This window comes from Dendrobates tinctorius, unplaced genomic scaffold, assembly GCF_039654945.1.
Source record: "Dendrobates tinctorius isolate UK_male_01 unplaced genomic scaffold, ASM3965494v1 ptg000103l, whole genome shotgun sequence".
Taxonomy (NCBI): domain Eukaryota; kingdom Metazoa; phylum Chordata; class Amphibia; order Anura; family Dendrobatidae; genus Dendrobates; species Dendrobates tinctorius.
The window spans coordinates 13,312,191-13,600,548 of record NW_027361771.1 but is presented as its reverse complement, the minus strand read 5'-3'; the positions used below and the strand labels follow the sequence as shown (position 1 = coordinate 13,600,548).

The window sequence follows — 288,358 nt, the reverse complement described above, 5'->3', positions numbered from 1 at the left end:
CTTCCTTTCAGGAGCTGAAGCGGAGGTTCACTTCTGCTCCGGTTTTGCGGCAACCTGATGTCTCACTCCCGTTTCAGGTAGAGGTGGACGCTTCTGAGATTGGTGCAGGAGGTGTTTTGTCCCAAAAAGATCCGGTAACATCTAAAATGAATCCCTGTGCTTTCTTTTCCCGAAAGTTCTCCCCATCCGAACGCAACTATGATGTGGGGAATCGGGAACTGTTAGCCATGAAATGGGCATTTGAGGAGTGGAGACATTGGTTGGAGGGAGCTAAACATCAAGTCGTGGTCCTTACTGACCACAAGAATTTGATTTACCTTGAGTCGGCCAAATGCTTGAATCCTAGACAGGCTAGGTGGGCCTTTTTTTTCACACGTTTTGATTTTGTGGTCTCTTTTCTTCCGGGCACTAAGAATGTCAAGGCAGACGCCCTCTCTAGGAGTTTCTTTGCTGATTCTCCTATTGTGACCAAGCCTGCTACCATCTTAGGTGTGAGGGGGTAGTTCTTTCTGCCATCTCGCCCGATTTGAGACGTGCTCTGGAAGAGTTTCAGGAGGACAAACCTGAGCGTTGTCCCATTGGAAAATTGTATGTTCCTGACCAGTGGAGGAAGAGAGTGATGTCTGAAGTTCATTGCTCTGCATTGGCTGGTCATCCAGGTATTTTTAGTACTAGAGATTTGGTGAGTCGGTCTTTTTGGTGGCCCGCCTTGTCTCGTGATGTCAGGAATTTTGTGCAGTCCTGTGGGACTTGCTCCCGGTCTAAACCTTGTTCTCGCTCTAGTGGGTTGTTGATGCCTTTGCTGGTGCCCAGGAGGCCATGGACCCATATTTCAATGGATTTTATTTCTGATATGCCTGTCTCTCAGAGAATGACTGTTATTTGGGTGATTTGGGATAGATTCTCTAAGATGGTCCATCTTGTACCACTCCCTAAGTTGCCATCTTCTTCAGAGTTGGTGCCCTTGTTTTTGCAACAGGTGGTTCGCTTGCATGGGATTCCTGAGAATATTGTGTCTCACAGAGGAGTTCAGTTTGTTTCTAGATTTTGGAGGACTTTTTGTTCCAAGCTGGGAATTCAGTTGTCCTTCTCCTCTGCGTTTCACCCTCAGACCAATGGGCAGACGGAGAGAACAAACCAGACTTTGGAGTCTTATTTGAGATGTTTTATTTCTGCTGATTAGGATGATTGGGTTTCATTTTTGCCCTTGGCCGAATTTGCTTTAAATAATAGAGCTAGTTCTGCCACTTTGATGTCACCTTTTTTTTGTAACTTTGGGTTTCATCCTCGATTCTCTTCAGGGCAGGTGGAGTCTTCTGCCTGCCCAGGTGTTGACACTGTGGTGGAGAGAATGCACCAGATCTGGGACCAAGTGGTGGATAAGTTGTCTCTCTCCCAGGAAAAGGCCCAGCGGTTTTCCAACCGGCATAGGACCATTGGTCACCGGTTTAAGGTGGGTGATATGGTTTGGTTGTCATCAAAGAATATCTCTATGAAGGTGGCTTCTCCAAAGTTTAAACCTAGATTTATTGGACCTTACAAGATTTTGGAGATTCTTAGTCCGGTCTCTTTTCGATTGGCTCTTCCTGTTACATTCAAGATCCATAACGTGTTTCATAAGTCTATGTTAAAGAGGCCAGTGGTTCCTGTGGTGGCACCTCCTGACCCTGTATTGGTTGAAGGTAATGTGGAATATGAGGTTGAGAAGATACTGGATTCTCGTATGGCTAGACGGAGACTCCAGTATTTGGTTAAGTGGAAGAGTTATGGCCAGGAGGATAATTCTTGGGTCTCTGCATCCGATATTCATGCAGAAAGATTGGTTCGTGCTTTTCATCGGCCCATCCTGATCGCTCTGGTGCGTGGATGAGGGTTCGGTGACCCCTCCTCAAGGGGGAGGTACTGTTATGAGCTAATTTTCTCCTTCACCTTTGATGTCCGATGAACTCCCTCTGCTGGTGAAAGGAGGTAGTGAAATTGATTTGGATGGGAAAAACCTGTCATCTGAACAGGTGGAGTGTGATTGGACATCCGGAATCTCTGAGTGGATATAAGGCCGCCGACGCCCTGCTGGATTGCTGGTGATCCTCTCTACTCTGAGCTCTGGCCTCCAGTTTAGTCCTGCCTACTAAAGCTAAGTTTTTGCTCTGCTATTGTTCCATGAGATTTTGTCTGGTTTACTTAGTGTTTGTGTTCAGCTAGACCTGGTAGGGACTGGCTGAACTCCATTTTTGTCTCTGATCAGTTGATCTCTTTGCTCTGTTTTCAGAATATACCTGAGTGCTGATATAGTGATTTTGAAGTCTAGTGACTTCAGGGCCTTTTCTATCAGACGTGTTGGACATTATTTTTGGCAGGGTTTTTGCATGATTGCAGACAGTTGCTTTTCTTTCCTGTCCTATCTAGTTAGTGAGGGCCCCATCGTTTGCTCAGCCTGTCTTTCTGTCTGTGTTTGTGTTTTCATCTGTTTTCACCGTCAATACATGTTGGGGGCTGTCTATTGCTTTGGGGTCTGCTCTGGGGCAGTTTAGAGTTCCCCTTTCTTTCTTTAGGTTTATTTAGTTCTCCGGCTGTGAACAAGGTGTCTAGGACCACCGTAGGAAAACCCCACAGCTACTGTTAGTTGTTGTGAATAGGATAAGGGGTCTGCAATCCGCTAGCTACCAACCTCTCCGGTTTTCTGGACTTAGCTTGCATTTTTGTTTTTTCCTCCTCTGGTGACTCATTTATAACAGGGTGCCTTTGCTCACAGTTAAAAAATTAAAATAATTACATACATATTCAAGTAAAAATAAAAAACATACACATCTAAAACCAAATCCATGATGCCCTCGTCTCCTAGAAATAACATAAAACAATAAACCAACATATACTCACCTTAACGCCTAATCCTCGATGCCCTCATCTCCTAGAAAAGATAAAAAATAATGAACCACCATATACTCACCTGTACACCGTATTCCTGAATGTCCCACGTGGATCTCATGTGTAGAACAGTCACATCATAAGATGTGACTGCTCTACCCAGCCGCCAGCGATACACTGACAAAATTTAATCACTCCCATAGTGTCGTGGGACATTATGGATTATCTTCTCTGTGGATAGGTGAGGAATATTGTGGTTTTTATTGTTTTATTTTTGTTGCAGTAGATGTTGGCGTCAGTGGATTAGGCGTTCAGTAAGTATGGTTTATTTAGATTCATTAAAGGAGTCTGTGTCATTATTTCAAATAAAGGACTTTATTCTGGGTGTCTGTGTTTTTATAAAATACTAGCTGAAGAGCCCGGCGCTGCCCGGGCATGGTAACTAACTGTGGTTAGTTATAGCAAATTATAATTATCCTCATCCCATAGTCCCGTGCCCATATACCCATCATACATATCCTCCATCCCATAGTCGAGTGCCCATATACCCATCACACATCCTCCATCCCATAGTCCCATGCCCATATACCCATCACACATATCCTCCATCCCATAGTCCCATGCCCATATACCCATCATACATATCCGCCATCCCATAGTCCCGTGCCCATATACCCGTCATACATATCCTCCATTCCATAGTCCAGTGCCCATATACCCATCACACATCCTCCATCCCATAGTCAACCATTATGACATCATAATGAACGGCAGGGCTTGCAACCTATGATGACATCAGCGTCACCATGACAACCATTATGACATCATAATGAGGGGCGGGGCTTGATACACACACACTTTTTCCCCATTATGTAGATGGGGCAAAACTGCTTGGTTAATTGGAACGCGCGGGGTTAAAATTTTGCCTCACAACATAGCCTAGGACACTCTCGTGGTCCAGACATGTGACTGTGCCAAATTTTGTGGCTGTAGCTGCGACGGTGCGGATGCCAATCCCGGACATACACACACACATACATAGACACACTTGAGCTTTATATATTAGATCACTATGGGATTACTAATGGATAGGTGTCTTATAGACACCTCTCCATTACTAACCCGTGGGCTTGATGTCACCTGACAATATAAAGGTGAAATCAACCCCACAAATATGAACCCCACTTGCCACCACTACAGGTCAAGTGGAAAGAGCAAGGCTAAGTGCCAGATTTGGCGCATCTTATAAATTTTCCTTTTCTGGGGCGGCTGAGAGTTGATGTTTTTGGTCTGAGAGGGTGCAAATATCCATGGCCCCTTCCTAGTCTATTAACCCCTTTCTGATGTTGGGCATAATAGAGTGCCCATGTCGAATACCCTCCCTTTGATGTGGGCTCTGGCGGTGAGCCCACATCTTTCCCAGGACATGTCAGCTGTTTTGAACAGCTGACATATGCCCAGAAGAGCCATGGGTGGAATTGAAATCAACCCATAGCTATTAAACCATTAAATGCCACTGTCAAACTCTGACAACGGCATTTAAAGCGTGCTTCCGGCCTTTGGGCCGGAAATCCGCCCACTGATGACCCCCGTCACCGGTGGGTTGGCATGACAACTGGAGGTCTCCTGGAGCGCTCATAGCAAGTGAGTAATTCTACTAGATAGAGGCGATCTGATCATCGCCTGTATGTTGCAGAGCCGATTGGGTTATGGCAGCTAGTCTACCATGGAGACTATTGAAGCATGACAAAAGTAACAAAAAGTTTTTAAAAATATAAAAAAAGAAAAGAAAAGAAAGTTCAAATCACACCCCTTTCGCCCCATTCAAAATAAAACAATAAAAAAATCAAACATACACATGTTTGGTATCGCCGCATTCCGAATCGCCCGATCTATCAATAAATAAAAAGGATTAACTAGATCGCTAAATGGCATAGCGAGGAAAAAAGTAAAAATGCCAGAATTACTTTTTTTGGTCACCGAGATATTGCATTAAAATGCAATAATGAGCGATCAAAAGATTGTATCTGCACCACAATGGTATCATTAAAAACATCAGCTCGACACGCAAAAAATAAGCCCTCACCCAACTCGAGATCACGAAAACCAGAGATACTACAGGTATCAGAAAATGGCGCAAATTTTTTTCTTTTTTTAACAAAATTTGGATTTTTTTTCACCACTTAGATAAAAAAGAACCTAGACATGTTTGGTGTCTATGAACTTGTAATGACCTGGAGAATTATAATGGCAGGTCAGTTTCAGCATTTAGTGAACCTATTAAAAAAAAAATTCAAAAAAACCCAAGTGTGGAACTGCACTTTTTTTTGCAATTTCACCGCACTTGGAATTTTTTCCCGTTTTCTAGTACATGACATTGTACTAGAAAATGGGAAATGGTGTCTTTCACAAGTACAACTTGTCCTGAAAAATATTGATGGAAAAATAAAAAAGTTTTGGCTCTGAGAAGAAGGGAAGTGAAAAACAAAAGCGCGAAACCGAAAATACCTCTGGTCATGAAGGAATTAATATCAGCCCACAACTGCTTGCCTAGCCTTTGCTGCATAGATTTTATAGGGGACCCTATGTCAATTTTTTCTGTGGTCCCCCTGTTAAGTAGCCAGTAAAGGATAAGCAAACAGCTGTGAGCTGATATTAATAGCCTGGAAACCTTTATGGCTATTGGCTCCTTCCCAGAATATTAACATAAGCCCTCAGCTGTCAGCTTTCCCTCTGCTGGTTAATAAAATTACGTGGCAGCCCAAGCAAATTTATTTTTCTTTTTTTTTTTCAAATTAACTGTTGCTGTTTGGTTGCAGCCTATGTAGGTTCCTTCTGTTAACAATCCTACATAGGCTGATGACAATCTGTGTGTCTGTGTTTGTGTTTCCTTATTGGCTTAGTAATGAGGGTGCCAAGCTGAGCCTAGGTGTCAATGACAGCTGACACCAAGTCCTAATCCCATTACTTGATGCCACTGCATCAGCATGGGAAAGGTGGTGTTGAACAAAGAAATTACATCACAAAACGTTTTTATAAATATCTTTATTTAGTTCAAAAAAGCCTTCATTGCTGTACAAAAACGTACGCAAAAATGCGGCAAAAACGTGCATTTTTGCTGCAGAGTTTATACTACCAAGAGATGCAGAAACCTTGCTGAAATTTCTGCACGCAAATACTCAACGTGCGCACATAGCCTTACGGCGTTTGAGATTTGCTTTCCTGAAAACCCTTTTACATGCAGACATTTCTGCTCATCTTTAAAGTGTATCCGCAACTACACATACATTAAGAGGTTAAACAACGTAGCTGAGATCCCATTACGTGGTTGTCCAGGTCAAAATTATCTTCATTGTATTACTAAACTTTGCAAAGTTTAAAGTCACCTCCTAATTTACCAACACAATTTCTGTAGAGAAGTGGAACATGTGAGTGCTGGGAGATTTCAGCTGTGGTGCAAACTATATATATATACTGTGTATATATATATATATATATATTTTTTTTTTTTTGGGGGTTAATTACATTATATTTGAGATAGACATAAAATATTTTTCATCCCAAACTTTTGAAACCTGGGTTACAAAATCCCCACAGAACTGTCATTTACTGAAAACCTCAGATGTGCAATGAGCTGACAAAAGGTTATTTTGTATAACTTTCCAGTCTGGTGTTTAGTGGTTACGTAATGCACAGAGGAAACCACATTTATTCCTAAGAAAGCAATAACATATGACTGACTTACAATTGTGACTTCAGTTATTGATTCTTATGAATTCAATACATTAGTGCTTGACAACACTTAGCCACACAATTAAAGTATCAACTTAAATTTCTCATAAAAGCCATTAAGGAAAATTTTCCAGATCAGTATCGCTACTGTTACTAGAAAAAAATATGTTGCAAAATATCAGTAGTACTACATATAAAAATTACAAAATGGGAACCTAGACGGCACAAGCTTTTCTGGTGATGGGAAACTAGAGGAACTATATAATTATCACAGAAAGTGGGTCACCAAGTCACTATACTAAGGCACTACAAGATAAAATACTGATGAAACTACCACGGAGGGCGTGGTAGCTTAGTATTGTAGATGTACATGGATAAGGCTTATGTACAGGGCACCAGTCACACAGATGTAGTGCACAGTGCCTGGCGTATAGCCTATTAGTGACGTCCATATTATTAGATTAGGTGGACTGCCCAGCATTATACAAGTATGCCCACAGGGACAAGCAGCCCAAGGTCAAATATATATATACATCTAATATATAATTGGCAATCGGCTCTGTCACAGCTTCCGGCGATTGTGTCGCTATCCCACAATCCACCACGCCGCACAGGAAGTACTGCAACCGCCATATTGGAATACCCAAGTGATGGGTATTCCAATATGGTTCCCACTGGTGGTATTAGGCCTTTGCGCAGTATCACCAGCGGGACCCCCACCAGGACACCCATCGCCACCGCCGCTGCCGTCAGATCATACTTACCCCCAGGGCATCTCTGCAGTCCCCCTGCTTCTCTCTTGCCTTCCTTCAGCGATCACATAGTAGCGCTCATTAAACCATGAATATGCGCATATTCATGACTTTAATGAGCGGTACCACGTGACCGCTGAAGGAAGAGCTGCCGGAGATGCACGGGCTGCAGAGACTGCGTCAGAAGGGGGTAAGTATAAGCAATATTCACCTGTCCCCGGTCCATCGCTGCACGTCACTCTGTCCTCCGCGTCCTCTGGCTGTGATGTTCAGGCAGCAGAGGGCGCGATGACGTGGTTAGTGCGTGACGCGCCCTCTGCCTGAACATCACTGACAGAGGACTGGGCAGACAGCGGCGAGCAGCGATGGACAGGGGGCCCTGAGCCAGTGGTGACACCGGCACCTGGCCCCCAGCGACGAGAGGTGAATATGTAATTTTTTAAAAAATTTGCAGCAGCAATGGCAGCAGCATATGGGGCCTATTCTATGGAGCATTTTATGGGGGCATAATCTATGGAACATTTTATGGAGCATAATCTATAGAGTATTTTATGGGGCATAATCTTGGAGCATTTTATGGGGGCATAATCTGTGGAGCATTTTATGCGGCATCATCTATGGAGCATCTTATGGGGGCATAATCTGTGGAGCATTTTATGGGGCATGATCTATGGAGCACTTTTGGGGGCTTAATCTATGGAGCATTTTATGGGGCATAATCTATGGAGCATCTTATGGGGCATAATCTGTGGAGCATTTTATGGGGGCATAATCTGTGGGGCATTTTATGGGGCATAATCTATGGAGCATTTTATGGGGGCATAATCTGTGGAGCATTTTATGGGACTATGGAGCATCTTATGGGGCATAATCTATGGACCATCTTATGGGGGCATAATCTATGGAGCATTTTATGGGGCATAATCTATGGAGCATTTTATGGGGCATAATCTATGGAGCATTTTATGAGGGCATAATCTATGGATCATCTTATGGAGCATAATCTATGGAGCATTATATGGGGGCATAATCTATGGACCATCTTATGGGGGCATAATCTATGGAGCATTTAATGGGGGGCATAATCTAAGGAGAATTTTATGGGGGCATAATCTATGGAGCATTTTATGGGGCATAATCTATGGATCATCTTATGGATCATTTTATGGGGGCATAATCTGTGGAGCATTTTATGGGGCATAAGCTATGGAGCATTTTATGGGGGCATAATCTATGGAGCATCTTATGGGGGCGTAATCTATGGAGCATTTTATGGGGGCATAATCTATGGAGCATTTTAAGGGGGGCATAATCTATGGAGCATTTTATGGGTGCATTATCTATGGAGCATTTTATGTGGCATAATCTATGGATCATCTTATGGATCATTTTATGGGGGCATAATCTGTGGAGCATTTTATGGGGCCATAATCTATGGAGCATCTTAGGGGGCATAATCTATGGCACATCTTATGGGGGCATAACATTATGGACCAGCATATGGGGCATATTATTCTATGGAGCATCTTATGGGCCATTATTAACCTTTGTGCAGCATTATATGAGGTGTATTTTGTATGGCGCATCTTATGGGGCCATCATGAACTGTATGGAGCATTATATGGGGCTCCTGATTCAATATGGATATTCAAAAACATTTAGCCTACTGATGTCGTAATTAATTTTATGTTTATTGGTATCTATTTTTATTTTTGAAATTTACCAGTAGATGCTGCATTTTCCACCCTGGGCTTATACTCGAGTCATTAAGTTTTCCCAGGTTTTTGAGGGGCAAAAATAGGGGGGTCGGCTTATACTTGGGTCGGCTTATACACAAGTATACAGTGGGGAAAAAAAGTATTTAGTCAGTCAGCAATAGTGCAAGTTCCACCACTTAAAAAGATGAGAGGCGTCTGTAATTTACATCATAGGTAGACCTCAACTATGGGAGACAAACTGAGAAAAAAAATCCAGAAAATCACATTGTCTGTTTTTTTTTCCATTTTATTTGCATATTATGGTGGAAAATAAGTATTTGGTCAGAAACAAAATTTCATCTCAATACTTTCTGATATATCCTTTGTTGGCAATGACAGAGGTCAAACGTTTTCTGTAAGTCTTTACAAGGTTGCCACACACTGTTGTTGGTATGTTGACCCATTCCTCCATGCAGATCTCCTCTAGAGCAGTGGTTTTTGGCTTTTCGCTTGGCAACACAGACTTTCAACTCCCTCCAAAGGTTTTCTATAGGGTTGAGATCTGGAGACTGGCTAGGCCACTCCAGGACCTTGAAATGCTTCTTACGAAGCCACTCCTTCATTGCCCTGGCGGTGTGCTTTGGATCATTGTCATGCTGAAAGACCCAGCCACGTTTCATCTTCAATGCCCTTGCTGATGGAAGGAGGTTTGCACTCAAAATCTCACGATACATGGCCCCATTCATTCTTTCATGTACCCGGATCAGTCGTCCTGGCCCCTTTGCAGAGAAACAGCCCCAAAGCATGATGTTTCCACCACCATGCTTTACAGTAGGTATGGTGTTTGATGGATGCAACTCAGTATTCTTTTTCCTCCAAACACGACAAGTTGTGTTTCTACCAAACAGTTCCAGTTTGGTTTCATCAGACCATAGGACATTCTCCCAAAACTCCTCTGGATCATCCAAATGCTCTCTAGCAAACTTCAGACGGGCCCGGACATGTACAGGCTTAAGTAGTGGGACACGTCTGGCACTGCAGGATCTGAGTCCATGGTGGCGTAGTGTGTTACTTATGGTAGGCCTTGTTACATTGGTCCCAGCTCTCTGCAGTTCATTCACTAGGTCCCCCCGCGTGGTTCTGGGATTTTTGCTCACCGTTCTTGTGATCTTTCTGACCCCACGGGGTGGGATTTTGCGTGGAGCACCAGATCGAGGGAGATTATCAGTGGTCTTGTATGTCTTCCATTTTCTAATTATTGCTCCCACAGTTGATTTCTTCACTCCAAGCTGGTTGGCTATTGCAGATTCAGTCTTCCCAGCCTGGTGCAGGGCTACAATTTTGTTTCTGGTGTCCTTTGACAGCTCTTTGGTCTTCACCATAGTGGAGTTTGGAGTCAGACTTTTTGAGGGTGTGCACAGGTGTCTTTTTATACTGATAACAAGTTTAAACAGGTGCCATTACTACAGGTAATGAGTGGAGGAAAGAGGAGACTCTTAAAGAAGAAGTTACAGGTCTGTGAGAGCCAGAAATCTTGATTGCTTGTTTCTGACCAAATACTTATTTTCCACCATAATATGCAAATAAAATGAAAAAAAAACAGACAATGTGATTTTCTGGATTTTTTTTTCTCAGTTTGTCTCCCATAGTTGAGGTCTACCTATGATGTAAATTACAGACGCCTCTCATCTTTTTAAGTGGTGGAACTTGCACTATTGCTGACTGACTAAATACTTTTTTCCCCACTGTATACGGTACATATACACACAGTGTAATGTCCCCACACACACTTACACATGCGCGCACTTACACACAAACACACGCATACACAGACACATAGATACCCAGAGTATAATACACATGCAAGCACGCACATACACTTACATGCATACACACACACACACATATATATACATGCAGATACACACATACGCGCGCACACACACAGTGTAATGTCCCCCACACATTCATGTGCACGCACATACACACATGCAAGCAGGCACATGCATACACACAGTATAATGAAACCACACACACGCCCGTGCATACACACACGCAGATATACACATGTAGATACATACACGCACATACAAACACGCATGCACACACAGTATATTATTCCCACACGCACACACACAAACATGCATATACACAAACATGCATACACACACAGTATAATGTCCCCACATACTCAAACACACACGCACATGCATGCACATATACACACAAACACGCACATACACACGCATGCACAAACATATGCACATACACACGCAAGCGCATACACGCTTGTGCATACCCACACACAGATACACACATGTGTTGTGAGTTCATTTTCCCCTTCGTCACTGATGTCTGGTGAACTCCCTATTCTGGTAAAGGAAGGTAATGAGCCTGATTATCAGGCACCTGAGCCTAATGATGATGACTGGCTGAGTGGAGTCACGGACTGGATATAAGGCTGCTGACGCCCTTCTGCCCTGCGGGTGATTTCTCTGTGGACTTCTAGGAGACCAGTCTGATTCCTGCTCCTCTAAAGCTAAGTTTTCTGCTTTGCTTTTTAGCATTTGTGTTTTGTTTTTGTTTGCCTTGCTTTTCTGGATTCTGCCATTTCCTGCTGGGGTGAGCTGAATCTCCTTTTGCCGGTTGCTCTGTCTTCAGAATATTCCTGAGTACTGACATAGTCTTTTTGAAGCCTAGCGTCTTCAGGGCCTTATTCACTGTCAGTCTGTTGGCTCTTATTTTCATAGGGTTTTTCACGGATTGCAGACAGCAGCCTTCCTGTCCTTTCCTATCTAGTTAGCTTGGGCCCCGTCTTTGCTCAGTCTATCTTTCTGTCTGTGTTGTGTTCTTTCTTCTTGCTTCACCGTCATTATATGTGGGGGGCTGCCTTTTGCTTTGGGGTCTGCTCTGGGGCAGTTTAGATTTCCTTTTCTGTCTTTAGGCTATTTAGTCCTCCGGCTGTGATCGAGGGGTCTAGGGCTTCGTAGGAACCCCCCACGGCTACTGCTAGTTGTTGTTGATAGGTTCAGGGGTCTGCAATCCGATAGCTGCCAACTTCTCTGGTTTTCTGGACTTAGCTAGCATTTCTGTTTTTGCCTCCTACGGTGACTCAATCATAACACACATGCATACGCATACACACAGCATAATATCTCCATACACACAAACACGCATACGCATGCGTATACACACAGTATAATATCCGCACGTACACATGCACGCACATACACAGATGCAAGCACGAACATACAAACACTTGCACACAGTATAATTTGCCCACACACGCATATACACAGATGCACATAAACACACAAGCATGCACATACACTCATACGCACGCGCATACACAGACACATACACACAGTATAATGTCCGCACACACATATGCACACACACAAACATGCACATACACACAAACACGCAGATGCACGCACACATACATACACATGCACACACAAACACGCATATACACATACAAGCATGCACGTATACACACATACGCAAGCATGCACATACACAAATGTGCACATACACACAAACGTGCACTTACGCACAAATGTGCATATATGCACGCAGATACAAGCACACATGCACAAGCACGCATACGCACGTGCATACACATACACACAGTGTAATGTCCACACACACGCAGATACGCACATACACAAACATGCACAAACACACGCACGTGCAAACACTCCAAGAAGTATGTACACACATGCATACACAAACACGCATGTACTCACGCACGTGCACACATGCACATACATGTGAATACATTCACACATACACAAATATGCACAATACATTCACACATACACAAATCTGCACATACATACACGTGCACATGCGCATACACACATGCGGCATACATACAAGCATCCATGCACACATACGCATACACAGGCGGACGCCATCTTTGGACACTCAGGTATACAAAGATGGTGGCCGCGAGAAACATCACACCGCTAGCACCACAGAGCTGCCTCCATTGTGATGTCACTGCCCTCCACATCAAGTGTATATATATATATATATATATATATATATACATACACACACACAGTGCCTTGCGAGAGTATTCAGCCCCCTGGAAATTTTAAACCTTTTCCCACATATCATGCTTCAAACATAAAGATACCAAATGTAAATTTTTGGTGAAGAATCAACAACAAGTGGGACACAATTGTGAAGTTGAATGAAATTTATTGGTTATTTTAAATTTTTGTGGAAATTCAAAAACTGAAAAGTGGGGCGTGCAGTATTATTTGTCCCCTTTAACTTAATACTAGAGTTGAGCGACTTTTGGTTTTTTAGGGTCGAGTTTCGTTTCGTGAAACCCGACTTTTCCAAAAGTCAGGTCGAGCAAGATCGTCCGATTATAGGGAAAAGTCGGGGTCGTCCCGAAACACGAAACCCAATGTAAGTCAATGGGGAATAAAAGTCGGCAGTGAGAGGAGGACAGGAAACACACCTACAGCGCCCATTTGAATGCCAAAAGCATCAATTCTTCTTACTTAAGCTTGTCAACCTTAATTAACTTCATAATACAAGTTACGCACTGAAAAATGGGGGTTATTTGGCTAAAGTTGTGGGGGGGTAGGGCTGGCTCCAGGTTTTCATGTGCCCTGGGCGAAAGAGCGCCCCTTTAACACATACCACAACTCATCATGCTCCGATACGGCAGAGAAATAGCGGTATAGTACAATGAAAAATACTTCACTTTTTACATCTCATGATGAGGCCCATCTATTTCTCCATACAGAATCATTGGTCCCATATAATGTTTGAAACAGTATATGATGAGCTCCACATAATGCTACAGTATATGTTGGTCCCCATGGATGAAGCTCCACTGTCTTATGGGCCCAAATAATGCTCCAAACATAATGGGCCCCATTTCTAATGCTCTAGTGTATAATGGGCCCTGTAAATGCTGCTCCAGTGTCTGATGTCCACCTTTGGAATGTTCCAGTGTATGGTGGGCCCCATCTATCATTCTCCAGGGTATAGTGCTCCCCAAAAATTGCTGTCCCAACATTGAAAACAATCAAATAAGTCTCCTCGCTAGGGAATCCCTGTACTTGTCTGGACTCCTCGTCGTCCCCATCTTCTATCTCACTGCACAGTATTTCAACTTTGCAAGTGCTGTGATCCTGAGCAAGCAGGGGGGGCCCACTCGTTGGTGACGGCACTGGCACAGGGCCCCTGATAGTACGGTGGTGTGTCTGATGGCGGGTGGGCCGAACCTGCACTTTCATCTTCAGCTTCCTCTTTGTCACCGTGTAAGATGGAACTGTATATAGGAAGGGTAACCTGAGTTTCATCAGGGTCAGATTCAGGCCGTGTAGCGTGCGAGGGGAATGTAGTGGTCTGGGTCAATGTACCAGCAGATTCATCGAGCAGTGGCTGGGCATCAGTGCACTTGTGTCGCCCCCAGGAGTACGGTCGCCACAGTGGCATTACCTTACTCCTCCTAGGGAGTGTGATGTAATGCTTCGAGCAACGAACGATCTCTCTAGCAGGTTAACTGATTGGGCGGCGTTATTCCCACGAGTCATGACCCTCCAAACAGCGTTCATGAAGGCAAAGTGTTTGTTTTACGTGGGCAGTATGGTTGCAAAGCTGAACCTTAAAGGAATGTCCAGAAGGGCACCACCAGGAGTGGAGCCTACGGTTAAATTCGACTCAACCTGGGAAACCTCAAACATGCCAGCTACAGAACAGATGCACACATTGCAAGCTTAATTCCGTTAACGAACGAGACTCCGTCATGCCCCGCGGTCCGAGTCCGGCTTACTAGAGGGACACGTGAGGCTCTGGCACATGAGATTGGCCAATAACTGGTGTGTCATGCCCTTACATGTCCGTGGCTGCATGTGCGCTACACTGAAAAGGCCAGCGTTTGTCGATTACAGGTGCAGATAACCCGCTGAACAACGTTAGTGATGGGGATCATTGATTACAATTATTACCCGCGAACAATGATTTCCCAGTAAGTGCAGGTCAACCGCAGTTCCGGAATTAGGCCTAACCGTCATTCCTGAAAAAATGAAAAACTTACGTGTGCAAACCACAGGTGCTGTAGCTTGCTTAACAGCTCGCCAGCCGTTCTCACGCCCAGTATGGATTACACGTGATTGCACAAAGGTGAGAAAGGGTACCGTATCCCCAGATAACATGTATGGATAGCGTACACATTCAAAATATATGTCTGTACATCAGGAGGCAGGCTCAAACGGTGTTAGGCCCAGTATGGATTGCACTTGATTGCACAAAGGTTAAAAAGGGTACCGTATCCCCGGATAACATGTATGGATAGCGTACACATTCAAAATATATGTCTATACATCAGGAGGCAGGCTCAGACGGTGTTAGGCCCAGTATGGATTGCACGTGATTGCACAAAGGTTAAAAAGGGTACCGTATCCCCGGATAACATGTATGGATAGCGTACACATTCAAAATATATGTCTATACATCAGGAGGCAGGCTCAAATGGTGTTAGGCCCAGTATGGATTGCACGTGATTGCACAAAGGTTAAAAAGGGTACCGTATCCCCGGATAACATGTATGGATAGCGTACACATTCAAAATATATGTCTATACATCAGGAGGCAGGCTCAGACGGTGTTAGGCCCAGTATGGATTGCACGTGATTGCACAAAGGTTGAAAAGGGTACCGTATCCCCGGATAACATGTATGGATAGCGTACACATTCAAAATATATGTCTATACATCAGGAGGCAGGCTCAGACGGTGTTAGGCTCAGTATGGATTGCACGTGATTGCACAAAGGTTAGAAAGGGTACCGTATCCCCGGATAACATGTATGGATAGCGTACACATTCAAAATATATGTCTATACATCAGGAGGCAGGCTCAAACGGTGTCAGGCACAGTATGGATTTGATGGCCCAGACTACACAGCGGAGGAGCAGGGAGAGGTGAAGATTGCAAATGCTGGGGCCCTGCCCAAGCAAGGGGGGCCCACTCGTGGGCGTCGGTACTGGCACTGGGCCCCTCATAGTACGGCGGTGTGTCTGACGGCGGGTGTGCACCACCACCGTCAGAGACACTTGATTGCACTATGAGGGACCCTGTGCCAGTGCCAGCGCCCAAGAGTCGGCCTACCCACCTGTCCAGGGCAACGGCACTCGCACGGTGTCGTGCGCTAGGTGGTGACCCCGGCCATGGGGGGGGAGGCAGCACAGTTAGGGAGTTTTAGAAAGTGGCATATGTTGATGTTGGACATTCAGCTGATGCAAAAGGTGAAATAGGTCAAGTCCCAGGAAGAGGTGGACCAAAGCAAGCCATTTTTCTGTCACCCTATGTGTCATCAGGGGAAGGTGGGACAAAATCCTTGGAAACCCATGCGTGGTTCATTTTAATGAAGGTCAGATCATCCACATTTTGGGTTGACAGACGAGTCCTTTTTTCTGTCAGGATTGATCCAGCTGCACTGAAGACTCTTTCCGATAGCACACTTGCAGCTGGGCAAGCTAGCTCCTGTAAGGCATATTGTGCCAATTCAGGCCAGGTGTCCAGTTTAGCGGCCCAATAGTCAAAGGGGAATGACCTGTGCGGGAGAACATCGATATGGGAGGAAAAGTAGTTTGTAACCATAGTTGACAACTGCTGTCTCCTGTCACTTTCCATCGATGCAGTATTACCAGTTGTGTGAGCGGTACTTGAAAAATCAGTCCACAACATTGTCATGAAACCCCTGTCTCCAACGCCACTTCTGCTGTGTGCACCACGAACACCTCTGCCAAGCTGCCCCCGGCCCGTACGGCTCGTGTGAGAACCATCACCGCTGCTGTGTGCTGGGAATGCCTCAAGCAACCGATTTACCAGAGTTGCTTGTTTATTAGCCAATATAAGGTCAAGGTTGTCCTGTGGCATGATGTTTTGTAATTTGCCTTTATAGCATGGATCCAGGATGCTGGCCAACCAGTAGTCGTCATCATTTTGGCAATGCGGGGGTCCCTTTTTAGGATCTGCAAGGCATAATCTGACATGTGGGCCAATGTTCCCGGTGTCAATGATGCACTGCGAGTGCTGGTTGGAGGAGCACTTTCTGGCAAATCCACATCCCTCCAGTCACGCAAAAACCCTGTACCAGACCTTGCCACGCCAACATTTTCACTTGCCCCACGAGATGCATCCTCCTCCCCTAAGTAATCATCCCCATCATCCTCCTCCTCCTCCTCCTCCTCCTCTTCTTCCTCCACCTCGTCCAGGAGAGGTCCCTGAGCAGACAATGGCTGAATGTCATCAAGGATTCCCTCCTCCTCATCAACATTGGCTGCAGAAGCCTGCTCCTTAAGGTGCGTCAAAGTTTGCATGAGCAGACGCATACTGTAAGTGGGATGCTCATGCTTAGGATGGCGTCGTCTGCGCTTACCAGCCGTGTGCATTCCTCAAAACACTGAAGGGCTTTACAGAGGTCTTTCAGCTTCGACCACTGCACACCTGTCAACTCCATGTCTGCTCTCAAAGTGTCTGGCCGTGTATCCTCCCACAAATGCATTATGGCCTGCCTCTGCTCGCACAGGCGCTCCACCATGTGCAGGGTGGAGTTCCACCTTGTTGCAATGTCGATAATGAGGCGGTGGTTGGGAAGGTGGAGCAATCGCTCCAGCTTCTGCATACGAACGGAGTGTACAGGCGACCGGCGGATGTGCGCGCACAGTCTTCGCGCCTTCTGGAGCAGGGCTGTTAACTCCGGATAATTTTTGAGGAAGCACTGCACCAACAGGTTCAAGGTGTGAGCCAAGCAAGGTATATGGCTGAGTTTTGAAAGGGCTATGGCTGCCACAAAATTCCGGCCGTTATCACTAACTACCTTGCCTGCCTCAAGATGTACACTGCCCAGCCATGACTCAGTTTGTCGCTTCAAGTACTCGGCCAGCACCTCGGCGGTGTGTTTGTCGCCCAAACACATCATCTGCAACACAGCCTGCTGACGCTTTCCACTAGCTGCTCGATAGGGGGACACCTCGTGTGCAACAGTGGCAGCTGCAGATGGAGTGCTCGTACGACTGCGCTCTGTGGACGAGCTTTCGCTTCTGGAGGAGGAGGAGGAGGGTCGAACGCCTACAGCCAACTGTTTCCTATACCGTGGGCTAGGCAGCACTGTCCCACCACCGCTGTCCCCTGTGGACCCTGCATCCACCACATTAACCCAGTGCGCAGTGATGGACACATAACGGCCCTGGCCATGCCGACTGGACCATGCATCAGTTGTGAGGTGCACCTTTCCGCTCACTGACTGCTTGAGTGCATGGACAATGCGGTCTTTCACATGATGGTGGAGGGCTGGGATGGCTTTGCGAGAGAAGAAGTGGCGACTGGGTAGGTCATAGCGTGGTACTGCATAGGCCATGAGTTCGCAGAAAGCTGCGCTTTCCACCAACCGATAGGGCATCATCTCAAACGAGATTAGTTTGGCAATGTGGGCGTTCAAACCCAGTGTACGCGGATGAGAGACTGAGTACTTTCTTGACCTACTCATAGTGTCTGGGAGGGTGAGCTGGACTTGAGAGCTGCATATGGTGGAAGTAGCGGTGGACAGGGCGGACTGAGAGAGGGTTGATGATGGTGATGGAGTTGTTGTTCTTTCTGATGGCCTAGAATCAGTCTTTCGTTGATATAACAGTGGGATTCCCTGACTGCTGTGGCCTTCCAACGACACCTCAACATTTGCTGCTGTGCTAACCGGTGGGCTTACAGTGGGGGAAACAATGTAGCGTTGCTGACTACCTTCGTTGTGATCAGTTGCACATGTGGCACTTGAGGTTTGGTGTTGTGTCCACGCTTGCAATTGCATGGTGTTTAAATGTCTAAGCATGCAACTGGTATTCAAATTTTTCAGATTTTTCCCTCGGCTAAAGGTCTTTGCGCACTTCTTACAGATAACCTTGGCCTGATCATGAGGATCTTGTTCAAAAAAGTGCCAGACTGCACTCTTCCTACCTTGGCAGACATTTTGCGGCCTAGCACGCTGTGATCTTTTGACCCTCTGGACAAGCTGTCCAGCAACTCTTTTGATTTTTGGAACCTGTCTTTGGAGTGCTCCGGGCCTGCCAGATAACAGCTGTTGCGATGTCGATGTCTGCTGTGGATGCTCCTCATCTGAGCTATTGGAAGCAGCACCCTCTTCCCCCAATGGATGCCAATCTGGGTCAACAACTGGGTCATCCATCACCTCCGCTTCAATGTCATGTGCACCTTCCTCTGTGTCACTGTGTATGGTGGTATAGTGTGCGGGAAGGGGCACCTGAGTCTCATCAGGGTCAGAATCTGGCTCTGTACACTGCAAGGACAATGTAGTGCTCTGAGTGAATGTACCAGCAGAATCATCCATCAGCGGCTGTGCATCAATGCACTCCATGTCAGATTCATCTTGGCCTGGGTAATTCACCATTTCACTTGATAATCCAGGCATGGTATTTTGAAACAGCTCCATGGAGTAATCAGTAGTATGGCCTGCGTCATCCTTCAATCTTGGTTGGGGTGAAGGACACAAGGAAAGGTGTGGTTCATGAACATGAGCCTCCAATGAAGACTCAGTGCTTTTACTTTTTACAACTGAAGAAGAGGAGGCGATAGAGATGGAGGCTGAGTCAGCAATGTAAGACAAAACTTTTTCCTGATGCTCTGGATTTAAAAGCAGTTTGCCAACTCCTAGAAAACTAAGCCTTCGAAGCCTTATGGAGCCAGACGATGACGCAGGCTCAACACCTCCTGCATTTGGTCCTATTTTGCTCTTGCCACTACCATCAGATCCACCACCAACACCATCATTACCAGCTGCCAACCCCCGCCCAATTCCACGGCCTCTTCCACCAGCCTTCCTCATTTTTGGCAGAAATGTAGACAAAATCCAACAAACTATATAGTAATGTAAAACAAGGAACAAGGTGTCTATAGGACAGGGGAGATTTAGATTTTCTGCAGACACTTGTGGACACTGGACACTTGGATTGTGTGAGGCCCACTGAATATCTGAGCGCTATGTCACAGGCTCGATGGCACAGCTGTGACCAAAGTGACTAGAGGATAAGGGAGATTTTGAATTTCTGCAGACACTTGTGGACACTGGACACTTTTGGCTTGTGTGAGCCAACGAAAATCTGAGCGCTATGTCACAGGCTCGATGGCACAGCTGTGACAAAAGTGACTAGAGGATAAGGGAGATTTTGAATTTCTGCAGACACTTGTGGACACTGGACACTTTTGGATTGTGTGAGCCCACTGAATATCTGAGCTCTATGTCACAGGCTCGATGGCACAGCTGTGACAAAAGTGACTAGAGGATAAGGGAGATTTTGAATTTCTGCAGACACTTGTGGACACTGGACACTTTTGGATTGTGTGAGCCCACTGAATATCTGAGCGCTATGTCACAGGCTCGATGGCACAGCTGTGACAAAAGTGACTAGAGGATAAGGGAGATTTTGAATTTCTGCAGACACTTGTGGACACTGGACACTTTTGGATTGTGTGAGCCCACTGAATATCTGAGCGCTATGACACAGGCTCGATGGCACAGCTGTGACCAAAGTGACTAGAGGATAAGGGAGATTTTGAATTTCTGCAGACACTTGTGGACACTGGACACTTTTGGATTGTGAGCCCACTGAATATCTGAGCGCTATGTCACAGGCTCGATGGCACAGCTGTGACAAAAGTGACTAGAGGATAAGGGAGATTTTGAATTTCTGCAGACACTTGTGGACACTGGACACTTTTGGATTGTGTGAGCCCACTGAATATCTGAGCGCTATGTCACAGGCTCGATGGCACAGCTGTGACAAAAGTGACTAGAGGATAAGGGAGATTTTGAATTTCTGCAGACACTTGTGGACACTGGACACTTTTGGATTGTGTGAGCCCACTGAATATCCGAGCGCTATGTCACAGGCTCGATGGCACAGCTGTGACAAAAGTGACTAGAGCATAACAGAGATTTTGAATTTCTGCACACAATAGTGGACACTGGACACTTTTGGATTGTGTGAGGCCCACTGAATATCTGAGCGCTATGTCACAGGCTCGATGGCACAGCTGTGACCAAAGTGACTAGAGGATAAGGGAGATTTTGAATTTCTGCAGACACTGGACACTTTTGGATTGTGTGAGTCCCACTGAATATCTGAGCGCTATGTCACAGGCTCGATGGCACAGCTGTGACCAAAGTGACTAGAGGATAAGGGAGATTTTGAATTTCTGCAGACACTTGTGGACACTGGACACTTTTGGATTGTGTGAGCCCACTGAATATCTGAGCGCTATGTCACAGGCTCGATGGCACAGCTGTGACAAAAGTGACTAGAGGATAAGGGAGATTTTGAATTTCTGCAGACACTTGTGGACACTGGACACTTTTGGATTGTGTGAGGCCCACTGAATATCTGAGCGCTATGTCACAGGCTCGATGGCACAGCTGTGACCAAAGTGACTAGAGGATAACGGAGATTTTGAATTTCTGCACACACTAGTGGACACTGGACACTTTTGGATTGTGTGAGGCCCGCTGAATATCTGAGCGCTATGTCACAGGCTCGATGGCACAGCTGTGACCAAAGTGACTAGAGGATAAGTGAGATTTGTATTTCTGCAGACACTGGACACTTTTGGATTGTGTGAGGCCCACTGAATATCTGAGCGCTATGTCACAGGCTCGATGGCACAGCTGTGACCAAAGTGACTAGAGGATAAGGGAGATTTTGAATTTCTGCAGACACTTGTGGACACTGGACACTTTTGGATTGTGTGAGCCCACTGAATATCTGAGCGCTATGTCACAGGCAGAAATTGGCTAGTGTATCACAAACTACAAGGTGTATGTAGAATTGGGCAGAATAGGAATCTCCCTAGAGTGCAGGTCTGTAAGAACGGAACATGTCCTCGACTTATTCTCACAGAGTGACACAGATAGCTTCACTGTGGCTGTGATAACAGCCGTTACACGGTACTGTGTGAGGAGCGTACACCGCTGTATGGTGTGAAAAAATGCACGCTCAGTGCATCAGCAGGACAAAAAAAAAAATTGGGATTGCTTTTAAAAAAGCAGTTTGCAGCTCAGTACCTCAGCAGGACAAAAAAAAAAAATTGGGATTGCTTTTAAAAAAGCAGTTTGCAGAGCAGTGGGTAAACAGCAACGCAGCTGTCAGGAAGCCTTAGAAGGCAGCCCAACAACCAACACCACTGATACACCACAATATAGCCTCCCCTTGCAATGCACACACAGTGACTGGTGTGTTGTACAGGCACAATCGCTAGCAGCAGAAGCAGTTTTTTTTCTTCTTCCCTGCCTAACGCTCTCCCTACAGAATCAGCAGCAACCTCTCCCTATGCTAAGATCGGCAGAAGTAAGATGGCGGTCGGCGTGCACGCCCTTTTATACCCCCTGTGATGCCCACCAAAGCAAGCCAATCACTTGCATGCCCTTTTGAAAGATGGTGGTGACCCGTGCCTATGTCATCACGTTGCCCACAGTGTCCGTGGATCCTGATTGGCTGAAAAAGAGCGCAAAACAAGCTTTTGAAACGCGACTTTGGCGCGTAAGTCGCCGACCTCATCCTAGGGTCGGGTTTCGTTTCATGAAACCCGACTTTGCCAAAAGTCGGCGACTTTTGAAATTTTTCGACCCGTTTCGCTCAACTCTACTTAATACTTTACATACCATAGAAGAGAAAAAGCAGGAGAAAGGCACAGCTGTATGACCTCGGGTTAATGAAGCTGCACACACATCAGGGAACACCGGTGCCACTTCCAAGGAAAATAGTCTGTATATCCATAGAGAAGAAAGTGGATGGGAACAATCCGTCCCATGCAAAAAATATCCTTTATTTTGGCATCAAGTTACCAACAGCAGGCAGATAAAACCATGGCGCAAGTACAGACGACGATCGTTTCGCGCTTACATTGCGCTTCAAAAGGTCATATGTAGGACAAAGCTCACAACATATTTAAAAGCAACCATTGCCCTTGTCCCACCCACCAAACATCAGGTGACAGCATCTCATTAATTATGAACATGTGGAAAGCAAAAAAAAATTGCAAAAGACAGACTTTTAAAAAGACAAATAAAAAAATAACAAAAGCACAGCCATGTCGATTTTATCATTGAAACCTGATGGACCTTGAGCACGAGACCGAATAATCCATCTAGCCTCCTTTCTTAATAATAATGTATTTAGGTCCCCTCCTTTTGCAGGCATTTTAACAGATTCAATCCCTGCGAACCGTAAAACTTCAGGATTACCTGCATGTTTTTTTCTTATATGTTCAATTAATCTCGGGACCCCTTTACCTGAGGTGATGGAGTTAAAGTGCTCACAGAAACGTACAAATAAGGGACGGATAGTCTTTCCAATATAGTGAAAACCGCATGGGCAAAAAACAACGTATACAACGTAATTTGTGCGGCATGTTATAAAATCTTGAAATTTATGTGAAATTCCTCCCATCTGTAAATATTTAGTCGTAAGATGAAAGAACAGAAAGAACAATTTCCTCATTTATGATTACCTACATGCATATTTTTCTGCAACCAATTATTAGATTCAGTTTGTACACGATTGCGAACTAGAATATCTTTTATATTCTTAGCCCTCCGGTATGTAACAAGCGAGCCCCTGGACACTATATCCGCAATTTCTTTTTCTCCCTCTAGCAGATGCCAATTCTTGTTGATCGCAGATCTAATTTGACTATCCATAGGACCAAACCTAAAATTGAAAATAAATCTTTTTTCTTTTTTGTTCTGTTGGACCTGGCGCTTCTTTTCATATGAAGCACTAGAACAGTCCTCAACCCTCTTTAATGCCATGTCCAGAACAGATTTGGGATAACCCCTGTCTGAAAAACGTTTATAGAGGTCCATAGATTGTTCCTTAAACCTGGTGGGTTCATTGTTAATCCTTTTCAGCCGTAAAAACTGGCTGTAAGGTAGGGATTTTTTCAAAAACAGCGGATGAGCGCTGTCAAAATGCAGCAGTGAATTGGTGGAAGTTGGTTTGCGATATACTTCTGTTCGTAAAAAGCCAGCATCAATTTGTAATTGTACATCCAAAAATTCAAGAGTCTCGCCCCCAAATTTGGCAGTAAGACTCATATTCATATTATTGGACGTGTTTAAGGGATCCACAAACTGGTGGAACAATTCCTGAGACCCGTCCCATACTAATAATATGTTGTGAGCTTTGTCCTACATATGACCTGTTGAAGCGCAATGTAAGCGCGAAACAATTGTCGTCTGTACTTGCTCCATGGTTTTATCTGCCTGCTGTTGGTAACTTGATGCCACAATAAAGGATTATTTTGCACGGGACGGAATGTGCCTATCCACTTTCTTCTCTATGGATATACAGACTGTTTTCCTTGGAAGTGGCTCCGGTGTTCCCTGATGTGTGTGCAGCTTCTTTAACCCGAGGTCATACAGCTGTGCCTTTGTCCTGCTTTTTCTCTTCTATGGTATGTGATTTGGAACTACTCACATGGACTTGAGCACGCTGTAGAAGTTGACCTTGTGAGGAGACTGTTGAAGTTGTTAATTATTACTGCGGCTATAGTGTCCAGGGGCCCGTTTGATACATACCGGAGGACTAAGAATATTAAAGATATTCTAGTTCGCAATCGTGTAAAAACTGAATCTAATAACTGGTTGCAGAAAAATATGCCTGTAGGTAATCATAAATGCGGAAATTGTTCTTTCTGTTCCTTCATCTTACTGCTAAATATTTACAGATGGGAGGTATTTCACATAAAATTCAAGATTTTATAACATGCCGCACAAACTACGTTGTATACGTTGTTTTTTGCCCATGCGGTTTTCACTATATTGGAAAGACTATTCGTCCCTTATTTGTACGTTTCCGTGAGCACTTTAACTCCATCACCTCAGGTAAAGGGGTCCTGAGATTAATTGAACATATAAGAAAACACATGCAGGTAATCCTGAAGTTTTACGGTTCGCAGGGATTGAAACCGTTAAAATGCCTGCACAAGGAGGGGACGTAAATACATTATTATTACTATTATTATTATTAAGAAAGGAGGCTAGATGGATTATTCGGACTCGTGCTCAAGGTCCATCAGGTTTCAATGATAAAAATCGACATGGCTGTGTTGTTGTGATTTTTTTATTTGTCTTTTTAAAAGTCTGTCTTTTGCAAAGTTTTTTGCTTTCCACATGTTCATAATTAATGAGATGCTGTCACCTGATGATTGGTGGGTGGGACAAGGGCAATGGTTGCTTTTAAATATGTTGTGAGCTTTGTCCTACATATGACCTTTTGAAGTGCAATGTAAGCGCGAAACGATCGTCGTCTGTACTTGTTCCATGGTTTTTTCTGCCTGCTGTTGGTAACTTGATGCCACAATAAATTATTTTGCACGGGATGGAATGTGCCTATCCACTTTCTTCTCTATGGTTAACGTAATACTGTGTTGCGCCACCTTTTGCTGCGATTACAGCTGCAAGCCGCTTGGGGTATGTCTCTATCAGTTTTGTACATCGAGAGACTAAAATTTTTGCCCATTCTTCCTTGGCAAACAGCTCGAGCTCAGTGAGGTTTGATGGAGATCGTTTGTGAACAGCAGTTTTCAGCTCTTTCCACAGATTCTCGTTTGGATTCAGGTCTGGACTTTGACTAGGCCATTCTAACACCTGGATACATTTATTTGTGAACCATTCCATTGTAGATTTTGCTTTATGTTTGGGATCATTGTCTTGTTTGAAGACAAATCTCCGTCCCAGTCTCAGGTCTTTTGCAGACTCCAACAAGTTTTCTTCAAGGATGGTCCTGTATTTGGCTCCATCCATCTTCCCATCAATTTTAACCATCTTCCCTGTCCCTGCTGAAGAAAAGCAGGCCCAAACCATGATGCTGCCACCACGTTTGACAGTGGGGATGGTGTGTTCAGGGTGATGAGTAGAGTTGAGCGAAACAGGTCGGTCAGATTCCAAAGTCGGGTTTCATGAAACGAAACCCGACCACAGTGTGAAGTTGGCCATGCGGTCGGCGACCCAAGCACCAAATTCGGGTTTCGCCAAATGCTTGCACGTGACTTTTTTCAGCCAATGAGAGAAGCGGAGCGTAGCTGGAGTGGGAGTCGGAGAGATTTTGCTGCCTCTAGGGTTAAAATTCATGCCTGGTGTTTACAGTCCTCCACTCACTGCCGACTTTTCTCCCCATTGACTTGCATTGGGTTTCGTGTTTCACTTTTCCCTATAGTCGGACAATTTCGTTCAACTCGACTTTTGAGAAAGTCGGGTTTCATGAAACCCGACGACCCTAAAAAAAGGCAAAGTCGCTCATCTCTAGTGATGTGCTGTGTTGCCTTAACGCCAAACATATCGTTTGGCATTGTTTTCAAAAAGTTCGATTTTAGTTCCATCTGACCAGAGCATCTTTTTCCACATGTTTAGTGTGTCTCCAAGGTGGTTTCTTCCAAACTTTAAACGACACTTTTTATGGATATCTTTGAGAAATGGCTTTCTTCTTGCCACTCTTCCATAAAGGCCAGATTTGTGCAGTGTATGACTGACTGTTGTCCTAAGGACAGACTGTCCCACCTCAGCTGTAGATTGCTGCAGTTTATCCAGAGTGATTACGGGCCTCTTGGCTGCATCTCTGATCAGTCTTCTCCTTGTTTGAGATGAATGTTTAGAGGGACAGCCAGGTCTTGGTAGATTTGCAGTGGTATGATACTCCTTCCATTTCAATATGATCGCTTGCACAGTGCTGCTTGGGATGTTAAAAGTTTTGGCAATCATTTTGTATCCAAATCCGGTTTTAAACTTCTCCATAACAGTATTACGGACCTGCCTGTTGTGTTCCTTGGTCTTAATTATGCTCTCTGTGCATCAAACAGAACCCTGAGACTATCACAGAGCAGGTGCATTTATACGGAGACTTGATTACACACAGGTGGATTATATTTATCATCATTAGTCATTTAGGACAACATTGGATCATTCAGAGATCCACAATGAACTTCTGGAGTGAGTTTGCTGCACTGAAAGTAAAAGGGCCGAATAATATTGCACGCCCCACTTTTCAGTTTTTGAATTTCCACAAAAATTTAAAATAACAAATAAATTTCGTTCAACTTCACAATTGTGTTCCACTTGTTGATTCTTCACCAAAATTTTTCATTTGGTATCTTTATGTTAAAAGCATATGTGGGAAAAGGTTGAAAAGTTCCAGGGGGCTGAATACTTTCGCAAGGCACTATATATATATATATATACACACATACATATATAAAATTGAATATATGTGTGTATCACCAACCAATCACGAAGCATCTTTCATTTTACCAGAGCTGCTTAAAAGAAGCTGAGCTGTGATTGGTTGCTATGAGCAACAGTTTTCCCACTCCACCACAACACCTCAGCAGACACTGACCAAGTGTGAGAAATCTAGCATCCCTGGAAACATAAGCTCCCAGCCATTGTCTGCCACCCAGAAAGGAACAGAGAGCACATGACAAATGAATCACCCCCTCCCATGCCCATATCCCCATCACACATCCTCCATCCCATAGGTACATCTTCCCTCTTAAAGGGATCTCCAGTATGGAAGTTAGGGCAAATCCCTCAGCGCTCTGTTTCTGACCCCAGGCTTCTATTAAAGGGATCATTGGTATGGAAGTCATGGCAAGTCCACTCAGCGCTCTGTTTCTGACCCCAGGCCTCTCTTAAAGGGATCGTTGGTATGGAAATTAGGGTAAATCCCTCAGCACTCTGATTCTCACCCAAGGCTTCTCTATTAAAGGGATCATTGGTATGTAAGTCAGAGCAAATCCACACAGCGCTCTGGTTTTGAGGCCAGGCCTCTCTTAAAGGGATCCCCGGTATGGAAGTTGGGACTGTTCTACTCAGCACTCTGGTTCTGACCAAAGGCTGATGGGATGATGTGGGATATGAGGGAGTAGTTGTCCAGTGGCTCTGGCTGACGGGATGTGGGATATATGGGATATTAGGGGTAGTAGTCCGGTGGCTCTGGCTGGCGGGATGATGTGGGATATTAGGGGTAGTAGTCCGGTGGCTCTGGCTGACGGGATGATGTGGGATATTAGGGGTAGTAGTCCGGTGGCTCTGGCTGGCGGGATGATGTGGGATATTAGGGGCAGTAGTCCGGTGGCTCTGGCTGACGGGATGATGTGGGATATTAGGGGTAGTAGTCCGGTGGCTCTGGCTGACGGGATGATGTGGGATATTATGGGCAGTAGTCTGGTGGCTCTGATGGGATGATGTGGGATATTAGTGGTAGTAGTCCAGTGGCTCTGACGGGATGATGTGGGATATTAGGGGTAGTAGTCCGGTGGCTCTGGCTGACGGGATGATGTGGGATATTAGGGGCAGTAGTCTGGTGGCTCTGATGGGATAATAAATTTTATTTTTATAGGGGATATGTACAGACAATAGACATTACAGCATAACAATCACATACAGTAGATTATAACAAATACCAAGAGGAAAGAGGGCAATGCTCGCAAGCTTACAGTCTATGAGGAAAGAGGTAGACACTAAAGGTGGGTGGTAACCGTTGCCCTGATTGTATGGACCAGCCATAATGTTAAGTGTGTAACAGTACAAACACAGAGGGCTAATGGATGCATAAAGCATGCGGGAACATGTGGGAAATCTGGTTATGGTAAAACTTTTGGCTGTGCCACACAGGGATAGATTAGGTTAACGTGTTGAGGCGATAGGCCAGTCTGAATAAATGCGTTTTCAGGGCACGTTTAAAACTGTGGGGATTGGGGACTAATCGTATTGACCTGGGAAGTGCATTCCAAAGAATTGGCGCGGCACGTGTAAAGTCTTGGAGACGAGAGTGGGAGGTTCTGACTATTGAGGATGCTAACCTCAGGTCATCAGCAGAACGGAGGGCGCGGGTAGGGTGGTATACTGAAACAAGGGAGATGTAAGGTGGTGCTGAGCTATGGAGGGCTTTGTGGGTGAGTGTAATAAGTTTATACTGAATTCTGGAGTGCATGGGTAGCCAGTGTAATGACTGGCACAAGGTAGAGGCATCGGTGGGATATTAGTGGTAGTAGTCCAGTGGCTCTGACGGGATGATGTGGGATATTAGTGGTAGTTGTCCGGTGGCTCTGGCTGATGTGGGATATTATAGTGAATGTGGCTATGCGGAGTGGGTGGGGCTCTACACTCATATGTTATAATAATTTTTTATAACTAACGGCAGTTAGTTACTGTGCCCGGGTGATGCCGGGCTCTTCAGCTAAATAAAAAAAAAAAAATATATATAATAATAATTATATATACACACACAAACACACACACATACACAGCTAGGGCAAAAATTGAGAGACCACTGCAAAATTTCCAGTTTGATTTTTCTCTTTATGGGTATATTTTTGAAATGTAAATTGCTCTTTTATTCTATAAACTACTGACATGTCTTAGAATTTCCAAGCACTAAATTTTGTATTTATTTTCAGAAAATTAGAAATGGTCAAAACAACAAAAAAATGCAGTGCTTGCAGACCTCAAATAATGCTTAGAAAAGAGGTTCATAATACTTTAGAAACAACGTTTTAACTCAGGAAGAGTTCAGAAATCAATATTTTGTGGAATAACCATGATTTTTAAATCACAGCTTTCATGCATCTTGGCATGCTTTCCACCAGGCTTTCTCACTGCTTTTGGGTGACTTTATGCCACTCCTGGTACAAAAATGTAAGCAGTTCTTCTTTGTTTGATGGCTTGTGCCTATCCATCTTCCTCTTGATTACATTCCAAAGGTTTTTTAAATGGGGTTCAGGTATGGAGATCGGGCTGGCCATGACAGCCCATGATGTACTATATGGAGAAGCATTACATGGAGCCCATGATACACAAAAAACACTAGGAGAGAGAAAACGCAAGTAGGGTCTTATCTGGTGGTGATATATATTTAAGCCTTAGTTTGCACTCACCAAATTTTCACAAATTTTAGGCGTATATGTCTCAGAGTTAGGTCACTGACAGATGCAATGCAGATAAATGGAATAAACGTGGATATCACCCACGCTGCTATAACAATAACGATCCAGGCAGATAGATGAACGATGGTTATTTCTCATTTCTCAACGCGTTTCAAAGTCAGAGCGACTTCTTCCTCAGGAGTATGATGATGCCCCATATGTGGGGGAAAACCATTCTTTGGGCAAATGGTAGGGCCAGGAAAGGAGCGCTATTTGAATTTTTGGCTGGAATAAATTGCAAATGCCATGTCACATTTGAAGAGCGCATGACATGCCAAAACAGCAGAAACCCCCCCCCAGTGACCCCATAAAGCCACTCGAGCAATTAATTTCAGGGTGTAGTAAGAAAAAAATTAACATTTTGTAGACTAATATTGCTTTGATCCAAGTTTTTAATTTTCAAAAGGGGTAATAGGATAGATTGCACAAAAATTGTACCATTTTTTTCTTATGTACATCAATACCTCATATGTGGTTGACAACTACTTTTAAGTCACAGTGCAAAGCTCAGTGAAGGTGCACCATATTATTGTGTAGATTTTGCCTTTATGAGTTTGCAGGTGCCATGTCACACTGAGAACCTGAGGTGCCACAACAGCAGAACCACCCCCATACGTGACCCCATTTTACAAAATACACCTCTCGCTGAGTTAGTGTGTGCAGTAATCATATTGACACCATAGGAGTGTCACAGAATTTTATACCATTGGGGCATTTAAGAAAAAAAATACATTGTTACCACAAAAAGTTTGTTTTAGCTCAAGATTTATATTTTTCACACGGGGAAATGGGTAACAAATGGCACCAAAATTTGTCATTCTGCTGAATGTGGCAATACTCAAAATTTGACTGTAGAGTACTGCTTAGCCACTAGGCAAGACTCAAGAGGAAAGGAGCGCTATTTGACCCCACTCAAGTGCCCCCACTTTTGAAATTACACCCCTCTGGGAATCTACAGGTGCAGTCATGATTATGACTCCATGGATATTTTCCAGTAACAAGCAGCACTAGATGTTGTAGAGTGAAAATTACAAGTCTGGTATTTTAGTGCCTGTACATTGCTGTGCCAAGCTCATGCTTCTGGAAACACCTTATAAATTAAGGAGGCTCTCATTGCTACAAAAAAGTCAAACATTACATATGACTTTTTGTTTGCATTTTATTACACTTTTGTCAGCAGTATGAGGAAAACAGTTTTTGCTACATTTATAGGGGTTAAATGGTTTGAAAGTTTTTTTTTTTTTTTTTTTTTAAGATCAGGTGGTTCTGGACGAGGCGATAACAAATGTGTTTTGGTTTTACATATACGTATTTATTGGGGTCATTTTGTTTTTTTAAACGTCTCTATTTGACTTCGGGTTACAATGACAAACAGCAGCAGCCTGCTATTACGTCATGGGGGAGCGGATCGTGTGCAAGAGGGATTCCCTTCCCTCTCCTAGCCTTTTAAATGCTGTGTTCAATATTGACTTCAGTATTTAGAGGGGTAAATAGCCCGAGCAGAGAGGGCACTGGCCCTGGATGTGACAGCCGAAGCTCAGTTATATCTTAAGAGTTCCTGGAAGCAATAATGCGGGCACAGATCCTGTGCGCGCACGATCACCCTGATGTACTGGTACGTCCATGTGCTGGAAGTACCAGCACATAAGTCGACAAGGAGAAAGCATTCTTACTTGGTGGTATTAGCCACACCTGCCTAAAGCTTTTGCACAGTACTTTGTATTTGAAAATAAAAAATCCAAATAGCTGGATCATGGTAAAAGATTACAAAAATATTTTATTGATATGCAACGCAATACAGAATGCAAACCTGTGTACAAAAAGTTTGTTGACACACTGTTCTAGTGTTTTCAGGAAATAAATTAAGCCGATGCCTAAAAAGCAAAAAAGGGGTAAAAAAGTTAGAACATAAGTATTAAACAAGGAAGAAAAAACTAAAATTATTAAACACCAAAGATACAGCATGTCTATCTGTATGTTGGCACAAAAGTATTATTTTACAAAAGTACAGTTAAAAAATAGATTTCTATAAAACAGATAAGTCTAACACTTACAAATTAGGAAACGTAGAGATTTTCAGCTTGCATGAGTTAATTAGAAGGCAAACGTGAGGTCAAAACAATTCTAGTATAACATTTTGCACAGTAATGTGTCAAGGCTGTTGTCTTGATACCTGACAAAAAATTGGGACCGTTTGTTTAAAAAAGGGCACATTTTCCTAAAAAGTTCAATGGAAAATGCATGGCTCGTAGGTGTTAAAGTAGGAAAGAGGTTAAAAAATCCTCAATATGTACAGCTCACCAATTGCCCTGCATTAGGTTTACTTTATATGTTTCTTCAAAGTAGAATGCAAGTTTGCATTGAGATTAAAGCCTTTTTGTATAAGGATGCCTTCACAATGCACTTTTCTCCACACTCACAGGTCCCGTCAAGGCTTGCTTTCAAACCCCCCGCCAAACGGCATTCGGACTTATGCGCTGATAGGGGCCATAGACTATAATGGTGCTGGCAGAGCAAACTTACACTCTGACATGCCTTATTTTTAGGAGTATATGCCTACTAGAGGCAGCCATTTAGATGTATTAGACTGCGTTTGGGTGTACATGCCCAAAAATGATGCACGTCAGAGCACACGTTTGCTCTGCTGGCACAATTATAGGCTATGGCCCCCATCGATGTATACGTCCTAATCCCGATTTGCTATGGGTGTTCTGGTGTTTGGACGCCAGCCGTGTCAGAACCCATGAAAGTAGAGAGAAGCACAATGTGAAAGCACCCTAACCCTGTTTCCAAAAAAATAAAAAAAGACCTGCATTAACATACAGTTCAGACATGCATTTGAGATTACCTTAACACAGGTGAGCGATTGTTGCTTTCTTAAGGCTTGGGCTACACAATAGCATTTCATATGTGAAACAAAAATTGCAGAGTGGCATTGCGACATTACATTTAATTTCCTATGACGTCTCATTGTTACCTGCTGCAACATTCACAAAAGAGTTGGATTCTCTGTGGCATCCAACTGGCATTGAAGTCTGTGACAAGCGGGTCACAACTTGGCAGCTTTATTTTACATCAAAATAAGTTTCAAGTTAGTTCTGCAAAAACAAGTTGCACAAATGTTTTTGTTTTGCAACTTTACCAAGAATTGCTGATGTGCGAAAAATGTGACTATGTAGGCCCAGCCTATAGATTTGTTCTGTCCTTCGAAAGGGAATCACATAATTAGCAACTCCTAGTATAAGGAATCAGCCTGATAATATAAGAAAGTTGCAATGAGCTTTCTTAAAGGGAATGTGTCAACAGAAAAGTTATTAACCAGTAAACATGTTGTTAATCTGCAGGTAAAAAGCGTAATTAACTTACCCAGCGGCTGCACTTAGCTGAACGCTGCGAGAAAATTAACTTTATTCCCCCAGCAGCGTTCTGGTTTCAGTCACGGGGGAGGCGTCGGTGCAGCCACCCTTCAGAGAGAACGGAGGCTGCAACCGCGCCCCCGGTCCTGACAGCCAGCCTCAACACAGAACCATTGTCAATCAGTGTGGTGGATGGGGTGCAGTTACAGACACCACTTTCTATATTCAGACTGGCGATTGAAACCGGAACGCTGCCGGGGGAATAAACTTCATTTTCTCCCTGCTGCGTTCAGCCAAGTGCAGCTACCAAGCAGGTTACCAAACATGGGGTCAATTTGCAGGTTAACTTTTTTTTTTTCTGGTGACAGGTTCCCTTTAAAACGTCCCTGTATCACATCAGCAGACTATGCGTGCTGCTTAAAAGTATAGAATACAGGCCAGCATAAGTGGCAGTCTGCACTCTGCCGAGACATTTAACATTTAAATAGCAACGCTCAACTATTTGCCTATTCCACCTTCACTTAATAAAGGCAAAGGCAGCTTTATCATTGAAAGGAAGTAGTTACGATTGTGGGTACTTCATGTTTTTGGTTAATGCTTTCTCCACTGAATGAAACATCTATTTTGCAGTTGCTTTCGCCTTAAAGTCACAAAGGAATCCTTAGTCCACCTACCAGTGTCTCAAATGTCTGAATCTTAATGATTGTAACAAAAACTTCAAATGCGGCCTATTATCTCATGTAGTACTGCAAATTCTTCTGAGACTGAAAGGCACTTCATATTAAATGAAACAGTTTTTATGCAAATATAAAAATCAAAGCCCCTCCCTCAAAAAAATTGTAGCAATATTTAATAAAAAGTACTTTTCAAATTGAATTATACTTGTTCTGGCACTGTGACTGATGCTGTGATAGACTACGGTTCCCTTCATTGCCAATAGCATCTGCTTAGCCACTACAAAAGAACAGAGGCTAGGACTTTTGATACTTTGACACCTTGTCCTTATAGTCTACCCCAAAATTGGGCATAATGGATGTCCAAACAGGAGACTGGACAGTTTTTTTCCACCCTTGAATCTGCTTTAAATTTATTTTGTTCCCTTTATTGTCAAAGTTAGTCATCAGAATATCCAAACATGATGACAAGTTAGTAAATGGATCTCTATGGGGAAAAACACAACTGGGCAAAAATTGAATTACTTTCCTAATCCCAACATGCAAGTTTATTGGTGTACATAGCATAGTCAGGAAAGATGACAGTATTATTTATTGTTGGCTTTAGTTGGAGCTCCTTTTTCAGCTTTGCAGAATCCCACTCTTATTTAGAGGGATTAGATATGAATTAAAGCTTTCTGGTGATTAATACCATTACAGGTAAGTTGGCACTCAGAATTGTGGCATAACATTATGGACATGCAGATTAGGTTTAGGTGCATGCAAGCAAGTGAAGCCGTGCTTGCTCAGGTTCCAGACGTAAACTAGGGAGATTCTTGCACCCAAGTATAAACTCCAAAAGTCCTTGAATGATGTCATTAAGACATAAGTGTATTTAAGTTCTGTTCTTCTTGTTAACATCGGACAGGGTGTCACGCAATGATTTGCCTGATCCAGAATACCTTTTCCCCCCCCATGAACATTGTGGATATTATGCTTTTCCAATAATGCTAACACACTTCAAATAGGCCCCCCTAACAGGCCACACAGGTGTAAACTCAAAATGCAATAGCCTAAGTAGTACTGCAAACTTTAGTCAATTCCTGTTTCAGTCTTTTGTGGTGTCATTTTGCTATCCAGTCTATGTAAGGCTACTTTGAGATGTGGTGGGGGGCATCCTTTGGCTTGATAACTGGCCAGGATATTGAAGCTCGCTAGTAGGGACACGCTGTCATGAAACAATTATACATCGAGTTACTCAAACAGATGAAGCTTTACAAATGTGATCCATTTAAATGCACAAAAAAGCTGAATTGACTGTCTTTTTTGATACCATCTAAATTATCAGTTCCTGATTGTTGTGTTCCCCAGTCCCTAAAGTAGTCATTTTATGATGAGTCATTATACAGATAATGAGGTTTACTGCTTACTCGCACATAAGCTAATTAGCTGTATCCAACCAAGGAGGTAGAGATGATGTAGAGTTATATAAAGCTGCTCATGCCTTATTCCCATCCTATACATCTTGATTGATGGTCCTGGGACAGCGCTTGTGATGATTTTCCAAATCACTAGCAAAAAAACCCCCCAAAAAACTAGCAAATCTGAATTCTGCCATCCACCAACCACAAAACCCTCAACATGTTCTAATAAGCAACATGACTCCCAGGTTCAACCCATAAGGCCACGTTCAAACGTTCACTATTTGATGTCAGTGTTTATGAGCCAGAATCAGGAGTGGGACGATCAGAGGAAAAGTATCAAAGGAACACATCACCACTTCTGTATTTATCACCCACTCCTGGTTTGGGCTGAACATGTGAACATGGCCAAACAGAAAGGCACAATCAAGATTTGGCTAATGGCCATGTATAGCTTCTAAAATAAACCATACTTATGGTTATCTGTGTCTACAATTGAGATGCCCCAGAAATGCAAACCTGTTAAGGCCAGTGGTACTTCATGTAAACAAAGTTCTCGTCATTAACGCTACGTGTACAGAAAAAAGCGACCTTTCACACATGAAGTTTAAAAAAACTTGGCACGGATGATCATACAGTGAGACATTATAATGCCAGAGACCAGAATTTACAGGTAACAAATCTTTTGAAACTTTCATAAAATATGAAGTGTCACTTCAATTAACCAGCAAAAAAAGTAGATGAACCGCCAACAAACCAAAATTTTAAGGCCACAGCAACCTTTGATCAACAACAATGTACAAGTACATTCTCACCAATTGTGCCTGTGACACCACTGATTGCAAGTTTTTACTTGACAACTGCCTAGGTGAATAAAGCTCCAAATGAAACGGGGTCTTATTGGCAAGCTAAGCAACACTGGGTGCTCACTCTTGGAATATGTTTAGAACAAAACCCGTATCACTGTTGGGGAAAAAAAAAAAAAAAAAGTGAACCAAGCACTTATTTAAAAAACAGGGCTCTTTCGTCAATATGATTATGATCATGACACGATCTCTGACATTTCAGAAGTCCAACCACTTTAAACTGTGTATTACTGAAAGATAGTGAACTCATCTCAATCATTCCTCATGCATCTTTAACACAAAGACAATGAGACAAACATTAATCTAGATTAGCTTATTCACAAACATTGATATTACACACGATGATCACCTACTTTTTTTGGCAAATTCTTTCTGCTTTAGAATGCTCATATATAATGAAAACTTTCTATTTATCATTTTAAGGCTTGACCTGTACGAATATGCATTACTTTTGCCTATTGCTCCGATTTGCATGAGTCACAAAAGTGCTAAATGAATAAGGCAGGGCTGGAAAAAGGTAAATAAAGCACCTACAGAGCTCTCGCTTATTACGTGAGCTTAGTCTTTCGGGTTCTTCATACAACAAATAAAGTTTGCACACCTCTTCTAGCAGTCTAAAATATTCGTAATATATCTCCTAAATAATAAAAATAGTACTTGTGGCAACTAACAGCCAAATATACCTCAGTCAAACCTGCCACTCTTAAAACTCAATTCGACCAATTAAATCCTTAAGAAGTCATCCATTTTTGACAACCTAACTCCAAAAACATGCACCATACAGAGCCAGGGTTGTCTAAATATTAGCACATAGATATTCCTTTTAGAAGCTACACCGAGTACAGATTAGGTTAAGGAAACACTAAAATTGACAAAATATTAAACACCACCATGGGATAGTATCAAGCTTTAAACTAACACCTAGATAAAACCTCTCAAATATGAGGCAGACTTCACACATTTTGGTTGTATACTGCCATTTTCTGCTTTCAGTAAGGCCGCATGTTAAAGAAGCCAACACTGGTGGGAGACTCCTTTACAGTAACTGTGATGAGATTGGCAGTGACATCAGTCACAAAAACATGCTCAAGCAGACTGCGAGCTGGTTTCCAGTCTTGGCTAGCCTGGACAGACATGTCCTGGCTGGAAAGCGATGAATCATGGTCAGAGTCCAAACTGCTATCGTCGCCGGTGCTCAACTCAGCAAGATCCTTGCGAGGCTCTGCTTGCTGTCCACGCTCAGAAGTGGGGACATCTCTGGTCGATCCTGGAAGCCCAGTCCTTACTTGGCTTATCCCCCCACTTTTTCTACCCATTTTTTCAGCCTTAAAATCCATGGTTTTCCCATGTGAAGGAGGATTGCTATTTTTTGGAGGAGCATTATTTTTCTGTGCAACATGCACAGAAGATGCACCACTTAGTGTTCCCGAACCCTGCCCACCTTGAGTTTTATTATGAAGATTTAAGGTTTGTGTTGTTTCTCGGTTAGCTATTCCAGGCCTTGCAGCAGACTGATTTGTCTGTGGACTTGTGTGCTCTTCAGTATCAAGTTTTACTGTTTTCGGGGCAGAAGGGCCAAGATCAATCTGCATCTTGGAGGCACCTTTAGATTCTGCAGTCTGACAGCTTCGTTTGGAATGTAATACAGAAGTCACTGGCTTCCTGCCTGCCTGCGGGTTATTTTGGGCTATCCGGTTCATATAATGTACAATTGAGCTCTGCCAGCTTAAGTTTCGGGTGGAATTCCCATTGGGGTGGCTAAGAGTGCTTTTTGCAATGTTGGAGAGCAATTCTGCAGACAACTGTCGGTTATTGCTGGGTACAGATAAGTCTTTGGAATTGGCTTTAAGAGTGGAGAATCCTTGTACATTATGAGCAGACTGTAATTTTTCTGCTGCACTTTTAGGTCCTGGCTTTGCTCCCTTGGTCCTCCTAGGGATTTTCTGATCGGGAAGCAATGGTTTTCTTCCCCTCTTCTTGCGGAGTTGTTCTTTTAACTCTGGTCTTACTACCACAGCTTGTGCTTTCTTCTGTGGAACTGGGTGGGAATCCCGTGGCCTTGGACAGTGCAGAGTTTCTGCCTCACTATCATCTGATGAGGATGAAGATGAAGACGATGAAGAGGAGGACGAGGAGGAGTTAGAAGTAGAGGATGAGGAAGAAGAGCTGCTTGATTTGGGTTTTGGTGGCACTTCTGACTCCTATTATAAAAACAAAAATTCAATAAAAATAAGACTAAACATTTGAACAACCAAGTACAAAGGGTGGACATTTATATTTTTTAAATACAATTCATTAAAACAATTTAGTTTTTGGCTTTTTATAACACTTATTTAATCCTTACAGGACAGGGTCATAACAGACTGCTGCTATATTGTGCTTGTATATAATAATTTGCAGCAGACAAAGAAACAAACCATTTTGAAAAATTTCAGTATAAAATCAGAGCTATATGGTTTAAAGAGTACAAAAAGATTGGGCATATTGGAGTCCTAATATTACTGACCTTTCTTAACTACATTGAAGGAGGTAGTCAGGATACATATGTACCGTATATACTCGAGTATAAGCCGACCCAACTATAAGCCGAGGCATTTAATTTTGCCACGAAAGACTCGGTAAGCTTATTGACTCGAGTATAAGCCGGGTATGCATTGTCCCCTCATCCTTGTCCTGGTATGCATGGCTTCTCCGTTCCTGTATGCATGGCTTCACCATAGCGGTCCTGGTATGCAAGGCTCCCCATCCATCCCCTATCCTTGTATGCATGGATCCTTATCTCCCATCCTTGTATGCATGTTAAAAAAAATACATCCTACTCACCTTCCCGCACACCCTCAATGCATTTCGTTCCGGTGCCAGCAGCTCTTCCTGCCAAACAATCACGTGGCCCAGCTCTTTAAGGTAATGTATATTCACGCTATGCCTATGGGAGTGGAGAGGCGTGTATATTTATTACCTTTATGAGCAGGGCCATGCGATCGCTCTGCCGGAAATGCTGCTGGCGCCATAACCATCGGAACCATTGAGATGCATCCAGGGTGTGCAGGAAGACGAGTAGGACGTCTTCTGGAAGCCGGCAGCTATGGGTGTCACTGTGCACGCTATAAGAGACATGAATATTCATTTCTATTTAGCAGCGGGCACAGTTACAGCTGCCGGCTCCTGCCTCCTGTGACCCGCTGTTCCGCCGCCCCCCCGCCATCATCCTGGGACAATTGACTTGTGTATAAGCAGAGGGGGCGTTTTCAGCACAAAACTTGGCTTATACACAAGTATATACGGTACCAGTAAAATTTTTAAAGCCAACTTCATACCTTATCACGTTATTTACAGATCCCCGAGCCTATCATGCACAATCTATGCCTTACATAAAACAACAGCTTAAAGTTTGAGTCTTTCTGTAGAATACTCCATACTCACCACATTTTTACGTGGTCTCCCCCGTGGTCTTTTTCCTCTTCTTCTGTTCCGTAGCTCTTTTTCCTGCTCCCTAAAAATAAAAGATTTCCAGTAGTTTCTAACAATATATACACAAATATCCCAAATAACGATTGCCAACAGGCACATTCTTACCTCTTTTGGAATGCCAAAAGTAGTCGTGGGTCAAGAATATTCTCCTCAGGCTCCCAACTATTGTGCCTGTGCAAAAAAAAAAAAGAAAGGAGCTTAGGCTATGTTCACTTGCAGCCTGCATTTTTTTTTCCTGTCAGCAGGATTGTGCACAGTAACCTACAGACAGTGTCAGGTCGGCGCCGTTCTACTGATTAAAATGATTCCTGGGTTGATGAAATCTTTATGGTTGTTCTTTAACCTTTATTTTCAGTTTTGTGTTAATGAGATTCTCGTGCGCTAAGGTAGGGGGCATGTGGTGTTCTGACTAGATATTCATATTGCAGACTGCCGACAGGTTACTAATCGCTCACTGACCTGCCCCCTAGTTTGTATAATGTCTGTACATACTTAAAAAAATAAATTAAAAAATTGGGACCTATTTTTCAGTTTTGAAGTATTTTAGGGGTTTTATATATTGGAAAACCCCAAGGGTGATACCATTTTAAACACCGAACCACTCAACATTTTAAAAATTGTTTCAGGTAGTTCATTAATCCTTCAAATGCTTTTCAGGAATTAATGCAAAGTGGCAGGACAGGAATGAAAAAGTTTATTTTTACCACCAAACTGTTGATAACTTCTGAACAGGCCGCTATAGCCGGCAGACTCTATGGCCGTTATTTGGCAGTGAACTGCCATGGCAAACATCAGAACCATACAATCAAGATGTCAAGGTGCCAATGGGGTTAAAAAAGGGAGCCCCCGCACTGGTAACCATCTAAATGATGTAGTCACTATTGAGAACAGCATTTAAGGGGTTAAATGGACATAGTTTGTGCGAACACTGATCGTGGCTGCTGCAGCAAGTTGTCAGCTATATTGTACAGCCGATGGCAACTGGATTGTCCCTGTTGGATGATGCTATTCGGTTATATTGCAGATCAGTGAAAAGACTTATAGGTGGTCAGTAAAAAAGTTAAATCTGGAGCATGCCAATTAGCTTTTGTTTTCTTTTTTTTTTTAACACTGCCAAGAGAGCAGGTTTTGGCTGCAGTATAAAAATGCTGCAAAAACGCTGGACATAGCCTGTGAACAGAGAAACAACTATTCCAAATCCAATGGGAAAAAGGTTTTTGAAACAAAGACCTTCTAAGACCGCTTCATTTTCTTGCTCTGAAGAGGTAGAAAGTTTGAAGCTGGTCCACGCCAGTAAGACATGAGGGAAACAAGTGAAAACTATAAGCCAGATGTTAGTTGCATTAAAGTTGTTGAGGAGGGAGGGGGGAGAAGATTTATGGTCAGTATATACACAGGCCTGTTTCACATTTCCGTTTGTTGCCGTCAAAATCCGCCGCTTTGCAAAAAAAAACGGATGCGCCATTTTTTTGCGGATCCGCTTTTTTTCCCCATTGACTTGCATTAGCGGCGGATTTTGACGGATGGTCATCCGTTGGATCCGCCAAATTTTGGCGTCCGCTGACTTGGATGGACAATGAAACGTTTTTTGTCTGCGTCATAATAACGGATAGCAACGGATCCGCCATTCTTTATAATGGTCGCCTATGGGTGGCGGATCCGTTGCAAACCGTTAATTGACGGAATCCGGGAACGGATCCGCTTTTTTACACTGAGCATGCCCGGAAGAATTTCCTTGCCAGAAATTTAACCCCAAATTCCATTCTGGCGGCAGACAAATATTCTGTCTCTCGTGTTCCTTTAAGTTTCCAGCACTACCTGATAAAGCGGATCCGTGAAAAAACGGATCCTTTGGTATCCGTTTGTGCAACAACGGAAACTGATCCATTTTTTCACATTCTGGCGGATTTGGACTGCCGTCAAAAAACCGAAATGTGAAACAGGCCTGATACCAGCCTTAAATCCTTCCCCACACCATTGTGCAACAATGTTGACAAACTGTGCATTTCAGGGTTAGCACAGGCTCAGGGGGAGGGCACGTCATTTGCAGCAGTCACTATTAGGGTATATGCACTATTTTCGTATATGCAGCGCTTTGGAAGCAGCTCCGCCCAAAGCGCTGCCGGCTTTTATACGCACGGTGATTCCGCATGGGTTCATAGAATGGTAGAGTTGGAAGGGACCTCCTGGGTCATCTGGTCCAACTCCCTACTCAAAGCAGAATTCACTCTGTTTGAAGACTTCCATTGAAGGAGAACTCACCACCTCTCGTGGCAGCCTATTTCACTCATTGAACACATGCAGAATCAGCGCATTGTATACATTAAACTGCTGTCATTTATCTTGCCGAGAGTGTCTTCGCAAGATAAATAGACATGCTGAGGTCTGGAAAGACGAGTCGCATGTCCAGTTGCGCAGGTCTACCACCTGCGTCTTTGAACATATAGTGGAGATGGGAGTTCATGAAATCCCCTCCACTATGTTGTATCAGCTGGCCGCTGAGGGTTGGATGCTGCGGGTGTGCATAGTCCATATATAAAATGTCCTAATGTGGATATACCAACAGAAAAATAAATAAATAAAATATTGGCTCTTTGAAAGTGAAGCTGAAAAGAGATCAAGCATGTTTAAGTTCAAAATAGGTAAATAGGCCACAAACCAGACACGGATGCAGCAGTTTTTGGTTCGTACAAGCCTCCCATCGGTATCGTGGCTGCTCCCACAAAGTGACATTGGCACGTAAAAGCTCCACTTGTCAGACACTATAATTTCTGTTTCTGCCTAATGCATGTGAGCTACTGCATTTCTCATTGACTGTACGGAGCGTGCCCACTTCTTGGCACTTCATCCTGTATCCCCCATTGATTGTACGGAGAGTGCCTGCTTCTTGGCACCTCATCCTGTATCCCACCCTTTGACTGTACGGAGAGAGTGCCCACTTTCTGGCACCTCATTCTGTATCCCCCATTGACTGTACGGAGAGAACCCGCCTCTTGGCACCTCATCCTGTATCCCCCATTGACTGTACGGAGAGAGTGCCCACTTTCTGGCACCTCATTCTGTATCACCCATTGACTGTACGGAGAGAGAGCCCACTTTCTGGCACCTCATTCTGTATCCCCCATTGACTGTACAGAGAGTGCCCGCTTCTCGGCACCTCATCCTGTATCCCCCATTGACTGTACGGAGAGAGTGCCCACTTTCTGGCACCTCATTCTGTATCCCCCATTGACTGGACGGAGAGAGTGCCCACTTTCTGGCACCTCATTCTGTATCCCCATTGACTGGACGGAGAGGGCCCGCTTCTCGGCACCTCATCCTGTATCCCCCATTGACTGTACAGAGAGTGCCCGCTTCTCGGCACCTCATCCTGTATCCCCCATTGACTGTACAGAGAGTGCCCGCTTCTCGGCACCTCATCCTGTGTCCCCCATTGACTGTACGGAGAGTGCCCGCCTCTTGGCACTGACAGCAGATCCCAATAGGGCTTTTCCATCACTTCTAGCCATAAGCACTGCTCACAGTATATCCTGTATGTATAGTGTGTATATACCCCTAGCCGCACACTGTCCTGTACTCCAGAGCATATAATGGCAGACCACCAATGATCAGACAATGTACACATAACAGAAGGGGCTGCGAGAGAATGAAAACAAGTGCCGATCTGATCGATCGAACATCAGCAGCGATCAGATCGGGGACACAATCCCCCTCCCCAGGGCAGTCAGACAGAAGAGCGGAGTACTCACTTGGAGGACCATCCCCTCCACTTCACCAGGTATTCCGGGGTGCCCTGCGTGAGAAAGACGAGGGTCACTAGTTGATATTGTGTGAGGGGCGGGGCAGTGGTAACGGGCTGCAGCAGGGGGAAAAGTTACCTTCCGCAGCCTCTTGCTCAGGATGCATTCCGCCGCGAACACCTGCTCCCCGACCGCGCTTAGCTCCTCCATGGCTCCCGCGGGCGGCCACAGGAATAACTTGTTTTGTCTTTATCCACGCGAGTCGCCACGAACAAGGCACAAAGCAGCGCGGGAGCGAGCAGAGGTGCGCGCCTCTTCTTCCCCGCCGTCCAATAGGAGCGTGCGATAGAGCGGCGCATCCGGGGCGGCAGAGCGTTCAGTGAGAAGCTAATCATTTACATAAACCCGCCCACATTCCTGTGTGTAGGCGTGGTTACCGAGCTTCTGCGCTCAAAGTGAAACAACAAGTGAGGGCGGGACGAGACTGGGCGGTGATTGGCCGAGAATTGGGCGGGTAATAAAGCTCGGCTGTTTATGGCTGATATCGTGAGGGGATTATTATTAACACCACAGTGCCCCCTCATTCTGGACATAAGAATAAGACCACAGAAGTCTGGGTTTACTTTTCTGGCTGACTTAAATCCGTGCATAGGTTTACAGTCGATGTTGATTCAGTTGTGAAGATATCAGCTATGTGAGGGGTTTCTAACTAATATGGTGCTATTAAATAAAATATTGAAAAATTTGTATCATTTTACTTTTTTTTTTCAAAAAACATTTTTTTGGTCAGTATTTCCCTATTAGGCTGGGGTCACACTAACCGACGCAAAATACGGTAAGTAGTTTACAGGCGTAATACAGATCAATGGCCCCTAAACAGTGCTCCGTATGTCATCTGTAATCAAGGTGTGGTCGCGTATTTTGCGCATGTCAGCATCCGTATGTAATCCGTATGGCATCCGTACGGCGAGATTTTCTCGCAGGCTTGCAAAATGGACATATAATGGAGCCCTATGACAGGTTTTATAACACAAACGAAAGAATAGATATAGACACATAGAATGCATATATATACACTCACTGGCCACTTTATTAGGTACACCATGCTAGTAAGGGGTTGGACCCCCTTTTGCCTTCAGAACTGCCTCAATTCTTCGTGGCAGAGATTCAACAAGGTGCTGGAAGCATTCCTCAGAGATTTTGGACCATATTGACATGATGGCATCACACAGTTGGCGCAGATTTGTCGGCTGCACATCCCTGATGCGAATCTCCCGTTCCACCACATCCCAAAGATGCTCTATTGGATTGAGATCTGGTGACTGAGGAGGCCATTTGAGTACAGTGAACTCATTGTCATGTTCAAGAAACCAATCTGAGATGATTCGAGCTTTATGACATGGCGCATTATCCTGCTGAAAGTAGCCATCAGATGTTGGGTACATTGTGGTCATAAAGGGATGGACATGGTCAGCAACAATACTCAGGTAGGCTGTGGCGTTGCAACGATGCTCAATTGGTACCAAGGGGCCCAAAGAGTGCCCAGAAAAAATTCCCCACACCATGACACCACCACCACCAGCCTGAACCGTTGATACAAGGCAGGATGGATCCATGCTTTCATGTTGTTTACGCCAAATTCTGACCCTACCATCCGAATGTCGCAGCAGAAATCGAGACTCATCAGACCAGGCAACGTTTTTCCAATCTTCTACTGTCCAATTTCGATGAGCTTGTGCAAATTGTAGCCTCAGTTTCCTGTTCTTAGCTGAGAGGAGTGGTACCCGGTGTGGTCTTCTGCTGCTGTAGCCCATCTGCCTCAAAGTTCGACGCACTGTGCGTTCAGAGATGCTCTGCTGCCTACCTTGGTTGTAACGGGTGGCAATTTGAGTCACTGTTGCCTTTCTATCAGCTCGAACCAGTCTGCCCATTCTCCTCTGACCTCTGGCATCAACAAGGCATTTCCGGCCACAGAACTGCCGCTCACTGGATTTTTTTTCTTTTTCGGACCATTCTCTGTAAACCCTAGAGATGGTTGTGCGTGAAAATCCCAGTAGATCAGCAGTTTCTGAAATACTCAGACCAGCCCTTCTGGCACCAACAATCATGCCACGTTCAAAGGCACTCAAATCACCTTTCTTCCCCATACTGATGCTCGGTTTGAACTGCAGGAGATTGTCTTGACCATGTCTACATGCCTAAATGCACTGAGTTGCCGCCATGTGATTGGCAGATTAGAAATTAAGTCTTAAACACACAGTTGGACAGGTGTACCTAATAAAGTGGCCAGTGAGTGTATATATATATATATATATATATACACGTCATTGAGACACATATATATATATATATACAGTGGGGCAAAAAAGTATTTAGTCAGTCAGCAATAGTGCAAGTTCCACCACTTAAAAAGATGAGAGGCGTCTGTAATTTACATCATAGGTAGACCTCAACTATGGGAGACAAACTGAGAAAAAAAAATCCAGAAAATCACATTGTCTGTTTTTTTTTCATTTTATTTGCATATTATGGTGGAAAATAAGTATTTGGTCAGAAACAAAATTTCATCTCAATACTTTGTGATATATCCTTTGTTGGCAATGACAGAGGTCAAACGTTTTCTGTAAGTCTTCACAAGGTTGCCACACACTGTTGTTGGTATGTTGGCCCATTCCTCCATGCAGATCTCCTCTAGAGCAGTGATGTTTTTGGCTTTTCGCTTGGCAACACGGACTTTCAACTCCCTCCAAAGGTTTTCTATAGGGTTGAGATCTGGAGACTGGCTAGGCCACTCCAGGACCTTGAAATGCTTCTTACGAAGCCACTCCTTCGTTGCCCTGGCGGTGTGCTTTGGATCATTGTCATGTTGAAAGACCCAGCCACGTTTCATATTCAATGCCCTTGCTGATGGAAGGAGGTTTGCACTCAAAATCTCACGATACATGGCCCCATTCATTCTTTCATGTACCCGGATCAGTCGTCCTGGCCCCTTTGCAGAGAAACAGCCCCAAAGCATGATGTTTCCACCACCATGCTTTACAGTAGGTATGGTGTTTGATGGATGCAACTCAGTATTCTTTTTCCTCCAAACACGACAAGTTGTGTTTCTACCAAACAGTTCCAGTTTGGTTTCATCAGACCATAGGACATTCTCCCAAAACTCCTCTGGATCATCCAAATGCTCTCTAGCAAACTTCAGACGGGCCCGGACATGTACAGGCTTAAGCAGTGGGACACGTCTGGCACTGCAGGATCTGAGTCCATGGTGGCGTAGTGTGTTACTTATGGTAGGCCTTGTTACATTGGTCCCAGCTCTCTGCAGTTCATTCACTAGGTCCCCCCGCGTGGTTCTGGGATTTTTGCTCACCGTTCTTGTGATCATTCTGACCCCACGGGGTGGGATTTTGCGTGGAGCACCAGATCGAGGGAGATTATCAGTGGTCTTGTATGTCATCCATCTTCTAATTATTGCTCCCACAGTTGATTTCTTCACTCCAAGCTGGTTGGCTATTGCAGATTCAGTCTTCCCAGCCTAGTGCAGGGCTACAATTTTGTTTCTGGTGTCCTTTGACAGCTCTTTGGTCTTCACCATAGTGGAGTTTGGAGTCAGACTGTTTGAGGGTGTGCACAGGTGTCTTTTTATACTGATAACAAGTTTAAACAGGTGCCATTACTACAGGTAATGAGTGGAGGAAAGAGGAGACTCTTAAAGAAGAAGTTACAGGTCTGTGAGAGCCAGAAATCTTGATTGCTTGTTTCTGACCAAATACTTATTTTCCACCATAATATGCAAATAAAATGAAAAAAAACAGACAATGTGATTTTCTGGATTTTTTTTTCTCAGTTTGTCTCCCATAGTTGAGGTCTACCTATGATGTAAATTACAGACGCCTCTCATCTTTTTAAGTGGTGGAACTTGCACTATTGCTGACTGACTAAATACTTTTTTGCCCCACTGTATATATATATATTTATATTTCACAGAGTTCTTCATAGCAGAATAGCCGCTAATTCAATTGCTGGCTTTTGTGAAATCATTCCCCAAGCCGACATGAAATGACACATGGTTTACATACAGTAAACCATTTCATTTCATGTTTTGTTTTGTATGTCTTCATTAGTAATTAGATGAGGGTTGATGTGTAAAATTTGGGAGGTGTAGGTGTTAATTTAAGGGGTTTTTTCGTTGTAAAAAAATGTGTGGGCTCCCGCAGTAATTTGTCAATGCGGGAGCCCACACATTTTTTTACAACAAAACAGACAAATGGAAGTCTTACCAACCCAAGCTAGCAAACATTTTCAAAAGATTATTCCCATCTCGTTCCCTAAACTTTTCACTGGTTACCACCTAGGCAGGAGTCCTTGATGTTACCTTTCCTGGACCTTTCCCTAAACCCAGAGGCGTATCTGGGGGAGGGGGGCAGCCAGGACATGTGCCCCGGGAGCAGCCGGCAGGGGGGCGCAGTTGAGCCGCCTAATGCGGTGGTCCGCAGTGTCTCCCCCATGCGGCTGCATTCTGCCACTCCCCGGACTGGGAGTCAGCTGTTCAAACTGACAGCCGGCACAGAGAATCAGCAGCACGCCGGCTCATCTTACAGACGCGAGTACAATTGAAGCTCTGGCCTCCGGGTCAGAGTGACCCCAGCACCGTGATCAGGTCATGTGATCACGCTGCTGACGTCACTCTGCAGAGATGCAGATGGGTGGTAAGTGCTCCAGTGGAGCTGAAGACACCAAAGATTAAGTATGGGGGGGTTATTTATTTTGTGTGTAGAGATTTGGAGTGGGGTTGGGGGAAAATTTAATGTGTGTGGGGAGATTTGGAGTGGAGATGGGATCTATTGTGTGTGGGGACTGGGGAGATTTAGAGACTAAACCCACCTAATTTGTCCACTGCCAAACACAGAAAGATCCATTAGCATTCATAGTTAATAGAGGTGATGGCTACAATGGTACACAGAAATTGGCAACTCACATCCATCTTTCTTGTTCATTTATTAAGCGTGCAATGTTATAAGATGGTCTCCGGCATGTAATTTAAACAGCAGCTTATCTTAGTCACGTTCAGAACAGGCAGCAGTCTGAAGAAACACAGGTCCAAAAACCTCTGTCTCAACTGAAAGAGCTGTATCATAATCAAACATAACTCTATGAGCTGCGTGAAAAGTGTGTGACAGAAAGAAAATGAAACTTTTCCTCTGCTGGATTCGCACAGAGGGCTGATGCTCATGAGAAGAAAAATACTTTGTGTGCCGTCATCCAAGGAGATTTACTTTTACTCTTGTCTCACATTTTTCCATGGCTCATGGCAGTACCTGTGCTTATGATACTGGTCTGCTGTCTCTTGAAAAACAAGACTCGAAAGCTGTGTTTCTTCAGACTGCAGTTGGTGCCAGCTCCCGACACATGACTAGCATGGGCTGACATTTGAATTACATGACAGTGGCCAATTTATTACATTCTTGGAGAAACCATACAGTTGAGCGGGTAGGATTATTGAGAGAAGGCTCACATAAAGAATAAGGACAGCGCCTCACAAGTTGGTGAATTTTACATCTCCTTTATTCTGCCTTCTGTAGCGACGTTTCGATCCAATATGATCTTTATCAAGCACAGCACATATTACAATAACCCCATTTAAATAGTATATACATCACCCCTTCATTAGCAACCACCAATCATAGACGTACAAAAACAATTATCATCACGGATGTTTGGTCAGGAGTCAAAAGAGTACCTTAATAGTATCAGAACCACCCCCCCCGATTGTTCATCAGCATATTATATGTGAGCATTCAAGCCCCAAAAGGTCCACATCACATATAAACAAAAATAAAGTTCTGGCCAATCGCAGTACAGCATTTTCTTTGTCCTAGTGATCCTCAGTCACAGAATAGGCCAAGATCCATCCAGCCCAATCAACAGATATCACATCCTGCGCATGCTTAGGCATCTCCCTCCGAATGGTTACCACACGACTCTCATCATCTAGGTTCTGCGCATGCCCCAGAGCAACATTCCAATTAGTTACGGAGGTACTCCACTTGTTGAATGCTACGGACTTAATATACATTAATTGGGTAGACCTCAGTACAATGTAAAATGCGTAAGTTCTGTGCATGCCCCGACATCTCTCTCCAGTTAATAACGGCAAAGCTTCACATACTGAATGCTATGAACTTAGTCTCCTTTAATTGCATAGACCTCAGCATAACGTAAGATGCGTATGCAACGAGCGCAGCTAAAACAAAGCAGGTCTTACATAGCATGTACACCTCCCACCCCTCTCTGAAAGGAGCTCTCCTAACATCACCCTAAACCCATTTCACATTATTAAAATATATTAACCATATTGCTGATGACAGACATATACAATCAATTACAAAATAGAACAGTAGTCCGATCCAGGTTCACGCGATTACAGTATACGGTATATAAAAAAGCCAGAGCAGAGTGGATAATCCATATTGGTATAACAGCCTTAGGCTATGTGCCCACGTAGCGTTTTAAAACGCACAGTGAAAACCGGACTCCTTCCCAGAAATCGTGCGTTTTTTTCCGCAAGATTTCAACGCGATTTTACCGCGATTCTGTTTGCGATTTTGCCACGATTTTCTCAAGCACTTTCCAAGCGATTTGAAGCATCGCTTGGAAAGTGATTGACAGGTTGGTCTCACTCATCAAACATAGTGTTTGACAAGTGTGAGCAGCTTTTTACTATTGAGGCTGCCTATGCAGCATCAATAGTAAAAGATAGAATGTTAAAATGCTAAAAAAATAAAAAATCGGGGTATATTTACCTTCCGACGTCCCGCGCTGTCATCCCGGGCCTCAGCGTACCCAGCGATGCCTTGCGAGACCTGTGATGACGTTGGTCTCGCGCTACTATAGCGATCTCGCGAGACCGCTAGAGTCACGCGAGACTACGTCATCACAGGACCTTGCCGCAAGGCATTACTGGGAACGCTGTGGCCCGGGATGGCAGCGTGGGACGTCGGAAGGTAAATATACCCAGATTTTTTTTTTTTTTTTTTTTTTTTTTACAGGGATATGGTACCCAGGGCCTGAAGGACAGTCTCCTTTCCTCCACACCGTGGGTAGCAACCGCACATGAGATGCTTAACTTCCCGCATGGTGGGCATAGCCACATGCGGGAAGTAAGCGATTCTCATGCATTCCTATGGGTGCGGAATCGCGGCAATTCTTTGCAATTCCGCACAAAAGAATGATCATGCTGTGATTTTTTCCGCGATGCGATTCCGCCGCGGAAAAAAGCGCAGCATTAGCACAGCATGTGCAGAATGCCATAGGAATGCATGGGGGGCGTTCTGTACACGATTTTTAAACATTTTCGCAGCGTTTTTGCGCCGAAACTCGTGGCAAAAACGCTTAAAAATCGCATCGTGGGCACACAGCCTTAAAAGGTATTAACCATAACTACAAAAAATTTAAAAAAAAAAAAGGTTTTTATTTAAACAAGGATATCCCAGTGTGCTCTCGCCTACACAATATATCACAATACCACAGCAACAAATGACATACCAGTATGCAAACATCTTTAGCAATTATACAAAATCACCTGAAAAATAAATATCATCATATAGATGTAACAATAACTGTGCCCTTGTTAATTAGAGGGCACTCTCCATGGAAACTAGGGGGATGAAGATCAAACAAAAGCATATATGTCTTTTGTATAGGTATACACTTAGAGTATAATAAAAAGTCCATTATCGTGAGACAAATCTCAAGATGGATCTTGAAAAATATTCTACAAAAATCCAACTTAAGCATAAACTATTAGACATAAGGACTAGCCTAATAAACATAGATATTTATAACGATCTTAGATTAACAAAGCATAAATCACAAGAGAATTATCCTTACAATGAAATCATATCTAAATTGTTATCTCTTAAAGGGCCACATCCTCATGTAAATAAATTGGGGGATGGAGAAGTAGTTAGGGGCTTCCAGGTTCTTATATCTATTTGCATCACTTTTATATAAACTCAATCATCAGATGGAAAATCTGGGGTAAATTAAAAAGAGTTAAAAACAATATAATGGAAGAAGAGAGTGAGAATCATCCCAAATATCAACAGGAGACCATTTCTTGTTGGTTGTATTCTATATTCATACCTTTGGGTCTTAGAGTTTCTAATTCAAAAATCCATTTTAATTCCTTTTTTTAAACGCTGCAACCCTATCACCCCCTCGTCTCATCACAGGAACATCATCTAAAACCCTAAAGTGTAATTGGTTGACTGAATGGCCCTTCTGTTTAAAATGTTTAGGTACAGGAAGTTCAACCCAAAGATTTAATAAAATCACTTGTATCTTTAGGATGGCGACACTGTTGCAAATTAACGCAACAGATGATCCAAAAAGATCGCCACGCTATTAAACAAAGATCCCCTCCCCGAAACAATCGGACATCCGGGTGGGTTGTACAAATCCTTGTGTATCTTAGGGAGGGTGTACAGGATTGGGACAATTTGACAATCCATCATTAGATAATCGGCAGGCGCTGGGAAAGGTCAGAGAGGTCCAGCGCCTGAGCACTGCAGTACTTTACTCTGCCCTCAACAGGGCAGATATAGTACGCCTGCGCATGAGCCGCGGCAGAAGTAAGAAGGAGGATGTCATCGCTAGAAGATGGGAGGCGCCAGACTGGACCGCGACACCCATCAGACCAGACCATGAGTATAATCTAACTCATTTTTCTTATCTTTCAGGTTACATCGGGGGCTTATCTACAGCATTAGAGAATGCTGTAGATAAGCCCCTGATGGCGGTGGCCGCAGTTCATAGGGCAAAAAATAGGTGAAAGATTCAATTTAAATGGGGTTATTTGTAATATGTGCTGTGCTTGATAAAGATCATATTGGATCGAAACGTTGCTACAGAAGGCAGAATAAAGGAGATGTAAAATTCACCATCTTGTGAGGTGCTGTCCTTATTCTTTATGTGATGTTTGGACGTTTTCCATGAAAGACTCCTTGGATGAGACGTGTGCTTTCACTGTGGGTAAAGTTAACCCTGTGTTGCTATGAGGTGCTGTGAACTATCATTTATTTGATTAAGTATTGAGAGAAGGCTATCCTGGCATTACACACGTATAAGCATTGGCAGACACATGCAGAAAAGGGCCCCTGTGCATGGACAGTAAATGGGCCCCTGGCAGTCTAATAGCTTATTATAGTGCACAATTACACCTTTTGGAGGTGGAAATGGGCACTTTTGCACCCCTGTGGACCTGCACAGGTTGCACCAGTGATATGAGATCCCTGCGTGTAAAGCATTCTATACTATGGAAAGAACTTTCATTGGAGGTGTTGTATGCGTTTTTTAATACATATTTTAGAATAGATTCAACGTTATACCATCCGCAAGAATATGCATCGATGGACATGTTTTTAGAGCATTTTGAGTTCTTTTAGGATAGCCCTCTCTACACATTGTTATTTGCAGTAGTAGTAGGAATCAATTATAAACATAGCAAAGGAAATAGCATTTACTAGGGATGAGTGAGCACTAAAACAATCGGGTGCTCGTTGCTCAAACCGAGCAATTCCTGATACATGCATGCTCGTTTCAAGTAAGAAGTATACTGGACGGTAATGGGAAAGCCAAGCTTTTTACCAGCAGACCACTGTATAATTGTGTATGGCTAAGAAATGTAGCCCAGGAAAATGTTTCAATGATTTTTGGGTGTGTTATATAACACAAAAAAAGACCTCAAAGCATGAAATATGTGATGCATAAAAATATATAAATTTTTTTCATCCCCCCCAAAAAAAAACTACAGCTGTATATTTGCAAACAGACACCACAGGCCTTATCCCCGTCTACAGACTGGATTCTGTCACTCTCCCTGCTCGTGCAACTCTCTAGGCAAAATGGAATAAAACAACAAAAACACATGACCATAGTCCTATCATTAAAAATATTTTATTGATATACCATAATAATATAAAACCAAAGTTTAATTAAAAAAGCAAAGCATCAAATATATGTATGATAATGTGCATAAAAATTGACATAGAAATTGAAGGGTCAGCTAACCATAATCATACGAGAAGATTACACGTATGTGTAGGGTCCCATGCCACAGAAAAATATGCAAATAGTGTTACATGAAAAATATAAAAATATATATAATAATGGTGCCGTGAAGATATGTGATAAAAAACATATATTGCCAAAACGACATATAATTAAATTAAAGTGCAAAGTATGTACTAACAAAAAAACAAAAAAACAATTTGTGTAATTAATAAACACTAAAGTGCAAAGTGCAATAGTGTCCAGCAGGGGTTGCTACACATACATAAAATTGCGATTTTGTGACCACGAACATATATCTCTTAACGAATGAGAGCGTATGAAGGCGCAGTTAGGAGATAAACAATCACCACAGGTAATAGTAAACAAATCAGAAAAGCGAAATGGTTGCTACCAACAACCAAACTATAATGTTGAATAGTTATACCTGTGGATTTATAAATGCTCCTACACGCCAGAGGTAGCTGCCCTTCCCCAACGCGCGTTTCGGCCAATTGCCTTCGTCAGGAGCATTTATAAATCCACAGGTATAACTATTCAACATTATAGTCTGGTGTTTATTAATTATTAGTGTTTATTAATTACACAAATTGTTTTTTTTGTTTTTTTGTTAGTACATACTTTGCACTTTAATTTAATTATATGTCGTTTTGGCAATATATGTTTTTTATCACATATCTTCACGGCACCATTATTATATATATTTTTATATTTTTCATGTAACACTATTTGCATATTTTTCTGTGGCATGGGACCCTACACATACGTGTAATCTTCTCGTATGATTATGGTTAGCTGACCCTTCAATTTCTATGTCAATTTTTATGCACATTATCATATATATATTTGATGCTTTGCTTTTTTAATTAAACTTTGGTTTTATATTATTATGGTATATCAATAAAATATTTTTAATGATAGTACTATGGTCATGTGTTTTTGTTGTTTTATTCCATTTTAGGTTTATGACTGTCCTTTAGTTGCTATAACATAGTCTTGGGTGGTGTATGCAACATACTATACTAAAATTGACTAATTTCCCACTATATCCCCTTTATTTGCTCTCTAGGCAAAATGCAGATTGTATGTGATACAAACCATTAGCCATTAGAAGGGCTGTTAGTGTGATAGCCCAGCTTCAGCACCGGCATCAACACTTCAGGCCTTTGATTCATTATACTGTGCACACAGGCCTAGATTAGCACTCTTTCCCTCAAATACAAAGTTTCACAGAGCTGTGCAATGGCGTCATTGTGCCGAGTCGGGCGGCTCATGTCCTTTTACTACCAGCCAATCACAGTAATGTCATAACCAAGATGGCTAAGGTATTACAGTGACTCAAAGGCAAACTCTGCATGCTTAATGGCTGCGTAACAGGCGCCAATGATGCCGGGCGGGGATTCGAGTTCTACATCAAGCACCGCACAATACTCACTGAATAACAAGCACATCCGAGCAACGTGATACTCGAGTGATAACTGAGTATCACCGAGCACATTTACTCATCCTTAATTGAGAGTAAAGTGACAGTCTTTGCTGATGACACCAGACTGTGGGATACTAAAATCTGACCCTGACATTTAAATATTGCAAAATGATCTGGATAAGATGTCTGAATGGGCAAACACTTGGCAAATGAGGTCTATTGCTGCATATACATTAAATGGGAGTATACTCGGGACCAGTGTTGGACAGGGGTGCCAAGGGCCCACCAGTAACATTGACCTTGGGGGGCCCACTTTTCACCTGCATACATATATTACACTACCCTCATTCAAATTTACCTATATCTCTATATAATAATAAACTAGGTAGTTTGGTTAATGAATGATGAGATGCTGCTTTTTTCTGAGCAGAGTGAATCAAGTGAATTATACCAAGTACTGCCCATAAAATGGGGTTGGTGGACCAGAGATACACAGGGGCCAACCGGGGGATACCCCTGTTCCCCTATGTGCCAGTGCGAGCCTGCTTGGGACTACAGAACAGGAGAAGGACTTGGGTATTCTGGTTACAAGTGAACTGAGCAGTAGCACTCAATGTCAAGCAGCAGTGGCAAAAGCAAACTAGATTTTAGGTTGTATAAAAAGAGAGATAAAATCCTGCGATCCCAACGTATAATTACCACTTGATAAATCACCGGTGAGACCACATCCAGAATATGGGATCCAGTTTTGGGCTCCACATTTAAAAAAGGATATTCAGAAGTTAGAGTAACTAGATTATTACAAGGGATGGATGGCCTCTGATATGATGAAAGCTTGGAAATTTGAGCTTGTTTAGCTTAGAAAAAGATGCCTCAGAGGAGATCTCATTTACATGTACTACATAAATACAGTATATGTGTGGCCAGTAGTGATAAGCGAGCATGCTTGCCACTGCTTGGTACTCGCCCGAGCATATCACTGCTCGAGATGCTTGAAGTGCGCCAAATGTTTCCATGGTTGCTCGGGTCCCCACCCTGCATGTTTGTTGCTCTTTAGAGAGCCAATGAACATGCAGGAATTTACTGCCACATATAATGCTGCAGCCATGTTTGTTGTGGCATTACAGTGATTGGCTGGCTGCACAGCGTCATCAGGTCTGTATCAGACCTGGCGCCACCATGCTTGTCACAGTCTACTATGGAATTAGGTAGTGTAGGGAGAGTTGCTGCTGAGCTAGGGAGAGATTTGCTTGGTTCTTACTTAGTGTGGGTATACCATATAATATAGACATATCCATCTCAACTAACAGTCCTTCTGAGGACTAATAAAGCTGCATAGATATCAGTGCTAGGCAGGCAGGCAGTGTATGTGGCAGACTGCAGTGCATATAGCAAGAGGGTCCATTCCTGTTCTGTCTGCTGTTGCTGCTATTAAAGATATTTCTAGACATAGTCCCAGGTATCAGGGGCCATGAATAATTGTTTACAGGCCAGCTATTGACAATTGTGGTTTGTCTGTCACACAGATCAGAGATAAAAAGTGCGCTCAAAATTTTGCCATTTCTGGCCTCCCTTTAAATTTTGTTGCAATGTGTTAGTGAAGCTATTGACACCAGTTTGCTGGTAAAAATAGTTACCTACAGGAAAGCTATTTCAAACAGTGGTTTGTCCATCCCATGGATCAGAGATAAAAAGTGCTCTCAAAATTTGGCCATTTCTGGCCTCCTTTTAAATTTTGTTGCAGTGTGTTAGCGAAGTTATTGACACCTGTTTGCTGGTAAAAATAGTTACCTACAGGAAAGCTATTTCAAACTGTGGTTTGTCCATCACACGGATCACATACAGCTGCTCAAAATTCTGCTATTTCTGCCCTCTATTTAATTTTTGTTGCAGTGTGTTAGCGAAGTTATTGACACCAGTTTGCTGGTAAAAATACTTACCTACAGGCCGGCTATTTCAAACTGTCGTTTGTCTGTCACATGGATCACATATACGTTTGCTCCAAATTCAGCCATTTGTAGTGGACCTGGAAAATATTGTCCTCCATTTAAAAAGGGCAAGGTGCGTGGCAAGGGACGGGGAACTGGACGTGATGGTGATGGTGTATGCAGAGGCCGTGGCCATGGGCAAGCTGAAGCTGAAATTGTGCCACAACAAACACCCACATCTTCTCGCCCGACCATCCTGTCCAAATTACTAGGGGACCGCAGCACACCACTATTGAACCAAGAGCAGTGTCAAAAGGTTGTTGGTTGGATAGCGTATAATGCTTCCAGTCACTTTGCCACCACCACCCCCACACTGTCTTCCACATGCTCAAGTCTGAGTAGCCGTGACTCTGGACCGCATATTCCTCACCCTGATCCTCCTTCCTCCCACCATGCGAGTACCTGGAGATGACTGATCCCACACTTGGACACTCTGAAGAGCTGTTCACTTTTCCATTTATAGATTCAGGTCTCTCGCCTGGTCTACTTGAAGCGTGGCAAGAGGAGATCGCATGTAGCGATGTCCAAATATTTGAGCAGCCACGGTCACAGGAAGGTGACGGTGGGAAAGTATCACAAGAGGCGGACGATGATGAGACACAATTGCCAGAAAGTCAGGAGGAGGGCCAGGGTGCGGAAGTGGAAGACGAGGTGGTAGATGATATAGTAACTGACCCAAGCTGGCAGGAGGACATCGGGGGGAGGGAGGCATAGCACCCCAGCAGGCAGGAATAAGCAGTGTGGTGGCCACAGACAGAAGGCAGCCAACTATTCCCCATACCACCAACACGACGGAAGTTGCCAGTGCAACTGTTAGGTATTCCCGAGTCTAGTTGTTTTTTAAAGACTCTGCCGATAACCCCAAAAAGGCCACTTGCACCACCTGCCAGGCTAGTCAGCAGGGGTAGCAAAACTACCATCCTGACCACCACTAGCATGATCAGGCACATGACAGCAAAGCATCCAACTTTCTGGGCCGAACCCCAGGGTCCAGGAACAGTTTCTGTGGGTGACACCACTGCTTCTTCCGCTGTTGTGCGTGCAACTCAATCCACTGTCCATGGTGCATGCCCTGCACCTGTCGTTGCACACACTCAACTAGCACCATCAGCAGGCACGTCCACGTCCTTGTCCTAGCACAGCCTTCAGTTGTCCATACCCCAGTCCTTGGAACGCAAGCGCAAATACGCAGCCAACTCCCCACATGCCACACTACTAAATTCACACATTTCGCAACTGCTTGCACTCTAAATGTGGCCTTTTAGGCTTGTGGAGACGGAAGCTTTCCGCAACAAGATGGTGGCGGCCATCCCTTGGTACTCGGTCCTGAGCCACCACTATTTCTCCCGCTGTGCCGTCCCTGCATTGCAGAAGCACGTGTCCCGCAACATTAGCCGTGCCCTCAACAATACATTTACTGGGAAAGTCCACCTAACCACGGACACGTGGACAAATGCTTGGTACATCTCGCTGACAGCACACTGGGTTAACATAGTGGAAACCGGGACCCAGCCGAACACTTCATCCTGACGCCGAGGATTGCGTGCCCTACGTAAATCAGGGTTTGCCCCCACAGTCTACAGCTCCTGCACCTCCTCCTTCTCTTCAGCCTCCATGTCTGAAATGACCACATCAGTCACAAGCTGGAAGCACTGCAGCACTGCCTCAGCCAAACGGCAACAGGCTGTGCTGAAGCTAATATGCTTAGGTGACAAACCACACAATGCTGAAGAGTTGTGGACCACTCTGAAGGAACAGAAAGATCTGTGGTTGACACCGCTGAATCTACAGTCAGGTATGGTTGTGTGTGACAATGGCCGGCACCTGGTGGCGGCTCTGAGGCGAGCTCACACACGTACCATGCCTGGCACTTGTGCTTAACCTCGTGGTTCAGCGGTTTCTCCATACCTACCCGGAGCTGCCGGATCTGTTTGTGAAAGTACGCCGCCTGTGTGCCCATTTTAGAAAGTCAGCTACAGCTTCCGCCGCCCTAAACATGCTTCAGCAGTGTTTGCAGCTTCCGGCTCACTGACTGGTGTGTGATGTCTCTATGCTTTGGAACTCTACACTGAAGATGTTGGAAAGGATTTGTGAGCAGAAGCGGACAGTTGTTGACTATCAGCATCAACAAGGCCATCGGTATTCAGTTCAGACTTCACACATAAGACCTCAGGAGTGGACATGGATGTCAGACATATGTACCATCCTCCAAAACTATGAGGACTCCAACAAGATGGTGAGCGGCGATGATGCCATAATTAGCGTCACCATCCCGTATGTCTGTCTTCTGAACTACTCTCTGCTCACTATCAAAGAGGATGCATTGCAGGCAGAGCATGATGAGGTGGAGCCAGGAACCATACAGGGTGATTACACACAGTCCAGCCTCGTCTCATCTCAATGTGGATTGGGTGACAATGAGAAAGAGGAGGAGGAGGAAGAACAGGAGCTAGTTTCATGCGTTATAGACGGTACTACCTGCACAATTGTCATACTGTCTGTTCAGCGTGGATGGCCTGAGGACAGGGATGAGAAGAGCATGGTCAGTTGTCCTCTTGGTGAGGACACGGAAGTCTTGCCTGTTAGTAGTCTGGCACGCATGGCTGAGTTTATGTTATGCTGCCTTTCACATGACCCTCGCGTTATCAAAATTTTGGGTGAGAGTCATTACTGGTTGGTGACACTTCTAGACCCACGCTACAAGGAAAACTTTCTATTTCCTATTCCTGAGGTGGACATATCTACTAAAATGGGGCAGTACCAGAGGGCCCTTGTTGGGAATTATTAAAAAAAATTCCCATCTGAAAATGTTGGCGGCAGAGGTCACAGTTTGTTGGACAACCAAGGAGTGCAGGTGAGAGAGAAACAACTCCAATCCAGCAGAGGAACACTGGCAAAGTTTGGGGAGAGTTTTCTCAGACTATCCCATCGTACAGGCCCTGAGGCGCACGAGGTACTCTCAAAAGGAGTGCAAAGTTTGGAATGATGCTGAGGGAGTACCTTGCTGACTGTATTAACGTCCTCTGTGATTCCTCTGTGCATTATAATTATTGGGTATCCAAGCTGAACATGTGGCATGAACTGGCTCTCTATGTCTTGGAGGCCCTGGCCTGCCCTGCCGCTAGCGTTTTGTCAAAGTTGGTTTTTAATGCCACTGGTGGCATTATAACTGAAAATGCTGACAGACTGTCTCTAATAAAAATGAGCAAGGGCTAGATTGGTCCAGACTTCTCAACACCACCAAATGATAGCAGTGTACCATAAACTCAAATCTAGTGTCTTTTTTTTTTTAGGAGGTCTATTCCCATGCACCTCTTCACATCCACACATGGGTATACGCTTTCTGATTTTGGCTATTTGCTGTTGTCCTCCTCTTTCGCCTCATCCTCATCCTCCACCACAATATCACCAGGGTGACCGTGGTCTGTGATGCAACATCATTTTTTTAAAGGGTGTTTATGATGCCCTTAAAAACAATTTGTTAGACAGTGTGTTCATGTATACCCCCCAGGGGTAAATGTTTGACAGCCTATACACTTAGTGCATGGGCATTACAAGTACAGGAGACCGGCTCCTTTCTAATGGGAACATTTTTTTATGAGGCCCTCCTTCACGTCTCTTCCAAGGGGCATTAAAGTGCCTCCAAATTTTTGGCGGCCCTTGCATTCACTGCATAGGCAAACACTATGGGAGACCCTCTTCCTAATAATGGGAACATTGTTTTCAGGAGCCCCTCCTTTATGTCTCTTCAAAGGGATATTGGAGTTCGTCCAAATTTTGAGCAGCCCTTGCATTTACTGCATAGCAAACACTATGGGAGACCCTCTTCCTAATAATGGAAACATTGTTTTCAGGAGTCCCTCCTGTATGTCTCTTCAAAGGGATATTGGAGTGCGTCCAAATTTTGGGTAGCCATGCCACTCACTGCATAGGCAAACACTATGGAAGACTCACTTCCTAATAATGGGAACATTTTTTCATGAGGCCCTCCTGTACGTCTCGTCAAAGGGGTATTGGGTTGCATCCAAATTTTTGGCAGCCCTTGCATTTACTGCATAGGCAAACACTAAGGGAGACCCACTTCCTAATAATGGGAACATTATTTTCAGGAGTCCCTCCTGTATGTCTCTTCAAAGGGATATTGGAGTGCGTCCAAATTTTGAGCAGCCATGCCACTCACTGCATAGGCAAACACTATGGGAGACCCACTTCCTAATAATAGGAACATTGTTTTCAGGAGGCCCTCCTGTATGTCTCTTCAAAGGGGTATTATGGTGCGTCAAAATTTTTGGCAGCTCTTGCATTCACTGCCTAGGCAAACTCTATGGGAGACCCACTTCCTAAATAATGGGAACATTTTTTCATGAGACCCTCCTGTATGTCTCTTCAAAGGGGTATAAGGGTGCGTCCAAATTTTGGGCAGCCCTTGCATTCACTGCTTAGGCAAGCACTATGGGAGACCCACTTCCTAATAATGGGAACATTGTTGTCAGGAGGTCCTCCTGTTCATCTCTTCAAAGGAGTATTGGGGTGCGTCCTAATTTTTGGCAGCCCTGCCACTCACTGCATATGCAATAACAGTATAGGAGACCCACTGTTTAATAATGGTAACAACAAAGCATACCCGGCTGATGGATCTCTAAAAATAGTGAGGGCCGAATGCTGGCCCTTTAAGAATAGTAAATAGTAGAATAGTAGATGGCCCTATAAAAATAGTCTTTGTGACTTTCAGAGTCCCTCCTTCATAAATGAAACAGGATGTGTCTGATGATGTGTCACACACCACATGGCCAGATAAGGTTGTAAAATGTTAAAATGACATTTCACAGTGAATGCATTTGTCTTAGTAACATAGTAACATAGTTAGCAAGGCCGAAAAAAGACATTTGTCCATCCAGTTCAGCCTTTATTCCGTCAGAATAAATCCCAAATCTACGTCCTTCTAAAGAACCGCATCACTGTAAGATGCATTATTGTTATGCTCCAGGAAGACATCCAGACCTCTCTTGAACCCCTCGACTGAGTTCGCCATCACTATCTCCTCAGGCAAGGAATTCTCACTGCCCTAACATTAAAGAATCCTCTTCTATGTTGGTAGAAAAACCTTCTCTCCTCCAGACGCAGAGAATGTCCCCTTGTGACCGTCACCTTCCTTGGTATAAGCAGATCCTCGGAGAGATATTTGTATTGTCCCCTTATATACTTATACATGGTTATTAGATTGCCCCTCAGTCGTCTTTTTTCTAGACTAAATAACGCTAATTTTGCTAATTCCCCCATCCCCTTTATTAATTTTGTTGCCCTCCTTTGTCCTCGCTCTAATTCCATTATATCCTTCCTGAGCACCGGTGCCCAAAACTGTACACTGTACTCCATGTGCGGTCTAACCAGGGATTTGTACAGAGGCAGTATAATGCTCTCATCATGTATATCCAGACCTCTTTTAATGCACCCTATAATCCTGTTTGCCTTGGCAGCCGCTGCCTGGCACTGGTTGCTCCAGGTAAGTTTATCATTAACTAGGATCCCCAAGTCCATCTCCATGTCAGATTTACCCAGTGGTTTCCCATTCAGTGTGTAATGGTGATATTGATTCCTTCTTGCCATGTGTATAACCTTACATTTATTATTGTTAAACCGCCTCTGCCACCTTTAGGCCCAAGTTTCCAACTTATCCAGATCCATCTGTAGCAGAATACTATCTTCTCCTGTATTGACTGCTTTACATAGTTTTGTATCATCTGCAAATATCGATATTTTACTGTGTAAATCTTCTACAAGATCGTTAATAAACATGTTAAAGAGAATAGGTCCCAACACCGACCCCTGCAGTACCCCACTGGTCACAGCGACCCAGTTAGAGAATATGCCATTTATAACCACCCTCTGCTTTCTATCACTAAGCCAGTTACTTACCCATTTACACACATTTTCCCCCAGACCCAGCATTCTCATTTTGTGTACCAACCTTTTTTGTGGCACGGTATCAAATGCTTTGGAAAAATCAAGATATACCACATTCAATGACTCACCTTGGTCCAGTCTATAGCTTACCTCTTCATAAAAGCTGATTAGATTGGTTTGACAGGAGCGATTCCTCATAAACCCATGCTGAAATGGAGTTAAACATATCAAAAAACTTGTCACTCAAAAATGAAGGCAATTTCACAGTTCCTTTATTGTTATCGCATCCAATTCAACACATTCCTTTTGAACGTTTTCAGTCAAACAACAGACCTTCATCAGAATAGGTTTCTCATGGTTGATTTAGCTAAAAAATGAGCTGTACGGAAAAACCCATATGCTGTATGGTATGCTGTACTGGGTACGCAACTTGTGGTACTGAATAAGTAACAAGATGTGTAAAGGTAAAGAAGACGTCTCCTGGGAAGTGGCTCAAGAGGGCAAAAAGGCACTGTGAAGAAAAGGGGGTGCATGCAAAGCCTCCTATGTGGGACAAATATGGGAGTTGATAGGCTGACAGCGTATTGAGTACTAGGTTTATTGCCCCAAACTGGCGCTGTATATGAACAGGCAAGCCAGCGGATGAGTGAGTAAAATGGGGGTGGCTTGTGTCCAGGAAATTCTCCGAACGCATGCGCTGAAAAAATGCAAACGCAGCTTTTTTTTGCCATCATGCGTAAGCTGATGCGGATAAAAAATGCTCCGTAAACAAGCGCTTGTATGCGTTTTGACATGCGTTTGCGCATTCAGACGATATGCTGCGCACACAAACGCTAATAAGAACCTAGTCTTAGGCATGGTGGGGCTCATAAAGAGGTGGCACTTGGATTTGGAAGCACAGATTTCACTGGATTATATTACAGTTGGTGTTGGAGCCGTGTCGCTTTTCAAGAGTCTTTGATCTACCAGTAACATGGGATCCCCCTATATTTCCAGTGACAAATGACGGACCTGATTAGGTGCTGGGTTTTATTGGTAACTAATGATGAGCGAACGTGCTCACCACTACTCATTACTCACCCGGGTATCACGGTACTCGGTGTACTCGGCGAGCACCGAGCATTTCTGGGATTACTTGGTGTGAACTTGAGTCTCTACCCAGCTTTTTTGACAGACTTTAGAGAGCCAATCACGATGCAGGGATTGTCTTCCAGGCAATGAAACGCCGCAGCCATCTTTGTTGTGTTGTGCAGTGATTGGCTGGCCACACAGCATCATCAGGGATATAAGAGACCAGACGCCGCCCTGCTCAGCGGATTCAGCTCTAGATTGAGATCGTGTAGGGAGAGCTGCTGCCGATACAGGGTCAGATTTGGGGATTTATTAGTTATTGTGGGATCTACCATCGTAGACTACTCAAATCCAGGTAAACAATAGTCCTTCAAAGGACTAATTACTGAGTATATAGGTTCCTGTGTTAGGAAGGTAGAGTAGTGTACGTCGCTCTATAGACATCAGTGCAAGGCCTGCAGGCACTGTATGTGTGTATATAGATCATTGCATACATCAAGAGGGTCCATTCCCTTCCTGTGTTCTGGTGCTGCTGCTACCTGTAGGATATATTGGCCTTATATATTTAGCCCCAGGTGTAATTGGAATACAGGCCACACATTTTTTGGTGTGGTATCTCCGTGCCAGGTAATATCTGAGAGTGCTCAAAGTTTGTCCAGTTTATGGCGGTTTTCTTTTTTTGTCCTGGGTGTCCCTGTACTGATATACAGCAGTATTTAGCAAAAAAAAGAAAGAAAAAAAGCCACACATTTGTCATAGTGGTATCTCCATGTCAACTCATATCTGTGCGTGCTCAAAGTTTGGCCAGTTGGTTTTCTTTTTTTTGTCCTGAGTGTCACTGTTCTTATATACAGCAGTATTTAGCAAAAAAATTAAAAAAATACAGGCCACACATTTTTCGGTGTGGTATCTCCATGTCAGCTCATATCTGTGTGTGCTCAAAGTTTGGCCAGTTTAGGCCGGTTTTCTTTTTTTGTCCTGGGTGAAACTGTACTTATATACAGCACTATGTTGCATTATGTTAAAAAACAGGCCACATTTTACATTGGGGTATATCTCTGACATGCCTCATACATCTGTGTGATTACAATTTGTGAATTTTAGACCAGTATTCCAGTGGTTTTTTTTTTTTTAAAAAAAACAGGCCACATTTTACAGTGGGGTATATCTCTACATTCATACATCCGTGTGCCAAAACTAGTGGCATTTTAGGGCTAAATTCCCTTTTTTCCCAGTCTGTCACTCTCTTTGTATCCAGCACTCTTTTGTGTCCCCCCAAAAAAAAATTTCTTAGAGTGGGGTATGTCTGTATAAAAAATTTCTGTTTCAAGTTGTTATGGCAGCTTCCTGACTGTGTTAAATGCTCCAACTACTACCACCATCATCATCTTCAGCCTAGAGGCAGTGACTGCGCAGATAGAAAATCTGAGTAGCAGAGGGTGAATGCTTAGGCGGTGTTGTACTCTGTCCTGTACTCTGTCTTGTACTCTGTCTTGTACTCTGTCTCTGTATTATGAAGGCTAAATCTTCTTGATGAAATCATGCCTGGAAGAGCCAGACCAAGATAATGTGGACGATCACGAGGACTGGACTCGCAACTACTGAAGCCTGGTGTTCCTGGGCAGGATTTTTACAAGTCCTAACTTACTAATACTGAACTGGTTGGATGATGACGTTTAACCCCTTACCTACAATGGACGTAATATTCCGTCCATGTGACCCTGGACCTAATTACCATGGATGGAATATTACGTCACAGCGATCAGCGGCGCCCACGTGGTGAGCACCGCTTATCGAGGCCGGGTGTCAGCTGATTATCACAGCTGACACCCGGCACAATGTTTCAGGGGCAGTCACGGACCGCCCCCGACACGTTAACCCCTTGCACACCGTGATCAAACACGATCGCGGTGTACCGGGGGTTAAAGGGAAGCATCGGCAGGGAGGGGGCTCCCTCCGTGCTTCCCTGAGCCCCCCACAGCAGCGCAATGTGCAGCGCTGCTGCGGGGGGCTCCTTTCCTGCAGGTCCCCGGATCCAATATGGCGGCGGGGACCTCCAGGGGCCTGCAGGAAGCTGGCTTCCTCAGTGCCTGCAAAGCGCAGGCATGAGGAAGCCTTCTGGACTGCCTGTGACAGATCGCTGATCTGTCACAGTGATCTGTGATGTGACAGATCAGCAATCTGTCACAGGACAGTTTTGTCCCCCCTGGGACATTGTAATAAAGTAAAAAAAAAAAAAAAGTAAAAATAATTTTTAAAAAATCTCTAAATAAATTAAAAAAAAAAAAAAAATATTCCCCAATAAATTCATTTTTTGAAATAAAAAAAACAATAAAAGTACACATATTTGGTATCGCCGCGTCCGTAACAACCCGCCCTATAAAACTGTAACAATAGTTAACCCCTTAAGCGAACCCCTTAAAAAATAAAAATAAAAAACGAAGCAAAAAATAATGATTTATTATCATACCACCGAACAAAAAGTGCAATAACGCGAGATCAAAAAGACGCATATAAATATCCATGGTACCGCTGAAAACGTCATCTTGTCCCGCAAAAAACGAGCCACCATACAGCATCATCAGCAAAAAAATAAAAAAGTTATAGCTCGCAGAATAAAGTGATGCAAAAATAATTATTTTTTATATAAAATTGTTTTCATTGCATAAAAGCGCCAAAACATAAAAAAACGACCTAAATGAGGTATCGCTGTAAACGTACTGACCCAAAGAATAAAATCGCCTTATAAATTTTACCGCACCCGGAACGGCGTAAACGCACCACCCAAAAGAAATTCATGAAACACTGGTTTTTGTAAATTCTGCGTCCCAAAAAACAAAATAAAAAGCGATCCAAAAATGTCACGTGCTCGAAAATGGTACCAATAAAAATGTCAACTCGTCCCGCAAAAAATAAGACCTCACATGACTCGGTGGGTCAAAATCTGGAAAAATTATAGCTCTCAATATGTGGTGATGCAAAAACTATTTTTATAATAAAAAGTGTCTTTTAGCGTGTGACAGCTGCCAAACATAAAAACCGTCGTAAATAGTAAATCAAACCCCCCATTATCACCCCCTTAGTTAGGGAAAAATAATAAAATTAAAAGTATTTATTTCCATTTTCCCATTAGGGCTAGGGTTAGGGCTAGGGTTAGGGTTAGGGCTAGGGTTAGGGTTAGGGTTAGGGCTAGGGTTAGGGCTAGGGTTAGGGCTAGGGCTAGGATTAGGGGTGTGTTGGGGTTAGGGTTGGAGTTAGAATTAGGGGTTTCCACTGTTTGGGCACATCAGGTGCTCTCCAAATGCAACATGGCGTCTGATCTCAATTCCAGCCAATTCTGCGTTGAAAAAGTCAAATGGTGCTCCTTCTCAACTCTGCCATGCGCCCAAACAGTATTTTACCCCCACATATGGGGTATCAGCCTACTCAGGACAAATTGCAAAACATCTTTTGGGGTCCAATTTCTCCTGTTACTGTCATGATCATGTCGTGTGTCAGGACGCAGATGTTTCCGCAAGGCGAACCCATGTGACACACGTGACCCTGGATACACCGCCTCCAGTGGGGCGCATTTAAATAATAAAACGTGCCGGTGGATACGCCGCCTCCACCTGGCGAATTTGGGAATTACACGTTATACATAAAATCTGGAAACCCCGCCTCCAGTAAGGCGAATTTAAATAATAAAGGGGGAACCTTTGAACCTTTAACAATGGTGGGCCCTGCGATAGGGAATGGGGGACGTGGAGACCTCCTAAGCTCCCCTGAGCCAGTGTCCCTGCACTCCTTACATTCCCTATACAGCCTCCGCACCTGTCGCCGCACGCGTACCTTAACGCCCTTGCTCACCCTGACCCTAAACCCTCACTAGGGAATGGGTCGGTGCGGAGACTAATCCCACCACTGCACTAATAACACACATGAGGAAAGAGACAATACAGGGGAAACACCACTTAGCTTGGCTCTGTTGCATGCGCTCCTAGCAACAGAGCCCACCACCTGCGTGCGTCTTCTCCTCCACCCGGATCCATCACCATAACAGGACCCTTCACCCTAGTGCAGCCTTGGAGCAGAGTCCACCACCAGTTGCAGCTGCTCAGCACCAGAGTCCCAAGGATGAGTTCAGCTTCTGACACGAAGTCGAGCATGCTTGAGTCCAGCTCAGCGGCCAAGTTCCACATGGTGAGTGCCATTCTCCATAGTCGCCACTCCACCAGCCCATGCAGACACTTCCCGCTGACACCATCACTGCGACCCCACCACGCCATGCAAGCCCTTCGTCCAGACACCATAGCTGAAACACGTCCCCCCTGGCTAAGCTGTGCAGGACTCCTCACCAGCTCCATCCTTCCTCCAGGCTCTCCAACTCAAAGTGAACACACTCTCACAATATCACAGGCAGTGATTGCACACCCCTAGCACACCTTTAAAGGGTGTCACACCTGATCCATAATTAAGTGCACAAAAACCTAAAGTGCAATACCACTCACCACCACCGGGGACAGTCAAGACACCTTGGAACTTTCCAAAGTAAAAAAAGTTCACCCAGTGCGATTTAAAACTGTCAGATCACTTCAGATCATGACAGTTACCCTTAGGAAAATAAAAAATTGGGGGCAAAAATATCATTTTTGTGGAAAAAAATGATTTTTTTATTTTCACGCCCGGGCGTTATAAACTTCTGTGAAGCACTTTGGGGTTCAAAGTGCTCACCACACATCTAGATAAGTTCCATGGGGGGTCTAGTTTCCAAAATGGGGTCACTTGTGGGAAGTTTCAATAGTTTAGGTACATCAGGGGCTCTCCAAACGCACACGACACCCGCAGACCATTCCATCAAAGTCTGCATTCCAAAACGTCACTACTTCCCTTCCGAGCCCTGACGTGTGCCCATACAGTAGTTTTCTCCCACATATGAGGTATCAGCGTACTCAGGACAAATTGCACAACAACTTTTGGGGTCCAATTTCTCCTGGTACCCTTGAGAAAATAAAAAAATTGGGGACTAATTGATCATGTTTGTGGAAAAAATACGATTTTTTTATTTTCACGCCCAGGCATTATAAACTTCTGTGAAGCACGGGGGGGTTCAAAGTTCTCACCACACATCTAGATAAGTTCCTTGGGGGGGTCTAGTTTCCAAAATGGTGTCATTTGTGGGGCGTTTCCACTGTTTTGGTGCATCAGGGGCTTTCCAAACGCAACATGGTGTCCGATCTCAATTCCAGCCAAAAACGTCAAATGGCGCTGCTTCCCTTCTGAGCTCTGCCATGCGCCCAAATAGTGGTTTACCCCCACATGTGGGGTATCAGCGTACTCAGGACAAATTGCACAATAGCTTTTAGGGTCCTGTTACCCTTGGTAAAATGTAAATTGGGGGTGAAAAGATCATTTTTGTGGAAAAATATGATTTTTTAATTGTACCGCTGTACGTTATAAACTTCTGTGAAGCCCTTGTGGGTTCAAAGTTCTCACCATATATCTAGATAAGTTCCTTGGGGGGTCTAGTTTCCAAAATGGGGTCACTTGTGGGGGGGTTTCCACTGTTTAGGCACATTAGGGGCTCTCCAAACGCGACATGGCGTCCGATCTGAATTCCAGCCACTTTTGCATTGAAAAAGTCAAACGGCGCTCCTTCCCTTCTGAGCTCTGCCATGTGCCCAAACAGTGATTCCCCCCCACATATCTGGTATCATCGTACTCAGGAGAATTTGCACAGTAACTTTTGCAGTCCAATTTCTCCTGTTACCCTTGGTAAAATAAAAAAAATTGAACCTGAAGTATTTTTTTGTGAAAAAAAGTTAAATGTTAATTTTTTTTTAAATATTCAAAAAATTCCTGTGACGCACCTAAAGGGTTAATAAACTTCTTGTATGTGGTTTTGAGCACCTTAAGGGGTGCAGTTTTTAGAATGGTGTCACTTTTGGGTATTTTCTATCATATACACCCCGCATAGTGGCTTCAAATGTGATGTGGTCCGTAAAAATAAAATGGTGTTGCAAAAATGAGAAATCGCTGGTCAATTTTAACCCTTATAACTTCCTAGCAAAAAAAAATTTGGGTTCCAAAATTGTGCTGATGTAAAGTAAACATGTGGTAAATGTTACTTATCAAGTTTTTTGTGTGCCATATCTCTGTGATTTAAGGGCATAAAAATTCAAATTTGGAATATTGCAAAATTTTAAAAATTTTCGCCAAATTTCCGTTTTTTTCACAAATAAACGCAAGTTATTTGAATGAAATTTTACCACTAACATGAAGTACAATATGTCACGAGAAAACAGTGTCAGAATCACCGGGATCCATGGAAGCGTTTCAGAGTTATTACCTCATAAAGGGACAGTGGTCAGAATTGTAAAAATTGGCCCGGGAGTTAACGTGCAAACCACCCTTGGTAGTGAAGGGGTTAAAGGAGCCCATGCATTTTCTATAACTGAAGCTACAGATTTTGACATTTCAGCTGCATTTCAAGAGATGTCAATTGGAGAGCGTGGTGGTCGGAGATGTGACTTCTACACCACCACATGAGCTGCCGCCTCTCCACCACCCGAGTAGCCGCACCGCCACCTTCTGTCTCTTTCCCATTCTCATTGAAAGCCTGCAAGGACAAGGTCCTCTCCCCTCTGTAACTGTCTGTCATTGTAATTTTTTTTGTAAAGAATATCTATTACTTTGTATGTAAACCCTTGTCACATACAGCACCATGGAATTAATGGGGCTACTGTATATGCTCACGTATAAGCCGAGATTTTCAGCCCATTTTTTTGGTCTGAAAGTCCCTCTCTTGGCTTATACGTGAGTCATATACGCGAGGGGGTTGGCGGAGGAGGGGGATCTGGGGTGTCAGATCATACTGACCCCCCTGACGCATCTCTGCAGCCCCCCCGCTTGTCCCACGGTCTCAGGCTCCTTCCTTCAGCGGTCACGTGGTACCGCTCATTAAAGTCATGAATATGCGCATATTCATGGCTTTAATGAGCGGTACCATGTGACCGATGAAGTAAGTAGCTGCTGGAGACCGTGGAGAAGCGGGGCTGCAGAGACCGCGCCAGGAAGAGGTAAGTATATGCGATATTCACCTGTCCCCGTTCCATCGCTGCTCGCCGCTGTCTGCCGGGTCCTCTGTCAGTGAAGTTCAGACAGCAGAGGGCGCGATGACGTAGTGAGTGTGTGCACTCTGCTGAACGTCACTGCAGAGGACCAGGCAGACAGTGGCGAGCAGCGATGGACCTGTGACAGGTGACTATCACAGGTGCCGGGTCCTGAGCCAGCAGCGACACTGGCACCTGGCCCCCATAGCGCGCCGGTGTCTCCGGGACCTGGCACCTGGCCCCCAGCGATGAGAGGTGAGTATGTCATTTTTTTTCATTTGCAGTAGTGGCAGCATATGGGGCATAATCTATGGAGCTTCTTATGGGGGCATAATCTATGGAGCATCTTATGGGGGCATAATCTATGGAGCATTTTAAGGGGGCATAATCTATGGAGCATCTTATGGGGGCATAATCTATGGAGTATTTTATGGGGGGCATAATCTATGGAGCATTTTATGGGGGCATAATCTGTAGAACATCTTATGGGGGCATAATCTATGGAGCATTTTATGGGGGCATAATCTATGGAGCATTGTATGGGGGCATAATCTATGGAACATCTTATGGGGGCATAATCTATGGAGCATTTTATAGGGCATAATCTATGGAGCATCTTATGGGGGCATAATCTATGGAACATCTTATGGGGCATATTTTATGGAGCATCTTATGGGACTTAATCTATGGAGCATCTTATGGGGCAAAATCCATGGGGCATAATCTATGGAGAATGTTATGGGGGCACAATCTATGGAGCATCTTATGGGGGCATAATCTGGAACATCTTATGGGGGCATAATCTATGGAGCATTTTATGGGGCATAATCTATGGAGCATTTTATGGGGGCATAATCTATGGAACATATTATGGGGCATAATCTATGGAGCAGCTTATGGGGCATACTCTACGGAGCATCTTATGGGGGCATAATCTATGGAACATCTTATGGGGGCATATTTTATGGAGCATCTTATGGGGGGCAAAATCTATGGAGCAGCTTATGGGGCATAATCTATGGAGCATCTTATGGGGCAGCATATGGGGCATAATCTAAGGAGCATCTTATGAGGCCATAACCATTATGCAGCATTATATGGGGCATATTATTCTATGGAGCATCTTATGGGGCCATTATTAACCTTTGTGCAGCATTATATGGGGTGTATTTTGTATGGAACATCTTATGGGGCCATCATGAACTGTATGGAGCATTATATGGGGCTCCTGATTCAATATGGATATTGTAAAACATTTAACCTACTGATATCTCAATTAATTTTACTTTTATTGGTATCTATTTTTATTTTTGAAATTTACAGTAGCTGCTGCATTTTCCACCCTAGGCTTATACGCGAGTCAATACATTTTCCCAGTTTTTATGGCAAAATTAGGGGGGTTGGCTTATACACGGGTCAGCTTATACTCGAGTATGTACGTTTTATAAATAAATAGTAATAATAATACTATATGGGTGTTTCCACGAGACAATCCATCAAACATGTTATTGAAGGTTTTTTTTTCTGACAACTCTGTTCAGCTGTGCATAAACTATGTCAACTTGGTAGCTATACCCCAGTGGGTGGTGGCACAGTGTCATGTTGACTACAGTCCCCAGATGTTATGTTGGTCCCTAATCTCACCTCTACTTCAGCAGCATGATGAATTTATAGGAAAAGCACATGGTATTGATGGAGCTGTTGTTTTCTTGCCAAAGAAACTCAATAACATCGATGATGTGGTTAGCCACACACGGACTGGAGAAATAGTAAAGATGACAATTGACAAGTAGTTTCACATTTGAGGCAAAACACACTTCAACAAGTTGCTTTAACTCTTGCAACATTATATTCAAAAGCCTTGAAGAAAAAGATGAATATATTGTGAAGCAAATAGGTATGAATAATTAATCATACAAATGATGTTATATAATTCTGAACATACACAACCTATCAGTGGGGAAATTATTTTCCTCCGAAGATTTTAAGTATGAGACTAGTGTCATCTTGTGGACCGATAGGAGTCACAAAGTCCTTCAAATTAAAACTGTTCTGGATGTACTGTACAATTTTCTCTAGAGAATTGGAAGTACATGCCTTCTATGCTGCTTGCATTAAAGAACTGATTTGCCAGATATATACGGAGTCAGGATGACCGGGCTGCGGGTGCTGTGACGTGTCCGGAACTGTCAAGGCTGCGTCCCCTGTTTGCTGGCGAAATGAATAGGGGAGCGGACAGGCCCCATTGCACAGAAAGAGGGGTCGTGTTTAGACAGTGAACCTGGCTGGAAGCTGATGGAAATAAAAAGCAAAGCAGGAGTGAGTCCACAGCTGTGACCGTGTGAGAAGCAAAGGGGGCAGTGCACTATGCATCCGAAGCGCCAACGCTGCCCAAAATGCAGCACACGGACAGACCTGGTGACATAGAGGCAGGGGGCCAGCTTAAGAGAAAGTGGGCAAAACAGCAAAGATTTTTGGTGTGGACAAGCAGCGCATAGGAGGCTGAGTAGCGTGTTCTGTCCTCAGAGCAGTGGTGCTGCAAAGGAATGTTCCCGTTGTCTCACGCCACTAAAAGTGGTACTGCCATTTAGCAAGGCACCAATTGCCCAGTAACCACCAGAGAGCAAGGCGCTGTGCGCTCCTTGCCCGTGAGTACAGCGCACATGCGCAGTAGAGAGAGCCAGTTCATGACATGTGTTCAGCGTGGATAACCAATAATTATAAGGCACAAAGGAATGATAGAGGACGTTGGTAAGGTCAGCAAGGTACTCCCTCAGCATTTTCCCAAACTTTGCACTCTGTGAAAACTCTCCCCAAACTTTGCCAGGGTTCCACTGCCTTTGCTGGCTTGGAGTTGTGTCTCTCTCACCTGTACTCCTTGCTTGGCCAACAAACTGTGATCTCTGCTGCCAGTGTTTTTAGCTGAGAAATTTTTTAATAATTCCGCTAGAAGAGCTCTCTGTTCCTCTGTAATAAGAGCCTCTCTGCCTTTGTAATAAGAGATCTAAAGTTCTCCTTGTAGCGTGGGTCTAGAAGTGTTACCAATCAGTATTGCCCGTCACCCAAAATTTTAAGAACGCGAGGGTGACAGGAAAGGCAGCGTAACATAAACTCAGCCATGCGTGCAAGACTGATAACAGTCAATTCTTCCGTGTCCTCACCAAGAGGATGAGTGACCATGCTCTCCTCCTCCTCATTGTCCTCAGGCCTCCAACACTTCGAACTAACCTCAGTATTATCATTGTACAAACATCATTGTAAATACCTTCTTGTAAATACACCCCTGTATTTTTTATCTCCCCCACCTCATATTACATTGCAAGTTGTCACGAGCAGGATTGTTTTGTTTCGGTTTAAGTATTGTTATCGTTGTTACTTAGTGTAGATTGTAAGCTGTCACCAGCAGGGTAGTTTTATTTTGGTTTAATTATTGGATTATTGTTATCGTTGTTACTTATGACTGTTGTGTTTGAAAAAGTTAAACTGTAAATATGTTTTCGCTCTATATTAACTCTCAATCTGCAAATTAGATCACAGATAAGCAGGATTGAGACGTTAATTATGGTGTCATTGACGCTCCCCCTATTGGTGGATTCCTCAAAGTTTTGGAGGATGTTACATATGTCAGACATCCAGAACAAGAGATAGGGGCACCACCGTCTATGTATAGCACAGTAGGATCCAACCAAGCCCATTCAGAGAACAATACAGAAACAAAAAAAAAAGGGGATGGGCTATGCAAGGGGGATCACCACAGACAAATGGTTGGCGTTTAAATAGACAGTTTTTTTTTTAATTTAAATTTAGACATGTATAAGCCACACAAAAGATAAAAACATAAAAAAGTCACACATGTGACTTGACAAACACATAACTGGCTCGCAATAGAGCCTTCACCCTAGAGGTGTACTCCACAAAGGACTTGCCTGTATAAACAGCATACCAAAAGGTGACCAAGTGTATCAAGAAGTGAGGAGGGTTGTACAGTCCCTCAGTCCAAAACACTTGAAATTATTCGAAGGTAAATGTAACCCTTAAATAGGTTGAGTATACAAAATACACTTGGTCACCATGACCCAGAATGCCTATCAGGAAGAAATTGTAAAATATACATATGGTCATCATCAAATGGGTGCAACCCCAAATACAAAATAAACCCAGACAGGCATAAAAACCTTAATAGAAGGAACCTATAACCATAAGTAGTGGTATGTAGAGTGACCAAAAATTGTAGAGTCCATGTGGGGCAACCTCAGGGAGAACAAGATACCCGACGCATGTCGCCACCCACAGTGGCTTCGTCAGGGGTCATGTGTCAGACATCCATGTCCACTCCTCAGATGTTGTGTGAAGATAGAATTGAATACCGACAACCATGTTGATGCTGGTAGACTAGTCACCAACTGCACTCTTCTGCTCACAAATCCTTTCAAACATCTGCAGTGTAGAGTTCCAAGGTCTGGGTGCATCACACACCAGTCAGTGAGCCAGAAGCTGCAAGCGCTGCTGAATCATGGCAAGGGCAGATGAAGCTGTAGCTGACTTTCTAAAATGGGTATTTTGAGTGTTGTACTTTCCGAGCAGATCAGACAGCTCCGTGTCGCTTTTCAGAAAACGTTGACCAATTTGGTTAAGCGCATGAGCCAGGCATGACACGTGTGTGAGCTCGCCTTGCCACAGAGCAGCCACCAGATTCCAGCCATTGTCACACACAACCATGCCTGGCTGTGGTCTCAGTGGTCTCAGCCACTGATCTGCCTGCTATTTCAGAGCTGTCCACAACTCTTCAGCATTATGGGGTTTGTCACAGAAGCATATTAGCTTCAGCACATCCTGTTCCCGCTTTGATTATGCAGTGCTGCAGTGCTTCCAGCTTGTGACTGACGTGCTACCTTTTGTAGCTGGAGGTTGAAGTGGAGGTGAAGGAGGAGGAGGCGGTGCAGGAGCTGTACACTGTGGGGGCAACCCAGATTGATGTATTGTACTCAATACTTGGTGTATGGGAGGATGGGCACCATAGCAAGGTCGGAGTGGGTCCCGGCTTCCACTATGTTAACTCAGTGTACCCTCAGTGAGATGTACCATCTCTGACCTCAAGCATTTGTCCATGTGTTTATGGTTAGGAGGACTATACAAGTAACAGCATTGTGGAGGGCACGGGTAATGTTGTGAGACACGTGCCTGTGTAATGCCTTAACGGCTCATTGGGACAAATATTCTCGCATGTTCGTGTCCTCGGGGTGATCCTCGACTCTGCCCTCTCTTTCAAGCTACATATCAAAGCCCTTGCCTCCTCCTGTCCATTACAACTCAAAAACATTTCCTGGATCTGTACAATACAAGAAACGTAACAAATGTTTGTGCACACCCTCATGATCTCCTGCCTCGAGTATTGCAACCTTATACTCTGAACTCTCCTATCTAGCACTGTTGCACCACTCAAATGTATCCAAAACTCTGCTGCCAGAGTAATCCAACTGTCCCTCCGTTATTCCACAGCCTCTTCTCTATGCCATGCCCTTCACTGCCTTCCTATTGCCCATAGGCTACAGTTCAAAACCCTAAATATGACATACAAAACCTTCCCCAACCTGTATTCTCCATATATCTATGACGTGGTCTCACAATGTCCGACTGGGTCATGACTTTTTCTAAACAAACAGTGTGCCATCAGCAAGATGTACCATCCCTGCCCACAAGCACTTGTCTTTTGTTGTTCCCCAAGGCTCTGTTCTCAGACCTCTACTCTTCTCCATCTACACCTTCGACCTTGGACAGCTGATGTAATGGCACGGTTTGCAATATCCTCACTACGCCAATGACACACAGGTCTACCTATCTGTACCTGACATCACCTCCTTCCTTACCAAAATCACATGTCTTCTCACATAATTATCCTTCTTTTCTGCTCGCTTTCAAAAAGAGGACATGGACAAATCAGAATACATCATCTTTCAAAAATCTCATGCTGAGTACACCACCGAGCTGTGTATGCCTAATTCGGTAACACTTCAGTAAGAGGTAAACTTTGACTTTGAGAAAATGATTTTCAAGACATTCACTGCATTTTGGAGCATTTTTTGCAGCTGTGATCTTCATCTTCTTAGTGTGGATGTTGAAAATTTCTAAGTCGTCATCAATACCATCATTGTTCATATCTTGTAAAGAGGAAATCAGGTTTTTCAAAGGGTCATGGTTATTTACGTTTTGTGGCATTCCTTTAACAGTGTTGGTTACACTCGGACAATAAATTTTAGACTGTGACCTTTGTATATTATTGGTAATATGTATGGGTGAAGATGAAGAAGTTTGTTGCATGGGTGCATTTGTTGCATATTATTGGTAATATGTATGGGTGAAGATGAAAAAGTTTGTTGCATGGGTGTGTTTATAGTTACGGATGGTGCACTCCTCTTTAAACTTAGTTTTTCACGAGCATCCATCAGTTTTCTTTGTTTTCCTCCTACACTGATCTGCTATCTATAATTCTACATCTCACAAACATGTTGCACTTTGCCCTTTATACAGACACGTGCGTGTTTGGCAACATATTTTGGACGGGCATTTCTTTGAGCGAGTCTCACAGACACATCTGGTACACCGATCTTATGACAGACATGAGACCGATTCTGGCCACAAGAGAGAGGCGGGGATCTCCTAAAGCTTGCATGAGCAAGAAATTAATAAATTAAAGACACATGGGGCATGCACAAGAATGAACAGGTCAATGCTCACACCACCCTCTCGTGGGACTTGCACATGAAGAGCCATTTTACCCAGCGTGCCCATACCGGGCAGCGCCTTTCTGAATCCTGTTTATGTAGGTACTGTTCACATGATCAGGTTTAAATACAGTAGATAGGACTGCTCCGAGAACGGTATACCGTGATGTGGTGGAGTGGCTTCGTATGCATTTTTTGCAAAAAAAGTATTAACTAAATACCCTGTTTTTGTTATCATCTTTTACCAGCACTTGCTGCATATTGTTGCATATATTTTACAACAGAGTATTCATGCACGTTTGTCATACTGTGTGTTTTTTGTGTGTCTTAAAGTTTTTAATTAGGCTTTCCTCCACGTCTCATCGTCCACCGCCACTAGATCAACAGGGTTAATGTGTTCCATGCTGCTACAGCCAATGTTAAAATCCTAACAAGGGTGCGTGTTTTTGATGGGCGTTAAATACTTGTTATTGAAAAGGTTGAGGTGTACCCCACAGGGGAAAATGTTTGCCAGCCAACACACTTAGTGTATGGGCATAACAAGTCTAGGAGACCCACTCCTTTAAATTGGGCATAGTTTTTAATCATGCCTTCCTCCACGTCTCATCGTCCACCACCACTAGATCAACAGGGTTAACGTGTTCCGTGCTGCTACAGCCAGTGTCAAAATCCTAACAAGGTTGGGTGTTTTTGGTGGGCGTTAAATACTTGTTATGGAAAAGGTTGAGGTGTACCCCACAGGGGAAAATGTTTGCCAGCCAACACACTTAGGATATGGGCATTACAAGTCTAGGAGACCAGCTCCTTTTTAATGGGACATTTTTTGTTAAGAGACCCTCCTCCATGTTTCTTCCAAGGGGGGGATTGGGGTTATTGGGGTGCATATGACTTGGTAGCAGGGCAGGCGTTGCAGTCGATGCATAAGAAAACAGAATGGGAGTACAAAATGAATAATGTGAAGTGTATTTTCCTGGGCCCATCCAGTTTGTGGGCTCAAAGGCTTATTGGGGTGCATATGACTTGGCAGCAGGGCAGGCCTTGCAGTCAATGCATAAGAAAACAGAATGGCAGTACAAAATTAATAATGTAAAGTGGATTTTCCAGGGTCCATCCAGTACCTGGGTTCAAAGGCATATTGGGGTGCATGTGACTTGGTAGCAGGGCAGGCCTTGCAATAAATGCAATATTTTTTCTGGAAGTCCTCCTGTACCTCTCGTGAATGGGGTGTTGGGGTGCGTCGTAATTCTTTGCAGCCCATCTACTCACTGCATAGGCAATAACAGTTTAGAAGACCCACTGTTTAATAATGGCCCTTTAAGCAGATTAATGCTGCCTGATGCCCCTGTAAAAATGGGCTCTGTGACATTAAGAGTCCCTCCTTCATAAATGAAACAAGATATGTCTGCTTATGTGTCACACACCAGATGTCAGGCTCGGGTTGGTAAATGTTACAATGACATTTCCCAGTGAATGCATTTGTATTGGTGGAATGCAATGTTAAAGTTGAAAAGCGCTTCAAAAACGTTGCATCTGAACATAGCCCAAGTGGTGGAGAACATTTTGGTCTGGGGTTAATTATTTTGCCTTATATTCAAGTCATTAACCTGGAAAGGATGTGCTTTAACATATTTCCCAGCAAAATCCGTTTTGGTATGTTTTTGGTGCAACGGTAAAAATGGCACGAAACTGTCAACATTGTTTAAAGCTGTGAACTAGGAGTCAGGAATGGTTCCAGGGGTGATCCCCATTATGTCACCGTGTCATTTGAGCAGTGTTTCCATCATTTTTAGACGTTTTTACACCTTAAAAGGACCCCCGGGGGGATTGCGGTAAAAATGCTCTGGTCTCCCATAGACTTACATTGGGCTTGTTGTTCTGTCCGAGTACCCGAGTATTCCAATTTGTTCGACCTGTGCAATGAGCACCCGAGCATTTTAGTACTATTGGTCACTATTGGTAATATTTTGAGTACATAACATTACTTGATTGCTTTCAATATAAGGCTGAGATCACATTCTTATGGTCTACACTGAGCACTTTCATTGGGGTTTCCATCTAAATCCCATACAAATGTGATTCAGATGAAACCCCGTTATGGAACCATTCACTACAATGGGACAGGCAAAGTCACTTTGGACTCAGTTAGGCATCTGTTTCAGCTGTGTCCACCTTTTTAGGCATGTACACAATTGTGTTCATCCATGGTTTTGTGCTCTAAAAAGATGTTGCTATCATTGTGTCAAGAGTGGGAGAAGAGGGTTGCATTGACAATCCAACACAATGGGCAGTACTTTGAACACATTTTATAAGTGGTCATAAACTTGTGAATAACTCATGAAAGAATGAAGTTGTGTTAAAACCAATTGTTTTACTTGTGAAATTCTCAATAAGTTTGATGTGTCACATGACCCTCTTCCCATTGGAAAAAATAAAGTTGGATCCAAAATGGCCGACTTCAAAATGGCGACCATGGTCACCACCCATCTTGAAAAGTTTCCCCCCTCCCATATACTAATGTGCCACAAACAGGAAGTTGATATCACCAACCATTCGCATTTTATTTAGGTGTATCCATATAAATGGCCCACCCTGTATATAAAAATGAGTGTATGTATGTATGTATGTGTGTGTATATCAAGCCACGCCCACTCCACATAGCCCTTCCCACTTCACAAAGCCCCGCCTACTCAACATAGCCACACTCACTCCACACGCAAAGCCCCGTTAATAAATATCTAATAGATACATAAAGTATATACAGCTCTGGCAAAAATTAAGAGACCACAGCAAAATTTTCAGTTTGTCTGATTTTTCTCTTTATAGGTATACTAGCTGAAGAGCCCGGCACTGCCCGGGCATAGTAACTAACTGTGGTTAGTTATAGCAAATTATAATTATCCTCCATCCCATAGGCCCGAGCCCATATACCCATCATATATATTCTCCATCCCATAGTCGAGTGCCCATATACCCATCACACATCCTCCATCCCATAGTCCCATGCCCATATACCCATCATACATATTCTCCATCCCATAGTCCCATGCCCATATACCATCATACATATTCGCCATCCCATAGTCGAGTGCCCATATACCCATCACACATCCTTCATCTCATAGTCCCATGTCCCCATCATACATATCCGCCATCCCATAGTCCCGTGCCCATATACCCATCATACATCCTCCATCCCATAGTCCAGTGCCCATATACCCATCACACATCCTCCATCCCATAGTCAACCATTATGACATCATAATGAGCGGCGGGGCTTGCAACCTATGATGACATCAGCATCGCCATGGCAACCATTATGACATCATAATGAGGGGCGGGGTTTGATACACACACACTTTTTCCCCATTATGTTGATAGGGGCAAAATTGTTTGGTGAATTGGAACACGCAGGGTTAAAATTTCACCTCACAACATAGCCTAGGACACTCTCGAGGTCCAGACGTGTGACTGTGCCAAATTTTGTGGCTGTAGCTGCGACGGTGCGGATGCCAATCACGGACATACATACATACACACACACACACACACACACATACATACATACATACATACATACATACATACACACCAACATTGAGCTTTATATATTAGATTTTTGAGTAAAATGTAAATTGATCTTTTATTCTATAAACTACTGACAACAACATGTCTCAGAATTTCCAAGCAATAAATTTTGCATTTTTTTTTCTATGGCCGGAGTCATACTGGCGAATAAAACGGACAAATGCAATGCGATAAAAAAATCGCATTGCATTCGAACCCATGTTATTCTATGGGGCAGCTCACATCATGCGATTTTTTATCGCATCCGATCCTCTGACCGAGACAATCGCAGCATGCTGCGATTGTCACCGATTTTCGGATCGGATTCGACAATACAAGTCTATGGGGGCGAGAAAAAATGGGACTAAAAACGGACCCGATGTGTGAGTTGCAATGGTGTCCTTTAGCAAAAGCAGGCAATTCTTTATTCCAATACAGTAAAATCACAGAGACCGGTTAAATAAAGAAAGAATGAATATATCTAGACACAATATATATATATGTATATATATATATATATATATATATATATATACAATCATATGTTAAAGTTTGGGCACCCCTATTAATGTTAACCTTTTTTCTTTATAACAATTTTGGTTTTTGCAACAGCTATTTCAGTTTCATATATCTAATAACTGATGGACTCAGTTATATTTCTGGATTCAAATGAGGTTTATTGTGCTAACAGAAAATGTGCAATCTGCATTTAAACAAAATTTGACCGGTGCAAAAGTATGGGCACCTTATCATTTTCTTGATTTGAACACTCCTAACTACTTTTTACTGACTTCCTGAAGCACTAAATTGGTTTTGTAGCCTCATTGAGCTTTCAACTTCATAGCCAGGTGTATCAAATCATGAGAAAAGGTATTTAAGGTGGCCACTTGCAAGTAGTTAGCCTATTTGATTTTCCTATGAAGAGTGGCATCATGGGCTCCTCAAAACAACTCTCAAATGATCTGAAAACAAAGATTATTCAACATAGCTTTTCGGGGGAAGGATACAAAAAGTTGTCTCAGAGATGTAACCTGTCAGTTTCCACTGTGAGGAACATAGTAAGGAAATGGAAGAACACAGGTACAGTTCTTGTTAAGCCCAGAAGTGGCAGGCCAAGAAAAATATCAGAAAGGCAGAGAAGAAGAATGGTGAGAACAGTCAAGGACAATCCACAGACCACCTCCAAAGACCTGCAGCATCATCTTGCTGCAGATGGTGTCACTGTGCATCGGTCAACAATACAGCGCACTTTGCACAAGGAGAAGCTGTATGGGAGAGTGATGCGAAAGAAGCCGTTTCTGCAAGCACGCCACAAACAGAGTCGCCTGAGGTATGCAAAAGCACATTTGAACAAGCCAGTTACATTTTGGAAGAAGGTCCTGTGGACTGATGAAACAAAGATTGAGTTGTTTGGTCATACAAAAAGGCGTTATGCATGGAGGCTAAAAAACACAGCATTCCAAGAAAAACACTTGCTACCCACAGTAAAATTTGGTGGAGGTTCCATCATGCTTTGGGGCTGTGTGACCAATGCTGGCACCGGGAATCTTGTTAAAGTTGAGGGTCGCATGGATTCAACTCAGTATCAGCAGATTCTTGACAATAATATGCAAGAATCAGTGACGAAGTTGAAGTTACGCAGGGGATGGATATTTCAGCAAGACAATGATCCAAAACACCGCTCCAAATCTACTCAGGCTTTCATGCAGAGGAACAATTACAATGTTCTGGAATGGCCATCCTAGTCCCCAGACCTGAATATCATTGAACATCTGTGGGATGATTTGAAGCGGGCTGTCCATGCTCGGTGACCATCAAACTTAACTGAACTGGAATTGTTTTGTAAACAGGAATGGTCACAAATCCCTTCATCCAGGATCCAGGAACTCATTAATAGCTACAGGAAGCGACTAGAGGCTGTTATTTTTGCAAAAGGAGGATCTACGAAATATTAATGTCACTTTTATGTTGAGGTGCCCATACTTTTGCACCGGTCAAATTTTCTTAAAATGCAGATTGCACATTTTCTGTTAGTACAATAAACCTAATTTGAATCCAGAAATATAACTGAGTCCATCAGTTATTAGATATATGAAACTGAAATAGCTGTTGCAAAAACCAAAATTGTTATAAAGAAAAAAGGTTAACATTAATAGGGGTGCCCAAACTTTAACATATGACTGTATATATATATTATACATGTCATAGAGACACATTTATACATATATTTCTAATTCATACAGTTCATCAAAGCAGAATAGCCGCAGAAACATTTGCCGGCTTTTGGATATTTATTCTCCTGCCCGACATGAAATGACACATGGTTTACATATAGTTAACCATTTCATTTCATGTTTTTTTGTTATGTCTAGCACTATTAATTAGATGAGGGTTTGTGGGTAAACTTATGGAGTTGTAGGGGTTAATTTAAGGGGTTAATTTGTTGTATTAAATTACGGGGACTCCCTGCAGCCTCAGTGACGTCAGCAGGAGTCCCCGTAATTTAATACAACGAATTAACCCCTTAAATTAACCCCTACAACTCCATAATTTTACCCACAAGCACTCATCTAATTAATAGTGATAGACATAACAAAAAAACATGAAATGAAATGGTTAACTATATGTAAACCATGTGTCATTTCATGTCGGGCAGGAGAATAAATATCCAAAAGCCGGCAAATGTTTCTGCGGCTATTCTGCTTTGATGAACTGTATGAATTAGAAATATATGTATAAATGTGTCTCTGTGACATGTATAAAATATATATATATATATATATATAAATATATATATATATATGTGTGTCTAGATCTATTAATTAGTTTGTGTGGGGAAACCTGTCATTGGGCTCCATTATATGTCCATTTTGCTATCCTGCGAGAAAATCTTGCCAGACGGATGTCAAAAGGATGCTTACATGTGATTAAAATAGCATCAATGAAGAAAAATCGCATCAAAAACGCATCACTGGTTAAGATACCTTTGTGCGATTTCGGACCGTTAAAATGGGACCGATTTTTTATTCGTTGTGTGTGACTCCAGCCTAAAAATGAAAAATGGTCTGAATTGAATAAAAGAACCAGTGCTTTCAGAACTCAAATAATGCTAAGAAAACAAGTTCATAATCATTTAGAAACAACAATACTAATGTTTTAACTCAGGAAGAGTTCAGAAATCAATATTTTGTGGAATAACCATGATTTTTAATCATGCATCTTGGCCTTCCCTGGACCTGTGGAAGCGTGTGTAACGCAAAATGGCTGTCGTCCTGTTCTGTTCACTGCATGCCTGCACGTACCTAGTCCAATTTAATCCTTGTCCATATCATTGATGGCTTAATAAAGGACTGTGGTTTTTAAAAAAAAATTCATCCGGTGAATGCTGCATTTTTCTTCTCTTCGATGTTGGATTTTTGCACATGTTTTTTCCTTGCAAGCACTGAGTAACCGGTTTTGAACCACCGATGTGTTGTGGACTCAGAATGAGTTTCCTCCACTAGTGAGTAGGTTTGCCTTAGTGCCGTTTTTTTCTCTTTATTTGTAAAAATAATTATTTTTTCTATAAAATAGTTTTTATTGTGTAAAAGCGCCAAAACATAAAAAAATGAGATATCTCTGTAATCATACTGACCTGAAGAATAAACATGTCTTACAAATTTTACTACACGTGGAACAGTATAAAAAAAAAAACATAAACCAATTCCTGAATTTCTGTTTTTTGTTCAGTCTGTTCCCCAAAAATCGGAATAGAAAGCGATCAAAAAAGTAATGTGCCCGAAAATGGTACCAATACAAACGTCAGCTCGTTCCTCAAATAACAAGACCTCAAATGACTCTGTCGGCCGAAATATAAAAAAAATTTTAGCTCTCAAAATATGGTGATGCAAAAACTAGTTTTCACAATAAAAAGCATCTTTTAGTGTGTGACAGCAGCCAAAAATAAAAACTTGGTATAAATCTGGTATTGCTGCAATCGCACCGAATCTCTTATACTGCACGAGGAATGGCGTAAAAAAAATAAATAAAACCATTTCTTCACATGCTGTTGATTTTTTTCATTCTGCCTCCCAAAAATCGCCGTAAGGCTCGGCGCACATTTATCCTGTGCTCTATGCTGAGCGCTTACACCAGGGTTTCTGTGTAAATCTCTGAAATACATAATACAGATAGAACCCCCCGGCAGAAGAATCCCAGCAGATGGAGGCACTGTGGGCACCATAGGACCTGTGATCTGGCGGTGTCCATCTTTTTAGGATTGCATAAAAGGCCACAATTTTGTGCACTTCTGAAAAGGACACCTCTGAACAGAGGCAGAGGGAGTCCAGAGTAAATCTGCTGCCTCATTATAGTGAATGGATCCCTCAGGGGTTTTATCTGTCACGTCACTCAGAGATTTACATGGAAACCCCAAAGGAAGTGGTCAGCATAGCGAGCCGGATAACTGTGATCCCAAACGTTATGTAAAATGTTCCCAATAAAAGCTTCCACTCAATCCACAAAAAAAGCAAGTCCCCACTCAGATCTGTCATCTGTTAACCCCTTCATGACCAAGCCTATTTTGAGCTTAATGACCAGGCCATTTTTTGCAATTCTGACCAGTGTCCCTTTATGAGGTAATAACTCAGGAACGCTTCAACGGGTCCTAGTGATTCTGAGATTTTTTCTTCGTGACATATTGGGCTTCATGATAGTGGTAAATTTAGGTTGATAATTTTTGCGTTTATTTGTGAAAAAATCAGAAATTTGGCAAAATTTTTGAAAATTTTGCAATTTTTAAATTTTGAATTTTTATTCTGTTAAACCAGAGAGTTATGTGACACAAAATAGTTACTAAATAACATTTCTCACATGTCTACTTTACATCAGCACAATTTTGGAAACAAAATATTTTTTTGTTAGGAAGTTATAAGGGTTAAAAGTTGACCAGCGATTTCTCATTTTTACAATAAAATTTACAAAACCATTTTTTTAGGGACCACCTCACATTTGAAGTCACTTTGAGGGGTCTATATGGCAGAAAATACCCAAAAGTGACACCATTCTAAAAACTGCACCCCTGAAGGTGCTCAAAACCACAATCAAGAAGACTATTAACCCTTCAGGAACTAAAGCAACGTGGAAAGAAAAAATGGACATTTTAATTTTTCCAACAAATATTTTCTTTTAGCATCAATTTTTTCATTTTCACATGGGCAACAGGATAAAATGGATCCTAAAATTTGTTGGGCAATTACTCCTGAGTACAACGATACCTAATATGTGGTCATAAACCACTGTTTGGGTGCACGGCAGGGCTCAGAAGGGAAGGAGCATCATTTGACTTTTTCAATGGAAAATATGCTGGAATATTTAGCGGTTGCCATGTCACGTTTGGAGAGGCCCTGTGTGCATATACATTGGAGCTCCTCCACAATTGACCCCATTTTGGAAACTAGACCCCCCAAGGAACTTATCTAGATGCATAGTGATTACTTTGAACCCCCAGGTACTTCACAAATTGATCTGTAAATAAAAAAAAGTAATTTTTTTTCACAAAAATTTTCTTTTAGCCTCAGATTTTTCATTTTCACATGGGCAAACATTGGAGCTCCCCCACAAATGACCCCATTTTTAAACTAGACCCCCTAAGGAACTTATCTAAATGTGTGGTGAGCAGTTTGAACCCCCAAGTGCTTCACAAAAGTTTATAACGCAGAGCCGTGAAAATAAAAAATATTTTTTTTTCCTCAAAATAAAATGATTTTTAGCCAGCAATTTTTTTTCACAAGGGTAGCAGGATAAATTGGACCCCAAAAGTTGTTGTCCAGTTTGTCCTGAGTATGCTGGTACCCCATATGTGGGTGGGACCACTGTTTGGGTACACGTCGGGGCTCGGAAGGGAAGTAGTGACAATTTGAAATGCTGACTTTGATGGAATGGTCTGCGGGCATCATGTTACATTTGCGGAGCCCCTGATGTACCTAAACTGTGGAACCCCCCACAAGTGAACCCATTTTGGAAACTAGACCCCCCAAGGAACTTATCTAGATATGTGGTGAGCATCTTGAACCCCCAAGCGCCTCACAGAAGTTTATAACGCAGAGCCGTGAAAATAAAAAATAATTTTTTTCCTCAAAAAAAGATTTTCAGCCAACAATTTTTTATTTTCACAAGGGTAGCAGGATAAATTGGACCCCAAAAGTTGTTGCACAGTTTGTCCTGAGTACGCTGGTGCCCCATATATGGGGGGAACCATTGTTTGGGCACACGTAAGAGCTCGGAATGGAAGTAGTGACGTTTTGAAATGCAGACTTTGATGGAATGGTCTGCATTCGTCGTTACAATTGCAGAGCCCCTGATGTGCCTAAACAATAGAAACCCCCACAAGTGACCTCATTTTGGAAACTAGACCTCCCAAGGAACTTATCTAGATGCCTGGTGAGCACTTTGGACCCCCAAGTGCTTCACAGAAGTTTATAACGCAGAGACGTGAAAATAAAAAAAAAAAAATTTCCACAAAAATATTTTTTTAGCCCCCAATTTTTTACTTTCCCAAGGGTACCAGGAGAAATTAGACCCCCAAAGTTGTTGTGCAATTTTTCCTGAATACGCTGATACCCCATATGTTGGGGTAAACCACTATTTGGGCACACGTCGGGGCTTGGAAGGGAGGAAGCACCATTTAACTTTTTGAATGCAAAATAGGCTGGAATCAATGGTTGCACCATGTCACGTTTGGAGACCCCCTGATGTGCCTAAACAGTGGAAACCCCACAATTCTAACTTCAACCCTAACACACCCCTAATCCTAATCCCAACCCTAACCCCAACACACCTCTAACCCTAATCCCAACCCTAACCATAACCCTAATCCCTAATCCTAACCCTAATTCCAACCCTAACCCTAATTTCCACCCTAACCCTAATTTCCACCCTAACCCTCATTCCAACCCTAACCCTCATTCCAACCCTAACCCTCTTTCCAACCCTAACCCTCTTTCCAACCCTAAACCTCTTTCCAACCCTAACCCTCTTTCCAACCCTAACCCTAACCCTCTTTCAAGCTATAACCGTAACCCTCTTTCCAACCCTAACCCTCTTTCCAACCCTAATCCTAACCCTAATGGAAAAGTAAAAATAAAAATAATTTCTTTATTTTATTAGTTGATCCTGCCTATGGGGGTGATAAATGGGGGGTTTATTTACTTTTCATTCTATTTTGATCACTGTGAGAGTTTATCACAGTGATCAAAATGAATGAATGGAAATTGCAGCCGGCGGGCGCACTGCGCATGCGCCCGCCATCTTCCAAAATGGCGGCGCCCATGGAACGGGACCGCGGGACACCGGGAGCCATAATGGCACTCGGTGAGTACCGGGGGGTGGGAGGAGGGGCGATCGGAAGCCGGGGGGAGCGGAGGGAAGGTGGGGGAGATGATGACAGCGGCGGCACATCGCCGCTGTCATTCAGTGGCGGGGGGCAGATCGCCCCCATTAACGGGCGGGGGGGTCGGATCGCTGTTACCAGCCATGTCCGATGCTACAGCAGCATCGGCCATGGCTGGATTGTAATATTTCATCAATTTTCCTTGATGAAATATTACTATCGCTCTGATTGGCTGTTTCACTTTTAACAGCCAATCAGAGCGATCATAGTCACGTGGGGGCGAAGCCACACCCCCTATGGTGAAGAACAAAGCCCCCTGTATCTGGGGGTCGGGTGACCTTTCAGTGACCTAGGTCACCCGACCCGCAGGGGGGCTTTAAAGTCATGACGCCACATAGGCGTCACTGGTCAGATTTGTACCAGGTTTCATGACGCCTATGTGGCGTCATTGGTCGTGAAGGGGTTAATGGAAATATAGGGGGCTTCCACCTTACTCGTAGCACAAAGGCTCTGGAAAAGCTAAATTGCTTCACGCTCTCCAAAAAGATATTCAGCCAATTCTGTATTCCCAAATCCAAATCCCTTCTGAGCCCCAGTGTGCCTAAACAACATTTAACGCTCACATGTTTGGGATTTCTATAGTGATGAGAGCCTGCCTAATTTACAGGTGCTTGTCTCCAGAAGCATGAGCTGGGCATAACGTACTGGTCACTACAAGGGCAGTTTGCAATTTTCACTCAGCAGCATCCAATGCTGCTTGTTTCTGGAAAACACCCATGGAGTCAAACTCGTCACTACATCTGTAGATAAATTCCCAAAGGGTTATAATTTCCAAAATGTGGTCACTTGAGGGGGGTTTCCACTGTTTAGGCCCATCGGGGGCTCTCCAAACGCTACATGGCATCCTCTAATTTTTCCAGTAAATTTTACATTCAAAAAGTCAAATGGTCCCTTCCAAGCTCTGCCGTGTGCACAGTAGTATTCCCCCACATATGGGGTATCGGCGTGCTCAAGAGAAATTGAACAACAAATTGTATGGAGGAATTTCACCTGTCACCCTTATGAAAATACAAAATATGGAGCTAAAAAGATTTATTTTGGAAAAATGTGATTTTTTTTATTTCCACGGCTCTACATTAGAAACTTTTGTGAAGTACCTGTGAGTTCAAGGTGCTCAGTACACATCAGATAAGTTCACTAAGGGTCTAGTTTCCAAACTGGTGTCACTTGGTTTTCACTGTTTAGACACATCAGGGGGTCATCAAAGGAGAAAAGATGACCGTTTTCGAAGATACAATACCAGGAGGCGACTAAACATTATTTCTGATTGTGAGGAGGAACCTCAAAATAATTCCATGAAGGTAATTAATCTTTCAGATGTGGTACTGTCACAGGCCCAAGTGTCCTTACTTAGTAAAGGCCTTACTTTTTCCTCATCCTCTGCCCCTGATCAATTTGCTATTTTCAAAGATACGCAATTATTTGCGAGAAAATTGTTTTCTAAAAAAATGTATTATCATCAGTCACAGGATGATTTATTTCCAACAGAAGCAGAGGCGAAAGCACTCCAAATTCTAGAAGAACTGGCCGATGAGGCTGGGGGACATAATCAATACCTGAAATATCTTCTTCCTAGATCTAAGAAATTTCCTCAGATATATACTGTTCCTGCCATTGATCTTTTTGTGCGACTGGTGATGCAAGAGATACAAGATATTTCGGAAACAATCAAGATAGATAAACTTAATCGAGATGAAAGACGTGCTCTAAGGGAATTAAAAAATCTTCAAGAGGTAACTATTAAACCATCTGACAAAGGTGGTAATGTAGTGGTGTGGTCTGTGGCAGCTTATGAGAAGGAGATGATGAGGCAGCTTAGAAATCCTTTATGGTACAAAAAGTTAACCTTTAATCCCTTGTCAAAATATAGGAGTGAACTCCACGATCTTCTTCAAGAGGCTGTAGTGGGTGGCATTTTAACATTAAAACAGATGGAAGGCCTGTGGATAGAGGATCCTATGATAGCAAGTATCTATCTGTTGCCAAAAATACACAAGGATGCAAAAACACCTCCAGGTAGGCCTATAGTGTCAGGGATCAATAGCATTTCTGACCCGATTTCAAAATTAATTGATTTCTATCTGAAACCACTTATGGAGACTTTGCCCTCTTACCTCAAGGACACAACTGATACCTTGAGGAAACTTGATGCCATTCAATTGGAGGAAAATATGGCTCTAGTTACCTGTGATGTCGAGTCGTTATACACCTCGATTCGGCACCATGATGGTATAGAAGCCGCCACCTTCTTTCTTGGCAACAGTGGGCTTGATGATAATCTATGTGCTTTTCTCATCAAAGCATTAAGTTTCGTTCTTACACATAATTTGTTTGTATACCATGACTCGTTTTACCTCCAGTTAAAGGGAACCACGATGGGGGCGTCTTGTGCGCCCTCATATGCAAATTTATTTTTAGGCCTATGGGAACGGGAAATTTTTAAAACTGTACCACATATGTTGAGCCATAATGTCATTACCTGGTGGAGATATATCGATGATATTTTAATGATTTGGCAAGGGTCTCATGAGGAGCTGGGTGAGTTTATCAATTACTTGAATTCCAACACTAGGAACATTAAACTCACATACAAGTATGATGCTAAGAAAATTGAGTTTTTGGACATTTCAGTTTCTGTTGATGAAGATGGCTTTATACAAATGGACTTGTTCTGTAAAAGCACGTCTGTTAACTCCTTGTTACATGCTTCTTCACAGCACCCTCAACATCTGGTTAGAAATACTCATACTGGGCAATAACTATGTGCAAGAATGATATGCTCAAATGATGACCGTTTTGAAAAACAGGCCCTGGATTTATGCAAGCGTTTTAAAGACCGCAGTTTTTATCGGATCCAGAGGTGGGAATTGGAAAAGGTTGTTGGCACAAATGGAGGCCAGGTGGATTTATAAGTTGGATACCATCACACCACTTGGCCTAAATGATCATAATAGTTTTGTTTCTTTCTTGCCAGTCTAGTGAATCAGCGTTTCTATAGGTCTATGTATATATATATATATATATATATATATACATATATATACACTGTGGTACAGCAAAGGGTGTTTTACTGGATGGGAGATACACTTCTCCCAGCAAGTTAATGTTTGGCCGGGTTTTTCCCTAAAGACAAGGACCTGCGATGATGTCATGGTCACGTGATCAACCCATGTGTTGTCTACCTCACCTGTGAGAGGGGTTATGGGCTATGTAATGGAGGTTGGTATTTGGCACATGATGTGAGTGTGTATGGAAGATACTGGAACTTGGCTGGAATTAACCTGAATTTGTTAGCAGGATTACCTGTGCTGCAGAGCTGTAGCAGCAAGACTCCAAACAACCCTGGGAATGGCACCTGGCGGATGCTGCTGACCAGGCAGCTGCTTAGTTAAGCCCATCCCTTGCAAGGGTGACTCTAGGATCAGTAGTTCTCCAAGCTGGAGTCTATTTGTGTTTTTCCGTTACTTTCTGTTAACCTGCTGTTTCAAAGTGACATTAAACCACTGAAGTTGGACTATAAGCCTGTGTGTTGCCTCATTACTGCGTCCCTGCCATTGCCTACCAGAGCAAATCCCTACAATTGGTGGAGAATGTGGGGGTGGGGGGTGGCATGGGGGGTGGGGTTAGAATAGTTAATAATTTAAGAAAGAATAGAGGTACAGAGAGATACATAAAGTGCATGTATACTAATGCCAGAAGCCTTCGCCAACAAAATGGAGGAATTGGAGTTAATGTTGTTGGAACATAATTATGACATGGTGGGGATATCTGAGACATAGCTGGACGAGAGCCATGACTGGGCGGTTAATTTACAGGGCTATAGTCTGTTCAGAAATGATCGTACAAATAAATGAGGGGGAGGCATGTGTTTATATGTAAAATCATCCTTAAAACCCATCCTGCATGATAATATATATAAATCAAGTGAAAATGTAGAGTCCCTGTGGGTAGAGATAAGGGGAGGGGGGAAAAATAATAAATTACTGATAGGGGTTTGTTATAAGTCTCCAAAAATAATGGAAGCAACAGAGAATATCCTCATATCCTCATAAAGCAAATATATGAAGCAGCGACTCAAGGAGAAGTTATTATTATGGTGGACTTCAACTACCCTGAAATACATTGGGGAACCGAAACCTGCAGCTCCAGCAAAGGTAATAGGTTTTTGACAACTATGAGAGACAATTACCTTTCACAACTGGTTCAGGACCCAACAAGAGGGGGGGCACTGCTAGACCTAATATTAACCAACAGGCCAGACCCCATATCAAATGTAAGGGTTGGGGGTCACTTGGGTGATAGTGATCACAAATTAATAAGTTTTCATGTATCCTTTAATAAGATGTGTAGTAGAGGGGATACAAGGACACTAAACTTCAGGAAGGCAAATTTCCAATGGATGAGAGATGATCTTGGTGCAATGAAATGGGACGATATCCTCAGACATAAAAATACACAAAGAAAATGGTGTTTATTAGCATCCTGAATAGGACCTGTGCACAATATATACCGTATGGGAATAAACATGCGAGAAATAGGAGGAAACCACTATGGCTAAATAGAGCTGTAAGGGGCGCAATAAGAGATAAAAATAAAGCATTTAGAGAATTAAAGCAAGTAGGTAGTGATGAGGCTTTAACTAAATACAGAAGATTAAATAAATTCTGTAAAAAGCAAATCAAGACAGCAAAGATTGAGACAGAGAGACTCATTGCCAGAGAAAGTAAAAATAATCCCAAAATATTCTTTAACTACACAAATAGTAAGAAACTAAAAAATGATAGTGTTGGTCCCCTTAAAAATAGTCTGGGTGAAATGGTGGTTGAGGATGAGGAAAAAGCCAATATGCTAAATGACTTTTTTTCAACAGTATTTACACAAGAAAATCCCATGACGGATAACATGATCAGGGATAAAAATTCTCCATTAAATGTCACCTGCTTAACCCAGCAGGAAGTACGGCGGCGTCTAAAAATCACTAAAATTGACAAATCCCCAGGCCCAGATGGGATACACCCCCGAGTACTGCAGGAATTATGCAAAGTCATAGATAGACCATTATTTTTAATCTTTAAAAATTCCATAATAGCTGGGTCTGTACCACAGTACTGGCATATAGCAAATGTGGTGCCAATATTCAAAAATGGGACAAAAACTGAACTCGGAAATTATAGGCCAGTAACTTTAACCGCAACTGTAGGTAAAATCCTGGAGGGTTTTCTAAGAGATACTATACTGGAGTATCTGGAGAAGAATAACCTCATGACCCAATATCAACATGGGTTTACAAGGGACCGTTCCAGTCAGACTAATCTGATAAGCTTTCATGAAGAGGTAAGTTCCGGACTGGACCAAGGGAATGCAGTAGACGTGGTGTGCATGGACTTTTCAAAAGCTTTTGATACGGTGCCACACAAAAGGTTGATACATAAAATGAGAACAATGGGGATAGGGGAAAATATGTGTAGGTGGGTTAAGAGCTGGCTCAGGGATAGGAAACAAAGCATGGTTATAAATGGAGCACACTCGGACTGGGTCACGATTAGCCGTGGGGTACCACAGGGATCAGTTTTGGGCCCACTTCTTTTTAACATATTTATTAATGACCTTGTAGGGGGCATAGAGAGTAGAAATTCAATATTTGCAGATGACAATAAACTCTGCAGGGTAATCAATACAGAGGAGGACAATTTTATATTACAGGAGGATTTATGTAAACTAGAAGCTTGGGCTGATAAATGGCAAATGAGCTTTAATGGGGATAAATGTAAGGTCATGCACTTGGGTAGAACAAACAAGATGTATAATTATGTGCTTAATTGTAAAACACTGGGCAAAACTGTCACTGAAAAAGACCTGGGTGTATGGGTGGACGACAAACTCACATTTAGTGGCCAGTGTCAGGCAGCTGCTACAAAGGCAAATAAAATAATGAGATGCATTAAAAGGCATAGATGCTCATGAGGAGAACATAATTTTACCTCTATATAAGTCATTAGTGCGACCACACTTAGAATACTGTGTACAGTTCTGGTCTCCGGTGTATAAGAAAGACATAGCTGAACTGGAGTGGGTGCAGAGAAGAGCGACCAAGGTTATTAGGGAACTAGGGGGTCTGCAATACCAAGACAGGTTATTACACTTGGGGTTATTTAGTTTGGAGAATCGAAGGCTTAGGGGTGATCTTATTACAATGTATAAATATATGCGGGACAGTACAAAGACCTTTCTAATGATCTATTAAAATTAGACCTGAGACGGGGACAATGGGGCATCCTCTACGTCTGGAGGAAAGAAAGTTTAAGCATACTCACAGACGCGGATTCTTTACTGTAAGAGCAGTGAGACTATGGAACTCTCTGCCATATGATGTTGCAATGAGTGATTCCCTACTACAATTTAAGAAGGGCCTGGATGCCTTTCTTGAAAAGTATAATATTACAGGGTATATACACTAGTTTCCTTAATATTGCGTTGATCCAGGGAGCTAGTCTGATTGCCGTATGTGGAGTTGGGAAGGAATTTTTTTTCCCCAATGTGAAGCCTACTGTTTGCCAGATGGGTTTTTTTTGCCTTCCTCTGGATCAACATGTTAGGGCAGGTTAGGACAGGATAAGGGTTGAACTAGATGGACTTAAAGTCTCCCTTCAACCTTAATTACTATGTTACTATGTGGGCATACGCAGTGAGGCCGGGCTGTTTTTTGCTAATTTTTTGCTCTGTACTCCAGCTTATGTCCTGGGTGATAAGAGTGCCGCAGACCCAGGTGGAGAAATTTCCAGAAATGGAGACCACAGTAAAAATGCTTATGGAGGCCATGTGACAGCAGCAGGCTACACAGCAGCAGCAGGAGGCCATGTGAAAGCAGCAGCAGGCTATGCAACAGCAGCAGGAGGCCATGCGGCAGCAGCAGCAGGATGTCATGCGACAGCAGCAAGAGGCTACGCAGCAGCAGCTGATATTTAATCAACGGCAGCAGGAAACCAATCGGCTGTTGATACAGCATATCACGGCAGCGCAGACAACAGGAAACTCCCCGGGAATCCATGATGTCCAGAAAGCGGTTCATACAGCAGTTCCCAAAATGGAGAAATCTGGCGATGTTGCGACATACCTGGAGATGTTCGAAGGAGTAGCTGAGAGGGAGAAACTTCCTTGTGACCAGTGGGCAGAAATCATTGTTCCGTTTCTGGCCCCAGGACAGTTGAAGCATATCAGGACCTACCCACTGAGCAAAGGGCGGACTATACGATCGTCAAGGGTGAGATACTGGCACGTATTGGGGTAAATGTGTTAGTTCGGGCCCAGCGGGTACACCAGTGGGAGTTTACACCCTCCAAGCCAGCTCGGTCCCAGTATTACGACCTGGTGCACTTGTTACAAAAGTGGTTGCAGCCTGATGTATTGTCTCCCACGGCCATGCTGGACCGCATAGTGACTGATAAGTTTTGGAGGGCTTTGCCCCACTCCCTCCAAACATGGGTGTTATGATTGAGTCACCGTAGGAGGCAAAAATAGAAATGCTAGCTAAGTCCAGAAAACCAGAGAAGTTGGCAGCTATCGGATTGCAGACCCCTGAACCTATCAACACAACTAGCAGTAGCAGTGGGGGGCTCCTACGATGCCCTAGGCCCCTCGATCACAGCCGGAGGACTACATAGCCTAAAGACAGAAAGGGAAATCTAAACTGCCCCAGAGCAGACCCCAAAGCAAAAGGCAGCCCCCCACATATAATGACGGTGAAGTAAGAAGAAAGAACAAAACACAGACAGAAAGATAGACTGAGCAAAGATGGGGCCCACGCTAGCTTAGATAGGAAAGGACAGGAAGGCTGCTGTCTGCAATCCGTGAAAAACCCTATGAAGATAAGAGCCAACAAACTGACAGTAAAAAAGGCCCTGAAGACGCTAGGCTTCAAAAAAGCTATGTCAGTACTCAGGAATATTCTGAAGACAGAGCAACAGGCAAAAGGAGATTCAGCTCACCCCAGCAGGGAATGGCAGAATCCAGAAAAGCAAGGAAAACAAAACACTAATGCAAAAAGGCAAAGCAGAAATCTTAGCTTTAGATGAGCAGGAATCAGACTGGTTTCCTAGAAGTCCACAGAGAAATCACCCGCAGGCCAGAAGGGCGTCGGCAGCCTTATATCCAGTCATTAACTCCACTCAGCCAGTCATCATCATCAGCCCCAGGTGTTTGACAATCAGGCTCACTTCCTTTCTTCACCAGAAGAGGGAGTTCCTCGGGCCTCAGTAGTGAAGGGGAAAATGAACTCACAACAGTACCTCCCCCTTGAGGAGGGGTCACCGAACCCTCAACCACGCCACCAGGGCGATCAGGGTGAGCCCGATGAAAGGCACGCACCAATCTTTTGGCATGAGTATCAGAGGCAGAGACCCAGGAATTATCCTCCTGACCATAACCCTTCCACTTAACCAAATACTGGAGTCTCCGTCTAGCCAGACGGGAATCCAGTACTTTCTCTACCTCATATTCCATGTTACCTTCAACCAATACAGGGTCTGGAGGTGCAACCCCCGGAACAACAGGTTCAACAAACCTCTTCAACAAAGATTTGTGGAACACATTATGGATTTTAAATGTGAAAGGAAGAGCCAAACGAAAAGAGACCGGATTAATAATCTCCAAAATCTTGTAAGGTCCAATAAATCTAGGCTTAAACTTAGGAGAAGCCACCTTCATAGCAATATTTTTTGATGATAACCACACCATATCACCAACCTTAAATTGGGGACCAATGGTCCTATGTCGGTTGGAAAACCGCTGGGCCTTCTCCTGGGAGAGAGATAACTTATCCACCACTTGGTCCCAGATCTGGTGCATTCTCTCCACCACAGTGTCAACCCCTGGGCAGGCAGAGGGCTCCACCTGCCATGAAGAAAATCGAGGATGAAACCTAAAGTTACAAAAAAAAGGAGACATCAAAGTGGCAGAACTAGCTCTATTATTTAAAGCAAATTTGGCCAAGGGCAAAAATGAAACCCAATCATCCTGATCAGCAGAAATAAAACATCTCAAATATGACTCCAAGGTCTGGTTTGTTTTCTCTGTCTGCCCATTGGTCTGAGGGTGAAAAGCAGAGGAGAAGGACAACTGAATTCCCAGCTTGGAACAGAAAGTTCTCCAAAATCTAGACACAAACTGGACTCCTCTGTCAGATACAATGTTCTCAGGAATCCCGTGCAAGCGAACCACCTGTTGTAAAAACAGGGGCACCAATTCAGAGGAAGACAGCAACTTAGGGAGTGGTACAAGATGAACCATCTTAGAGAACCTATCACAAATCACCCAAATAACAGTCATCCTTTGAGAGACAGGCATATCAGAGATGAAATCCATTGAAATATGGGTCCATGGCCTCTTGGGGACAGGCAAAGGCATCAACAACCCACTAGAGCGAGAACACGATTTAGACCGGGAGCACGTCCCACAGGACTGCACAAAATTCCTGACATCACGAGACAAGGAGGGCCACCAAAAAGACTGACTCACCAGATCTCTAGTACCAAAAATACCTGGATGACCAGCCAAAGCAGAGCAATGAACTTCAGACATCACTCTCTTCTTCCACTGGTCAGGAACATACAACTTTCCACTGGGACAACGCTCAGGTTTGTCCTCCTGGAACTCTTCCAGAGCACGTCTCAAATCGGGCGAGATGGCAGAAAGAACTACCCCTTCGCCTAAGATGGTAGCAGGCTTGGTCACCACAGGAGAATCAGCAAAGAAGCTCCTAGAGAGGGCGTCAGCCTTGACATTCTTAGTTCCAGGAAGAAAAGAAACCACAAAATCAAAACGTGTAAAAAACAAGGCCCACCTAGCCTGTCTAGGGTTCAAGCGCTTAGCCGACTCTAGGTAAATCAAATTCTTGTGGTCAGTGAGGACCACGACTTGATGCTTAGCTCCATCCAACCAATGTCTCCACTCCTCAAATGCCCATTTCATGGCTAACAGTTCCCGATTCCCCACATCATAGTTACGTTCAGATGGAGAGAACTTTCGGGAAAAGAAAGCACAGGGATTCATTTTAGATGTTACAGGATCCTTTTGGGACAAAACAGCTACTGCACCAATCTCAGAAGCATCCACCTCTACCTGGAACGGAAGTGAGACATCAGGTTGCCGCAAAACCGGGGCGGAGGTGAATCTTCGCTTCAGCTCCTGAAAGGAAGAAACAGCCTCCGGAGACCAATTTAACACATCAGCACCTTTCTTAGTCAAATCAGTCAATGGCTTGGCAATACTAGAAAATTTTGCTATAAATTTCCGATAAAAATTAGCAAAACCCAAAAACTTCTGGAGGGCCTTCAAAGAAGTGGGCTGAACCCAATCATAAATGGCCTGTACCTTGGCCGGGTCCATTTCAATAGTTGACGGGGACAAAATAAATCCCAAAAAAGAAATCCTCTGTACTCCAAAAAGGCATTTAGATCCTTTGACATACAGGGAATTATCCCTCAAGATCCGGAACACAGTCCGAATATGTTTCACATGAGAATCCCAATCCTTGGAGAAGATCAAAATATCATCCAGATAGATAATCAAAAATTTATCGACAAAATCTCGGAAAATATCGTTCATAAAGCACTGGAAGACAGAAGGGGCATTAGTGAGCCCAAAAGGCATCACCAGGTACTCAAAATGTCCCTCCGGAGTATTAAACGCTGTCTTCCATTCATCCCCATGCTTAATGCGAATAAGATTATACGCCCCCCTGAGGTCAAGCTTGGTAAACCAGCAAGCACCTTTAACTCTGGAGAATAGATCAGAAATCAGGGGTAACGGATACTGATATTTAACAGTAATTTTGTTGAGAGCACGATAATCAATACAAGGTCTTAATGATCCATCCTTTTTGGCTACAAAAAAAAAAAACGGCACCTAAGGGTGACGAGGATGGTCTAATATGACCCTTCTCCAACGCCTTATATAGGATCGCATAGCCTCGTGCTCGGGTACAGATAAATTGAAGAGCCGACCCTTGGGAAATTTACACCCCGGGCTCAGTTCAATAGCACAGTCATAACTCCTATGAGGAGGCAGAGACGCAGACTCATTCTCACTAAATACATCATAAAAGTCTGCCAAATAATCAGGAACATCATGCGACTGAGGAGAGGTGGAAAACACCGGAGCCTCACTAAAGGCACACCAACAACCCCAACTCACCACAGGCACAGATTTCCAATCCAAAACTGGATTATGAATTTGTAACCAGGGAAACCCCAGAACAATAGTATCATGCAGATTATGTAACACCAAAAACCTGCAATTTTCTTGATGGTCAGGGGCGACCCGCATTACCACCTGGGTCCAAAACTGAGGTTTATTTTTAGCCAAAGGAGTAGCATCAATCCCCCTCAAAGGGATAGGCGTCTGCAGAGGTGTCATCGGAAATCCACAACGTTTAGCAAAATCCAAGTCCATTAGGTTTAGAGCTGCTCCCGAATCCACAAAAGCCTTGGCGGAAAATGTGGACAGGGAGCAGATCAGAGTAATAGCCAGAAGAAACTTAGGTTGAAAACCACCAACAGAAAACGTGTGTGCAAAGCGTTTCTCGCGTTTAGGACAGACAGAAATAATATGCGAGGCATCTCCACAGAAAAAACACAACTTATTACGCCTTCTGAACTCCTGACGCTGCTCTCTGGAAAAAACTCTATCACATTGCATAGGTTCAGACATCTGTTCAAACAGGTGGCAACACCTCTCGTGCAGCTCTGCGTTCGCGTAAACGCCGATCAACCTGAATGACTAAAGACAGAATCGTCAATACCAGAGGGAACAGGAAATCCCACCATAGTATCTTTTATGGCTTCTGACAACCCCTTCCGAAAGAGAGCAGCCAAGGCATTATCATTCCAGGTAGTAAGTACTGCCCACTTTCGGAATTTTTGACAGTACAATTCTGCAGAATCACGACCCTGGTTTAATGCCAGCAGGGTCTTTTCAGCCTGATCAATGGCATTAGGTTCGTCATACAACAACCCCAAGGCCTGAAAAAATGCGTTCACATTAGTCAAAGTAGGATCATCTGGTTTCAAAGAAAACGCCCAATCCTGGGGATCGCCACGCAGCAAAGAGATGACAATTTTAACCTGCTGCGCGGAGCTCCCTGACGAGTTAGGCTTCAAGGCAAAAAATAATTTACAATTATTTTTGAAATTCAAAAATTTAGACCGATCCCCAAAAAATACATCAGGTGTAGGAATCTTTGGTTCAGCAGCATGTGAATGAGCAAGGTAGGCAGAAATTCCCCACACTTCCGCAGCGAGCTGCTCCACACGATCAGACAATTGCTTTATCTCCATTGAGAGAAAAAAAAATTCCCCCTACGGCCTCAGAGATATAGAGGAAAAAATATACACACTTTTTTTTTTTTTTTTTTTTTTACAATTCTTTCCTGCTATTGAGTACCCTAGGATCTGCGGTATGGCGGGTGATTCTGTTATGATTGAGTCACCGTAGGAGTCAAAAATAGAAATGCTAGCTAAGTCCAGAAAACCAGAGAAGTTGGCAGTTATCGGATTGCAGACCCCTGAACCTATCAACACAACTAGCAGTAGCCGTGGGGGGCTCCTACGATGCCCTAGGCCCCTCGATCACAGCCGGAGGACTACATAGCCTAAAGACAGAAAGGGAAATCTAAACTGCCCCAGAGCAGACCCCAAAGCAAAAGGCAGCCCCCCACATATAGTGACGGTGAAGCAAGAAGAAAGAACAAAACACAGACAGAAAGATAGACTGAGCAAAGATGGGGCCCACGCTAGCTTAGATAGGAAAGGACAGGAAGGCTGCTGTCTGCAATCCGTGAAAAACCCTATGAAGATAAGAGCCAACAAACTGACAGTAAAAAAGGCCCTGAAGACGCTAGGCTTCAAAAAAGCTATGTCAGTACTCAGGAATATTCTGAAGACAGAGCAACAGGCAAAAGGAGATTCAGCTCACCCCAGCAGGGAATGGCAGAATCCAGAAAAGCAAGGAAAACAAAACACTAATGCAAAAAGGCAAAGCAGAAATCTTAGCTTTAGATGAGCAGGAATCAGACTGGTTTCCTAGAAGTCCACAGAGAAGTCACCCACAGGCCAGAAGGGCGTCGGCAGCCTTATATCCAGTCATTAACTCCACTCAGCCAGTCATCATCATCAGCCCCAGGTGTTTGACAATCAGACTCACTACCTTTCTTCACCAGAAGAGGGAGTTCCTCGGGCCTCAGTAGTGAAGGGGAAAATGAACTCACAACACATGGGTCAGACAGGCATCCCCTACTAATGCCCTGCAGATGATAGACCTCATAGAAAGATATGGGGCTACCAAAGAGCTACAGGGAGCGACTCTCCGGAAGGTAACAGGAAGGTTCCCTAAGTCCACACCCCTGGCTCGGGGAGTAGAGACCAGGAAGAATGCACAGAACTTATCTGAGGAAGAAAGGAGCCCCATAATCTCATTACGAGTACCTCCTAATCCTCGGGTATTCGTAATGAGTAGCGAGTCCAATGTAAGTCTATGGGAAATGTGAGTAATGGGCGGGGACTGTGCGAAGACTGTGCCGGGCTGTGTGGGACTGTGCTGGCCTTTGCTGGGCTGTGCAGGTACTGTGTGGGGACTGTGCTGGGTTTTGCAGGTACTGTGCGGGGACTATGCCGGTCTGTGTGGGACTGTGCTGGCCTGTGCGGGACTGTGCTGGGCTGTGCAGGTACTGTGCGGGACTGTGCTGGCCTGTGTGGGACTGTGCTGGGCTGTGCAGGTACTGTGTGGGACTGTGCTAGGCTTTGTAGGTACTGTGTGGGGACTATGCCGGGCTGTGTGGGACTGTTCTGGCCTGAGCGGGACTGTGCTGGGCTGTGCAGGTACTGTGCAGGGACTGTGCCGAGCTGTGCAGATCTGTGCTGAGCTATGCGGGGACTGTGCTGGCCTGTGCGGGACTGTGCTGGGCTGTTCAGGTACTGTGTGGGACTGTGCTGGGTTTGCAGGTACTGTGCGGGGACTGTGCCGAGCTGTGTGGGACTGTGCTGGGCTGTGCGGGGACTGTGCTGGCCTGTGGGGGACTGTGCTGGGCTGTGCGGAAACTGTGCGGGGACTGTGCTGAGCTGTGTGGGGACTGTGCGGGCTGTGCCGAATATTGCGAGGCGAGTAGTGAAATATTCGCCAGGATTCGAGTACCGCATTACTCGCCGAGTACCGAATCTTAACGAGTATACTCGCTCATACCTATCTGTGGCATTTTTCATTCCAGCACTAGTTTTGCCACTTTTTTTTACAACGACGGGTTGCGTCTTTTTTCGGGCATAATGTCTTCCGGGTTTACCTCTGAGAAAGACTGTCTGTACTCGTGCGGTAGCGTGATGAGAGAGCGGTAATCAATTACCAGGAGGAGCGCCAGGGCTTCAGTTGCTGCCATATTAACACTCACATGCGGCTACCTGGTCTGTCACCTAATACCGGATATGACGTTCCAGGGCTCTGCCGCTGTTATGGCAACATGCATAGAGCCTTTATATACAAGGTGATGTGTTTGTAGGACTCTAATGCGCATGCGCCTGATGCTGTGTCCCGGTGGGATTTCATCTACCACCGGGTCAACGGTGACCGCCTTTCGGTAATTAATGAAGATTCATTATGTCATCACCCAAGTTGTGTCTTGTGTCCAATCAGTATATTTCGCCACAGGTTAATGAGATGAACGCAATTAGGTTATCCCTTTACCAATGGTCTTTGCTTGTATATATACCCTATCTGGCCAGTACCCAACCACCCCTGGACGAAGCATTTCAGTTCAAAACGCGCTTCAGGTGTGGTCCTTAGGTAACTATGCCTTGTTATATGCATATACACTTCTATGAGTGATATATACTTTTTGGCTATTTGGTGATGTTGTGCTAGTATGTGATTTGTTGCTGTGATATGTTTTCAGCTGCTGCTTGCAACTCAGGGCACATTTTTTCCTATATATTTTTATATTCTACTTTAGCAACTTGTGCAATTACCCTTACTATGTGCTCTGTGGTGGAATTAACAGGTGAATTCTTTATTAACTATTTATGATTTTTTGGTATGTACTGCTTAGATTGATACTGCCTTCTTTATATGTGCATAGTTGCATAGAACCAACTTTGTTTTTTACATATATATGTATAAATTAATACTGGTTTGACTACATATATTTTTTGTTCGGGTTGCTTCCTGGGTCACCCACCTTTTTTCCTGTGTTTTGTGGTACCTGCCTGTTTTTTAATGTTTTATGATTTTTCTAATAAAGATTATGTCTAGTTTGATAGGGCCTTGTGTGAAGTTCTATTGTTGGGTTGTTCATAAATGCTTACTTCACGGCTTCGTTTAAGGGATATGTTTAGGTGTTTCACATCAGGGGTCTCCAAACACAACATGGCAACCGCTAATTATTCCAGCATATTTTACATTCAAAAAGTCAAATGGCGCTCCTTCCCTTTCAAGCCCTGTCGTGCACCCAATCAGTTGTTTTCCTCCACATATTGGGTATCTGCGCACTCAGGACAAATTGCACAACAAAATGTATTGAGAAATTTATCTTGTTACCCTTATGAAAATGCTAAATTTGGAGCTAGAAAAGATTTATCTGGGAAAAATGTGATTTTTTTTTTTCTTCACGACTTAACATTATAAACTTCTGTGAAGCACCTGATGGTTCAAGATGCCCAATACACATCTAGATAAGTTCCCTAATGGGTATAGTTTCCAAAATGGTGTCACTTGTGGGGGTTTCCACTGTTTAGGCACATCAGGGGCTCTCCAAACGCAACATGGCGACTGCTAATTATTCCGGCAAATTTTACATTCAAAAACTGACATGACGCTCCTTCCCTTATGAGACCTGCCGTGTGCTCAAACAGTTGTTTTCCCCCACATATGGAGTATCAGCATGCTCAGGAGAAATTGAACAACAAAATGTATGGTTCATTTTCTCCTTTTACCCTTGCAAAAGTAAAAAAAATTAGGTCTAAAGGAAATTTTGTATGAAAGAAAAGTAAATGTTTATTTTTTTCTTCCACATTCAAAAAATTCCTGTGAAACACCTGTAGGGTTAATAAACTTCTTGAATGTGGTTTTGAGTACCTTGAGGGGTGCAGTTTTTATAATGTTGTCACTTTTGGGTATTTTCTGTCATATAGGCCCCTCAAAGTGACTTCAAATGTGAAGTGGTCACTAAAAAAAGCGATTTTGCAAATTTTGTTGTAAAAATGAGAAATCACTGGTCTACTTTTAACCCTTTTAACTTCCTAAGGAAAAAAAAAATTATGTTTACAAAATTGTGCTGATGTAAAGTAGACATGTGGGAAATGTTATTTATTAACTAGTTTGTGTGACATCACTCTCTGATTTAAATTGCAAAATTTATAAAATTCTTACCAAATTTCAGTTTTTTTCACAAATAAATGCAAGTCATATCAAAGAAATTATACCACTATCATAAAGTACAATATGTCATGAGAAAACATTCTCAAAATCAGCGGGATCTGTTGAAGCGTTCTAGAGTTATGACCTCATAAAGTGACAGTGGTCAGAAATGTAAAAATTGGCCTGGTCAGGAAGGTGAAAAAAGGCTTCAGGGTGAAGGGGTTAAACCTATTTATACAGCTACAACTAATGCCACTCTAAATTAGTCCTTCTTTACAATTTCTAGATAAATGGTATTACACTCCCACAAGATTGAAATCTGCTTTCTCTCAGAGAAAAGCTGTATTACACATCAATGAGCAAGACTTACAGAAAGAAGAAAGGGAGCCAAGACTTACAGAAAGGAGTACAGAAATGGAAGAAAGGGAGGCAAGAGCTGCTTCCTCAAGGGCCACTGAAACATCTCAGCAGAGACTGTGCCTCCACCGTGTAAAGACGGGAGGGAACCTGTGAGACCTACAGGTATATACTATATACAGGAGGAGATGACATACAGGTATATACTATATACAGAGGAGATGGCATATAGGTATATACTATATACAGGGGGAGATGACATACAGGTACAGTACAGACCAAAAGTTTGGACACGCCTCATTCAAAGAGTTTTCTTTATTTTCATGACTATGAAAATTGTAGATTCACTGTGAAGGTATCAAAACTATGAATTAACACATGTGGAATTATATAAATAACAGAAAGTGTGAAACAACTGAAAATATGTCTTATATTCTAGGTTCTTCAAGGTAGCCACCTTTTGCTTTGATTACTGCTTTGCACACTCTTGGCATTCTCTTGATGAGCTTCAATGGTCTTCCAACAGTCTTGAAGGAGTTCCCAGAGATGCTTAACACTTGTTGGCCAATTGCCTTCACTCTGCGGTCCAGCTCACCCCAAACCATCTCGATTGGGTTCAGGTCTGGTGACTGTGGAGGCCAGGTCATCTGGCGTTGCACCCCATCACTCTCCTTCTTGGTCAAATAGCCCTTACACAGCCTGGAGGTGTGTTTGGGGTCATTGTCCTGTTGAAAAATAAATGATGGTCCAACTAAACGCAAACCGGATGGAATAGCATGCCGCTGCAAGATGCTGTGGTAGCCATGCTGGTTCAGTATGCCTTCAATTTTGAATAAATCCCAACAGTGTCACCAGCAAAGCACCCCCACACCATCACACCTCCTCCTCCATGCTTCACGGTGGAAACCAGGCATGTAGAGTCCATACGTTCACCTTTTCTGCGTCGCACAAAGACACAGTGGTTGGAACCAAAGATCTCAAATTTGGACTCATCAGACCAAAGCACAGATTTCCATTGGTCTAATGTCCATTCCTTGGGTTCTTTAGCCCAAACAAGTCTCTTCTGCTTGTTGCCTGTCCTTAGCAGTAGTTTCCTAGCAGCTATTTTACCATGAAGGCCTGCTGCACAAAGTCTCCTCTTAACAGTTGTTGTAGAGATGTGTCTGCTGCTAGAACTCTGTGTGGCATTGACCTGGTCTCTAATCTGAGCTGCTGTTAACCTGCAATTTCAGAGGCTGGTGACTCGGATGAACTTATCCTCCACAGCAGAGGTTACTCTTGTCTTCCCTTCCTGGGGCAGTCCTCATGTGAGCCAGTTTCTTTGTAGCGCTTGATGGTTTTTGCCACTGCACTTGGGGACACTTTCAAAGTTTTCCCAATTTTTCAGACTGACTGACCTTCATTTCTTAAAGTAATGATGGCCACTCGTTTTTCTTTACTTAGCTGCTTTATTCTTAACATAATACAAATTCTAACAGTGTATCTACCAGACTTCTGCACAACACAACTGATGGTCCCAACCCCATTTATAAGGCAAGAAATCCGACTTATTAAACCTGACAGGGCACACCTGTGAAGTGAAAACCATTTCCCGTGACTACCTCTTGAAGCTCATCAAGAGAATGCCAAGAGTGTGCAAAGCAGTAATCAAAGCAAAAGGTGGCTACTTTGAAGAACCTAGAATATAAGACATATTTTCAGTTGTTTCACACTTTTTTGTTAATTATATAACTCCATATGTCTTAGGCTAGTTTCACACTAGCGTTTATGAGCGCAGCGACGGCCTGCGCACGGCCGCCGCTAAGCCCCGCCCCCTGCCGTGCCCCCGCCGGTAGCTCCGCCCACCGGCGCATGACGCTGCATGCGCCCTGCGTCCCCTATCTTTATCACTGGGGGAGCAGGCCGTGCGCAGTATGCGTTTGGCGGCACATGCGTCCTTTTGACGGTGCGCCGACCTGCGCCAAACGCAACCTGCTGCAGTTTGGTTGCGTCGGCGCACCGTCAAAAAGGCGCATGCGCCGCCAAACGCATACTGCGCACAGCCTGCGCCCCCTGTGATAAAGATAAGGGACGCAGGGCGCATACAGCGTCATGCGCCGGTGGGCGGAGCTACCGGCGGGGCGCGGCAGGGGGCGGGGCTTAGCGGCGGCCGTGCGCAGGCCGTCGCTGCGCTCATAAACGCTAGTGTGAAACTAGCCTAAGTTCATAGTTTTGATGCCTTCAGAGTGAATCTACAATTTTCATAGTCATGAAAATAAAGAAAACTCTTTGAATGAGAAGGTGTCCAAACTTTTGGTCTGCACTGTATATACTATATACAGGAGAGATAACATTCAGGTATATACTATACACAGGGGAGATAACATACAGATATATACAGGGGGATGACATACAGGTATATACTATATACAGGGGGAGATGACACACAGGTACAGTGGGGCAAAAAAGTATTTAGTCAGTCAGCAATAGTGCAAGTTCCACCACTTAAAAAGATGAGAGGCGTCTGTAATTTACATCATAGGTAGACCTCAACTATGGGAGACAAACTGAGAAAAAAGAATCCAGAAAATCACATTGTCTGTTTTTTTTTCATTTTATTTGCATATTATGGTGGAAAATAAGTATTTGGTCAGAAACAAGCAATCAAGATTTCTGGCTCTCACAGACCTGTAACTTCTTCTTTAAGAGTCTCCTCTTTCCTCCACTCATTACCTGTAGTAATGGCACCTGTTTAAACTTGTTATCAGTATAAAAAGACACCTGTGCACACCCTCAAACAGTCTGACTCCAAACTCCACTATGGTGAAGACCAAAGAGCTGTCAAAGGACACCAGAAACAAAATTGTAGCCCTGCACCAGGCTGGGAAGACTGAATCTGCAATAGCCAACCAGCTTGGAGTGAAGAAATCAACTGTGGGAGCAATAATTAGAAAATGGAAGACATACAAGACCACTGATAATCTCCCTCGATCTGGTGCTCCACGCAAAATCCCACCCCGTGGGGTCAGAATGATCACAAGAACGGTGAGCAAAAATCCCAGAACCACGCGGGGGGACCTAGTGAATGAACTGCAGAGAGCTGGGACCAATGTAACAAGGCCTACCATAAGTAACACACTACGCCACCATGGACTCAGATCCTGCAGTGCCAGACGTGTCCCACTGCTTAAGCCTGTACATGTCCGGGCCCGTCTGAAGTTTGCTAGAGAGCATTTGGATGATCCAGAGGAGTTTTGGGAGAAAGTCCTATGGTCTGATGAAACCAAACTGGAACTGTTTGGTAGAAACACAACTTGTAAGTGTTTGGAGGAAAAAGAATACTGAGTTGCATCCATCAAACACCATACGTACTGTAAAGCATGGTGGTGGAAACATCATGCTTTGGGGCTGTTTCTCTGCAAAGGGGCCAGGACGACTGATCCAGGTACATGAAAGAATGAATGGGGCCATGTATCGTGAGATTTTGAGGGCAAACCTCCTTCCATCAGCAAGGGCATTGAAGATGAAACGTGGCTGGGTCTTTCAACATGACAATGATCCAAAGCACACTGCCAGGGCAACGAAGGAGTGGCTTCGTAAGAAGCATTTCAAGGTCCTGGAGTGGCCTAGCCAGTCTCCAGATCTCAACCCTATAGAAAACCTTTGGAGGGAGTTGAAAGTCCGTGTTGCCAAGCGAAAAGCCAAAAACATCACTGCTCTAGAGGAGATCTGCATGGAGGAATGGGCCAACATACCAACAACAGTGTGTGGCAAACTTGTGAAGACTTACAGAAAACGTTTGACCTCTGTCATTGCCAACAAAGGATATATCACAAAGTATTGAGATGAAATTTTGTTTCTGACCAAATACTTATTTTCCACCATAATATGCAAATAAAATGAAAAAAAAACAGACAATGTGATTTTCTGGATTTTTTTTTCTCAGTTTGTCTCCCATAGTTGAGGTCTACCTATGATGTAAATTACAGACGCCTCTCATCTTTTTAAGTGGTGGAACTTGCACTATTGCTGACTGACTAAATACTTTTTTGCCCCACTGTATATACTATATACAGGAGGAGATGAGATACAGGTATATACTATATACAGGAGGAGAAGACATACAGGTATATACAGGGTGTTAGGCATCGGATTCCTGACATTGCACAGCAGGAATCCAGAGCCAGACATCCTGCGGTCTCCCATTCTCCTCCGACCGCTCCGGGTGCTGCTCAGCAATCACGGCGAGCCAGGCGTTCTGCTCAGACTCATTCTGTGAGCCTGGATGTTGCTGCTACCTCTGGTGCAGCAATAGTAGCGCAACCTGCTCTGCAGGGAACCGCTCCAGAAGCTAAGTCCTCGTGCCGTGCTACTGGACATGCCCGCAAGGTGACCTCTCAGTGGAGAGCAGGGGTCACATGCTCAGGTCCTGCATCGGATCTGATTGGTCCTTCCCAAAGTACTGGAAGGTCCCGGAAGCGCATGGCTATAAAAAGCCCGCATGGCGGCTCGGCCATGCGCTAGTGTAGACTAAGAATGCTATGTGTGTATGGTGATGGATGCATGGACTGGTGACTGACTTATTAAGAAACCCTTCCCTCTGATAATACGAATGGTGACAGAGTGTTGGCTTAGTCAGCGCCAGGTTGTGGCAAGCTACACGCCACTGTGCTTACCACACCTACACTAGCGTGCGTCGGTGTCCGACTCCTCCGGCACCGTCGCTTAGCGGCTTCAGTTACGGCCGCACTGCAGTAGCAGCAGCCTTTGGTGTTCGCTGCTGCGACGCCACACGCCGGCTGACCTGTGCAGCTAACAGGTTCAGCCTTCACTTCTACTTTATGTTCAGGTGTTTCTGTGACTAAACAGAGTCCGCCTTCAGGCTCTCGGGTGACGTTAACCCGAGCGTTGTATCGCACTTCCAGCGTATCTGCCATTGTCCAGCAGCGGTCTTACCATCTACCGCACGGTGGACCCCGGGCGGCGAACGCACCCCCTATTATTTATATCTGGTGCGTTCCGCCGACCCTAACACAGGGGATACTATGCCCGGGCAATGCCAGGCTCTTCAGCTAATTGTTAATACAGTATAATCGTTCTGTGCACATAGAATGTCACTCTTCTTGGCAGCACATTACCTGTTTACATAGAACATCTTCTGCTCAGAAAAATGATTTTCAAGCAAGCTAAAAAATCAACCCACCCAATAAGCATTTTTCTCATTCATTGGGTGAGTATTGGCGAATATAGATAGGCTTATCAGGAAACAAGTGTTCCTATGAATGCTCATTCTGATTCAGCCAGAATAAATGGCCTTTTTTGATGAAAAAACAAATGTAATTCTATTTAGTATTTATTTTTAGCATTCACTGATTTACATATATTGCTTTTTTTCTTGTCCACTTTGCAAATTTTACGCCCATTGTACACAGTACAAAGATATACATCTTTCCCGCCCATTGTTCTATATTTCTTAGTGACCTACATTCCACTATCATGGCCTATATAGTTAATGTCTGCCTTTGCTCTCACATTTTGATTAGGATTATTCACTGCACATTCATGCTTATAAGCCGTGACCTAAATAGAATTTTAGCGGAGTATCTTCATGTTATTTTTTTTTATTAATTGCTCTTATTAGCCTAAAGGCTACAATGAACAAAGGAGTAGCAGTAGAGTGAATGATTTAGTTAATGTTATATCAGTGAGAGGAATGATATTTTTGTTCTCAATAAGCTCCATAATATCAGTTATAAATTGTATAACCTCCTTTTGATCAGTTTTCATTTTTGTATTTTAGTTTTTTCTCCACGTCTTCCAAGAGCCATACATTTTTAAAATAGCCATATGAGGGTTTTTTTGTGGGACAAATTGTAGTTTTGAATTGCACCTTTCATGTTGCCATAAAATATATTCAAAAATGAAATAAAAAAAATCAGTTTGCAGGCATATGTCAAACAAAATGCAATTTTTGTTTAGTTTTGTTTTTATGGATTTTATTTTACTGTAAAAATTAGCTGGCAACATGTTTCTTCAGGTCAGTATGATTACTGTGATATAGTTTTTCATTTTAGTAGTGAAAAATTCAAAGATTTGTAAAAATAAATGTTCGTCATCAATTTCTGAGAATGTTAACTGTATTATTTTTCCATTAATGGCGCTATATGAGAGCTTGTTTTTTGCTTGGTCACATTTTTTGCATATTTTTTAAACAGATAATATGTTTTGTTTTTCCTGATTTTTTGAGGGGTGCATCAACCAAAAAAATGGAAAGTCAGTGTTTCAATTTTTTTTATTTACTACATTTACTATATGGGTTAAAGAGAAACTGTCAAAAGAATTGTATGTCCCAACCTAATGACAATTTCTCCTAAAAATGCCAATATCCCATATGAGGGGGAAAGCTACTGTTTGGGAGCACAGCAGGACTTAGAAGTGAAGAGCTCCGTTTGACTTTTTGAATGCAAAATTAAATGGAATTGTGAGCGGATGCCTTGTCGCAGAGAGCGCCTGGTGTGCCCAAGCAGTGGAAACCCCTTACAAGTGACTCCATTATGGAAACTAGACCCCTCAAGGAACTTACCTAGATGTGTGGTGAGCACCTTGAACTTCCAGGTGCTTCACAGAAATTTATAACGTTGAGCTGTGAGCCATGAAAATAAAAAAATCAAATTTTTTTCCCAAAAAAATTTTTTATTCTCAAATTTTTTTATTTTCACAAGAGTAACTGGAGAAAATGGATCCCAAGAATTATTGTGCAATCTATCCTAAGTACACCAATACCCCATATGTGGGGGAAAACTACTATTTGTGTGCACGGCAGGGCTCAGAAGGGAAGGAGCACCGTTTGACTTTTTGAACTCAAAATTGGCAGGATTCGAAAGCGGACACAATACCACGTTTGAAGAGTCCGTGATGTGCCTAAACAGTGGAAACTCTTCATAAGTGATCGTATTTTGGAAACTAGACCTATCAAGGAACTTTCCTAGATGTGTGGTGAATAACTTGAACCCCCAGCTGCTTCACAGAAATTTATAATGTTGAACCGTAAAAATAAAATATTTTTTTTCCACAAAAACGTTCTTTTAGCCTCAATTTTTTTATTTTTGCAAGTATAACAGGAAAAAATGGACCCCCAAAATTGTTGCGCAATCTGTGCCGAGTATGCCGATACAGCATATGTATCGGAAAAATACTATTTGGGTGCACAGTAGGGCTCAGAAGGGAAGGAGCATCGTTAGACTTTTTGAACTTTAAATTGACTGGAATCGAGAGCGGACACCATACCACGTTTGGAGAGCCCCTGGTATGCCTAAACAGTTTTAAACCCCCCACAAGTGAGTGCACTGATACCCCATATGTGGGGTAAACGACTATTTGGACGCATGGAAGAGCTCAGAAGGAAAGCAGTGCCATTTGACTTTTTTGGCTGGAATTGAGATCGGACGCCATGTCGCGTTTGGAAAGCCCCTGATGTGCCTAAACTGTTGAAACCCCCCACAAGTAACCCCATTTTGGAAACTAGACCCATCAAGGAATTTACCTAGATGTGTGGTGAATAACTTGAAGCTTCAGCTGCTTCACAGAAATTTATAACGTTGAGCCATGAAAATAATAAAAAAAAAAATTCCACAGAAATGCTCTTTTAGCCCAATTTTTTTTATTTACACAAGGATAACAGAAAAAAATGGACACCAAAAATTGTTGTGCAACTTCTTCTTACTATTCTAATTTCCTATATGTAAGGAAAAATACTGTTTGGATGCACGGCAGAGTTCAGAAGGAAAGGAGTGACGTTTTGGAATGCAGACTTTGATGGAATAGTCTGCAGGCATCATGTCACATTTGAAGAGTCCCTGAGTTGATTAAATAGTGGAAACCAAGTGACCCAATTTTGGAAAATAGACCCCCCCAAGGATATTATTAAGATGTGTGATAAACACCTTGAACCCCCAGGTGCTTCACCGAAATGTATAACATTGAAACATGAAAATAAAAAATTCCCACAAATATGTTCTTTTAGCCATCATTTTTTCATTTTCACAAGGGAAACAGCAGAAAATGGACCCCCAAATTATTTGTGCAATTTCTCCTGAGTATGATAATACCCCATATGTCATGTTTGGAGAACCCCTGATGTGCCTATACAGTGAAAGCCCCTCACAAGTGATCCTATATTGGAATTAGTGTTTCCTGTTATTTGCATTCTACAATGTAGTGGCATGCGTAAGTTGTGTAGAGTGCATCAGGTTGGCATTCGTGAGTTGTGTAGAGTGCATCAAGTTGGCATACATGAGTAGTGTAGAGTGCATCAGGTTGGCATACGTGAGTAGTGTAGAGTGCATCAGGTTAACATATGTCAGTTCTGTAGAGTGCATGAGGTTGGCATAGGTGAGTTGTGTAGCATGCATCAGGTTGGCATACATCAGTTGTGTAGAGTGCATCAGGTTGACATATGTAAGTTGAGTAGCGTGCATCAGATTGGCACACGTGAGTTGTGTAGAGTACATCAGGTTGGCATACATGAGTTGTGTAGAGTGCAACAGGTTGGCAAATGTGAGTTGAGTAGTATGCATCAGGTTGGCATACGTGAGTAGTGTAGAGTGCATCAGGTTGGGATACGTGAGTAGTGAAGAGTGCATAAGGTCGGCATATGTGAGTTGTGTACAGTGTATCAGGTTAGCATAGGTCAGTTCTGTAGAGTGCATGAGGTTGACATACATAAGTTGTGTAGCGTGCATCAGATTGGCATTAGTGAGTTGTGTAATTCAGAAATTAATTTAGTAGTCCATTGATGTGTGTAATAATTTGAAGCATACTTTTATACACATGCCAGGTTTGTTAGGACAGGTGTTGCATTGATAAGTGGAGCTATACTGAGTTTAAGAACTTCTAGTTCGAAACGCGTACAGTGTATCCTCAACCTTCCCTCCGGTTTTCCGGTCGGGTTTATGCAATTTTTGTATTCTGCATATTTATTTTATGGATATCTAAATAAATATTTTGGGATTTTATCCTTTTGAGCTGGACCGTTCTTTCTACATTTTGTCTACTGCCTAACAGAGCTGAGGCCGGTGCTCAGAAGCAACATAGAAGTACAAAGGGTGAGCTGAACACTTTTTTTTCTTTTCACCAAGAAAAGGATATCCCTTTTATCTTTGAACTTGACCACCCTTTCTCACCCTTTCTGAGCAGCTGCCCATTAGTATCTTAGGGAGACATCTTTGATTTTTGTAGGCAGTGCCGCATGCTGCAGTAGCTTGTACAGAGAGAGACTTGAAGAGTGGGATGCTGGTATAATAGTTATCTATGTAGAGGTGATCATTTTTTTCCAGGAGTGGGTGCACAAAATCCCACAGAATTTTCCCACTGACTCCCAGCATAGTGTAGCGAATTATTAAGGGATTCGTGGCAGCCCTGGGTCTGGTGAATTTTAAATGTTGTTTTTTCCCTTTGGTACAGCAAGAGTTAATGTCAGTCTCTTGCTGGCAGTTCTTTTAGGCTGGTCAGCTGATGTTGGTTGGTAACCACTCTCACCTCCCTTTAAATAGTCACATGACCAACAGCTGATCGTTGGTTATAGAGTTCTCCTGCTATGCAGACTAGCTAGGGGTGTGGAGCACTCCTGTGATTGTGGTGTTGCTGCTGTTTGAGTTCTGATTCCTAGTTCCGTTTGCTCTGCTGTTGTAGCAGTAATGCCTGAGCTGAGTATTTTACTTGTTTGTCCCCTGTGCATCACTTCCCTTGAGTGTTACTATCTGCATGGATGAGCCTAGGGTCTTTGCCAGCCAATGCACTAGCCAGGGTCAATAGAGGTGAAAGTAAGGGAGTAGGCAAGTGACGGCGGCGGGGTGAGGACCCACATAGGGCATAAGGGGAGCTTAGAGACAGGGACAGGGTGTTGTCAAGAGATGCCCCATTCCTTGTTCACTACCTTTATGGCCTCCCTCTCCTTTTTCCATCACGTCGTATTTATATGCTGTGTTGCTCGCTAGACTCACCCATGTCCGAGCATGACAGAAAAAACTTTTTGACAGTTAGAGTGATCAATGAGTGGAACAAGCTGCCACGCGAAGTGGTGAGTTCTCCTTCAATGGAAGTCTTCAAACAGAGGCTGGACAGACATCTGACTGGGATGATTTAGCGAATCCTGCTTTGAGCAGGGGGTTGGACCAGATGGCCCAGGAGGTCCCTTCCAACTCTACGATTCTATGATTCTATGACAGTTAGGGGGACATTCAGAGGGCTCAATCTGGGTGTCCTTCCCTTCGTAAATGCTAAGTCTGTGGGTGTACCCTTAGGTAATCTCGCACTGCTTGTAGAGTTTAATTCTACACCTGGTCCTATTACTGGGCAGGCATTGCCGAAATTTGAGCCTCCCCTTAAAATGTATTAGGGACTCATCCATACAGATGTCCCTTTCGGGAACGATTTTGTGCCAGAAATTGCTGAGCATACAAATATGTCTCGGCCACCATGAAGTTTAAAAAATCCATAGAGAAGAAGACTTTGAAAAAGTCTGTTTCTGTAAGTCCGGCAGTGTTCAATGTGATTCCTATTGCACCACAAGTATCAGAAATCAGTGGCTCATAATCTTTGGAGAGTGAGGTCCATACAGGGTCAGTAATGGTGGGTGCTGATTCATTTTCTGTCTGGGGGCGTCTGCGTAGCAGTTCAGTATCGCTTGAGGAAGATGAAAAATAAAGGAAGGTGGCATCATCTCCCTCACTATCAATGTTGTAGCCATGGAAAGCATACACTTCCTTCGCTGAATACCATGATTGGGACGAGGATGACATTTTTTCACATATGCGATGTTTGTGTGTACCAAATTTTATTCATGTATGTTTGTGTGAGTGTTTGGTGTAAACTTTTTTTATTTTAAAGAGAAAAAAAGAAAAGAATCTTGAAAGAAAAAGATAAAAATAAAATAAAAAGGATATAAAATTTTGGTAAAATAAAAAAACAAATCTACTAAACGGATGTCAGGAAAAAAAATAACTGGACGCCAGCAAATACTTGACACTAAACCTGGCTATATTCAGTAAAAAATACTGCAGTAGACGCCAATTGGTACAGTATATTTTTACTGACCCTAATCTAGTCCTATAAACTAATCTATCGTATATACTCGTGTATAAGCCGAGATTTTTCAGCTCATTTTTTTGGGCTGAAAGTCCCTCTCTCGACTTATACGCGAGTCATACACCGGGGGGTGGGTGAGGGAGGGGGAGCGGGGGTGTCAGAGAATATACTTACCCCCTCCTGGCACGTCTCTGCAACCCCTGCTTCTCCCTTGGTAGTCTGCTTCCTGCGTTCAGTGGTCATGTGATACCGCTCATTAAACTCATGAATATGCGCATATTTATGAGTTTAATGAGTGGTACCACGTGACCGCTGAATTCAGGAAGCAGACAACCGATGGAGAAGCAGGGGCTGCAGAGAGGACCGTGCGCCAGGAGGGGGTGAGTATGACGGGGGCAGAGCAATATTCACCTGTCCCCGTTCCATCGCCGTGTCTCCGGGTCCTCCTGCTGTGACATTCAGGTAAGAGGGCACAATGACGTAGTCAGTGCGCGCCCTCTGATGAATGAACGTCACTGCAGAGACCCGGGAGACACAGCAGTGGACGGCAATGGAACAGGGGCCGGTAAATATCGCCGGTGACAGGGGCTCAGGACACCGGTACCTGGCCCCCAGTGACGGAGAGGTGAGTATGTCTTTTTTTAAATTGCAGCAGCAGAAAATATGGGGTATTTATGGAGCATCTTATAGGGCAGCATTAACCCTTGTGCAGTAGCATATGGGGGTATTTATGGAGCATATTATGGGGCAGCATTAACCCTTGTGGAGCAGCATATGGTTTTTTTTTTATCTATGGAGCATCTTCTTGGACCACCATTAACCCTAGGCTTATACGCAAGTTCATGTTTCCCAGTTTTTTGTGGCAAAATTATGGGGGTCAGCTTATACACGGGTCAGCATATACAAGAGTATATACGGTACATTTTTAAAATCTTTTTACACAAAAAAAACCCCAAACAACAACCAAAGGTCAATCAGTGATGTGTGTCAGCACTCAAGACTGTAGGACGCACTTATAGATGTAATTCTTTTTTTCTGCTTTGCTATCTGACATTAACCCTAAGTCAGTAAATTCAGTAAAAAATATTGTAGTAGACTCTGATCACTATGATTTGCTTTAACTGTCCTTAATCTAGTCATAGCAACTAATCAAAATAATTTTTTTATTCTTTATTCACACAAAAAAAAAACAACAACTGAAGGTCGATCAATGATGTGTGTCACCAACCAGCACTCAATGGCTGAAGTAAGCATGTATGGATGTGGCAAGAAAAGGAGATAAACATAGAAATGAGAGGAGAAAAAAAGTACTTGCAAAAAGTGAACACAGATGCTGATCAGTTGCCTGCGTCTAATCAGCGGCTGTAGGAAGCAAGCACAGAGGTGGTGCAAAAGTGGGGGAAGAAAAAATAGACAGGGACAAAAAAGTCCTGGAAAACAGCGAGTACGGGTGCCGATTAGTAATGTGAGTCACTGATCAGCACTTGGCAGCTGCAGGATGCACAAACAGAGGTGGTGCAAAGGGGAGAGTAGACAGTGTAGTAGATCAGCAGAAACTATTTCCATTTAGGTTTCAACTGGTTTATTGAAAAATGTATTGCATAAAACTATGCAATGTTAATTAAAACAAGCAAGGGCCTTCAGGCAAAACAAGAAAAACAAAATAGCATACAGTACAAACTGTGTGGCTGCGGGGATCCACTGGCTCAGGGGAGCAAAACAAGATTCAGTTTTCTTTAACATGAGCACAGCTCTGGAGAATCTCATCTCCAGACACACCAAACAGAGAATGAGTCAGAAGGCTGCCTATTTACCTTCTGGACCACACCCTGGAGTGGAGTTATGGTGAACAGCCTCCCACCCCCTCTTCAGATGTCCACAAAAACCCAGCCCTTAACATGGCTTATTAACTCCTCTCAGCACTTAAAGTGAATCTGTCACCCCATTTTTGGACTATCAGCTGCTGGCACCACCATCAGAGGCTTATCTACAGCATTCTGTAATGCTGTAGATAAGCCCCCGATGTAACCTGAAAGAGAAGAAAAACAAGTTAGATTATACTCACCCCGGGTCCAGTTCAGGTCCGGAGGGTGTCGCGGACCCATCCGGCGCCTTCCATCTTGTAGAGATGACGTCCTCTTCTTTGCTTCCCGTTGTGGCTCCTGCGCAGGCGTACATTATCTGCTCTGTTCAGGGCAGAGTAAAGTACTGCAGTGCACAGGCGCCGTACCTCTCTGACCTGGTCCAGTGCCTGCGCACTGCAGTACTCTGCTCTGCCCTCAACAGGGCAGAGCAGTGTGCCTGTGCTGGAGCCGCAATGGGAAGCAAAGAAGAGGACGTCACAGCTACAAGATGGGAGGCGCCGGACCGGACCGCTACACCCATCGGACCAAAACCAGACCTAGACCGCCCCTGGGTGAGTATAATATAACTAGTTTTTCTTCTCTTTCAGGTTACATCGGGGGCTTATCTACAGCATTACAGAATGCTGTAGATAAGCCCCTGATGGTGGTGCTGGCAGCTGATAGTCCAAAAATGGGGTGACAGATTCCCTGTAATATGCTGGAGCATTTTTCCAGGTTCATATCACTAAGTATAACATTATGAATGACACATAGCTCGCCTCCAGTATTTTAACAGTGTCTTTCTCACATATCTACCCCCTATGCCCAAAGTCGGGGGTTTTGGCACCTTCAGTCTCTAAACAGGGAAACCTAGACAGGGCATCTGCCTTACTGTGTAGTTTCACAGGCCTGTGTTCCACATGAAAGCTGAAGACCTGGAGTGCTAGAAGCCATCTAGTCACCCAGGCATTCTTCCCCTTTCTTTCCCTCATCGATCCCTGGGGCGCATGGTCTGACACTAACCTGAACTTTCAGCCTAGCTGATAGTACTTCAGTTTGTCAATTGCCCAGTTCATGGCCAAACATTATTTTTCTACTATAGTATAATTGTTTTCACAGGAGGAGAGCTTCCTACTTAGGTATAGGATTGGATTGTCCTCCCCATTTACTTTCTGTTACAACATGGTTCCCAATCCGACTTCTGAGGCATCTGTCTGGAACACAAACTCCTTACTGAAGTCAGTTGTGACCAAGACCAGCTGTATGCACATGGCGAGCTTCAACTCTTGAATGCCAGCTCCACTTCAGAAGACCTCTTGATAATCGACGTCTTTGTGTCCTTAAGAAGGTTGGTCAGGGGTGCTGCTATCATGGAGATTGCTCTGGTGATGAGACCTAGTGGCCACTCATTACAGTGTGACTGGCTGTCTTTCATGAGCACAATATCACCGGTTTTGATGTTCGACCTGTCGATCTGCCACTTCTTCCTAGGCTGTAAGGTGGAGAGATATTGCTTTCTCCATCTGTCCCTGAAAGTATTGGAGAGACTTTGGACTTGTCTCCACTGACGTCTGTAGAGGTTCTTGTTGCCAAATTCTCCCAGTGGAGCTCTAGGAATGTCGGTTTTCTGAGTGAATAACATGGCAGGAGTGAGAATGGTTGGATCTTCGGTGTCACTGGAGAGTGCAGTCAATGGTCTGGCATTTATGATGGCCGAAACTTCTGCCAAGATTGTAGTCAAACCTTTATGTGTGAGTCTTGTGCTACCTTCTTGCAAGAAGATAGAGTCTAAGATTCTACGTGCTATTCCTATAATCCTCTCCCAAGCACCTCCAATGTGAGAAGAGTGTGGTAAATTGAAGGTCCAGGTACATCCCTGCTCACTCAAGTACCTTTCCACACTGGTAATGTCTAGGTTGGAAGGAATTTGAAGTTCTTTCACTGCTCCTACGAAATTTGTGCCTCTATCAGAGCGAATGTGTTTCACGGTGCCTCTGATGGCAATGAAACGTCAGAGTGCATTTATGAAACTTGAGGTGTCCATGGATTCAATCACTTCGATGTGGACCGCTCTGATGGACATGCAGGTAATAAACATAACTGCCCAGCGTTTTGCATTGGCTTGGGCTCTGCTGGTGTGCCGTGCAACCACAGACCACGGCTCGAATATATACAGTCCGACGTTAGTAAAGGGAGGATTCATACTAAGTCTGTCTGATGGGAGATTGGCCATCTTTGGGCTTTGAGTCACGCCGCGGAGTTTGCGACAAGTCACACAGTTGAAGATGAGTTTACTCACATATCTCTTTGCTCCGACTATCCATAGTCCAGCAGTTTGTAGATTCCCTTCAGTAAACAATCGGTCCTGATGTTTCACCAAAACATGATGGTGTTGTACGAGCAGAGTAGTCACATGGTGATGACCAGGAATTATTACAGGGTGCTTTTCCATGAATTCCACCTTGGCTTCCTGAAGACGACCTCCAATTCTTAACAGCTCATTTTGGTCAATGATTGGATCAAGCTTTTTCAAGACTCTGTCTCTAGAAATGGGTTTGTCACGGTCACGCGCGGCTGGACACAGCGCCCCCAGCAGGGCGGATTTAGGTGACATGTGTGACCCTGAATGCACCGCCTCCAGTGGGCGAATTTAAATAATAAAACGTGCAGCTGGATACACCGCCTCCAACAGGCGAATTTCAATTTTACACGTATGCGTAAATCTGGAAACCCCGCCTCCAGTAAGGCGAATTTAAACAGTAAGGGAAACCTGGGAAACATTAACAATGGAGGGCCCTGCAATAGGGAAACGGGGGAAGTGGAGACCTCCTGCACTCCCCTGAGTCTCTACACTCCTATCTATCCCTATGCCGGTTCCGCACCGGGCGACGCACAGGAACCTCAAAACCCTGACTCGCCCTGCACCTAAACCCTCACTAGGGATTGGTCGGTGCGGAAACTAATCCCACCACTGCACTAAACACACACAAGGAAAAGTGACAATACAGAGGAACACCACTTAGCTTTTGCTCTGTTGCTTATGCTCCCCGCAACAGAGCCCACCACCTGCGTGCATCTTCTCCTACAACCGGATCCATCACCATAACCGGATCCATCACCATAGCGCAGCCTTGGAGCAGAGTCCACCACCAGTTGCAGCTGCCCAGTAGACAGAGTCCCAAAGATGAGTCCAGCTTCTGCCAAAAAGTCCAGCATGCCTGAGTCCAACTTTTCTACCAATAAGTCAAGCATGCTTGAGTCCAGCTTTCAGCAACCAAGTCCAGCATGCTGAGTGCAACTCTCACCATAGTCGCCACTCCACCAAGCCATGCAAGCACTTCCTGCTGACACCATAAACTGCGACTCCACCACGCCATGCCAGCCCTTCTTGCAGTCCCCATAGTTGGACTCCACCAATCCATGCCAGCACTCCTTGCAGACTCCATAGCTGCCACTCGTCCCCTCTGGCTGGGCTGCCCAGGGCTCTTGTTCAGCTCCATCCTTCACCCAGGCTTACTTGTGAATGACTAACTATCACCAACTGTGATCAACACACCTGACACTCTTTTATAGAGCATCACACCTGTTTTATAGTTACGTGCACTTAACCAAAGAAACTAAAGTGCACTACCGCTCACCACCACCGGGGCAACTTAGAACAAGCGACACCACAGTGCAATAATTCCAATGGCCACCGGGGGGCAATCACACCACTTTGGCACACAGCCAAAGGGAAAAAAGTTCAATTTGTGCATTTAAACTGTCAGATCCAAACTGGATCATGACAGAGTTGACCTTTGTTGAACCTTTCTATTTCTTTGGCAAAACACTCACGTTGTATGGTATGAATTATTGTGTTCTTGGCATTTTCCAGGTTTGGAGCGGTTAAGGCATGCTTACAGTGGTACCAACCTTTACAAGACTTCTGACTGGTGGGTGATGTTGACTTGTAAGACTGAGACACATGAATTAAACAAGCAATGGCACGAACAAGCGAGTTCCAGGTTGAAAACCTGCTGAAATGGTGGGATTTCAGGTGATTGTCTGAAGTCATCGTACTTACTTTAGAATGGATACCTGAGGGCGGATTTCTTCATCTGCATCTGGATGTACCAGTTATAAGGTGTCTGATTCGTCACTGTAAGGCATTGAACGGTATAGGAATGCAGGGCCCGTAAACCAGGTTGTGTCCTTAAGGTGTCTTGATTCAAAGGATCTACTTGCGTGGTCTGCAGGTTTGTGGTGTGTGGACACATAACGCCACTGTTTAGGGCAAGTGGATCTCCTGATCCTTAGTTTCATTGCAAATGTACCAAAGTACTACCTTGCTGTCTGAGTAGCACTCAACGTCCTTGAGTTCCAGTCAGGGTATTGTGTGCTCCTGGACTGGCGCTAGTTTTGCCCGGCTCATAACAAGCCTTACATGGCATTGTTCCTTGATGTCAGTAATTTTCAGATACGATACTGCTGCAAGCTCTTCGGTTGAGGCATCGCAGAAGATACAGAGCCTTTGCGTCTTGACTTCGGTTGATGGCACGGAAGCGTATGGTCGTGCCACGTAAAGATCTGACAAGTCTTCTAAAGATTTCTTCCATCTTACCCGCAAATCTCCCTTTTCCATGGGAAGCAGATCATCCCATTTAGACATCTCTTGGGTGAGGACTCTCATCATCATTTTACCTTGGATAGTTACAGGGGTTACAAATCCTAGAGGATCGTACAGGCTGTTTATCACGGACAGGACGCCTCTACATGTGAAAGGTTTTTCTTCCTCATTGATTCGAAATGTAAATGCATCTTTCTTCAAATCCCAGAGCAAACCAAGGCTCAGTTGCATGGGAACGGAGTCCATGTCTAAATTCAAGTCTTTTAGACCAGTTGAGTAATCTTGAGAGGGAAAAGCTGCCATCATTTTTTGGCTGTTGGAAGCAATTTTTTGCAGCCTCAAATTGGACAAAGCGAGCATTTCTTGTGTCCTCTTTAGGAGACTGACTGCCGATTCATCTGTGGGTGTGGATTTCAAGCAGTCGTCCACGTAGAAATCCTTCTCCACAAACGATCTAATATCTGACCCGTACTTTGCTTCGCCCTCTCTGGCTGAATGTCTAAGACCATAGATGGCGACAGCAGAGGAAGGGCCATTCCTGAAGATGTGTACTTTCATCCGATACTCCACGATGTCTTTGTAGGGGTCATTATCGCAGTACCAGAAAAACCTCAAATAGTTTCTATGTTCTTTTTTGACAAGAATGCAATGAAACATCTGTTTTATGTCAGCCATGAATGCCACTACATCTTTGCGAAAGTGAAGAAGCACTCTTAGAAGTCTGTTGAGGTCTGGGCAAGACAAAAAGGCATCATTTAGCGAGACACCTTCATATCTGGCATTTGAGTCAAATACTACTCTTATCTGACCAGGATTCTTAGGATGATACATGCCAAAAATGGGTAGGTACCAACATTCCTCGGAATCTTGAAGTACAGGTGCAATTTCTGCATGGCCATTCTGAAGTATTTTCTCAGGCATTGCGGTGTGGGTACAAGCGGCTCCTTAAGTCGTATTCACTATCGCAGGCATCTAGCATCTGTTTTAATGTTCTGCCTCCATACACGTTGACACGGTGTGCAATTCAGCATACAGCATAAACCACCTTCTATCTTCCAAAATAAGCAGACTGTTCTCTGTAGTCTAACTGGTTTATTGGTGAAGAGTATAGAACATGCGGTAAAACTATAAAGAATACAAACGACATGGGTAAGTATTGGGCAGATGATCACACAGCTAACACAATTACAGGAAGTATAACAGTGTGATGCAAACTTTACATAGAAACACACAGGTGTCTAATTACATCTGCTGCCATACAGTTAATAACATCTCTAAACAAAACTGCATTGCAAGAAAGATATTAATCTTACCAGATATGCTTTACCCGGATAACGAACTCAAGTAGGGAAGTTAACAGGAGGATAGATAAACACGTGTGTTCTTATGAAATACACAGAATAAAATGGCATCTTCTTTATCCCAGAAAATACTGCTTAATTCCACCTGCATTGCTTCAATCCCACAGTGCATTGCTTCTGATAAAGACACAGACTGTAAATGCTATTTAAGACACAGCTATAAATTCAGCCACCACTAGATGGTGCTAACTAAACCAGCACATAATGCAAACATATTTGCCCTATTCAGAGGGCAGAACAGCGATAGTATCCCACAATTCCCAGAAACTCCCTAACCTCTTTCTTTAAGATTGGTTTCTGCAAATTTTGGATCACTTCTTTGGGTTTATGGTAAAGCCCACCTTCTTCAGCTTATGACTTCCCCAATCCAGGCTAAAGATCACACTATCGTCCAAGTAAGCTGCAGCATACTTCTTGTGAGGGGCTAGGATCCGCTCCATGGCCCTCTGGTAGGTGTCTGGGACTCCCTGCAGCCCAAAAGGCATTCTGGTATTTTGGAAGCAAACATCAGGTATATAGAAGGCAGTCTTCTCCTTGGTGCTTTGGGACAGGAGAATTTGCCAGTACATTTTTGTTAGGTCCAGGGTAGTGATGCATCAGACATTGGATATGCGTTGAACTTGGTCAACTCATTCAGCTTCCTATAATTGTTAAAAAAGCGCCATTCCTCTGGGTATCGTGTTGCATAGTTCATGACCACCAGGATACAGTGGGGAAAAAAAGTATAGTCAGCCACCAATTGTGCAAGTTCTCACATTTAAAAAGATGAGAGAGGCCTGTAATTGACATCATAGGTAGACCACAACTATGAGAGTTGAAATGAGAAAACAAATCCAGAAAGTCACCTTGTCTGATTTGGCAAGATTTATTTTACAAATAATGGTAGAAAATAAGTGTTTGGTCACCTAAAAACACGCAAGATTTCTGACTCTTACAGACCTGTAACTCCTCTTTTAAGAGGCTCCTCTGTCCTCCACTCGTTACCTGTAGTAATGGCACTTATTTGAACTTGTTATCAATATAAAAGACTCCTGTCCACAGGAGCAATAATAAGAAAATGGAAGACATACAAGACCACTGATAATCTCCTTCGATCTGGGGCTCCACGTAAGATCTCACCCTGTGGGGTCAAAATGATCACTAGAACAGTGAACAAAAATCCCAGAACCACATGGGGGGACCTAGTTAATTACCTGCATAGAGCTGGGACCATCGTAACAAAGGCTACCATCAGTATCACACTACGCCGCCAGGGACTCTGATCCTGCAGTGCCAGACGTGTCCCCCTGCTTAAGCCAGTACATGTCCGGGCCAGTCTGAAGTTTGCTAGAGAGCATTTGGATTATCCAGAAGAGTTCTGGGAGAATGTCATATGGTCTGATGAAACCATAGTAGAACTGTTTGGTAGAAGCAAAACTCATCATGTTTGGAGTAGACAGAATGCTGAGCTGCATCCAAAGAACACCATAAGTTCTGTGAAGCATGGGGATGGCAACATCATGCTTTGGGCTGTTTCTCTGAAAAGGGACCAGGACGACTGATCTGTGTACATGAGAGAATGAATGGGGCCATGTATCATGAGATTTTGAGTGAAAACCTCCTTCCATCAGCAAGGGCATTGAAGATGAAACGTGGATGGGTCTTTCAGCATGATAATGATCCCAAGCACACCCCCAGGGCAATGAAGGAGTGGCTTCATAAGAAGCATATCAAGGTCCTCGAGTGGCCTAGCCAGTCTCCAGATCTCAACCCCATTGAAAATCTTTATAGGGATTTGAAAATCCGTGTTGCCCAGCGACAGGCCCAAAACATCACTGCTCTAGAGGAGATCTGCATGGAGAAAAGGGCCAACATACCACCAACAGTGTGTGCCAACCTTGTGAAGACTTGCAGAAAACGTTTGACCTCTGTCATTGCCAACAAAGGATATATAACAACATATTGAGATGAACTTTTGTTAATGACCAAATACTTATTTTCCACCATAATTTGAATAATAAATCTTGCCAAATCAGACAAGGTGATTTTCTAGATTTGTTTAATCATTTTGCCTCTCATAGTTGTGGTCTATCTATGATGTCAATTACAGGCCTCTCTCAACTTTTTAAGTGGGAGAACTTGCACAATTGGTGGCTGACTAAATACTTTTTCCCCCACTGTATATTGGTGACCTCTAACAGACTTGTTAGATTCATAGAAATGAATTAATAGAAATGAACTTGTAGACAAGTGTGATTTTTTTATGGGTAATGGCACTAGGAGACTATGGAAGAGAGAGACTGGAGCAGCTAGCTGGCAGGTGGGACAGGACAATAGTTAACAATCTCTCTGTGACACTCAGGCCAGTAGAACCTCTGAAGGATCTGCTCTTCGGTTTTGTCTACTCCCAGTTGCCAACCAAAGCTATGAAAATGGGCCAGGTCTAACACAATATGCCTATAGGGCCCTGGTACTAGCAGTTCCTCTATTACCCCCCTCATTTTAGTAATCTGATATAGCAAGTCCTCATTTATCGCAAAATATGGAAACCTGGTGCCCGCACCCAGCTCTTGAACAACCCCATTTATCACAGTACTAGTGATGAGCAAACATGCTCGCCACTACTCGTTACTCGCCCGAGTATCATGGTACTCGGTGTACCCAAGCATTTCTGGGATTTCTGGGCATTGAAATGCCACAGCCATCTTTGTTGTGGTCATGCAGTCATTGGTTGGCCGCACAGCATCATCAGGGGTATAAGAGACCGGACGCTGCCCTGCTCGGCTCATTCAGCTCCGGATTTAGATAGTGTAGGGAGAACTGCTGCCGAGATAAGCTCAGAATTGGGGATTTATTAGTTAGTGTGGGGTCTATCATTGTAAACTACTCAAATCCAGATAAACCAACAGTCCTTCTAAGGACTAATTCCGGAGTATATAGGTTCCAGTGTTTGGTAGGCAGGGTAGTGTACGTCGCTATATACACATCAGTGCAAGGCCTGCATGTACTGTATGCGTGCATATAGATCATTGCATACATCAAGACGGTCCATTCCCTTCCTGTGTTCTGGTGCTGCTGCTGCTACCTGTAGGATATATTGGCCGTATATACCTAGCCCCAGGTGTAATTGGCTTTGAAGTTTTTTTTGGCCAGGGCTAATAGAGCAATCCAGAACCCTTTTTTTTCCTCCTCCATTTGCTTTTTGACAGTGCACAATACAGCCAAATCCTTTTCCTAGCACAGCATGAAAATCCAGCAATTTTAAAGTGGTCCCAAATATCCCTTTTGAGTGCGCAGAGAAATATTTCATTTTTGTGTGGTACGGTTGAGTAGATTTTTTTTTTGAGTGTCTTACACAATTTCTTGACATTATTTTGTTGAACCCCCCAAAAATACATACAGGCCACATATTTTACAGTGTGGTATATCTGTGACACGCCTCATCCATCCACCTGCTAAAAATTTTGTTTTTTTAGCCCTAAATTCAATTTTATTTTGCTGTCTGGCACTGTACTTACATACAGCACTATCTATCCAAAAAATAAAAAAATACAGGCCACACATTTGTCGTAGTGGTATCTCCGTGCCAGCTCATATCTGTGCGTGCTCAAAGTTTAGCCAGTTTACTGCGGTTTTCTTTTTTTGTCCTGGGTGTCACTGTACTTATAAACAGCAGTATTTAGCAAAAAAATTAAAAAAATACAGGCCACACATTTTTCTGTGTGGTATCTCCATGTCAGCTCATATCTGTGTGTGCTCAAAGTTTGGCCAGTTAAGGCCGGTTTTCTTTTTTTGTCCTGGGTGTCTCTGTACTTATATACAGCAGTACTTAGAAAAAAAATTTAAAAAATACAGGCCACACATTTTTCGGTGTGGCATCTCCGTGCCAGCTCATATCTGTGTGTGCTCAAAGGTTGGCCAGTTTACGGCAGTTTTCTTTTTTTGTCCTGGGTGTCACAGTACTTATATACAGCACTAGCTAGGCCAAAAATAGAAATAAAAAAAAAAAGGTCACACATTTGTCGTAGTGGTATCTCCGTGCCAGCTCATATCTGTGCATCCTGAAAGTTTTTGCCAGTTTAGGTCACTTTTCCTTTTTTGTCCTGGTTGTCACAGTACTTATATACAGCACTATGTTGCATTAGTTTAAAAAACAGGCCACATATTTCACTGGAGTATATCTGTGACACGCTTCAGACATCCGCATGATTACAATATGTGGATTTTAGGCCGGTATTCCAGTGTTTTCCTGTCTGTTACTCCAGTTATATACAACACTCTGTTGCATTTTTTTTTAAAAAACAGGCCACATTTTACAGTGGGGTATATCTCTGACATGCCTCATATATCTGAGTGCCAAAAATTGTGGCATTTTAGGCCTAAATTCCCGTTTTTTGCAGTCTGCCACTCTCGTTATATCCAGCACTCTTTTTTTAACCAAAAATTTTACAGTGGGGTATGTCGGTAAAAAGAATTCTGTTTCAAGTTGTTATGGCAGCTTCATGACTGTGTTAAATGCTCCAACTACTATCACCATCATCATCTTCAGCCTAGAGGCAGTCACTGCGCAGATAGAAAGTCTGAGTAGCAGAGGGTGAACACTTAGGCGGTGTTGTACTCTGTCTTGTACTCTGTCCCTGTATTACGAAGGATGAATCTTCTTGATGAAATCATGCCTGGAAGAGCCAGACCAAGATAATGTGGACGATCACGAGGACAGGACTCGCAACTACTGAAGCCTGGTGTTCCAGGGCAGGATTCTGACAAGCCCTCACCTACTATTACTGAACTGGTTGGATGATGATTTTTAAAAGGAGCCCATGCATTTTCTATAACTGAAGCTATAGATTTTGACATTTCGGCTGCATTTCAAGAGATTTCAATTGGAAAGCGTGGTGGTCGGAGATGTGACATCTACACTACTACACGTGCTACCGCCTCTCCACTACCCAATTTGCCGCACCCCCACCTTCTGTCTCTTTCCCATTCTCCCACAGAATGAAAGTCCGTATGGGCAAGGTCCTCTCCCCTCTGTAACAGTCTGTCATTGTAATTTTTTTTTTGGTAAATGATATCTATTACTTTGTATGTAACCCCTTGTCATGTACAGCACCATGGAATTAATGGCACTATATAAATAACTAAATAATAATAATACTATATGGGTGTTTCCACTAGACAATCCATCAAACATGTTATTGAAGGAAGTTTTTTTTTCTGACAACTCTGTTCAGCTGTGCACAAACTATGTCAACTTGGTAGCTATACCCCAGTGTGTGTTGGCATAGGTGTCATGTTGACTACAGTTCCCAGATGTTATGTAGGTCTCTAATTTCACCTCAACGCACCACAGCATGATGAATTAATAAGAAAAGCACGTGGTATTGGTGTAGCTGTTGTTTTGTTGACAAAGAAACTCAATAACATCAATTAGGTGGTTAGCCGCACGTGGAATGGAGAAATAGTAAAGATGACAATTGACAAGTAGTTTTACATTTGAGGTAAAACACACTTCAACAAGTTGCTTTAACGCTTACAACATTATATTCCAAAGCTTTGAAGAAAAAGATGAATATATTGTGAAGCAAATATGTATAAATAATTAATCACACAAATGATGTTACATAATTCTAACAATACACAACCTATCAGTGGGGAAATTATTTTGCACCAAAAATTTTAAGTATGAGGCTAATGTCATCTTGTGAAATGATATGAGCCACAAAGTCCTTCAAATTGAAACTGTTCTGGATGTACTGTGCAATTTTCTCTAGAAAATTGGAAGTACATGTCTTCTATGCTGCTTGCATTAAAGAACTGATTTGCCAGATATGTATGGAGTCAGGATGACCGGGCTGCGGGTACCTGTGCTGCACCGTGTCCAGAACAGTCAAGGCTGTGTCCCCTGTTTTCTGGCGGAAGGCATAGGGTAATGGACAGGTCCCACTGCACAGAAAGTGGGGTCGTGTTTAGACAGGGAACCTGGCCGGAAGCTGAGGGAAAAAAAAGCAAAGCAGGAGTGAGTCTCCAGGTGTGATCAGCAAGGGGGGCAGTGCACTATGCACCCTAAGAGCGGACACTGCAGCGAAATGCAGCAGACAGACAGACCCGGTGACATAGAGGCATGGGGCCAGCTTAAGAAAAAGCGGCAAGACATCAAAGATTTTTGGTGTGGACAAGCAGCGCATAGGAGGCTGAGTAGCGTGCTTCCTCCTTAGAGCAGTTGCGGTGCAAAGGACTGTTCCCATTGTCTCCTGCCACTAAAAGCAGTACTGCCATTTAGAAAGGCTCCATTTGCCCATTAACCGCCAGAGAGCGAAACGCAGTGCGCTCCTTGACCGTGAGTACAGCGCACGTGCGCAGTAGAGAGAGACAGTTAATGCCATGTGTTCAGCGTGGATAACCAATAATTATAAGGCACAGAGGAATAACAGAGGACATTGGTATGGTCAGCAAGGTACTTTCTCAGCATCTTCCAAAATTTTGCACTCCTTATGAGAGTCCCCCGTGCCTCAGGGATCGGGCGATGGGAGGGTCTGAGAAAACTCTCCTCAAACTTCGCCAGTGTCCCACTGCCTTTGCTGGCTTGGAGTTGTGTCTCTCTCACCTGTACTCCTTGCTTGGCCAACAAACTTTGACCTCTGATGCCAGCATTTTCAGATGTGAATTTTTTAATAATTCCGCAAGAAGGACCCTCTGTTCCTCCAACATTTTAGTACACCTGTCTGCCTCTGGAATAAGAGATGTAAAGTTCTCCTTGTAACATGGGTCTAGAAGTGTTATTAATCAGTATTGCCCGTCACCCAAAATTTTGTGAACGCGAGGGTGACAGGAAAGGCAGCTTAACATAAACTCAGCCATGCGTGCAAGTCTGCTAACAGTCAATACTTCCGTGTTCTCACCAAGAGGATGACTGACCATGCTCTCCTGCTCCTCATGGTCCTCAGGCCTCCAACACTTAGAACTAACCTCAGTAATATCATTGTACAAACATCATTGTAAATACCTTCTTGTAAATACACCCCTGTATTTTTTATCACCCCCACCTCATTTTAGATTGTAAGTTATGACGAGCAGGATTGTTATTGTTGTTACTTAGTGTAGATTGTAAGCTGTCACCAGCAGGGTAGTTTTATTTTGGTTTAATTATTGGATTATTGTTATATGATATGTTAATTATGGTGTCATTGACGCTCACCCTCTTGGTGGATTCCTCAAAGTTTTGGAGGATGTTACATATGTCAGACATCTATGTCCACTCCTCAAATGTTATGTGTGAAGACAGAACTGAATACCAACAACCTTGTTGATGCTGGTAGACTAGTCACCAACTGCCCTATTCTGCTCACAAAACCTTTCAAACATCTGTAGTGTAGAGTTCCAAGGCCTGGGGGCATCACACACCAGTCGGTGAGCCAGAAGCTGCAAGCGCTGCTTAATCATGGCAATGGCGGATGAAGCTGTAGCTGACTTTTTAAAATGGGTAATTAGAATGTTGTACTTTTCCAAGCAGATCTGCCAGTTTCATGTCGCTTTTCAAAAAAAGTTGACTAATTAGGTTAAGCGCATGAACCAGGCATGGCACGTGTGTGAGCTCGCCTTGCCACAGAGCAGCCATCAGGTTCCAGCCATTGTCACACACAACCATGCCTGCCTGTGGGTTCAGCGGTCTCAGCCACCGATCTGCCTGCTATTTCAGAGCTGTCCAAAACTCTTCAGCATTGTGAGGTTTGTCATAGAAGCATATTAGCTTCAGCACAGCCTGTTCTCGCTTTGATTTGGCAGTGCTGTAGTGCTGCACTGCTTCCAGCTTTTGACTGATGTGCTACCTTTTGTAGCTGGAGGCTGTAGAAGAGGCGAAGGAGGAGGAGGAGGTGCAGGAGCTGTACACTGTGGGGGCAACTCAGATTGACGTAGGGCACACAATAGTTGGTGTTTGGAGGATGGGCACCATACCAAAGTCGGAGTAGGTCCCGACTTTCACTATGTTAACCCAGTGTACCCTCAGTGAGATGTACCATCCCTGACCACAAGCACTTGTCCACGTGTTTGTGGTTAGGTGGACTTTCCAAGTAACAGCATTGTGGAGTGCACGGGTAATGTTGTGGGACACGTACCTGTGTAATGCCGGGACAGCACACCGAGACAAATATTCCCGCATGTTCGTGGCCTCGGGGTGATCCTAGACTCTGCCCTCTCTTTCAAACTACATATCAAAGCCCTTGCCTCCTCTTGTCCATTACAACTCAAAAACATTTCCTGGATCCGTACATTACAAGAAACTTAAAAAATGTTTGTGCACGCCCTCATGATCTCCCGCCTCGAGTATTGCAACCTTATACTCTGAACTCTCCTATCTAGCACTGTTGCACCACTCAAATCTATCCAAAACTCTGCAGCCAGAGTAATCCAACTATCCCTCCGTTATTCCCCAGCCTCTCCTCTCTGCCATCCCCTTCACAGCCTTCCTATTGCCATAGGCTACAGTTCAAAACCCTAAATATAACATACAATGCCTTCCCCAAACTGTCTCCTCCATACATCTGTGACATGGTCTCCCAATGTCCGACTGGGTAAAGATGTTTTCTACGCAAACACAGTGTGCCGTCAGCAAGATGGACTGTCCCTGCCTACAAGCACATGTCTACGTGTCCGTGGTTAGGTGCACTTTCCCTGTACCAGCATTGTTGATGACACGGGTAATGTTGTGGGACATGTGCTTGCTTGTCTAATATCGTGATGGCAGACCGGGAGAAATATTGCCGGGTGGGGACCGAGTTCCTTGTTACGGTCACCACCATCAGGTTGCAGAAAGCGTCCTTTTCCCAAGAGCCTATTATGCAACATTTCGAGCGCAAGTAGACGACAAATTTCTGAATTTAGTACTGTGGCCTGTGGACCGTTAGCTGCATCTTTCCGCTTACGGTCCAATGACTAGGGTATGGACAACTGAAGGCTTTACTGGGACAAGGACGTGGACATGCTTGATTATAATGCAATTTGACTGTGGCCAAGGACAGGTGCAGGGCAGGAGGCATCTTTACATGCACCGTGGACAGGGGATTGGCTTGCACGCACAACAGCGGAAGAAGCAGTGATATTACCCGCAGACACAATTTATGGAGCCTGGTTTTCAAGACATTCACTGCCTTTTTGGAATATTTTTTGCAGCTGTGATCTTCATCTTCTTGGTGTGGATGTGGAAAATGTCTTAGTTGTCATCAATACCATCATCGTTCATATCTTGTAAACAGGAAATGAGGTTTTCCAAAGGGTCATGCTTATTTACTTTTTGTAACAGAACTCTGCAAAGGAATACGTGGATTTCGTCCGCGCTGCCCAAGTGATAAAATTCCAGAAGGTTAATAAAGTGGTTTATTCTACGCATTTCAAGTTTTTTTGCAACCTCTTCTTCAGGAATACCACCCTAAGACCCTATATTGCGCTTGTGTCTCCCTCCTTCCTCACAATACTATTTACTTTTTGTGGCATTCCTTTAACAGTGTTGGTTACACTTGGACAATTAATTTTTGACTGTGACCTTTGTATATTATTGGTAATATGTATGGGTGAAGATGAAGAAGCTTGTTAAACGGGTGTGTTTATAATTATGGTCAGTGCACTCCTCTGTAAACTTAGTTTTTCACGAGCATTCTTCAGTTTGTTTGGTTTTCCTCCTACACTGACCTGATTTCTATAATTCAGCATCTCAATAACATGTTGCACTTTGCCTTGTATACAGACACGTGCGTGTTTGGCAACATATTCTAGACGGTCATTTCTTAGGGCAAGTCTCACACGCGCATCTGGTACACCGATTTTATGATGGGCATGAAACCGCTGATGGTAATTGATAGTGGCTAAAAGACGAATCATTGTTGGCTGTATCCTGGATCTCATACCTTCTATAGCCGCTGCTGTTATTAATCATGTACTTTACCATTCCTGTCATCACCATGTCCCTTTTCCAAATCACTTCATCCAACGATTCATCCGCCATATTTTTACTAAAACCTACACCTTCCCAGCAGCAACTGTGTATGAAACCACGTTACAGTTTTGCAAGGTGTTTATGATGCCCCCTGAAAAAAAGGCCACACTATGTTGATATCCACCCCCAGGGGCAAATGTTTGCCAGCCCATACACTTAGTGAATGGGCATTCCGAGTGTAGGAGACCAGCTCCTTTAAATTGGGCCTATTTGTTAATCAGGTCTTCCTCCACGTCTCATCATCCATGACCACCGCCACTACATCAATAGGGTTAACGTGTTCTGTGCTGCTACAGCCAGGGTCGAATTCCGAACAAGGGTGTGTGGTTATGCTGGGCGTAAAAGAATTGTTATGGAAAAGGTTGAGGTGTATGCCACAGAGGAAAATGTTTGACAGCCAACACACTTAGTGTATGGGCATTCCGAGTCAAGGAGATCCGCTCCTTTAAATTGGGCATAGTTTTTAATCCGGTTTTCCTCCGCGTCTCATCATCCGCCGCCACTAGATCACCAGCGTTAACGTGTTCCGTGCTGCTACAGCCAGTGTTAAATTCATAACAAGGGTGGGTGTTTTAGCTGGGAATTAAATACTTGTTATGAAAAAGGTTGAGGTGTACCCCACAGGGGAAAATGTTTGACAGCCAACACACTTAGTGTATGGGCATTCTGAGTCTAGGAGACGCTCTCCTTTAAATTGGTCATAGTTTTTAATCAGACTTTCCTTCACGTCTCATCATCCACCGCCACTAGATCATCAGCGTTAACGTGTTCTGTGTTGCTATAGCCAGTGTCGAATTCAGAACAAGGGTGAGTGTTTTTGCTGGGCATCAAAGAATTGTTATGAAAAAGGCTGATGTGTACCCCACAGGGGAAAATGTTTGACAGCCAACACACTTAGTGTATGGGCATTAGAAGGCTCCCTCCTAGAAGGCTCCTTATTAGACTCCCTCCTAGAAATTGGACCTATTTGTTTATCAGGCCTTCCTCCACGTCTCATCATCCACGACCACCGCCACTAGATCAACAGAGTTAAAGTGTTCCGTGCTGCTACAGCCAGTGTCGAATTCCAAACAAGTGTGGGTGTTTTTGCTATGGAAAAAATTTGAGGTGTACCCCACAGGGGAAAATGTTTGTCAGCCCAATACATTTAGTTTATGGGCATTACAAGTCTAGGCATTACAAGTCTAGGAGACCCGTTCCTTTTTAATGGGACATTTTTTGTGCATATGACTTGGTAGCAGGGAAGGCCTTGCAGTCAATGCATAAGAAAACAGAATGGGAGTACAAAATGAATAATGTGAAGTTGATTTTCCTGTGCCCATCCAGTATGTGCATTCAAAGGCATATTGGGGTGCAGATAACTTGGCAGCAGGGCAGGTCAATGCCTAAGAAAAGAGTTTGGGATTATGAAATGAATAATTTACGGTGGCCATCCAGTACATAGCTTGAAAAGCTTATTGGGGTGCATACTACCTTGGGGCAAGCCAGGACTTGCATTCAATGCAACATTTATTATGGAAGTACTCCTGGACATCTTGTGAAAGCGGTGTTGGGGTGTGTCGTAATACTTGGCAGCCCATCCACTCACTGCATGGGCAATAACAGTTTAGGAGACCATATAAAGGGTTAAGTAAAGATAAGTCTGTTTGTATATTTAAAGAAAAAATAAACTAAACTTATATTACTCACATGAGTATGTCAAAACAATATAAAATCCTTGCTGTACATACAGCCGTTGCTATGCGGCAAAATTGATATGATGACGCGGCAAAATTGGTGTTTTTATGTGGTCTTAATCATGCTCATATGCTAAATGAAACTCCCGGATCATGCATCCATTTGGTTGCCATATAAGCTTATGAACCTTCTAAGTATAATTAAACTAACATCCAAAGAGGCATCTTATTTGCAAAGGTTGGGCTTTGGCATATTTTTATTGTCATATTTTTTTCACACATACATTTTTAATAATACTTTTTTTACATATCTATTTAAATAAAGATTATGTTTTATTTATTTTTTATTGTCTTACACAAGGAACTTCTGGTTAGAATAGGGTTAAATTTCAATCCATTTCTGTGGAACAATGGTTAATTCCAGGGTCCCGCAATAATTTAGCCACATGCAGGTACATCTTGATAATGCGGTATATTCAATCAAGTTGCTCAAACAGGCATTTGGGTCAGGTGATCATTCAACTCAGGCTCAGTCTGCTATAAATGGACGGTCCGCACGTTAACAGGCACAACCCTGATGAAGAGGGAAGCTATCCCTTGAAACGTGTCGGTATTGAGCCGCTCTGGAGCCACCGCCTCATCCCCAGTGTGATGTCACGCTAGCCCCACCCCCCACCACACGCCGCCTCCCTCAGCGTTGCTCTCGGCCAGAGCGCGCGAGGCATCGGCGGTCTCCACGTGTATACACTTCAGCAGCGGCAGCCCCCACGCTGAGCAAATAGAGAGAAGCCAGCGCTGCCGATGGTCAGAACGCATAACATGAAGTGCAATGCACATATTGACATCTAACTGTAATCAAAATGAGACATTTGGCAAAATATTGATCAATACATTGAGCCACCCCGCCGCGCCAAGGCAATCTCATGTGGGGGGTCCTACTCTACATTTTTTATTACTCACTGTGCCATTACAGCCTCCTGAATATTTTAAAAGCAAGACCATATCTATTACAAATGTACCTGAAACATGTCTGAATCGCTCCCGTGCAGCCAGATGAAACAAGTGCAGATAAAGGCCAACCAGGTCTGAACACAGACATCTCAGGGTGGGGCTGCTGTGTGTGTGCACAGCAGCCTAGATCCATCACAATGAATACAACAAAAATGGCGAACATAACCCAGCGCGCACGGCAACAGTGGTGGTCAGCCACGACGCAATATGCACACACACAGCAGCCCCACCCTGCCCCAGGCTTTATAATTTGTACATCTGTGTCTGAGCCTGCATCGCCCTTCATCTGTGTTTGCTGGTTGGGCAGTGTGTGGAGGTTTAACCTGAGATGTCTGTGTTCAGACCTGGTTGGCCTTTATCTGCACTTGTTTCATCTGGCTGCACGGGAGCGATTCAGACATGTTTCAGGTATATTTGTAATAGATATGGTCTTGCTTTTAAAATATTCAGGAGGCGGTAATGGCACAGTGAGTAATAAAAAATGTAGAGTAGGACCCCCCACATGAGATTTCCTTGGCGCGGCGGGGTGGCTCAATGTATTGATCAATATTTTGCCAAATGTCTCATTTTGATTACAGTTAGATGTCAATATGTGCATTGCACTGCATGTTATGCGTTCTGACCATCGGCAGCGCTGGCTTTTCTCTTTTTATATTTGCCCACGCTGAGCACCCAGCCTGCCTCACTGAGCACTGATCTTGCAAGTAAGTGCACCAGATCCAGCACCCCGTTTCACTAGCAGGCACAAGCTGTCACTAATGCTCATCTACCTTGCAGTGCCTGTGTTACCATTAATTCTGCATTGAAAAATCATTTTGACTGTGCCTGTTGAATTTAGCCTGCATGCCTGCTGTCACCATTAGTTTTTGCATTGGAAAAATCATTTTGACCGTGCCTGCTGAATTTAGCCTGCAGTAAGTTCAGCATTCGTCTGCCATCCCAGCATTTACATACTTCTTCTTTTTTTCTGCTTTATTATACACTCACTGGCCACTTTATTAGGTACACCTGTCCAACTGTGTGTTAAGACTTAATTTCTAATCAGCCAATCACATGGCGGCAACTCAGTGCATTTAGGCATGTAGACATGGTCAAGACAATCTCCTGCAGTTCAAACCGAGCATCAGTATGGGGAAGAAAGGTGATTTGAGTGCCTTTGAACGTGGCATGATTGTTGGTGCCAGAAGGGCTGGTCTGAGAATTTCAGAAACTGCTGATCTACTGGGATTTTCACGCACAACCATCTCTAGGGTTTACAGAGAATGGTCCGAAAAAGAAAAAAAATCCAGTGAGCGGCAGTTCTGTGGCCGGAAATGCCATGTTGATGCCAGAGGTCAGAGGAGAATGGGCAGACTGGTTCGAGCTGATAGAAAGGCAACAGTGACTCAAATTGCCACCCGTTACAACCAAGGTAGGCAGAAGAGCATCTCTGAACGCACAGTGCGTCGAACTTTGAGGCAGATGGGCTACAGCAGCAGAAGACCACACTGGGTACCACTCCTCTCAGCTAAGAACAGGAAACTGAGGCTACAATTTGCACAAGCTCATCGAAATTGGACAGTAGAAGATTGGAAAACGTTGCCTGGTCTGATGAGTCTCGATTTCTGCTGCGACATTCGGATGTTAGGGTCAGAATTTGGCGTAAACAACATGAAAGCATGGATCCATCCTGCCTTGTATCAACGGTTCAGGCTGGTGGTGGTGGTGTCATGGTGTGGGGAATTTTTTCTGGGCACTCTTTGGGCCCCTTGGTACCAATTGAGCATCGTTGCAACGCCACAGCCTACCTGAGTATTGTTGCTGACCATGTCCATCCCTTTATGACCACAATGTACCCAACATCTGATGGCTACTTTCAGCAGGATAATGCGCCATGTCATAAAGCTCGAATCATCTCAGATTGGTTTCTTGAACATGACAATGAGTTTACTGTACTCAAATGGCCTCCTCAGTCACCAGATCTCAATCCAATAGAGCATCTTTGGGATGTGGTGGAACGGGAGATTCGCATCAGGGATGTGCAGCCGACAAATCTGTGCCAACTGTGTGATGCCATCATGTCAATATGGTCCAAAATCTCTGAGGAATGCTTCCAGCACCTTGTTGAATCTCTGCCACGAAGAATTGAGGCAGTTCTGAAGGCAAAAGGGGGTCCAACCCCTTACTAGCATGGTGTACCTAATAAAGTGGCCAGTGAGTGTATATATATATATATTTATATTTTATTTTTCTTCATATTTTAACCACTATATTATTGCACCAAAATTATCAAGTGCTAGTATGCCAATTTTGCCACCCCATCATATCAATCTTGCCGCCTAGCAACGGCTGTATGTACAGCAAGAATTTTATATTGTTTTGACATACTCAAGTAATATAAGTTTAGTTTATTTTTTCTTAAAATATACAAACAGACTTATCTTTACTTAACCCTATATATTATCTACTCAGCAGCTTTTGCATCCAAATGGGATGCAATATACATCTGTGACAGTGTGAACAATCTCGGATACCGCCATACATCTCCTTCCACGAGATCCTTCACACAATATCAAGTGAGTAACGGGTCACCCGACTTTTTATTTCCCAGTATAGCGCGGTGTATTTCCTTATTTATTAGCTCCAGCTTCTTTTAAACAGGCCTGTTATCCACCAGCTGCATCTGGGAATATTAGACCTTCTTCCTCTTTTTGAGTGGATTGGCACCAGTGTGTTAACCATATACCAGTTTAGGAGGCCCACTCTTTAATAATGGACCTTTAAGCAGATTAATGCTGCCTGATGCCCTGTAAAAATAGGCTTTGTGACTTTAAAAGTCCCTCCTTCATAAATGAAACAAGATGTGTCTGCTTATGTGTCACACACCAAATGGCCAGCTAGCGTTGTTAAATGTTACAATGACATTTCCCAGTGAATGCATTTGTATTGGTTGAAAGCAATGTCAAAGTTGAAAAACGCTTCAAAAACGCTGCGTCTGAACATAGCCCAAGTGGTGGAGGAACATTTTGGTCTGGGGATAATTATTTTGCCTTATATACAAGTCATTAACCTGGAAAGGATGTACCATACCATATTTCCCAGCAAAATCCTTTTTGGTTTTGTTTTGTTATGTTTTTTGGTGCATCGCTAAAAATGGCATGAAACTCTGAGAACATTGTTTAAAGCTGTGAATTAGGAGTCAGGAATGCTTCCAGAGGTGATCCCCATGATGTCCCTGTGTCATTTGAGCAGTGTTTCCATCATTTTCAGACGTTTTTACACCTTAAAAGGACCCCCAGGGGGGGATCGCAGTAAAAATGCTATGGTCTCCCATAGACTTACATTGGGCTCGTTGTTCTGTCCGAGTATCCGAGTATTCCAGTTTGCTCGACCCGAGCAACGAGCACCCGAGCTTTTTAGTTCTCGCCCATCACTACACAGTACATTTTCAAATGCTCCTTTTAACGTAAGGTCTTTCATTTGAGCAATCCTAAAATTCCCCCCATAAACCCCCAACTCAGGAACTTTGGCCTCATGGATCTCCATATCATCCTCGTCACCATCAAGGACACAAAGGGGAAGTTATCCTCCTATTGCGATGGGTCCCTTCATGGTTGAACTGGTTGTTAGCAGAGTAACTTGGCACCCCTGCCTTTCACCACAAGTCCCAGAACAAGCTGAATTTCCGCCTTATTATCACTGGGTGCAGTAGGTCTTAACTACTCCAACCTCAGTGCCACAGTTCATTTCTATAGTCACTCTGGCAAAAGGTTAGTCCTTGGCATCCCCGTGAATACAGCTGATGCCCACAAGCTTCCCGGGTATTAACTGGTGTGGCCATTACAAGGGTTACCAGACTCCCCAAATCTAAGAGTAGACTCCAGTACTCTATTTATTGTGATGGTACTTTCCTGTGGCCCTCACCAGGCTGATAGTCCACGCTGCAGGCCGGATAGGCATAATATGCAACAGCACCTTCATATGGTGCACTCTATCTGTTCACTGGACATAGATCAGTGGACGGCTATGTGCCCAGGATATCTCCAACAAACTAAGTCCTTACCATTGGCCTTTGACAACCCCTGAGTGACCCCTTGGGAACTCGGAGTCCCCCAGTTGTAGCTGTTACTCTTCTTTTGAAAATCAGGCTCCTTCTGGATACACCAATATGGGGATGCAACAACACCCGGTTTTCTTATGGACTTCTTGATCACCTGGTACCTTTCCACTAGGCCAACCAGGTTGTCTGCATTCCAGAGTCTTCCTGGGCAACACAAGTCTCCACTGGCCTAGGAAGGGAGTTGATAAATCTGTCCATAACAATATGCTCGACCATCTGGGTTTGGGTGGAGGACTCCCTCTTCAACCACATCTATACAAGATGCAGCAGTTCAAAAATTTTAGAGCGAGGGGGTTTGTCATTGCAATATGCTCAGTGTTGGACCTCGGCGGGAAATTGTTCCAAGGCCGCCTGCAGGTGGGGGTCCAATCTACCCTGGTTGAAGTGGGGCCAGTATTCGGTGGTTGGACCTCTTCTGCAGCATCATTTCCGCTTGGACCGGCTTCTGCGCCCGTTGGACTCTGGGCGTTTTCCAGTTGCATCAGAGCCGCCACCAGTGGCCTTTCTTTTTGCCCGCTGTGTCAATCCGCCTCCACCTGCAAATGGCAATAAGAGTGTCCTTGGCCTGCAGCTTATACCAGTCTTCTCCCATCGTAGCCATGGTTTCCAAATAAAAGATACACACACAATTGTCTCTGGACTAATAAACACTGAGTCAGTTCTACAAAACCTTTGCTGCTGGGTCTCTGCAAGAACCGTGCAAGTTTTTAGTGAGAGGAATGATTGCTCAGACCCAATCCCTAATGCTCTATTATCCCTCTGCCACCAATTGTCACAAAAGAAAACCTCACCACACACAGCACCTATCACATTCGCAGGGTGGCGCTTATCTTAGTTATCCCACCGCTGCCACCAATATGTCAAGGCTAAGTGGCTCTGTCGAAACAAGTCCCAAATATGTAACTTTCATATCTTTGTCACCAATTGGGACCAAGTTATCCCATCTTTAATATCTCCCACACACAAAGGGAAAGCACATGCTTTTTTAAACAAAGGATTGCTCTCTGCTAATTAACACATTCCTTTGGGAGGGGTGAGGAATGAGTATAGGATTACAGGTAAGCGTGTGAAAAGAGCTCCCCTGGTGCAGGAGCTGTGAGGGGGGGGTCACATCTGCAGGGTGTGTGTGTGTGTCAGACAAGCTATGGAATGTTCTAGAAAGGTGTAATGAGACAGAAAACCATACATATTTACAGTATCGTGACAGACCCTTTGTGCCTTGACAGTCATAGTAACTCATGAGCATGCCAATATTTGAGTTTTTAATTTGGCATACTCCTGCGCAGCCTGTAAAGCCAGTTCATAATAAGTCTTTTGGGGCTCCCTAGTTACGTAGGGGCAGCTTCTATGCTACCCTTTCAGATATGGTTAAAAATGTCTCAACATCACCACCCAGGGTCATCTTTTGCATGGCACATTTTACCACCTTCTGGACATATGAGTCATCACCTGGACTTGGGAGAGAGGCTGCCACCATCTCCCAAATGGCCTCTGTGAGGAGATACATATGTCACGTAAGAACCTCCTATTCCTGCTGCTGCTGTTAGAGCTGCTGCGCAAACAGTTTATTAATTTCTTGTTGGGCTTGCTGCTGCTGTTGGTGCTGCTGCTCCTGGACTTAAACCAGCTGTTTGATCAGCTCCTCCATGCTGTCTGACTTTGCTTCCTGGGGAAGTTGCTTGCATTCTCCATCAACTGTGGTACATCAGCTCACTCAACTGCTCATAGAGGTAGTCACAGGATCGCTTTCGATTTAAGTTTCAACTGGTTTATTGAAAAACATGGTGCACAAACCAGTGAAATTAAGTGAAATAAACATGGCCCTTCGGGCAAAACAGGAAGACCAAAATAGCATACAGTACAGTGAAAGTGTCAGAAGGCTGCCTATTTACCATCTGGACCACACCCTGGTCTGGAGATATGGTCAACAACCTCCCACCCACACTGTCCACAAAAATCTATCCCTTAACATGGATGATTAACCCCTCTCAGCGCTTAGTATACTGGAGCATTTTTCCATGTTCATATCAGTGAGGCTAAGTTCCTGAGTGACACATATCTCCGCTCCACTTTTTTACCAGTGACCTTCTCAGAACAGGCACTGGAAAGTCCTGGAAAACAGCAAGCACGAGTGCCGATCAGCGATTTGTATTACTGATCAGTGCTTGGCAGCTGCAGGATGCACAAGCAAAAAAACTGACAAAAATAGAGCGTTCAAGTATTAATCAGCGATAAAGTACTGATCAGCACTCCGCAGGATAAGGGGGGTGGGGAAGGGGATAGGGAGAGGTGGAAAAGGGTGAGAGGAGGATTGGGGTGGATTAGGAAAAAGCTAGATATAAGTAATAGATCAGGACTGTCTTCCTACAGGAACCTCAACAGCACCAACAGCAGTAATGGCAGAGGCAAAATTTGTCTGAGGCACCACAAGTCCCAGAAAATCCACAGAAAAACAGCTAAGTAACCACTCTGCACACATCTCGAAGCTAAAATGAGGAAGTGCGGAGTGGTCACTTAGAGTTCAGACGGCGAAACTGTACACTGATTGGTTCGATGGGCGTCATTGTTCAATCGCACCAGTCAGTGCTGGGGCTGGTGAATTCGGCATTACTTAGCACCAGCCTATGATTGATGCTGTTACAGCACAAATAATAGGCTGGACATTAGTGTTTCAGGCTATTTAATTGGCTGAAACACTGAAATCAATTGATTGGCTGTTCAGAATTGAACAGCCAACCACAACAATCGTAGTTGCATTAGGGCATCACCACCCCCCGTGACGAATGTGAAAATCAGCAGGCACCTTAATGCAATTACTGTGACTGCAGTCTCGGTGTCACATTAAAGATAGGACAATTCCATATGTAATAGGTAAGTACTTACTAACCTGGATGTATGGATGTGTCAAAGGTTGTGAAGGTATTAATTCTGAGTATATCCTTACCTTTTCCATTTTGCTGTTTTAGAGAAATCCATAGTGTTAATTGCATGCTAATGAGTTGTAAGTACTGATGAGCGAGCATGCTCAGTAATGCAGTGCTCGCAATGCTCGGTGAGCGCCGAGCATTTCCTGGTTTGCTCAATGGGAGTTCTGGTCCCCGCCCTGCATATTTGGTGCTCTTTAGAGCGCCAGTCAACATGCAGGGATTGTCTGCCATGCACTGCAATGCCGCAGCCATGTTGGTTGTTGCATTACAGTGATTGGCTGGCTGCACAGCATCATCAGGTCTATGTCAGACAGGGGGGCCCTGCTCGAAAAAGGTCTTTGGACCAAAACGTCGCCACAGGAGACAGAATAAAATGTAAGCCTTTTTTTTCACCATTGTCTGAGGCGCTGTCTTTTTTATTTATTGCTAGGGGGGCACATTCAGCTCCGGAATTAGATCGTGTAGGGAGAGCTGCTGCCGAGATAGTCATATTTGGAGGTTTCCAAGTTAGGGCTCATACCCATATGTGAGAAAAAAAAGCGGTCCGTAATCTGGACAGAAAAAATGGACGAGTGACATGCAAGTGTCATGCGAGTACAATGCGATTTTTACACCTAGCATCCGATTTACATCCGAGTGCATTGCGATTGCTATCCGGTTGCAATGCAATTTTAACATGAGCTTTTACATACAGCAGTTTTCTGTGTCATTTACACATTGTTTTCAAAGCAAATACTCCTCAAAACACACACACACATATATATTTACAGTATTTATATATATATATATATATATATATATATATATATACTGTATATATTTGATAGAAGAAAAGCCAGCAATTCCTGTGTGTGTACAGTAAGGGAATGGGCACACGCTGCGGATTCTGCTGCGGATCCGCAGCGGATTTGGCCCTGCGGGTCCGCAGCAGATTCTGCTGCGTTGAACAGTACCTTTATTTCCTATGGAGAAAAAAAACGCAGTGCACATGTTGCGGATTTTTCTGCGGGTTTCAATCCGTAGCATGTCAATTCTTTGTGCAGTTTCCGCTGCGGTTTCACACCTTATCATTATGAGGTGTGAAACCGCAGGGCAAAACCGCAGGCTAATCCGCAGATAAACCACAGGACTTTTGTCCTGCAGATTTACCTGTGGATTTTTCAACAAAATCCGCACAACCTAAAAACTACGTGGGCACATAGCCTACGGCTGTGTGCACACATTGCGGAATCTGGTGCGGATTTGCCAAAATCTGCAGGTAAATCCGCAGGTGAAAAGACCTGCGGTTTCACCTGTGGATTAGCCTTCGGTTTGACACCTGATCATGGAGCAGATGCCAAACCGCTGCGGAATCCGCACAAAGAAGTGACATGCTGCGGATTTAAAACCGCGGAAAAATCTGCAGCATGCGCACAGCGGTTTTCATTTTCCATTGACTTACATGGTACTGTACACCGCAGCAGAAACTGCTGTGGATCCGCAGGGCTAGAACCGCTGTGGATCCACAGTAGAATCCGCAACGTGTGCACAGACCCTAAAATCACACTGACAGGTTATTATTATTATTTATTGTTATAGCGCCATTTATTCCATGGCGCTTTACATGTAAGGAGGGGTATACATAATAAAAACAAGTACAATAATGTTAAACAATACAAGTCATAACTGGTACAGGAGAGAGGACACCGCCTGCGAAGGCTCACAATCTACAAGGGATAGGTGAGAATACAGTAGGCGAGGGTAGAGCTAGTCATGCAGCGGTTTGGTCGATCGGTGGTTACTGCAGGTTATAGGCTTGTCGGAAGAGATGGGTCTTCAGGCTCTTTTTGAAGGTTTCGACGGTAGGTGAGAGTCTGATATGTTGTGGTAGAGAGTTCCAGAGTAGGGGTGATGCGCAAGACAAATCTTGTATGCCATTGTGGGAAGAGGAGATAAGAGGGGAGTAGAGAAGGAGATCTTGTGAGGATCGGAGGTTGCGTGCAGTAAAGTACCGGGAGACGAGGTCACAGATGTATGGAGGAGACAGGTTGTGGATGGCTTTGTATGTCATGGTTAGGGTTTTGGACTGGAGTCTCTGGGCAATGGGGAGCCAGTGAAGGGATTGACAGAGGGGAGAAGCTGGGGAATAGCGGGGGGACAGGTGGATTAGTCGGGCAGCAGAGTTTAGAATAGATTGGAGGGGTGCGAGAGTGTTTGAGGGGAGGCCACTGAGCAGGAGGTTGCAGTAGTCAAGGCGAGAGATGATGAGGGCATGGACTAGGGTTTTTGCAGATTTTTGGTTGAGGAATGAACGGATACGTGAAATATTTTTGAGTTGAAGTTGGCAGGAAGTGGAAAGGGCTTGGATATGTGGTTTGAAGGAGAGATCAGCATCAAGGATTACCCCGAGGCAGCGAGCTTGTGGGACTGGGGAGAGTGGGCAGCCATTTACTATAATGGATAGGTTCGTTGGGGGGGTCACGTGAGATGGGGGGAAAGATGATGAATTCTGTTTTGTCCATGTTAAGTTTCAGAAATCTAGCGGAGAAGAAGGATGAAATAGTGGACAGACATTGAGGGATTCTGGTTAGTAGGGAGGTAATATCTGGTCCAGAGATGTAGATCTGTGTGTCATCAGCATAGAGATGATACTGAAAGCCATGAGATTCTATGAGCTGTCCCAGGCCAAAAGTGTAAATGGAGAAGAGCGGGGGTCCTAGGACTGAACCTTGTGGGACTCCGACAGATAGAGGGCGAGGTGAGGAGGTGGTGTGTGAGTGGGAGACGCTGAATGTCCAGTCTGTTAGGTATGATGAGATCCAGGATAGGGCCAAGTCTGTGATGCCAAGGGATGAGAGGGTCTGTAATAATAGGGAATGGTCCACTGTGTCAAAGGCAGCTGACAGGTCCAGGAGGAGGAGGACAGAGTAGTGTCGCTTGCTCTTGGCGGTTAAGAGGTCATTGGTGACCTTAGTAAGGGCAGTTTCAGTGGAGTGATGTGACCGGAAGCCAGATTGTAAGCGGTCGAAGAGGGAGCAAGAAGAGAGATGGGAGGACAGTTCAAGGTAGACGTATTGTTCCAGTAGCTTGGAGGCATAGGGGAGAAGTGATATTGGGCGATAGCTAGATACAGAGGATGGGTCAAGAGAGGGCTTTTTGAGGATAGGTGTGATAGAGGCATGTTTAAAGCTTGAGGGGAAAACACCAGTTGTTAGTGATAGGTTGAAGAGATGGGTTAGGGTTGGGATGAAGACTGTGGTGAGGTTTGGGATGAAGTGGGATGGGATCGGGACAAGTGCACAGGTGGTGAGATGTGATCTTGAGAGTAGAGTGGAGAGTCGATCTTCTGTAATGGTGGAGAAGTTGGTTTTGGAGGTGGAGGGCTGGGAAGTCGGGAGGAAGGGCTCTGGGGGTTGTTGTCCAAAACTGTCTCTGATGTTATCAGTCTTGTGCTTGAAAAATGAGGCAAAGTCTTCAGCTGAGATGAGTGGGGAGGGAGGAGGTGCTGGGGGACGGAGGAGAGAATTGAAGGTGTTGAATAACTGTTTAGGGCTGTGAGACAGGGAGGATATGAGAGATGAGAAGTAGGTTTGTTTAGCTGTGGCGAGTGTGGTCTTGAAAGTAGTGAGGGACAGGTTAGAATAGAATAGATAGAATAGATATATACACATAGAATAAATATATATATATATACTGTATATAGATGTCAATGACATATATACACACATATATATATATATATAGGTATTTATAGTGCTTAGGCCTCTTTCACACATCAGGTTTTCGCCGTCAGGCGCGATCCGGCGCTTTTGACAAAAACCGGATCCGGCGAAATGCAATGCCGGATCCGGTTCCCCCCCATTGACTTGCATTTGCGCCGGATCGCGCCGGATGGCCATGCGTTTCATCCGGTTTTCGCCGGATCCAGCAATGTGTCGCGATCCGGCGTCTGGAAAAAGCGGCTACTGTAACGTTTTTTGTCTCCGGCGAAAAAGCCGGACACGCCGGATCCGGCGTGTCCGGCTTTTTCAAACAATGAAAGCCTATGAGCGCCGCAATGCGCCGGATCCATTTTTTTTGGTCTGAGCATGCTCAGTAGCTCTGCCCACAAGACACATATATAAAAGCATGACAGTGGGACCCTCAGCCACACCCAACATGCCACCCAAGACAGCAACCAGGCGCAGGAGAAGGCAGGAGACCACTGCAGCAGCACCATCAGCACCACCACCACCCCAAATGGAGCAGCATGCTGAACAACGGGAGGGGAGTCCAGCAGCAGATGAGAGACGGTAATTATCAAATCCCCCATTCCTCCAAACTAGGGCCATGGAATATCAAGATATTCATTGCCCCTTTGTTTCTCTTTATTCAACAGCCGCCCAAGAGATGCAGCAGCAGCAACAGTGGCAGCACTGGAAGCACTGGCAGCAGCAGTACCACCACCCACAGGCATGGAGTCTGGCCAGCAGGAAGACAGCACATCTTCTTCTGGGAGCCCTCCCTCGCATCGTCAGCGTTTGACGGTAAGTTTTTATTTCCAAAATCCATCATCTCTGTAATATATGTCTATTCATTGCCTTTTATTTCAAAACAGGAATCACAAGATGAAGAGGAGCTCCCAGAAGAAGAAGGAAGGGGTGGACAGACACCTGGAGTGGGCTCACAATTGGTAAGTTTTTTGCATCAAACGCAGAAACACAACATCACACTACACACAACACATAGAAAACAATGTTCTGCAGACCACACACAGCAAACAAATGCCTACATCCAAAGACATATTTTTTGTTTTCTTCTCTAGTCTTCCCAATCTGGTGCTCGGCCAAGAGGTCCTCGCAGTGCCTCCCAGGGTCGTCGGCGACAGCAACGCGGCGGTCACCAGCGTGTAAGTATAAATATTTTTGCTTTGTTTTTTTGCACTTTTTATTTCATTTCTTTTGTGGAGTCAAATTATGTTATTTTTGTCTTTTTCTTTAACAGCCTTCACAGCGTGCTCCCGAATCTGACGGTGAGGATGGAGGGATTGATGTGGACCACCTCATCGATCTCGTCAGAGAAAGGGAGCCGCTATGGAATATGGCTGACCGCCGCCATGCTGACCTGATCGTTACCCGACGACTCTGGGAGGAAATCTGTTCGCTCCTTGTGGACCGCTGGGAGGACCTCGATGCTCGGGCCCAGATTAAAGAGCGTAAGTATATACAGTACCGATTGCTTGATGTAAACCAGTGTTTCCCGAACTCCAGTCCTCGTGGTCCCCACGGATCATGTGTTCAGGATTTCCATTTACTATGGTAATTATCAAATCCCCCATTCCTCCAAACTAGGGCCATGGAATATCAAGATATTCATTGCCCCTTTGTTTCTCTTTATTCAACAGCCGCCCAAGAGATGCAGCAGCAGCAACAGTGGCAGCACTGGAAGCACTGGCAGCAGCAGTACCACCACCCACAGGCATGGAGTCTGGCCAGCAGGAAGACAGCACATCTTCTTCTGGGAGCCCTCCCTCGCATCGTCAGCGTTTGACGGTAAGTTTTTATTTCCAAAATCCATCATCTCTGTAATATATGTCTATTCATTGCCTTTTATTTCAAAACAGGAATCACAAGATGAAGAGGAGCTCCCAGAAGAAGAAGGAAGGGGTGGACAGACACCTGGAGTGGGCTCACAATTGGTAAGTTTTTTGCATCAAACGCAGAAACACAACATCACACTACACACAACACATAGAAAACAATGTTCTGCAGACCACACACAGCAAACAAATGCCTACATCCAAAGACATATTTTTTGTTTTCTTCTCTAGTCTTCCCAATCTGGTGCTCGGCCAAGAGGTCCTCGCAGTGCCTCCCAGGGTCGTCGGTGACAGCAACGCGGCGGTCACCAGCGTGTAAGTATAAATATTTTTGCTTTGTTTTTTTGCACTTTTTATTTCATTTCTTTTGTGGAGTCAAATTATGTTATTTTTGTCTTTTTCTTTAACAGCCTTCACAGCGTGCTCCCGAATCTGACGGTGAGGATGGAGGGATTGATGTGGACCACCTCATCGATCTCGTCAGAGAAAGGGAGCCGCTATGGAATATGGCTGACCGCCGCCATGCTGACCTGATCGTTACCCGACGACTCTGGGAGGAAATCTGTTCGCTCCTTGTGGACCGCTGGGAGGACCTCGATGCTCGGGCCCAGATTAAAGAGCGTAAGTATATACAGTACCGATTGCTTGATGTAAACCAGTGTTTCCCGAACTCCAGTCCTCGTGGTCCCCACGGATCATGTGTTCAGGATTTCCATTTACTATGGAAATCCTGAAAACATGACCCCTGGGGACCATGAGGACTGGAGTTTGGGAAACACTGATGTTGTATACTAACCACTCCTTTCTCGTTTCAGGGGACAGAATTGTGAAGCGGTGGCGGTCTGTGAGGGATCGTTTCAAGAAGGAGTTCAATAAAGAGATGCGGGCCCCGAGTGGATCTGGAGGACGCAGAGCAAGTACAAGTACGCACAAGCCCTGTCGTTCCTCCGGGAAACAATGGTCACCAGAAGGTAAATATTACATACCACATGTGAAAAAAAATGTTTAGATGTAACTTTTTTTTTTCAGCCAGGGCCATACCATGTCACTATTTTAATTGGTTTTTTTTCTCTTTATTCCACAGCACGGTGAGCAGCACTCGGGAGCCTGCACGATTGGACCCTTCTGAGGCGATCCCTGAGGAGACCGGCACCGAGGGACACTTCGACCGCCCCGGTACATCTGCACCTTCCCACACATTCGACCCATCTGTCCCATCCACCAGCACAGGAGCATCGTGGCCGCCTACATTACATGAAGCTGCTGGTGAGGAGATCGATTTCCCTTTACCCCACCCTTCTGCCCCTGCCACCTCTAGTACACCTGCGGGTACTGGGCGGCAGCGGCAGAGGGGTCAGGAAAAGACTTATGCGCCAGAGTTCTTGCATCTGAATGCATCTTTCCAGAACTGTCTAAAAGTCTTGTCAGAGCAAATCTCCGCAGGCTTTCAGCAGATCAACTCCAGCATTCTGGAGGTGAAGACACTTCTGCAAACCATGCATTCAGAAGCAAGATCTTCGCCAAACCACACCTTTTTCAGGTCTGTTGTGGAGCGCATGGAAACGCTCTCTCCTACCCAGCAGATACATGTAATGCATTCATGCCACGGTGCTCTCCAGCACGTTACCTCCCAACCTCCTCCTCCCACCCCAGTAGTTCCTCCACCTGCACCCCCTCCAGCCACTTTCCATCCTCCCCCTCCTATTACATACCATCCACCTCCCCAGCACCATCCACCTCTCCAGCACCAGCCACCTCCCCAGTACCAGCAACCTCCCCAGTACCAGCAACCTCCCCAGTACCAGACATCTCCCCACTTCCAGCAACCTGCCCCGTACCAAACTCCTTCCCCGTACCAAACTCCTTCCCCATACAACTTGCCATCAACATCATCTGCTCCTACAGTCCCTGCCCAACCCTCCACTCCACCGCCCACCACCTCTTCTGCCTCCCACATGTCCACCCATTCTGTAGCTTTTTCCACACCTTCACCTCTAACTGTTCCTTCCCCACCACGATCCCAGTCCTCTCTCCACACTCCCAGTGTCGAAGTGTCCCACAGCCCCTCCAGCACTATTTCCACCCCAAACTACATCGAGTTATAATGTTTTTTGTTGTAATAAAAATGCCCATTTGGTTGGTTTCAAACATTTATTAAAAAAGTTTTTTAAACTTTAAAAACATTTTACAAAAAAAAAATATTTTAAATAAAAGTTAAATTATCGTTTTACAATGGTTGTCTGTCATTTCTTTCTGCGGCGAACTATGTTTAAAAAAAGGTTAAATACAGGGTATTTCAAAGGTAAAAAGGTATTCAAAACCAGGTATATAACTGTGGGTAAATTTTACCTTTTTGCCACAGTTGTGTTCCTGGTTGTGTTTGAAGCAAAGTATTTCACCTAAAAAGTTGTGTTTATTGTTGGTGATTTCCTAACAATGTACACAACTTTTGTTACAAGGTGAAATACTTTGCATAAAACACAACCAGGTACACACCTGTGGCCTAAAGGTAAAAATAGTAAGACCATGACAAGATAGCCAACTTTGGTTGGCAAAGGTATATACTGTTGGTACAGAAGGTACACAAGTTTGGTTAAGGGCACAAATCTTTCACACTCTGTCATCCTGCCAGTGTACTCTGCCTTGAGGTGACATAAAGTATAGTGCAAAATTGTCCCTCATTACTGAAACCGTCACAGAACTTCTAGTGGTAATGTCATGGTAATCTTGCAAGGTGGTTTCTTCAGAGGTGTCCTCAATGGAAATGGGTTCCTTGCAGCTAACAAAATTGTGGAGTACCACGCAAGCTTTGATCACCTCATCCACAGTTTCTGTCTTGAGGTTGATCGCAGTCAATAGGACCCGCCATTTGGCTGTCAGAATACCAAAGGTACATTCAACCATTCTTCTTGCTCTTGTGAGGCGGTAATTAAAAATGCGTTTTTTTCTTGTCAATCCTCTGCTAGAGTACGGTTTCAAAAGGTGTTCTGATAGCTGGAAGGCTTCATCCCCTACACAGACAAATGGCATAGGTGGACCAGATGTTTGCGGCAGCGGTCTAGGGGGTGGGAACTGGAAGGTGTTTCCATACAGTTTACGCCCCATGGCAGACAGTTTGAAAACTTGAGAGTCATTGGAGCGGCCATAGGCCCCAATATCAACAGCAATAAATTTGTATTCCGCGTCAGCGATGGCCATGAGGACAATTGAAAAATATTTCTTGTAATTGAAATATTCCAATCCCGATCCGGCTGGCTTTACAATGCGGATATGTTTCCCGTCCACAGCGCCCAAGCAGTTCGGAAACTGACATATCTGTAGAAACTTTTCTGAAATTTCAATCCACCTCTCTGTTGTGGACTCTGGTAAAAACTCTTCAGCTAAGGAGTCCCACAGTGCACGGCATGTGTACTTCACTATTCCAGATATGGTGGAAATCCCGAGTCTGTACTGGAAATGCAGTGATGAAAGGGATTCTCCAGTTGCAAGAAATCTGTGGGGAATTAAAAAACAATCAATTAGTTTTAAATCACAGCATTACATACCAAAACTCAGCTATAACACTTTGAGATACAAACTACCACCAACAAGATTGCCGTGAAAGTGTGCTCTGATGCGAGCACATCCAATAAATGTGGCTTACCTTAAAGTCACCATCAGACGCTCTGCGGGTGAAACAGAGAAGCGGCAATAGGTGTCCGCTTTTCTTATGAGGTGTGCAATGCGCTCCACCAAGTAATCAAAATTCTCCATTTTCATCCGAACATATCCAAAAAATTTATCCGGGTTTCGTCTAAGGTCCATGCAGAGTGTAGAATAGACCCCACGCGTCATTCTCTTGGCTGTGATGGGGTGGATCCACAAACGTCGTCTACGATGCCTGATGCGCTGCTGTCTCGCTCTCTCCTTCTCCAGAACAATCACCCTCAAACGATTCGCCTCCGCTGTAAAATCCGCCAAATTCTTCAAAATATTTCCAATCACAACATCCATCTTCGCCAGGAACTTGCTCTTCTCTCCAACCTGCACTTTCTCCTCTACAACCTGTCAAAGAAGGGCTGTAGGAACACGCTATATATAGCTTTTCAGTAGCCAATCCCGTTCGGAAGGCCACAAGGGTCAATTTTAAAAACCGGATCCGGCGTAATCCGTCAAAAAACGGAACAAAAACCGGATTAACTGGATGAGACGGATCCGGTTTTGTCTGTCAAGAACAAGACGGATCCGGCAGAAAAACGGATCCGTCACATCCGGTTTTACGAAATATTTGCCGGATCCGGCGCTCCGGCACGACGTCGGATCGTGCCTGATGCCGAAAACCTGATGTGTGAAAGTAGCCTTAGAGAGATAGATAGAAGAAAGGCTGGTAAAACATCTGCCAGGTTCTGTAAAATCACTGCAGGAGCTGACAGGATAGATAAGATGGTTTATATACAGTGAATACAAACAGAATTGTTAGATATATACGGTGTCAGTGACAAATACAATTAGTACAGTGTGTGGATATTTCTGTACATGTATTTAATTAATAAAAGATTATTTTTACAAAAAAAATGACGTGAGGTCCCCCTATAATTAATAGCCAGCAAAGACTATGCAGACAGCTGCGGGCTGATATTAATATGTTAGGTGTCGGATTCCTGCAGCGGCACGACAGGAATCCAGAGCCTCACATGCTGCTCTGCAGCAAGCCATTCCTGAGGCTAAGTCCCTCTGCTGCTCCACTGAGCATGCTCACAAGACGATCTCCCATTGGAGGTCGGAAGTCACGTGCTCAGGTCCTTCACCAGATCTGATTGGTCCATCTCAGAGATCTGGAAGGTCCCGGCAGCGCACAGCTATAAAAGGCCCGAATGGCAGCTCGGTCATGCGCTAGTATAGACTCTTCTTGCTAGATGTGTGAATGGTGATGGATGTATGACTCTGGTGACTGACTTATTAAGATTCCCCTCCCTCTGATATTTCGCATGTGGATAGGTGTATACTATGAGTTATTTTTATATGGTTTCAATCAGTTTAATATAATATACACTGAGATGAGGTAAGCAAAAGGTCACTGAAACTTACTTAAGATATAGGAATGTAAATTACTGGTCATTTGTTTATCCAACAACAAAGGACCATTGATATTCAAGGCAACTACCCTAATTAGATTGGGTGTGTTAACTTTCCCAAGGATGTTATCTTGTGCTCCGAAGCCCCTCCTCCAGCTTGCTGTATTTCTGCCATGTGGCACACATGAGGCCCCCTCTAGCTTCCTGTATTATATACTGGTTAAAACAGGTATTGAGGGGATGTGTTTATAGCCAATGCACAATAAACTTGTGACATCATTCCCCACATGGTGCAGCTGGACACACCTTTTAGCTGGACATTTAAAAGAACCAGGACACATGTGCTCAGTCTCTTTTGGCTCCTGGAGGATGACTGGTCGACGTCTATCTGAATAATGTAACATATGAATAATGCTTGTTTCTGATTAATGCATATGTATTTATAGTTTTAAACTGTTTATTATTTGATCTTATCATTTATTAAAAATCAATTTATTAAATTCAATTCTTGTGTGAGCATTTTCTTATTCATCACAATCCATTGGACCCCTTACAATACAAATTGGTGTCAGAAGTGGGATTGTTTTGAATAAAAATGTTTGCAAAATTGAATGTTTGTTAAGAGTAGGAAAGCAGTTGAGAGTAGTGTCAGATCTTTGGCAGAATGGGTGTTACCAGGAAAGTGGACCCCAATGGCACAGGAATGTAACAAATATATGGAGGGACAGCGCTTATCAAATCCTCAGGATGTGGCTGGCAAATTTGATCTCTCAAGGTATGATGCAAAAGAGCAGAAAGCTGCAGCAGCCGTTGGATGGATCTGTGTGCAAGTGTCCCAAAGATTACAGGAGGAGATAGATAACTTGCGTTTAGAGCTGCATACAGCTATAGAGCAAAGGATTAGCTTGCAATCAGCCTTGAGAGACCAAATGAAACAGCATGACATTATGCAAAGGAATTTTAAAGCTTATGTAATGAAAAATGTGAATAAGAATAGGCGCAGGAGGAGACAGCGGCCAGTGTCAGATATTTGTACTGCACAGATTAGAGCCATGATTGCACATGAGATATGGTCAGATTTGCTATAATGTGATGGCTGTAACAGTGAGACAGATGAGGAAGAAAAGCAAGCCAGACCAATTGTGACTACTAAAACTAGGAGAGAAGTCACACAGCGTAGTGGAGATAGGATGGATGCAGGAAACGCAGCTACAGGAGCAGAAGCTTCAATGACCGCGGAAACTAGGAATTATACAGCCGGAGAATTAACAGAATTAGCGACCAGGTACAGGCAGCAAGCAGGAGAACCTTTGTTAGCATGGATTCTCAGATTATGAGATCAGGGAGCCAATACTATAATCTTGAACCGTCTTGAGGCAGTAGGACTTTGTAGTATTTATATTGATCCTATGGTGCGTCTAACAATGAGGCGTGCAAGGGACACTGCAGAGAATTTCTCTTTGCTGCATTTGGTGAGGGATTCTGTGGCACAAGTGTATGACTCTCCCATGGAATTAATACCACAGACACGATGGGAGACTCTTGCAGATGGAGTTCAGAGATTGAGAGAAATCGCAGGTATAGGTGGCATAACTCGCAATCCTTTGCCAGATCTGAATGATCATTTTGATGTTGTTGAGGATTGGAAGGGACCAGATTCTGCAATATTGACAGTATTGATGAAGAATAAGTTCATAGAAGGTGCCCCAGCGTCATACAAAGCCCCACTGTTCACTATGTTCAGTGCACCTATGGGAAATTCCACTACTGTATACACAGCATGCAATTTAATCTACCAGCTATCTGCTCTAGAGAGAGCAAAAGTATCAAAAAATAGTAGAGTAAAGAGAGTAGATCAAGAAAGGAGAAAAGAGGATGATACCCAAATTAGAAAGAGCAGGAAGGAGTTGTTTTGTGACCTGATAGCTAGTGGAGTTCCTTTCCAGGAGATAGATGGGATCTCTACAAGTGACCTGTTGAGGAGATGGCAATATCTGAGGAGGAGATTAAATTGCAATTCGCCAGGCCCAAGAGGGTGACGACAAATGAGATAGGGGGTTGGAAAGATAGAGGTGGGACACCTGATGGAGACATGCAAAGCCCCCACTGTAACCGCCCCTTGCACTCTTCCAATACCATGGCATACTACACCCCCTGCCAAGATTCCCTCAAGGACTAATTATAAAAGTTGTGGAACATCCATGAAAATTGTTGTTTGAACTGTTTTGCCATTTTTTGATGTCTAATGATGTTTGTTTTCGTTCTATAGTTTCTTAGAGAAATATTCCTGTGAGCATACTATGAAGTATGCGCTGGCTGATATATGATGAGAAATACTCCTGTGAGCATACTGTGACGTATGCGCTGGCTGATATATGATGAATTGGGTTTGGTCTTGGTGATGCATAAATGTGCATTCCTCACCTGAGGGTTTGTAATAGGCCTTGATGTTTTAAAAGGCAAAAGACCACAGCAGATATAAGATGATTCTGTATGTGGGAGCCATGAGAGAACCATACAAGGCAAAGAGGGAGTGACCGTACAGACAATGAATTTAAGACTGACCTAAAGTTAGATGACTGATAATATACTAGGGGGTTGACAAGATAAATAGATGACTTATTTGTACTATGTGTTGCATTGTCATTGTATGTGCTTTGTGTATTTGTCATGGATATCCCTTGATAAAATTGGTTCACAGCCAAAGAAAAAATCCACATGGTATTTTTATTTTTACTTTTTATTTGGTATATTTTTATTTTTTATGAGCTCATTTTTTGAATTTTAATGGTACTGTGTTTAGCATTCATTGTTGTTACAGGAATTGTTTTTTTGTTTTTTGTTTTTTTTTTCTCTTTTTCAGTCCACTGCATGTTGGATTGGGGGGTGGGGTGTGTAATTAACCTTTTGCTTGCAGGAGTAAAAGAAGAAACCTTGGCCATTTAATTAACATGTAAATACAGTGCACAGTAAATAGTTCATTCCTGCAGTAGTGAAAAAGGAGTCCATCTGCCTAATATTTTATGACTTATTTTTGAGTTTTAACATTTTTTATTTTTTGGGAGCTCCCATGCAAATTGGGTTTTGAAGAACATATATGTTAAATGATTTCAGTGAATGCTAGTTTGTTAATTTCAGTCTTTTGTTCTCGATATAGCTTTGTTCACCTACACCTGAGTCATACAATGCAAATGTGTGGTTACCCAAAGTGTGTGTTTGTCTAAATGTAAATGAGAATCTCTCTTGCTTACTGAGTGAGTGCATTAGGTGAAGCCACACTCGTGTATATGTAATGTGTATATTATGATGTAAAATAATAATTTGCTAGAAATGGGTTAATAGCAAATTGGTTTGGGTTCTGGTTTCCGTAACATGTAATTGTACTAATTCTGATTAGTAGTAACATTATTTTATGATCTCCATGAACATGATTGTACTGGTAAATATGATCGTCGTTATTATGCAAATGTGATTGACATGAATTTTATGTGTTTGATAACTGGTATCTGATATTTTGATATTATGATTTATTTCAGTGTATAAGTCCATACACATATGATATATTTTATGTAGTAGTTATTATCTAGAGTATAAATATTTGCTACAGTAGAAAATTTCAAAGGTCATTCTGGGCACAATTAATTTGGACCAACGAACCTACGGTAATTTTGTTCGATTCATTTGATCAAGGGGTGGAAAACAAGCCACCAGGACTGAGTTATATTGAACAAGTTATTCTATCTTGGACTGTGAATATATCATGGACTGTGTTATTTTGGACTGTTGCTTTGGACTGAGTTAGCTCTGCCAAGACTTTGGAACTTTCAAGTATGATTGTGAATTTCACTTTCCCTCAGTGCAGGCTGTGTCTTGTGTGTAGACTGAAGATGTCTAATTGAGCGCTGAGGCTGAGCCCAGTTGATGCTGAACCATCACCAGGGTGAATCCTCATGACTGCCAGCTGATGCAAATGGCATATAAAGTGGGGCCCTGAATAGCTGCAGCAATAGAAGGTGAAAGGACTCTTATGCTCAGTCATTGGACACCTGCACCGAGGAGTTAATGTCATGAAGGGCAGGGACAGACTGCTCTTTAGAGTCTGTTCTTTTGCTAACCAGGGAAAGTAGTGAAGTCACCCCCAAAGTGATGAGGGCATAATACTCCCCGTGCTTCCCTGCAACAGAGACCCATTTAAAAATTGCGGTCAAGAAGATCCGAAGAAAGAAGATTTCTACAGACATTTGATATTTCAGCACCTGCTGGTCCAATGTTGTTTTTGATTTTTTCCGTTTTAAGCCTAGGATGTTGTTTTTTACCAAAACGGTTTTATATTGGTAGCAAATAAATAAACATATAAAGGAGCAATGCAAATAATGATAAATGGACTAGTTTAGTGGCAGGTTAATTAATTAAAGTGATTGAAACCAGGGGTGGAATGTATACTATGAGTTATTTTTATATGGTTTCAATCAGTTTAATATAATATACACTGAGATGAGGTAAGCAAAAGGTCACTGAAACTTACTTAAGATAAAGGAATGTAAATTACTGGTCATTTGTTTATCCAACAACAAAGGACCATTGATATTCAAGGCAACTACCCTAATTAAATTGGGTGTGTTAACTTTCCCAAGGATGTTATCTTGTGCTCCGAAGCCCCTCCTCCAGCTTGCTGTATTTCTGCCATGTGGCACACATGAGGCCCCCTCGAGCTTCCTGTATTATATACTGGTTAAAACAGGTATTGAGGGGATGTGTTTATAGCCAATGCACAATAGACTTGTGACATCATTCCCCACATGGTGCGGCTGGACACACCTTTTAGCTGGACATTTAAAAGAACCAGGACACATGTGCTCAGTCTCTTTTGCCTCCTGGAGGATGACTCGTCGACGTCTATCTGAATAATGTAACGTATGAATAATGCTTGTTTCTGATTAATGCATATGTATTTATAGTTTTAAACTGTTTATTATTTGATCTTATCATTTATTAAGTAAATCAATTTAGTAAATTCAATTCTTGTGTGAGCATTTTCTTATTCATCACAATCCATTGGAACCCTTACAATACAATAGGGAACCAGGAAAAGAGTCAGTGCCAGTCAGTGGCAAGCCATAGGCCACAGTGCACACCGCACCTCTACACTAGCATCCGATTGTGTCACGTCTCACACGGCACTATCGCTTAGCATCTGTGTCTGCCGCCGCGCTGCAGCCAGCAGCACTAACCAGCGTCCGCAGTAGCGACGCCGCACGCACGGTAGATCTAGACGGATGCCGACCCCAGTCTTGGGCTCGTGTCGTGTTTTCACCTTCTGCACGATGGACCCTGAGCAGCGAATGCACTTTATTATTTATTTAGTGCGTTCCACCGTTCCTAACATTATACTAGCGCCAGGGTTTAGCTAATAATGGCGGACCAGCAGCAGCTACAGCAGTACATTCGGCAGCTGGAAGGCAGGTTGGCAGCCCTCGAGTGTTCCACCTCGACTGCGGATGCTGCTGCGGTCGCTGCCCAGACAATTGCAGAGGCTGTCTCCCGGGCGTCCATGTCCACGCCCATGCCGTCAATTTCCCGCCTCCCGTTGCTCGATAAATTTTCTGGTGACAGCACCACCTGTAGGGGTTTCGTGAGCCAGTGCTCTATCCAGCTCGAGTTTCTGGCCGTGCGATTCCCTACAGAGCAAGCTAAGGTGGGGTTTATTGTCTCCCTCCTGTCGGGAGGGACGTTGGAATGGGCTACGCCACTATGGGAGCGTGATGACCCTGTGGTACTGAGCTCTGCTCAGTTTCTAAAATCACTAAAGCAGGTCTTTTTGGGGCCCCTGGTCACTCACGACACCTCTCTCCAGTTACTTGCGTTAACGCAGGGACCCCTGTCGATCAGTCAGTACACCATCCGTTTCCGGACACTGGCTTCCGAGCTGGAGTGGTCTGATAAAGCACTCATCCCTGTGTTCTGGAGAGGGTTGGCTGAGCATGTCAAAGATGCTTTATCTACCAAAGAAGTCCCCATAAGCCTGGAGGAGTTGATTGCAATCTCCACCCGTATTGAGCTCCATTTTACGGAGCGCGGGCTGGAACGTACTCAATCCAGACAGAAGCTTAGGGTGGCCCCTGACTTCTCTGAATTTCTTGAACCCCCTGATCTGGAAGTTTTACCTCCTGAGCCCATGGATGTGTCTTGTACCGGTCCTAAACCGCGTCCGGCACAGGGCTCCACATGCTGCTGTCAATCAGGATACAAATCCAGCTCACCAGATACGGCATTCCAACATCGGAGCACGAGACCGCTGTGTCAAAGCGCACAATCCAAGGCAAATGAGAAAAAACTTTGTCCAGCTCCACGATGTAGTGAAAAATATTCTTTATTCACTCAATAGAAATGAGGTTTAAAAGCCAGCCTGAGTTACAAGGCATGCGATCGATCTACGCGTTTCGAGTGGCTAGGCACTCTTAATCATGAAACGCAGCTTTGTCCATGGGTAGATCTTATATACTCTATCCGGTCTACACACCGGTTAAATAATTAATTAAAACAAATATAAAACAAATAGAGAGAAAACTAACAATCACAATTACATATAACAATTTGATTCATTAAGATACAATATTATCGCCTTTAGTAGTATTTTATCTTTATTTTATTTCTTAATTTTTATTCATTATTCTCGTTATTATCCATGAAAAAATGAAGCAAACTTCTGAAATAGAAGAGAAACATAACAGATCTCAATGTTGCACAACAGTAAACTAGCCTAGCCAATCGAAACGCGTAGATCGATCGCATGCCTTGTAACTCATGCTGGCTTTTAAACCTCATTTCTATTGAGTGAATAAAGTGAATAAAGAATATTCTCCACATGCTGCTACCTGTGTCGACAGTCTGGCCACCTGGCTAACAGGTGTCCGCAGCGATTGAAAAAACATTCACCTCCTGTAGTGGTTGGTGGGGATCTACTTAATGAAAACTTTCTCCTCCAAACCAGTATTCCGAGGGACGTTATAGACAGTGGAGCTTCCACCTGGGAGGTAGAGGTCACGGTGGACTCTGGGGCAGAAGGAAATTTTATGTCTTCAGCCTTCGCCCAATAGCACGCTATTCCACTGGTGCCACTTCCTCACCCCGTGACCATCAGGGTGGTAAACGGATCTACCTTACCATCTCAGATTACCCACCAGACAGCACCCCTGGGGTTCTCAATCTCCCCGTCTCATCGTGAGACGTCCCTGCTCATTATGCGAAAGGGCATCGACCAGGTGCTTCTCGGACTCCCCTGGCTCCGTTGCCATTCCCCTCATATAGAGTGGTCCTCGGGGAGTATACTGGGCTGGAGCAAAGACTGTGTGGGATGGTGCATGGGGGGCAGTGTCCAAGTAGCCTCTGCGGAGGAGCCTGCGGATCATTCCACGCCCCTCACTGGGAATCTGAGGTCCATGGTTCTGGTCATCCCTGAGCCAGTGCTGCCGTGCAAGACCTTTGTCCCACCTCACCTGCGGTCCAAGGTTCTCGCGTGGGCACACGCGTCCAGGGTGGGTGGTCACTTTGGTTACAAGCGGACGACAAAACTCCTGGCTAGCTTTTATTGGTGGCCGCACAGGGCTCAGGACACTAAAAAATACATTCAGGCATGCGCCTCTTGTGCTCGGAGTAGCTCCTCTAAACAGGGGCCGGCTGGGTTACTGTATCCCTTGCCGGTGGCAGACCGGACAATGGAGGTCCATGACAGTCTGGGTCGCACCCCGCATGTCACTCAAATCTCTAAAATGAGAATAAAGACGCCCGCCGACTCACATCGGCGCCCCGCTCCAACTTCTGCTCCTGGTGATTTAGCCATCCCTGACGCCTTCCACGTGTCCCTTCTGAAACCTGTTCACATGTCCCGGTTTTTCAAATCATTTGCCGGGGCATCAGACTTGTCTTCGGATGAGCCTGAGGCCTATGCCTCTGTGGGACACAAGGTGGTACGAGGCAAAAAACTTTATTTGGTTTATTGGAAGGTTCAGGAGGGGGGCCCTAGGAGGGGGGTAATGTTAGGCGTCGGATTCCTGCAGCGGCACGACAGGATTCCAGAGCCTCACATGCTGCTCTGCAGCAAGCCATTCCTGAGGCTAAGTCCCTCTGCCGCTCCACTGAGCATGCTCATGAGACGATCTCCCATTGGAGGTCGAAAGTCACATGCTCAGGTCATTCTCCAGATCTGATTGGTCCATCTCAGAGATCTGGAAGGTCCCGGCAGCGCACAGCTATAAAAGGCCCGCATGGCCGCTCAGCCATGCGCTAGTATAGACTCTTCTTGCTAGATGTGTGAATGGTGATGGATGTATGACTCTGGTGACAGACTTATTAAGATTCCCCTCCCTCTGATATTACGCATGTGGATAGGGAACTAGGGAAAGAGTCAGTACCAGTCAGTGGCAAGCCATAAGCCACAGTGCACACCGCACCTCTACATAGCGTCCAATGGTGTCACGTCTCACACGGCACTATTGCTTAGCGGCTGTGTCTGCCGCCGTGCTGCAGCCAGCAGCATTTACCGGTGTCGCATGGTAGATCTAGATGGACACCGACCCCAGTCTTGGGCCCGTGTCCTGTGACCGGATACCGAGAGTGCAATTTCGCTACGACCTGTGAGTCTAACAGGCTCGGCGTTTATATTTATGTTACAGCGCCTCTGTGAGCTAACAGAGTCCGCTCTGTGCACATCGGGTGACGTTGAACCCGTGCGCGTTATACTGCCATATAGCGCATCTAACATTAATTAGCAGCAGTGTTTTCACCTTCTGCACGGTGGACCCCGAGCGGCGAACACACTTTATTATTTATTTATTTAGTGCGTTCCGCCGTTCCTAACATAATAGCCTAGGAGAGTGTAAGAAAAAGTCCTTACTGAGAGCTGGAAGAGCCGGGAAGAAAATGTAGACAATCCTGTTATCAAGCTGAGGTTGAAGTTTATTGAGAGATACATGGCAGAACAGGTACAGAGAGTCAGTTGAGATGAAGCATGCTGGCACAAAACAGGGGTTCAGATGGGCGAAGAGTCGCTGGGAAGTCTGGCAGTGAAAAAGGCCCTAGCCCTGGCCATGGTGTGGCACAGCGGCAGAATGGCGATGGAATGGCCCCGAGCAACAGTAACAGGGGCTTTTATACATGGTTTAGACAAAGAAAGCAGCACCTTGAAGCAAAGGGCGTATATGGTTACATCATATTGCAGAAAAGAAACAGGTGCTTTTTGGACAAAGGAAGAAGTGACACAATATTACATCATCAATTAACTTTTCACCAAACCACATTAAAAACCCATAAAATTCAATATTATCTCTAACTACTGTCATTAATCTTATTACTGCTCTTCGATTAAACCCAGAAATTCATACATTTGACAATTGTAGAAGTCTGTTTTCTACTAACACTATCACAAATACACATATTGACCATATATTCGTTGGTTCTATTCCCTCATCTCATTGCCCTGAGGCTGATCCAATTTACCTTTATGCACATCTGCTGGTTTGCTAATGGGCATGATCTCATTTTACATCCTCCATCTGCCTTTCCAAAGTATATCATATTAGCTCTATTCTAAAAGTTGAATCTGTTGGTTCCTAACTTTCACAAGATGGCTGCCTGGTTCATCATGGCAGCTGAGTATATTATAGCTGACCATTCTCTTACAGAGGGGGCCATGGATGGGGTGTCATTTAATCTTAGAAGTTTGGGCTGGTTTGATGTTATCACACTACCATTCAAAGGAAGATGGCATTTCATTGGTTGTCCATCTAGGTATCTGTTGTTGTATTTTTTGTAGGCACCAATTGCATCTTCCTTTCTTACAAGCACAACCTCTGCAACTCCGGAACTCAACAAGCAGGTGCTCTTCAGGGCACCGCATATACAGAAAAGCTCCACGATATCATCATCTGTGACTGTTGGATGCAAATTATTAATGGTCATTTTTGTGCCTTCTAAAAGGCTAAAGACAGACTCTTTTGGAGTGAGCCCTACTTATGAACTGGCCTCCTTTGTGACAAGTGTCCATGACAAGTTGGTTAGAGCCTTTGTGTGCAATAAAGGTGGCGAAGTCTCATGCTGAGTAAACATGGGAGCTGTGTGTGCATCATTCTGTACCACTTTAGTAAGAGGTAAAGTTTGCCCAAGAGAAAATGAATTTCCAAACATTCCCAGCCTTTTCTGCACGGTATTGGCAGTTGTGATCTTCATATTCTTGGTGGGGATGTGGGGAAGCTCCAAGTCGTCATCAATACCATTATCATCCATATCTTTTCAGCCAGGAGAAAAAAGGAGTACTGGATTCAGAATAGTATATAAAAGAGTATGCAAATTTTATTAATCATATACACATAGTTCAAATAGATAGCAACATTGCAAAAAGCAGACAGGACAGACACAAGGGGGAAATAAAATAGCCATGTGCACCAGCGCATACCCACAGGTGGAAGCATGGTAAAAATCTAGTGACAGCAGCAGTGGCGATAAGCTGTACCAATTGTAAACAGTAGCCAGGCCCCAGTAGGCGAATGAGTCATAGATTAAGGCAGCTTACCAGGCGGTGCACATGTACCCAGGACCAGGAGGCGACCCCTGACGCGTGTTTCGCGCTCACACCGGGTGTTTTCTCAAGGGGATGAGGGATGAGGGAATAAGCAGGACCTTTTGTATCCATAGTGATGTGATCACGAGTGTGATCACATGGCAGATGTGAGCCAATAAGAACGGCGATACTGGCGCATGCGCCATGCCACAGCCAAGTCCTCATGCATGAAGACAGACGACAGGCATCAGAGCGCATGCGCGGGGCAGAAGACCCCTGCATCAGTGGCACAAAAGACATCGGACCCCATGCAAGGGACACACGGAGGGCACAGGATGCATGTGCACAGCCGAATAGTCTAAGCCGACAGGATCACATATACATGAATAGGATACATTGCTAGTAATGCCACGAGAGATAATATAATACATGGGATACAACTGAAGGGGAACGGTGAACAAAACAGACATAATAGCCCAAAAATACAGAGGAGACAATATCACAGTAACAGTAATACTTTTATATCATTAATCACAAATAATGATCTATTTCTCCATACTGCATCAGGGCAGGGTATGAATGTCCAAAAGTAAAGAATGGAAGACATGATGGTTCGTCCCATCCAAAGGAATATGTTAGAAGTCCTCACATCCAGAATATAGGGATTTAGGAAAGTAAGAGCAAGATTTGATCCCATCCCATCAGATGCTTGATATCTCCAACAGCCCACAGATGTCAGACAAATAGACTAAAAACAATAAAAGACAAAAATTGTAAAAAAAACAGTGGAAAATAAGCCCCAACAGAACTGGGAATACTTGTACAATAATGGATGCAAGAAAGACAGATGATTATAAAAAGGAAGCAAAACTCAGGGACTCATTAAGACCCTTAGGAGTCACTGTATCCAAGGTGACAATCCATTTGGCCTCTCTTTGGGCCAACAATTTTTTGTAGTTACCAGCTCTAATTCCCAAATGAACACAGTCAATACCCCTCACCATAAATGTTTGTGCGTCACAGTTGTGGAAAGTCCTGAAGTGGCGAGGGATAGTTTTGAGGGTAGAGGGATCAGCCACTGTCTTGGCTGCACAGATGTCCTGCACATGCTTGCGCACCCTCACACGTAATTCCCTAGCGTGAGCATTTGCGGGACATCCGTGCAGCCAAGACAGTGGCTGATCCCTCTACCGCACTTCTATGAGACCTGTGAAGCTAACAGGTTCAGCCTTTTGTGATTTTTACTTAAGGCATCCCTGTGAGTAAACAAAGATCGCTCAGCGCACCTGGGTGACGTTCAACCCGCATGCGTAATACCGCCATATTGTACGTCCGTCATTAGCTAGCAGCAGTGTTAACACCTTCTGCACGGTAGACACCGGGCGGCGGACGCACTTTACGTTATTTTATATTTAGTGCATTCCACCGTCCCTAACATTATACCAGCGCCAGGGTCTGGCTAGTAATGGCGGACCAGCAGCAGCTATTGCAGTACATTCGCCAGCTGGAGGGCAGGTTGGCGACTCTCGAGAGTTCCGCCTCAGCTGCGAAGGTTACTGGGGTTGCTGCGCAGGCAGTCGCATAGGCTGTCTCACGTGTGTCCACGTCCACGCCTGCACCGACAGTATCCCGCCTCCCGTTGCCCGATAAATTTTCTGGTGACAGCGCCTCCTGTAGGGGTTTCGTGAGCCAGTGCTCTATTCAGCTTGAGCTACTGGCCACGCGATTCCCTACAGAGCGGGCTAAGGTGGGGTTTATCGTTTCCCTTCTGTCGGGCAGGGCGTTGGAGTGGGCCACGCCACTGTGGAAGCGTGGTGACCCTGTGGTTTGGACCGCTGCTCAGTTCCTAACATCTCTGAAGCAGGTCTTTTTGGGGCCACGAGTCACTCACAATACTTCTCTCCAGCTACTAGCATTAACACAGGGATCCCTCTCTGTCAGCCAGTACGCTGTCCGTTTCCGGACACTGGCTTCTCAGCTGGAATGGCCTGATAAAACCCTCATCCCTGTGTTCTGGAGAGGTTTGGCGGAGCATCTTAAGGATGCTCTATCTACCAGGGAGGTTCCCGTAAGTCTGGAGGAGCTGATTGCCATTTCCACCCGCATCGATCTCCGTTTTTCAGAGCGTGAGCTGGAGTGTGCTCAATCCAGACGGAAGGTTAGCTTGGCTCCCAACCTCTTTGAACCTCTAGAACCTCCCAAGCCGGAGAGTTTACCTCCAGAGCCCATGGAGGTGTCCCGCGCCGGTCTCAAGACACGTTCGGCACAAAGCTCCACGCGCTGTTACCGGTGTCGACAGTCTGGTCACCTGGCTATCAGGTGTTCGCAGTGGCAGAAAAAACAAACGTGTCCACTGGTAATTGGTGGGGGTCTATTCGCTATGGAGACCTTCTCCCCCAAACCGGCGCTCCAAGGGACGTTAGATAGCGGTGATTCCTCCTGGGAGGTACAGGTCACAGTGGATTCCGGGGCAGAAGGGAACTTTATGTCCTCATCCTTCGCCCAACAGCACGCTATCACATTGGTACCACTTCCTCACCCAGTGCCCATCAGGGCGGTAAATGGGTCGACCTTGTCTTCCCAGATTACCCACCAAACAGCACCCCTTAGGCTCTCATTTCCACCATCTCATCAGGAGACGCTGTACCTGCTCATTATGCCAGAGGGCATCGATCAGGTGCTCCTCGGGGTTCCCTGTCTCCGTTGCCATTCCCCTCATATAGAGTGGTCCTCGGGGAAAATACTTGGATGGAGCAAGGACTGTATGAGAAGGTGCATGGGGGAGGCATCCAAGTAGCCTCTGTGGAGGTGCCTGCGGATCTTTCCGTGCCCCCTACTGGGAATCTGAAGACCATGGCTCCGGTCATCCTTGAGTCAGTGCCGCCAGGCAAGACCTTTGTCCCGCCTCACCTGCGGTCCAAGGTTCTCGCGTGGGCACACGCGTCCACGCTGGATGGTCACTTTGGCTACAAGCAGACCACAAAACTCCTGGCAAGCTCTTATTGGTGGCTGCACAGGGCTCGGGACACAAAAAAATACATTCAGGCATGCGCCTCTTGTGCTCGGAGCAGCTCCTCTAAACAGAGGCCGGCTGGGTTACTGTATCCCTTGCCGGTGGCAAACCGGGCAATGGAGGTTCGCGACACTCTGGGTCACACCCCGCATGTCATTCCATCCTCTAAAGTGAGAGTGAAGACGCCCACCGACACACATCGGTGCCCCGCTCCAACTTCTGCTCCTGGCGACTTAGCCATCCCTGATGCCTTCCAAGTGTCCCTTCTCAAACCTGTTCACATGTCCCGGTTTTCCGAGTCATCTGACGGGACATCAGACTTGTCTTCGTAGGAGCCTGAGGCCTATGCCTCTGTGGGACACAAGGTGGTACGTGGCAAAAAACTTTATTTGGTGGATTGGAAGGCTCAGGAGGGAGGGGGCCCTAGATGGGGTAATGTTAGGCGTCGGGTTCCTGCAGCGGTTCAACAGGAATCCAGAGCCTCACATTCTGCGGTCTCCCATTGTCTTTTGACTGCAGAGGAGATTGCTCAGCAATCCCGGCTTCCCAGATGCTCTGCCCAGTCCTGCTCTGTGGGGCTGGCTATTGCTGCCACCTTTGGGTCAGCAATGGCAATGAAGGCTGCTCAGCAGCAAATCGCTCCAGAGGCTGTCATTCTGCCGCTCCAGTGAGCATGCTCACGAGATGATCTCCCATTGGAGATCGGGAGCCACATGTCCAGGTCCTTCTTCAGATCTGATTGGTCCATCTCAGGGATCTGGAAGCTTCCGGAAGGTCCTGGCTATAAAAGGTTTGCATGGCCGCTCGGCCATGTGCTAGTATAGTCTCTAGTTGCTACTGTGTGAATGGTGATGGATGCATGAAACTGCGAATGACTCATTAAGATCCCCTCCCTCTGATACTACGAGTGTGTATAGGGACTTAGCTATAGAGTCAGCGCCAGCCAGTGGCAAGTTACAAGCCACTACAGCATCCTCCACAGTGCTAGCGTCCGACAGTGCGCCTGTTTCCGGGCATTGTCGACTAGCGGCAGTGTCTGTCACCACGCTGCAGTCTGCAGCTCCTCTTGGTGTCCGCAGTTGCGACGCCGCACGCACGGTAGGTCTAGACGGACGCAGACCCTCTGCCTAGGGCCCAGCTCCTGTGACCATATACCGTGCGTGCACTTCTCTGAGACCTGTGAAGCTAACAGGCTCAGCCTTTTGTGTTTTTTACTTAAGGCCTCTCTGTGAGTAAACAGAGATCACTCAGCACACCTGGGTGACATTCAACCCACATGCATAATACCGCCATATTGTACGTCCAACATTAGCTAGCAGCAGTGTTAGCATCTTCTGCGCGGTGGACCCCGGGCGGCGAACACACTTTACGTTATTTTATATTTAGTGCGTCCCGCTGTCCCTAACATGCGCATGCGTCCTGTGCACGCAGTGTGTCCCTTGCATGGGTTCCGATGCCTTTTGTGCCTCCGACGCAGGCACAGGGGTCTTCTGCCCCGTGCGTGCCCTCTGATGCCTGTCTGTCTTCATGCATGAAGATCTGGCTGTGGCACGGCGCATGCGCCAGTATCGCCGTTCTTATTGGCTCACATCTGCCATGTGATCACACTCGTGATCACATCACTATGGATACAAAAGGTCCTGCTTATTCCCTCATCCCTCATCCCCTTGAGAAAGCACCTGGTGTGAGCGTGAAACGCACGTCAGGGGGTCACCTCCTGGTCCTGGGTACATGTGCACCACCTGGTAAGCGGTCTTAATCTATGACTCATTCGCCCACTGGGGCCTGGCTACTGTTTACAATGGGTACAGCTTATCACCACTGCTGTTGTCACTAGATTTTTACCATGCTTCCACCTGTGGGCATGCGCTGGTGCACATGTCTATTTTATTTCCCCCTTGTGTCTGTCCTGTCTGCTTTTTGCAATTTTGCTATCTATTTGAACTAACTATGTGTATATGATTAATAAAATTTGCATACTCTTTTACATACTATTCTGAATCCAGTACTCCATTTTTCTCCTGGCTTAAATTATATATGGAGTGGAATCTTTATTATTATGGCGTTTATCTGCACTTGCTACCACCTTTTTCCCTTCATAAAGTGTTGGGTGTTTTTGTGTTTCTCATCGTCCATATCTTGTAAAGAGGAAATCTGTAGTTTCCAGGTTCGTGGTTAACTTCGTTTATTGGCATTCCTTTAACAGTGTTCGTTACACCTCAACAAATATTTTTCGGCTCTGAAATTTGGATGGTCATGGTAATATGTATTGGTGAATATGAAGAACCTTGTGGCACGGGTGAGTTGATAGTTACGGCCAGTGCACTCCTCTTTAGGCATCTCATGAGTATCTTGCACTTTACCCTTTATACGGACACGTGCGTCTTTGGCAACCAATTTCTCATGGGCATCTTTTATGCCGAGCTTCAGACTTGCATCTTTTTTACCTATCTTCTGACGGGCATCAAACACATTCTGGTAATTGGTGGTGGGTAAATGTTTAATCATTGTAGGCTGGATCCTGGATCTCATACCTCTCATAGCCCCCCTTTTATTAATCCTGTACGTTCCCATTCCTGCCGTCATCATGCTCCTTTTTCTGATCACTTCATCCAATGAATATTTCTGCTAAAAACCTGCACCTTCCCAGCAGCAACTGTGTAGGAAACCACATTATTGTTTTCAAGAGTGTTTATGATGCCCAAAAAAAAAAGTTAACACAGTATGTTGATGTGTACCCCCCAGAGGAAAATGTTTGTCAGCCCATACATTTAGTGTATGGGCATTAAAAGTATAGGAGACCCGCTCCTTTGTAATGGGACATTTTTTTTATAAGGCCCTCCTCCCCGTTTCTTCCAAAGGGGATTGGGGTGCGTGCAAATTTGGGGCAGGCCTTGCATTCACTGCATAGCCAAACAATATTGGAGACCCAGTTCATAATAATGGGAACTGTAGGGGTTGGTCAGCTGCTTCAACAATGCAATTCTCAACTTTTGGGTCTTCATCCTCAAAACTGAGATTCTGCACTGCGGGTTCTTCAGCTTCAACATTGAAATTCTCCACTGCAGGTTCTTTATCCTCAACAATGCAATTCTCCACTGCAGTTTCTTCAGCCTCAACACTGCAATTCTACACTGCCAGGTGTTCTTTAGCCTCACCACTGCAATTCACCAGTGCAGGTTCTCCAGCCTCAACACTGCAATTCTCCACTCCAGGTTCTTCAGGCTCACCACTGCAATTCTCCACTGCAGTTTCTTCATCCAAAAACACTGCATTTCTCTGATGCAGGTTCTTCATGCTTAACACTGCAATTAACTGCATAGTCAAACAGTATGGTAATACCAACTTCCTAATAATGGGAAGATTGGTTTCAAGTGACCATCCACTACGCCAGTTCAAAGGGTTATTGGGGTGCGTGTAACTTTGGACAGGCCAGGCCTTGCATTAAATACATTGGCAAACAGTATGGGACTACCAAATTTATAATAATGGGAACTTTGGTTTCATGTGGCCATCCAGGATGTTGGTTCAAAGGATTATTGGGGTGCGTGTAAGTTTGTGGCAAGGCGGGCCTTGCATTCAATGCATAAGTAGACAGTGTGGCAGTACCAAATAAATAATAATGGGAACTTTGGTTTCATGTGGCAATCCAGGACGTCTGTTTTTTGGTTTATTGGGGTGCATCCAAATTTGGAGCAGACCTTGCATTCACTTCATGGGCAAACTGTATGGGGAATAAAAAAAAAAGCCTAATGGGAACTTTGGTTTCATGTGGCCATCCACTACATCGGTTCAAAGGGTTATCAGGGTGTCTGTAACTTTGTGGCAAGGCGGGCCTTGCATTCAATGCATAGGCAAATACTATAGGAGACCCACTTTCTCCTTATGGGAAAATTTTTCCATGAGACCCTCCTGTACGTCTCTTCAAAGGGGTATTGGGGTGCGTCTAAATTTGGTGCAGGGCAGGCCTTGCATTCAATGCATAGGCTAACAGTATGGCAGTACCACATGAAAAAAAATAGGTACTTTGGTTTCATGTGGCCATCCAGTATGTCGGTTCAAAGGGTTATTGGGGTGCATGTTACTTTGTGGCAATGCGGGCCTTGCGTTTAATGCATAGGCAAACAGGGAGGCAGTACAAAATTTCTAATAATGGGAACTTTAGTTTCATGTGGCCATCCAGTACGTTGGTTCAAACGGTTATTGGGGTGTGTGTAACTTTGGGTCAGAGCAGACCTTGCATTTAATTCATACACTAACAGTCAGGGGCGTAACTAGAACTGATTGGGCCCCATAGCAAACTTTTAAACGGGGCCCCCTGAAAGACACACCCCCTCAAGACACACCCTCTAACTGATAATGCATACTAGAGTCACATTAAGTAACAGAATTAGAAATAATGTAACACAATTATTCCTAATCCTGTAACTCAGTCAATACAATCAAATTAGTTAAGCATTGATAAGCCAGTGCTGCGAAATCATAGTGTACATTTTTTTCCGCCAGGGCCCCGGATCCCCTACACTACACGCACCAGGCCGGCGGGCCCCCAAGACAGCGTTGGCCACCCACAGCACCCGCCGGAGTGCCACAGTTATTTGTACTTAATTAAATTGCACTACCGGGTAGCGCCGATCGGAGCCGGGGACCCGGGCCCCTATATGGGCCGGGCCCCAAAGCAACCGCTTCGGCTGCTACCCCGGTAGTTACGCCCCTGCTAACTGTATGGCAGTAACAAATAAATAAGAATGGGAACTTTGGTTTCATGTGGCCATCCAGGACGTCTATTCAATGGGTTTTTGGGGTGTGGCCAAATTTGGATCGTGCCTTGCATTCAACTAAGCATAGCTGGCTGATGGCTCTCTAAGGATAGTGAGGACAAACTGATGCCCCTTTAAGAAGATTAAAGTCCGCCTGATGGCTCTCCTCCTTTAACAGTCCCTCCTTCATAAATGAAACAGGATGTGTCTGATGATGTGTCACACACCACATGGCCAGTTAAGGTTGTAAAATGTTAATATGACATTCCCCAGTGAATGCATTTGTGCTGGCTGAAAGCATCAAAAACGCTACATGTGAACATAGCCCAAGTGGTGGAGGAACATTTTTGTTTTGGGCTATTTATGTGGCCTTACATACAAATCATTACTGTCATGATCCCAGTGCAGGTTTTGACCTGCACGTCAGGGGTTAATGTCTTGGGCTCAGTGCAGGCTTGACCTGCATGACGGGGGTTAATTATTGTAGCCTCTCTTTGGCTCAAGGAGGGCTTCTTATAGCCCTGAGAGACTCCAATCCCTGTCAGTTATACTTTTGCTTTTGGCCGAGTGTGGTGACCCCTGAGTACCTGTGCCTTCTGATTGTCTTCTAGCTTGCTTATATGGTTCTGACCCGGTTCTGTCCACTGTTGTGAGTTTGTCTCTTGATTCTGTACTGTTTATCTGCTTCTCTGGTTTCTGACTCATTGCCTATGTCCTGACTAGTCTCTGATTGCCCCTCTTGTACTGTGCTGCTATCTCCGTGTATGACTCATTGCTTACGTTTTGACTACTCTCTGCTTGTCCCTCTGGTACCGCGCTGACCTCTCTGTGTATGACCCCCGTTTGTCTGATTTGAGGATCCCTGTAGTAGAATCCTGCACTTATCTCCAGCAGCAGGACGCTAAGCCCCGCCCCCTGCAGTCACATGATCGTAGGTCCTTCACTGCTTTCTACCTTCAGTGACACAGGTCCTGTGAGCCTGGAGCATGCACTGTCACCATTGCTGCCCCACTCCACCGGTATCTTTGGGCACAGGTTTGTACTCAGGACATGCGCACTGGCTCAGGGAGCAAGTGCAGTGTGGTGATCCTGACATTATAACTGACCGTGAACTTTTTTTATCTCACTTCTGCAGCATGGACCCAATGCATGCTTTATCTGAGCAGGTGAAATGCTTGACTCAGTCGCTGCGGAAGCTAAGTTTAGAACACCAAACTCTGACCCAGTCCCAACGGCAGGTTGCGAACTTGGCTCAGGGGCTGCTTTCCGCTGGGTTTCAGCAGGTGGGGACTAGAGATGTCATTTTAGTCTCACCCAAATCTCTGGTTAAGTTACCAGATACGTTTGCTGGTAACAAAAATGAATTTAGAGCGTTTAAGGAGGGCTGTAAGCTCTTTTTCTCCTTGAGACTCCGCTCTGGGGATGAGAAACAGGGTGGGGGTGATTATTTCCCGCAGGCCTGGGGATTTTCTCTTTCCTCTTCTGCCCCAGAGAGAATGACTGTGGATGCGTTTTTTGAAGCCTTAGGGCTTATTTACTATGAGCCCGATAGAGTGCGTTTGGCTAAGGACAAGGTGATTAGTGTCTTTCAAGGGAAGCACTCGGCCGAGTGGTTCTGTTCTGAATTTACACATTGGGCAGCTGAGATTTCTTGGAGTGATGCCGTCCTTCGTGGGTTGTTCCGTAGAGGCCTGTGTGAACGTCTGAAGGATGCCCTGGCACTTCATCCTCCACCTGACTACCCGGAGGATACCATGACCCAAGCGGTTCGTATGGATCGCAGACTGCAGGCAAGAGGGGTGATGCCACTCGAAACCTCTTTATTCCCCAGTGGAGGTGAGACCCGAACTCTTCCTGAGGCTATGGAGGTGAGCACTGTCACCTGTGAGGAGAAGGAAAGAAGACGCCGCTGGGAGAAGCAGTTGTGCTTTTATTGTGGGGAATCTGGACATTGAAGAAGGACTGCCCCTCCTGTCCGTCATCCTCCAAGGTGGCGGGAAAATGACTAGGTCTGGGTAGTAATCGAGGAGGCTACCCAAACCTTCAGGTACCTTTTTCCTCACTTGCAAAAATTGTGTTTCGGGTGGAACTGGATCTTGCAGATGGTCCTGTTCAGACTACTGCCTTGTTGACTGTGGCTCTGCTGTTAACCTGATTGATGCCCAGGTTATAGTGCTTAATAAGATAGGGACAGTCAGGCTTCAGGACCCTGTTAAACTTGTGGCAATTAACTTGTCCTCTCTTACCCGGGATGGTATCTGTTTCAGGTCTGAACTTTTTTCTCTGAAAGTGGATTCCACTCATGTGGAAAAAATAACTTGTCTTGTGTTAGATAACTTTCCTGCAGGACTGGTACTGGGGATGCCTTGGCTACAACGCCATAATCCTACCATTGATTGGGTGACAGGGGAGATCACTCAATGGGGATGCAAAGATAAATGTTGTAACCTGGGACCTTTTGTTAACTCTGTTAAAACCATATCTGTGTCGTCTGTCAGTCTGGAAGGTATTCCGGAGTACCTGAAGGATTTCGAAGACGTATTTTCCAAAAGCGAGGCTGAGGCACTGCCATCACATAGACCCTATGATTGTGCCATTGATTTAGTACCCGGAGCCAAGTTACCTAAGCTCGATTGTTAAATTTGTCCAGGCCTGAGTGCCAAGCCATGAAGGAGTACATAACTGAGAGTCTCCGCAAAGGGCATATCAGGCCTTCTGTGTCACCTGTGGCAGCAGGATTCTTCTTTGTGAAGAAGAAAGATGGTGGTTTGCTGTCGCGCCTCGACTTTCGGGAACTTATCAAGATAATGGTTAGGAACACTTATCCACTTCCCCTCATCCCAGACTTATGTAACCAGCTATCTGGGGCCCAATGGTTCTCCAAATTAGATCTTCGGGGGGCCTACAACATGATGAGGGTTCGGGAAGGGGATGAGTGGAAAACTGCGTTCCTCACATCAGAGGGACTCTTTGAAAACCTGGTTATACCATTTGGGTTAACTAATGCCCCCGCTATTTTCCAAAACTTTATCAATGTTGTGTTTTCTGACCTGATAGGCCATTTTGTTGTCATTTATTTGGATGACATTTTGGTGTATTCCCCGGACAGTCAGTCTCACTTGCAACATCTACAGACAGTTCTCCAGAGACTCAGGGAGAACCACTTGTTTGCTAAATTGGAAAAATGTTTGTTTTTCGTACAGGAACTGTCTTTTTTAGGGCTGATTGTATCTTGTGAGGGGTTTCGTATGGACCCTAAGAAGGTGCTGGCGATCGCAGACTGGGTTCAGCCTCGTGATCTTAAGGGGCTCCAGCGCTTCTTTGGATTTGCGAACTATTATGGAGATTCATTAAAGGTTTCTCTCAAGTGGTTAAACCACTCATGAATCTTACCCGGAAGGGGGCTGATCTAAAAAATTGGTCAGAACTCGCTAAGGAGTCCTTCTCAGCTCTTAAGAAATGTTTCATGTACGCCCCGGTGTTGGTTCAGCCAGACACGTCCAAACCATTTATTGTGGAGGTGGATGCTTCTGAAGTAGGGGTGGGGGCAGTGTTGTCCCAGGGTCCGGCCACCCTTACTAATCTCAAACCCTGTGCTTTCTTCTCCAAGAAGTTCTCATCCACCGAGAGAAACTATGATGTAGGCAATAGAGAACTTCTTGCGGTCAAGCTGGCATTCGAAGAATGGAGGCACATTTTGGAAGGGGCGGCTCACCCGATCACGGTTATCACTGATCACAAAAATTTTGCATTCCTTGAATCTGCTAAGAGGCTTACTCCTAGACAAGCCCGTTGGTCACTTTTTTTTCATGGTTTCAATTCTCAATTACTTTTCAACCAGCATCCAAAAATGTTAAAGCGGATGCGCTGTCCAGAAGTTTTGACCCGGTGTCTCCCCCCAAGCCGCCGTCCTCCATTCTTTGCCCGGGGGTGGTAGTGGCGGGGGTCTCGTCAGAATTGGAACAAGAAATTATGAGGGCCCAGTCCCTAGCTCCGGCGGCCAGGCCAGGAGATAAATTGTTTGTTCCAGATTTATTGCGGCCTTGATTTTTGCAGGAGTTTCATGAGTCTAGGCTGAGTGCTCATCCCGGTATCACAGCCACTAGAGAGGCAGTAGTCAGGGTTTTTTGGTGGCCTTCACTTGGGTCCGATGTCAAGAAATTCATTTCTGCTTGTGAAGTTTGTGCCCGTTCCAAAAGCTTGCATAACCGACTGGCTGGGGAACTCATACCGTTACCGTTTCCTGATAGTCCATGGACTCATCTCTCCATGGACTTTATTACCGGTCTTCCACCATCCGGGGCAATACCGTGATCTGGGTGGTGGTGGACAGGTTTTCGAAACAAGCCCATTTCATTCCCTTGGCAGCATTACCCTCAGCAGCAACATTGTCAAGGTTGTTTGTGCTGCATGTGGTCCGATTGCATGGCGTACCCCTGAATGTTGTGTCTGACTGAGGTGTGCAGTTTGTGGCCAAATTTTGGAGGGCATTCCGAAAGAAATTGGGCATCTCACTCTCCTCGGAGAGTAATGGTCAGACGGAACGCACCAATCAATCCCTGGATCAGATTCTCAGGTGTCTGACCTCTACCAGACAGGAGAATTGGTGTGATGCGTTACCGTTGGCGGAGTTTGCTTTTAACAACCGGGTGAATCAATCCACCAACATGTCCCCATTCCTGGTCAATTATGGGTTTAATCCTCATTTTGGGAAGTTTTCCCGGGTGGATTCCGGTTGTCCAGGGGCGGAGGGATCCGTTCAACGGTTAAAAAACCTCTGGGCTGAAGTTTGGCGTAATATCTCTCTGGCCCAGGGGTGGTATAAATATTTTGCTGACAAATAGAGAGCCCCGGGACACATGTTTCAGGTAGGGGAGAAGGTTTGGCTTTCCACACGTAACATCAACTTGAAGGTACCATCAGCTAAGTTGGGACCAATGTTCATTGGTCCGTATGAGATTGTGGAAATAGTCAGCCCAGTGGCATATAGGCTGCGTCTACCCGCCTCCTTAAAAATATCCAATGTGTTCCATAAATCGCTGTTGAAACCCGTGGGGTCTGTCAAGGAGGACTCCGAGCTTGTTGTTCCTCCAGTGTTGGTGGAGGGTCACTTGGAGTATGAGATCGGACATATTGTGGACTCACAGCGGGTGCGCCGCTCCTTGCAGTACCTGGTCCACTGGAAGGGATATGGACCTGAGGATCACTCGTGGGTTCCTGCTCACTCTGTACATGCAGATCGCCTGGTCCGGGCTTTCCATGCCAAATACCCGGGAAAGCCTGGGGGTCCAGAGGCCCCCCGTTGAGAGGGGGGTATTGTCATGACCCCAGTGCAGGTTTTGACCTGCACATCAGGTGTTAATGTCTTGGGCTCGGGGGTTAATTATTGTAGCCTCTCTTTGGCTCAAGGAGGGCTTCATATAGCCCTGGGAGACTCCAATCCCTGTCAGTTATACTTTTGCCTTTGGCTGAGTGTTGTGACCCCTGAGTGCCTGTGCCTTCTGATTGTCTTCTAGCTTGCTTATATGGTTCTGACCCGGTTCTGTCCCCTGTTGTGAGTGTGTCTCTTGATTCTGTACTGTTTATCTGCTTCTCTGGTTTCTGACTCATTGCCTATGTCCTGACTAGTCTCTGATTGCCCCTCTTGTACTGTGCTGCCATCTCCATGTATGACTCATTGCTTACGTTTTGACTTCTCTCTGCTTGTCCCTCTGATACCGCGCTGCCCTCTGTGTATAACCCCCGTTTGTCTGATTTGAGGATCCCTGTAGTAGAATCCTGCACTTATCTCCAGCAGCAGGATGCTAAGCCCCGCCTCCTGCAGTCACATGATCGTAGGTCCTTCACTGCTTTCTACCTTCAGTGACACGGGTTCTGTGAGCCTGGAGCATGCATCGTCACCACTGCTGCCCCACTCCACAGGTATATTTGGGCATAGGTTTGTACTCAGGACATGCGCACCGGCTCAGTGAGCAAGTGCAGTGCGGTGTTCCTGACAATTACCCTGGAAATGATGTTCCTTAACATATTTCCCAGGAAAATCAATTTTGGTTTAGTTTTTGTATGTTTTATTGTGCGCTCAGAAAAGTGGCGTAAGACTCTGACAACATTGTTCACAGAATTGATCTGGGAATCACAAATGATGCTTCCAGGCGTCTTCCCCATGATGTTCCCATGTTATTTCAGCACTGTTCCCATTGATTTCAGATGTTTTCAGATCCTAAAAAGCCCCCCGGGGGAGGTCGCGGCTAAAATGCTCGGGTTTCCCATAGACTTACATTGTGCTCATTGTTCGGGTCGAGCACCCGAGCATTCCAATTTGCTCAACCCGAGCAACGAGCACTCGAGCATTTTAATGCTCGCCCATCACTAGTTGTAAGTGTTGTAGGCTGGGAGTGCACTTACAGTTCTTCTGGATGTATGGATGCGCTCAGTTTATGTAAAAATTGACAATTTGCTAATTAAAGGACAAATATTTTTATTGATGTTTTTATCATAAAATATTTTCTTAATGGGATGCAGTCAAAAGATGTCACATGGATCAAACATTTTATATTTTTTAAATTATCTCTACAAGTTTAATTTAGTTATTCCAAGATTATTACTGCAGTTAATTGGTGAATTGTATGATTTGTCTGGGTAACAGGGTCTTCATAAGTTACAGAGACATATTAGATGAATGAGACATCTTGTAAGTGTACAAATATAGTTACTGTGATCCCCAGTAGAAATTTAATGTTTCTCATCCTTGGTCTTCATAGAAAAGTATTTTAATATTCTGTGAAAGATAAAAAAAGAAATTACCATTTTGCATTACCCTGTAAAAGAAGGAAGTGCAGTCAAAGAAGGCAGTGCCGTCAAAAATGTTTGTAAGGGTCTGTTCACATTGCATTTTTACTTTAGGATTAGTGTATGGGGAAGGCTTCCAGCACACATGCTGTAAGTATCTATCTGTCTCCATGCACCCATTTGTTAAGAGTGTCCATTAGGTCTTGCTCACACGCGAGACAATCGTATTACACTCAGATGACACTCAGCTCAATCTCTGACAGAGTTTGGTTCAAGTGACATTAGTATAACCGGCTCGATTCTCTTGCTTGAGATAATCAATGACCGCGTGACGCCTCCCTTAGGCTACTTTCACACCAGTTTTTTTACGTCAGTCACAATCCGTCGGTTCGATGGATCAACGGATCTGTTGCAGATTGTGAAAAACTGATGCGATGGATCAGTTTTTTTGATGGATCTGACTAGCGGATCCGTCGAAAAATCGGATCTGTCACATCCGTTTTTTCATCCGTTTTTTGACGGATCTGTTTTTAAAAACACCCACAGACAGATAGAGATAGATAGAATACATAGATATATCTATAGATATATCCATAGACATATCCATAGATATATCTATAGATATATAGCCATAGATATATAAATAGATATAGCTATGGATATATCAATAGACATGATATATCCATAGATATACAGTATCTATGGATATATCTATTTATATATCTATGGCTATATACAGGGGCGGACCTACCACTCGTGCAGCCGGTTCATTGAATGGGGGCCCCAGGAGAGAGGGGGCCCCTCCAGCCTCCTGCACCACATGGCTAATTATTCAAGTTTCAAATAATTAGCCATGTGGAGCGCAGGAGGAGAGGAGAGCAGCGCCAAGCATTGGAGGACCTGTGGTGACGTCATCGTCATATGATCAGGGGGCGGAGCAGATCACAGGCCTTCACCATTGATCAGCTCTGCCCCCTGATCACATGATGATGACATCATCACAGGTCCTTCAGATCACACAGGAGCTTGCTGCCAGGTAAGAAGAAAGTTGTTTTTTTTAAATTTAATTATTATGTTTCCCTGCAGGATGGAGACACATGGACCATGTGTCTCCATCCTGCCAGGGCAGATTGGAGACAGGGGGAAGGCAAGATAGAGACGGGCAGGATTGGAGATGGGGGCAGGATTGGAGACATTGGGGGCAGGATGGAGACAGGGCAGGATGGAGATGGGGCAGGAATGGAGGCAGGGGCAAGATTGGAGATGGGGCATGATTGGAGACATTGAGGGCAGGATGGAGATGGGGCAGGATGGAGATGGGGCAGGATTGGAGACGGGGCATGATTGGAGACATTAGGGGCAGGATGGAGATGGGGCAGATTGGAGACATTGGGGGCAGGTTGGAGACAGGGCAGGATGGAGGCAGGGGCAGGATGCAAATGGTGGCAGGATTGGAGACATTGGGTCAGGATTGGAGACATTGGGGGCAGGATGGAGATGGGGCAGTATGGAGACATTGGGGGCAGGATTGGAGACATCGGGGGCAGGATTGGGGACATTGGGGGCAAGATGAAGATGGGGCAGGATTGGAGATGGGACAGGATGGGGAAGGATTGAAGACAGGGCAGGATTGGAGACGGGCAGGATTGCAGACGGGGCAGGATTGGAGATGGGGCAGGATTGGAGATGGGGCAGGATTGGAGACGGGGGCAGGATTGGAGACGGGGGCAGGATTTGGAGACAGGGGCAGGATTTGGAGACATTGGGGTCAGGATGGAGACGGGGCAGGATGGAGATGGGGGCAGGATGGAGATGGGGGCAGGATTTGGAGACATTGAAGTCAGGATTGGAGACATTGGGGTCAGGATGGAGATGGGGCAGGATGGAGATGGGGCAGGATGGAGATGGGGCAGGATGGAGATGGGGCAGGATTGAGACGGGGGCAGGATTGGAGACGGAGCATGATTGGAGACATTGGGGGCAGGATGGAGATGGGGCAGGATGGAGATGGGGCAGGATGGACACAGGGGCAGGATTGGAGACGGGGCATGATTGGAGACATTGGGGCAGGATGCAGATGGTGGCAGGATGGAGATGGGGCAGGAGGGAGACATTGGGGGCAGTTTGGAGATGGGGCAGGATTGGAGACATTGGGGGCAGGATGAATATGGGGCAGGATGGAGATGGGGCAGTATGGAGACATTGGGGGCAAGATGGAGATGGGGCAGGATTGGAGACGGGACAGGATGGGGGCAGGATTGGAGACGGGGCAAGATTGGAGACAGGGTAGGATTGGAGACGGGGCAGGATTAGAGACGGGGGCAGGATGGAGACAGGTTGCAGGATTGGAGACATTGGGGGCAGGATTGGAGACATTGGGGGCAGGATTGGTGACATTGGGGGCAGGATGGAGATGGGGTAGTATGGAGACATTGGGGGCAGGATTGGAGACATTGGGGGCAAGATGGAAACGGGGCAGGATTGGAGACAGGACAGGATGGGGCAGAATTGGAGACGGGGTAGGATTGGAGACGGGGCAGGATTAGAGACGGGGCAGGATGGAGACGGGTTGCAGGATTGGAGACATTGGGGCAGTATTGGAGACGTTGGGGGCAGGATTGGAGACATTGGGGGCAGGATTGGAGACGGGGGCAGGATGGAGACGGGGCAGGATGGAGACGGGGGCAGGATGGAGACGGGGCAGGATTGGAGACATTGGGGGCAGGATTGGAGACATTGGGGGCAGGATGAATATGGGGCAGGATGGAGATGGGGCAGTATGGAGACATTGGGGCAAGATGGAGATGGGGCAGGATTGGAGACGGGACAGGATGGGGGCAGGATTGGAGACGGGGCAAGATTGGAGACAGGGTAGGATTGGAGACGGGGCAGGATTAGAGACGGGGGCAGGATGGAGACAGGTTGCAGGATTGGAGACATTGGGGGCAGGATTGGAGACATTGGGGGCAGGTTTGGTGACATTGGGGACAGGATGGAGATGGGGTAGTATGGAGACATTGGGGGCAGGATTGGAGACATTGGGGGCAAGATGGAGACGGGGCAGGATTGGAGACGGGACAGGATGGGGGCAGAATTGGAGACGGGGTAGGATTGGAGACGGGGCAGGATTAGAGACGGGGGCAGGATGGAGACGGGTTGCAGGATTGGAGACATTGGGGCAGTATTGGAGACGTTGGGGGCAGGATTGGAGACATTGGGGGCAGGATTAGAGACGGGGGCAGGATGGAGACAGGTTGCAGGATTGGAGACATTGGGGGCAGGATTGGAGACATTGGGGGCAGGATTGGTGACATTGGGGACAGGATGGAGATGGGGTAGTATGGAGACATTGGGGGCAGGATTGGAGACATTGGGGGCAAGATGGAGACGGGGCAGGATTGGAGACGGGACAGGATGGGGGCAGAATTGGAGACGGGGTAGGATTGGAGACGGGGCAGGATTAGAGACGGGGGCAGGATGGAGACGGGTTGCAGGATTGGAGACATTGGGGCAGTATTGGAGACGTTGGGGGCAGGATTGGAGACATTGGGGGCAGGATTGGAGACGGGGGCAGGATGGAGACGGGGCAGGATGGAGACGGGGCAGGATGGAGACGGGGTAGGATGGAGACGGGGCAGGATTGGAGACATTGGGGGCAGGATGAATATGGGGCAGGATGGAGATGGGGCAGTATGGAGACATTGGGGGCAAGATGGAGATGGGGCAGGATTGGAGACGGGACAGGATGGGGGCAGGATTGGAGACGGGGCAAGATTGGAGACAGGGTAGGATTGGAGACGGGGCAGGATTAGAGATGGGGGCAGGATGGAGACAGGTTGCAGGATTGGAGACATTGGGGGCAGGATTGGAGACATTGGGGGCAGGATTGGTGACATTGGGGACAGGATGGAGATGGGGTAGTATGGAGACATTGGGGGCAGGATTGGAGACATTGGGGGCAAGATGGAGACGGGGCAGGATTGGAGACGGGACAGGATGGGGGCAGAATTGGAGACGGGGTAGGATTGGAGACGGGGCAGGATTAGAGACGGGGGCAGGATGGAGATGGGTTGCAGGATTGGAGACATTGGGGCAGTATTGGAGACGTTGGGGGCAGGATTGGAGACATTGGGGGCAGGATTGGAGACGGGGGCAGGATGGAGACGGGGCAGGATGGAGACGGGGGCAGGATGGAGACGGGGCAGGATGGAGACGGGGCAGGATGGAGACGGGGTAGGATGGAGACGGGGAGGATTGGAGACATTGGGGGCAGGATGAATATGGGGCAGGATGGAGATGGGGCAGTATGGAGACATTGGGGGCAAGATGGAGATGGGGCAGGATTGGAGACGGGACAGGATGGGGGCAGGATTGGAGACGGGGCAAGATTGGAGACAGGGTAGGATTGGAGACGGGGCAGGATTAGAGATGGGGGCAGGATGGAGACAGGTTGCAGGATTGGAGACATTGGGGGCAGGATTGGAGACATTGGGGGCAAGATTGGTGACATTGGGGACAGGATGGAGATGGGGTAGTATGGAGACATTGGGGGCAGGATTGGAGACATTGGGGGCAAGATGGAGACAGGGCAGGATTGGAGACGGGACAGGATGGGGGCAGAATTGGAGACGGGGTAGGATTGGAGAAGGGGCAGGATTAGAGACGGGGGCAGGATGGAGACGGGTTGCAGGATTGGAGACATTGGGGGCAGTATTGGAGACGTTGAGGGCAGGATTGGAGACATTGGGGGCAGGATGGAGACATTGGGGGCAGGATGGAGACGGGGCAGGATGGAGACAAGGCAGGATTGGAGACATTGGGGGCAGGATGGAGACGGGGATAGGATGGAGACGGGGATAGGATGGAGACGGGGCAGGATGGAGACGGGTTGCAGGATTGGAGACATTGGGGGCAGTATTGGAGACGTTGGGGGCAGGATTGGAGACATTGGGGGCAGGATGGAGATGGGGACAGGATGGAGACGGGGCAGGATTAGAGACATTGGGGGCAAGATGGAGACAGGGCAGGATTGGAGACATTGGGGCAGGATGGAGACATAGGGGGCAGAATGGAAACATTGGGCAGGATTGGGAGCAGGGTGGAGACGGGGCAGGATTGGATACGGGGGCAGGACTGGAGATGCAGAGGGCAGACACAGGGGGCAGGATTGCAGGTACAGGGGGCATGATTGGAGACAAAGGAGGCAGGATGAAAGACATGGGGGCAGGATTGCAGGTACAGGGGGCATGATTGCAGACACAGGGGGCATGATTGGAGACAAAGGGGGCAGGATGAAAGACACAAGGGGCATGATTGGAAACAGGGCACAATGGAGACATGGGGCAGGATTGGAGACAGATGGGGCAGGATCATGGGGCAGGATGGATACGATGGAGACAGATGGGGAGATCATATGGGGCACAATGGATACTCATGAGGGTGAGATGGGAGAACATATGGCTGAAGCCAGGAATGAGACACACGGGGGCCAGGATGGGGGATATTATTACCATAGGGGCTAATTACAGGATATTATTACTGCAGTGATGTATTTATTTTAGTTTTCGAGTATACTGTTTTAAAAGAGGGGCAGTCCAGTTACTGTGTAGAGTGATACGATGTTGCCTCTTTTTCTTCATGTGATGTAATGTAGAAGTTGGGAAAAAAATAAGTAATGTGTTCTGCAAGCGAAGCTCTAGATAACTGTGTTATTTCCTGCAGAGATGAGCCCTGGCTGGAAGACGGGATGGCGATCTGTGCTGGATGAAAGATGAAAAGCAAGGATGAAGGACTTTACCTAGAGACGTCACTGGACTGTTAGTGTGTTACCTATACACTGACACTATACACTGTATACTATATACAGAGGTCTTGTGCATAATGTCACCAGTGATCACTGTATTACCTGTACGTTATACAGAGCTCCTGTGTATAATGTCATTAATCACTGTATTACCAGTACACAGACACTGGATAGTAAGTACAGATGCCCTGTGTATAATGGCACTTATGGCGATAGTATTGTTTTTTTATTACTGATCAGTATTGTAGTATTCAGTCACTATGTGGTGGCAATATGTGGCCTGGACATGGTGTTGCGGTATTTGTCCCTTGTATGTGCTATTATTTGGTCACTTTGTGGTGGTAATACAGTTAGGTCCATATATATTTGCACAGAGACAATATTTTTCTAATTTTGGTTCTAGACATTACCACAATGAATTTTAAACAAAACAATTCAAATGCAGTTGAAGTTCAGACTTTCAGCTTTCATTTGAGGGTATCCACATTAAAATTGGATGAAGGGTTTAGGAGTTTCAGCTCCTTAACATGTGCCACCCTGTTTTTAAAGGGGCCAAAAGTAATTGGACAGATTAAATAATTGAAAAAATGTTCATTTCAAGTACTTGGTTGAAAACCCTTTGTTGGCAATGACTGCCTGAAGTCTTGAACTCATGGACATCACCAGACGCTGTGTTTCAACCTTTTTGATGCTCTGCCAGGCCTTCACTTCGGTGGTTTTCAGTTGCTGTTTGTTTGTGGGCATTTCTGTCTGAAGTTTAGTCTTTAACAAGTGAAATGCATACTCAATTGGGTTGTGTTATGATTGAGTCACCGTAGGAGGCAAAAAACAGAAATGCTAGCTAAGTCCTGAAAACCAGAGAAGTTGGCAACTATCAGATTGCAGACCCCTGAACCTATCAACACAACTAGCAGTAGCCGTGGGGGGTTCCTACGATGACCTAGACCACTCGATCACAGCCGGAGAGATACATAGGCCTAAAGAAGGAAAGGGGAAATCTAACTGCCCCAGAGCAGACCCCAAAGCAATAGGCAGCCCCCCACATATAATGACGGTGAAGCAAGATGAAAACACTTACACAGACAGAAAGACAGGCTGAGCAAAGACGGGGCCCAAAAACTACCTAGATAGGAACGGATAGGAAGGCTGCTGTCTGCAATCTGCCAAAACCCTATCAGAGACAAAAGCCAACAAGCTGATATAAAAATGGCCCTGAAGCAACTAAGCTTCAAAAACTAAATCAGCACTCAGGTACTTTCAGAAGACAGAGCTCAAGGAACACTGCACACTCCAGCAGGGAGTGGCAGAATCCAAAAAGCAAGAAAAACAAAAGCAAATCTTAGATGCAAAAAGGCAAAACAGAAAACTTAGCTTTAGGAGAGCAGGAATCAGACTGGTGTCCAAGAGTCCACAGAGAAATCACCCGCAGGGCAGGAAGGGCGTAGGCTGCCTTAAATCCAGTCAGTGACTCCACTCAGCCAATCGTCTTCATTAGTCCCATGTGCCTGATAATCAGGCTCACTACCTTCCTTCACTAGAATAGGGAGTTCACCAGGCCTCAGTGACGGAGGGGAAAATGAACTCAAAACAGGGTTGAGATCAGGTGACTGACTTGGCCATTCAACAATATTCCACTTCTTTGCTTTAATAAACTCCTGGGTTGCTTTGGCTTTATGTTTTGGGTCATTGTCCATCTGTAGTATGAAATGGCAACCAATCAGTTTGGCTGCATTTGGCTGGATCTGAGCACACAGTATGGCTCTGAATACCTCAGAATCCATTCGGCTGCTTCTGTCCTGTGTCACATCATCAATAAACACTAGTGACCCAGTGCCACTGGCAGCCATGCATGCCCAAGCCATCACACTGCCTCCGCCGTGTTTTACAGATGATGTGGTATGCTTTGGATCATGAGCTGTACCATGCCTTCACCATACTTTTCTCTTTCCATCATTCTGGTAGAGGTTGATCTTGGTTTCATCTGTCCAAAGAATGTTTTTCCAGAACTGTGCTGGCTTTTTCAGATGTTTTTTGGCAAAGTCCATTCTAGCCTTTTGATTCTTGATGCTTATGAGTGGCTTGCACCATGCAGTGAACCCTCTGTATTTACTTTCATGCAGTCTTCTCTTTATGGTAGATTTGGATATTGATAAGCCTACCTCCTGGACAGTGTTGTTCACTTGGTTGGCTGTTGTGAAGGGGTTTCTCTTCACCATGGAGACTATTCTGCAATCACCCACCACTGTTGTCTTCTGTGGGCGCCCAGGTCTTTTTGCATTGATGAGTTCACCAGTGCTTTCTTTCTTTCTCAGGATGTACCGAACTGTAGATTTTGCCACTCCTAATGTTGTAGCAATTTCTCGGATGGTTTTTTTCTGTTTTTGCAGCTTAAGGATGGCTTGTTTCACCTGCATGGAGAGCTCCTTTGACCTCATGTTTCCTTCACAGCAAAACCTTCCAAATGCAAGCACCACACCTCAGATCAACTCCAGGCCTTTTATCTGCTTAATTGAGAATGACATAACAAAGGGATTGCCCACACCTGTCCATGAAATAGCCTTGGAGTCAATTGTCCAATTACTTTTGGTCCCTTTAAAAACAGGGTGGCAAATGTTAAGGAGCTGAAACTCCTAAACCCTTCATCCAATTTTAATGTGGATACCCTCAAATGAAAGCTGAAAGTCTGAACTTCAACTGCATCTGAATTGTTTTGTTTAAAATTCATTGTGGTAATGTCTAGAACCAAAATTAGAAAAATGTTGCCTCTGTCCAAATATATATGGGCCTAACTGTATGTGGTCTGGTCATGGTGCGGTGGTATTTGTTCCTTGTATGTGATATTATTCGGTCACTGTGGTAGTAATATATAGTCTGGTCCTGGTGTGGCGGTATTTGTTCCTTGTATCTGGTATTAATTATAGGTCACTATGTGGTGGTAATATTGTGTCTGGTCATGGTGCGGTGGTATTTGTCCATTGTATGTGATATTAATGGTCATTTTAAAAATTGAAAAATAAATACAAATGTACCTAAATTGTATTTCATATTTTAACAAATATTTAATAGGTTACAGTAGAGTAGAGCCCGGCCAAAAGTGTCTACAGTGTTGTGATGGCGGCTTAAAAACTATTTTGGCGAAAAAAAAATCTGCCGGCTATAAGTGTGATCTGGTGATGGGAACTGTTAATGTGTGATTGGCGAGAAGTGGAGTTTTCCAACAGAGTGCGGTGGGACTGTGGACAGTTTGAAGGTTGGAGGCGGGGCTGGGGTGGAGCCTGGGCGGAGTCATACGGGGGCCCCGAAAATTTTCCCAGTATGGGGCCCCAAAATTCCTAGTGGCAGCCCTGCTCCTGCCCATATGCTGCAGCAGTTCAGGAATGTGAGGAGTGCAGACACTGGACAGTGTGGAATGGATCCTCTTGGTCTGGCCTGCCCTGCCTGCTCCAGGTAAGAGTACTACTAGAGCTGAGCAGGACTGAGGTACTGCGACTGAGGAGCAGGCATGGTTTTGGGGGGCTCCTGGGGTGGGGGAGAACTGAACATGGCAGGCATGATTTGGGGGGGCTCTGTCCTGGGGAGAACTGAAGCATGATGGCCTGGCTGCTCATGAATGGGGGGGCCCCTGGCCTGGAGAGAAGAGAAGCTGTTATGATTGAGTCACCATAGGAGGCAAAAATAGAAATGCTAGCTAAGTCCAGAAAACCAGAGAAGTTGGCAGCTATCGGATTGCAGACCCCTGAACCTATCAACACAACTAGCAGTAGCCGTGGGGGGCTCCTACGATGCCCTAGGCCCCTCGATCACAGCCGGAGGACTACATAGCCTAAAGACAGAAAGGGAAATCTAAACTGCCCCAGAGCAGACCCCAAAGCAAAAGGCAGCCCCCCACATATAATGACGGTGAAGCAAGAAGAAAGAACAAAACACAGACAGAAAGATAGACTGAGCAAAGATGGGGCCCACGCTAGCTTAGATAGGAAAGGACAGGAAGGCTGCTGTCTGCAATCCGTGAAAAACCCTATGAAAATAAGAGCCAACAAACTGACAGTAAAAAGGCCCTGAAGACGCTAGGCTTCAAAAAAGCTATGTCAGTACTCAGGAATATTCTGAAGACAGAGCAACAGGCAAAAGGAGATTCAGCTCACCCCAGCAGGGAATGGCAGAATCCAGAAAAGCAAGGAAAACAAAACACTAATGCAAAAAGGCAAAGCAGAAATCTTAGCTTTAGATGAGCAGGAATCAGACTGGTTTCCTAGAAGTCCACAGAGAAATCACACGCAGGCCAGAAGGGCGTCGGCAGCCTTATATCCAGTCATTAACTCCACTCAGCCAGTCATCATCATCAGCCCCAGGTGTTTGACAATCAGGCTCACTACCTTTCTTCACCAGAAGAGGGAGTTCCTCGGGCCTCAGTAGTGAAGGGGAAAATGAACTCACAACAGTACCTCCCCCTTGAGGAGGGGTCACCGAACCCTCAACCACGCCACCAGGGCGATCAGGGTGAGCCCGATGAAAAGCACACACCAATCTTTTGGCATGAATATCAGAGGCAGAGACCCAGGAATTATCCTCCTGACCATAACCCTTCCACTTAACCAAATACTGGAGTCTCCGTCTAGCCAGACGGGAATCCAGTACTTTCTCTACCTCATATTCCATGTTACCTTCAACCAATACAGGGTCTGGAGGTGCAACCCCCGGAACAACAGGTTCAACAAACCTCTTCAACAAAGATTTATGGAACACATTATGGATTTTAAATGTGACAGGAAGAGCCAAACGAAAGGAGACCGGATTAATAATCTCCAAAATCTTGTAAGGTCCAATAAATCTAGGCTTAAACTTAGGAGAAGCCACCTTCATAGCAATATTTTTTGATGATAACCACACCATATCACCAACCTTAAATTGGGGACCAATGGTCCTATGTCGGTTGGAAAACCGCTGGGCCTTTTCCTGGGAGAGAGATAACTTATCCACCACTTGGTCCCAGATCTGGTGCATTCTCTCCACCACAGTGTCAACCCCTGGGCAGGCAGAGGGCTCCACCTGCCCTGAAGAAAATCGAGGATGAAACCCAAAGTTACAAAAAAAAGGAGACATCAAAGTGGCAGAACTAGCTCTATTATTTAAAGCAAATTCGGCCAAGGGCAAAAATGAAACCCAATCATCCTGATCAGCAGAAATAAAACATCTCAAATATGACTCCAAGGTCTGGTTTTGTTCTCTCTGTCTGCCCATTGGTCTGAGGGTGAAAAGCAGAGGAGAAGGACAACTGAATTCCCAGCTTGGAACAGAAAGTTCTCCAAAATCTAGACACAAACTGGACTCCTCTGTCAGATACAATGTTCTCAGGAATCCCGTGCAAGCGAACCACCTGTTGTAAAAACAGGGGCACCAATTCAGAGGAAGACGGCAACTTAGGGAGTGGTACAAGATGAACCATCTTAGAGAACCTATCACAAATCACCCAAATAACAGTCATCCTTTGAGAGACAGGCATATCAGAGATGAAATCCATTGAAATATGGGTCCATGGCCTCTTGGGGACAGGCAAAGGCATCAACAACCCACTAGAGCGAGAACACGATTTAGACCGGGAGCACGTCCCACAGGACTGCACAAAATTCCTGACATCACGAGACAAGGAGGGCCACCAAAAAGACCGACTCACCAGATCTCTAGTACCAAAAATACCTGGATGACCAGCCAAAGCAGAGCAATGAACTTCAGACATCACTCTCTTCTTCCACTGCTCAGGAACATACAACTTTCCACTGGGACAACGCTCAGGTTTGTCCTCCTGGAACTCTTCCAGAGCACGTCTCAAATCGGGCGAGATGGCAGAAAGAACTACCCCTTCGCCTAAGATGGTAGCAGGCTTGGTCACCACAGGAGAATCAGCAAAGAAGCTCCTAGAGAGGGCGTCAGCCTTGACATTCTTAGTTCCAGGAAGAAAAGAAACCACAAAATCAAAACGTGTAAAAAACAAGGCCCACCTAGCCTGTCTAGGGTTCAAGCGCTTCGCCAACTCTAGGTAAATCAAATTCTTGTGGTCAGTGAGGACCACGACTTGATGCTTAGCTCCCTCCAACCAATGTCTCCACTCCTCAAATGCCCATTTCATGGCTAACAGTTCCCGATTCCCCACATCATAGTTACGTTCAGATGGAGAGAACTTTCGGGAAAAGAAAGCACAGGGATTCATTTTAGATGTTACAGGATCCTTTTGGGACAAAACAGCTCCTGCACCAATCTCAGAAGCATCCACCTCTACCTGGAACGGAAGTGAGACATCAGGTTGCCGCAAAACCGGGGCGGAGGTGAATCTTCGCTTCAGCTCCTGAAAGGAAGAAACAGCCTCCGGAGACCAATTTAACACATCAGCACCCTTCTTAGTCAAATCGGTCAATGGCTTGGCAATACTAGAAAATTTTGCTATACATTTCCAATAAAAATTAGCAAAACCCAAAAACTTCTGGAGGGCCTTCAAAGAAGTGGGCTGAACCCAATCGTAAATGGCCTGTACCTTGGCCGGGTCCATTTCAATAGTTGACGGGGACAAAATAAATCCCAAAAAAGAAATCCTCTGTACTCCAAAAAGGCATTTAGATCCTTTAACATACAGGGAATTCTCCCTCATGATCCGGAACACAGTCCGAATATGTTCCACATGAGAATCCCAATCCTTGGAGAAGATCAAAATATCATCCAGATAGATAATCAAAAATTTATCGACAAAATCTCGGAAAATATCGTTCATGAAGCACTGGAAGACAGAAGGGGCATTAGTGAGCCCAAAAGGCATCACCAGGTACTCAAAATGTCCCTCCGGAGTATTAAACGCCGTCTTCCATTCATCCCCATGCTTAATGCGAATAAGATTATACACCCCCCTGAGGTCAAGCTTGGTAAACCAGCAAGCACCTTTAACTCTGGAGAATAGATCAGAAATCAGGGGTAACGGATACTGATATTTAACAGTAATTTTGTTGAGAGCACGATAATCAATACAAGGTCTTAATGATCCATCCTTTTTGGCTACAAAAAAAAAACCGGCACCTAAGGGTGACGAGGATGGTCTAATATGACCCTTCTCCAATGCCTCCTTAATATATGATCGCATAGCCTCGTGCTCGGGTACAGATTAATTGAAGAGCCGACCCTTGGGAAATTTACACCCCGGGCTCAGTTCAATAGCACAGTCATAACTCCTATGAGGAGGCAGAGACGCAGACTCATTCTCACTAAATACATCATAAAAGTCCGCCAAATAATCAGGAACATCATGCGACTGAGGAGAGGTGGAAAACACCGGAGCCTCACTAAAGGCACACCGACAACCCCAACTCACCACAGACACAGATTTCCAATCCAAAACTGGATTATGAATTTGTAACCAGGGAAACCCCAGAACAATAGTATCATGCAGATTATGTAACACCAAAAACCTGCAATTTTCTTGATGGTCTGGGGCGACCCGCATTACCACCTGGGTCCAAAACTGAGGTTTATTTTTAGCCAAAGGAGTAGCATCAATCCCCCTCAAAGGGATAGGCGTCTGCAGAGGTGTCATTGGAAATCCACAACGTTTAGCAAAATCCAAGTCCATTAGGTTTAGAGCTGCTCCCGAATCCACAAAAGCCTTGGCGGAAAATGTGGACAGGGAGCAGATCAGAGTAATAGCCAGAAGAAACTTAGGTTGAACACCACCAACAGAAAACGTGTGTGCAAAGCGTTTCTCGCGTTTAGGACAGACAGAAATAATATGCGAGGCATCTCCACAGAAAAAACCCAACTTATTACGCCTTCTGAACTCCTGACTAGTGTTGAACATTCCGATACCGCAAGTATCGGGTATCGGCCGATATTAGCGGTATCGGAATTCCGATACTGACTTCCGATACTTTTGTCATATCGGATACCGGAATCGGAATCGGAAGTTCCCATCATGCTATGAGCCTGCTTGCTTTGATTAAGCCAATGGGAATCCTCCGAAGTGTGGGCACATCCTGTTAGGCATGTAGGCATGTTAACTATTGGCATGGCTGTGATTGGCTGCCGAAATGATGTCATGATGCACTATAAAAGCCACCGCAGCCGCCATTTCTGGTTCACTCTGCTGTGAATTCAGTTAGGGACAGGCTGCTGTAGAAGACTGTGAGGGACGGTTAGAAATAGCGATTCCACCAAACATCTAGTGCTTTACCCAGGCTACATAAACCACCACTGTAGCCTTCTTTGCCCTAGCAGCAGTGTTCACAGCTGTCTGCAAGGGCTGTGTGAGTGCAGCTCACGCTGTGGAGTGGGTCCTGCAGCCACGTCAGGTTGTAGGCTGCCCAGCGTGCCTCACTGCTGCCTCATACATCTTTTAATTTTTGAGCTGCATTTTTTACATAATTTCAATCTAGTGTGCTTCCATCCGTATCCATATACGTTGGTTGCAAACACTAGTAGTAGACAGCGGAGCCTTTCTGCAGCCTTTCAGTGCTAGTGTCCACTTTGCTGCACTGTTCACGGCTGTCTGAGAGGTCTCTGACTGTGTGTGAGTGCAGCTCACGCTGAGTAGTGTGTCCTGCAGCTACGTCTGGTTGTAGGACGCTCAACGTGCGTCACTGCCTCACACATATTTGTCTTTGAGTGCAGCTCATTTTTTCTTCTCCTATTAGTGTGCATCCATCCGTATCCATCAACATTGGTTGGTTGCAAACACTATATAGGAGTAGATAGAGGAGCCTTTTTTTCTGGCTTGTGCCCTGCCGGCGCAGCCAGATTAGTATTACCCAATTTTTTTGGAGCCTCATCTTTTGCATTGTAGGTTACCTGCCTGCATTGTAATAGCTCCAAAAAGTTGGTGATACTATCAGTTTCAATTCTTTGTTCACATACTTTGAGTTTGTTTCCAACAAAGAAACCACAAAAAAAGTTCACCAAACACTACATTTGGAACTTGTGTAGGCCACATCAGCTCCTATTAAAGTGTAGTCCACACACACACACTTCATAAAATTAGTGTTTCTTGTACCTGTAACCAGCTGTTCAGGAATAAGCACACTAAGGCCCCCCTTTGTACTTTTCTGCCTATCTTAAGCAGTCTGGCAAGATGAAGAAGGCAGGGAGTAAGGCGCGTGGGCGTGGGCGTGGAGTTTCAGCAGGGAGAGGACGTGGGGATTCTGCAGGGAGAGGACGTGGGGATTCTGCAGGTAGAGGACGTGGGGATTCTGGGCCTGCTGCGGGCACCAGTGGATCAGCATCCCCCAGTTTTAGCAGGCAACAGTCCTTTATGCGCAGCTTTGTAGGACCTCAACGTACCCCACTGCTGCGGGAGGAACAAATTGAAGCTGTTGTCAGATGGATGGCAGCTAACGCATCGACTTCAATTACTTCCACAGCCTCTCAGGACCAGAGCACCGAAGAGCAACCATCTGTCTCTTCACCACCTGCCAAAGTGCCCAGGCAGTCAGAGAGACATGGACAGGAGCCATCACAGTCTCTACTTCTGTTCTCGGAATCTGTTGGCTTGGAAAGAGGGGGCCAGCCAAGCAGCATTCCTGAATGTGAAGAAGAGGGAGTATGCAGTGATGCGCAACTTCTTTGTCCCTCTGAATCTGAAGAGGCGAGTGGGCCAGCGCCTATGGTCAGCACACCTCAGTACGCATCAGATGATGACGAGACTCAGTTGCCACTTTCTGGTGCGTACGGTGCTGGCGAGACAACCCCGGAGAAGCAGCTGTTTGAAGAGGGGAGGGAAGATGATGAGGTCCTTGACCCATCATGGCGTGAGGAACAGGAAGGTGGTGGGAGCAGCTCGGAGGAAGAGATTCCCCTACCGGCCAAAACAGGAGGCAGAGGGAGGGGGAAGACTTGGTTGCCTGTACCCTCCACTTCGGCACCCGTTAGGAGCATTCCTCATTCCAAAGGCAAAACGGGCGCTCCCAAGACTTGCAGTGCGTGGTCCTTTTTTGACACAGTTGCAGATGACATTTGCTTTGTCAAATGCAAGCTGTGTCATCAGATAGTCAAAAGAGGGAGAAATGTCAGCAACCTCAATACCACAAATATGTGGAAACATGTGCGCACCAAGCACGAGTTGGAGTTGCAGAGACACCCTGAAGACGTAGGCCAACGTACAGCACCACCTACCACCTCTTCAGTTCGTGTTGGGGCCTCTTCCTCCAGCTCACACACTGCTGGTTTGGCTTCCTCACAGGATCGCCAAGGAAGAACCTCTGCCGCTGTTGTCCGGAGACCCTGTCAGATTCCACCCATAGCAGCACGTTCCCATCCATCACAGCCATCGGTAGCACAGGCATGGGATAAAAGGCGCCCTTACTCGGCAAACCATCCCCGAGCACAGTCTCTGAATGCTGGCATTGCCAAACTTCTGGCAGTTGAAATGCTGTCATTCAGGCTGGTGGACACTGACACCTTCCGGGACTTAATGGCATTGGCAGTCCCCCAATACAACGTGCCCAGCCGCTTTTTTTTCAGCAGGCGAGCCGTCCCTGCCCTGCAGAAACATGTTGAGGGCAAAATAAAACATGCGCTACTAAACGCCGTTAGTAGCAAGGTCCACCTGACCACCGATGCGTGGACCAGTAACCATGGACAGGGACGATACCTTTCCCTCACTGCCCACTGGGTCAATGTTGTGGAGCCGGGTGCAGATCTGGAGAGTGGCGCTGTACGTGTTCTTCCAACGCCACGGATTGCAGGACTCCAGTCTGTACACATAGACTCCTCCTCCTACTCAAGTTCCTCAGAAACAGCAGAGCAGGAGCCTGTTACGACCGATATGAGCACAGCCGTGGCCAAACGTCAACAGGCTGTACTCAAATTAATTTCTTTGGGGAATCGAAGCCACACAGCGCAGGAGCTCTGGAATGCTATCAAGCAGGAGAGCGATGTGTGGTTTGGGCCAGCGAATCTCCAGCCGGGCTTAGTAGTGTGTGACAATGGCCCAAATCTGGTGGCAGCTCTTGGCCTAGGCAACCTCACACACATCCCATGTCTGGCACATGTGCTTAACTTGGTCGTGCATAGCTTTCTGAGGGACTATCCGGATCTTGATGCACTGTTGCACAAGGTCCGCATAGAGTGCGCTCACTTGCGGCGTTCCAGCACAGCAAGATCGCGCCTCGCTGCTCTGCAGCGACGATTTGGCCTTCCGGAACATCGCATCATATGTGACCTACCCACCCGGTGGAATTCAACGTTACATATGTTGGAGCGGTTGTGTGAGCAGCAGGCAGCAGTCATGGAGTACCAGCTGCATCAGGCGCAAACAAGTCGCACTGTGCGCCGTTCACACTTCAGCACCATTGAGTGGGCCTCTATGAAGGACATCTGCCTCGTTTTGCGTGCCTTCGATGAATCCACGCGGATGGCGAGTGCAGATGATGCACTAGTCAGCATGACTGTCCCCCTTATCTGCCTGCTTCAACAAACACTGCAAGCACTAAGGGATGAGGTTTTGGAAGAGGTGGAGGATGAGGAGTCCCAAATGCCATCTGCTTCTGGACAGTCTGCGCTACGTGTTTCCTCACAAAGGCCTAGGCAGGGGACACTTTGTGAGGAGGATGAGGAGGAGTCGATGGAGGAGGAAGACATCTCTCCAGAGGAGGGAGGTACACAAACCTCTACTCAGTATGTACAGCGAGGGTGGGGTGATGCAGAGCAGGCCTAGGTCACGCCTCAAACAGGGGACAGCGGTTCTTTGGCAGTTGGGAGTCTGCAGCACATGGTTGATTTCATGCTGCAGTGCCTGAGAAACGACCGCCGCATCGCCCACATTCTCGTCTCGGCTGATTATTGGGTGTATACCCTCCTAGATCCTCGCTACCGGGACAGCGTACAAAGGCTCATACCAATGTTGAACCGGGAGCGTAAACTGCGGGAGTACGAAGAGTCACTGGTGCAGTCCATAATGTTTTCCATTCCACCCGACAGCATTATTGCTAGTGCTTTACAAAGCAGCTCTGTGCGTCGAGGCAGTGGAGGAAACTCTGCACAAAGAGGGAGCAGAGGCAGCGCCGCAGCACAAGGCAAGACCACTATGGCCCAAATGTGGCAAAGTTTTGTGTGTCCACCACAATTGTCTACACCATCAGCGACGCCTCGAGTCAGCAGGAGGCAACGCTTCCGTCAGATGGTGTCAGACTACATGTCTTGCCCTGTCACTGTACTCCCAGATGGCTCTTCCCCCTTCAAGTTTTGGGTCTCTAAGCTGGATACATGGCCAGAGCTTAGCCAGTATGCATTGGAGGTGCTGGCTTGCCCTGCTGCCAGTGTATTATCGGAACGTGTCTTTAGTGCCGCAGGTGGTGTACTAACAGACCGTCGCACGCGACTATCTTCCGATAATGTTGACCGGCTGACTTTTCTGAAAATGAACAAGGCCTGGATCTCCAAAGACTTTGCCATTCCTCTTACAGACTAAATTAGTGGTTGGCAACTGTATCCAGGTCTGCTGGTGTGTTCATTTTTCTACCACCTGAACTATAATCCCTGTGCTTCAACACAGCCAGTTGTCGCTCAGATGTGTCGTCTGCACAGAGAAACACACTAGCTCCTGTGTTAGTGGGGTTCAGTAACGCCAGCTGACCCCCTGCTGTGTGGACGGCAAAGTCACCAGCTCCATCAACATTCAAACCACTACTGATTTTTAACCGTGCCCAACTTAGGTCTCTGGCTCCACTGTCTCTACTATTTCCCCTGGCCTCCAACCCCGCCATCTACATCTCTGAAGTGGCGTCAGCACAATCTACACTTGTTCCTGTGGCTCAGTCCCATCAGTTTATCCCCTGATGTGTGTCCGGCAAGGTCTCCTGCTCTGTCCACATTCCCATAACCAGTAGTGGGAATGAGGACAGAGCTGGCGAACTTGCCGGACAAACATCAGGGGATCAACTGACGGGACTGAGCACCAGTAACACAGGAACAAGTGTAGATTGTGCTGACGCCACTTCAGAGATGTAGCTGGCGGGGTTGGAGGCCAGGGTAAATAGTAGAGACAGTGGAGCCAGAGGCCTAAGTGGAGCATGGTTAGAATCAGTAGTAGTCAACAACCTCCATAAAAACCGCTGCCCATTGGCCTCTGCATGCGGCATGCGTAATTCTGGGCTCCAACAGTGTCATTTGGTGTTCAGAAGTGTCGTCTCCACAGAGCCAAACACATTCGTTCAAGTGTTAGTGGGGTTCAGCACTGCCAGCTGTTCCCCTGCTGTGGAGATGGCAAGTCTCCTGCTGCCTACACCTGCCAAAATCCAGTAGGCCCCAGCCTGCTCCACGCCTGATCCTGGGCTCCAACAGCGTCAGTTGGTGTTCAGAAGTGTCATCTCCACAGAGCCAAACACATTCGTTCAAGTGTTAGTGGGGTTCAGCACTGCCAGCTGTTCCCCTGCTGTGGAGATGGCAAGTCTCCTGCTGCCTTCACCTGCCAAAAGCAACAGGCCCCAGCCTGCTCCTCGCCTAATCCTGGGCTCCAACAGCGTCAGTTGGTGTTCAGAAGTGTCGTCTCCACAGAGCCAAACACATTCGTTCAAGTGTTAGTGGGGTTCAGCACTGCCAGCTGTTCCCCTGCTGTGGAGATGGCAAGTCTCCTGCTGCCTTCACCTGCCAAAAGCAACAGGCCCCAGCCTGCTCCTCGCCTAATCCTGGGCTCCAACAGCGTCAGTTGGTGTTCAGAAGTGTCGTCTCCACAGAGCCAAACACATTCGTTCAAGTGTTAGTGGGGTTCAGCACTGCCAGCTGTTCCCCTGCTGTGGAGATGGCAAGTCTCCTGCTGCCTACACCTGCCAAAATCCAGTAGGCCCCAGCCTGCTCCTCGCCTAATCCTGGGCTCCAACAGCGTCAGTTGGTGTTCAGAAGTGTCATCTCCACAGAGCCAAACACATTCATTCAAGTGTTAGTGGGGTTCAGCACTGCCAGCTGTTCCCCTGCTGTGGAGATGGCAAGTCTCCTGCTGCCTTCACCTGCCAAAAGCAACAGGCCCCAGCCTGCTCCTCGCCTAATCCTGGGCTCCAACAGCGTCAGTTGGTGTTCAGAAGTGTCATCTCCACAGAGCCAAACACATTCGTTCAAGTGTTAGTGGGGTTCAGCACTGCCAGCTGTTCCCCTGCTGTGGAGATGGCAAGTCTCCTGCTGCCTACACCTGCCAAAATCCAGTAGGCCCCAGCCTGCTCCTCGCCTAATCCTGGGCTCCAACAGCGTCAGTTGGTGTTCAGAAGTGTCATCTCCACAGAGCCAAACACATTCGTTCAAGTGTTAGTGGGGTTCAGCACTGCCAGCTGTTCCCCTGCTGTGGAGATGGCAAGTCTCCTGCTGCCTTCACCTGCCAAAAGCAACAGGCCCCAGCCTGCTCCTCGCCTAATCCTGGGCTTCAACAGCGTCAGTTGGTGTTCAGAAGTGTCGTCTCCACAGAGCCAAACACATTCGTTCAAGTGTTAGTGGGGTTCAGCACTGCCAGCTGTTCCCCTGCTGTGGAGATGGCAAGTCTCCTGCTGCCTTCACCTGCCAAAAGCAACAGGCCCCAGCCTGCTACTCGCCTAATCCTGGGCTCCAACAGCGTCAGTTGGTGTTCAGAAGTGTCATCTCCACAGAGCCAAACACATTCGTTCAAGTGTTAGTGGGGTTCAGCACTGACAGCTGTTCCCCTGCTGTGGAGATGGCAGTCTCTCCTGCTGTCTCCGCATTCCAAAGACAGTAGGCCTCTGCCTACACCCTCCTATTTCCTGGGCTTCAACACAGCCAGTTGTAGCTCGGAAGTGCCGTCCACACGGAAAGAGACACTTGCTCCCGTGTCTCAGTGGGGTTCGGTAACGTCAGCTGATCCCCTGCTGTGTGGATGGCAGTCTCTCCTGCTGTCACCACATTCCAAATACAGTAGGCCTCTGCCTACACCCTCCTATTTCCTGGGCTTCAACACAGCCAGTTGTAGCTCGGAAGTGCCGTCCACACGGAAAGAGACACTTGCTCCCGTGTCTCAGTGGGGTTCAGTAACGTCAGCTGATCCCCTGCTGTGTGGATGGCAGTCTCTCCTGCTGTCACCACATTCCAAATACAGTAGGCCTCTGCCTACACCCTCCTATTTCCTGGGCTTCAACACAGCCAGTTGTAGCTCGGAAGTGCCGTCCACACGGAAAGAGACACTTGCTCCCGTGTCTCAGTGGGGTTCAGTAACGTCAGCTGATCCCCTGCTGTGTGGATGGCAGTCTCTCCTGCTGTCACCACATTCCAAATACAGTAGGCCTCTGCCTACACCCTCCTATTTCCTGGGCTTCAACACTGCCAGTTGTAGCTCGGAAGTGCCGTCCACACGGAAAGAGACACTTGCTCCCGTGTCTCAGTGGGGTTCAGTAACGTCAGCTGATCCCCTGCTGTGTGGATGGCAGTCTCTCCTGCTGTCACCACATTCCAAATACAGTAGGCCTCTGCCTACACCCTCCTATTTCCTGGGCTTCAACACAGCCAGTTGTAGCTCGGAAGTGCCGTCCACATGGAAAGAGACACTTGCTCCCGTGTCTCAGTGGGGTTCAGTAACGTCAGCTGATCCCCTGCTGTGTGGATGGCAAAGTCTCCTGCTGCCTACACAGTCGTACTACTACTGATTTTTAACCGTGCTCCAATTAGGCCTGTGGCTCCACTGTCTCTCGTATTTCCCCTGTCCTCCAACCCTGCCAGTTACAGCTCCGAAGTGGCGTCTGCACAATCCACACTTGTTCCTGTGTTACAGGTGTTCAGTCCGGTCAGTTAATCCCCTGATGTGTGTCCGGCAATGTCGCCTGCTCTGTCCACATTCCCATAACTAGTTATGGGAATGTGGACAGAGCAGGCGACATTGCCGGACACAAATCAGGGGATTAACTGACCGGACTGAACACCTGTAACACAGGAACAAGTGTGGATTGTGCAGACGCCACTTCGGAGCTGTAACTGGCGGGGTTGGAGGACAGGGGAAATACGAATATCAGTGAAGCCACAGACCTAAGTGGAGCTTGGTTAAAATTAGTAGAAGTCTACAACCGATCTTAAAATTTCTTCAATGCAGCCTCAGCCTGCTCCGTGCTTGTCCCTGGGCTTCAACACAGCCAGTTGTTGCTCGGAAGTGCCGTCTTCACAGAGTAAAACACTAGCTCCTGTGTTTGTGGGGTTCAGTAACGTCAGCTGTTCCCCTGCTGTTTTGATGGCAATCTGTCCTGCTGCCTCCCAATTGACAGCACATCAGGCCTCAGCCTGCTAAGTGCTTGTCCCTGGGCTCCAACATCGCCAGTTGCTGCTCATAACTGACTTTGGCACGGGTACTCCCTCCTGCCCAGCTTGGTTCCAGCCCTGCCTGCTGTTTCCGGGAAGTGTCAATGTCAGTTTGCCACCCCAAGTTGCCATGTCGTGTTGCGGTTGGGTTAGCCGAGGCTAGGGTGCCAGCAGTTTAGGTGCTTCCTATGTGGACTGACTGCGGGTTCTGGTAAGAAAGGCTTGTTCCGTAGTGCCAGTAGGACAAGCACCCCCTGCAGGACTGTGTGATTCGGTAACTGCGGCCAGCTTGCGGCATGCCAACTTTGCTTTTCAGGGGTAACTTCAGCTGCCCCTCAGGGTTCCAGCACCGTCAGCTGGTTCTCGTCAGAGCCTTTGGCCTAGGTGCCTCCATCTCGGTATCCGAGTTCCGGCAACGTCTGCTGGTCCTTGGTAGTGCTTGTAGCACAGGTACCTCCTGCTTAGTAACCGGGTTCCAGCACCGTCAGCTGGTCCTCGGTAGTGCCATTGGCTCTTGTTCCTTCTGCTGCCCCTACGGGTGCCAGTACCGTCAGCTGGTTCAAGAGGACAAAGAACAGGAAGACAACCACCAAGATGCAGAACAACAAGAGAGAGAAGACAAAGAAGCATAAAAAAACAAAGCAGAAGAACATTAAGCATAAGACTAATACTCTGAGCAAATGATATTATCTAATTTATAAGCAGAAGAAGACTAAGCAGTGTATGGGGGTGAGTCCGTTCCTCCTCGTGGTGCCCCTGGAAAAGGCCTGCTGCTGCAGGCCAAACTGAACGCGGACAAATCCTGTTGTAAATCTTTTGTGACAGGCAGAACGGAAGGTGTAAACTTCTAACTTTTCTAGATAACAACTACAGGAATGCCTGACACAAACAAGAATATGATGAAGAGGAATAGGAAGAAGATGAAGAAGTTGAATATGTAGAATAATAATTGTTGAATAAGAAGAAGAAGAAGAATGTAAAAAAAGGAAGTAGAAGAATTTAAAAAAAGGAAGAAGAAGAAGAATGTAAAAAAAGGAAGTAGAAGAATGTAAAAAAAGGAAGAAGAAGAAGAAGAATGTAAAAAAAGGAATAAGAAGAAGAAGAATGTAAAAAAAGGAATAAGAAGAAGAAGAAGAAGGTAAAAAAAGGAAGAAGAATAAGAAAGAAGAAGAAAGAAGAAAGAAGAAGAAGACATACATGTCTGGCAAAATATAAATGAGGCTAACATAGTCAATATCTTTGTAACTCCTAACGTCTTTAAAAAAAAAAGTTTAATTCCTGCTATTCCATTTGATTGGGCTAAACCTCTATGGCTTTAATGTCTCCTCCACCTCCCACAATACATTCTACATTATTCTTAGTTGTTTTTCTTCATGTAGAATTAACCTACAAGGAAAGAAAGGGTTTATTTTAATTCCGATATTTTGGCCCCATTGACTTGCATTGGTTCCCGGTATCGGAATCGGCGATACCGATACTTTTTTTTAAGATCGGCCGATCCATTCCAATCCGATATTTTCAAGTATCGGCTGGTATCGCTCAACTCTACTCCTGACGCTACTCTCTGGAAAAAACTCTATCACATTGCATAGGTTCAGACATCTGTTCAACAGGTGGCAACACCTCTCGTGCAGCTCTGCGTTCGCGTAAACGCTGATCAACCTGAATGGCTAAAGACATAGAATCTTCAAGACCAGAGGGAACAGGAAATCCCACCATAGTATCTTTTATGGCTTCTGACAACCCCTTCCCGAAAGAGAGCAGCCAAGGCATTATCATTCCAGGTAGTAAGTACTGCCCACTTTCGGAATTTTTGACAGTACAATTCTGCAGAATCACGACCCTGGTTCAATGCCAGCAGGGTCTTTTCAGCCTGATCAATGGCATTAGGTTCGTCATACAACAACCCCAAGGCCTGAAAAAATGCGTTCACATTAGTCAGAATAGGATCATCTGGTTTCAAAGAAAACGCCCAATCCTGGAGATCGCCACGCAGCAAAGAGATGACAATTTTAATCTGCTGCGTGGAGCTCCCTGACGAGTTAGGCTTCAAGGCAAAAAATAATTTACAATTATTTTTGAAATTCAAAAATTTAGACCGAGCTCCAAAAAATACATCAGGTGTAGGAATCTTTGGTTCAGCAGCATGTGAATGAGCAAGGTAGGCGGAAATTCCCCGCACTTCCGCAGCGAGCTGCTCCACACGATCAGACAATTGCTTTATCTCCATTGAGAGAAAAAAAAATTCCCCCTACGGCCTCAGAGATATAGAGGAAAAAATATACACACTTTTTTTTTTTTTTATACAATTCTTTCCTGCTATTGAGTACCCTAGAATCTGCGGTATGGCGGGTGATTCTGTTATGATTGAGTCACCGTAGGAGGCAAAAATAGAAATGCTAGCTAAGTCCAGAAAACCAGAGAAGTTGGCAGCTATCGGATTGCAGACCCCTGAACCTATCAACACAACTAGCAGTAGCCGTGGGGGGCTCCTACGATGCCCTAGGCCCCTCGATCACAGCCAGAGGACTACATAGCCTAAAGACAGAAAGGGAAATCTAAACTGCCCCAGAGCAGACCCCAAAGCAAAAGGCAGCCCCCCACATATAATGACGGTGAAGCAAGAAGAAAGAACAAAACACAGACAGAAAGATAGACGGAGCAAAGATGGGGCCCACGCTAGCTTAGATAGGAAAGGACAGGAAGGCTGCTGTCTGCAATCCGTGAAAAACCCTATGAAAATAAGAGCCAACAAACTAACAGTAAAAAGGCCCTGAAGACGCTAGGCTTCAAAAAAGCTATGTCAGTACTCAGGAATATTCTGAAGACAGAGCAACAGGCAAAAGGAGATTCAGCTCACCCCAGCAGGGAATGGCAGAATCCAGAAAAGCAAGGAAAACAAAACACTAATGCAAAAAGGCAAAGCAGAAATCTTAGCTTTAGATGAGCAGGAATCAGACTGGTTTCCTAGAAGTCCACAGAGAAATCACCGGCAGGCCAGAAGGGCGTCAGCAGCCTTATATCCAGTCATTAACTCCACTCAGCCAGTCATCATCATCAGCCCCAGGTGTTTGACAATCAGGCTCACTACCTTTCTTCACCAGAAGAGGGAGTTCCTCGGGCCTCAGTAGTGAAGGGGAAAATGAACTCACAACAAGAAGCATGGCCTTGGCTGCTCATGAATGGGGGGGCCCCTGGGGAAAAGCATGACTGCTCATGAATGAGGGGGGCCCTGGGGGAGATGCTTGGCTGCTCATGAATGGGACAGCTCATGGGGGGGAGAAGAATCATGAATCGGGCGGCCCACAAAGGGGGGAAGCAGCATAAACTGGGGGGCACATAGGGAGAAGCAGCATAAACTGGGGGGGCCACATAGGGCGAGAAGCACTATGCCAAAAGTAGACCGCATATGGGGGAGAGCATTATGAAACAAAGGGAAACAGGGGTGCTTATATATATTACCTATCTATATGTTTACATAACTTTGTTGCCCTATGAAGGACGGGTGGGGAGCCCCGGAAAATTTCTTGCACAGGGGCCCACTACAGTCTGTGTCCACTCCTGGCTATATATCTATGGATATATCTATAAATAGATACAGTATATCTATAGATATATCCATAGATATATATCCATAGATATATCCATAGATATACAGCCATAGATATATCTATAGATATATAGCCATATATATATATTTTTTTAAAAATGGCACAATTTTCTGCACCAGAGGGGGAAAGCCGACAGCCGGGGGCCAATATTTGTAGCCTGGGAAGGGGGTAATACCCATGGCCCCTTCCCAGGCTATGAATATCAGCCCGCAGTTGTCTGCATAGCCTTTACTGGCTATTAAAATAGGGGGACCCCCAAAAAAACTGACGTGGGATCCCCCTATATTTTATAGCCAGAAAGGCTACGCAGACAGCTGAGGGCTAATATTCATAGCCTGGGAAAGAGCCATGGATATTCCCCCCCCCCGGCTACAAATATCAGCCGCAGCTGCCCCAGAAATGGCGCATCTTTAAGATGCGCCAATTCTGGCACTTAGCCCCTCTTTTCCCACTGCTGTGTAGCAGTGGCATATGGGGTAATAAGGGGTTAATGTCACCTTGCTATTGTAAGGTGACATTAAGCCTGGTTAATGGAGAGGCGTCAATAAGACGCCTATCCATTATTAATCTTATATTAATAAAGGATTAAAAAAAACCACATGCATAAGAATAAAGTATTTTAATGAAATAAAACTCGACACATTTTTTCAAAATTATTATTTTACGCCTATCCAGCCGAAGCCATCAATCACCTGCAAAAAAATAAAAAAACAAACCAGCAATATGCTCCCTGTCTGACATAATCCCATTAATAACGATTGTCCCATGACGATCTCCCCTATAGAGCGGTCACATCAGCAGATGTGACCGCTCTATAGGCCTCCGATGACACAATGACCGGAGATAACCCTCCAACAGTGTGTCATTGGAGATAATTCTCACGCTGTAGTGCCGCAAAGTGACAGGTGAACTCAGGTGACCTGTCGGCGGCAGAGTGATACAATGCAGAGGATTATCTCCGTCATTGTATCACTGGAGCCCCAGGAGAGCGGTCGCATCAGCTAATGTGACAGCTCTCCACAGGAGATCATCGTGGGACAATCGTATTTATTGGATTACATTGGACACAGGGAGTAAATTGTTGGTTTATTATTTTAATTTTTTTTACAGTTGATCGAGGGCTTCGGGGATTAGGTGTAGATGGTGAGTATGAACTATAAATGTGTGTATGTTTGTTCTTTTTTTTTTTTACATTCAAAACATTAGCTGGATGATGGGACAACTACTGTCCCATCATTGGCTAATGTGTCAATCAATCACTGTCACTGTAGCAGGCATAGCCCGATGGGACTTGTAGTCCCATCAGACGATGCCTGCATACACAAACACACACACACACAACCCCACACAGAGCCCCGCACAGACCCCAGCACAGACCCTCACACAGCCCCGCACAGACCCACGCACAGCCCCTCAGATCCCCGCACAGACCTCTGCACAGCCCCGCAAACCCCCACACAGACACGAACAGCAACGCAGACCCACGCACAGCCCCGCATACCCCCGCACAGCCCCGCACAGACCCCCGCTCAGCCCCGCAGACCCCCGCACAGCCCCGCAGACCCCTGCACAGACCCCCACATAGCCCCGCACAGACCCCCACACAGACCCTCGTACAGCGCTGCATACCCCTGCACAGACCCCCACACAGACCCCCGCACAGCCCTGCATACCCCTGCACAGACCCCTGCACAACCCCGCACAGTCCCCCCGCACAAACCCCCCACACAGCCCTGCACAAACCCCCGCACAGCCCTGCACAAACCCGCATATCCCCACACAGTCCCCCGCACAGCCCCGCATACCCCTCCACATCCCCGCATACCCTCGCACAGTCCCACAGACCCCCGTAAACCCCGCACAGACTCCCGCACAGCCCTGCACAGACCCTCATACCCCCGCACAGACACTTGCACAGCCCCACATACCCTCCGCATAGACCCGCATACCCCCTCACAGATCCAAACAGTCCCCCGCACAGCCCCGCATACCCCTCCACAGCCCCACAGACCCTCACAAACCCTGCACAGACTCCCGCACAGCCCTGCACAGACACTCGCACAGCCCCGCATACCCTCGCACAGCCCTGCACAGCCCCGCACAGACCCCTGCACATCCTCACACATCCCCACATACCCCCGACCAGACCCACATACCCCCACACAGCCCTGTACAGCCCCATACAGACCCCCACACAGCTCCACACACAGCCCCGCTGTTCCCCCCACACACACACAGCCCGCACACACCATACATGCACACAGTGTCGGAGCAATGAGAAACAAAGAAATGGGGGCACCACCAAAAGGATAATTAAGGGGATCCAACCTCGACCTAAATAGTACATATGTTTGACAAAAAGGAGAGAAAGAAATAGGCCATGAGCAGGGGATCCCCGTGAATAGGACATAGCATATATAATACAAATTTTATTAAACACAGCAAACAGCAAAAATTCTTAAAAACATTAAAAATGGTCACAAATGTGACACATACACAAATACAATGCTCATAATAGAGCAACCCACCTGCTACCAACTATCACCCTCACCGAGAATGATGCCTATATCCCTAGGTCCATGTAAACAGAATTCTCAATAGGAGAATTAGTAAGCCCACACATAGGTAATATAGAGCATATGAGTCAGAAACACCAATAATATACAAATACAATGAAAAAATGATGCAATTCCAACCCAATAATTATAAAAAACAGTACAAGGGATAATGTAAACCCAAGAAGATGCTGATCACTATGAGGGGTACAAAAAAGATAGAAATGCACACTAAATAGACCTTATATATGCGTAGAGGTACCCCAGCCCAAGATCAGGCATAGGGAACATCAAGGACCAGATCAGCCAGACCATTAGGGGCTAGAGAGGGTCTAAGTGGACAGAGAAAATCTCCATAACCACCCCAAATGATAACCACACATACAAATCAGCACAATACAAAACCCATGAGAAGTGAAGTGGGGCAGGTAGAGCCAGAGACCCGACGCGTGTCGCCACTCTAGGTGGTTTCATCAGCGGTACAGATTGCCAGTCAGTTGTGTCAATATATATGGTTGCATAATTATTAGATAGGAAGCAGCTGCACCGCTGCTTACCATGACAGGGTTAACATCCAATATACCTGAGAGTCAGCGGTTAGTCACTGATCCATAGCTATGGCTGACAGCTCACAGCAGCGGCATGTGACGTCACAGAATGCCAACTGCGCAAGCGTCGGTGATCCCCTGCTCATGGCCTATTTCTTTCTCTCCTTTTTATCAAGCACAGTGTTGGAGCATGCGCAGTTAAGAAAAATGGAATCCGTCGCCAGATTCCTTCATTTGTCGGACAGCGAAGGATTCTGCGCCCATAGACTTCCATTCTAGCAAAAATCTGATCCGTCGCTGTCCAACTTTTCGATGGAGACAAAAAAGTTACTTTATCCATTGTCTCTGGCCGCCGGACAAACAGTTTCCGACGGATCCAGAGAACGACGGATGAAACGTGCGGCCATCAGTCAGAATCCATCGCTAATATAAGTCTGAGAAAAAAAAGGATCCAGTGGCATCAGTCGCCGGATCCGTTTTTTTTCAGAATTTGACAGATTGCGACTGATGGCAAAAAACTGAAGTGTGAAAGAGGCCTTAGGCCGGTTTCACATTAGCGCTTTTTAAGCGCACGCACGGCCGGGGGTAGCTCCGCCCCTGAGCCGGCTCTCTGCCCGGCGTGCCCGCCCCTTGCTTGTAGCGCCGCCTACTAGCGGACAGCGGCGCCTGCGATCGGCGCACCCTATCTTTAGCATAGGGTGCGCAGATCGTGCGCAGGCCGTGCGCTAGTTGCGCTTTGACCTGCACTGCGCACTTTTGACGGTGCGCCGTGCGCGCCAAAATCAAACTTTTCGGATTTTGGCGCGCACGGCGCACCGTCAAAAGTGCGCAGCGCAGGTCAAAGCACAACTAGCGCACGGCCTGCGCACGATCTGCGCACCCTATGCTAAAGATAGGGTGCGCCGATCGCAGGTGCCGCTGTCCGCTAGTAGGCGGCACTACAAGCAAGGGGCGGGCACGCCGGGCAGAGAGCCGGCTCGGGGGCGGAGCTACCCCCGGCCGTGCGTGCGCTTAAAAAGCGCTAATGTGAAACCGGCCTTAGGCATATGCTGGGATAGTAGCTATCATGTGCTTGTATTCCTTTTTCTCTCCTGTATAGGACAGAGGATAACTTCCATAGTTTGCACAACCCCTTTAAACTTGTACTATCCATAGAATGAACCAAATAATTCATATAAATGAACATGAAGGCTGTTGTTTAAAATGGGGTTGACCCACCATTGTATAACGCACCCAATGTACAGATTATAACAAAAAATATTATTTACAATTTCTATGCTGTTAAAAATGATCCAGTTAAGAATTTTACAATATTATCTTACAAATAATGGCACCACTGATTGTTTATCTTGCAAAGTAGTGTGCAGGTCCATCTACTGAGCCGAGTGCTCAAATTCCAATTCAGAGCGGTCAATAGAAATAGCAGCCATGGCAGAAATTTATTCCTTATGGCTACTACTCTGTAGTGTATTGTGTATACAGAGACTTGGCTGTGGGCAGTGTGGCTGGGCATGTATGATCAGCAACATTCAGCTCATTAGATAACCTGAACTGAACGCATCATTAACCCCTTCCTGACATCCGACGTACTATCCCGTCCATGGGACCCGGGCCCCTATGCCCATGGACGGGATAGTACGTCTACCGCGATCAGCGGCGCCCACGTGGTGAGCGCCGCTGATCGCGGCCGGGTGTCAGCTGATCGCGGCCGGGTGTCAGCTGATTATCACAGCTGACACCCGGCACAATGTGTCAGGGGTGGTCACGGACCGCCCCTGACACGTTAACCCCTTGCACACCGCGATCAAACATGATCGCGGTGTACCGGGGGTTAAAGGGAAGCATCGGCAGGGAGGGGGCTCCCTCCGTGCTTCCCTGAGCCCCCCACGGCAGCGCAATATGCAGCGCTGCTGTGGGGGGCTCCTTTCCTGCAGGCCCCCGAATCCAAGATGGCGACAGGGGCCTTCGGGGGCCTGCAGGAAGCTGGCTTCCTCAGTGCCTGCAAAGCGCAGGCATGAGGAAGCCTTCTGCACTGCCTGTGACAGATCGCTGATCTGTCACAGTGATCTGTGATGTGACAGGACAGTGATGTCCCACCTGGGACTATTTAATGAAGTAAAAAAAAAATAAAAAAAAGTGTTAAAATAATTTTAAAAAAAATCGCCAAATAAATTAGAAAAAAAAAAAAAATATTCCCCCAAATAAATCCATTTTTTGGAAATAAAAAAAAAAAAACAATAAAAGTACACATATTAGGTATCGCCGCATCCGTAACGACCCGCCCTATAAAATTGTCCCATTAGTTAACCCCTTCAGCGAACCCCTTAAAAAATAAAAATAAAAAACGAAGCAAAAAATGATTTATTATCAAACCGCCAAACAAAAAGTGTAATAACGCGCGATCAAAAAGACGCATATAAATATCCATGGTACCACTGAAAACGTCTTCTTGTCCCGCAAAAAACGAGCTGCAACACAGCATCATCAGCAAAAAAATAAAAAAGTTATAGCTCGCAGAATAAAGCGATGCAAAAATAATTATTTTTTATATAAAATAGTTTTCATTGCATAAAACCGACAAAACATAAAAAAAGACCTAAATGAGGTATCGCTGTAACCGTACTTACCCAAAGAATAAAACCGCTTTATCAATTTTACCGCACGCGGAATGGTGTAAACGCACCCCCCCAAAAGAAATTCATGAAACGCTGGTTTTTGTTCATTCTGCGTCCCAAAAATCGGAATAAAAAGCGATAAAAAAGTCACGTGCCCGAAAATGGTACCAATAAAAACATCAACTCGTCCCGCAAAAAATAAGACCTCACATGACTCAGTGGGTCAAAATACGGAAAAATTATAGCTCTCAATATGTGGTGATGCAAAAACTATTTTTACAAGAAAAAGCGTGTTTTAGCGTGCGACAGCTGCCAAATATAAAAACTGCCATAAATAGTAAATCAAACCCCCCGTTATCACCCCCTTAGTTAGGGAAAAATAGTAAAATAAAAAAAAATGTATTTATTTCCATTTTTCCGTTAGGGTTAGGGCTAGGGTTAGGGTTAGGGTTAGGGCTGAGATTAGGGTTAGGGGTGTGTTGGGGTTCGGGTTGGAGTTAGAATTGGGGGTTTCCACTGTTTGGGCACATCAGGGGCTCTCCAAATGCAACATGGCGTCTGATCTCAATTCCAGCCAATTCTGAGTTGAAAAAGTCAAATGGTGCTCCTTCCCTTCCAAGCTCTGCCATGCGCCCAAACAGTGTTTTACCCCCACATGTAGGGTATCAGCCTACTCAGGACAAATTGCAAAACAATTTTTGGGGTCCAATTTCTCCTGTTACCCTTAGGAAAATAAAAAATTGGGGGCAAAAATATCACTTTTGTGGAAAAAAATGATTTTTTTATTTTCACGTCCGAGCGTTATAAACTTCTGTGAAGCACTTGGGGTTCAAAGTGCTCACCACACATCTAGATAAGTTCCATGGGGGGTCTAGTGTCCAAAATGGGGTCACTTGTGGGGAGTTTCAATAGTTTAGGTACATCAGGGGCTCTCCAAACGCACATGACACCCGCAGTCCATTCCATCAAAGTCTGCATTCCAAAACGTCACTGCTTCCCTTCCGAGCCCCGACGTGTGTCCATACAGTAGTTTTCTCCCACATATGGGGTGTCAGCGTACACATGACAAATTGGACAACAACTTTTGGGGTCCAATTTCTCCTGTTACCCTTGGGAAAATGAAAAAATTGGGGACTCATTGATCATGTTTGTGGAAAAAATACGATTTTTTTATTTTCATGCCCGGGCATTATAAACTTCTGTGAAGCCCTTGGGGGTTCAAAGTGCTCACCACACATCTAGATACGGTCCTTAGGGGGTCTCGTTTCCAAAATGGGGTCATTTGTGGGGGGTTTCCACTGTTTAGGTACATTAGGGGCTCTCCAAAGGCAACATGACACCCGCAGACCATTCCATCAAAGTCTGCATTCCAAAACGTCACTACTTCCCTTCCGAGCCCTGACGTGTGTCCATACAGTAGTTTTCTCCCACATAAGGGGTATCAGCATACTCAGGACAAATTGGACAACAACTTTTGGGGTCCAATTTCTCCTGGTACCCTTGGGAAAATAAAAAAATGGTGACTAAAAGATCATGTTTGTGGAAAAAATACGAATTTTTTATTTTCACGCCCGGGCGTTATAAACTTCTGTGAAGCACTGGGGGGTTCAAAGTGCTCACCACACATCTAGATGAGTTCCTTAGGGGGTCTAGTTTCCAAAATGGTGTCATTTGTGGGGGGTTTCCACTGTTTTGGTACATCAGGGGTTTTCCAATAGCGTCATGATGTCCGATCTCAATTCCAGCCAAAAACGTCAAATGGCGCTGCTTCCCTTCCGAGCTCTGCCATGCGCCCAAATAGTGGTTTACCCCCACGTGTGGGGTATCAGCGTACTCAGGACAAATTGCACAATAACTTTTAGGGTCCTGTTACCCTTGGGAAAATAAAAATTGGGGTGAAAAGATCATTTTTGTGGAAAAAATATGATTTTTTAATTGTACCGCTGTACGTTATAAACTTCTGTAAAGCCCTTGTGGGTTCAAAGTTCTCACCACATATCTAGATAAGTTCCTTGGGGGGTCTAGTTTCCAAAATGGGGTCACTTGTAGGGGTTTTCCTCTGTTTAGGTACATCAGGGCCTCTCCAAACGTGACATGGCGTCCGATCTGAATTCCAGCCAATTTTGCATTGGAAAAAGTCAAACGGCGCTCCTTCCATTCTGAGCTCTGCCATGCGCCGAAACAGTCGTTCCCCCCCACATATCAGGTATCAGCGTACTCAGGACAAATTGCACAATAACTTTTGCAGTCCAATTTCTCCTGTTACCCTTGGTAAAATAAAAAAAATTGAACCTGAAGTATTTTTTTTGTGAAAAAAAAGTTAGATGTTCATTTCTTTTTAAATATTCAAAATCATTCCTGTGACGCACCTTAAGGATTAATAAACTTCTTGAATGTGGTTTTGAGCACCTTAAGGGGTGCAGTTTTTAGAATGGTGTCACTTTTGGGTATTTTCTATCATATTGACCCCTCAAAGTGGCTTCAAATGTGATGTGGTCCTAAAAATAAAATGGTGTTGTAAAAATGAGAAATCGCTGGTCAACTTTTAACCCTTATAACTGCCTAACAAAAAAAAAATTTGGTTCCAAAATTGTGCTGATGTAAAGTAAACATGTGGGAAATGTTAGTTATCAAGTTTTTTGTGTGCCGTATCTCTGTGATTTAAGGGCATAAAAATTCAAAGTTGGAAAATTGTGAAATTTTCAAAATTTTTGCCAAATTTCCATTTTTCTCACAAATAAACGCAAGTTATTTGAATGAAATTTTACCACTAATATGAAGTACAATATGTCACGAGAAAACAATGTCAGAATCACCGGGATCCATGGAAGCGTTCCAGAGTTATGACCTCATAAAGGTACAGTGGTCAGAATTGTAAAAATTGGCCCGGTCATGAACGTGCAAACCACCCTTGGGGGTGAAGGGGTTAATCATTGGCCATTAAGAACCAGAACAAATCTAAAAATCTAAAGTTAATTGGGTTGTCCATGTTTTTCTTCAAATAATATGTTGTACCTGTCAATGGTTTTTATCTGGTATTTAAGATGAGCACAATTAAAATGAATATGGCTGAGCTGCAGATTTAGCAGTAGACTGAATGCAACAGGGGAAACACCAGGCAGAAATAACAATTTACTTTATTCATTTAAAAGGATTTTATAAGGAAAAGGTTGTTATTAAAGGCAAATCACACAGTGAAAATTTTCACAGAATTACTAGAAAAAATATGTTGTTTGATGTACAATAAAGAACCTCAGGATTAGCTCAGAATTTACAGTCCAACCTGATTCTAGTTGGGAGGGGGGCAAATGCCGTATTTTTCGGGAGCATTCCTTGGGAACATCCACGGCTTTTGGGCTCTGACAAAGGCTGCTGTTCTGTCTCATTAGTCACACATTTTCCTAATCAATCCTATCACTGCTCTCTGGGCTGCTTTAGCATCAGCCGGACCCCGTCTGACCTATGGGCTCTCCCCCCACCCAAGCCCTGTACCATAAATTAATGCTGAAAGTGACTGCCCATCTCACACATATCCATCAATCATCCTAGGACCGAGTCTCCAGCTGACTATCCTCGGTGACTCTTCAGTTATTGACCACTAACGATAGTCTCCTTGGTCCGTGTAGATGGGTTCTGGTCCTTGACTGTTGACCTGCACCGTCTGGGTTGGGAACCTTGACTGGCGTTGTTTGGGTCTTCAGTGTTTAATCATCGACGATTGAAGTCTGGACCTTGTCTGGTATAGTTCTGGTTTTACCATCCTTGTCCGATTCTGGGATGTGCAGGTACACATGGCTGCAGTCTCCTATCTCGGCCGCTGAAGCTACAGTGGGAGCACCTGCTACTTCCCTTGTCGCCAAATCTGCTAATGTTTTGGCGCACTGGCTTTTTATATCCAAGACTGGCTTCATCACGGTCACCTGACCCATGAGCTCTGCCAAATTCTGTCCCTCGTTCAACTTTTCTCGTTCGGATCGGATCAGTTTGACAGGGTTTTGTTAAGGCCTGGAAGCCACATGGCATTGCAGCGTTTTATCTCTTGTGCTTCATTCTCCTACAGCAATGCCACACAAAAACTGTGGACAGCTGTGGTTCATTTTTTGGGGAAAAATTAGCCATATTTTTCTTATCATGGAAACGTCTCGAAATGGAGGATAAACTCTCAAATGAGAGATACCCAGAACAATGTAATTCACAATTTGGCTATAAGGATCAACCTATCCGTCAAAGTCCGTAATACATCATCCTAGTCCTTTTTTTCTGTGTGGGTCTATCCTGTATCTGCATCCAGCTCTGAGGTGACTCCACAAGCAGATATTCAGTGTATGCTTTACCTGTGAGAAATGGCAGTTGAATGAGTTCACAACCTTTCTCATTGTGTCTACTAGGGTATTTCTCCACTTATCTGGGAATATCATCCAAGGAAGCTCTCTCTCTGACTATTTTGTATTCTACAGTTTGTCCAATCCTTTTAAATGGTCATCTAAAATGCAGAATGCACTCACCCACACATGAACACCATAATGAAGAGTTTAGATATTATTATAATATATATGATTTATACTTAACCTCTTGATCCTCACATAGTGTTATGATTTTCTTTTTCTTTTGACAGCTATGATCACTATCGTAAGGACAAAAGTAATAAAAAGAATTCCAACTACAACGCTAAGTCCAATTGTAGCCTGGTATATCACATCTGCCACGGAGTCTAAAACAAATGAAACACAATGAGAATAAAATGAATTAGAAAATAACTTAATAGAAATGGTGTCATAACTATTATAAAGTGAAGATCCTCCAGTATAAACTGATTGGCATTCATGTACACATCATGCAGAAAATGCAGTAGGCAACAATCAGATGTGGATTATGACTATATTTACCATCTGCTTGGATTGGTCTATTCGGCTGAACAGTGGATGCTGTGTCAAAAAAAAGAAAATTCAAAAAATGTATTAAATGCTTTCAACACAGCAAAGCTCTGTTTTTAGCCTATACCTTCTTCTTTTCCTCTCAACTTCGTTTCCGCGCTCCTTGGATCATTCTGGAAGTCAAATACTGTATATGTCTGACTTACTATTAATTCAAATATATATAGGATAAGAAAAACGATTCTGTAGATTATTAATTATTAATGTCCTCCCTTCCTTTTTTAAACATGCAACTATCGGACCCATCCTCAAGAAGCCAACCCTTGACCCGTCCTCTGCGTCCAATTATTGAGCTGTACGTCCATCTATGTAAACCAACCTGAATTATCCTCGTTGTCGGTAAGCAACATGTTCTTCGTCACTTCAAGGTCTCCATCATGAGGCTCTGGTGTTATTCCCAACAGCTCGCACATTAGCGCATACACGTTCACACTTTCAAAAGGCTCCACTACCAGGCCTTTTCTAAATGAAGGGCCTACAGCTCTGAATATGGTTTTCATTTCCATTTCTTTATTATCAAAGCCATGTTCGCCATTATTAAATTGGAACTTTGCATACTTGAAATAAAAAAAAGAGAGCCACAGTTAGAATACATCGCAGATATTTCTATTGGTATTTCACATTTTGATAACATCATTAAGAATAAAGTACAGATCAGTAGGAAAAGTATCATGACATTGCAGCTGTGATAAAAAGCCTTGCAATTTTATGGAGGCCCACTGTACATCTATAAGTCTTTGATTTCATATGAAGGCATACAGAGCAGTTTTTGAAAAAATTCATATCCATTCAAAAGTAAACATGAGGCGTACACCTTTGAACAATGTATTACATATAGTTCATATTACAGAAATATTGATTCTAGACAAGGATAGCTCCATCATTCAATGTCACCCAAAGTCCCTGGGGCCTATTAGCCATTCTTATATATACAGTGGGTACGGAAGTATTCAGACTCCTTTACATTTGTTTCAATGCAGCCATTTGGTAAATTCAAAAAAGTTCATTTTTTTTTCTCATGAATGTACACTCTGCACCCCATCTTGACTGAAAAAAACAGAAATATAGAAATTTTTGCAAATTTATTAAAAAAGAAAAACTGAAATATCACATGGTCATAAGTATTCAGACCCTTTCCTCAGTATTGAGTAAAAGCACCCTTTTGAGCTAGTACAGCAATGATGAGTCTTCTTGGGAATGATGCAGCAAGTTTTTCACACTTGGATTTGGGTATCCTCTGCCAGTCTTCCTTGCAGATCCTCTCCAGTTCCATCAGGTTGGATGGTGATCTTTGGTGGACAGCCATTTTCAGGTCTCTCCAGAGATGTTCAATTGGGTTTAGATCAGGGCTCTGGCTGGGCCAGTCAAGAATGGTCACAGAGTTGTTCAGAAGCCACTCCTTTGTTATTTTAGCTGTGAGCTTAGAGTCATTGTCTTGTCGGAAGGTGAACGTTCTGCCAAGTCTGAGGTCCAGAGCACTCTGGAAGAGGTTTTCAACCAGGATATCTCTCTACTTGACCGCATTCATGTTTGCTTCAATGGCAACCAGTCATCCTGTCCCTGCAGCTGAAAAACACCCCCATAGCATGTCCAGAAGCCACAGAGGTACTGCACCTCACCCAGAGGTGTGGTATCCCACAACCAGGTAAGGTGGGGTCACCCGACCAGCATTCCAACACCCACATCCCACACACACCAGTAGTGTAACAGAGCACCCTTTATGGCTCCTGCTTGGAACACGAAGAATGCTGGGAGGTGGGCGGAGAAGGATAGAAAGCAAGGTTAGATCCCTCTGAGGGAGGGAAGTAGACGGACGTGTCCTGGGCAGCTCCTTCACTTGCACCAGGAGTTGCTGGACGGAGTGGTTTATACAGAAAGTTCTCCATAGGAAGTATTGGTTCTTCTAGAGGCACGGTTGGAAAGTGTATCCCGTGGGGCTCGTTCCACGCTGACCGCCATCAAGTGGAGGAAGAAACCAGGCCACAACAAAGGGAACGGCCCCTAGCCTAGTTCGTGTACCTCTGGGCACCACTAGCAAGCCGATAGCTTTGGTTACTTTATGGACCATCGCCCCTACCACAGTTAGTCCGACTAGAAAGGTGGCTATATAGAATCACAGAAACGGAAGATTATACATTGTCTGGACAGTCTGGATTCGCAGCTGCTGGCCCAGAACGATAACTATGAAGTGCTGGAAGGAAGGAGTTAAAGCAGCATATTGTGTGGGGACGGCCAGGAAAGATACATACTGACAGGGAAGGCAGGAAAGGTGCACTTCATCTTATCTGGAAGTTGTCTGGACCCCTCACCTGGAGGACGCAGCACTGAAGCAGGCACCTGTACTGCAGACAGACTGTGAGTAAAGCCTTTGTAAATGCATGCAATTGTGTCATCTCCCTTCTTTCTGTGTCTCTCACTCGGCATTGCTACATCCTCCACTCCACACTATCTCACCAGCTACAAACCCATTTCAACTTCCCTGGGACTACAGCTCTACCTGTGGGGAGCTTTACCAACTCAGCTGCATCATAACATCTGTCCCAGAGAAGCAACACTGCAGCGCTGGTCACACTGACCAGAAACCACAGGTGGCGTCACGAATCACTACATACACTTTTTTCCCATTCCATTCTACCCCTTTTACATGACTGCCTGGAGCCACGGACCGGGTCACCGCCACTGTGACATTCCCCATTGAGTTTAACTAGCCCAGTACCGAGTATCCAACAGCCCCTGGGGTGCGTCAACTGCAATAGGCAGGTGATGAGCAGTGCCTAGTTTTCTCCACACATACCACTTAGAATTATCACCAAAAAGGTCTATCTTCATCTCATCAGACCAGAGAATCTTATTTCTCATAGTCTGGGAGTCCTTCATGTGTTTTTTAGCAAACTCTATGCTGGCTTCCATATGTCTTGCACAGAGGAGAGGCTTCCGTCGGGCCACTCTGCCATAAAGGTCCGACTGGTGGAGGGCTGCAGTGATAGTTGACTTTGTGCAACTTTCTCCCATCTCCCTACTGCATTTGTAGAGTTCAGCCACAGTAATCTTGGGGTTCTTCTTTACCTCTCTCACCAAGGCTCTTCTCCCATGATTGGCTGGACGGCCAGGTCTAGGAAGACTTTTGGTGGTCCCAAACGTCTTCCATTTAAGGATTATGGAGGCCATTGTGCTCTTAGAAACCTTGAGTACTGCAGAAATTCCTTTGTAACCTTGACCAGATCTGTGCCTTGTCACAATTCTGTCTCTGAGTGTTACGACGGCGGAACACGCTTAAAAAGATATAAATAAACGTGTTCACCGCCCGGGGTCCACCGTGCGGCAGGTGAAATAACCGCTGCTAAAATGGCAGAACACAGTGACGATAATGTGCACAAGGTTTAACTGCACCTGGTGCACAAAAGTAGCTCTGTTGAGGTCACAGAGCTGCACATGAAAAGTAATGCAGAAGCAGGCTGTTTCACAGACAGAGCTGCAAGCAAAACAAAAATACAAAGAACGCTGAGTCTGTATCAGCTTCACAGACCATCAGCGGCACACATGCGGTAGCCAGGGATCGGAGTAGTTCAAGACAACACTACAACCGGATAGACTTACCGTGGCAGACCGTGTGCATGGCGTCGCAACTGCGGATGCCAAAAACGACTGCAAGTGCGAATATAGCAGGCGAAATGCAGAACGCTGGCTACTGTAACGAATGATGCTTGAGCGCGCTGGCGCTAGCGCAATACTGGCTGTCCCAATCACTCACACAAACATAATATCCGAGGGAAGGGGTTTCATAATAAGTCATACACCAGACCAAGCATCCATCACCAAGCACACAGCAGCAAGTATAGAAAATACTAGCGCATGGCATAGCGGCCATGCGCACTTTTTATAGCGTACGGGACCTGCCGGAAATCTCCAGAGCCCCGAGCATAACCAATCAAATCAGGAGCAGGACCTGAGCACCTGACTCCTGAACTCCAGTGAGAGCTCATCCCGTGAGCATGCTCAGTAGCAGGGAAAAAGTACTTAGCCTCTGGAGACAAATGTGATAATCTGGGTTGCTGTATAAGCATAGACTGACCCAGATTATATTATATATATATACTGTATATACACTGTCTGATAATAGGTAGAACAATTGCCGAAATGAGTTTCCAATCTACCAATCTAAAGAAATAAGGTAAACATTAGCTACAGTAGGTTTGTGGAAAAGCAGGGGTTGGTGATGGTTATTTTTGTGTTCCTATACAGTTATGAAAAATTGAGTTTATGACAAATGTTTAAACTCTTTCATAATATGGACATGTTAAATTAATGTAAAAACAGGAATAAAAGGAGAACATAACGAAAGGGGTATTCCCTTCTCAAACAATTATGTCACATGCACAAGACATGCCATAAATTTACGATTTATTTGGGCAAAGCACGATAGTTTAGGTTTTATTATCAGGTAAAAAAGAAGTCAATCAAGATACTAACACTTTGTTGCACAATCAAAAAATATTAGTGCCTTAAATAGCCCTTACTAGTGATGAGTGAGTATTCTCGTTGCTCGGGTGGTCTCCGATTATTTTGGTGAGCTTGGAGATTTAGATTTCGTAGTCTCAGCTGCATGATTTGCGACTTAATCACAATAGTTGCCCAGTAATCACAAATTCCCTGTTAAGGGTAATATACCACCAATAATAATTATCACTTTATGGTAACCAAAGAGTAAAAAAATCTGGTACTACACAATGGTATAAATTATAAAACCACATCTTTATTGACATAACATAAAACATATGAGTAAAAAAGAAAGGTGTCAAACAGTAGGAAAGGGATTAAAAAAGTCTATGGAAAATCCCACCACAGCAGTTTGTCATAGACATTTAAGCACACCCATATGTAAAATATAAGGGTAACAAGAGAAGAGGACCCAATAATGGAAGTGATATAATGAATGCTATTGTCTATAATCGACATATGATAAATTATTCACTTATAACAATCCCTTCTAATATTGTGACTCCTAAACGGTGCTAACCGCAGGTAGGGTAAGCAAAGAATGGTTAAGTACCTTTAAATGTCAGCTGGAGGGGATCCCTGTGCGTCCCTTCTTGCCCGACGCGCTTTTCGCACTACTTCTTCCAGACCAAATGTCAGCCGCCCAGCGCCCCCTAGGCACCCAGGATTTACCTACCACCAAGAGGCAGCATCTTTCCCTAAGAGCCCCATGGAGGCTGACGCACAGACTCTGGATAATGATCCATCTGCAGAACTATGCCTTCAGGTCCAAGAGCTAACCAAAAATATGGTTGCACTTGCCAAAACCATGCAGTCCATGCAAGTGTCCTCGAAAAAGAAGATCCAGCTGTCCTCAAGTCCAGAGGACATCCCGTGGCTACGGAAGAAGTTGGAGACCCTACTCCGAGAGAGATTTTACTGGGCTGGTATGAGGAAGGCCATTGAAAATTGGTGCCGAGAGTGTGGAGCATGCAAAGTGCGCAGGAAGGACCGAAGCAGCCAGCGAGCCCCATTACAGCCAATAATAACCAAACAGCCACTCGAGTTGGTAGCTTTAGACCATCTGAAGTTGTCCCAAGCCGTCCAGGCTATGTCTATGCCCTCACCATCGTTGACCACTACTCAAGATTCCTGTTAGTTGTGCCTGTCAAGGACCAAACAGCCAAGACAGCAGCCAAAGCATTCCAACAACACTTTTGTCAACCACACGGTTACCCTGAGTGAGTTCTTACAGATCAAGGCCCAGCCTTTGAGGCAGAAGTGTTCCAAGAGTTCTGTAACTTGTACAGCTGCAAGAAGATCAGAACAAGGCCATATCATCCACAGACCAATGGCATGTGTGAGAAAATGAACCAAGTGGTAATTGACCTATTGAAGACCTTGCCCTTCCTTGGAAGAGAGAAATCTGTGGCCAGAGAAGTTGCCAGATTTAGTAGATCTCTACAATCAAATTCCTGTAAACCCCACCAACTGTACTCCAGCCTACTTAATGAGAGCAAGGCCTGGCAAGTTACCTATTGATTTGGATATGGAAGTCCTGAAACCTGAGGTGACATCACCAGATGCTGATTGGGATACAGAGCAGCAGCAACAGTACCGTAATGTGCAAGAGTGCGTAGAGAAGAGTCTAGCTCAGGCAAGACAGAAGCAGGAAAAGAACTACAATCAACACGCACCTGCAGTTCCCTTGTCACCAGGAAAACAGGTCCTAAAGAGAAAAAGTAGGATGCACAAATTAGATGACCAATGGGAGGCTGAACCCTACACCATCCTACCTTCAAATTTTGATAATACCAAGGTATGCCTCATAAGTAAGGATGGAGGAGAAACCTCATCAGCAGTGTCGAGGGATCATCTGAAGCTGTGCCCTGACCAACTAAATAAAAGGATGGGAGAGCAAAACAACCTTCAGTCCATAGAAGAAGAAAAGGTCAGCACTGTACTCGGTGAATTCCCTGCAAATTGGACAAGGATGAATCAGGCCATAGTAGTGCCCGTTTTGACCTTTCCCCAACTGGTAGTGCAAGAAGAAGATGTGACTCAAGACCACCCTGAAAATCTACAAGTACAGGCAGCGGATGCCACACCAGCAGTGGAGCAAGAGAATTCTCGCCCTGCCAGTGGTGAATCTGTCGTACCCACAGTGAGTAGAAGTGGTCCTAGGAAATCAAGTATCCCCGAGCTACGTAGAGTCACCAGTAGCGTAGCCAGTAAAGAGTGCTACACCAGTAGTAGTAAGCATAGTGAATCCAGTAAGGTCACCACCAACACCAGTGCTACGTAAGTCTACCCGTAGTACCCAAGGTATACCACCCATGAGGTTCTGTATATAAACTATGTAAAGGGTAAATGTAAATATGAGAGGTAAATATGTAACTTTCAAGAATATGTGCCTACAGAGACTCTGTAAGAACTTTGAAGCAATCTTATTTTGCGTTTGATGGACAATTGGGCCGCAGGACTATGTGTGGCAAGGACTATACTATTATAGTTACCAACTTGCTCAGGAATGGACCATGAACAATGATGCATGGACTAGTCATCACAGGGGCTATGGTTTTTGTAATTTTTCATTTTTTAAATCTTGTAATAGCTATATTGTTCATTTGTTTATATGTTTGTTTATGTTTCCTCGGTCCGGGAGTACTGAATTGCACTAGGGGGGAATGTGGCACCCCCAGGAGTATGGTTGCCACAGTGGTCTTGCATCGCTGCAGCGGCGGCAGATGGGACATTCGTTCTGGTCGTAGCGATTGTTGTCTCTCCCTCTGAGCAGTGGGATCCTCTTTATAAGGTAGTTCCAGTACACAACACAGTTCCTACTCCAGGCCAGCAGAGGGAGCTCTGAACCAAACTGCAGAGGAGCTGCTCTCTGTGGTCAGGAATAGGAATTTAGTTAGTTAGAGTGTAGACAGGCAGACGAGCTGGTGGGCTTGAAGCTATAAAGGAGCTCACCCCAAGCTGAAGCGCAGTGACCGGACGCCAGAGTCTGGGGATGTGTGGATACTAACGGTCCCACAGCAGAAACCGGAGGAACAGAAGCTGTAAATGCTCTGTTCCCGACTGAGATTCGACAACACAGCAGCAAAGTGTGAGCCAGAGTCGCCATTAAGGGCAGTTCATGAAGGAGGTTACAGCTACCTGTCATGCGAGTGGAGTTCTAAGTAACAGACAGAAAGAGGAACTTGTGTGGAGTTCAGAACTGCAAGTACTTCAGAATAGCGCTAGAAAGGAGACCTCACAACCCATCTGCATAGAGAGATTCCCAAATTGCTTCCAGGCTGATCAACTCCTGTACCATCTGTAATCTGAATCCTGGACTGTACCTACAAAGCCCAGTAAAAAGTCAAATTATAGTGTGGGTTTATCAGTTATCTCCTGACAGCTGTAAAAATTGCCACCACGGACCAATACTGTGCAAGCCACACCACTTACCTGATCTCAGAGGTTGCTATTGCTCTTACGGGATCTGGACTTACACAGGGACAATTTGTTTGGGGAAATGGAGTCAGCTTTTGGACCATTTAAAGATGTAAACCAGGCAAGCAGATTTATATCTGTCAGCTGCCAGCAGTAAGCTGGGAGTATTGTAAGGTATGATAGTGTCCTACTAGCCTTGGTAGCTAGCTGATTACTTCAGCTAGACTGCACACACATCAATAATGCCATACTGGATCACACTACAGGTCCCAGCCTCTGTAGCCTACGCTGCCCAGAGCTTCTGGTCCCCATGTCTCCTCCAACACCTGCACCATCTGCAGAATGAATATAGTGGTGCTTGTGACAGGAGCATACATCACAGGAGTAGATCTAGGGAGCAAAAATGACACATATACCCAAAACTAGTACAAACTACAACTTATTCTGCTAAATAAAAAAATAAGCTTTCCTACAGCTCTATGTAAAAATAAAAATACTAAAACTAGCTGCCAGATATAAATATACTTGCCTGGTTTGCATCTCTAAATTTAAGTTCCTGTTCTAGTGCTCCATACAAAGTATTTTTATGAAGGTGATTTGTGTGTAAAAGTAGTACAAACCTAAAAAATCTATATAAATTTGGTTGTTTTATTATTCCATCAACCTGAAGGCTAGAGTTAACATTAACCACCTACGGTCACAATCCTCATAGTAAGTCTTATATGCATCATATCATCATTAACTAAAATTAGAAAAAATGCAAGCCAAAATATATTAAAAACATCATGTTTATTTAAAATATATAGAGATAAATCAAAAATTACATGTGATAATGAGACAACACAAGTAAGAATACTGGACACAATGTCTCGGAACACAGCGAAATACTTCCGGGACATAGTGTACCGGCGCATGTGCAGTAATGATTATCGGCTTTGCTCGCAGTTGGGTAAAGCATACTGTGCATGCGCGAAGCAAGATTGCTTTGCGCACGCGCAAACTATGGAGAAGAACTACTCTAATACCAGAGAAGATCACGGACGGGGGGCCACGGATGGGGTGGAGAAAAAGGAAGAAACACCACCCATCGGACCGGACCCAGGCCATTTACATAGGCCTCCAACATCCAGTGACAGATTCCCTTTAATCATACTGACCCACAGAATAAATTCAGTGCTTTATTTGAGCAGCATGGGAATTTAAAATATTATTCTGGAAATTTTAACAAGGAGCCAAGGCTGCATATTGCAATAAATTCCATCATAAGACACATAGTGCAATCGTGTTGGACTGGGATGCCAAGACCATTTATATGTATAGGGATGATGCGCACTCAGGTCTTAAGATAAAGTAGGTGCTGGTGAATTAAACCACTGAGGACTTGTTCACACAAAGAAAATGATTCACCACACTCAATACGTTAATGATATGCAAAAATTCATAAATTTATTAAACATGTACAAGCCAAAAAGAAGGAAAAGATGTGTCCAAGCAGAATTTAAGGGATGTACAAACAAAAATACCCAGCTTTTCGATCCTCCCGGATCTTATTCATGGAGTACACTCGATGTAGTTAATGACGGACCTGGGGCACTCGAAGAGGGTACACGTCCCCTCAGGGTAACTGTGAGGTTTAGGTATCGTAGAAAACTGGTAGTATCTAATTGGTAAAGGTTTCAGTAAGGTGGTGCCATACATAAATCTCCGCTGGAGATAGGTAAATTCTAACTTGAAGTTGTAGAGGCTTTAATTTAGGGGTTGCCACCTGAGGTAGATAGCGCTTAGCATGGAGCTGCCATATAGCGCCACCTGCATCTCTTGTCTCCTCCTCACAGGATCCCCCAGGCTTAAATTTTTTCTTGACGGCCACTGCAGCCACAATTCAAATCCTATCTGCCTCAGGTTGGAACTCATACACAACGGCCATCGTAGCCTCATATCAAACACTATCTGCCTCAGGTCAAAATTTCCATATGGCAGCTCCATGCTAAGCGCTATCTACCTCAGGTGGCAACCCCTAAATTATAGCCTCTACAACTTCAAGTTAGAATTTACCTATCTCCAGCGGAGATTTATGTATGGCACCACCTTACTGAAACCTTTACCAATTAGATACAACCTGTTTTCTACGATACCTAAACCTCACAGTTACCCTGAGGGGACGTGTACCCTCTTCGAGTGCCCCAGGCCCGTCATTAACAAAATCGAGTGTACCCCATGAATAAGATCCGGGAGGATCGAAACGTCGGGTATTGTTGTTTGTACATCCCTTAAATTCTGCTTGGGCAGTTCTTTTCCTTATTTTTGGATTGGACATGTTTAATAAATTTATGAATTTTTGCATACCATTAACGTATTGAGTGCGGTGAATCATTTTCTAAGAGTCCACCATTAACATCAACCCCAGGGCCCCACTTTTCAGCTACATGCAAATATGACTTTATCCTCAGTCACAAATTTCTGTAGCAATAAAACGGGTATATTTTTTAATCAAAAAGATGCTGCCTTTGTCTGTAAATAACAAATATGAACCTAGCACTCAACTTAAAGGTATTTGTAAGGCGGTTTATTGTAGTACACGAAAAAAGACGTTTCGGTCAATGTGACCTTCTTCAGTTACTACAAGGGTAAATGTAATTACAAAACAAAACGTCATATAAAACAGAAAAAATAACAAAGGAAAAAAAAAGGAAAAAAACAAAGGAAAACAGAAGTATATACATACAATAGTCAAAATGGTCATACAAAAATAGGATAAATTGGTCGCAGATAACGCCAGGTATCCCACACTGCCCATATCACGGCAAATAATTTAAAAAGAGCCATAGAAAATATATAGCAGCAATCCATAAGAATGTCAAACATACCGTGCGGTATATAGATTGTGTAGAGCTTATAGGCATCTATCAGAAAGGACGATGGTGCTTTAGGCATCTAAAAAACAAGATGCGGTGAAATGGAGCATATGATAGTAGTTGTGAATCATGTAGCAGGAAAAAAAAAAAAAAGGAGTACTTACTGAGGTGAATAATCGCTCTAAGGTAATGAGCTGTGGAGGATATAGCAAGGGGGAGAATTATTGCAATGTGTGCATATATAGTATCACCTCCCCTGTTAATAGGTAAATATCAGCACTAAGTATTTACCTTTTTCAGTATATAGGAGAGGGGCAAACGTGCCTCCAGATGCGGTGTCCACCGGCGATCTGATCCTGCATGCAGACATGCAGGTTTAAAAAGGGGAGGGGGAGGGATGCTTAGTGGTGGGCGGCCAATGGGAGCTGTAAGCTCCAGTAAACAGGAAGTGACTAACAGGAAGAATATGGCTGTGTGTTCCACAGTACAGAGAGCTTGCTTTCCACCAGAAGAAAGACATAATAACAGCTCAAAATGTGGAGAAACACATGCTAATAATAGCGGTTATATGTGGGGATGCTATATATTGTTGGTAGGGAGATTGGAAAGCAGAATTCAAGAGATAGAAATTAACATATAAATGACCATAGCCTGGTCAATAGAAAACATATTTTTGTATGACCATTTTGACTATTGTATGTATATACTTCTGTTTTCATTAGTTTTTTTCCTTTGTTTTTTTCCTTTGTTATTTTTTCTGTTTTATATGACGTTTTGTTTTGTAATTATATTTACCCTTTTAGTAACTGAAGAAGGTCACATTGACCGAAACGTCTTTTTTCGTGTACTACAATAAACTGCCTTACAAATACCTTTAAGTTGAGTGCTAGGTTCATATTTGTTGCTTTAACGGTTTGGGAACCTAACCTTAGCACCATCTTGAGTTGTGCTCACGGTGTTCTTTCTATATTTGTCTGTAAATAGTGAATCAAGTGTATTGTGCTTGATGCTGCACAGGGGCCCACCAGAGGATTCTACTGTTCTTCCGTGGGCCTGGCTGAATCTGACTGCAATCCTTACAAGCTATATGACATAGAGCCCTTGAGCTTTTCCAGAGAGCGCACAGTTTAGGCCAACGGTGCCACCTTGCCACTGGTTAGAATTGTCAATCAATCTGCAGTGCACTACCCTCTGCAAACAGGAAGCTGGAAGACTGGGGAGTGGTGTACTCAAGCCAGCATGAGATAAACCTTTTAAATGATTAAATTACCTACTTTTAAATCAGTGTTTCTCCACTCCAGTCCTCAAGACCCACCATCAGGTCATGTTTTCAGGATTTCCTTAGTATTGCATTGGTGATAGAATTAATGCTTGAGCAGGTGATGAAATTAAAAACTTGACCTGTTGGTGGGTCTTGAGAACTGGAGTTGAGAAACACTGCATTAAATGCTTTTATTTAGGCTCAAAATGTCTATGATTTCTTATTTTAGAACAATGTAAATTAAGCATTTCAATTCTATGGGTAAAAGTTTTCTCAGAGTGATACCTTTATTGGCTAACCAGAAAATAATGTTTGTAAGTTTTCAGAGTACAGAGGCTCCTTTTTCAGGCAAGATTACAAAATCTTTTTGTAATCCTGCCTGAAGAAGGAGCCTCTGTGCTCTGAAATGTTGCAAACATATTATTTTCTGGTTAACCAATAAAGGTATCACTCTTAGAATACTTTTGTCATCACTGGGCAGAAAAGTATTCACATTGATTTTTCTGGCTAACACGGTACCACAATATAATTTGTTATTGTACATCAATTCTACTGGTGAAATTACCAAATTTAAGAATGCCAAATGTAAGGTAAAACAAGGGTACTTACACTATGTATGACATATCCTGGCTCACCAAACAATACTAATGGTGTGATTCTTTCATTGTTTGAATAGTGCAATCTGTCAGGAACCTCCTCTTTCTTGTAGACATTCAATTTAGGGTGACCACCTTTCAATGCTTGATATACTTTTTCCAAGTTTCCTTCTTTAGGTACTAGAAGTCCTGATGGCCCATAATCCACTAAATGAAACTGAAGATCAGAAAGAGAGAAGCCTGGTATATCTTTCAGGATAATCTCACCCTCGCCTTTCTGTACTGTAGTCATACCATGATCTGCAGTGATTATAACATTGAGTTTGGATTCCAAGCCATAGTGTCGCACTTGATTCCGTATGTGTCCAACCATGCGATCTATTTGTCTAACCATGTCTTTGCGCTGCTGAGTATCTGGTCCATGTTTGTGTCCTGTCACATCGGGTTCTCCAAAATATAGTGTTACAAAGTCAAGATTTTCCTCTGTGAACCACTTCATCACGGTTTCTACATTTTCTTTCCATTCAGCTTCATTGCTATAGTTGTGTATTTTACTCTCAACTTTTTTAATGTTTACAGTTTCACCTCCATATGTGGCATTGCCACCAGGGAAGAAAAGAGATCCAGTTTTTAAACCCTGGGAAAAAAAATAATATCTTAGTTAATGCAAACATGATGATATTTACTTAGTAAGGCTATGTTCTCATGTTGTGTTTTCGCAGCATTTTTTGCTGCTTTTTTATGCAAAATTAAAAGCTGCTTTTTACGGTTCCATCAAAAGCTTTGTTTTTTTTCCTGACTAAATTGGACTACTGAAAAAAAGTTCAAACCTGCATAACTGTTAAAATGTAGCCAGGAACCAATTTAAACAACATTAATAGTTCCCCCACCAATAATGAGGACCAGTCAAGTAATAGTGGAGTACTCCCAATATCATGCAATAAAAGAAGAAACTAGAGTAGCCATCAGCCACAATACAAGGTAGTGAAAAAGATAAAAGACAAATCTTTATTACTGTATTTAAAAAATACATCAAACATTTGACTTTTTGAAAGCAAAATTTTCTTCACCAATTGTCGGACGCCATGTCGTGTTTAGAGAGCCTCTGATGTGCCTAAACAGTGAAAATCTCCCACAAGTGACACCATTTTGGAAACTAGACCCCACAGGTAACCCTCAGGTACTTCATCAAGTTTATAACATTCAGCCATAAAAATAAAAAAATCAAATTTTCCCCACAAATATGTTTTTAGCACAAAATATTGCATTTTCATAAGGGTAACAGGCAAAATTGCACCATATAATTTGTTGTGTAATTTCTCCTTTGTACGCCGATACCCCATATGATGGAGAAAACCACTGTTTGGGCGCATGACAGAGCTCGGAAGGGATGAGCGCCATTTGACTTTTTTGAATGCAAAATTTGCGGGAACAATTGGCGGACACCATGTCGCGTTTGGAGAGTCTCTGATGTGCCAAAACAGTGAAAATCCCTCACAAGTGACACTATTTTGGAAACTAGACCCCTCAGGGGAATGATCTCGATGTGTGGTGAGCACATTGAACCCTCAGGTGCTTCACAGAAGTTTATAACATTGAGCCGTAAAAATAAAAATAATCAAATATGTTTTTAGCACAAAATATTGCATTTTTCTAAGGGTAACAGGATAAATTGCACCATACAATTTGTTGTGCAATTTCTCCTGATTACGCCGATACCCCATATGTGGGGGTACACTACTTTTGAGGCACAGTGCAAAGCTCAGAAGGGAAGAGGTGCCATATTGGAGTTCAGATTTTGCTGGAATGGTTTGAGAGTGCCATGTCACAATGCCACATTAGCAGAACCCTTGAGGTGCCAGAACAACAGAAACCCCCTGTATGTGAACTCATTTTACAAACTACACTCCCCAATGAATTCATCTAGGGTTGCAGTGATCATATTGACACCACATGTGCCTCACAGAGTTTTATACCACTGAGCGGTGAAGAAAAAATAAATTGCATTTTTTCCACTAAAATGTTGTTTTAGCCCCAAGTTTTTAATTTTTCTAAGGGCTAATAGGAAATTTTTTTTTACAAAGAAAGGGTCCATATTTTCCTGAGTGCATCAATGCCCTACATGTAATCGGGAAATATTTTTCAGGCACAGTGCAAAGCTCAGAAGGCAAGGAGCGCCTGATTTTACTGTTATGGTTTGCAGGTGATATGACCCCCTGGAAGAGATCATGAGATGCCAGAACAGCAGAACCGCCCCATAAGTGACCCCATTTTACAAACCACACCCTTCAATGAATTCATCTAGGGGTGCAGTGATCATGCTTACACCATGGATGTGTCACAAAATTTTAAACTATTGGGCAGTGAAGACAAAATAACTACATTTTTACCACAAAAATTTTGTTTTAGCCCCAGATTTTACATTTGCACACAAGAAGTGGGTAAAAATGACACCAAAATTTGTCCCACAATTTCTACTGAATGTGGCAGTACACCATATGTGGCTGTACAGTACTGCTTAGCTATACGGAGAAACCCGGGAGGAATGGAGCACTATTTGCCTCCTGAAGCATAGATTTTCCTAGAACAGTTTGTGGACTCCATATACAGAGCCCCCAATTGCTAGAAGAGCAGAATCCCCTCTCAAGTGACCCCATTTGGGAAACTATACCCCTTGGGGAATTTATCTACAGGTGTAGTGACAATTTTGACACCATGAGTATTTTCCAGAAAGAAGCAACAATGAATGTTGCTGAGTAAAAATTGCAAACTGCCATTGTAGTGACCAATACGCTGTAGTGACCAGTATGCTGTAGTGACCAGTATTCTGTAATGACCAGTATGTTGCAGTCACCAGTACGTTATGCCCAGCCCATGCTTCTGGAGGCTTGCACCCGTAAGTTAGGCGAGCTCTCATCACTTCAGAAAGGCCAAACGTGAACGCAATATGTGGTTTAGGTACACTGTAGGGCTCAGGAGGGAGGGGAGAACTTGGTTTTGGGAGCGGATAATTTGCTGAATTTCTTTTGGCTGGTGAGGAGCCATTTCACTTTTCTAGAGCATTTGTGCTACCAGTAATGTGGAAACCCCCTATATTTCCATTAACAGATGACAAACCTGAGTTATAACAAAAACTTGATTCCAGCTCACCCAGTTGCTCTATACTCATCCACCCGGGACTCAAGGTCTCACCCTGGCTTTACATCAAGGATAATAGAAAAAATTGAAGTCCAGCTCCAATGAGTAAGACTGCTTAGTGCAGTCGAAACGAGTCGACTGGTTCATGTCAACCATGAAAATTTTCTTTTGTACGCACTATATTTTATTTTGAAGTATAAAAAGAAAAGGAAAATCCAGTCCTGTTGAGCCGGACTTCAATTTTTTCTATGAACCTGAGTTAGGGCTTGCTTTTTTGTGGACTGAGTTGATGCTTTTATTGGGAACATTTTACATAACATTTGGGATCGCATTTATCCGGCATTCTATGCAGACCACTTACTTTGGGGTTTCCATCTAAATCTCCGAGTGAAGTGATTCAGATGAAACCCCTGAGTGAGCCATTCACTATAATGAGAAAATGGAAAACGGTCATAGGAGCGCAGGAAAGAGACTCAGACAAGAGATGGGTTTAAACCACAACACATTTCGACGGAGAATCTATCAGGTGGAAGACGGATCCTTCGTCGAAACGCGTTGTGGTTTAAACCCATCTCTTGTCTGAGTCTCTTTCCTGCTCTCCTAAGACCGTTTTCCATTTTCTCATTGCTCCTATCCTCCATTGTAGGTTTTTGGCTGGAGCTGTGGTGGAGACCTGACATCCTTGTCTGCCCCTGGGTTGCTTCCTAAGCGCGCCTTTATGACCGCTTATCACTGACTCTTATTCACTATAATGAGGCGGCAGAGTTACTCTGGACTCCATCTGGCTTCTGTTCAGCAGTGTCTTTCTTTTCAGAAGTGCACAAAACTGTAGCCGATGGCACATTTATGCAATCCTAAAGAGACAGACACGGCCAGATCACAGGTCAGATGGCATCCACAGTGCCTCTATCTGCCTCATTATAGGGAATCTTCCACCAGAGGTTCCATCTAAATCATGTATTTCAGATATTTACAAGGAAACCCAGTTGTAAGCGCTCACCGCAGGGCGAAGGATAAATGTGCGCCGAGCCTAAGGCTATGTGCCCACGTATGCAGAAAATTTCTGCTTCAAAACCGGACTCATTCCCAGAAAATGCGCATTTTATTTCCGTGCGCTTTTGTGCGTTTTCCGCACGTTTTTGCGCAAAAAACGCACGTTTTTGATGCGTTTTTTTCTGCGCGTCTTCTGACTCATAGAAAATAGCTAAAAACGTGGACTTTTCTGCAAAATTAATGAGCATGCTGCATTTTTACCACAAAGCGTTTTTTGCGGAAAAAAAGCATCAATTTGCACAAAAAGTGCGGAATTCATTTAAAATGAATGGGATGCTTCTTGTATGCGTTTTTGAAGCGTTTTGACCAGGACAAATGCTTCAAAAATGTAAAAAAAATGCTTCCGTGGGCACAGCAGGTGAAGAATTGGTTTTATTAATTTTTTTATGCCGTTCCTTGTGCGGTATAAGTGATTAGGCGACTTTATTCTTCGGGTTGGTGCAATTACAGCGATACCAAATTTATATTGGGTTTTTATGTTTGACTGCTGTCACATACTAAAGACACTTTTTATTGCAAAAAATAGTTTTTGCATCACCACATTTTTATAATTTTTCCATATTTTGGCCAACAGAGTCATGTAAGTTCTTCTTTTTTGTGGGACAAGTTGACTTTTTTTTGGTACCATTTTCGGGCACATGACATATTTTGATCGCTTTGTATTCCGATTTTTGTGAGGCAGAACGAACAAAAACCAGCAATTCAGGAATTTCATTTGAGGGAGGGGGGTTATGTTGTTTCCGTGTGTGGTAAAATTGATAAGGCAGTTTTATTTTTCGGGTCAGTAAGATTGTAGCGATACCTCATTTATATTTTTTAATGTTTTGGCGATTTTATACAATAAAAACTATTTTATAGAAAAATAATTATTTTTGCATTGCTTTATTCTGAGAGCTATAATTTTTTTTATTTTCCCACTGATGGAGCTGTATGACACTTTCAGCGGTACCATGTTTATTTATATTTGTCTTTTTGATCACGGTTTATTCCACTTTTTATTCGGTGGTATACTAAAGCATTGTTTTTTGCCTTGTTTTTAATTTATTTTTCATGATGTTCACTAAAGGGGTTAATTAGCAGGACCGTTTTATAGTTCGGGTTGTTGCGGGTGCAGTGATACAAAATATGTGTACTTTTATTGTTTATATTTTTTTCTCATTCAAATATTTATTTAGAGATACAATATCTTTTGATATTTTTTATTATTTTTGATTTTTTACAATTATTTAATTTTTTTTACTTTTTTCTAACTTTTTTTTACTATGGGACAATCATTTTTTGCATGATGATCATTTCTACAGCATGGAGATGCTCTGCACAGACAGAAAAACTTGCTGATCATGCACCAGGCATGATCAGCAAGTTTGCTAGGTCTGGTGACCCGGATGCCGTCATGACGACATCAGGTCAGCATGGCAAAGATCGGGACCCTGCGTCACATGTTCAATCGCAGCATTACGGGGGTTAAAGTGCCGGGAGCACTTCAGCTGGGAGTTTCAGCTTTCATAATCAGTTGACACCTGGCGGCGATCGCCCGCACACACCCCGTGTGCACAGGCGATCGTTCATACGTAGTAATCCGTCCGTGGTTAAATAGGCCCAGGGCAGATGGACAGATTATTATGTCTGATGTCAGAAAGGGGTTAAACCAAAATGTCTTGGTTCTATAAGAAATATACAATTATTCCAGAACAATAGGGTTGTTCTTATTATGCTGAAAGGCAAAGCTGCACCGAGAGCACTACTAGAAAATGTACATAAAAAATAAACATGGTATACATTGTTTAGCAAGATTGGAATTATCAGTGAAAAATATTACATGAATTTATTAAGATACGTTGCATGAAGATTCAGACAAAGCCAACTTTTACTAATTCTTAAAAGGAATGTGTCAGTAGATTTTTTTAATGTAATTTGAAAGGGATAGAGACTCCAGGGCTGTGTGTTCCTGTTTCAATAAAATCAGTGCTTTATAAACAGGAGATACAGGACTTGATGTCTGGTGCCTCCTAGTCAACTGTTCTGTGTATCTCTGCCCCTGCCCCCCCATATTGATTAGCAGCTTTTTGTCAATGTGCAATGTATCTTGACCATTGCCAGTCAGTGGTCTTAGGAGTTATACAGGGTCCAGCATTCATAGCACTGATAGATCCGAAGCAGACAAAACAGCCATTGAATCAAAATGACAGCATGCAGACCAGTAAGTTGCAAATGGCTGGAATCAGGGTCTCAGGAGCTTTGTTATGCTTTAAAAACTGTCAGCGCTGCACTGACAGACAAACCTAATACACCATGGTCTTAGCATAGTGTAGCAAGTTTGCTAGCTCTGGTGAACAGGATATCATGACAACATCAGGTCACCATGGCAATTAACGGCCCCATGCAATGACATAGTGAGGGTGACAAGCAGAGAGCAGAGGGGGCTCCCTCCCTCTGCATTACTGCTAAATGCTTTGTCAGTTAACCCCCTTCATGACCAGAGGTATTTTTGGTTTTGCATTTTCGTTTTTTGCTTCCCTTCTTCTAAGAGCCATATTTTTTTTTATTTTTCCCTCAATATGGCCATGTGAGGGCTTGTTTTTTGCGGGACGAGTTGACGAGTTGTACTTATGAACAACACTATTGGTTTTACCATGTCGTGTACTAGAAAATGGGAAAAATATTCCAAGTGCGGTGAAATTGCATAAAAAGTACAATCCCACACTTGTTTTTTGTTTGGCTTTTTTACTAGGTTCACTAAATGCTGAAACTGACCTGCCGTTATTATTTTCCATGTAATTACAAGTTCATAGACACCAAACATGTCTAGTTTTTTATTTTTCACCTAAGTGGTGAAAAAAAATTCCAATCTTTGTTAAAAAATTTTTTGGCATTTTCCGATTCCCATAGCATCTCCATTTTTCGTGATCTGGGTGAGGGTTTATTTTTTGCATGCCGAGCTGATGTTTTTAATGACACCATTTTGATGCAGTTACGATCTTTTGATCGCCCGTTATTGCATTTTAATGCAATATCACGGCGAACAAAAAATTCTGGTGTTACTTTTTTTCTCGCTACGGCGTTTAGTGATCAGATTAATCCTTTTCTTATTGATAGATCAGGCAATTCTGAATGCGGCGATACCAAATATGTGTATGTTTGACTTTTTCTTTATTGTTTTACTTTGAATGGGGCGAAAGGGGGGTGATTTGAACTTTTAGATTTTTTTTTTATATTTTTCAAAACATTTTTTTTTTACTTTTGGCATGCTTCAATCGTCTCAATGGGAGACTAGAAGCTGCCACAATCCGATCGGCTCTGCTACATACAAGCGATGATCAGATCGTCTCTATGTAGTAGAATTACTCACTTGCTATGAGCGCTGACCACTGGGTGGCGCTCATAGCAAGCCAGCAGTGACAACCATAGTGGTCTCCAGGTGACCTCTGGTTGTCATGCCTACGAACCAGTGACCCACGATCACGTGACGGGGGTCACCGGTGGGCGAATTTCCGGCCCGATGACCGGAAGCACGAGTTAAATGCCGCTGTCAGCGTTTGACAGTGGCATTTAACGGTTTAATAGAAGCTGACTTGTCCTGGGAAAGATGTGGGCTCACCGCTGGAACCCACATCAAAGGGAAGGAGTCCGACGTCGGTGTACTATTACACCTGACCATGGAAAGGGGTTAAAGTGCCACTGAGTGCTGGGTGTCAGCAGTCGAAATCAGCTGACAACTGGTGGTGATGCACATGCACAGCCTCTATGCGCTCAAAATCTCCATGACATATCCATATATCGAAGGTCGGTAAGTACCAGCTACCCTGGACGTATCAATATGTCCAAGGTGGAAAAGTGGTTAACCGCCATGCATATCCTTCTCAGAAACACACCATATCAGTCCAGAGGCTGTGTCTCTCTTTGAAGCTTTTCCGCAACCTTTTCTGTGTCTGTAATGAGGGACCTCTCTTAGCTGAGCTATCTAATAGTGATCAGCGAGTATACTCGTTGCTTGGGTTTTCCCGAGCATGCTCGGGTGTCCTCCGAATATTTTGGCGTGCTCGGGGACTTAGTTTCTGTCGGCACAGCTGCATGATTTGTGGCTGCTGGACAGCCTGAATACATGTGAGGAATGCCTGTTTGTTAGGGAATCTCCACATATATTCAGGCTGTCTAGCAGTCACAAATCATGCTGCTGCGTCGACAGAAACTAAATGTCTGAGCACATCCAAATACTCGGGAAAAGCCGAGCAACGCGTATACTCACTCATCACTACTATCTAAGCCTCCAGTAATACACAGGCTGCAGCAGGAGTGGGAATGATGAGTCCTTCCACTAAATCGTCCTCATCACTCCAATAAAACCCGGCCCGGAGCTATGATAAATAAAATGTCACAGCTGCTGCACCAACCAGTACTACCCGGTTTTAATATCTCACCCAGCTTAACTTTCTAGGTGATGAGATATTCACTCCGTCCAGTATGTATCTTCCCTGTTGGGCGCCTACAAATATATATATATATATATATATATATATATATATATATATTAGCTGAGGAGCCCGGCATTGCCTGGGCATAGTAACCAACTGTGGTTAGTTATAACAAATTATAATGATTATATTGCACATAAAAACATTTCACATCATATATTCAACACTACAGATTTGCAACACAAAATAACTAAACGATTACCCAAGTATTGATAGTATTTTATTTTCAACTCATTCAAGAGCCTTTTGATAATCAACATGTGTATCTGTGTATCTAACCCTATCCTGTGTTATAATGTCTGCTGAGCTGTGTACCTAATCCTCTCCTGTGTGATTCTGCTGAGCTGTTTATCTAATCCTGTCGTGTGTTACTGACTGCTCAGCCGTGTATCTAATCCTCTCCTGTGTGATACTGACTGCTGAGCCATGTATCTAATCCTATTCTGTGTGATACTGCGCCTATAAACCCGATGTGTACCTTGGTTACCAGCTCCCTGCACCAGCGCCCTGGTAACTAAGGTACACATCGGGTTTCTAAGCGCCGCGCGGCACTTAGAAACCCGATGTTTACCTTGGTTACCAGCTCCAGCTCGCTGATCGCTGGTCTCCCGCCTGCCACACACAGCGATGCGTGCTGGCTAGCCGGAAACCAGCTATCAAAAAAATGTCCTGGCCATTCGAGGACGATCAGCGATACCCGGCAGGGGGGCCGGTCGCTGATAAGTGTCACACACAGCGATCTCGCTGGTGAGATCGCTGTTGCGTCACAAAACTTGTGACTCAGCAGCGATCTCGCTAGCGAGATCGCTGTGTGTGACAGGGGCTTTACAGAAGGACGATAACATCATAGAAATGATGAGAATAATAGGCAAAATTGTTTGGTGAATTGGAACGTGTGGGGTTAAAATTTCGCCTCACAACATAGCCTATATACTCTCGGGGTCCAGACGTGTGACTGTGCAAAATTTTGTGGCTGTAGCTGCGACGGTGCAGATGCCAATCCCGGACATACACACATACATACATACATACATACACTTTTTCTCCATTATGTACATAGGGGCAAAATTGTTTGGTTAATTGGAACGCACGGGGTTAAAATTTCGCCTCACAACATAGCCTATGACGCTCTCGGGGTCCAGACGTATGACTGTGCAAAATTTTGTGGCTGTAGCTGCGACTGTGCAGATGCCAATCCCGGACATACACACATGCATACACACACACATTGAGCTTTATATATTATATATATATATATATATATATATATATACTAGCTGAAGAGCGCAGGGCTGCCTGGGCATAGTAACCAACTGTTGTTAGTTATATCAAATTATAATGATTATATTGCACATAAAAACCGTGCATCTAATCCTATCCTGTGTGATACTGACAGCTGAGCTGTGTATCTAATCCTATCCTGTGTGATACTGACTGCTGAGCTGTGTATCTAATCCTATTCTGTGTGATACTGTCTGCTGAGCCATGTATCTAATCCTATCCTGTGTGATACTGTGTGCTGAGCTGCGTATCTAATCCTATCCTGTGTGATACTGTCTGCTGAGCCGTGTATCTATTCCTATCCTGTGTGATACTGACTGCAGAGCCATGTGTCTAATCCTCTCCTGTGTGATACTACCTGCTGAGCCATGTGTCTAATCCTATCCTGTGTGATACTGGGCTCCCCCTGCAGTCTGTGTCAGAGGGTGGTCTGTGTTGGCATGGTAATAAATTGTGTTATTTCCAGCTTTACAGAAGGACGATAACACCATAGAAATGATAAGAATAATAGGCCTCAGTTACCACAACTGTCTACAAAGAAAACTGTTGCTGATAGCAACCAATCACAGCTCATTTTAAATCTTTTAAACAGCCCTGGGACAGCGTGGTGAGTTTTGAGTGGTGACTTTTGTGTTTCGTCTTTTATGTGGCGAGGTTGGTGTATGTGTGGTGAAATGTGTGCTGAGAGTGGTATATGTGTTGAAGCACGTGGTAGTGTGTGGCGCATTTTGTGTGTGTGTTCATATCCCTGTGTGTGGTGAGTATCCCATGTCAGGGCCTCACCTTAGCAACTGTACGGTATATACTGTTTGGCGCCATCGCTCTCATTCTTTAAGTCCCCCTTGTTCACATCTGGCAGCTGTCAATTTGCCTCCAACACTTTTCCTTTCACTCTTTCCCCATTATGTAGATAGGGGCAAAATTGTTTGGTGAATTGGAACACGCGGGGTTAAAATTTCGCCTCACAACATAGCCTATGACGCTCTCGGGGTCCAGACGTTTGACTGTGCAAAATTTTGTGGCTGTAGCTACGACGGTGCAGATGCCAATACATACATACACTTTTTCCCCATTATGTAGATAGGGGTAAAATTGTTTGGTGAATTGGAACGCGCGGGGTTAAAATTTCGCCTCACAACATAGCCTAAGACGCTCTCGGGGTACAGACGTGTGACTGTGCCAAATTTTTTGGCTGTAGAAACAAAATAGGAGAGAGGAGGGGGCACTCGTCATTTGATATCCGGTGGTCAAATAGAGTAGGTTAGAAACAAAGTATACTAACCTACTGTGGTTATGCTGCCGGCATAACCACGTTTGCAGAGCCTGCAGTGCTTATCGTGCACCATTCATCATCCTGGCTTCCACAAGGGGTGTTATGTGATGCTGCACCAAGCCGCTCATCAAATTTTGTGGCTGTAGCTGCGACGGTGCGGATGCCAATCCCGGACATACACACATACATAAACAAAAAATTACACAAAGGTGGATAGGAAATCCCATGGGATCAAACAAATGTACAACATGAATGATGATGAAAAATAAAAATTAATAAATAAAAAATAATAATGAGTGGCACAATCTTTATATAAATAAAAATGCCTTTATTAAAATGTTGGCACAACAATGAAGTGCATTAAAAATGTACATATGTATATATATAATAAAACAAAAAATGTGATAATGACATATACAAACACATTAGCAATATGTTAATGGAAAATGGAAAAACCATTCCATAGCAAACAAGGCTTCATTAATAATCCAGGTAAAAAAAGTGCATGTGTAAAGTGACAAAAAAAATTGCATGAAAAAGTTCATAAATGTGCCAAAAGTGCAAAAGTGCAGCTGTGTAAATAATACAAATCGCTCTAAGGCAGTGCAATTGAAACACAAAATGAAATACCTGTAAGCCAATGAACGCTATGTGAATTGTATAATGACGCGCCCCAACGCGCGTTTCGGAAATAAAATCTCCTTCGTCAGGGGGATAGACGAAGGAGATTTTATTTCCGAAACGCGCGTCGGGGCGCATCATTATACAATTCACATAGCGTTCATTGGCTTACAGGTATTTCATTTTGTGTTTCAATTGCACTGCCTTAGGGCTATTTGTATTATTTACACAGCTGCACTTTTGCACTTTTGGCACATTTATGAACTTTTTCATGCAATTTTTTGTGTCACTTTACACATGCACTTTTTTACCTGGATTATTAATGAAGCCTTGTTTGCTATGGAATGGTTTTTCCATTAACATATTGCTAATGTGTTTGTATATGTCATTATCAAATTTTTTGTTTTATTATATATATACATATGTACATTTTTAATGCACTTCATTGTTGTGCCAACATTTTAATAAAGGCATTTTTATTTATATAACAATTGTGCCACTCATTATTATTTTTTATTTATTAATTTTTATTTTTCATCATCATTCATGTTGTACATTTGTTTGATCCCATGGGATTTCCTATCCACCTTTGAGTAATTTTTTGTTTGTCTATACCGGATGGTCTGCCATCCTTTCCTTGGGGGATTGGTTCAACCAAACTTATTGATATTTTGTTATATTTATACACACATTAATGTGATTATTATATTATTTATTATTTATATTTTTTAGTACATTGTGTATTTGTAATTTTTCCCCTACTCACTTATACACACATACATACATACATACACACACACCCACATTGAGCTTTATGAGATATATATATATATATATATATATATATATATATATATACACACTCCATATATGTATCAAAAATGTTGAAATTCAAATCATCTTTATTTTCCCCCATTAAAAATAAAAAATAAACATATCTGGTGTCACCATGTCTGTAAAAGTCTGGTCTATTGAAATATAAAATAAGTAAATTAATAAACCCATACAGATACAGGAAAGATGTATATCTTTGTACCGTGTTAGCCAGTAGATAGAGAAATATTCAGGATTGAGAGTCCTCAGTGGTTGATACCTTTTAATGGCTAACTGAAAAGATAGTAACACATTGCAAGCTTTCGAGACTACTCAGGTCTCTTCATCAGGCATTGACTAATACAAAATCTGAAGTCACATATTTATGCACAATATTTTTTCTGTGCTGTATTGTGCATAAATATGTGACTTCAGATTTTGCATTAGTCTAGCCTGATGAAGAGACCTGAGTAGTCTCGAAAGCTTGCAATGTGTTACCATCTTTTCAGTTAGCCATTAAAAGGTATCAACCACTGAGGACTCTCAATCCTGAATATTTTTAAACCCATACAGCAAATTTCATAAAAGAAAAAAAAAAAGCAAGAAGCCAGGATTGTTGGTTTTTCCTGTCATCATACCGCCCTAAAAAATGCAATAGAAACCCCCCTAACTTGGTTTTAATAATATTTTCAGCTCTCCTACAAAAAACAATCCCCCACAAAGCTCCATCAGCAGAAAAATAAAACGTTATGGGTTTTCAAAAATGGTGGAAATGTTTTGCAATCTTCATTTTTTTCACCACTTAAATATAAAAAAAATTCTGCATGTTTGGTATCACTGCAATTAACCCCTTAACAACCAGAGGTATTTTTGGTTTTGCATTTTCATTTATTGCTCACCTTCTTCTCAGATCCATAACTTTTTGAATTTTTGGTCAAAATGGCCAAATGAGGGCTAGTTTTTTGCGGGATGAGTTGCAATTTTGAACAACACCAGTGGTTTTACCATGTCCTGTACTCGATAACAGGAAAAAAAAATTCCAACTGTGGTGAAATTGCAAAAAAAGTGCTATCTCACAATTGTTTGTTTTTTTCACCTTGTTCACTAAATGCTAAAACCGACCTGCCATTATGATTCTCCAAGTCATTATGAGTTCATAGACACCAAACATGTCTAGGTTGTTTTCTATCTAAGTGGTGAAAAAAAAATTCCAAACTTTGTTAAAAAAAGAAATTGTCTGAGACCCGTAGCGTCTTCATTTCTCGTAATCTGGGGCTGGGTGACAGCTTATTTGTTGCATGCCGAGCTGACGTTTTTAATGATACCATTTTGGTGCAGATACAATCTTTTCATCATCCGTTATTGCATTTTAATGCAGTATCACGGTGACCAAAAAAAACGTAATTCTGGACTTTTGACTTTTTCTCGCTACGTCATTTAACGATCAGGTTAATCCTTGTTTTTTTATGATAGATCGGGCGATTCTGAACGTAGTGATACCAAATATGTGTATGTTTGATTTTTTTTATTGTTTTGTTTTGAATGGGGTGAAAGGAGGATGATTTGAACTTTTATATTTTTTTATTTTTGTAATATTTTTAAAAACTTTTTTCACTTTTTGCATCCATCATAGTCTCTATGGGAGACTAGAAGCTGCACTTGTCCGATCGGCTCCACGATGATCAGATCACCTGTATGTAGCAGAAAACCTCACTTGCTATGAGCGCCAACCACCGGGCAGCGCTCATAGCAATCCGGCAGTGACAACCATAAAGGTCTCAGGAAACCTCTGGTTGTCATGCCAACCCATCGGTGACCCACAATCACATGACAACTGATGGGCGGATTTCCGGCATGATGCCACAAGTGCATGTTGAATGCCGCTGTCAGAGTTGGACAGTGGCATTTAACGGGTTAATAGCCGCGGGTGGATCGCCATTCCACCTGCGGCTGGTCCAGGCACATGTCAGCTGTTAAAAACAGCTGACATGTGCCAGAAAAGATGTGGGCTCACTGTCAGAGCCCACATCAAAGGGAAGGAGTCCGACATAATTCTTCCAGGTAATTTTCACGATACAATGAATTATTGATGGAATTGCATTTTTTCCACCACATTTTCATCCAGCTTTTTTTTTTCTCAGTATATTTTAAAGTGAATGGTATTGCTCAAAACTACAACTCATCCAGCAATAATAAAAAAAAGCCCTCATACAGCTATGAAAATAGAAAAATAAAAAATTTATGGCTCTTGGAAAAAGTGGAAGGAAAAATGCTGGAGCAAGAGGTCAAAACTTACAATAGATTATCATAAACTGCATTTTTGCACTATCTTTAGAATTGAAATTAATACGTAAAGCTAGACTCTCACCTTCTTTGTACTTTGTACTTTCATCATATACTGATGTAGTAAACTCCAAATGAAAATTTTAGACATAGCGTGGCCATTCTAATAGAATGTATATAATGCCACTCTACATAAATAGCTTAAGTATACTATGGTAATAACGTAGTCCGCAATTGTGAAATTGGATTATGCTTGTTACATCTGTTCACACAATATTACAATTGAGTAAATGGACAGTGTATGGAGTTTTCTGATCTTTACATTCATTCTATATATCTGAAGATTTTCTCTGCCTGTGCACCAAATATGCCCCGGAAATGTTGTTTCACCATTCATATAGCCTCGACACAGCATCACCTCAGCACTATGACCTTTTCTCCGGCTCTGAGCAGATTTCCAGGGATCTTAATGCTCAGACCGGCAGCCCTGTTCTACTGGCCCTTTAATTTCTTCTTGCACTTTGAGCATGCGGTGTTCACTACTGAATGCTGCTGTGCATGCAAGGATGGATTATGTCCTTAAACTGGCCAGTGCCAGCATCTGGACCAACTCTGTGGAGATAGTGTGTGATGCACTCCCATTCTAAAGATGAAGACAACAGTGGCAGTCCCCCGTGTCTGCTGTAATATGTGCACCAGCCCCAAAGTGTCTCCTGTGATGCCTGCATCAGCCCCAAATGTCTCCTGTGATGTGTGCACCATCCCAAAATGTCTCCTGTAATGAATGCACCAGTCTCAAATGTCTCCTGTGATCCATGCACAAGCCCAAAATGTCCCCTGCGATGCGTGCACCAACCCCAATGTCTCTTGTAAAGCGTATACCATCCCCAATTGTGTCCTGTGATGTGTGCACATTGCTGCACCAGCCCTAATGTCTCCTGTGATGCCTGCACCAACACCAAATGTCTCTTGTGATGAATGCGCAAGCCCGAAAGGTTGTGTGTGGTGAGAGCATCAGTCCCAAATGTCTCCTATGATGCTTGCACCAGACCCAAAGGTCTCATGTGATGTCTGCAACAACCGCAAAAGTATCTTCTGTGATACATGCACCAGCCTCAAATGTCTCCTATGAAGACCATCCCCAAATGTCTCCTGTGATGTGTACACCATCACCAAATGTCTCCTGTGATGAATGTGTAAGGGGATGAGATATAATGTCCTTCTTGCTTCCCTTCCTATAATTGCCATTGATTTGTTAATGTTTACATATTGCTAATATTGATCATGTATATGTTGAATGCTTGCGGTACTGCTACATATGAAAATGTATTACCGCACACTTTACTGGTACAGCCACATTTGTATATGAGTTACCATGCTCTTGAGACTGCTTTCTTAATGTTATACTGTATATATTGTAAAGTAATGTACCTTGATATTTATGTACAGTGTAGGGTAAGTCAATGCATCCTTTTTGGGGGACATTAGAGGAGGGCACTTTAGTAGATAGGGTAAGTGTAGTTCTGTTGTGGACCACTAGATGGGGTCATACTAGTGGGCCTTATAGGTATAGTTGATAGGATGTTTTAGAGGGTTAATTGTAGGAGGGGCTGCAGGGTAGTAAGAGAGAAGTTTTTAGGAAGTTAAGTCAGACGGGACCAGGGTGCCCTAGTGTCCACATGGGCTATAGGCCCGGACAGCTTGGCAGCCACGCAACGTTAAAGTGCTGCAGCCCACATTACTCACAGCCACTGTATGTCATAGCAGTGGGCAGAACAAGAAAGGAAAGATGTAGCGACTTATCGCCTGGGCAGATGCTTTTAAGGCAGGAGTCGGTTCGACTGAGGAGATGGAGGAAGATGGAGGTTCGACGAGATCCGTACAGATGGGCTGGATGCTTTATCAGAGGAAACCAAACATGGTGACTGATGATTTCGATTTTGGGGCAAAACAGGCAGAAGGAATTGTCATCATGGCGATGTTAGGCCAGGAAGGAACTGGGGAGTAGTCTAGGACGGTTCGGTCCGGGCGTGTACTGCACAGAAGTGATAGCCAGAAAGGGAAAGATGAGGAAACAAGTAAATGTCACTATGTACCAACTGTGGATGTAACGTGTGAAGTATTGAGTAAAGAAAATGTTAGAGTTAACTTGGACTGTGTCTCCATTGCTGGGGGGTCACCTGGAAGTGGGACTGTTGTCGCCTGGAAAGTGCCCAGAGGAAGCTGAATTTGGAGATGCAGGTATGCTGAAGAGAAGAGTACAGTTTTCTGAAGGGGAAGGACTGAACATGGATGTTGCAGTAATTCAGGTCACGACTACAGTCCTATCCCTCCCTTACAAATTCACCCATCCCAAATGTCTCCTGTGATGCGTGCACAAGCCTAAAAGGTACCCAGATGATGCATGCATCATCCCAAATGTCTCCTGTGATGTATGCGGTGCTCCTGCGCTCCGGCTGCCTCAATGGTATCGGCTCCCTAACAGGTGGTGGTATCACGTCTGGAAGTAAATGGAGCTCCCTACACTAAGTAAACCACTCATACACACACAAGCCCATCCCTGACCAGAAGGGGGAACACCAGCCCCTAGTTTGGAGGGTGAATGCTGCTTCTGGCTTGGGGGAGGGAAGTGTGAGTGAACTTAGATCGGCCCTTTTCAACGGCTATGACAAATTTGCTAGAACTATGAAATCCAATTATTATTCCTCTTTTAATAAACCAATAAAACTAAAAGTTTAAAATGATAAGAGTCAAAAATAGGATAAATTGGATTAAACATAACGGATCCCCAGCAGAGCATCCCAAAGACATTGCCAATGCGTTTGTGGAATTTTATACTACTTTATATAACCTTAAATTCAATGAAGAAACCCAACAACCTAGTAAACATAATATTAATAATTTTCTTTCCCAAGTAGACCTGCCCACAATATCTAATCAACAATTACTATCTCTTAATTTACCAATTAATGAGTTTGAAGTTTTGGATGTTATTAAAAAACAAAAAGCAAAAAAATCCCCCGGACCCGATGAATAAAGCAATGCGTACAATCAAATCTCTGCACCGTTACTAGAGCCACATTTAGTAGAAGTTCTTTATAAAGCATCAAAAATTGGAGAATTCCCCACTGAGATGTTACAAGCCACCATCACATTGATTCCAAAACCCAAAGGTGATTTAGAGTTGGTTAAAAATTACAAACCTATTTCATTAATCAATATCGATGTGAAAATATACGCAAAAATAATTGCAAACAGACTTAAGTAAATCTTACCTGATATTATCCATAAGGATCAATTGGGATTTATTGATGGTCGTCAAACCGTAGATGGTAATAGAATTGTCAACTTAATTAACATCTTTAAGAATAATAAAACTCCTTCTTTATTACTAGTTTTGGATGCCGAAAAGGCCTTTGACAGGATAAATTGGGATTTTTTAACTGCTACCCTTTTCAAATTTGGATTCAATTCTCAAATTATTAAAATGATCAACCATTTGTCCAAACAAATCCCAATAACGAACGGTACTAGGCAAGGATGTCCACTTTCTCCTTGCTGTTTGCCTTATTAATGGAACCATGGGCTGAATACATAAGATCCAATAAAGAGATTAAGGGTATAAAAATAGGTCCTACTCAATATAAAATTGGGCTTTTTGTGGACAATATAATTCTTAGTTTTTCTAATCCTCTACACTCTATCAAACAAGCTTTATTAATCTTAGAAGAATTATCATCTGTCTCTTACTATAAGATCAACATATCTACATCAAAAATTTTGGATTTTTATTTAAGCGACTCAATAATAAAGGATATCAAGAGTGTTTCTGCATTTGATTGGGAAGAGGAAGCTATAATATACTTGGGAATTCTTCTCACTAGAGATTTTTGTAAAAGTATTGAATTAAATTTAGCTAAAATTACTAAAGACATTCAAATAGAACTTAATAATTTTTCTAAACATGAGATCTCATTGGTAGGTAGAATTGTTACCTTTATTCTCTTTTCACTTCCAAAAATTTTGCATATATTTGTGGCGATTCCTTTAATTTTTGCCCTAAAATTATTGAGAAAACTTCAAACTCTTTTTTAGACAAATTTGTTTGGAATCAAAAAAGGGCTAGGATAGCGGCCAAGAATCTTTTTAAGAATAAATTGAATGGGGGTTTTTCTCTGTCAAATTTAACTAATTATTATTACACGAATTTGATTAAGCAGTCATTAAATTGGATTAAGAAGGATAATATTCCGGCGTGGACTGAAATTGAGCAAATTCAAAACAATAATACTCCTTTATCAAAACTAATTTTAAATTATTTGTTATTTCCCAACATAGATGTTTTAGCTTCCCCTACTCTATTTGCTGCTTTAATGGCCTGAAAACAACCAGCAAATATTTATATTCAAAGTAAAAAAGGTTCAAGATAAAAGCAAGTTAAAAACTTATCTTTAAAATTTCTTGTAATGGTCGTTGAAGAAGAAATCCCTGACTCTTTGAAACAAAAAAAATCACTACAATTAAAGACTTACATAATGGCAAAGATTTTATTTCTGATGATGTTTTGACAGCTCAAAATAATCTTAGCAGCCAAGATCTTATATACTTAACTTCAAAAAAACAACATATACTTCATCTCTTGAGAAAGAAATCTCTTGTAACAGAGACTACTAGCATATTACTTTGCAACCCTAATAGTAAATCTATCTGAAATTCTAAAAATATTTATTTTAAATTCCAATTCTGTTTTTGAAAAGCTGTTGTTCTTGCTTAACTGGGAAAAAGATCTCAACATCTCAGTCACCCAAGAGCAATGGCAATTGGCCTTTAAATCCACCTACTTGTCAAGTATATGCGCTTCCCTACATGAATCTTACTATAAGCTAATTTCAAGGTGGTACTAAGTCTCCTCTCTGTTGGAGAGGATGTGGTTTCATAGGTGACTTGTTACAAATATTTTGGGATTGCCCAAAAATTAGCCCATTGTGGAATGAAATTTCCATAATGATTAACGAGATCACCAAACAAAAGATTACTTTAACCCCTTTCCTACATTAGATGTACTATTCCGTCCATGTGACCTGGGACCTAAGTCCCAAGGACGGAATAGTACGTCATAGCGATCAGTAGCGCCCCCCGTGGGGAGCGCCGCTTATCGCGGCCTGGTGTCAGCTGATTATCACAGCTGACACCCGGCACTATGAGTCAAGGGTGGTCACGGACCGCCCCTGGCACATTAACCCCCGGCACACTGTGATCAAACATGATCGCAGTGTATCGGGGGTTTTGAGAAGCATCGGCAGGGAGGGGGCTCCCTCCGTGCTTCCCTGAGACCCCCGCTGCAACGCGATGTGCTGAGCTGCTGTGGGGGCCTCCTTCCCTGCAGGTCCACAGATCCAATATGGCGGCGGGGACCTTCAGGGGCCTGTGCAAGAAAAAAAAGTGTTCAGCTCACCCTTTATACTTCCATGTTGCTTTCAAGCATGGGCCACAGCTCTGGCAGGCAGTAGACAAAATACGGAAAGGACGAATCCAGCTCAAAAGGGTAAAATCCAAAACATTTTATTTAGATATCCATAAAATAGGTATGCAGAATACAAAAATGCTTGAACCCGACCGGAAAACTGGTGTGAAGGTTGAGGAGACACTGTACGCATTTCGAATGAAAAGTTCTTAAACTCAGTAGTTACTTATTAAGTTGTTTGAGTGCCATATCTCTGTGATTTATGAGCATAAAAATTCAAAGTTGGAAAATTGCAAAATTTTCAAAATTTTCACCAAATTTCCGTTTTTTTCACAAATAAACACAAGTTATATGAATGAAATTTTACCACTAACATGAAGCACAAAATGTCACAAGAAAACAATGTCAGAATCACCGGGATCCATGGAAGCGTTCCAGAGTTATTACCTCATAAAGGGACAGTGGTCAGAATTGTAAAAATTGGCCCGGGCATTAACATGCAAACCACCCTTGGGAGTAAAGGGGTTAATGCCTCAAATGGCTCTTTTATCATTAGATCTTGATGTTATTCGTCTGTTCCACAAATCTTTATTAATTCACAATTTTTTTGTTGCTAAAAATGCAATAGTGGCTTTGTTTAGGGAGAACTCTGTCCCTGTCATACATGGTATATTTGATAAGATCATGTTACATAACTCATATGAAAAGAGCCATGCAATTGCCAATAATTATTATAATACTTATTGTAAGAGATGGAAAGCTTGGTCTGACTTTACCTCTTGATAGTGATATATTGAAGTCTCTTCCTAATTTTTGCAATGTTCTTGTATTTGCTTGAATTGTTTCTGAAATGCTATTGTAACTGCACTTATATATTTGTCAACATTACTGTTAAGTGTAGATATTGTTTCTTTCTCCTCTTTCCTATTATTTTTCCCTTGCATTGTTTCCCAATAAACTTGGTAAAATGTTTTACCCCTACCTTAACCTTTCCTGTTTCCCCTCCCTATCCTATTAAAATTTTCAATAAAGTTTGTTTGAAAAAGGGAAGTGTGAGTAAGGGAATGGAAGAGAGAGCACATGGAGTTTCCAGGGGTTGGAGCAATGAAAGGCTCACCCTAGGATTACGAGGAGAACAGGACACCAGAGTCCTGGGCTACCAGTGATTGCAAATCCTGGGAGCAGAATCTGGAGACCGAGGGATTGCAGGTCCTCTGCCCCCCCTGCAGCACTAGAAGCACCCCATTATAGAGGGTTCAGAGCTGTGATGGAGAGAAAAGCTTACAAAGAGCTCGCAATTGATGCTGGCTGTTGCTGCTACAGAACACAAGCAGGGAGTACAGATCAGCTCATAAGCTGTTGAATCTCCAAAGAGATGGGCATAGAAAGGAAGGCTTATTCTACCCACTTAGTGGGTATGCATTCCAGCTCCAATATCTCCAGAGCAGTATATACTGCAGTACTCAATGTCTCCTGGGAAGTATATACTCCAGCCCCATTTTCTCCTGTAAAGTATATACCCCAGCCCCAATGTCTCATGTGAAGTATATACTCCAACTCTAATTTCTCCTGTGCAGTAAATACTCCAGCTGCATTGTCTCCTGTGAAGTATACATTCCGGCTCCAATACCTCCTGAGAAGTATATACTCCAGCACCAATGTCTCTTGGGAAGTATATTTTCCAACCTCAATGTTTCATGTGATGTGTGTACCAGCCCCAAATCTCTCATTCTAGCCTCTGTGTCTCCTGTGATGTATATACTCCAGCACCAGTGTCTAATTTGATGTTATGTGCTCCAGTCCCAATGTATCCTGTGATGTATATAGACCTCCCCCTGGGTCTCCTATGTTATGTACTTGAGCCTCTGTGTCTCCTATTGCATATACTTTAGCCCCAGTGTCTCCGTTGATTTATATGCTCCAGCTCCAATGTCTATGTGATGTATATACTCCAGCTCCAACGTCTCCTATGTGATGTACACTCACTGGCCACTTTATTAGGTACACCTGTCCAACTGTGTGTTAAGACTTAATTTCTAATCAGCCAATCACATGGCGGCAACTCAGTGCATTTAGGCATGTAGACATGGTCAAGACAATCTCCTGCAGTTCAAACCGAGCATCAGTATGGGGAAGAAAGGTGATTTGAGTGCCTTTGAACGTGGCATGATTGTTGGTGCCAGAAGGGCTGGTCTGAGTATTTCAGAAACTGCTGATCTACTGGGATTTTCACGCACAACCATCTCTAGGGTTTACAGAGAATGGTCCGAAAAAGAAAAAAAATCCAGTGAGCGGCAGTTCTGTGGCCGGAAATGCCATGTTGATGCCAGAGGTCAGAGGAGAATGGGCAGACTGGTTCGAGCTGATAGAAAGGCAACAGTGACTCAAATTGCCACCCGTTACAACCAAGGTAGGCAGAAGAGCATCTCTGAACGCACAGTGCGTCGAACTTTGAGGCAGATGGGCTACAGCAGCAGAAGACCACACTGGGTACCACTCCTCTCAGCTAAGAACAGGAAACTGAGGCTACAATTTGCACAAGCTCATCGAAATTGGACAGTAGAAGATTGGAAAAACGTTGCCTGGTCTGATGAGTCTCGATTTCTGCTGCGACATTTGGATGGTAGGGTCAGAATTTGGCGTAAACAACATGAAAGCATGGATCCATCCTGCCTTGTATCAACGGTTCAGGCTGGTGGTGGTGGTGTCATGGTGTGGGGAATTTTTTCTGGGCACTCTTTGGGCCCCTTGGTACCAATTGAGCATCGTTGCAACGCCACAGCCTACCTGAGTATTGTTGCTGACCATGTCCATCCCTTTATGACCACAATGTACCCAACATCTGATGGCTACTTTCAGCAGGATAATGCGCCATGTCATAAAGCTCGAATCATCTCAGATTGGTTTCTTGAACATGACAATGAGTTTACTGTACTCAAATGGCCTCCTCAGTCACCAGATCTCAATCCAATAGAGCATCTTTGGGATGTGGTGGAACGGGAGATTCGCATCAGGGATGTGCAGCCGACAAATCTGCGCCAACTGTGTGATGCCATCATGTCAATATGGTCCAAAATCTCTGAGGAATGCTTCCAGCACCTTGTTGAATCTCTGCCACGAAGAATTGAGGCAGTTCTGAAGGCAAAAGGGGGTCCAACCCGTTACTAGCATGGTGTACCTAATAAAGTGGCCAGTGAGTGTATATACACCAGTGCCACTTGAGCAATGATGAATTTCCCACTGTCAGGAGACCTGCAGTGTAATATACATCTCTGTTTGGAACAACTTATCGCTTCACAAAACTTATAATCGATAGAGTCAACTGTGCTCCAGACAGACGCAAATCTGGAAAAACAGTTGCAAGTAGCAACATCATCACTACCACCTAACATCACAGCCTCCCAAAAGAGAAGCAGTTCCAGCCGTCACATTAGGGCTGAGTTAATTATTTAACCAAATATACCAGGATCATTTTTAAGTTGATAATTTAATACGAATGCCAAATTATGTTATAAATATCCAAATATCTTGTCTGCTTTATTGGCCTCTAGCAGGACAGGAAGCAATGACATCCCATTCTTTGGTCACTTGACCACTAAGACCTCACGTGACTTCAACAAAACATCATCAGATGTGCTTCAGCTCTGTAACAGCCTCAGTAGTCAAGTGGCCAAAGAATGAGACATTATTACTCACTGTCTAGTTGTAGATCATCAGAGTGACTTGTGCTGGAGCCAAGGTGTCAGTTTAAAGTGCCTTCTGGACAGTACCCATAACACAGTGCTTTCTGAGAGCACCAATAACCCAGTGCCTTCCGAAGAGTACCTTTGATGCAGTGCCTTCCAAAGAAGCATGCCAAATGCAAACTTTCAATAAAAAGTTGTTTGTGTCATTGAAAGCTCTGTTATTGCGTTTTTCTTTTAAGACAAAATATTTTAATATATGTGTTTTTTTTAAACGAAAACCTCAGTCTTCAGGTTAAATTATTGTGTAGGCACTTTGTGATAAATAGGTGGGTATTGGGTTTCACTTTGGGCTCTTGGTCTCTAAACAGTTTACCGTCACTGCTATAGACTATCATTCGCCAAATACCAAAAGAGTATTCTGTTGTTCCCGCTTTCTCAAGTCCAAGGAAAACTCACATAGATAAAGCTTGAAATAAATAAAACATAAAATAGACTCTATCAGTGCACAATGATATTTCAAACCATGTACAGGCACTAGGTGTAATTTTGGGGTGAGCAAATGCACTACAGGATGCAGTCAGCCCATGTAGCAAAGATGTTGGCAACACAGATAAAAAATACTAAATTGACAGCCACTCACAGCCTACCAACTAATGGAGGGGGTGACTGCTTAGTATAGGTTTGCACAATAAAGGCCTATATAGGGCTTTGTTCACACGCAGGTAAGGCATAGTGTCTGGTTCACAGCCTATTAGTCACACCCATACTATTCGATTAGGTGCACTAGCCAACACTCTTTAAATGCATCCCATGTAGTGCATTTGTTCAAAGACCTGGGAAGATAAGCGGTGCTGCCCCTTTTTGTGCTGTATTTTTGGAGGATTTTCAGTCCTCTTTTGTGGCTTTGCTACTAGTATAGTGATAGGACTCACAAGCGTGAGGACTCTTGACGTTGGGGTGCGAGCTTGCATGTCTTGGCCAAAATATCGACCAATACCTCACATATTTATATGTATTTTGTGCACTTTATTTTTCAGGGTGCAGCCAGCCCAGCACATTGGGTCTTGTATACAGGGGTGTTCACATGGCATGCATTTAGAGAGTGCTGGCCAGCCTGCCTGATCTAATAGTATGGGCGTGACTAATAGATTGTGAACCAGACACTATGCATTACCTGTATGTAAACAAAACCCTATATAGGCCTCTATTGTGCAAATATATACTAAGCAGTCACCCTCTCTTTTAGTTGGTAGGCTGTGAGTGGCTGTCTATTTAGCATTGTGCACCTGTGTTCCCAACATCTTTGCTATATGGGCTGGCTGCATCCTCTAATGCATTTGTTCAGAGACCTGGGCAGGTAATCGGTGCTGCCCCTTTTTTTCTGCTGTATTTTTGAATTTTTTGAGGATTTTCAGTCCTCTTTTGTGGCTGTGCTACTAGTTTAGTAATTTTGACGGGGCCAAATAATTGAATGCACCAATTTTCTTGTTTTCCCTCAATCTCCACCCCATTCTATTTTGATGGTTAGCTCTGGCTATATAGACACAAAGGGCGAAGATAGAAGTAAAACAAATAATTGCACTTAAATGTTTGGCCACGACAAGGATGCACCAAACACACTTGGTTTGGACAGTCATTATGCTGATAGACTCCCTTAAAAGCCCTTCCCAACCTTCACTGATCATTTACAATGCACGTCGGGTTCGCAGGTACCATCTATAATGCGAACAACAAATTGACATGCTCCTCTGACAATTTTCTCTAAGTATATGCTTCTTGAGTAGTGTTGAGCATTCCGATACCGCAAGTATCGGGTATCGGCCTATACTTGCTGTATCGGAATTCCGATACCGACTTCCGATATTTTTTCAATATCGGAATTCGGCATCGGAATCGGAAGTTCAAAGTTGATTGACAGCCTGATGTCATCATGATGCGCGGTGTGTGCGCATCATGATGCGCCGTCATTTCGGGCCTTCCGGGGGTCTCTGCCGGCCTGCCGGGGGCTGTGTGGACTGCCCGGGGTCTGTACCGGCCTGCCGGGGGGCTGTGCCGGCCTGCCGGTGGTCTGTGCACCCTGTGGGGGTCTGTACCGGCCTGCCGGGGGCTGTGTGGACTGCCCGGGGTCTGTACCGGCCTGCCGGGGGGCTGTGCCGGCCTGCCGGTGGTCTGTGCACCCTGTGGGGGTCTGTACCGGCCTGCCGGGGGGCTGTGCCGGCCTGCCGGTGGTCTGTGCACCCTGTGGGGGTCTGTACCGGCCTGCCGGGGGGCTGTGCCGGCCTGCCGGTGGTCTGTGCACCCTGTGGGGGTCTGTACCGGCCTGCCGGGGGGCTGTGCTGATGTCCGGGGGTCTGTGCAAGCATCGTCCGATGGGACTACAAGTCCCATCTGGCGATGCCTGCTACCATGACAGTGATTGACACATTAGCCAATGATGGGACAGTAGTAGTCCCATCATCCGGCTAATGTGTTAAATGTTAAAAAAAAAAAAAAAATTACTACATACATACTACATACATACTACATGCTACATACATACCACATACATACTACATATACACTCACTGGCCACTTTATTAGGTACACCTGTCCAACTGTGTGTTAAGACTTAATTTCTAATCAGCCAATCACATGGTGGCAACTCAGTGCATTTAGGCATGTAGACATGGTCAAGACAATCTCCTGCAGTTCAAACCGAGCATCAGTATGGGGAAGAAAGGTGATTTGAGTGCCTTTGAACGTGGCATGATTGTTGGTGCCAGAAGGGCTGGTCTGAGAATTTCAGAAACTGCTGATCTACTGGGATTTTCACGCACAACCATCTCTAGGGTTTACAGAGAATGGTCCGAAAAAGAAAAAAAATCCAGTGAGCGGCAGTTCTGTGGCCGGAAATGCCATGTTGATGCCAGAGGTCAGAGGAGAATGGGCAGACTGGTTCGAGCTGATAGAAAGGCAACAGTGACTCAAATTGCCACCCGTTACAACCAAGGTAGGCAGAAGAGCATCTCTGAACGCACAGTGCGTCGAACTTTGAGGCAGATGGGCTACAGCAGCAGAAGACCACACTGGGTACCACTCCTCTCAGCTAAGAACAGGAAACTGAGGCTACAATTTGCACAAGCTCATCGAAATTGGACAGTAGAAGATTGGAAAAACGTTGCCTGGTCTGATGAGTCTCGATTTCTGCTGCGACATTCGGATGGTAGGGTCAGAATTTGGCGTAAACAACATGAAAGCATGGATCCATCCTGCCTTGTATCAACGGTTCAGGCTGGTGGTGGTGGTGTCATGGTGTGGGGAATTTTTTCTGGGCACTCTTTGGGCCCCTTGGTACCAATTGAGCATCGTTGCAACGCCACAGCCTACCTGAGTATTGTTGCTGACCATGTCCATCCCTTTATGACCACAATGTACCCAACATCTGATGGCTACTTTCAGCAGGATAATGCGCCATGTCATAAAGCTCGAATCATCTCAGATTGGTTTCTTGAACATGACAATGAGTTTACTGTACTCAAATGGCCTCCTCAGTCACCAGATCTCAATCCAATAGAGCATCTTTGGGATGTGGTGGAACGGGAGATTCGCATCAGGGATGTGCAGCCGACAAATCTGCGCCAACTGTGTGATGCCATCATGTCAATATGGTCCAAAATCTCTGAGGAATGCTTCCAGCACCTTGTTGAATCTCTGCCACGAAGAATTGAGGCAGTTCTGAAGGCAAAAGGGGGTCCAACCCCTTACTAGCATGGTGTACCTAATAAAGTGGCCAGTGAGTGTATACTACATGCATGCTACATACATACTGCATGCTACATGCATGCTACATACATACTACATACATACTACATGCTACATACATACCACATATATACTACATACATACAATACATTCATACAATACATACATAGACATACAGTACATATAACATAGAGTAACATACTTACCAATACTTGTCACATTGTTCCCCGAAGCCATTGTCTTTTCCGGAATAAATATTAACATAACAAACCACAAAAATACTCACCCACGATCCGAAGCAGTCCACGAGTGTGTCCCACGACGATCTTGGGTAGAGAACGGCAGCATCAGCTGATGCTGCCGTTCTCTACGGGCTGTAGGAATCCAATGACGGAAGGTAGGTATCCTTCCGCACTGTATTCCTCCGCCACTTAAAAAAAAAAAAGTCCCTAGTCTCACTTTATGCCATCACTTGATGCTGCCGTTCTCTACCCAAGATCGTCGTGGGACACACTCGTGGACTGCTTCGGATCGTGGGTGAGTATTTTTGTGGTTTGTTATGTTAATATTTATTCCGGAAAAGACAATGGCTTCGGGGAACAATGTGACAAGTATTGGTAAGTATGTTACTCTATGTTATATGTACTGTATGTCTATGTATGTATTGTATGAATGTATTGTATGTATGTAGTATATATGTGGTATGTATGTAGCATGTAGTATGTATGTAGTATGTATGTAGCATGCATGTAGCATGCAGTATGTATGTAGCATGCATGTAGTATATATGTAGTATGTATGTGGTATGTATGTAGCATGTAGTATGTATGTAGCATGCATGTAGTATGTATGTAGTATGTATGTAGCATGCATGTAGTATATATGTAGTATGTATGTAGTATGTAGCATGCATGTAGTATATATGTAGTATGTATGTAGCATGTAGTATGTATGTAGCATGCATGTAGTATATATGTAGTATGTATGTAGCATGTAGTATGTATGTAGCATGCATGTAGTATATATGTAGTATGTATGTAGCATGTAGTATGTATGTAGCATGCATGTAGTATATATGTAGTATGTATGTAGCATGTAGTATATATGTAGTATGTATGTAGTATATATGTGGTATGTATGTAGCATGTAGTATGTATGTAGCATGCATGTAGTATATATGTAGTATGTATGTAGCATGCATGTAGTATATATGTAGTATGTATGTAGTATATATGTGGTATGTATGTAGCATGTAGTATGTATGTAGCATGCATGTAGTATATATGTAGTATGTATGTAGCATGTAATATGTATGTAGCATGCATGCAGTATATATGTAGTATGTATGTAGCATGTAGTATGTATGTAGCATGCATGTAGTATATATGTAGTATGTATGTAGCATGTAGTATGTATGTAGAATGCATGTAGTATATATGTAGTATGTATGTAGCATGTAGTATATATGTAGTATGTATGTAGTATATATGTGGTATGTATGTAGCATGTAGTATGTATGTAGCATGCATGTAGTATATATGTAGTATGTATGTAGCATGCATGTAGTATATATGTAGTATGTATGTAGTATATATGTGGTATGTATGTAGCATGTAGTATGTATGTAGCATGCAGTATGTATGTAGCATGCATGTAGTATGCATGTAGTATATATGTAGTATGTATGTTGCATGTAGTATTTATGTAGTATGAATGTAGCATGTATGTAGTATGTAGTATGAATGTAGCATGTATGTAGTATGCATGTTGTATGTATGTAGCATGTATGTAGCATGTAATTTTTTTTTTTTTTTTTTTTTACATTCAACACATTAGCCGGATGATGGGACTACTACTGTCCCATCATTGGCTAATGTGTCAATCACTGTCATGGTAGCAGGCATCGCCCGATGGGACTTGTAGTCCCATCGGACGATGCCTGCACAGACCCCCGAAGCCTGCACAGCCCCCCGGCAGGCCGGCACAGCCCCCCGGAGCCGGCACAGACCACCGGCAGGCCGGCACAGCCCCCCGGCAGGCCGGCACAGCCCCCCGGAGCCTGCACAGCCCCCCGGCAGGCCGGCACAGCCCCCCGGCAGGCCGGCACAGCCCACCGGAGCCTGCACAGACCACCGGCAGGCCGGCACAGCCCCCCGGCAGGCCGGCACAGACCACCGGAGCCTGCACAGACCCCCTGGCAGGCCGGCACAGCCCCCCGAAAGGCCCGTACAGACCCCAGAGAGGCTGTACAAGGCAAAAACAGGGTTTTTCTTATTCCGATACCGGAAGTCCCATAGACTTGAATGGGACTTCCGGTATCGGAATCGGCGATACCGATACTTTTTTTAAAGATCGGCCGATCCATTCCGATCCGATACTTTGAAGTATCGGACGGTATCGCTCAACTCTATTCTTGAGTCTTAGCAATAGTGAATCTGCCCCAACGTTCAAAAGGTACACTGTGGATAGTATACATTGTACATTGTATGAATTTATCCATCCATCCAGCTATTCCTATAGAAAATTTAGTTTTGAAGTAGTTTACATTTCCGCAAATATTATCAAGACATATCTACCTGTCTCTGGGCTGTAATCCAAATAGGAAGTGATCCATTATCCCACCAGGAAGAGATGCCTTGTGTAGAGAGATAATTTTCCTTGTGCCAGTTGGAGATGTTAAAGAACATGTTGTGTATAACGCCATGGTTCTCAATGTATTTTCCTATATTAAACAATATATAAAGAAAGATATTGTCACCTTTACTGTGCTTTACTTTAATTTATAGTTTTGTTTCTCTTTCATCTAGTGTTATCACATCTTTTACATTTATTGTACTTTAAATCTATTGATCTTTCATAATATAAGAATATAATATGGGTACTGTTCAGGCATTTGGATTTTGGCAATCTATGTAGAAAGACTTGGCGCCTGATTCATTTAGACTGTCATTGTGTACAACAGCCTTATTGAAGGCAACGTTTGTGTGGTATACGCCTATTCAAGTCAATTAATGTAATAGGTCCTTTAATATACGGATAAGGACAGTATTATTTTAGTGTTCTTGGGTCGCCCTCCCAGGGCCGTGGGGTACTCGGTACCGGGCCGGTATCAGTGGGATGTGTCACAGCAGCAGTGACCCGATCCGTGGCCCTGGGCGCCCAAGTAATGGGGAAATTGGGTATGGTGGAATATTTTGTGACGCCACCTGTGGTGTTCGGCAAGTGAGATGTTAGGCCGACGCTGCTTGCAGATCCTCTGGGGCTGGTGATGGGTTGAAGCCAAGATGGTGAAGCTCCCCACAGGTGGAGCTGTAGCCCCAGGGCAGTGTAGATGTAGGGGAAGAGGAGAGGCGCAGGTGGTGTAGAAGCTGCTACCCAGATGTAGCGGTGCTGAGTGTGTTGGCGCAAGAATCAATGGAGGACACCAGGGCTTGTAGTTCCAAAGCTTTACTCACAGTGTGTAGTACACACAGGTGCCGGCCTCCGTGCCATGTCCTCCGGGTCAGGGACTCAGCCAACCTCCAGGCAAGATGAAATGCTCCCTTCCAATGCTCTGCCAACATGTGCCTTTCTGAACGTCTCCTCTTATAGCGCCTTTTACTGTGAAGATCTCCTAGAACTGAGTTACACTGGGGTTCCTCCTAACTGATGTTCCCAAGAACTCTACTTGTACGGCAGACAGCTGTAGCCTACTTCGGGGACTCCTTACTCCTGAGTTCCGGCTCTCTATCCATGTTGCTGTTGTGCCCCCAAGTCTTAGATGGGAGTAGTGCATTTACAGCCCACTACTCCACCGGTGCCTGCTGCAGAACCATTAGTGTCCATACAACCTCGGGGACCGGGCCCTGGCCTTGCACTTAGAACTTCTAGGCAGGGTTCTCTCCTAACCCACGTCCTCTGTGTTCTCTTATTCTCCTACGTTCCGTACTTGTCTTTCTTTCCTATGGAAGCTCAGGCTTCAGTTCAGTGTCTGTCTCCTTCTTTCCTTTCCCGTGCCAGCAGACCCGGGTCACTCAGGCCTGCTGCAGCACTCCTTCCTCCATCCCTCTCTCTGGGATCTTCTTTCCTCACTCCTCTCTGAGTGACTGACTACTCACTGACTAACTGACCTCAATCCTAAATCTTCCCACTCTTTTATGTATTCTCAACTCCACCCACCTCCCAGCATGTTTCGTGTTCCAAGCAAGGAGCCACCAAAGGTGCTCTGCTACACTATAAGCAAGAGCCGCAATATGGCTTTGCTGAACTACCCTGTTGTGTGGGGTGTGAGTGTTGGAGCGTGGTCAGAAGTTACCACCTTACCTGGATGGTGGGGCACCACACCTTAAGAGAAGGTGCAGTACCTCTGTGGCGACTGAGCCTCAGGGGCACCACATTCTCCTCTCCATATATAGTATACAATCCATTATATATTCCAAAGAAATAGAGCATAAAAATTAGTGACATACAGTGCACTGCGCCTGAAGATTTCAGCCACTGGAATATGGCGGGAGCTATATATCATGGCATCTTGTGAATCATTGTTGGCAACAATCTTATTTGTGAGCCTTTCATTTCACTTTGTAAGATGGTAAACATGGAAGAGCGCAGCATGAGAAGCACCAGGTGGTTTATTTGGGATGTTACAATGAAAGGTGGGGGGATTAGGCTCTCACGGGGAAGGGTTGTGCACCCCTGCACAACTCCGGTAGGGGACGTCTCCGTGTACTCCTGCTCTGTAGCTCTGGAATCGCTCAACATATATCAAACCTGTTGATGTAAACAGCTATCTCAGGTTTGATAGTGGGCACCTCCCCAGATGGATAAAGAATATTCCATATGGCCAGTATTGGAGGGTTTGTAAAAATTGCACAAATGATCAGGATTTCGTGAAGGAATCGAGAATTCTTAGGCAGAGATTCCTACAGAAAGGATATCCTGAAAAGTTATTAATAGATGCCTATAAGAGAACTCAACCCCTCACACAAGATTCCTTTATTGCAAAAATCCTTTCCGATAATAAGAACAATGAAACAAAATCTAGGGAATGGAGTATGGTAACAACTTACAACCAATCTCGAGCAAGTATTCAAAGGTTATTAAGTAAGTATTTGTTTATCTTACAGGCTTACCCAATTCTTTCAAACCATTTGCCCAACAGGCCAAATATTGTTTATAGAAGAAACCGCAATTTGCAGAGTAAGGCGTCACCTAGCAATATTTTTTTGAATTTAAGAAATACAAAGGAGAAACCTATTAATTCTAATTTGAGCTGTTATACTTGTACACCCCAAAATGTCTGTGCTGTGGCACAATTGCTGGTGGAGCCACCTCTTTCAGATCACAAACCACTGGGTAGAACTTCAGCATTAATTGTTTATCTCCTGCAATGCACGTGCGACCTACAATATGTGGGTCGCACGATTCAGACGATGCATGCTAGATTAAATAAGCATCGTCACAATGTACGCAATGGGTTTCAACAACATGGTGTGTCCGAACATTTTTGCACTTTCCATCAAAAAGACCCAAAATTCCTAAGAGGAGCGGAGCGTGCGGCTCCATGTATTGCTATGCAGCCACACACTCCGATCCGAGTGCCTGCGGCAGTGCCGGGTATTAACATGTGAGACTTGGCCATATTCCTCACATGTGTGATCACGTCCTTATAGATCAAGTAGATGTCACTGCTCTGAATCGTTATAGCACTTTAATAAAGAAAGAAAGCTTTTGTATCTTTAAATTGGGTACTTTGAGTCCTGAGGGTTTTAATTTAACCATTGATAATGTGGCTAAGTAACAGTAGTAAGGATAAAATAAATGCACTGTATGATAATGAGTAGAGAAGGATAGGAGGAAAGGACTGAATGTGCATTTCTTTGTCAGATTGCAGATGCTAATCAGGTTGAGGCTGGGCCAGCACTAGCATGAGAGATGGGGAGAAAAAAGGGACCAATCCATATTTCCTTTGTGTTCTTATAGTTTTTAACCCCTTCCTGCCATCTGACGTACTATCCCGTCCACGGGACCCAGGCCCCTATGACCGGGGACAGGATAGTACGTCATAGCGATCAGCGGTGCCCCCGGGGAGGAGCGCTGCTGATCGCTTCCGGGTGTCAGCTGATTATCACAGCTGACACCTGGCACTATGTGTCAGGGGTGGCCATGGACCGCCCCCGGCACATTAACCCCTGGCACACTGCGATCAAACATGATCGCATTGTACTGGAGGATAAGGGAAGCATCGGCAGGGAGAGGGCTCCCTCCGTGCTTCCCTGAGACCCCCAGCACAGCGCGATGTGCAGCGCTGCTGCGGGGGCCTCCTTCCCTGCAGTCCTCCGGATCCAAAATGGCGGGGGGACCTTCGGGGGCCTGCAGGGAGCCGGCTTCCTCACTGCCTGCACAGCGCAGTCATGAGGAAGCCTTGTGCAGTGCCTGTGTGAGATCGCTGATCTGTCACAGCGCTGTGTGATGTGTCAGATCAGCGATCTGACACATGACAGTGATGTTCCCCCTGGGACAATGTAGTAAAGTAAAAAAAAAGTGTAAAAATAATTTATAAAAAAATCGCTAAATAAAAAAAAAAAATATTCCCTAATAAATTCATTTTTTGGAAATATCGCCGCATCAGTAACGACGCGCCCTATAAAACTGTCCTATTAGATAACCCATTTAGTGAACCCTTTAAAAAATAAAAATAAAAAGCAAGGCAAAAAACGATGCTTTATTATCAAACCGCCGAACAAAAAGTGCACTAACGCGCGATCAAACAGACGGATATAAATAACCATGGTACCGCTGAAAAGTCATCTTGTCCCACAAAAACAAGCCACCATACAGCATCAACAGCAAAAAAATAAAAAAAATTATAGCTCGCAGAATAAAGCGATGCAAAAATAATTATTTTTATATACAATACTTTTCATTGCATAAAAGCGCCAAAACGTAAAAAAAGACATAAATGAGGTATCGCTGCAACCGTACTGACCCGAAGAATAAAACCGCTTTATCAATTTTACCACAAACGGAATGGTGTAAACGCACCCCCCAAAAGAAATTCATGAAATGCTGCTTTTTCTTCAATATGCGTTCCAAAAAATCGGAATAAAAAGCGATCAAAAAATGTCACGTGCCCGAAAATGGTACCAATAAAAACGTCAACTCGTCCCGCAAAAAATAAGACCTTATATGGCTCAGTGGGTCAAAATATGGAAAAATTATAGCTCTCAAAATGTGGTGATGCAAAAACTATTTTTACAATAAAAAGCGTCTTTTAGTGTATGACAGCAACCAAACATAAAAACCCGCCATACATAGTAAATCAAACGCCCCGTTATCACCCCCTTAGTTAGGGGAAAATGATAAAATTTAAAAAATGTATTTATTTCCATTTTCCCATTAGGGTTAGGGTTAAGGCTAGAGTTAGGGCTAGGGTTAGGGCTAGGGTTAGGGCTAGGGTTAAGGCTAGGGTTAGGGCTGAGATTAGGGTTAGGGGTGTGTTGGGGTTAGGGTTGGAGTTAGAATTGGGGAGTTTCCACTGTTTAGGCACATAAGGTGCTCTCCAAATGCAACATGGCATCTGATCTCAATTCTGCGTTGAAAAAGTCAAACGGTGTTCCTTCCCTTCCTAGCTCTGCCATGCACCCAAACAGTGTTTTACCCCCACATATGGGGTATCAGCCTACTCAGGACAAATTGCAAAACAACTTTTGGGGTCCATTTTCTCCTGTTACCCTTAGGAAAATAAAAAATTGGGGGCAAAAATATCATTTTTGTGGAAAAAAATATGATTTTTTCATTTTCACGCCCGGGCGTTATAAACTTCTGTGAAGCACTTGGGGTTCAAGGTGCTCACCACACATCTAGATAAGTTCCTTGGGGGGTCTAGTTTCCAAAATGGGGTCACTTGTGGGAGGTTTCCACAGTTTAGGTACATCAGGGGCTTTCCAAAGGCAACATGACGCCCGCAGACCATTCCATCAAAGTCTGCATTCCAAAACATCACTTCTTCCCTTTCGAGCCCCGACGTGTGCCCATACAGTAGTTTTCTCCCACATATGGGGTATCAGCATACTCAGGACAAATTGGCAACAACTTTTGGGGTCCAATTTCTCCTGCTACCCTTGGGAAAATAAAAAAATTGGGGACAAAAAGATCATGTTTGTGGAAAAAATATGATTTTTTTATTTTCACGCCTTGGCGTTATAATCTTCTGTGAAGCCCTTGGGGGTTCAAAGTGCTCACCACACATCTAGATAAGTTCCTTGGGGGGTCTAGTTTCCAAAATGGTGTCATTTGTGGGGGGTTTCCACTGTTTAGGCACATCAGGGGCTTTCCAAACGCGGCATGGTGTCCGATCCCAATTCCAGCCAAAAAAGTCAAATGGCACTGCTTCCCTTCCGAGCTCTGCCATGTGCCCAAATAGTGGTTTACCCCCACATGTGGGGTATCAGCATACTCAAGACAAATTGCACAATAACTTTTGGGGTCATGTTACCCTTGGAAAAATAAAAATTGAGGGTGAAAAGATCATTTTTGTGGAAAAAAATATGATTTTTTAATTGTACGGCTGTACGTTATAAACTTCTGTGAAGCCCTGGGAGGTTCAAAGTTCTCACCACACATCTAAATAAGTTCCTTGGGGGTCTAGTTTCCAAAATGGGGTCACTTGTGGGGGATTTCCACTATTTAGGCACATCAGGGGCTCTACAAACGTGACATGGTGTCCGATCTGAATTCCAGCCAATTTTGCTTTGAAAAAGTCAAATGGCACTCCTTCCCTTCTGAGCGCTGCCATGCGCCGAAACAGTCGTTCCCCCCCACATATCAGGTATCAGCGGACTCAGGACAAATTGCACAATAACTTTTGCAGTCCAATTTCTCCTGTTACCCTTGGTAATATAAAAAAAATTGGACCTGAATTAATTTTTTTGTGAAAAAAAGTAAAATGTTCATTTTTTTAAACATTCAAAAAATTCCTGTGAAGCACCTGAAGGGTTAATAAATTTCTTGAATGTGGTTGTGAGCACCTTACAGGGTGCTGTTTTTAGAATGGGATCACTTTTGGGTATTTTCCATCATATAGACCCCTCAAAGTGGCTTCAAATGTGATGTGGTTCGTAAAAATAAAATGGTGTTGCAAAAATGAGAAATTGCTGGTCAACTTTTAATGCTTATAACTTCCTCACAAAAAAAATTTTGGTTCCAAAATTGTGCTGATGTAAAGTAAACATGTGGGAAATGTTACTTATTAAGTTTTTTGTGTGCCGTATATCTGTGATTTAAGGGCATAAAAATTAAAAGTTGGAAAATTGCGACATTTTCGCCAAATTTCCGTTTTTTTCCACAAATAAACCCAAGTTATATTAATGAAATTTTATCACTAACATGAAGTACAATATGTCATGAGAAAACAGTGTCAGAATCACCGGGATCCATGGAAGCGTTCCAGCGTTATTACCTCATAAAGGGACAGTGGTCAGAATTGTGTACGTGCAAACTAACCTTGGGGGTAAAGGGGTTAAATAAGAATTTTATATGCTACAGTATAACCTGTTATTAGTATTTTTAGATTGTGTATGATAAATATTTGAAAAAAACTTTTTTTTGGTGATTAGTTGGTTGAATCACTTTGTAATATATTATCTTTAGGTCAATTATTATATTTCATTTTATCATGATACGCTATATTTTACATATTTTTATATATTGTATTTTGTATTTTATATCATTTTACTTGTGGATCATTTTTTGATTATTTATTTTTTAATTTTAGTTTTTGGTTTTAATTGCTGCATTCCTGATAGATGACCGCTTGTATACAAAGGGTTAATCAACATCATTGAATGCTTCCATCCTATTGGTCACTACCCTTATGTAATGTGTCACTTCCTACACTGTCTGTAAATCCACCTGAGGAAGGTAGCGGTCCGCTGCCGAAACATGTAGTGGTCTAATAAAAGGTTTGTTTACCACTAATACATTGCAGTGTGCTCTATAGTCATAGCGTTCCTTTAATTGACTATATATATTTTTTCCAAAAAGCGTTTTCATTTCACTTTAACCCCTTAAAGACCGCCGATGCGCCATTTAATACCAGCAGTTAAGGGACCTTATGCCTCAGTGCCGCTTTTTAAAATCTCTGGGGTTTCAGCTACTGGGGATAGCTGAGACCCCTGCGAACACGATCAGGGCTGGTTTTTACAGTCCCCGATTCATTGAATAATGGTGATCAGGTTACCAACATGTGAAGTCCCATTTATTAATCATTGCTCTCTCCTCTGACATGATCTATTATCACATGATGTCTCCAGGCCCCCCACGGTACCTTGGTATCAGAACTGTCATCCCCCTGCCCTCCTCCAGCTGTTCCCAAAGCAAAATGGCAGGCACATGCTCTGTGCACCCGCCGAGATCTGCTGGCCGGCACCCGGCAACATCAGAAACAAATTTAATTGGTTTCTGACATTTCATCGCCGTGATAGAGTCTATCACAGTGATCAAAATCCCCAAATATGTTTAAAGCAGGATAGCACTTGGGTTGTGCCTCTCTCTTCTTCCCTTGTAATTGCTCTGACTTAGAAGAGAGATACAGTTTGCTCAAGTGCTTTCATGTCAGTGAAGAAAAAAATAATCAAATTTCTGCATCAATTCCAATAAATCCTTCCCCAGTCTCCTAATTACCCCCTTGATCATCACACTAGTCAGATTATTTATTTATTATTTTATAATTTGTATTTCTTTCACTCTTTGCTGATAGAGTTAGGACTAGGGTTAGGGTTATTATTATTATGCGTGTATATAGCGCCATTTATTCCATGGCGCTTTACATGTCAAAAGGGGAATTATACAAGTGTAATATATAGAAGAATAATAAACAAGTGTAAGACAAGGGACGCATAAGTACATAAGGAGAGGGGACCCTGCCCACGAGGGCTCACAGTCTACAGGGATGGGTGAGGATACAGTAGGAGGGGGTTAGGTTTAGGGCTAGGGTTAGGATTAGAATTAGGCCTCTTTCACACATCAGGTTTTCGCCGTCAGGCGCGATCCGGCGCTTTTGACAAAAACCGGATCCGGCGAAATGCAATGCCGGATCCGGTTTCCCCCCCATTGACTTGCATTTGCGCCGGATCGCGCCGGATGGCCATGCGTTTCATCCGGTTTTCGCTGGATCCGGCAATGTGTCTCAATCCGGCGTCTGGAAAAAACGGCTACTGTAACGTTTTTTGTCTCCGGCAAAAAAGCCGGACACGCCGGATCCGGCGCGTCTGGCTTTTTCACACAATGAAAGCCTATGAGCGCCGCAATGCGCCGGATCTGGCGACAGCCAGATCTGGTGGCCGGATCCGGTTTTTTTGGTCTGAGCATGCTCAGTAGCTCTGCCCACAAGACACATATATAAAAGCAAGACAGTGGGACCCTCAGCCACACCCAACATGCCACCCAAGACAGCAACCAGGCGCAGGAGAAGGCAGGAGACCACTGCAGCACCATCAGCACCACCACCACGCCAAATGGAGCAGCAAATGGAACATGCTGAGGAGGGGAGTCCAGCAGCAGATGAGAGACGGTAATTATCAAATCCCCCATTCCTCCAAACTAGGGCCATGGAATATCAAGATATTCATTGGCCCTTTGTTTCTCTTTATTCAACAGCCGCCCAAGAGATGCAGCAGCAGCAGCAGCACTGGCAGCAGCTGTAACACCACCCACAGGCATGGAGTCTGGCCAGCAAGAGGACAGCACATCTTCTTCTGGGAGCCCTCCCTCGCATCGTCAGCGTTTGACGGTAAGTTTTTATTTCCAAAATCCATCATCTCTGTAATATATGTCTATTCATTGCCTTTTATTTCAAAACAGGAATCACAAGATGAAGAGGAGCTCCCAGAAGAAGAAGGAAGGGGTGGACAGACACCTGGAGTAGGCTCACAATTGGTAAGTTTTTGGCATCAAACGCAGAAACACAACATCACACTACACACAACACATAGAAAACAATGTTCTGCAGACCACACACAGCAAACAAATGCCTACATCCAAAGACATAACATTTTTTGTTTTCTTCTCTAGTCTTCCCAATCTGGTGCTCGGCCAAGAGGTCCTCGCAGTGCCTCCCAGGGTCGCCGGCGACAGCAACGCGGCGGTCACCAGCGTGTAAGTATAAATATTTTTGCTTTGTTTTTTTGCACTTTTTATTTCATTTCTTTTGTGGAGGCTAATTATGTTATTTTTGTCTTTTTCTTTAACAGCCTTCACAGCGTGCTCCCGACTCTGACGGTGAGGATGGAGGAATCGATGTGGACCACCTCATCGATCTCGTCAGAGAAAGGGAGCCGCTCTGGAATATGGCTGACCGCCGCCACGCTGACCTTATCGTTACCCGACGACTCTGGGAGGAAATCTGTTCGCTCCTTGTGGACCGCTGGGAGGACCTCGATGCTCGGGCCCAGATTAAAGAGCGTAAGTATATACAGTACCGGTTGCTTGATGTAAACCAGTGTTTCCCGAACAACAGTCCTCGTGGTCCCCACGGATCATGTGTTCAGGATTTCTATTTACTATGGAAATCCTGAAAACATGACCCCTGGGGACCATGAGGACTGGAGTTTGGGAAACACTGATGTTGTATACTAACCACTCCTTTCTCGTTTCAGGGGACAGAATTGTGAAGCGGTGGCGGTCTGTGAGGGATCGTTTCAAGAAGGAGTTCAATAAAGAGATGCGGGCCCCGAGTGGATCTGGAGGACGCAGGAGCAAGTACAAGTACGCACGAGCCCTGTCGTTCCTCCGGGAAACAATGCTCACACCAGAAGGTAAATATTACACACCACATGTGAAAAAAAAATGTTTAGATGTAACAATTTTTTTTCAGCCAGGGCCATGCCATGTCACTTTTTTAATTGTTTTTTTTTCTCTTTATTCCACAGCACGGTGAGCAGCACTCGGGAGCCTGCACGGTTGGACCCTTCTGAGGCAATCCCTGAGGAGACCGGCACCGAGGGACACTTCGACCGCCCCGGTACATCTGCACCTTCACAGCCTTCCCACACATTCGACCCCTCTGTCCCATCCACCAGCACAGGAGCATCGTGGCCGCCTACATTACATGAAGCTGCTGGTGAGGAGATCGCTTTCCCTTTACCCCACCCTTCTTCCCCTGCCACCTCTAGTACACCTGCGGGTACTGGGCGGCAGCGGCAGAGGGGTCAGGAAAAGACTTATGCGCCAGAGTTCTTGCATCTGAATGCATCTTTCCAGAACTGTCTAAAAGTCTTGTCAGAGCAAATCTCCGCAGGTTTTCAGCAGATCAACTCCAGCATTCTGGAGGTGAAGACACTTCTGCAAACCATGCATTCAGAAGCAAGATCTTCGCCAAACCACACCTTTTTCAGGTCTGTTGTGGAGCGCATGGAAACGCTATCTCCTACCCAGCAGATGCATGTAATGCATTCATGCCACGGTGCTCTCCAGCACGTTACCTCCCAACCTCCTATTCCCACCCCAGTAGTTCCTCCACCTGCACCCCCTCCAGCCACTTTCCATCTTCCCCCTCCTATTACATACCATCCACCTCCCCAGTACCAGCAACCTCCCCAGTACCAGCAACCTCCCCAGTACCAGCAACCTCCCCAGTACCAGACATCTCCCCACTTCCAGCAACCTGCCCCATACCAAACTCCTTCCCCATACAACTTGCCATCAACATCATCTGCTCCTACAGTCCCTGCCCAACCCTCCACTCCACCGCCCACGACCTCTTCTGCCTCCCACATGTCCACCCATTCTGTAGCTTTTTCCACACCTTCACCTCTAACTGTTCCTTCCCCACCACGATCCCAGTCCTCTCTCCACACTCCCAGTGTCGAAGTGTCCCGCAGCCCCTCCAGCAGTATTTCCACCCCACACTACACAGATTTATAATATGTGTGTATTTTAATAAAAATGACCAGTTTTATGGTTTCAAAGCTTTATTAAAAAAGTTTATTAAAATTTAAAAACAGTTTACTAAAATAAACATTTTTCAATAAAAGTTAAATTATTTTACACTGGTTGTCTGTCATTTCTTTCTGCGGCCAAAAAGGTTAAATACAGGGTATTTAAAAGGTAAAATGGTATTCAAAACTAGGTATATAACTGTGGGTAAATTTTAGCTTTTTGCCACAGTTGTGTTCCTGGTTGTGTTTGAAGCAAAGTATTTCACCTAAAAAGTTGTGTTTATTGTTGGTGATTTCCTAACAATGTACACAACTTTTGTTAAAAGGTGAAATACTTTGCATAAAACACAACCAGGTACACACCTGTGGCCTAAAGCTAAAAATAGTAAGACCATGACAAGATAGCCAACTTTGGTTGGCAAAGGTATATACTGTTGGTACAGAAGGTACACAATTTTGGTTAAGGGCACAAATCTTTCACACTCTGTCATCCTGCCAGTGTACTCTGCCTTGAGGTGACATAAAGTATAGTGCAAAATTGTCCCTCATTACTGAAACCGTCACAGAACTTCTAGTGGTAATGTCATGGTAATCTTGCAAGGTGGTTTCTTCAGAGGTGTCCTCAATGGAAATGGGTTCCTTGCAGATAACAAAATTGTGGAGTACCACGCAAGCTTTGATCACCTCGTCCACAGTTTCTGTCTTGAGGTTGATCGCAGTCAATAGGACCCGCCATTTGGCTGTCAGAATACCAAAGGTACATTCAACCATTCTTCTTGCTCTTGTGAGGCGGTAATTAAAAATGCGTTTTGTTCTTGACAATCCTCTGCTACCGTACGGTTTCAAAAGGTGTTCTGACAGCTGGAAGGCTTCATCCCCTACACAGACAAATGGCATAGGTGGACCAGATGTTTGCGGCAGCGGTCTAGGGGGTGGGAACTGGAAGGTGTTTCCATACAGTTTACGCCCCATGGCAGACAGTTTGAAAACTTGAGAGTCATTGGAGCGGCCATAGGCCCCAATATCAACAGCAATAAATTTGTATTCCGCGTCAGCGATGGCCATGAGGACAATTGAAAAATATTTCTTGTAATTGAAATATTCCGATCCCGATCCAGCTGGCTTTACAATGCGGATATGTTTCCCGTCCACAGCGCCCAAGCAGTTGGGAAACTGACATATCTGTTGAAACTTTTCTGAAATTTCAATCCACCTCCCTGTTGTGGGCTCTGGTAAAAACTCTTCAGCTAAGGAGTCCCACAGTGCACGGCATGTGTACTTCACTATTCCAGATATGGTGGAAATCCCGAGTCTGTAACTGGAAATGCAGTGACGAAAGGGATTCTCCAGTTGCAAGAAATCTGTGGGGAATTAAAAAACAATCAATTAGTTTTAAATCACAGCATTACATACCAAAACTCAGCTATAACACTTGGAGATACAAACTACCACCAACAAGATTGCAGTGAAAGTGTGCTCTGATGCGAGCACATCCAATAAATGTGGCTTACCTTAAAGTCACCATCAGACGCTCTGCGGGTGAAACAGAGAAGCGGCAATAGGTGTCTGCTTTTCTTATGAGGTGTGCAATGCGCTCCACCAAGTAATCAAAATTCTCCATTTTCATCCGAACATATCAAAAAAATTTATCCGGGTTTCGTCGAAGGTCCATGCAGAGTGTAGAATAGACCCCACGCGTCATTCTCTTGGCTGTGATGGGGTGGATCCACAAACGTCGTCTACGATGCCTGATGCGCTGCTGTCTCGCTCTCTCCTTCTCCAGAACAATCACCCTCAAACGATTCGCCTCTGCTGTAAAATCCGCCAAATTCTTCAAAATATTTCCAATGACAACATCCATCTTCGCCAGTAACTTGCTCTTCTCTCCAACCTGCACTTTCTCCTCTACAACCTGTCAAAGAAGGGCTGTAGGAACACGCTATATATAGTTTTCCAGTAGCCAATCCCGTTCGTAAGGCCACAAGGGGTGTTTTTAAAAACCGGATCCGGCATAATCCGTCGAAAAACGGATCGAAAAACGGATGAACCAGATGAGACGGATCCGGTTTTGTCTGTCAAGAACAAGATGGATCCGGCAGAAAAACGGATCCGTCACATCCGGTTTTATGAAATATTTGCCGGATCCGGCGCTCCGGCACGACGCCGGATCGTGCCTGACGCCGAAAACCTGATGTGTGAAAGTAGCCTTAGGGTTAGGATTAGGTTTTTTCCAAAAGTTACAAAAAATGTAAAAAAAAAAATTCTAGTGTTAGATTAGATCTATGTTGCTTTAGTTAGGCAGGCATAAAATAAAATAATGGCCCTCACAACATTTGCCATGGAACAAGCGTACACCCTGCTTTTCTCCGGCAGTTGTGGGACTGATACAGAATCTGCTTCTGAAGCATAAGACTTTCAGCCAATCACAACTCCTCTTCCTCTACAGGATCCCACAGTCCATTGGTAGTGGAGTTAGTCATCAGTGCTGAAACACTAGAGGCAGGGCCAAGTACTGTAGTCCCCCCATCTCTGTGGTTTCCCAACAATTATTTTTCCAAGCAAATTCTCCCTTTTTTTTTAGAAGCATGTGGTATAAAAGTTGATATAACTTATTTTATCCACCAAACCAATTTATATGCGTGACAACACATTTCCCATAAACTCACTGCCTTTCATTTCCATTCATGGAACCCCACAAATGTCCCTGAAATAAAATAAGAAAATTAGCTATTACCCTGAACTTGGGTTTAGTAAAAAAAAAACAAAAAAAAAACACTCTCCGCTCCTACTGGGCAACACTCTGTCCAAAGCACCCCTTTATTTGCAGCTGTCATGTCCCAAGCCCATTATTAAGTCCTATTGAAATTCCTTCATTTTAGTGACCTTCCCCAAGCCCTGCCCCAAGAAATGACCCCAACAATGGTCGCCTTAACAAATGGAGAACCCTAGTTTCCTCCTAAAATGTTAATTTTTACATTTCTATACCCCAGAGCAAAATGTTGTAGTTTATGAGTCCTTGATGAGTTTCAAGGGCCATCTGTCATTCCGCCAATTCATCCCCACCAAGAGAGCCAAATACGGTGTCAAATTATCCGAAATGTGTGAGAGCATGACAGGGTACATGTGCACCTTTCTAATATATGAAAGTAGGGACCACCAAATGAACCCACCAAACTGGCACGGACAATTACCATCTCAGGTAAAATCTGGGAGCTAATGATGCTATTTTTACAACAAGGGTACCACGTGTACACTGATAATTATTACACCAGTATCCTGCTATATAAATCTCTCAATGCAGCAAACACTGTCTGTGGGACACTCAGAAAAAAACTAGTATGTTTTCCATCGCATGTGTCCAGATGTTTGGAGAAGAGGACGTCTGTCACAGTTCCACCCCTCAGAGTTTTTGGGATGCAGTTACTGACAGCTCAGTCATCCAATTTGGTACAAGGGCGTGCTGCAGCTGTCAGTACTTTGATTGACAGCTTGGCCATCCAATTTGGTAAAGGGGCATTCTGAGCTGTCAGTCTGTTGATTGACAGCTCGACTATCCAATCTGAGACTGGGAGGTGTCGGCTGTCTCCAAATGTTCATTATTCCAGGTGATTTCTCACTTAACTCACCTGTGTCTTCCAGACCTTTGCCAAACGTACATTCAGCTTATGAGGATTGTGCTCTTGTGCCCTGAATTCTGTATGCTTCCAGACCTTTGCCAAACGTACATTCAGCTTATGAGGTTTGTGCTCTTGTGCCTTGAATTCTGTATGCTTGATCTATTGTTCACAGAGTCTTTCTCATTTGTAATTAATAAATTTCTTGCAGTGAAGCAGAATGAAAGGAAAGATGTCTACATGCTGACCATGGGGACACCATTGTGAGGGTCAGAGACAGGGGCACCACAAGGGACAAGCAAAAACTGATCTGCATCACAGATTATAAGTTTACGGGTGACATAGACCTGTCAGACCAGGTGCTTCAACTGTATCTGGTGAAGTGAAAGACCGAGCCTGGTTCAAACAGGATAAAAATGTAGCAACCTACCTTATCCATATTGCTGCCTATAACAGTTTTGTTCTGTACAAAAATTCACAAGGAACAATCACTTTTCTATTGTCAAGTGTCTCATTTGACTCAATGGCACAGGAGGCAGTCTTCGAGTAAAAAAAATATGATCATTTGTGTGGGTTTTCTGCTGTTTTGGTGCTTTAGGGGCAATGTAAATGCGACATGGTGCCCACAATCTATATCCGCCGAATATCCAAAATTCAAATATTACTCCTTCCGTTCAGAGCCCTGCCATTTGTCCAAACAGAACTTTTTAACTACATGTGTAGGTAGTATCACTGCGCTTGTATGAAAGTGGATAACAAACTGTGAGGTCTACTTTTTTGTGTTACCTCTTGCAAAAGTGAGAAATTTGGGGCTAAAGCAACATTTTTGTGAAAAAAATGAACATGTTTATTATGATAACCTAATGTTATCAAATTTTGTACAGTACATGTGCATTAAAAATTCTCACTGTACCCCTGGATAAAATTCTTGAAGGATATCCTAATCAAAACGGGGTTTCTGCTGCTTAGGAAACTTAAAGTGTGCACGTTTATTATATTTAATATTTCCTGACGTATTTGAGGGGTTTAGTTTTTAAAATGATTTCAATTTCGGTAAAATATATAGGCCGCTCAAAGTCCATTTAAATTTGAATACAGTGGTTTGCAAAACTTTTCTCTCCCACCCCTTTTTACCTATTTTGTTGCATTACAATATGTGTGTAAATATCTTTTGTAATCTGATTTGTGTCTGATATATCAGCACAAAAAATTGACATATGCATATGAATTCACCCCTTTTGCAGTGAAGTCCCTAAAAATTTCTGGTGCAAGCCATTACCTTCATAGGTCCCATGCTTAATGAAAGGAATTCCACCGGTGTGCAATCTAAGTGATCTAAGTGTCACATGGTATGACAATATATACACACTTTCTCTGACAGGCCACAGAGGCTTCAACACCATTAACAAGGAGTCACCACTAACCAAACACCATGAAGACCGAGGAGATCTCCAAACAAGTCCCGGAAAATGTTGTTGAAAAGTATAAGTCAGGGTTGGATTACGAAAAAAATAGTCCAATTTCTGATGACCCCCGGAGTAGAGATGAGCGATTTTGCCTTTTTTCGGGTCGAGTCAGGTTTCATGAAACCCAACTTTCGCAAATGTCGGGTAGAACGAAATCGGCCGATTATAGTGAAAAGTCGAATGCCGACTGAAACATGAAACCCAATGCAAGTCAATGGGGAAGAAAAGTTGGCAGTGAGTGGAGGACAGGAAACATACCTACAGTGCCCATTTTAATGCCAAAAACATAAATTCTTATTACTTAAGCTTGTCAACCTTAATATACTTTATAATAATAGTTAGGCACTGAAAACTGGGGGTTATTTGGCTAAAGTTGTTGGGGGGGGAGGGCTGGCTCCAGATTTTCGTGGGCCCAGGGCCAAAGAGTGTCAATGGGCTCCTTTAACACATGCCACAATTCATGATCCTTTGATACGGCAGATAAATAGCGGTATAGTACAATGAAAAATACTTCACTTCTTACATCACATGACTGATACCCATTTTAAATTCTCCAATAGCTCCAAAAACAGACAGTATATTACTCCATACAGTATTATGACCACTGCATAGTGCGCTATACAGAGTAATGAGGCCCATATATTTCTCCATACAGGATCATTGGTCCCATATAATGTTCGATACAGTATATGATGAGCATCACATAATGCTACAGTGTATGTTGGTCCCCATGGATGAAGCTCCACTGTCTTATGGGCCCAAATAATGCTCCATATATAATGGGCCCCATTTCTAATGCTCCAGTGTATAATGGGCCCTGTAAATGCTGCTTCAGTGTCTGATGTCCACCTTTGGAATGCTCCAGTGTATGGTGGGCCCCATATATCATTCTCCAGAGTATAGTGCTCCCCAAAAATTGCTCCCAACCTTTAAACAAGTCTCCTCGCTAGGGAATCCCTGTACTAGTCTGGACTCCTCGTCGTTTCCATCTTCCATCTCTCTGCACTTGGACTGTTTAGGCAGAGGGCGTACAGACGAGATGTCATCGCGCTCTCTGACCAGAATGTCACTGTCAGGAAACACGGAAGACGTCACGGTGGTGGAGCAGGGAGAGGTAAGTATTTCAACTTTGCAAGTGCTGTGATCCTGAGCAAGCAAGGGGGTCCACTTGTTGGCGATGGCACTGGCACAGGGCCCCTCATAGTACGGCGGTGTGTCTGATGGCGGGTGGGCCCTCCCACCGGCAGAGACACTTTTGTGTACTATGAGGGGCCCTGTGCCAGTGCCATCGCCCATGAGTATGCCCCCCCACCTGCTCAAGGAACCTGCACTTTCATCTGCATCTTCCTCTTTGTCACCGTGTAAGGTGGTATAGTATGCGGGAAGGGGAACCTGAGTTTCATCAGGGTCAGATTCTGGCTGTGTAGAGTGCGAGGGGAATGTAGTGGTCTGGGTCAATGTACCAGCAGAATCATCTAGCAGTGGCTGGACATCAGTGCACTTGTGGCGCCCCCAGGAGTACGGTCACCACAGTGGCATTACCTTCCTCCTAGGGAGTGCGATGTCATGCTTGGGAGCAACGAAGGATCTCTCTAGTAGTTAAACCAACACCCAACACAGTTCCCACTCCAGGCCAGCAGGGAGAGCTCTGAACCTGACTGCTGAGGAGCTGCTCTCTGGTCGGGAGGAGGGAAGTTATGGAAGTCTGTGAAGGGAAGGGGAAGTGTGTGGATGTGAGAAGGGGAGCTGGAGGATGAGCAGAGTTAAGGCTCACTCGTAGCTGGAGCGCATGGTCCGGATTCCGGTCTCCGAGTTTGTAGGGACACTGACGCTCCTGCAGCAGAAACCGGAGGAAGTAGCAGCTGTAAATGCTCTGTTCCCAACTAAGGCTCCGAGGCCCCAGCAGTGACTTGTGTGAGCCAGAAGGAAAAGGCTACAGCTGCCTGCCATATGAGAAAGTTTCAAAAGAGAATCAACAGGGGGAACTTCAGTGAACTCAGTACTGCGAGTACCTCAGATAAGCGCTTGAACGGAGGCCACACTACCTATCTGCAGAGAGAGAATTCCTAATTTGCTTCCAGGCTGACCAACTCCTTCTCTGTACTCTTGCTCCTGTACGGTACTTACCAAGTACAGGTAAAGGAACTGCACGACTGTGTCTGTCATCTTTCTCCTGCGCCTGGCGCACGGCTCTGGTACATCCTGCACTGCACACCATCTACCAACTCTTTCATCTGCCCTGCGACTATGGCCCTACCTGTGCAGGGCTTCTACATCTTAACTGCACCACAACATCTGTCCCAGAGAAGCGACACTGCAGTGCTGGTCAATCTGATCAGAAACCACAGGTGGCGTCACGTATCATTCACCTATAAGCGTTATTCACCCCTTTGCATGGACGCCAATGCCCACGGACCGGGTCACCACCACCGTGACACATCCCTCTGAGACACCGGCCCGGTACCGATTAACCCCACTGCCATGGCTGGCCACCCACACTCGATGTCAGATTCATCTTGGACTGGGGAATTCACGATTTGACTTGATAACCCAGGCATGGTATGTGGGAAAGAGCTACATGGACTAATGTGAAGTGTGGCCTGCTGCATCATTCACTTTTGGTGGGGGTGAAGGACACAAGGAAAGGGGTTCTTCCTGACCAGGAGCCAGCACTTGAGGACTCAGTGCTTGCATTTTTTGAAACTTGAGAAGAGGAGGGCATATTTGCTGAAGTCTGTTTCGGCAATTTAAGCCAAAACCAGTCCCTGAAGCTCCGGCTTTAAAAGCGGTTTACCTACTCCCAGAAAAGGGAGCCTTCGAGGCCTTGTGGAGCCCGACGATGACGCAGGCTCAACACCTCCTGCCTTAGGTGCTATTGTGCTTTTGCCACTACCAGCAGATGCACAACCACCCCCACCACTATCAGTACCATTTGGCATCCCCCGCCCACTTCCACGGCCTCTTCCACCATACTTCCTCATTTTTGGAAAAATGTACCCAAAATACCACCAGCTATATGGTACTGTAAAACAAGGTACTAGGTGTATATAGTATTGTAGAGAACTTGAATATCCCTAGAGATTTTAGGAGGCTGAACTATTATCTCAGGCCCACTATAGATTACCCCTCAATTGAACAGGCTGAAATAGGCAGGTGTATGACCATGCACAAGGTGTGTATATAGTATTGAGGAGAATTGGAATCTCTCTAGAGATTTTAGGAGGCTGAACTATTATCTCAGGCCCACTATAGATTACACCTCAATTGAACAGGCTGAATTAGGCAGGTGTATGACCAGGCACAAGGTGTGTATATAGTATTGGGGAGAATTGGAAGCTCCCTAGAGATTTTAGGAGGCTGACAATGATGCTCTCAGTCCAAGTATGGCAGCAGGCAGCCTAATAAGCAGGACTGCTGCACACAAAAGTGTGGAAAAATGCACGTTTGGTAACTGTGCAGAAAAGAGGAAGAAAAGTATTTTTGCTTTTAAAAAAGCAGTTTGCACAGCAGTGTGCAAACAGCAATGCAGCTATCAGGGAGCCTTATAAGGCAGCCTAAGAACCAACAGAGCTGATGCACAAAAATAGAGCCTCCCCTGTCACTGCACACAAACTGTTGTGTTGTACAGTGGAAATCGCTAACAGCAGAAGCAGGTTTTTGGTTCTTCTTCCCTGCCTAATGCTCTCCCTTATTCAGAATCAGCAGCTGCAACCTCTCCCTAATGCTAATGTCGGCAGAAGTAAGATGGCGGTCGGCGTGCACGCACTTCTATAGCCCCTGTGATTCCACACAAAGCAAACCAATCACTTGAATGCCCTTCTCAAAGATGGTGGTGACCGATGCCCATGTCATCGCGTTGCCCACAGTGTGCGTCCTCCATCATTGGCTGAAAAAGGGCGCTGGAAGCATCATTTGAAACGCGACTTTGGCGCGCTGGTCGCCGACCTCACGCTATGGTCGGGTTTCGTTTCATGAAACCCGACTTCAGCGTAAATCGGCGACTTATGAAATTGACCGACCCTTTTCACTCAACTCTACCCCGGAGCATCACACTATCAAATCAATTATCATCAAATGGAGAGAACATGGCACCACAACAAATCTGCCAAGAGAGGGCCACCCACCAAAACTCTCAGCCCAGATAAGGAGGGCATTAATCAGAGAGGCAGTACAGAGACCAAAGATAACCCTGAAGGAGCTGTAGAGTTCCCATGCAAAGACTGGAGTACAGTATCTGTCCATACGACCAAAATAACCTGTACACTCCATAGAGGTGGCATTTATGGAAGAGTGGACAGAAAAAGTCTTTAATTACAAACAAAAATTGTAGGGCTCCTTTTGAGTTTGCCAAAAGACATGTGGGAGACTCCCCAACTGCATGGAAAAAGGTGCTGTTGTCATATAAAACCAAAACTGAACTTTTTGGCCACCAAGGTAAATGTTATATCTGGTGGATAATTTTCAGAGAGCAGAAAATGGTCCAAGTCAAAGGGAAAATGGATTGTGCGAAATACAGAGTTATTATTATTAAACAAAACCTGTATCTTTCAGTCAGTGATTTGAGTCTGGGACAGAGGTTCACCTTCCAACAAGACCATGTCCAAAATCATACTGTTAAACTGTTAAAGCAACACTCGAGTGGTTTAATGGGAAACAAGTAAATGTTTTGGAGTGTCCTAGTCAAAGACCAGATCTTAAACCAATTGAGAATCTGTGGTCAGACTTGAAGATTGCTGTTCACCAGAGGAAACCATCTAGCTTGAAGAAGTTGGAACAGTTTTGCCTTGAGGAATTGGCAAACATCCCAGTGGTAAGATGTGCAAAGCTCATAGAGACTTATCCAAAACAGCTTGCAGCTGTAATTGCTGCAAAGTGTGACTTTGCAAAGTATTGACTTTAGGGGGGGTGAATAGTTATGCACACTGAAGTTTTCTGTTATTTTGACCTATTTTTATGTACTTCACAATAAAAAAAAACAAAATGTTCACAATTGTAGGTAGGTTATTTACTGATGCAAATCCTTAAAAAAAAAACCCTGTGAAATTCCAGATTGCGAGTTAGCAAACCACAAAAATATGCCAAAGTTGGTGAATACTTTCATAGGTCCCTAAAGAAACAGGTTTTGTAAATTTGTTGAAAAAAATGATAAATTGCTGCTAAACTTTTAACCATCCTAACAAAATAAAATTATGTTTGAAAAATGATGCAGATGCAAAGTAGATTTATGGGAAAAATTATTTATTAATTATTTTGCACATCATAACTAACTGATTTAAGGATATAAAGATTGAAAGTTTGAAAACAACAATTTTTCTTCTTGAAAATTTTCACCAAAAATTCCGATATTTTCACAAACAAAACATATCAACCTAAATTTACCACTAACATAAAGTACAATGTGTCAAAAAAAATAAATAAAAAGGAATGGGATTTGTTAAAGCGTTCCAGAATTATTACCACATTAAAGGGATTCTGTCACCAATTTTTAGTGATATCATGTAAAGCTATCATTCAATTCTGTGTTAAAAAAGTATTATATTAATCAAAAGTATTAATTCCCTCTGACCCCGCGCCTTTGATGCATAATTACCTTTTTTATCTCTTTTAAGATGCATGTAAACCGCTGCGTTCGCAGGGAAAATACTGACGCATACGCAGTAGTGATTATATGCTTTGCCCACAGTGGGGCAAAGCATATTGCGCAAGCACCGGAGGCCATTTCAATGCGCAAGCGCGGGAAAACAAACGCATCTGTGATATTCACAGATGAAGTTACGTTCTGCAAGACAAGGGGGGCGGGGAAGGCGAATAAGCCCCGCCCATCGGACCAGGCCGCAGCGGTTTACATGCATCTTAAACGAGATAGAAAAAGTAATTATGCATCAAAGGTGCAGGGTCAGGGGGAATCAAAAGTATTAATATAATACTTTTGTTACACAGAATTGAATGATATCTTTACATGATATCTCTAAAAATTGGTGACAGATTCCTTTTAAGGCTAAATGCACACGATGCAGAAAATTTCTGCACAAAAACCTGAATCCCTTCCCAGAAACCGCACCTATTTTTCCGCGGCGTTTTTTGTGCGTTTTTGCGCGGTTTTGATGCGTTTTTGATGCGTTTTTTACCGCAGCGGTTTCTAAAAGCATGGGAGAAGCCTAAACCGCGGAAAAAAACGCAAAATTAATGTGCATGCTGCGGTTTTTACCGCGATGCGGTTTTTTCGCGGTAAAGGTGCAAAATGCATAGAAATGACTGTGCACCTTATTTTTAGCGGTTTTATAACGGTTTTATAGTGAAAACCGCGGTAAAAACCACTAAAAAAACGCTGTGTGTGAACACAGCCTAAGTGATACTGGCCATAATTAAAAAAATTTGATCTGGTCATTAAGGTCAAAATTGGCTCTGTCACTAAGGGGTTAAGTTTTACATTTTGAAAACCAAACAGTGATTTCAAGAAGCAGTAACACTGAGGCTGTGTGCCCACGATGCGATTTTTAAGCATTTTTGCTGTGATTTTTGGCGCGAAAACGTTTAAAAATCGTGTACAGAACGCACCCCATGCATTCCTATGGCATTCCGCACATGCTGTGCTAATGCTGCGCTTTTTTCCACGGCGGAAACGCATCGCGGAAAAAAAATCGCAGCATGATCATTCTTTTGTACCCCTTGAGAAAGGCCATTTGCCGAAACGTGCTTTTGTGGGGGGTATGCTGGAGAGGACCGCTATACACAACCGAAACAGGTAATAAGATTGTTTTTGGACACTTGTCTATTATTTACATCTATGTACTTGTCCTGTTTGGTTGTACTATTGCTTCTCTTAGGAACTGGCATTTTTTGTTTCTAATTATGTTATCCAGCTATATGCCTTGTATTGATGTTCCTATTAGGTCTCTGTACTCCATGTTTACCCCACTTGGTCGCTTGCACGCTGCCATGGTCAATTCATGACTCCATTCCCTGCCCTGTTTCCCTGTTCTTTTCTGAATAAAGTTTTATATGTTTCATACATATTTAGTTGTTTGGATTTCTTTTGATCGCTTGTTTTTTCTCCGTGATTTAATGATCATTCTTTTGTGCGGAATCGCAAAGAATTGCCGCGATTCCGCACCCATAGGAATGCATGAGAATCGCTTACTTCCCGCATGTGGCTATGCCCATCATGCACGAAGTTAAGCGTCTCATGTGCGGTTGGTACCCACGGTGTGGAGGAGAGGAGACTGTCCTCCAGGCCCTGGGTACCATACCCCTGTAAAAAAAAGAATAAAAAATAAAAAAATCGGGGTATATTTACCTTCTGACATCCCGCGCTGCATTCCCGGCCTAAGCGTTCCCAGTAATGCCTTGCGGCAAGGTCCTGTGATGACGTAGTCTCGTGTGACTCTAGCAGTCTCGCGAGATCGCTATAGTAACGCGAGACCAACGTCATCACAGGTCTCGCAAGGCATTACTGGGAACACTGAGGCCCGGGATGGCAGCGCGGGACTTCGGAAGGTAAATATACCCCGATTTTTTATTTTTTTATCATTTTTAACATTTTATCTTTTACTATTGATGCCGCATAGGCGGCCTCAATAGTAAAAAGCTGCTCACACTTGTCAAACACTATGTTTGACGAGTGTGACCAACCTGTCAATCACTTTCCAAGCGATGCTTCAAATCGCTTGGAAAGTGCTTGAGAAAATCGCGGCAAAATCGCGAATAGAATCGCGGTAAAATCGCAGTGAAATCGCTGAAAAACCACGCAATTTCTGGGAAGGAGTCCGGTTTTCAGTGTGCGTTTTAACACGCAACGTGGTCACATAGCCTGAATGTACAATCTATTTGTATATCTGTAGTACCAAGTACAATTAACCCCTTTCCATCCTTAGACGCAGCCATACGTCCCTGAGACCCGGGTCTATGTGACCTGGGATGTATGACTATGTCTCTTCTTTAATGCCACACCACCATTTTAAAGCTGGGCACATGGAGTCATTGTCCCGGGGTGTCAACGCCTCCCCCCCGCAGCTACAATCACTGTGATTGTCTGTTCACTTCTGAACAGCTAATTGCAGCTTTTCTCAGTGTTTCAGGCAATCAGATTGCTGGAAACACTGATGTCCAGCCTAAGATTGGTTCTGTAAGAACACTGAACATACGCTGGTGCCTAGCAATGTGGGCGTCCTCAGGGTCAGCTCCAATCGAATCATTGCACACAGATGCGCTGTGACCTGCTAGTAGTGACCACCCTGTACTTCCTCCTTTTCACTTTGGAGTTGTACAGGGCGGTCACTATCCATCTGTGCGCTATTCTGGGGTCTGTGGTGCCAGAGAAGCATCTGTGATATCACAGATCCTGCTGCTGGTGCCTGATCATCGTTCCTGCTGTAGAAAAAAGTGAAGAAGAAAGAAGTAAGAAGAGTTCCTGAACTCTTTTCTCTCCTTATCCACCCCAATCCCCCTCTCTCCCCATTTCCATCCTTTCCACCACCTCCACCCTCTGCTGCCAAGTGCTGATCAGTATTTGATTCCTGATCAGCACTTGATTGCTTTATTTTTGGCAGTTTATTCCTTTTTCGAGCATCCTGCAGTTGTGCAATTCACTGATCAATGTCTGTGCTTGCTTGTTTCCAAGAATTTTTCATGCGGCAATCCAGCAGCCGCTGAGCACTGACTCAAATTGCTGATCAGCACTTGTGCTCGCTGTTTTCCACAACTTTTTTCCACTGACTTCCCCTTCTTTGCACCACTCTATGTATGCAGCCTGCAGCTGCCGAGCGTTGATTAGGGACTCAAATCGCTGATCCGCACTTGTGCTCGCTGTTTTCAATACCTTTTTTTTCCACTGATTTTTGCTCCCCACCTTTGCACCACATCCCTGCATCCGTCCTACATACATTACTGACCGGCCCCTGGTTACTGCTTTTCTTCTTTATTTTCTTTAGAAAAAAAATAAGTTTACACCAAGCACTTACAGACACTCATATGAAACAAGTTTGGTACATACACAAACATCACATACGTAAAAATACATACGTGTCCCACTCGTCCCAAACCCGGTATTCGGCGGAGTAGGCATACACTTTCCGTGCCTCCAACACTGACAGTGAGGGGCAGGATCCCACTTTTCTTTTTTTTTCCTCCTCCTCATCCTCTTCCTCCAGTGATACTGAACTGCCACATAGACGTCCAAGACAGAAACTGAGCCAATCATTTCTGACCCTGTATGAACTTCACCGCTATCACGATGTGCAGGCTAGACCTGTACGTCATACCTTCAGTTCCAGGATGTAGTGATCAAGGTCCTAATCTTTAAAGGTCAGAAAGGAGCAGGTCCCAGTACATCCAGAACTGAAGGCATAGTATCATATCAACATTTCCCCAACATTTCAAAACACAAAAAAGGAAGGTCCTAAAAGAGGTGCCGAGTGTGTTACAGAAGGGGGATACGCAAGGACACCTCTTATCAATGCGACCCCTGCCCCAACAAACCTGGTCTGAGTATGAAAGAAAGCTTCAGACTGTACCGGAAATGCATGGACTACTAAACTAATTTCTGAATGACACAATTTAGGTATGCCAACATGACGTACACAACAGAGCTCATGTATGCCAACCTGACATACACTACACAACTCACGTATGGCAACCTGACAAGCACTACACAACTCATGTATGCAAGCTCTGCCGTCCACCAAAACAGTGGTTTTCTCCAACATATGGGGTATAATCGTACTCAGGACAAATTGCACAACAACCTTTGCAGTCCAATTTCTCAGGTTACCCTTGTGAAAATAAAAAAATGGGGGCTAAAAATCATTTTTGTGAAAAAAAAAATATTTTGTATTTTGACTCCTTTACATTATAAACTTTTCTGAAGCACTTAGGGGCTCAAAGTGCTCACCACAAAGCTAGATAAGTTCCTTGGGGGGTCTAGTTTCCAAAATGGGGTCACTTGTCGGGGTTTCCACTGTTTAGGCACATCTGGGGCTCTCCAAATGCGAAATGGTGTCCGATCTCAATTCCAGCCAATTTTGCTTTGAAAAAATCAAAAGGTGCTCCTTCCCTTCCGAGCTCTGCCTTGCACCTAAATAGTGTTTTTTTTCTCCATATGTGGGGTATCTACGTGTTCAGGAGAAATTGCATTACAAATTTTGGGGTTCATTGTTTTCCTGTTACCCTTGTGAAAATAAAAAAATGTAGTCTAAAGTTAAATTTTAGTGAAAAAAGGTAAATGTTCATTTTTTCCTTCTTGAATAAACTTCTTGAATGTGGTTTTGAGCACCTTGAGGGGTGCAGTTTTTAGAATGGTGTCACTTTTGGGTATTTTCTATCATATAGACCCCTGAAAGTCACTTCAAATGTGAGGTGGTCCCTAAAAAATGGTTTTGTAAATTTTGCTGTAAAAATGAAAAATTGCTGGCCAACTTTTAACCCTTATAAATTCTTAACAAAAAAAAATGTTGCGTCAAAAATTGTGTTGATGCAAAGTAGACATGTGGGAAATTTTACTTATTAACTATTTTGTGTGACATATCTCTGTGATTTAAAATTGAAAATTTGAATATTGCAAAATGTTCACCAAATTTCTGATTTTTACACAAAGTCATATCTAAGAAATTTTACCACTATCATGAAGTACAATATGTCACGAAAAAATATCTCAGAATCAGCTGGATCTGTTAAAGCATTCCAGAGTTATAACTTCATAAAGTGACAGCGATCAGAATTGGCCTGATCATTAACATGCAAACCACCTTAGGGGTAAAGGGGTTAAAAGTCGCCAACCACTCAACTCCAAAACAAAATGTAATTGTAAAAAAGACATATGTTTTCTACAAGGGGCTTATTTTTGAGTGTATGGTAGCCAAATGGTGGTTTGAAATAAAAATAAAAATCCACTCATTATTTTGCTACCAAGATGAAAGACTTTCATGGGAAATTCTTCCCATAACTATTTACCTTTATTACAGGATTTTTTCAAAAGCTTTCAAACCTGATACAGAACCAGATATCACTGGATGCGCAAATTTATTGCTGCATCATCCATATCAGCTGCGAAAGGAACAAGTGTTAAAGACACTGAGTGTACTCTAATTTCCCCTTAAAATTTAAATTCTTCAAGAAGATACTAGGAAACTTTTTTACATATGATTTTGACATTTAAAATGTATTTTTTACGCTTGCATAAGCATTTATCTCATCGATTTAAAGACAGCACGGTCAATTCTAAGGTCTTATTATTTATTATTATTTTATTTTTTTATTTTTATATAGCGCTAACATATTCCGCAGCGCTTTACAGTTTGCACACATTATCAGCACTGTCCCCGATTGGGCTCGCAGTCTAAATTCCCTATCAGTATGTCTTTGGAATGTGGGAGGAAACCGGAGTACCCGGAGGAAACCCACGCAAACACGGGGAGAACATACAAACTCCTTGCAGATGTTGTCCTTGGTGGGATTCGAACCCAGGACTCCAGCACTGAGCCACCATTCGCACATGTCAGTATTTTGCATCAGTATTTGCAAGTCAAGATGAGGTATTGTGACTACAGAGAAAATATACCGATTTCCACATTGGCTTTGAAAGAATCTGACTGAAACCTAACTAATCCGAGTGCTCCCTTCTCACATTCACTAGTGGGTAGTTACTATATAATTCCTGACCATACACTTGTGGCCCACACTCATATAAAGTAATTAACACATGTGCCTTTTTTTACTTTTTGTCTTTAATCAACCTTTCCTAAGATGGGTGGCATGAGCTGACCAGCCTTGAAAAAAACAAATCATGATTTTGTCATACTCGGCCATGAGATGTCTTGCTAAGTTTGTCTATGAGTGGCTACCCGATGGTTGTGATGTGACTTTTCAAGCGTTTTACTGCCATGTCGCAAAATTGTATTGCAATACATGAAATCCATAATAGAGGTATTGTTATGTTCATTTGCACTAATCAGTTTTAGTTTTCCACATGAATATCATTAAAAATATTTTTTACCCTGTTTCTTAGAGATGTTTGCGGAAAACTGGTAATATATATTTTATTTGGATAAGCTAAAATAAAGAAAAATCTTACATTTGGGGTAAGATGTAATTGTAATGTTGTTTTCAGTGTAGAAGATCTTATTTTTATTAACTCACCAGTTAGCAGAGTGAAATGGCAAGGACTTGTAAGAGTTAAAAATGCTGGTGTCATGTATTTGGCTTTTACTCCATCATTGTTCATAATATCCATATTGGGGGTATCAACATCTTGGTCATAGTCCCAACGGAATCCATCAAAAGAGACTAGCAAAAGCTTATGGGAGGCCTTCCTTCTTGGTTGTAAAGGGATTGATGAACCCAGTGCAAGAAAAGTTAGGATCACTGCAGAGAAAGTCAGCATCTTCATGAAAGCTGAGAAAGACTAATCAATGAGGCAAGTTACAACAATCTTCATACATTTATAATGTTGGGAGAACAAAGTTTGTCCGGATATCTTATCTAAGAAAATCTTTACACTGTACAGGGATCAATAACAAGCTAGCATCTACAGTTCACAAGTTCCCCTTATCAAATTACTGCTAACAAAGAACATTACAGAAGAAAGTTGTAGATATGATTTTACACTTTTATATGGATAGAATTAAAATGCTAATTATATAATCCCTACCTGTATTAAACTCACAGGTTGGAATAATAAAAAATGATTGACGCTTCAAGGGCTTGACCGTTATACTTTTGTTTTT

General features: G+C 44.2%; 2 protein-coding genes and 1 pseudogene across 5 annotated transcripts; all 3 read right to left on the bottom strand.

The window, feature by feature from the left end:
* Window positions 1-31,814: 31,814 nt before the first annotated feature.
* On the bottom strand, window positions 31,815-43,928 carry LOC141099963 (chromobox protein homolog 2-like). The gene is made up of 5 exons (XM_073588099.1): window positions 43,709-43,928; window positions 43,580-43,623; window positions 39,936-40,001; window positions 39,783-39,852; window positions 31,815-38,560 (listed from the first exon to the last, which is right to left on the bottom strand). The coding sequence occupies exons 1-5, from the start codon at window positions 43,778-43,780 to the stop codon at window positions 37,349-37,351; spliced, it is 1,464 nt and encodes a 487-aa protein (XP_073444200.1). The 5' UTR covers window positions 43,781-43,928; the 3' UTR covers window positions 31,815-37,348.
* Window positions 43,929-164,369: 120,441 nt separating this feature from the next.
* On the bottom strand, window positions 164,370-171,619 carry LOC141099843 (polymerase delta-interacting protein 3-like; annotated as a pseudogene).
* Window positions 171,620-179,543: 7,924 nt separating this feature from the next.
* ENPP7 (ectonucleotide pyrophosphatase/phosphodiesterase 7) lies at window positions 179,544-288,054 on the bottom strand. Of its 4 annotated transcripts, none has more exons than XM_073588094.1 (8): window positions 287,772-288,054; window positions 259,220-259,365; window positions 228,831-229,454; window positions 216,508-216,745; window positions 216,256-216,315; window positions 216,141-216,179; window positions 215,824-215,965; window positions 179,544-179,860 (listed from the first exon to the last, which is right to left on the bottom strand). In XM_073588094.1, exons 1-7 carry the CDS (start codon window positions 288,019-288,021, stop codon window positions 215,844-215,846), a joined length of 1,479 nt encoding a protein of 492 aa, XP_073444195.1. In that variant the 5' UTR covers window positions 288,022-288,054; the 3' UTR covers window positions 179,544-179,860; window positions 215,824-215,843. The 4 variants fall into 4 exon arrangements, with proteins under 4 accessions (XP_073444195.1, XP_073444197.1, XP_073444198.1 ...); XM_073588096.1 differs by having other exon boundaries at window positions 215,838-215,965; XM_073588097.1 differs by lacking the exon at window positions 216,256-216,315.
* Window positions 288,055-288,358: the final 304 nt, after the last annotated feature.

Coding starts and splice junctions, on each gene's coding strand:
- LOC141099963 (XM_073588099.1), bottom strand. CDS start 43,780: ATGGAGGAGCTAAGCGCGGTCGGGGAGCAGGTGTTCGCGGCGGAATGC. Junction 43,624..43,708: donor TGAGCAAGAGGCTGCGGAAG/GTAACTTTTCCC, acceptor TTTCTCACGCAG/GGCACCCCGGAATACCTGGT. Junction 39,853..39,935: donor CTTTTGGCATTCCAAAAGAG/GTAAGAATGTGC, acceptor TTTTATTTTTAG/GGAGCAGGAAAAAGAGCTAC.
- ENPP7 (XM_073588094.1), bottom strand. CDS start 288,021: ATGAAGATGCTGACTTTCTCTGCAGTGATCCTAACTTTTCTTGCACTG. Junction 216,746..228,830: donor CAGGATATGTCATACATAGT/GTAAGTACCCTT, acceptor TTTTATTTCAAG/TATGCAAAGTTCCAATTTAA. Junction 215,966..216,140: donor TAGACCAATCCAAGCAGATG/GTAAATATAGTC, acceptor CATTTGTTTTAG/ACTCCGTGGCAGATGTGATA.